This window comes from Corvus hawaiiensis, chromosome 3 (assembly GCF_020740725.1).
Source record: "Corvus hawaiiensis isolate bCorHaw1 chromosome 3, bCorHaw1.pri.cur, whole genome shotgun sequence".
NCBI lineage: Eukaryota > Metazoa > Chordata > Aves > Passeriformes > Corvidae > Corvus > Corvus hawaiiensis.
Genome location: NC_063215.1, coordinates 100,412,594 through 100,691,948, shown reverse-complemented (window position 1 = coordinate 100,691,948; position 279,355 = coordinate 100,412,594). Strand labels below are relative to the sequence as shown.

The 279,355-nt window shown below is 47.1% G+C and overlaps 14 protein-coding genes and 1 non-coding gene across 23 annotated transcripts; 5 read left to right on the top strand and 10 right to left on the bottom strand.

Annotated features, from left to right (window-relative positions):
- Positions 1-40,174: 40,174 nt before the first annotated feature.
- On the bottom strand, positions 40,175-52,634 carry DTD1 (D-aminoacyl-tRNA deacylase 1). Its single transcript, XM_048298936.1, has 6 exons — positions 52,528-52,634; positions 50,570-50,660; positions 48,379-48,614; positions 44,747-44,844; positions 42,118-42,294; positions 40,175-40,791 (listed from the first exon to the last, which is right to left on the bottom strand). The coding sequence occupies exons 1-5, from the start codon at positions 52,568-52,570 to the stop codon at positions 42,139-42,141; spliced, it is 624 nt and encodes a 207-aa protein (XP_048154893.1). The 5' UTR covers positions 52,571-52,634; the 3' UTR covers positions 40,175-40,791; positions 42,118-42,138.
- A 1,059-nt stretch (positions 52,635-53,693) lies between these two features.
- On the bottom strand, positions 53,694-55,196 carry SMIM26 (small integral membrane protein 26). Its single transcript, XM_048298937.1, has 2 exons — positions 55,047-55,196; positions 53,694-54,183 (listed from the first exon to the last, which is right to left on the bottom strand). The coding sequence occupies exons 1-2, from the start codon at positions 55,162-55,164 to the stop codon at positions 53,999-54,001; spliced, it is 303 nt and encodes a 100-aa protein (XP_048154894.1). The 5' UTR covers positions 55,165-55,196; the 3' UTR covers positions 53,694-53,998.
- A 287-nt stretch (positions 55,197-55,483) lies between these two features.
- On the bottom strand, positions 55,484-70,140 carry SEC23B (SEC23 homolog B, COPII coat complex component). Its single transcript, XM_048299292.1, has 20 exons — positions 70,053-70,140; positions 67,903-68,138; positions 66,843-66,900; positions 66,176-66,262; positions 65,764-66,000; positions 65,309-65,394; positions 64,700-64,844; positions 63,990-64,148; positions 63,190-63,305; positions 62,144-62,267; positions 61,563-61,643; positions 61,156-61,245; positions 60,804-60,910; positions 60,515-60,668; positions 59,057-59,134; positions 58,598-58,759; positions 58,276-58,362; positions 57,158-57,313; positions 56,280-56,345; positions 55,484-55,744 (listed from the first exon to the last, which is right to left on the bottom strand). The coding sequence occupies exons 2-20, from the start codon at positions 68,121-68,123 to the stop codon at positions 55,655-55,657; spliced, it is 2,304 nt and encodes a 767-aa protein (XP_048155249.1). The 5' UTR covers positions 68,124-68,138; positions 70,053-70,140; the 3' UTR covers positions 55,484-55,654.
- Positions 70,141-75,490: 5,350 nt separating this feature from the next.
- POLR3F (RNA polymerase III subunit F) lies at positions 75,491-82,277 on the bottom strand. Its single transcript, XM_048299295.1, has 9 exons — positions 82,171-82,277; positions 81,617-81,734; positions 80,666-80,733; positions 80,476-80,543; positions 80,063-80,175; positions 79,126-79,269; positions 77,621-77,728; positions 76,726-76,917; positions 75,491-76,142 (listed from the first exon to the last, which is right to left on the bottom strand). Exons 1-9 carry the CDS (start codon positions 82,224-82,226, stop codon positions 76,065-76,067), a joined length of 945 nt encoding a protein of 314 aa, XP_048155252.1. The 5' UTR covers positions 82,227-82,277; the 3' UTR covers positions 75,491-76,064.
- A 53-nt stretch (positions 82,278-82,330) lies between these two features.
- DZANK1 (double zinc ribbon and ankyrin repeat domains 1) lies at positions 82,331-103,469 on the top strand. The gene is made up of 21 exons (XM_048299294.1): positions 82,331-82,388; positions 83,468-83,592; positions 84,217-84,370; positions 85,439-85,556; positions 85,929-86,025; positions 86,781-86,893; positions 87,460-87,545; positions 88,219-88,336; positions 89,163-89,276; positions 90,377-90,469; positions 92,376-92,498; positions 93,219-93,380; positions 93,984-94,212; positions 97,511-97,614; positions 98,814-98,885; positions 99,787-99,883; positions 100,693-100,781; positions 101,865-101,945; positions 102,475-102,602; positions 102,961-103,035; positions 103,266-103,469. Exons 2-21 carry the CDS (start codon positions 83,484-83,486, stop codon positions 103,384-103,386), a joined length of 2,283 nt encoding a protein of 760 aa, XP_048155251.1. The 5' UTR covers positions 82,331-82,388; positions 83,468-83,483; the 3' UTR covers positions 103,387-103,469.
- Positions 103,470-103,672: 203 nt separating this feature from the next.
- On the bottom strand, positions 103,673-105,424 carry LOC125323931 (baculoviral IAP repeat-containing protein 5-like). The gene is made up of 4 exons (XM_048299296.1): positions 105,267-105,424; positions 105,063-105,172; positions 104,778-104,895; positions 103,673-104,551 (listed from the first exon to the last, which is right to left on the bottom strand). The coding sequence occupies exons 1-4, from the start codon at positions 105,378-105,380 to the stop codon at positions 104,471-104,473; spliced, it is 423 nt and encodes a 140-aa protein (XP_048155253.1). The 5' UTR covers positions 105,381-105,424; the 3' UTR covers positions 103,673-104,470.
- Positions 105,425-106,605: 1,181 nt separating this feature from the next.
- Positions 106,606-125,411, bottom strand: KAT14 (lysine acetyltransferase 14). 2 transcript variants are annotated; one of them, XM_048299291.1, is made up of 10 exons: positions 124,900-125,411; positions 123,082-123,200; positions 119,804-119,925; positions 117,964-118,145; positions 117,025-117,441; positions 115,570-116,141; positions 114,922-115,058; positions 114,236-114,411; positions 110,928-111,118; positions 106,606-108,420 (listed from the first exon to the last, which is right to left on the bottom strand). In XM_048299291.1, the coding sequence occupies exons 1-10, from the start codon at positions 125,153-125,155 to the stop codon at positions 108,247-108,249; spliced, it is 2,346 nt and encodes a 781-aa protein (XP_048155248.1). In that variant the 5' UTR covers positions 125,156-125,411; the 3' UTR covers positions 106,606-108,246. The 2 variants fall into 2 exon arrangements, with proteins under 2 accessions (XP_048155248.1, XP_048155247.1); XM_048299290.1 differs by having other exon boundaries at positions 117,025-117,444; positions 124,900-125,410.
- On the bottom strand, positions 111,269-111,433 carry LOC125324257. The gene has a single exon (XR_007202896.1). It is a non-coding gene; the product is annotated as a U1 spliceosomal RNA (small nuclear RNA).
- Positions 125,375-129,130, bottom strand: LOC125323932 (protein PET117 homolog, mitochondrial). Of its 2 annotated transcripts, XM_048299298.1 has the most exons (3): positions 128,989-129,130; positions 128,484-128,551; positions 125,487-125,572 (listed from the first exon to the last, which is right to left on the bottom strand). In XM_048299298.1, the coding sequence occupies exons 1-3, from the start codon at positions 129,082-129,084 to the stop codon at positions 125,503-125,505; spliced, it is 234 nt and encodes a 77-aa protein (XP_048155255.1). In that variant the 5' UTR covers positions 129,085-129,130; the 3' UTR covers positions 125,487-125,502. The 2 variants fall into 2 exon arrangements, with proteins under 2 accessions (XP_048155254.1, XP_048155255.1); XM_048299297.1 differs by lacking the exon at positions 128,484-128,551 and having other exon boundaries at positions 125,375-125,572.
- Positions 129,131-141,392: 12,262 nt separating this feature from the next.
- OVOL2 (ovo like zinc finger 2) lies at positions 141,393-148,629 on the top strand. 2 transcript variants are annotated; one of them, XM_048298916.1, is made up of 4 exons: positions 141,393-141,611; positions 142,312-142,502; positions 144,696-144,888; positions 147,455-148,629. In XM_048298916.1, the coding sequence occupies exons 1-4, from the start codon at positions 141,512-141,514 to the stop codon at positions 147,760-147,762; spliced, it is 792 nt and encodes a 263-aa protein (XP_048154873.1). In that variant the 5' UTR covers positions 141,393-141,511; the 3' UTR covers positions 147,763-148,629. The 2 variants fall into 2 exon arrangements, with proteins under 2 accessions (XP_048154873.1, XP_048154872.1); XM_048298915.1 differs by having other exon boundaries at positions 141,395-141,611; positions 144,696-144,885; positions 147,452-148,629.
- A 2,193-nt stretch (positions 148,630-150,822) lies between these two features.
- MGME1 (mitochondrial genome maintenance exonuclease 1) lies at positions 150,823-158,411 on the bottom strand. Of its 2 annotated transcripts, XM_048298913.1 has the most exons (6): positions 158,378-158,408; positions 157,613-157,664; positions 154,607-155,210; positions 153,694-153,916; positions 153,160-153,292; positions 150,823-151,978 (listed from the first exon to the last, which is right to left on the bottom strand). In XM_048298913.1, the coding sequence occupies exons 3-6, from the start codon at positions 155,127-155,129 to the stop codon at positions 151,844-151,846; spliced, it is 1,014 nt and encodes a 337-aa protein (XP_048154870.1). In that variant the 5' UTR covers positions 155,130-155,210; positions 157,613-157,664; positions 158,378-158,408; the 3' UTR covers positions 150,823-151,843. The 2 variants fall into 2 exon arrangements, with proteins under 2 accessions (XP_048154870.1, XP_048154871.1); XM_048298914.1 differs by lacking the exon at positions 157,613-157,664 and having other exon boundaries at positions 158,378-158,411.
- A 338-nt stretch (positions 158,412-158,749) lies between these two features.
- Positions 158,750-174,026, top strand: SNX5 (sorting nexin 5). Its single transcript, XM_048299086.1, has 13 exons — positions 158,750-158,853; positions 165,916-166,020; positions 166,495-166,605; positions 167,166-167,287; positions 167,614-167,737; positions 168,359-168,454; positions 169,324-169,429; positions 169,509-169,584; positions 170,450-170,489; positions 170,603-170,689; positions 171,772-171,931; positions 172,657-172,742; positions 173,470-174,026. The coding sequence occupies exons 1-13, from the start codon at positions 158,821-158,823 to the stop codon at positions 173,515-173,517; spliced, it is 1,194 nt and encodes a 397-aa protein (XP_048155043.1). The 5' UTR covers positions 158,750-158,820; the 3' UTR covers positions 173,518-174,026.
- A 38,081-nt stretch (positions 174,027-212,107) lies between these two features.
- Positions 212,108-235,650, top strand: RRBP1 (ribosome binding protein 1). 5 transcript variants are annotated; one of them, XM_048297934.1, is made up of 23 exons: positions 212,108-212,212; positions 217,676-218,377; positions 221,438-221,586; positions 221,794-221,916; positions 222,705-222,857; positions 223,350-223,468; positions 224,251-224,404; positions 226,073-226,211; positions 226,547-226,734; positions 226,898-226,935; positions 228,098-228,188; positions 228,815-228,907; positions 229,257-229,349; positions 229,452-229,532; positions 229,625-229,714; positions 230,136-230,228; positions 231,169-231,240; positions 231,425-231,520; positions 231,980-232,063; positions 233,599-233,682; positions 234,153-234,251; positions 234,705-234,848; positions 235,107-235,650. In XM_048297934.1, the coding sequence occupies exons 2-23, from the start codon at positions 217,696-217,698 to the stop codon at positions 235,143-235,145; spliced, it is 2,904 nt and encodes a 967-aa protein (XP_048153891.1). In that variant the 5' UTR covers positions 212,108-212,212; positions 217,676-217,695; the 3' UTR covers positions 235,146-235,650. The 5 variants fall into 5 exon arrangements, with proteins under 5 accessions (XP_048153891.1, XP_048153889.1, XP_048153892.1 ...); XM_048297932.1 differs by having other exon boundaries at positions 221,408-221,586; XM_048297935.1 differs by lacking the exon at positions 233,599-233,682 and having other exon boundaries at positions 221,408-221,586.
- Positions 235,651-239,402: 3,752 nt separating this feature from the next.
- On the bottom strand, positions 239,403-251,025 carry DSTN (destrin, actin depolymerizing factor). The gene is made up of 4 exons (XM_048297180.1): positions 250,922-251,025; positions 242,164-242,471; positions 241,847-241,923; positions 239,403-240,762 (listed from the first exon to the last, which is right to left on the bottom strand). The coding sequence occupies exons 1-4, from the start codon at positions 250,922-250,924 to the stop codon at positions 240,653-240,655; spliced, it is 498 nt and encodes a 165-aa protein (XP_048153137.1). The 5' UTR covers positions 250,925-251,025; the 3' UTR covers positions 239,403-240,652.
- Positions 251,026-275,444: 24,419 nt separating this feature from the next.
- On the top strand, positions 275,445-277,710 carry LOC125322870 (cystatin-like). Its single transcript, XM_048297182.1, has 3 exons — positions 275,445-275,700; positions 276,191-276,304; positions 277,304-277,710. Exons 1-3 carry the CDS (start codon positions 275,461-275,463, stop codon positions 277,379-277,381), a joined length of 432 nt encoding a protein of 143 aa, XP_048153139.1. The 5' UTR covers positions 275,445-275,460; the 3' UTR covers positions 277,382-277,710.
- The last annotated feature ends 1,645 nt before the right edge of the window (positions 277,711-279,355 follow it).

Genomic DNA, 279,355 nt, shown 5'->3' with positions numbered 1-279,355 from the left:
ACTTGAATTGTGCTTTAATTATTCTGCATTTAATGACATTAAAATCTCAAAATGGCTTTATTTCTGAGCACATTTCTCCCACTAGTTTCCTCAAATAAATTAGTTTTGAAAATCTGATTCACAACAGTTTCACTTGGCTTTCAGGAGGGGCAGTAAAGCAAAGGATGAGATATACCAAGGGCAATATGCATACATCCTTAAAATAAACACCTTCTGTGCTATAGAAACATCTAATCTATTTCTCTCAAAGCAAAGAAATTGATTTATTACCTGACTTCTTTCAAGAAGCAAAGATAATCAACAGTATTATAAAAATGACAAGCCGAGTTACTAATCAGAGCTGGTGTTAGAAAAGATACAACTGCAGTTAGAAGCCCAGGTTAAGGTCAAGGAAAACTTATAATTAAATAAATTATAAATTTCACACATGACAACATTTAGCTTCATTTGGGGTTTGATAGTTTCTGCTTTAAATGTAGACAAACTATACTAAATTAATATCATTAAAATACAGAACTCTCAATGTCTATGCTATTAACAAGAACAGATTTATAAATTAAGTCTGAGGTGGAACAAGACTGAAATCCAGGACTTTTCCATCTCCCTATTTCTTTCTACCTAATCTGATTTATGAGATGCTGTGAGGCCTAATACCCAATATGAGATGAAACAGTAAGATTAAGTAGCATGAAAAACTGGCTTCAATGTCCCCATAATAGACATCATTAAATAATTAAATATACATAGATATTGGTGTTAAATTATAAAAAAAAGATGCAAAAAGAATCAAGTTCTCTTTTATAAAAAGTACCAATTAAAAACAATTTCCTGGCACTGGGACTTAGGGACACTAGAATAGGAAAACCACACTCTAACACAAAGCTTGGGGAAAATCACAAAGTCAGCATCTTTGTGGCTTCTCATCCATAGAGAACAACTCCTGGGCCTGGAGCATGCTCAGCTAAGGGTGACATGGCCCAAGGGGCCCTGGGGAGCACTACAAGGTTGGAACAGCGACAATACCCCAAAAAACAGTGCCCCCCCTTCCCTGAGCCCTCTTCTTGCCCAACACAGTGAATTCCTCCACTCAGGGGAGAAAGGGAGGAAGCTTGGCTTAGCCAAGCACAGGGGTACACCCGTTTCAGCCTAGGGAGTAGAAGGGAGCTGATTTGCTCTGCTAATAAACCAGGCTTATCAAGCTGGTGTTAAACCCTGGGTAACAGCCTCCTGTTGCCTGGAAATCCCTCCAGCAGGACCCATGCACCTGGGAAATGGTTACCCATTGCTTTCACCGCTCTGTACCCACCCAAAGAGATCCTTGATGGCCCCATTAACATTTTTCGAAATCGTAGGGAAAGTGGCAGTTCTGCAATTTAAAAAAAAAAATTGCTGTGAGAGACTGAAGGGTTTGAGGGGAGCTTTGGTGGGTGTTATCAGGGAAAGCTTAACTCAAAGGAGCTGAAGGGCACCCCTGGGTGTAGGCTGGATTAACTTGAAATATAAAAGAGGAAAGATATTATTAAAGAAAAAAATGATGATAAGTAGCAGGTTGATCCTGGAATCTGAGTGTATATCCAATAAAGAGGGTCCTTCCATCTGGTGTTTTTGCTGTAAAGACCCTGGATCAAAAGGCTAATGCTGGTATCTCCAGCAGTATTATTTGGGCCACAGAGTTAAAATCAATAGGGTTTTTCAGCCTGCCTGAAGTACTAGACACGGGACAGTGCCTTATTTCCCCTTTATTTCCCAGTCTGGAGTGCTGGTTTTTCACTCAGCTCCAGAGGCACAGTATAAACATCCAGACAGTCACACTACAGGCAGACAACAGGGACCAGTAATGTGGTGCTTTAAAGCAAGAATTCAAGGAACTGTTTGAAAGAAGGTTGTTCCAGCACCCTAGTCTGCCTCGGAGCTGGGGTTTGCACCGAGCTGGAGCCGTGTCAATACCATGGAATTACATCTTTGGCTCTTGCCCCACAGCCCACGGCTGGAGCAGCACTGGCTCCACATCCCCTGCGTGCTCTCCCCCTCATTACCCAGACTGAGGCCTCAGATGTATCCCCCAGCCTCACAGCCCAGTGCAGCAAGTGCCTCATGGCTCCTGCCCATGCCATGGTGTGTCATCCCCTCTGCTGAGGCTCAGGAGGCTATGGAACTATTTTAGTGGCTACTTAGTGCATTACTTGACAGGTAAGTCAAGGTAAGGAACAGTTTTGTTTTCTCATGAGCCAAAGAGTTGTCAGGGTGAGATTTGTCCCACTGTTTAGCTGACACTGGCTTAAATTTGGCTCTTTTCCTGTGTTGTGTGTCCCTTAGTCATGCTGAAAACACCACAGAGAAATTCTCAGCAGTGAGCACAAAGTCAGGCTGACCATCCAAAAGGTGTTCCAAACACTCAGGGTTCCTCTGCTGGTGAGAGCTGCCATCACCTCAAGCACAAGAACAACCCCTCGCACTGTTGTGCTCTGAGAGTGCCAGGCACGGTGCTGACGACAAGAAGGCTCATTAAGAGGCAGCTCTGACAGTTGTTTTTAAGATAATTACATCCTGAAAGGGAACACACCTTTGTAGTCTCATGGCTGGATATTGACACAGCCCTAAGCAGGAACAGCAAGATCTACTGTGATTTGTCTGATCATGGCAATGGAGGGAATAAACAAAGGTATGACTGCTCAATATGGTAGAAATTAGTAGCTACGAATTACGGTAGATAAAAACGTGGTGATTCCATACCTGCCATCACCTGCTGATGCTGGGTTCTTGTAGTGGTTTGGTCCAAAATACTCATTACTGTTTATCTTCTGTGAGATAAGAATTAGGAGAAATGCAAAGCAGCACCAAACTTGAAAGAATATAAAGAAGTTTATTAACAGACCTAAAAGAGGGGAAAAAAATTATACCACACCTTCAGAACTCTCCTCCTCCCCCCACCTTCCTCCCTTCTCCCACTGACAATGTAAAAAGACAACCCTTGAGATGTTCAGTCTGTTTACCACTTCCATAATAACCTTGTTCAGTCCATTTAGAAAGAAGAGTCTCTCTTGCCCATGCTATGAACACATTATCACAACGAGACAGCCGCCCACTTCCAAATAACTTTGTTCAGTCCATTTAGGAAGCGGAGTCTCTCTGCTCGCATGTGAATCCCTTCCCACGACTTGCAGCTTTTCCCGCAACTGCTTTCGAGGGTCCACTCTTGAAGGTTTTTGGGGTACAATTTTAAGGTTAAGCCATTCAGAAACAAAAGTTCTCTTCACCCGTCTCTAAGAACAGAGGCCCTCCTCCTTCCCTGGGAGCAAAGGGTCTTCCTCATCTTCATCTTTAGGACTAACTCTGGTCTATCTCTAGGAACTGAGGTTTCTCCTTTTCCATTTGGAGCAAAAATGCTCATCGCTTCCATCTCTCCCTGTCCAAACTTCTCATGAAATTACAGCTGCGTCAGCATCTGCCTATCTCAGCGCAGGTGCTTTTGCTAACAAGCACGAGTTGAACACTCCACCCCCCATATCTTCATGGAATTACAATGAGTACTCTGACATATTATAGCTTCACAACAGACTTTCAGCTTTAAGCATCTCCTCTTTCTCTTCCCTCTGGTTTTCAGCTCTTCACAGCACTGAAAGGGTTAATCTCACCTCAGCCTTGCAGCTGGAATGTGGCTTATTGAAGTGGAGAGGGAGGGGAGCCGAGCTGCTCCGGCTGCCCACGGCAGGGCTGTGGGGGGGTTCCGCAGGTGGAACAGGGCCCACTGGCTCCAGGATGGCCGTGGCCTGGCCCAGCCTGGCCCAAGCAGGGCCTGGGCCGGGCCCGCTGGCCTCCACATGGGGCCCGCAGCCACCTGTCCCAGTGCCAGAAACGAGAGAGAGAGACTCTGCCTCAGGGTTTCCTATTCTTAAGTGTGGATCACAGAGGCGGTCACAACTTTAAGTGGCTCAAAGAATTGTCCATATTCAAACTGGCCATCTGATAGGTTCTGTCAGGTCACAGAGGAAGCTGTAAGCACCCGTTAGCAAGGACATCACTTCCGGGACTATGCTTGCTAACCTATGACAGTGCTTCAGCTGTAGGCTGGCTGTACCTTTTCCTTTTGAACTGAATTCTCCTCTTTGCAAGTGGACCAGTGGAACAGCCCACAGAGCATCTGCTTTTCATCTCTCACATGCACCCATTTATTGAAAAGCAGTAAATCATAACAAAGCAAGAGTCATTCAAATGAAGACTTCTATGGCACTGCCTACCAGCCCTCATTCTAGTCCCATCACAATCACTCCAAAAACCAACAAAGAGAGGAATAAATGCAGAAAAAAACAAACAAATAGAACTGTCTGAGAGGGACATGGGACAAGGACAAGCAAGCTCTGAAATTAGTAGCTGGGTGAAGAAGGAACCTTGAGGAACTTGGACTAAATGAAAACAATTCAGTCCAATCACAAATTGCTAAGCTTTTCCCAGATAACTTCTCACAAAACCAGGACAAAACTGAAACTTTACCAACTTCTTTGGAAGGAAAAATAATGCCCTTTTGGATAGACAAGAGGAAGAAATAGCCAGGGGTGAGACAAATTGAAGGACACCACAGACCAGGGCTATTGTGGAGTCCCTTATTCTCCCATTCCCTGGCATAAACACACCACAAAAGCCAAAACCAAACAGAAAGTGTGAATTTCTCCATTATTCCCCACCTCTTCCTGACCTGTAATTAATAATTACTAAGCTATATTCATGGATGGCTTGTCAAGATTGTCTTGCAAGACAAATGGCTCTAGTGAGTTTTATGCTGCCAAGAATATTTATTGGCTATGAAACAGACTACTCCTGACTCCCAGGAGGGTCCAAGGGCCATCAGTAGGAAATGTATTTCCAGGAAAAATAAACCAAAAGAGCAGCACCCCTCGGAAATATTAGCACAGGCTTTTTAACAAGCACCCAGAAAATAACACATTTTTTAAAAAGGAAAACCATTACCCTGGGTATATTTACTTCTTTCTCTATCAGCAGACAGGCCCTGACCCAATGGATTAAACATCTAAGGAGCCTCTCCTGACTCTAGGGAGAAATGGGTCAGGCAATCTGTCACTCAAAATTACTCAATGTTAGATGATTTCAATCCATTGGCACTGTCTTAAATCTGAGTTAAACTGAAAATGTGCTACATCCAGTGGTCTGGATATCTTGAAACCATCAGAGTCTAAGTAAACAATGTGCAGACTGATCAAATACATATGGATCATGCAGCAATAAAAAGCATGTATTAACTTGGGTAAATAGTACTTTTGTCAAAATATCTCCTACAAATTTACACAAGTCTAAATGGTGTTTACCCAAGAGTCCAAAATAGCTCCCAAGATACCATAGTATTCTGCCCTTTCCCAGGTTAATTTAAGTTGAAGTGTTCACAACTGTTGATCCATGTTGGTGGTGCACTACCATTTCCAAACAAAGCCCTCCATGGCTGCAGAGGTAGTGCTGGATTCCTGGGGAATATTTACCCTGCCTGTCACACATGGATGTGACACTGAAATGGAGCACCTCATGTGCATCCTGTTATTCCCTGCTTCCTGAAACCCTCACCATAACCCTGCTGCTGAGAGTTTCATTATTGCATCAGCTTAACTTAGTTTATTTTATGCTAAATACTCATCTTTTGATCTTTGCTGCTTCTGCTGCACTTTTTCTCTGCTCCCTGCTTTTGCAGCAAACCCTGTCCCTTCAGCAGCAAAGCTTGGGGCTTATTTCCTTCCTCACATTGCCAGCACCCCTGTAAGATTATAAAGTGTCACTAAGGTTCAGCAGATATTTATTGGGCAGCTGGAAACAAGCAGTAACCTGTGAGGCAGTGTCTGCAAAAGGACAGCAAGAAACAACACTTTACCTGTTGCTGGAGAAGGCTGACAAACCAAAAAAAAAAAAAAAAGGAATCTGACAATAATCCACAAGACCCATTCCTTTGGGAATCGACCAAAACTGTTCATGCCAAGTGCTTGTGGTGACATAATCCCAAAATTCCTTCCTTTTCACTGCCTTTGGGTTTTCTTGTTAGTCCTTCCCTCCAGAACCAGCTACATAAGCACTATTCTTTTGAACTCTGCCTGCAGCTTGCTCACACAGCATTTAGTTCAAGCCGTAGGAGAAGTAGGTGGAAACCAGTCATTATTTGCAGAAGGGATTACATTGTACCACTGATAACCAAAATGGCTGTGTTCCTTCCTTGCTTGTACTTATTTCTTTGAAATGCCTTTGGATGACACAAATAATTACTTATTCCATCAGACTCCACAAAGGTCAAAGGAGAGACCATTGCTCCAGTTCAAATCATGCAAAATAACCCAGAATTGTTAACCAGAGCTTATAATTGCAAACAAATCAAAGAACCAGTACAAAATACGCCCACTGTCATTACTAATGAAATTAACACTTCTGCACTCAATACACCCTCTTTTTTCCACCTGACTTCAAACACTGTTCCTTCACTTTGCTCAAGTACTGTCTCTTTCAGGCAGCTTCATGCTGAATCTCTTCTTCTGCCTGGTCCCAGCACCTACCTTGCTGATACTCCTGGTGCCAGCCAGGGGGTTTGGTGGCTGCAGCCAGGGGCTGACCCACAGGAGCTGGGCAAGGCGGTACCTGGGAGTTGGGCAGGATGAGATCCCTGTTCCCTGTGCACCACGCAGGAATAAAGAGCCTGTGTCTCTTTAGGCCTTTTAAAATTAATTGTCTTTCCCTAAATGCAATCAGAAAATCAATCACAATTAATTGACCTAATGAAAACATTTCCCTACACACACACACAGACACACAGAGCATAATTAAACAGTATCAGAGCCCTGAGTGCACTCAAAGGCTCTCAACCACCCTGACCATCCTCACCTGGGACCCCCAAACAAACATTTGGCCACAGTGCAGAACCTCTGGACAAACTCAGGCTGGACTCCCACTCCTCACCTGAGCTGTGTAATTGTGTTTTCATCCCTGTCTCCTAGGACAGACTCTGGACCCACCTTCTAGTCATCCATCTCCCCATCCCCACTCTGCTGCTCCTGTCCTGTCTCCTGCTGCTGATGCCCTGCATGGCCCCCAGTGAGGTTCCTCTTTGTCTACGAGCTGCTGGACCCTGTTACCAGCTCCCTTCTCTGCCCAAACCCTGTGGGGCTGCTCCCTGGCCAGTGAAGGTTCTGGGGTCTCCCTTGGCTCCCAGCTCACCCCACGCCTTATGAAGGAGCTCCCTCACAAGCAAAGCCAAAGGAGTGCCTCAAAGTCAGCAGTGAACTTTCTAGAAAATTGTATTCCCTCTGCAGAAGAAAACATCCCCAGAATTTACAGGTCCTACAGAGATTATAACCCTCTCCTCTAGAGGTCTTAGTTCAACCCTTTTAGGCATTCAGGTGTGCTGCACTTAAACCTAAGCCTAATTTCAGGAAGTAAATTCATCTGACCCTAGAAAGAGATGGAAAACTCCTTTTGTCCCCAACAGGATGTGACTAGATGTTTGAACAGCACAAGCATGACACATAATCTGCCATTTCACAGCAGAGAAGCACTGTGTGAATAGTCTAGCAAGCAGCACTACCAGGAGTGTGATAAAAATTATCCTTCCCCGATTTTGAATAAAAAAGAAGTTCAGTTCAGTTAACCAATCACCTGCACTTAGCTATGATTTTTTGCATATATCATTAGGAAAAGTGAGATGGAGGGCAATTATCCACTGGAAAAAGCTTGTCCCAAGGAAGGGCCCAAGTTAGGACCAGCACCAGAGAGTTGTAACTTTTGGAAAGGCAAATTCAGTTAAATAAAGTTCCTGTGCCTCCAATGCAACAGGAAGAAATTGATGGAAGTGAGAAGTAAATGAGGTGAATCAGGAGCTCTGTTTAAACAAAACCTGTTCCACCACTGCAAAAATAAAATGCAGCAGCTGTAGCATTCAAAACAAAAGCTATTTCCTAGAGAATTAGATAGTTGTAACAAGTGAGCACTGCAGAACTTCTGTAAAGAAAACTAGATGATCAAATTAGTGTAGACAAAAGGTTTATTGCCACATTACATTAATATAGCCGCTGGAAACCCAGAGCACAGGAGGATGAAAATTCAGAGACTACAATTTGGGAATCAGATATCAGATCTCATGGCTAACTAAAAGCAATTTCTGCGCCCATCCCACTTTGGAGGGGGCTTTTGGGAAACACAAAGCAATGCTTGAGGGAAAGAAGGGCTGTGGCAAATCATTCAGGAGATCAGACAGCTTTAGAGGAGTAGTTTTTAATCACTATTTGCCACTCCGTTACCCTCACAAATCAAAGATTTACTACAACATCCTCTCATCCCAGACATTTGTTCCAGCATAGGCGGGCCACAGACTGACCCTGAAACCATCCCACCTCCACTGGCTGCCACCAGACTCCAGCACAACTTCCCACAGGAAACATATACTCGTGCAGACACTGCAGCTCTCCAGCAATTCTTTTTTGCTTCCTCCCGTTTCCCTCTTTTAAACTTCAAAGACTAACTGGGCTGACCAACACTGGATTTCTTGCCCTGGCTGGGAAAGCCTGGGATGATCTCAGGGACAGGCTGGAGCTGTGCCTCTGGCACATCAGCACTGCTGCCATGCCTGGGGGAGGCTGCCAAGAGCCCTGGACAGAAGCTCCTTTCTCTCTCTCTTCTTCCACTGGTTTCTCCTGAGATTTTAGCCACTGGTTCACTTTCTTCTCATTGCCTCTGCAGACAAAGGCCAGACATAACCACCAGGACTTCAAAAGCTGTCAAACACATTTCCCCTCTTTGCCCCACGTAAAAATTCTCTTCGCTGTCAAGCAATTCAATTTTTTTTTTCCTTTTCTATAGCTAATAAAAGTGATTTTCCTGCAAGCAGAAGCCATGGGGCCAGGCAGGCAAACACATCCTCTCTTTAAATCCCAGGCTGTGCTTTGCTGTTAGCACCATACAGTGACCTATCTGCACCTGGCCAGAGACAAACCAGACTTCAAACTCTTCGCAAACACCTCGAGTTACACCCACCTACTTCTTGAAACAACTCATCTATGTAATTGCTCCCTGCCTGGACACTCATTTCCTAGTGGCACTCACTCCCTATTTTGGTCTTCAGTTAAAAAGAAAAGGGTTTGAAGACACTAAAAGTCTTTCAAAGGCATTTGATAGAGCTAAATAAAGTGACAGAAACACCCATCCTGCCCATGGCAAAAAGGTTGGGCCTAGAGGATCTTTAAGGTCCCTTCCAATCCTGACCATTCTATGAATCTCTGTTAGGATTGCACCCATTATATGTTTATTGGCCCATTCAGTTTGGGGGGGGGGTTCTATCCTACTCAAAAAGCAGAAATAGACATTTACAGTAATAGCTTTCAGTTATTCACTGATCTACTGACAACAGTTAATATTCGTGCCACGAATTACCCTTCAATCTGAATGTGGAATAAAAAAACCCCTTGAAATGGGTGAGATGGTGCAGCACCATCTGGCTCACCCATTTCCTCTTTGTTACTGTGAAATTTATATCGTTGTCTCAGTTGGTCCTTGATGTCATTTAGATACTGAGAAACATTGGACTGCACTAGAGCTCTGCTTTCTTAAAACCTGTAGGTTTTTCTTCACTTGTCATTGTTTTCCTGCAAAGTAATGTCCAAATGGCATCTCTGACATTTCAAAGTGACAGCAAACAGGCTGAGCAAGTGCAATCCTGGAGGGGGAAAAAAAAAGAAACCAGCAACAGAAAAAGAAGGCATTTGGTTGCCACAGGGTAATGAATTCTCCGAGCTGGGCTAAGCAGACAAACTGTTACAATGAGAATCCAAGAGTTCTCGCTTTAGAGTTTGGCTGATGAACAGTACTAGAGGAGGGTCCCATTAAGTCATTTTGTGTAAGGAAAGAAAAGGTGAAAAGAGAACTACAAAAATCCATCTGGGAAGCATATCTACCCCTTATTATGAACACTACTATCAAGTTTTCCAGCTAAACCTGGAATGCATCCACCATAAAAGTCAGCTCTCTGTTTACAAATGAAAATAATCACATGAAGTAAAGCAGTGCCTATACCAAGAAACCTCCCAGATGCTGGAAACCTGCAGGAGCTATCAAAGCCAGACGCATAATAAAAAAATTTTAAAATAAAAATATCCAGCATTCTGGTATCTCATTTCAGTAGGACATAAACAAATGACAGTGGGAAAATATGCTAAGTGCAAGAATGATACTTTGCTGCTGAGCAAGAATTTCTGAAGATCTGAAGCGCAGCAGGCTCTGGGCTATTATTCAGGTACAGTGGGTAAGGCTGTGCAAGGCAGCTTTGTACTCTGTGATAGAAGTGACTTCTGAACTGAAAAAGGAGCTAATTCTGTGGAAGGCTGAACGCCACAGCAATCCATGCGCATTAAAATGAAACGGATATAATCGATTTCGTAGTAGGAACAGAGTACAGCACCACAGAATCACAGTCAGCTGCACATCAGGCTGCTGTGTAAAGTCACTGGTAAATAGAGCAGTTCAGTCTTTATTGCAAAGGGAAGGGATGCACACAATTAAATGTCATTTTAGGAAAAGCACCCTCCTCCTTCCTGCCAGTATGGGGCTGGCATTTGACTTGACATGAAAACAAGGAATGTAGGCACTGGCAGGCAGCGTTCACCTTGCACATTCAGGCCAGGACCTGGTCTGCTCCTGCCCTAACACAAATAGGGAGCACATCCACTGAAAACTTGAAACTGGAGGGAAGGCTGTTCTATTACCTGTACATTTCAAGAGCACAGAGTGCCAAGCCATCTGATAATAAATTACCCCACTCCAGCTTCAGGGGGCAAGCTGACAAATTGCATTTCTTCTGATTTACTCTTTCATAAGAAACTCATCATGCCTCCTGGAGATGCAGATATTGCTGTATCAGCCTGCTCTTTGCACGATTACAAAGGGAGCACTGAAAAGCATTTTTAGCAATGGCTTTTCACAGGTGAAGAGATTTGCAGAAATTCTGACTACTCACTCAATTTTATCTTTTCCTCCCCAGTACACACAGCAGACACACATCAAAACATCCCTTGAGCTAAAACATTGTAAACTTGGAATAAACTGAAATAAATAAAAATTAATTCATTTAATTTAAAAATGAAATATTATTCCAATGGAAGAGTTCAATTTCAATTCCCACTCCAAGACAGTCCCCACAGCCGCACCTGATGTGCCCATCAGCAGCCTCACAGTGGGGAGTCTCCACCAAATTACTGATGGCTGATGGAAAAACTGCTCTGAGAGTCAAGCCTGGGGTTTCCTGATAATTCTCATCTGAAATAGTATCTGTTTCTGAGGATCACCCTTCACAAAAGATACACACTAATGAGAAAGCATCCAGAGACTCTAACTAAGAGAGATCAAGATTTTAGGAGACATGGTCTTATAGGATTAATCAGAGGATTGATGGACTTGGGTTTTAATGTCAGGAAGACAGAAGAGAGCTGTGAAAGAGCCTTCCAGTATGCAAAAGAATACTGCAAAGAAAAATGGGATAAATTTTGCCCTATGTTCCATGATGAGGGCAAGGTGTGGGCAGGGATGATAGGAGCAAACTTTTCACCTAGGAGAAGACAGAGCTGCATAGCCAGAGGTTGGTAAGTGCAACACAACCACAGTAATCACAGACCAACTGGATGTCAAGAATTCATAAAAAGAAACACACTATCAAAAGGGCCCAAGTCATATTTGCTCTTGCTCTTCCTCATTTCCTTAGGCTGCATGAAGCTTTCTGGACTGACCATTTATGCAAGCTCCAATCTCTTAGGAATTAAGGGAATTTTAATTCCATAGCTCTACACCAATTCTTTCTGTCATCTAAGCCTCCCTACAGCCCTCCTGATAATTGTTGCATGCTCAGAGTCACAAGGAGTTAATCCCAGCACTGGCAATACTGAAGGTAATAGAGGCTGGAGAGAAGTAATTCAAAAGACTGGAATACTGTGAGGCTTTAAAGACCACTCTCTACTAACTGTATCTGAATTTTACACAGTGCATACATAGGCATTGCAAAACTATTTTTCCCCTTGGAAAGGACTGCAACTTGCTTTAACATTATGGCATCATGGATTTTTCTCACCCTCCCTCAGAGCACTGGAACTTTTCTGTAAATTTCCTGACTTATCTTGCAAACTAATTTGGGCCTGCAAATATGGCTCTAGGGGCTAATTCTCCCTATGCTGGCACTCTAATTATACCCAAGGAGAAGCAGCAGCTGAGGATAGAATGCTGCTGCACTGCCAGGGCAGTGTCCACCATCACTGGGCACTGGAGTCAATGCACTGCAGGTGCCAGGGTGTAATGGGATCTGACAGGTCTAACAGACCCCCAAAAACCCACTGCAGAGTGCCCTGCAAGTGAAATGGCAGATCCAGGTATTTTAATCTTTTAGTCTCTACACATTTCAAATCTTGGAATAACTCATGGAGAAGAGGCAAATGCTGTTAGGTACCCCAAACAGTTCACCTGACAAAGTTTAAGGGAAAAAAGAAATAAAGCTGAACCATTTCTGGCTGCTGTGGGGCCAAACTACTAGAAAATAAGTGTTAAATCAACATAAATCCTCACTTCAATTACAATCTAGCATTTACTAACAGCTAGCAAACAGATTCCTACGTTGGTCAACATTGTTCTGATTCAGCATAATCATCCAACAATCAGTACCTCCCTTTGTGACAATCCAGCAACTCAAAGGCTGCATTTCAATGCTGCCCACTTCCAGGCATTGCCAAACCTGACTCTGGTTCATAGACGTTCCTGCTTTTTGGGCCAGCTGTCCTCTCATGCAGGTAATCGAGATCAACTGCTCCAGACTTACACCAGACCACAGGTTATTCAGACCTCCCTTAATTTCCTCCACCATCCTAAGACTTGTAATACAATTACATAAGGTTGTACATTTCTGTTGCCTCTACTACTTCCTAAATGCAAACTGGTCAGGCTCAGGTCCCCTCTAAGTCCTGAACTTGAAAACAATGAGGAACAAGTGCTCCTTCCTAGGAAGGAAAAAAGAGATTAAGTGGGCAGGCACAATTTTGAAGGTCAGTGTTTCTTTCCATCTTCCTCCAAACTGTGCAACATACCTAAAACTGCAAAATTCATTACTGCTGGGGAGAGGGGGAAAAAATTGCACTATGGTGCAATTGGGAAAAAATTGCTCCTCAGAATATGCCCAACAGGCACTAGGGGAACTGTGAGTGTAAAACTCACACTTGTTTGGACACCATCTGCCAAGATATTAAAAATGCAATTCCAGGCACAAAAAGAAGCATAACAAATTCAAGAACCTGCCAAGCACAAGGGTTCTGAAATCCTAGCTCTGAGAGGCCAGGAAGAAAAGAACTGACAAGATGAGAAACGTGTTTCTTGCCACAGATGGTCACTCCATAAATGTCTACAGTGCTAAGCAGATAAGCCAGTACAAACAAGAGAGCATATTTGTACTTTTGAGAATCAGCACAATAGCTGGGTTTGAAGTACTTGCACTTCAAAATTATTTACTGCATACTCTTTTTCCATATAGAATGGGGTCATTATGCAGTAAGTATCTTAGTCCAGAAACACATGCAAGCATTTCCTCATGGCTGCTCCGGGACACTCTCACTTGGAGTTGTGTTCCTCAGAGACAACTCCACTCTGCACTTCAGACAAATGGTCAGTGTAGGGCACCACCAGCATCCCTGATTTATACAGGTTTCAAATTCAGTCCAAGACATCGATCAATGAGCTTCAGAAAGCAAATACAGCCCTGATACAGCTTTCCCTTTCTATTATTTGGGATTTAGAAAAGATTCTGATTAAGATTTTCTTGTGAGTGCTAAAGTCAGAGGATAAAATGTCGGCAGGCAGTTTACAGAAACTGTTCCCTCTGCAAGCCAGATAAACAGCAGGATGTCTGTCCTGTGCTAAGGCTGCTCTAGGCTGAGGGTTAACTGCACAGCAGTTTCCAAAGCAAGGATGGCTAAGCAAACAAAAGATAATAAAACCTCAAAGAAGAAGCTACAGGCCCCAAAATACATTTTCCCCATGCAATGTATAGGACACAGGTGCATTTGCTAATGGGTCAGAGTAATTTTGTCCCATGACTCTCTTATGAAGATGTCTGTAGAGATTATCCTTCATTCTGTTTTCATCCTAAGGAAAATTTCCAATCTCTAGGGAAGTTTTTTCCTCCTGCCCTGCACCCCTCCTCCCCCGGCCTTCTGTAGCAGAAACTGCTAATAAAATAAACCTTATTCCTTACACTGAGCAAGTATTTCAGATGGGATGGGACTGTGGCTTTTGGTGAACTCAATAAGGCTTTTAATTAATCAATCAATCACTAATCCATGTAACCTGAACAACTGATTAAGCCCATGGCAGCAGCACCCTCAGAGAGAAGAGAGAAAACAGCGAGCTGAGCTCATTTGCTCACATTCCCCCTGCCTGGTGAAGCTGTTCTCCATCCCCCCATGGGTGGTATCCCAAGTAATAACCCTGAGCTCCTTGAAAAAGGAGTGGGTAGCAGGCTTCACGCTGAGATAAGGCTCCACATTAAATTAGAGCACAGGGATTTGGTGCTAAACTGTCTCATCACTTGGTGGCTTAGCTGACCTCAGAACCTCAGCTTTCTGGGCTCAGAGATAAATGGCTTTAAATGTTTCACCCAAATTCCCTTCCAGGCATGCCAGGGCACATTTCACTGGGGTCACCTGTCTTTTCAGCTACCTCGGCAAGAAATTGGATAGTCCACCTGCCAGGTACAGTCTGCAGCAAACGACCAACATTATAATGTCAAAGCACCTTCTCTCTACTACTTTCATCAGCAAATGAGTGGCTTTTGCTCTAAAATTGCAGAGTAGCCAAGGCCCACCATAGTGCAGTAAGTTGTGTCTCTTTGGAGTAGACACAGCTTTTTTAAATTATTATTGTTATTTCCAAACATGCTATCACTGCAACAGGATCTTGCTGTGTTCAGGAGTGAAGTTCCAGACCACTGGTGCAGGACTTCTACATGTGGCTGAGGCTTTTTGAGCAGAGTATCAGAACTACCTCACTCCTGCTTGAAAAATGTCAGTTTTGCCCCAATCTGCAGAGGCAGCAGAGCTCAGCCGACATAAGCCAGGAGCATTGAATTCACAGGGCCCTAGTGCTGACACAGGTACAAACAAAGCCCCTTTCAATAAGTGGGAAATGGGAGAAATCGAAGGAAACCCCTGGGTGACAGCACTCCTCACTGGGGGGCTCAGCTGACTTGGGCAAATACATCCAGTGCAAATACAGCTCTGAGCACTGTGAGCAGCCAGTGCTGAGTGCTGCCAGCTTCAGCCAGCAAGAGGCTGCAGGCAGAAATAATGGCTGGCCTAAAAATACGGGGGAAAAAAATGAGGGTGGTGGACACACCCACCATATCAGCAAAAATAAATTATTTCTATAAAACCACGTTTGTGACTGGATGGTTAAAATCATTCTCAGCTGGGCTCTTGGGCTGTTGGATGACAGAGGAAGACAGGATATCGTGTTGGCACTCCTAACATCTGCATACAGAACAGGGAACCCTCTAAAGCTGGTTTGTGGGACAGCCTGAGCACCACCCCCTCCGGGGATTAATGTCCACATGTTCCTGCAAAAACAAACAAGGCCAGATAAATTCCAGGCTAAGGTCTCCAGGCACAGCTGGAGATCCCAGACAGGGCTGCACTGGTGTTTCTCATGGCACAGCTCCTGCAGTTTTGCGTGGCATGCTACAGAAAAAGTGGGGTTTCTGTAACACACAGGGCAAGAGCTGTCAGAGCTGAGATTTACTATTGCAAAGCCCGTTTCCCCCTCTAAGACACTAAGCATGCTGCTGTTTCAAGCAGGTATCCCAAAGATAATACTTTTTGTTCCAGCGTGTGTTGCTTCTCTCATGTCTATTATGCATTTCTGATGAAAGGTCTGTTTGTTGCTTAGCTGAGCAAACCCTGATACCAGTTTCACTGGGAACTTGCTTGGATATATTCAATCCAATCCATAGCAGAAAGATGTATCCAAAGTGAGTGATTTCTGAGAGCAGCGAGGAGAACAAAGGGAAATGGAGACGCTGGGTGAAACAGCACAGCAGAGAACGCCGGTGAAGATGCCCTGGGGGCTGGAAGGAGCGCTCAGTGGTTTTCCCTGCCGACTCCCAGCACACGGGCACTGCGGTAACAGCTGGTGATGACCGGGAACACCCGCTCCCTCTCTCCGGAGAGGGAACTGATTCCCCCCATCCCGGGTTGTGTTTTTCCGACGTGGGAAGAGCTCCCCCAGGCTGCCGCGGGCTCCGGCCGAGCGGCCCCTGGGATGCGGGCGGTCCCGGTGCCCCCAGCCCGCGCCGGGATGCGGCGGGGAAACGCAGCCTTTGGGAACACCTGGCAGCACACGGGGGGAAAGGAACAGCTCTGTCAGCCCTTGTAATCCTCGCTGTTTGCTGAAGGCATACGACCGCCTGATCAGTTTAATTTCCCCCTACATCAGGCTTCTTTAAACCTGCCAGGCATCTGCTGCTCCTCCCAGCCTCAAGATCCTCTCTCTCCTTCTGCCTTCTTGGATGTTTGCCATTTCTGTTCTTCGGTTCCTAATTCCCCAACACTCTCCCTTCCCTCTTCAGCTCCCCCAGCCCCCTCCCTTTTTCCTTGTACGCTGTGTTTTTGAAGAGAAAATAATGAGTTATTCAGACACAAAAATCTATACGTCTTCTGGATTAAATAAATACCAGGTCGTGATTGACTCTGTGTAGAGAGGATATATATATACATATATCCTGAACTTTCTGTCTCTTTAATATGGTATCCTAGGCAACCTGCATTTTCATGTTGGAGATACAACTATCCCAGCTTTTCTTCTTTTAATATAAAGATTAACCTTTGCACATCATCTGAGATTTTAAGAAAGTTCGTAACCTGATTATGCCTAAACTCCATGAATTATTCATTTGTCTGCTAGTGAGATCAGATTTAATTACATTGGAGGGACATCTTGTATAGAATTAAATGTTGAAATCCTCATTTGCCTTCGTTGCAGCTTTAGACACAACCGACATTGGGCTTTAAATGTACATAGACATGGCATTAGTTAAAAAGTTAAATTAAAAATATACCAATACCTCCAAACAACTGAACAATAGGCATGTTTACTTAAGTTGTTTGTATATTAAACCAAACACAACTTTATCTCCATCATTACAAAATTAAACCAACAATAAATTAATACTACATTATCCAGAATGTGGCTGCGAGTCACATAAAACATTTATGTACTCTTGGAGATCAATTTCTTAAACAGCTATAGGCTGATGTCAGCCTTCAAAAAACGCATATCAATAACAAAGTAACATCCTCTTGTCATATTTGCCATGCCTTAAATTCAAATTCAAAACAGAGACTTTGATCGTAATCAGTATTAGCTGTCTGTGTAAGCACTTTACGGAACACTTACTCTGAAACACTGATTAAAAGCATCTTATAAGAGCTATAATAATAATAATATAAATGCTTCCACCCTTTCAAAGAAATTCACTGCCAAAACCTAAGATATAATCAAGGTTTTCACCCCACCAAAATTTACTTTGAGGACTGACACACCCCTGCATTGATCTAAATTCATACACATGTGTAACCTAGAAGATTTTGGTGCAGCCATTCCCCAGTTAAACTAGAACCATATCCCAGTTAAGACACCCCATCATTTCTCTGTATTGAGGGCTTTAATTTTGGGGTTTATTTTATTTGGAACTGCTAATGCAAATCAAAGTTTCCTGACAGCAAGCACTCTTGTTTGTAGGGCCTGATGCACAGGCTGGCTCCCTTGACAGCCAAATGAGATAACAGCCACAGTCACCTTATCCCTCACCCCCACAGCCTGAGATGAGACTTGGCAGGGGAAGAATCTGCACTGCCTCCGTTTTTCTGCCTAGAAGTTGATGACACAGATTTTTTTTTTCATTTAGTATTTCAAGACCTACTGAGAACAGCCCTATTTAAAAGGCTGCCATTGTTCTTAACTGCTTAGTGTAACTCCAAAGCCAAAAAGAGAGGTTGTTTTTTACTTGTATTTCCTGGTGGTTTGATTTTGTTGGGGGTTTCCTGGTTTTTTTTGCTTTGGTTTTTGTAAAGGGAAATAAGAATATCTCGTGTATATGTGAACCAGGTTTGTGTGGCCAGGTTTTGGTAGCAGGGAGGTTACAGAGGTGGCATGTCTGGCATCCAGCCAGGGTCAACCCACTACAATCTGAAACTCTCCCTGGATGTTTGCCTTCTCCAAGGCACAGAGAAAGGATTTGGAGAGCAAGCTAAGCACCCAATTCCTTCAGGCATCACCCCTTCAAAGCCTGCTGCTGCCTCAGTCCAAATTTACAACTGCACTTTCAAAAACTCATTTGACTGGGAAGCAAACACAACATTTGCTGACATATAAAGGATAAGGCTTCCCAAACCTCTGCATAAAGCCAGCAGGAGGGCCCTGCCAGAACCAGTGGGAACACACACAAATCACCTGCCATGGGTTTATCCCAAGTTACAATGGGTAGTTTAAATATGTGTGGCTGTAAAACCAGAACAGACCCTGAAAAATGCTCCCCTTCTCCTATCCAGCACCTTTTTCAAACCCACAAAATTTACCCACAAAGTTTCTTTTTTACATGTAAAGTAATTTTCAAGTCTGCCCTGGTGGTTTTTTCCTGTGAGACGCCTTCTCGTGCTTTGTTTCCCATTGCAAGGCAACTAAATGGATAACATTATATTTTAATACTTTAATATACAACATTTTATTGTTTAGTGAAATATTAATGAGTCCTCAATACATCCTTATGTAACAGCTGTAGGTGTCTAGACTGCCTGCTTCCTTCAAAACTGCTACGCTGCATAAATTTAGGTTTCCTGTTACTTTTCTAAATGCATCATTTTCTGATGGAACTCCTTCCCTACAATAAATAAAAAGAATTTATGGATGATTGTCTTCACACAGCAGTGCTCTGAGCACAGGGGTCTTTGAGCCCAAAGTCTTGCAGGGATTCAGAGGAGGATTTAAGGATGCACAAAGATTAACCTGACTCCTGTGGTATCCCAATAAATGTTATGTTTCCTCCTTGCACTCCAGCACCGAATTTAGCACAAGCTAAAATGCCACTTACATTCATGCCAATATAAAGCCTCAATGGGACTTTAAAAATGTGCTTGAAGTTAAATCCGTAGTGGGCCTAGGTGAACTGAGACAGGTTTAAACATCGGCATAGATGGGCTCTCCCGAGCTGTGGGGAGCTGCAGCTTTTCCCTGCTGACATCAGGGGGAGGCAAGGAAGGCCCCTGCAAAGGAATTGTGTGATTAGAGCCAGAATGTGCAGCAGAGCAAGAGCATCACTCTGGTTTGGGGTTTGCTTTTCTCTTACTAAAAGCAGATAAGTTTTCTCCACATGGAAAGATTTGAGTTTTCAAATTCATCTGTTCAAAAAGACTCTCAGTTTGCTCAGTGTCTCACTTCTACTCCTTCCTTACTCCCAACCCCAAGGCATGTTATTTTTCAGTGCACATAACACACATGACACTAATTTCATACAAATTCTGTGAGATTTTGATGGTAAAGAGCATAAAGTCTGTTAGCTACCCTATGACAAGAAAGGCTAAAAACCAGCTACAAGACTTCAGAAGCCAGGGACCCTCCTAGGTGCTGCTTACATATTCTGGAGGAGCAGTACATCTGAGATCTTTCAGTTGGCTTCTTCCACTAAGAAAAGCTAAAACAGAGACATTTCTTGCCACCTTGCAGGGGCAGTTTTCTCCTGTAAGCAGCTGCCACACTTCCTGAAGCTCCCTGTGCAGAGGATGCTCTGGTTTTGCACATCCTTACTCACCGCTGTAACCTTAAGACACGTACAACATGGAGCACAGGGCACAGTCCTTCAAACTCAGTGTCTGCTCAGTGAAGAAATCCTCTCCTGCTTTTAAAGCATGGGAGTGTTACCCTGGGGATGTTTGACACCTTGAAAAGTCAAACAGTTTATTGATGTCACCTGAAAATGCACCAAAAAATATAAAATAGGAGGCTCCTCCCTGCATGATTTGTTCAAGATCATGCAGCCAGAACTATTAAAGACTACACCCTCTACAAAAACACTCTTGATTTGATGGAATTCAAGTATTTGAAAGCACTGACCAGAGCTGAGAGTAGCAAATTATGTCTAAAAATGTGCCTTTATGAGCCCAACCAGCTCCCAGAAAAATCAATATTATCCTGCCCACATTTACCTCAGAGCCTGGAAGACAGATTACCTTCCTGGGAGTGATCCTTCACAACAGAGCTGCCTGAGCAAAGAAAAGAGAGAAATTATTTCCCCGTCAGATGTGTTCCCTGGACCAAAGCTCAGAGGTGCTCTCTGCCACACAGGCACAGCACAGCTGCCCTGTTTTCCAAAAGCTTAGTGGAGGTGTATGTGCTGCAGGTTGGCACAGTTTTCACACTGAGCCTGAAAAGTGAGTCTTCGTTCTCTAAAAATATGAAAAGCCAATAAAGAGATGCAAAACAATACTAACCTGGCATTTAGGAAGAAAAAACAGCAGGAACTTGAAGCCATTTCAGATTTCATGGATAAGAAGAATGAAAGTGATGCACAGCCATTCGCCTTAGACTTTTGCCCCCCGCTCTGGGCAGCTGCTAATTTTTCCTGCAAACACTATCATTCTGTCTAGCCCAACAAGTAGCAATGCTGAGCTCCTCACTGTTCCTAGAATTAGCAGAGCTCATTGAAGTCACCTGGCGTTAATGCTGCTGACTTTTAATCCCCTCTGATCTATTTCAAAGCCACTGGTTGTGGTGGTATGAAAGTCACTCGAGCTCTGACTTCACTTTTGTTGTATTTCCCCTGCGGACAGGCAGGGGCCCTGCTGTGGAGAGACCTGGAATGAACTCTTGAGATCCCACTATGAGTGGCAATCCCTGGATTTTAACAGGGCTGGGCTTTCACTCAGGCTCTTCAGAAGGCACCTTTCTGTATGGCAAACCCTCTGCAGAATTTGGAGGCCTGAGCTGAGCCCCTCCACAGAATTGGACAAGCTCCTTGCTTCAGTCCCTCCCTATATTCCATGTGTACCAGTTTGGCCAAATTTAGAGATACATCCTCTGAGAGAAGGCAGGTTACCACCCCTCCCTGACTGGGTTTGGGAAAGAATAAGTTTTCCTCAAAGGAAAGTGAAGGAGATAAAAACTATCTATTTAACAAACACACAGGGAAAGGAAAATAATGCTAAATAATAAAATCTCTCACTGTGGAGAAAAACCTGGGAAAGTGTCAGAGTCCTCCCTTTGGTCTCCTCGGAGCTGGGACTTGGCCCAGGGCCAGGCCCTCTGTGCTCGGTGGAAAGTCCTCCCAATGTGCTCTGATATTGAAGCAGTCCAGTAGAAAAGGGAGAAAATCCAAAATGCCAGGGAAGGAAAAAAAGTTCAACTCTCAGTCTCTCTCTGGAAAAAAGGAAGCTGAACAACTGGCCAAAAAGCTGACTGGAAAGCAGCAAGCCGGGTGCTTCCTCGCTTCCCTGCCACAGCTGGAAAGAAAAAGTCGCTATCTCTGTGTGACCTTGAACAAGCTGCAAACTGCTTTGAAAAAGTTTTGCTCAGTTCTTCCTTCCCCCTCTCAGGCTCAGTTTAAAGGCATAAAAAGGCATAAAGATTAATTCCTGGGCATAGGGCAGCAATGAGATACACATCATAAAGTCACCCCAAGACACCATGAAATCTCACTTTGTTTTGCACCACAGGTGAAGGCCCTGCCAGCCTTTCTCTTTGGAGATTATTATATTGTCACTTGTCAGGACTTGGATTTGGAGCAATCACAACAAAGGTGTTGGAGACAGCAAACAAGAAAAAAGTGAAGATTGTGCTTCAATTAAAAAACCTGGTCCAGTCCCAAATTAGCTGTGCCTCCCCACAGCTGACACAAACCACCTTTTGCAGGAAGAGGGCTGAAGACTGAATAAAACCCCTCAGGATGCTCACAAGGATTAACAACAGACTCAGGTGGAGAGGTGGAGTTGCTCAAAGGGGTTTCAGTAGAAACAGATTTTGCTTTTTGTTGGCTCCATAAGCCTGATATCATTCTTTGTGACATTTGGCTAGGAATTTTATTCTCACCTGCTGCCAATGCCTGTTATGCATGTTAGTTTTGGTTGCCTGTAGTAGGGTGTCTTGTTGAAGTCACTTAGTTTCTGCAGTGCTTCTGCCTGGAAGCATTTTGTTGGAAACTCAGCTTCTAAAAGCTAAGCAACCTGGAAAGGTCAATCCAACACTGGGGATGGAGACACACATCCAAAAGGTGCAGTGGAACAACACAGAATTTCCCCCATTGGAAGGTGTATTTAAATAGCTTGAGGGGGATGTTGCTTAAAGTGAGCCAGCAAAACCACGTGGCTGGAATATGAACCAAACTGCCCCAATTCAACCTTGAAATAAAACTGCTCCTGTCATCAGTGGTGTAATAGCAATTAGGGACTGGGAAAGAGGATAAGGGGAAGCTTTAGAGAGCTTCATTGAAGACGTTAGGACAAGACTATCCTACTCTTCAGTTATAATATCTTCAGTAATGACAGAGGCAGTGAGATCAAATGTTTTAGCATATTCTTACCAATAAAAATGGGATTTCTTATGGTAATCTCTAAAAAGCACTAAAACCTATTGCACTTTTGTAGTTTTGTTGTGTTCAAACAGAAAGGCAGCAGCTTCCCGAATGTAAATCTTGGCTCCAGCCTACTCCCCCAATGACCTGCATTCAGCTTTATTCATTGCTTCTACAAAACAACTTAATTCAGTCATATCTGCAGTCAAAAAATATGAATAAAGGTTTTTTTAAGTGATGTTTGCTTCACTCAATTCAATCCTAATACTCAGATGTTTTACAGTATCTTTTGTGCTCTAAAATGAAAGTCCTACTTTGGACTGCAGCAGAATTCAGCTTCTTGGGAAACTCTTCCATTGCACGCTCGCTATTTCCCATCGTAATATGAAATATGTCTTCGAAGACAACTGCCTCTACAGCAAGTCCCTAAACAGCTCTTATAAGGCACAAAAGAAGCTGGGGGTTGCACTGAAGCTTATAGATTTGTTATCAAACCTTAAGTGTTGTGCAGCTCAAAATTTACACTAAATACCAAGGTAAGAGATACACTCTTTTTCCTTTCCTCTAAAAACACAGCCTCCTCTTCCTAAAAAAGCTCCAAGCTGAGAAGAAAATTAACTCATTCTTTACAAGGATGATGGTGAGCACAGTAACAGCTGCCAGAAGACAGCATCTTCCTGAAGCAAAATTTTTTAACTTTACTATATTGCAAGGGTGCAAAGAAAAAGCATTAAAAAAAAAAGAAAAAGAAAAAAGAAATTATTTCATGATGTCACTTATTACTCCCATATCTGTGAAATAAAATGGTGGTTTCTGTTATAAAGGAGACACAATAGACAGTAAATTCAGTGTGCCAGGGGTACATGTCAGCTGGAGGTATGAGCACCAGTTCTTGAACTTGCCACCATGAACACTCCACTTTGAATTTCCCATGCTCAGCCATGTGATGAGCATAGCTCAGCTCAAATTCTTAGCCCTGTTAGAGTGGGAAAGGCTGTATCTCAGCAGAACAGCTGCCCTCCCCTACCTGCTGTTGGTTGAGAGAATGAAAAAGGGAAAACTTGGGAATTTTTCTTCCCGTCCCACTCTGCTTCCTCTCTGTGTTTGGTCACTGGACACTGAGCCCACTACAAGGATAGAGCTGATCACCTGCTGTAATTTCAGTAAGACTAACAAGGATGCTTCCCAAAAGCCTGGGCAATTCAGCTGCCCATCACATCCTTGCTTCTCCTCAAACACATTCCTTCAAAAATGTTAATATGTTAAAGACAGGCTCACTGTCACAGCTTTTGTCCAGAGGTAGGCAGCTCACATATACATAAAAACAATGGAAGAAGGTAATCATGCTTTTCATATGTAAAGTTTCAAATGGAAGTGGAAACAAAGAAAGAACTGTAATTAAATTTACCCAGGCCACCTCCTTTGTCATTCCAAAAAACTTATGCCAATCAGTATTAAATATAATATTCCAAAGAAATTCTAGTAACATTAAGACAGTTTTATCACCCTTCAAAGAAGAATTTTGTTAGAAATGAGTCAGTGCTGAAGGCATTTGAGCACGTGTTTTCAAGAACAATACATATATTGTATCAGAAATTCTATATGTTAAAGATGCTTTTTTGGAGGGTCGCATTTGAAGACAAAGAGCCTCTGAAAATTTTTTTGGCTGACCTTATTTTGGTTATAGGATCGACAATAAGCTGTAAACATTTATTATGATAATTTCTGCTGTTTGCATTTTAGTTGCTATCAAGTATTAAGATAGCAGGGTAGACACTTTGTTATAAATACAAGTCAAATTCCAAAACTAATAAACAAAGTCAGTGGGATATTGTCTAGAAAATGTAATCAAATAATACTCATTATCATCTCCTAGATTTTCCAAGAGACTGAACAAATCATGTTAGGAAGGCACAGTGCTCATTTACATTCCCTGCCCATGGGAATTTCCCACGTGAACTCCTCTACCCAGTTCCCAGAGTGAGTCCCAGCGTCCTTTGGATACCAAAGGCAGACACTAAAAAGCAAGGCCATGTCACCATCTCCCAGTTTCTTCCCTCATTTAAGCCTGGAGTTGTACTGGCAGACTGCACGGGTTGATGTGTGTACTCACACAAACGTGCCTGTGACAGCAGCACTGCCTTGGGTTCACATGTGACAGCAGCTCAGGGACCTTCTAGAACATTCAGCACACACATTACTTGGAAGTGGATACCTCATCTCCAAAAATACCTCCTTTAGACATGACACGTATGAAATAAACACCACAATCATCAAAATGCATTCAAATATCATTTTTTCTGCATAGGTAACCATTTCTGGCCCACCCCCGGGTTCTGGATAATTACTATTGATTATTGACATTCTGTTGCTATTGTGTAGAGCACAAAGAGCTGTTTCCCACTTAAATTCTGGAAATTGGGGCATACTGAGGGGTTTTTCCAATTGTACCACTCACCAAAGGGACTGCTGGCAGCCAGGGCAGCATTCTCTTCCTGGTATGAAAGGTTTTGCTCCACAGCTGGAGGGAGCCCCTCCCAGCTCATTAACTCCAAAATGAAATTAAGGGCATCTTTACCCACAGGGTAAATCCTACACAGCCAAACACTCCTCTAAACACGTGCTTGTGTGTGTTTGACATTGCACACAATAGCACAAAAATAATAAAGGAAACAATACACAGACAGCTTTGCCATTTCTTAACAAATCCTGGCCCGATTTATATCCTAAGGACAGCAAACCATCAAAGACAATTCTGAAGTCAATTTGACAGTATCACCCATGCTAATGCAACCAGATATTCCTCTGTTTCTCTTTGAAAGGAAGTTAGGCTGGAAGAAAATGTACCTGCTCTCAAAGGCGAATGCCTCAGCTGCAGGCAGCATCCTCCTCTGCAGCATTTTGTTATCCCACCTCTAAATCCAAGCTCTCCTGCTACCAGGGAGGCACTTTTGGGAAAGGAAAAGAGAGGGAGAAGTAACAGTTAGCTGAAATATATTTATCTTTTGGGTTTGTTTTTTTTAATACAGAATTAACAAGTGTTTCAAACTCTCCTTCCACCAGAGATTGCATTTGTACGTATTCAGGAATTGGTCTAACTTACATTTCGAGTCTTTAGAGTGTGTGAAGAACTTTTAATGATGGCTTAACTGGGTAAGTGGGGAATGCAGTGGGTATGAGTAACTGTTATGGTGTTATGTAGGATAAAAAGCCATGTCATTCCTGCCTAGATCTACATACATTCCTGAATTTCCTTCTGAATGGGAAATTAAATGTGTTAAGTGAAAAAAAAGAAAATTTAAAATCAAACCAAAAATCTTTAATAATTTGCTATTTTCCAAGAGATTTGTATGAAAGGTTCTCTTATGCACACTCTAGTGTGGTTTTTAAAAATGGTTTCCTTTTTCAACATGAAGGGACTTTGTATTTGACTGCAACCAGAAGAAAATAACTTTTTAAGCAATGACCAAAAAATATACAGGGGAGAGACCCAAAAGCCCAGCTCTCTTTAAGTAAATGGTGATTTTGCTTTGCCGCTGGTAAACTACAAAGAACACAACATCAAACTCTTATAAACACTTTTAAAAATTACTTTCATCTAAAAAGTTTCATTGAAATACATTTGACATCTCAATAGTATCTCAAATATAAATCAATACTTAAAATTAAATAAATCTTAAAATCCCATACTTTTTCTGTAACTGAGTAATAATTTTAATGACATTATAAAGCTTAAATTATTTTGCTAAAAACTCATAAAGAGGGAAGTCTAAGCATTTTTTCATGAATAATAAAAACCAGAAGAAAATACAAATACTCCATAATTTTAAATACAAGTTTAATTCTATAGTGCCTAGTGAAGAGCTACACATTACCACACAGTTACTTCTATGTGAAAAAAATACCAAAATCAGACTGGTATTTTTGCCCTGCTGTTTTGACTCACACAATCTCTAACTGAACTCATTTCCTTCCCTCCTAACCTTTGTTTACTTTCATCTCATGTGTCTTCAGACATCTTTCTATGCATTTGAAGTTATTCTTGTTGCTCAACAAAATTTGGGGTTTAATACAAGATGTTTGATATAAGAATAGAGAAAAGATGCTTTTCTTCAGGGTGGTAATAAACAATTTTTCTTTATGGCCTTCTCGCTGTAGAGAGGGTAGCAATTGGTTTTACTGCATTTAGCTTTCACCCACTCACTTCTTTACTTCAGATTTTCTATTACCCTCAGTAAACCAAATCATGGCAATTAATTACCACATACCATCCTTTGAAAGCACACGTTGGACAAGCCAGGCAAGAGGTTTGGAGATCAGCAGACCTTATTTAAATAAGCAACACAGCATTATCTGCTTTACCCTGCACAGTAAATTCACTGGATTAAAGCCACCTGACAGCAGATAAGGCAGCTGTTCCTCATGCTGCTCATGTGCTTCAACTGCATTACTTAAGAATCACAGAATCACCAGGTTGCAAGAGACCTCCAAGATCATGGAGTCCAATCCATGCCCTAACACCTCAACTAAACCATAGAACCGAGTGCCACATCCAATCTTTTTTTAAACACATCCAGGAATGGTGACTCCACCACCTCCCCAGGCAGATGATTCCAGAACTTTATCACTCTTTCAGTAAAAATCTTTTTCCTAATATCCAACCTATATTTCCCGTGGTGCAGCTTGAGACTGTGTCCTCTTGTTCTGTCTGCTGTTGCCTGGAAAAAGAGACCAACCCCCACCTCACTACAACCTCCTTTCAGGCAGTTGTAGAGACTGATAAGGTCACCTCTGAGCCCCCTTTTCTCCAGGCTAAACCCCCCCAGCTCCCTCAGCTGTTCCTCAAGGGGCTTATGTTTCAAGCCCCTCACCAGGCTTGTTGCCCTCCTCTGGACACGTTCAAGCATCTCAACATCCTTCCTGAACTGAGGGGGCCAGTGTCATCCAAATAAACTTCTCATGTTATGAGGAGTATCCTAAATTAATCCAAAGTAGTGGAATTGCATGTTTCAGGAGTATATTTATTAAACCAAAACCCTAGAAACTTAGGGATAGACAACACTGTGCCCACCTGCTTAGATTTCACCTTCAAACTGTGCCATGTGAAATATCAAAGCACTGCATCTCAAATACAGGGACTATCCTAATACTGGGAACTGATTTAGGATTTACATCCAGCTGTGCAGCTTTGGCTTCATGCACAGCACGGCACACACAGAAAGTCAGTCAGTACTTTTCAATAACCTATCCTTCCTGAACAGAATCTAACTAATTAAGAGTCAATTTGATTCAATTAGAGCATCAAGCCAAGTTCCCACAAGACAGAGATGAGGCTGATAAGGCCTTTTGAAAGCACAAAATCTAGGCTGCAATTATGTTCTACAAGGCTCCTCTGAAGAGCTGAGCTTCCCAGAGGAGGTCTCAGCAAGAGGGTTTGGCTCCTGCAGGTGGCCCCAGCCCCACACAACATCCAGGTACTAAAGGTGTACCTCTGTCACCAGTATTAGCAAATCCAGATTACTGCAAATATCTCGATTCACTAATTATCTGTGAGACATTATGGAACAACTACATTTTAATTTTTTTCTCATGACTGAGATTGCTTTAAAGAACAGCATTTCTTATTCAGTAATATTCTCATAAACTCGGCTTCGGCACTGATTTACATCTCTGACTGGCTGTGTAAATTACACTGCACACAGAGGCTCAGGTGCCTCTAACATCCTGTATTCCATTATTCTGAGTAGCCAAGCAATAAATGTGTTTTAATTAGAACCAGAAACAGATACTTGATATGACCCAGCAGTCACTTTCATAGTGATACTGGGTGCCCGTGGTATGCATTTAGATCCAGGCTTTCCAGGAGTTTAGTGTTGTGAGCTGCATCCAAAATTAATATTTCCCTCTTCTGAACACTGAGATGTTGAAGCAGAAAAATAATCTTATTCCATAACTTGCCCCTCTGACCGGCATCATCTCCAGCTAACAAGGATTGGGGAATAGACACTGGGTCCTCTGGTACTCATTTATTGATGCTGCCCAGATACATTGCAAACTTTTTATTGTTGGAAAAATTGCAAAGGCTGTTTTTTAAAGACATTTCTGGTACTGACAACTTTGCCAGCCCATCTTTCATTCCTGAAGAGCTTAAGGAAAAACCTCATCAGCCTGGTTAGAGTCCTCAGTCTGACACACAGCTTCAATGACAGTTCAGCCAAAGAGTCCCTTTTTCCTAAGGGTTAAGATCAAGCATCTCCTCACAATTTTGCAGTTTTAAACAGTTTTAATGTGTATTAAATATCTTTGTTCCTAAGTGCTGCCAGTCACGTGCAAACCATGGGATTCCTGGGTGACCTCTGCTGTGACATCTCAACTGACCTTCCCGAAATCTACGCGTGTGACACATGGCAACTCTTTTCTATATAGTGAAGAACCACACTATCTTCAAGGAATAGCATTGTAAAGATTTGAGGCAGCATAGTTCTCCAGACCAGCACAAAGGTCTGCTGAAGACCCACCACATGGATCACTCTGCTTTTAAGTTAATCATAAAATATTAAAAAAATTTAATCCTTTTCCATTAGTTATTTCTGCTGCACTATTAAAACTTCACTAAAATAACATAATACAGAGGAGAATCACTTCCTCCATGTAGAGAACACGGTGGTTAATTAACATGCCAATAATCTTCCTCAGCTGACAGACTGTTGGGTTCCTACAGACACATATTATTAGTGGCATACTGCCTGCTAATAATAAAAAAAAAAATGTAAGAATTGGGACTATAAATCATATTGATTGCTCATTGCTATCTACAGTCCTACCTAAGCGTTACACGTGGTTTTCTACTCCTCCAAATGGTTTTGCACACCTGCTTGCAACTAAAATTGAATTGAAAACACTGAAATTTGACATTACAATGTCCAAATTTCCAGCTAAACCTGTAAAACTGTACCTGATGGTAAATCAGTGAAAGTCTAAAAACCCAGGCTAAAGGAATGATGACCATTACCAAGGGGTAGAAACTTTCTTAAGTTCTCCAGCTTTGCATACTGAGCAGCAACAAACAAATGTGTAATTCAAAATTATCTTCACATTCCTGTGAGCTGCTCCTTTCTCCAGAATTGTTTTTATTTTTTCAGTGTGTCCCTAAAATAAATATTTTTTCCATAAAAAACACTGGAGGACTGACACAGCCTATTTTTTTCCCCACACATTGCAAACAGAAATCAGAAAAAAGGCAGTATATTCAATACTCTAAATATAACCTGAAAAATTGGTGGTGGAACAAATTAGACAAATTTAATTTCGTTTTTCACATTTGCTCATTTACCCAATAAACAGAAATGGAACTCAAATTAGCTTATTAGAACCACTAAGCCAATATATTTCTGCTCTGGAAATAGGTCGTATGTCTCACTTATGAAGAGTTATTAAACAGAAACCTTTCTCAAAAAAAAATCTCTTAACAGATTCCCTTCCCAAACATAACAAATGAACTCATAAATAGACACAATGTTCCTAATACCTAAAGAATTATTGCTGGTGTAGTCTCAATGCATTTTTTTAGTGCATTTCAACTCCATTAGCATTTAGACTGCCTTACAGCTGGCAGGATAGGGCAGGAAAAACTCACCTAACAATGGACAAACTCTACAAAATGTCATTCAGAACACAGCATTACATAAAAATGAGGTGATAGACTCCAAGGTTACCTGACACAAAGCTTGAGGGAAGGAATTTCATCCAACATCTATGTTGGCCAAAATGCCTATGTCCATTGCCTATGTGCCCATTTTCAGCACCTTCAAGCCCAATGGGGAAAAAAAGTCATTCTCATTAAGGAAATATAATTAAAGGATTCAGTGCACAACTCAATTATTTTTTTCACTAAATTTTTACTGCAATAATCATAATCATTTTGCTTCCCTCCCCCCATGCCCCACCCCCCCACACAAAGGCAAAACTAATTAGTCCTAAATGATCAGGCAGTGCTGGTTACCGTGATGTTTGTGGTCTGGTCTAAAAATCAAACACAGACCTCCTCCCTGACTTCTACTGTGTTTCCTGTCAAACAAATTCTTTGCAACATTGCTTAGAGACAGGACAAAATATTTCAGGCTCTGAGACAAAAATAAAGGTGTAGCCAGTGATTAGACAAAAGCACATTCCCCTCCCTTCAGGAGGCACAGCAGTAGAAATCACAGAAAAACTTATCAGCACCTGATCTCTTACCCTTAAAGAATTAAGGCACTTCATTTTAAATACACTCACTACACCCACACACATTGAAATGTGGAAATTACTGCAAATAAGAAGAGGCAATCACTTGTGCAAAGCAGTCGGGATTAGTGTTAAACTTACCATCTGATGATGTTTAAGAAGCACTTAGAACATCATTATCTCTGTGTGTTCATAAGGAAATGCTGGTTTTCTCTTCAATTAGAATTTCATCAGATGGGTATAAAAGGTAATTTGAAGCTGCAGGAACTTTTTAGGTCTAGGTGTGGGATGTAATGGTCTGAATATGTGGGGACTAACAATTTAGGGAACACAGATCTTGCCAATGCAAACTCCAGGTTAACTAGGGGTTTTAGTTCTGATTTACACTATAGGTGGTGAGCACAGAATCATAGAAAAGATTCCTTATTTACCTTCACCTTAAAGAGGATGTGTAAAACATGCTTGCTGACACAAATCGAGATATAAATCAATACATAAAAAACACCTGCAAATAGTCAGGTCCCCAAAAAGCAATCACTGAAAAGGAAAACCTTAGAATCACAGAATCATTAAGGCTGGAAAAGACCTCTGAGAACATAGAGTCCAACACCAAACACCACCCTACCAGTGCTATGGTTTAATTGAGGGCCACATCCAGTCATTTATTGAACACTTCCAGGAACAAAGACTCCACCATCTCCCTCAGCAGCCCATTCCAATGCTTCACAACCCTTTCCATGAAGAAGTTTTTCCTGCAGTTCAACCTGAACCTCCCCTGGTGCATCTTGAGGCTGTGTCTTCTTGACCTGCTGCTGGTTGTCTGGAAGAAGAGGTCAGCCCACACTTGGCTGCACCCTCCTTCCAGGAATTTGTAGAGAGTGAGAAGGTCTCCCCTGAGTCTCTTTTTCTCCAGGCTGAACATCCCCAGCTCCCTCAGCCTCTACTCATAGGACTTGCTCTCTAGATCCTTCACAAGCTTTGTTGCCCTTTTCTGGACATGCTCCAGTACCTCAATATCCTGTTAAAATAGTAGAAAGCTAACTACAGTTTTGGTTTGGTGGGCTGCATATCTGGAGTTTAAATAAGCACATGTCTGGAAAAAAAGAAACAAAACCCTACTACTAAAAGTGTTTCTATTAGAAAAAAGTAAAATTCAGAGTACTGGCAGCCAAAGCAAGAAGCAAGGAATTCACCAGAAATAGTCTGTGAGGAAAGTGAAGAACCATATGCTTGGAAGTCCTGTAACTCCAAGAAGTCTCCAGGTATCAAAGAAGGCTTAGGTTTCACTGCAAGATCAACAAAGAAATAAAACAAAAGACAAGTGTATGCATAACTGTCCAGAAATCACCTGAAGTTAAGTACTCCAGATGCAGCATTTCTCCTCCTTCAGTTTTGCTTCCAGGAGCATCTCCTGCTGCAGCTGGAGCTGCCACAGGTGTTCTAGCAAAGCTGCTCGCTCACAGGCTCACTAGCACAGGTTTTTGTCAAACACTTCTAAACCCAAGGACCAATTAAAAAGGGGGGGAAATGAAAATAATAAGAAACCATGTCATTTACCCAGTGGTTTGTCCAAACGTGCTTCGTATAACACAAGGAGCATTAACAGCTGTGGCTGGTTGACAGACTCCCCACTTCCATTTAAGCTCTCATGGACCTGCTAGGAGCGATCAAAAAGGCAAAAATCTTGTACCTGAGGCAAGGAATCATTCTCATTTGATAAGACCTCCCCTGGACACTGAGGGTTTTCCCAGAGAGACCAATACAGATTAAAGGTATCATGTGACAACATCATAAAATGAGATGCTGCAAACTTCAGTGTGCCCTGCACCCCTCAAGGAGACAAATTTGGGATGAAGGAAGAAGTAAAACTGCTCCTACAGGCTCTCTCTCTCTTCACTTATTGTGAAGCTAGTACAGCAACAACACCTAAAGGGCCTAAATATATTCCATATATTCCATTTTGTTACAGAAAAGGCTGTTCAATATTTCTGTAAACAGGGTTTTTATAAGAGAGAACACAGGTCTAGACAAAATCTCCTGAAGTGTTATTGTATTGTGTGATATTATACAGTAAATATTTTTATTCTTTTTGAGAATTGGATAAGATGAAGTGAACTGAAGCCAGTGGCCCCAAGAAATGAGCAGTACCACTTCAGGAAACCTCCCATGCTAAGCAACGCATCTCAGGACACTCCAGCAAGGGTAGAAGTAAATTCTCTTTGAGAGAGGATTTGACAATGAAATCAGTCTGGAAAAACAGAAACAAACAGAATTTAGCACACCCTGTGAAGCAAAAACCTGCTAGGCCTGTCCATTGCCATTATATGGGCACATCTCTGCCAAGCAAACTTTAGGGTTGATCTTCGAAAGTACCAAAGTGTCCCTGGTTAGAGGTGACAGATTGTTGTGGGTAACCCACAATGTTATGGTGTTCCATATATATCTGTGCCCAAAACTGTTATGGTGTCCTTAAGACCCTGCAGGACACAGATGCATATATATAGATACAGAATATATATATAACATATATTTATATATATTTATCTATATATTTATATAGATGATATATGGCATATATATAAATTTTAAAGCAGCATTTCTATTGTGCCACTTTAATATTTTTATTTAGTATCTATATGTGTATATATATATATATATATATATATATAAAAGAAAAGTTGGCAACCCTCAAACCAATCAAAGAGAAATGCTGTATGAAACCCTGTTGCTGTGAGGACTCAAGATCCCTTCAATTCAGTAATCCAAGCTGATTTTACAAAGGCACAGCACATTTCCTGAATACAAAGAGCTGCTGCAGTTTCTCCAGTGTCTCTGGATTTCCCCATCAGGATCATAATTTTCAGCTTATTTAAATGAATCCTCTGTCAACCCACACTCATGAACTAAACCTCCACTTTACCCAGATGCTGGTAGTGCAAGCAAACTGAATTAAGTGAAGCTGATGACCAGACTGGCGAGCTGGAGGTGAAAACCACCACCATACAAATAATGCCATGGCCCAAAAAGGTTTTCCTCAGCATCTCCTGTACATTCGGAATGGGGGACCAGTAGCAGAACCTGTCTGGGACTGTGTGGAACAAAGGGCAGGATGTCTGTGCTCTTCCTTATTTCATTGAGGAGCCACCAGTCCCCCTGATTTTTGGCATCCATAGGAAGCATCCTACAGCAGGTCCAAAGCGAGGTTGTAGTTTGGCATAAAATAGACTTAACAGGAGCAGCACAGGGGACAGTGGATGAACCTCAGAGCTCAAACATCATATTTCAGAGATGTACAGTTACTGGAGATGGCTGAAAATGATTGTGTTACACCAACGTAGCAGGCAAAAAAGATGCAAAAATAATTATGCCCAAATTCCCGCCTCATGTACATTAGAGATGAGCAGATGATCAGTCTACAGACTCCAGAGCTCTTCAGACTACAGGTCAATGTATTTTATGCTTTATTTACACCAGCATGGCAACACCATTAGAGTGCATTTAATTAATCTCCTATGGCATTTTCACTCGGTATTGCTGGGCACGCTGCCATCAGTGTAGAAACATCCAGTTCATACATGAGACATCTTTTACTCCACTTGGTTTGCTCCAAGGAAAAAACCTCACAGATACAACTCAAACTTCCAGCTGTTTCCTTTCTCCCCATTTCCCCACTGGGACCTCAAAAGGATGCATGCCTGCAGATTTTTTTCCTTCCCAGCATCTTTTATTCTATTTTTACATCCTTCTAAATGTTTCCAAAACCAACACAAAGCCCACTTTGCAAGCTGTGCTGGAAATTGGGCTTATGCAGGAGCCCCAGGGGCATGGGTGGACTTTTCAACATGGAGTTACAATGGACAGAGGAGCAGGAGCTGATCAGCTGGATCATGGGGAAAGAAGGGATGCTGGAAGCCAAGATAAAATGTGCTCAAAATTGCTCAAAAGCAATGCAGCTGGCACCTTCCTTAGGAGGCATGAGGCACAAACAGGAATTAAATGTATTCCATGTTTATCTTTACAAACACATGTATTTCAGGTAGGAAATAATTGAAAAAAAATGTTGACTGACCTGGCATTGATATGCAAAATCTTTCTGCCTTTTCTGGTGCAGATTGGAGGATCACCAACACTGGTACCCACATCAGGAGCAGCACAGCTTCTCCCAGCCTGAGAGCCTATTCACCCTGAGAGGTTCCTGGAGCTGGCACAGGTAAAAACACAAGGGAAAACACATAGCACAAGGCACAGTTTGAATGCCAAAGCAGACAACAGCAAACAAGATTTGAAGCTAAGAGGTTGTAGCCAAAACTTCTGGGCTAATTTGAAATCCTTTTTCCTAAACCATGTTGAACATAATCAGTTCCAGTTTTAATGTCAGCACTTTCATCCTTGCAAGAATGCACTATGCTGCTCTTCAAGATGGTTTTCTAATCAGCATGTGGCTGCATATGACTCCATGGACTTCTCAACAACACCTTCTATTAGAAAAGGACATTACTCTGAATCTAAACACTCTGATCAATTTCCTTTATGGATTTTAATCAATAAAATATTATATTTCACTGTAATTATTTGCAGGAACATTCTGGCTAGCTCAGTACACTACCACTGGAGCACAATGGAAAAAATACAATTTATCCTACCATCAGAAATATTTCTCATCAGTTTCATAGAAGAACAATGTGGATTTCCCCAAAACACATGTGGGGAAATGGAAATTTATTCATAAAATGTTTTGTTAGATGTGTCAAAAATATACGTATGTTAAACTAACTGGAATGAAAGAGTTTCTCACCTCCCTCTTCTCCCCTGAAACACAGAGGCAGTTTTGCAGCAGGCACACAACAACTTCATGGTTGCAGCAGACACCTCAACTTATGAAGCCTGCTGGCTGTGTTCCAATAAATTTCCTAAAACTTAAAGTTTTCATTGTTATTCCTTTTAATCCATGATAAACATCTGTACTGCTCCACCTTCCCTCCCATTTCATCAAGTCCTCACCATGCATTAGCATATAATAAACTATTCTAGCAGGTTCGGGGGGGGTTGTTCAGGTTTCTTTTCTAAAAACATTTATCAGCTTCTTGGAAATTTTCCACAGTAGCCAGGAGTTCCTTGGCTGGGCATCACAAGGTTGTTGCCCACCCTGCTTCACTTCCTAAAGCACACCAGGCAATGTTACCTGGCTGATTGCTGTTTGTGCCCGCTTCAGGGACAGCAAACCTCAGCACGGTGAGACCATGACACAATAATCAACTCCGCGTAGGGAGGAATATTCCAGCCGACTGCCCTTTTGAAGCATTATCCTGAAATGATAGCTTTTAGAATGTGAATGTATTTTAGGACTGACAACTGCATTTGCTCTTTACATTCCTATCTTGTGTCCCCCTAACCCCAAACAAAGAAAGAAAAGCAATTAGAGAGAACTTATTTGGAGCTATCATGAGATACAAATAAAAATCCATTGTACAACAAACAGTGTCTGGCTTCTGAGGAGCAGGAGCACCTCAAAGAAACAAACTCATGACAGAATGAGAGGCGTATTCATAGCCTGATCCAAACTGCACAAGCAAAGGCAACCTCCTCCCCTGAAAGAGAACTTTGACACACATATGTGAGTAGGACCATACTCTGGTTTCACTCAAAAGGCACCCACCTATTTTCACAGGCAGATATTTGTCAGTCCTAAGGAGTGAAAATGGTACTTGTAAGCCTTGGACTCAGGAAATCCACCTCCTGTCTTGACACCCAGCACACATCTATTGGTGCTGCCAAAATTGCCATTGTGTAACTTGACAGAAATGCTCTAAACCAAAGACAGCTCAGAGCCTGAGGCTTCCAAAGGCAGCACAGACAATGCTGATGCCAGCCGAAGGGCCGTGTGAGCTGCAGTAACAAAGGGCTGCTGCTTCCCCTCGCAGCTTCTCTGCAGGGCTGAGGGGATTGCACAAATGTAATGCAGATCATTGGGTTAATATGCAAAAAAATATTATATCCACAGTTTTTGAACTCTGGAGAGTGCAAATGCTTATACCAAATACACTCTGAAGAAACAGTGGTGTCAATTATCACTAAAAGGATAAATTTTTTTAAGGAAGGAGACTTTAATGAAAACCACCTTAATCCACTGTCATGGTTTTCAATTCCTTAGGTTTTGCTGACACCAGGTGGCACAAAGGAAAATCGTCTCAAAGCAATAAACATCTCTGGTCCTGCTTCAGCAGCCACATCACACCTCACCCTCTCCGAGACAAGATTTGCCATTTTTATTACTACAAAAACAATACACTCAAAGTTTTAGGAGAGATGCCATGGAAGGCTTTTACAGGTTAATAACATCTACCATATGAACTGTTCACCCCCAAGTTCTCCAATCTTTTCCTTACGGTTGTGTTAGAGCAGAAGGATTAGCAAAAAGACACATTTATGCTCCATACAGCCAGAGGCTTTTCAACCACCCATATAAAATTAGCCCCAGTTCTTAATAGGAAAAAATTTACCAACATACCTCATCTGGCACTGGTCAACACCCCCGAGATAACCTAAACACAAGAGGAAAAAACACTTTTGCATGAATAGCAAAGTACTCTCTTACACAAAGTATAAATCTCCTCTTCCTACATCGTGACTGAGCCACATTCCCCATACACCCATATATTTACAATGTATTTATTACATCAATAATAATTTTTGTCATGAAAATACAAGGAGCAACTCTAAAACAATGTGGGTATTAGGTTAAACCAACAAAGAACAAAAACATATTCAGATACTGCTGGCTGCAATTAAATCAGAGGAGCTCTTTGAAAGAAATCAGCAAGGAGAAGTAAAACATTTGGACCATTCCCTGGTCCAGCCTGGGCTTTTGAAGTATCTGGTGTTAATGCCATTCCCAATCTTTAATAAATATTAGTAGGTTATTGATAACACATGTGATGCAAGCAGAGGTATTGAGACCCCACCATGCTGTGGGCTGTCTCCAGCCCCCGGTACCATTGCTCCACCAAGGCTATGCTGCTCTGACCTCAATCACATTTACATCTGTGGCTTCCTAAACTATCCCACACCAACGCATCATGTGATGGGGTTACAAGGGAAATGGGGGGTTTAAATGGGTTTATAGCTGCTCCATCAGCCCTTCCATGCTGAGTGTGGGGATCCAAGGTCAGCCACAGCTCAGCATTTCCATGGTTTATTTTCAGGGACCATTGTCACCCATCCCTTGAGCTTCAACCTGGATCCTCATCCCTTTGAAAGAGCTTAGCTTTGAGCCATGTATGCTGGGGTGAACAGGAAGCCAGTTTTCATAGGAAGGACTGGGATTTGGCCTAGCAAACCATGGACTGGGGAGACGACAGGGTGCTGTCCTGTTAACAGCAGTGGGAATAGAATGACTTAAAATAAAACTGACGTTGGTATGAGAATGAATGTGTCCTCCAGAATATGGAAAGGTGACCAGCTTCCACTGCATTTTCACAGCATCTGCTCTGATCCCTGCCAGGGCTCTGCCATCCCACTTCCATTGAGAATCAGATACGTGCAAAGGGTTTAGGAGTCTCTGTTTAAATTTTCACCAAACCTTTGCTGTCTGCAGAGTCCATAGTTACATGCAGCATAGATAAGCATTTCTAGCCACTTAGGAGCAAAATTGACCAAAAATGGGCATTTCTGAGAATATTGTGGGACTGCTCAGGATGGAATGGCAGCCAGGGAAGAGCAGACACCTCACACAAGCTGAAAACCTGCTTGGGGAGGTCTGTCTGCCCCTTGCTGGGCAGGTGCTGAAAGGAAGAAATTCCATTAGTCTGAGTGGGGGTACTCCATGAATGAGCATCTCTGTAAATCAGAACATTTTTAATTAATTGCCCACACTAGCTTCTAAACTATGAGCTTATCCACTGGGTACTTACATCAATAGTCATGTTATTTTGGCTTGGATTCATTGTATTTAGACCCCAAAATAAATCAGTCCAATCATTTTTCCAAACAGCTTTGTAGAAACATCACTTATTTTGACTGTTCCATTCTTTAAATCCTGTTTTTTGAACATAGCCCATAGATTCAGTATCTGAATGGAGATGTTTGAAAAACACCTGTAAAACATATTTCTTAGTGTCACAATTATTGTAGTTTCTGGTTAGAGCAGTCAATGACAATTAGCAGCACATTTTCATTGGGGGTGACTTCTGTTGAGAAAATATTTTTTCCTAAGAACTATCAAGCCAAGGAACAGAAACAGGAATTCAGCCTAGTTTTTGCTTGCAGCTCTCTACAAGCAGGAAAATCCATGGTTTAGATACCCAGTTTCAAAGCCATGTAACTGCACTTGGAAAAGTGGCCCAAGTTTGGCCGCCAGTAGAGTAGGGCAGTAACTTTTCCTGAAGTAAAGAGTACTCTTAAATGAAGTGGTGGTTTTTTTGAAACTAATGATGATGCTCAAAAATACTCCAGGCACAGGACAACAGGAAGCATCTGTCCCAAACATACAGCTTTTCCTTATATTGCATATAAGGGTCAGATGGAAAATTATGTAATTCTTAAAGGCAAGGCTAAGTGTAACACTTCCACCTATCCTGCCCACTCACCATTCCAGCTCAAATGCCAGGTGTGTAGCTTGCCAAATCTTTACTTAAGCTTCATGGATTTTAAAAAGACATATCAGGGTGCAGCTCTGAAACTCTCCTGTCTTGGTTTTGACTGATATTTTACAATACAAGCAGCCCAGAAGTTTTAAAAAAATCCCACAGTGGTTACACAGTGTGCAGCACTGTAACTGTGACGTGCATTTGGATTAACTCTCTCTAGTGAGTTATCCCTACAATCAGGGAGAGAGCTGTGCAGTGGCATCCTGGCTCTGATGGCAGTCACAGCAGGTGCCCAGGGAAGACTGGAAGGGCAAGGCAGACCTCAGAAATAGCAAATATAAAAGGTATCATCATCTCTGAAAGAAGTCCAAGTGTAACAATCTGCAGTCTTTTATTTCCCCCGAAGCCTCCTTGGCAGTTTTGCAGCTGCTTCTCAGCTCCTGTTGTTTGCTGGCAGTTTCCAAATGCTCTTCTGCCTCTCATGGGTCTGACAAAAGTGTCTGTCAGCAGCCCTGGATGCAGTAGGTGGAGCAGCTGTGTGGCATTTTGATGGCCACCACAAAATAAATGACTTAGATGTGCTAGAAACAGCAAAGATTTTGAGTCAGCAGCCTGACTTCCAACCTTCCACAGGAGAGGTGGTTGCGTTGAAGCAGTAGGTGTTTCTTGGCCTGCAACTTTAGCTCTGTGTCCACCCCCTTTGTTACACCCAGGAGTGACTCAGGAAATGCAATACACAAACACCAACAGGCACTCAGCTGGCATCATTTGTTTATTTAATAAAGTCTTTTCTGGTTTTAAAAAAGTTTACAAGACAGATGTGTTCCACATGATAAACAACTAGAGGCTGATCTTTCCTTGTAATAACTTAATCCATGCAGAAAGACTGGACTGCCTAACCTGATGTTAGGCAGCAGCTAACAATTCACCAGAAGATGCACAGATCTGCACACTGCAATGGAAACAGTAACACATGACACCACAGAGTGAGAATCAATACACAAGCCTACTCAGAGAAATTTTCAGAATTCAAGTGTAAGTTTAAGGAAAAACCCTGATTTATTCTTTAAATGGAGCTCACGTACTGAGAGTGAAATGCTCTGCTACAGTCTGCCTACAGTCACCCTTTACTCAGCAGTCGTGTGAGAACACATACACAGAAATGTCACAAGTCCTTTTCACTACTGACACTACACATTAACAACTGAATCTGATAGCATTGCTTTGGTTGGTTCAATGCAGAATGATAGGTTTCTAATGTCTTAGCTCTGCCTTCCCGTTTTCCATCCTTTTCCAAAGTTGCTGAAGAGTGTTGCTGAGGCAAATGTTGGGTCTTTTTTCAAGAATCCAGTGTAGCTTTTGTGTAAGAAACTGTGGAAGGCAAACAAACAGGAACATTACTGTAGGTAGAGCAGAAATACAGCAGGATTCCTTCAAATCCCATTGAGAAAAGTATCTTTATTTATTGTCACAGCATGAAAATTAATGCCAGGTTATCTGTATACCACATTTTAGAAATGTTCAGCTGCTTAGAAACCCGAATGTTATTGGAAAGACTGGACTGACCAAAACACTCCAGAAGGCCTGCAAACCCTCTAAAATGCTCTTATTTCAACACATAACCCAGAAACAGTGGGGGGGAACCTTGTATAGAACAGGAATCATCACCCAATGTCTGACCACCTGGGAAATTCATGGATTTAAAAAAGAAAAGAAAGTTAACTTTGTGAGCAAAGCACAATGCTGAATTGTATAAATCATGGCCAGATTAAACTCTAAGGACAGGAAAATGAGAGAAGGGTTAAACCTTAACTTTGTAAAGCTGTTAATAATTAAAACTGCACAGCCAGCTCAGGGCTTCAGTGTGCAGACTGGGATAATAACACTTTCTTGAGAGCTTGGATGTATTTGAAAAGTCAAAATCAGCAATGTGCTTTTCAGGGTCTGTGTCCTGAAGGCTTAAAACTGACTGGAAGAGTATGATAAACACCTATCTACATAGGCAGATAATCCATGACAAAGGATTCAGGTCTGTATTCAGTCTAATTCCATTCACTGATGTCTAGGCACGTCCTGCAAGTCGAGTGCCTGAAGGGAAAGAAGATCTCCTGCTGCTGCTGAAGTCTGGCTCTCAATGCCTGCCCTAATGTCCTTATTAGATGGTGGAGGTCTGTAAAACAGCCTGTTACTAAATCATCCTGGGAAAGAACAAACTGAGGAGGGGCAGGTGAGAACCATGAAAGAAAGCTGCAGTTCTGCCCTGTCTCCAATTTCTGAGCTGTTTTCCACTTCCACTGCTGGGGACTGTGTGGTATCCAGGCTGGTCCATAGTGAGCTCCCTGCTAGGTGAGGACAGACAGAAATACAGCCCTGTGTCTCTGTGTATCTGAAGAACACAAGGCAGGATTCTGAGTGAAGTCACTGCTGTATTATCAGATCAAGCTTTCAGATTTCCTGAGTCAACATGGAAACACTCTTGCCTGGACCAAACCCTCAACTCCAGCCAAGCACTCAGCGGGGAAGAGGTTTTCACCCACCCCAGCATTCTGCTGTGCAACTGCAGATGGGAGCAGAGGCTACCCACCAGCAAGATGATAAAATTTCACCTTTCAGCACTTCTAATGCCACTCTCTGCATGTGCTGCTTCACTCAAACAGGCAGGGGGCCAAGCATTACAGAAGAGAGGAGAAGCCAAACCTGAGGCCTGCCTTGGATGAGCTAAGGCTCTCTTTCTGAGGACACATCTCCTTCTGCTCCGCTGCTGGCACTGGGGTCATCCTTGTTTCGGGGGGCATTTCTTTCTCTACTTGACTCAGATGGCACCTTGGTTCTGGTCTTCTCTTTTCTTTGTTGCTGTTTTTCAAGTTTTGTCAGCTATTCACAAAGTAAGGAAAAAACACATCATGGAATAAAACAATTTCAGAAGTCTATTTCTAAGAAATCATAAATGTGAGCATTTGTGTAAAACTTGCAACTTAGATTCACAACACCAATACCTGTATCAACAAAACAAAAAAAAAGAAAAAAAAAAGCTGAAGGCTCAGATTTTCAAAAATTTAGAAAAGACAGTGGATTATCACCATAAGATGACATGATCACCCCAAGTATAAAAGAGAAGTGATTTATTTATATCCCTCTAGCACAAGGAATACAAAAAATACATTTGGATTGACTAATCCAAATGTATTTTTACTAATTACATTGCAAATGACTTATAAAGTTCAGATTACCAATTACAAACACAGACAATTGCTCAGACAAAAAGAGATATTTCACTGTCATATCCAGTGACATAAAAGAGCTATTCATCAGCAATTATTTGTCTAATCTCTTCCTGCTAACATCACATTAAACACTGCAGGATGGTTCAGTTATCTCTTCTTGCTAAAGCTGAAAGCAAGAATATAAAAACCACACTAATCCTAAGCCTTAGTTCCCATGCTACAAGCAAATCAACAGATTTTTGACAGCAAAAAAAGAATGCAACAGGCAGGGAAGAGGAAAGAGACTAACAATTTAAACTGGCTCTTCTTCATCACATCTTGTGTGATGGATGTCTTGACCCTACCTCCTCTTGGAATTTCTATCAGCTGAACATTGCTGGGACCAGGAGTGGGAGCTATATTCGTTCTTTTCTGTATCTTTTCTGTCTCTTTCTTCTTCTAATTCCCTCTTCACCGAGTTTTGAGCAACTTAAAATCAGACAGGTTTGGAGTTTGTGAAGTTGAATGGGTTAAGTCATTGTGAAATGTTTTGTGTTAATTGGATGTTGCTCTAAACCTTTGCCAAAGCTCTCTGATTTTCTGAAGGTTGCCAGTAAAGTTTTTGTTGTTTTGACCTCTTGATAATATCCTGTTGGAATTTCTCCCTTGTGTCTAACTCACGGAACATGAAAAAAACATAAGCCCTTTTAAGAGGCTCGTTGAGCAAGTTTTGGGGCCTTACAATGCCAGGGAAAGTTTTCAAACAAGCATCCTTGCCTGTCTTCAGCCCAAGTTGTGGCCACCAGGAAGATGTTGTCACATGGGTATAGCAGGCAGCCTTGAACAAGCCAATATTCCCCAAGAAAGAAATGAAACCTTGCAGTATCCTGCACGCCTTGGTAATTCCTTGGTTATTTTACATCTACACACAGGGCAGCAGTTCTCACTCCAAAATCAGAGCTGCTGCTGCTGCTGCTGCTGCTAATTATGCATGGTTTGGCCTGAGAACTCTTTGGGTAAAACTGTGAGGGTACAGAAAGAAGAGAAACAGAAGTAGTTCTTTCAGGGGCTAAAACATCATACAAGAATAGAGAACAGAATTTGAAGGTAAAAACGAAACCGACTTCAAACCAAAATCCCCAAGCTATTAAGGCAACACAGGGCACTTGTATCTGCTCATTTCATAGCTGGAGGACTTGTTGAGAAGGATGCTGTGAGGGACAGTATCAAAAGCTTTACTAAAATCCAGAAAAACTAAATCCACCACCTTCCCTTCCTTCACTTGGCAGGTGACCTTATTGTAGAAGAGTATCAGTTAGACAGGACTTTCTCTTTTGAATCCATGTTGACTGTGCATTGTCCTTTAAATGCCTTTCAACAGCACCCAGCATAGTCTTCTGCATAATTTTTCCAGGCACTAAGGTTACATTAACAGGCTTCTAGTTCCCTGTTCTTCCCTCATGTCCTTTTTATAAACTGCAGTAACAATTTCAACAAGTGAAGCATTAAACAAAAAGCGTTGGTGTGGCCTTGCTGAAGCCCAGTTGGTAATGACAATCCCTCCCCCTTTTCTTTTAGCCTGGAAAAGTTGGCCACTGTTGTGTTTAGAGGATGAGGAAGCCTCACCACTGCACCTGGTTTTCAGCACAGCTTGTGCTGTTACTCAGCAGAGCTAACTCTCCTCTCCAATCCAGACTTAAATTTGGGGCTGAAATTCACTGTTCCCTTGTTTCTGACAGAGAGGCACCTCTCCACTTCCAGCCAGTCACCCACATGCAAAAGCACCCACATGGCAAGAAACTTCACTAAAGACAGGGGGGGTGGTCCAGACATATTAAAAACATTGTTAATGAGTCCTGATTAAACAACAGCTTTAATGAGGAGGAGGAATAAACTGTGAAAAGCTGTTTTGCATTACATACACACAACCTTTCCCAGGACTGCAGGCAGCCATCAACAGGCCAGGGAACTGAAGAAAACAACGCAGTTATTTGACTGTTCAGAGGCTGCACAGGAATGACAAGGTCCTTGTGCCTAAGGGAAGCTGTACTGCTTCACAACAGGAATGCTACAATTTTGCAGAGGATACACATCCTTTCCAGACAGACCTATGGGTCACTTACTTGTTTAGGGTCAACAGTGGCTGCTGGGGACTCCAGTTCTATTGTTACAGGACCATCATTCTGGATGTGGACCTGCATGTAGGCACCAAATTTGCCATCTGAAAAGGGAAGAGACAACAAGAGCTCAGGACCCTTGGAAGGAAAACACACACCAAAGATTTTACCAAGTGTGATACCACAAAGAAATAAAAAATACATAAAAGGGCAGCCAACCATTGAACTGCAGAGAGCTACTAAGAAAAAAACAATGTATGTGCACCCAGGTATGTAGTTTGAAATTCAGAGAGGCTAAATAGAGAAACATGCACAAAACAAACCCAGTCTACAGGTAATCAAGGTGTCCACAGTTCAGGATGGGCACCACAGCTCACAGGCAGGAGGTGAAATTTTAAAGGACCCAGCTGGGACCCAGTCCAATTAGCCAGTTGATGTTTTGAAGAAACTTTATATATAGGCAAAAGGTAAGAAGACCTGGAGCCTACTCTGAAGCATTTGACATTGAATACTCTAGAGCAGGGGACACTGGGGTGCAGCTCAGTCCCAATCTGCTACAGCCATTTCTACATTCCTGTTTGTAACCTAGGCTGGTCTTTGAGAGTTACACAGACGTAACCTATACCCTGTGACCACAAAAGCCAGTCAAAACTAATGCATCTTTCTTTAACAAAATAACGAACAAAGAATATTATCTTGAACTTTATTAGTGAGAGAACAACTATTTGAATTGCTCTCTACAATCATCCCATCCCTCTCCTGTACTTTACTCACAAAAAAGGATGGCCTTTTCCATTTCCCATTCATATGTATGGACCAAAAAAAACCCATGAACTTCACAAGTCCCTTTTTTGAGGGTGATAAAGTGGTCAAATAAGCCCCCACCTTTACCAGAACACTCAAAGCACTCCTGTGCTCACAAGAACTTTCTACCTTGTTTTGGCACCAGAACTACTGTCAAGGAACATCTTTCTGTAACAGCTCCCTCCCATTCTCCTCACACGTTTAAATTTCTAGTTACTACTCTTCAGTGTAGTAAATTTTTTCCCACTCTAAGACTTCTGGACTGATCAATTCATCTTGCAACATCTTGTGCAATAAAATAGGATCCTAGAAGTATCATTAAAGTGACAAGTTCATTCTGCTGGACATCCATCTCTCCAAATTCCTTGCCTCTAAAAATCCGGCACACATGCCTTCCTCAGATGGAAGATCTTTACCTGAGGTGAGTCAGAGAAGCCACATCTGAGCCATAAACACTTGAAAAAGAGGTATAATTTACTTCCAGAGTATTTTTGTACGTATTTTGAGCCTTATGACCTAGAAATTTCACACTGGTTTTACACTTCTAAGCTTGTCTACTTGCAAAGTTATTCTTAATTAACCTCGTGTGCATACTCTTGCTCCAGATAAGAGTGCTTATTCTGAAGTGACAACACTCACAGAGGGAATTAATCAGGGAGAATAATTATGCTTTCAACTTGTACCAAACCTTAATCTGAATTAAACTCTTCCTTGTGGAACAATCCTCTCATATTGACTTAGATATTACTACTAAGGGAGTAAGACATTTCACACTCCTTGCCATGTTAATCTTTACTGCCTCAGAGGACTAAATCCACATTCAAGACAGAGAGCAAAGGCCCTGACTCATAAGGAGGGCCTTGGTAGGTCTGATATTTGGATATTAGCTTGCACAACATGAATGCTCAGGTCTGCAGTCACCAGCTCTGCTCCTCAGAGTAGACTGAGATGTTTAAGAACAAAAGTGCTGAAGCACAACAGACAAGCACTTCTGATGCAGCCTTTTCCTATATGTGGGTGCCCATGTGTTAAATTGTGTTAAGGTAGGAACCATGGCTCTGAACCTTCTCCAAGATTTTGTTTGTCAAGTGTCCCACTGCTCTTGGTGTGAAAGAATGGTTTGTGCTTCTCTTTGGGGAGCACTTCCCATTCTGAGCTCCTGGCTGGCAAGCTCCAGATAGATCAGGGAGCAGAAAGGAGCTGCCTGCCCAGCACTTAAAACTTCCAACAGCCAAATTCTCTACTGAACACAAACAGGAACTACAAAGTACGAGGCTCTTAGGAGATATGACAAGACCTTTATTGATCTGTCTTTGCCTCAGCTACACAAATTCCAGTTTCAGTGATTAAATTACTCCTCTAAGATGCATTAAGCAATTTGTAAGATCAAAGGGAAGGGCACCTACAGCAATCCAGAGAATCAAACTCTCATCTCCCAGTAACTACAACTGGCGTGTGTGTGTGCCTATGTGTATGTAGGGGCAGTGTCACTACAGATCTTCCAGACAGCAAAGAAGCAAAAAACACTGGCAAAACAATTGGCACAGCAGAAACTTCGATCTGAGAGAATCTTAATAGACTTGGGTGCAACACACCATAACTGGCACAGCTTAATAAGAAAGCAAAATCATAAACTGACAGGTAGCTCCAGTGCTGCCAGCAGTTTTAAATGCGTGTGTTATCTGACACACTAGCACTCTTACACTTCCAAATCTGTGGTTTCAGCACAGAAAAAAAATGCAGAAGTCAAAGATCTTCTTGCAGAAAGCACTGGGAAAAAAAGTGCCAAAATATGGGCACTTAATATTCATTTCAGGTATACAACTGCTATTCACTGAGAGAAGGAATTCAAAAAGCTGCTGTCAAAATATAAACTGGTTGAAGGGGTATCAGAAATGCACTCCTTATCAGGAACAAACGTTGATTGGAAGAACATATCAAGCTTGGAAAGCTTGAAAAAACTGACTTTTTTGTGTGCTTTTCACTGTCCCTCCTTGGAAAGCACTGGGATAATTACCCTAACCTAGAGTCAATATGAAAATTAGCCTCTTAATCTTTCCCCAGCTATCAGTTTTCTGTCTTTTTTTACTTTTTTCCTCGTAAGGAAAGTAAGGTCAACCATAATCTATTAACAGCCACTATTTAAAAAATAGTCTTTTCTAAAAACTTGTCTTCTGTCAAGTGTAGCAAAAAGTCAAATGTGAATATGAAAATGGACAGAAAGCACTCAGAAAACCAAACAGAAAAGACTGAGTATGGACAGAGCACAAATACGCAGGGAAGCCAGGCATTCTCTGGTAAAGAGAAAACTGTTCCACACACAACACAGAGTTGAGGAAAGAGAGCCTAAATCAAAAGCTGTTCTTAAGTAGCACATTACACCTCCCACTGTCACAATTCCATTTAACAGGATGTGGAAGTGACAGATGGAACTGTGCTGTCCATCACATACTGGTGACACCTTGGAACCTGACTGAATACACTTCTCAGAAAAAATTGCATTTCTTGGGTAAATCTAACTACACAGCACAAAACATCCAGCCTTTGAGGGAGCCTGACCTCAGAGTTTGTTCTCATGGCTGCAGCTTCTCTGGGCTGCTCATGTTGTGCAGCCAAAAGGAATACAAGAACATCTACATGTCATGCAGAGGAAGGCCAGGAAACAGCTTGGCTAGAAGACTGGAGTGGTCACCCTGACAGGCTCTACTGAAAATACCATAACATCCCCCCAGCTACAGAAAACCACAGAATAAAGAAAGCAACACTCAGGAGGGAACACACACGACAAGTGTCCACTGGTCACACCAAGGACCTTACCAACCTTCTGTCCTTACCTTTAATAAGCTCTGGTTTGTAGGCTTTTCTTAGCTGCTCTAGGAAGTTGTTATAAAAAGACTCTGCCTGCTCCGTGGGCATTGCCATGTGATAGTCAGGCTTGTTTCCCTTCAGGATGCACTGGAGAGTAAATTGGCTCACACACAACACTTCATACTGTTTATCCATCACACTTTTGGACCAGTGCTTCCCACTTTCATCTTCAAAGACTCTCAAGTTCAAGATCTTTCGAACCCTAGGAGGAGGAGAAGATAATTCCTAAATTGTCCCACATAGGATCAACAGGTACCATACAGAATGAGAACAGATGCATATTCAGTCTGCCTCCACATAACAAGATATCCCTCTGCACCTTCATTCCCAGCCATGGGAATCTCATCACATTAGGCCATAACCAAGAGAGCCCTTGGTTAGATGATTAACCCACACCATCATTTTACAGAGTCTGGTATCAGGACAGAATAACTGCATGTTACACAGTGACATAAAGATGGCACAGGAAGTAAGAAAGCTCACTCTTTACTATCTGCTTTCATGTGTCACAGCATTATTGAAATTGTGAACAGCTTTAGGAATTTTAATCCTCCCACCGCACCGGGAAATCACACTCAATAGGAAATGAGATCATCCTAAAATGTGTTTAAAACTGTGGGTTTTTGTTTCCAATCATGATTCACATATACTCCTCCTGCTTTGTCACTCCCTAGCACTATTCCCAAACCAGGCCCCATAAGCCAGATGATGAAAACAATTTTTCATCAGGATGAGAGGAGGAATCCAAGGAACAGGAGAGAACTGCAGCTGGCAGCAAAGTGGTTTGAATTTTGAGCCGATTTTCTAAAGATAGGGGACAGAAATGACTGGCTCAAGCAACAAGGGGACCTTCACAAGTGGATCAGGAGAAGTGGCAGGCAGCTGCAACCTAGTCCATGCCAGGACTTTAACTGATAACAGGACTGCATGCAAGCCACTCTCCTGTCTTTGGTTTCTTCTTCTGGCTTCTTCACACCTGCAGCACCAAGGGAGCCTATCCAGTGCAAAGCGTTTCAGCTGCAGTCATCAGCCAGGCATTTTGCACTGCACCAGAGGTGAGGCAGTCAGTGTAAAATAAAGCTGAGATTTTGTTGTGGTCTAGCTTCAGGGCTTTGCCATGACTAAGGCACAGTCACAAGAACACCCTTGCCAATTTGTGTGTGTCAACAGCAAACAGAATTAACTCCTGAATGAAGTGGATTGTTGAAAGCATCCACTTGAAGGCACCAGCAGAAGGCTTAAATCATCAACACTACTCTGTTTTCTTCACAGAGATGTTCATTGTTTCATTACAGGATTACTAAAGTTTCCTTTAATAGGACCTGAAAAGCCTGGTTAAGCTGATTTCTCTCAGTCCTTTTGCCCAGATGCTGGCTTCCTGCCCTTCCTGTGTCAGCCATCCCAACAACCTGGTGTGTAGAGCATGGTAGCTACAGACCTCCTGCCTGCAAAATTCAGAAGCAGCTTCCACATTCACCAAGGTAGGGATCAGAAGCGATGGCAGAGCAGAAGTTACACACTAAGGAAGGCAAACAGTAAGGCAAGCCCATGGAGCATGTGAGAATAAAAACCCCTTCTTGACATCAATCAGCTCCACTCCCTGTTTCTTCTTTGCCTTTGCAAGGACTTAGGTCAGCCCTAGAGCAATAACCAGCCCAAAAGAGACAGAAGAAGCCCCTGGAGAGCTCTCTCTTTGCATGTGTTTTCTGGCTGAATTCCACTATTCTGTGGCCATAGAACAGATGGCCAGAGCCAGTCCCCCAGGCTGCCAAAACTGATGCCTGTTTACAGACAAGCAACCGACAAGACTACCCTGCCTTTAGGAAGAACAAAACTCATGTGCAAGCTAAAAGGAGAGTTTGAGGTTTCTGTTAAATCCCATCCTTGAAGGACGGATTTTTTTTGACTCAAAAAGGACAGACACCTAAAAAAATCTGTTCTTGATAAAAAACACATAGCAGAAAATGGGAATAGATTTTTCTCAATGGAACATGAAGAATAAACTCTAAGAAACCTGTATTCAAGGTAAAATCTGAAGAGAAACTAACAGGCAAACCTGAATTTCCCAATAAGAATAGCTGATTTGTTTAGCTACTGCACAGGTATCAGCACTGCACAAATGGAAGAGTACAGGGCAAAAGGAAGGGAGTGACTTACATGTGCTCCAGCTCTCTTTGTGTATCTTCCAAAGAAATGCCCAGCAGCACACAGAGGCCTCGTCCTATTGAACTGATTTGTTCACCACCCACTGGAGAAAGGAGAGAGGGAAAAGAAAAATAAGGCTAAATGCACTGTCTTGTTTTATGGCACAAGTAAAGACTGGTTTCAGCTGGCCAACCACTAAAGAAAACAGCATTCTAAATCCTGTTTCCTCTGCCTTAAGTTTGTAGATTTGAAAGATCACATGGAAACATTCTTTCAAAAGCTTTCAAACATCACCACTTCTTTATGAGCTTGTAACTACTCCAGCATTTAAAAACACTGTAAAAAGATTTTTTTTTACTACAACTGGATCAGCTGTGGTAACCAGAGAAGTGGTAAAACTCTTTCCAATCCTTGAAAAATTATCCACCTGGTTGATGCCACTAAGCGTAATTTCTCTACTCCACCATTCCCTTCATACTTTGCATTTTTTGTGAAAATGTGATTTCTACCTGATAGAGTCCTCATGGATTTTTTGAAACATGACTTTCAACAACCTCCAAATTCTGCCCTCCTAATTGGGAAAACAACCCCTTTCATGACATTTACAGTAAAACACAAACTATCATAGATCTGCTGTGTTTTCCTAAGAACTGTTTTAAATGACCTTAATTTAATTAAATTATCTTAACGTGGTTGACCCTGAGATGACTGCAGTAAGAATAAATGCAGTCTTAAAACTGAGATAAGCACCAGCTCCCCTGCTGTTAAAACTGCATCCAGGTTCATGACTGGAACAAAAAGGTCCAAACATCCCATAAAACGAAAGGAGATCAGGCCTCCAGTGAAAGCTGAAAGTGACTGGGCACTAGTGGCCAGATCAGGGCATGAGTCCTCTAGCCCAGAAGGGCTCTGTTAAGTACAGCACTGTCTCTCTCACAGAGTGGTATCTCAAAATCTTCAACAGCCACAAACAACAGTTTAAATTTTCCCCAGAAAAGTGATACCAAGTCAGCAAGAACACCAGTGCTGACAGGGTCTGACCAGCTGTGCCCACAGTCCCAGCTGTGCACAAAAGCTGTGCCCTTACAGACACATTCTGCCAGTGCTGATGCACAAGCAGAAGCTGTTGGATAACTGCTGCACACCCAGGACTCCCACAGCACACATGCACTGCCTCACAGGCAAACTTCTTGGGGATTTTAAGCCCCTTGAGCACAGAAGGTCCAAACCAATAGCAGGGACATTCCATCAGGACACATCATTCCTACTGGCACCAGGGCTAGACCCAGGCATGCAGTGCCTGGTGGCAGCTGGGACAGCACCACTGGCACACACAGGCAATGCAAAAAGGTGAGCCAGGCTGCACTGTCACCTTGCCTGCGATGCACTGAGGTGACAGTGACTGTAGTGCCAAAGCATGCATGCCACGGGAGAGGGACACTGGGATGGCACTGCCACCACACGCACAGCAATGCGAGGCCGTGACCAGGGCAGCCCCACTAACACAGCATCAAGGCGGTGTCACAGCACCAAGCCTGACAGAGCCCAAGAAGCGTTCGGACAATGCTCACAAGCACATGGTGTGATTCTTGGGGACGTCCTATGCAGGGCTAAGAGCTGGACTCAGTGATCCTTGTGGGTCCAACTCGGAATATTCTTGTGATTCCGTGAACACAAGCGATGCAAGATGACTGCGACTGTGCTGCCAACACAAAGGCGCTCGAGGAGGCGATGGCAGCGCGACTGCGAACCCACGCCTGCCAGCCAAGGCTGCGCACAGAGCTCCATACACCCCCCCCCACACGCACCCCACGGGGGCCGGCGGCCGGGCCCCCGGGGGAGCCGCAAGCGAGCCGCCCCACGCCAAACCCACGCGGGGGGACAAGGAGAAGGGAGCGCCCACACAGCCACACAGCCACTCGCACAGCCGCCCCCGGCGCCCCGCAGCCCCGCGGCCGGGGCACACTGACCTGTGACGCTGGCCTGGGCCACCCGCTGCACGATCGCCTTCATGGCGCAGCGCAGCGCGGCCGGCGCCGAGCGGGGACAGCGGCGGCGCCCGGCAGCGGCGGCCGCTCCCCGCGCCCGCACGCAGCGCCCCCCGGCGGGCGGGAGGTGCCGCCGCAGCCCCGGCACCGCCGCTAGATAGGGAATTCCATCGGGAAGGGACAGGTGCGCACAGGACAGGCGCGTTCACATGTTTGGCCTTCCTCCTATCGTCTATACGGATTTGGGGAGGCGCCTACAAAAAGGAGAATATGCAGGTAAGCAGAGAGGCACCTGCTATAGGAACAGCTATAGGGACACAGCGACGTGCCCATAAAAATGAGTGGATGGGAGGAGCCCTTGGGAAAAGGAGGCGGTGGCTGTAAGGACCTGAGGAATCTATGTGGAAAGGTGGGTCTGTAGGTGCATGGGCTGGCTGGCACTTGGGTTGTAAAAGCTCCTATAGAATCACAGAATGGTGTGGGTTGGAAAGGACCTTATCACCTCATCCCAACTCGCTGCTGTGGGCAGGGACACTGCACTAGGCCAAGGTCTTATCCAAAACCTGGCCTTGAACATTTCCACAGCTGGGGCATCCACAACCTCCCCGGGCAACCTGTTCAGTGCCTCACCACTCTCACAGTAAAAAATGTCTTCCTAATATCTAACCTAAATTTCCCCTCTTTTTATTTGTACCCATTCCCCCTTGTCATATCACCACAGTTCCTGACGGAGAGTTCCTCTCCAGCATCCCTGCAAGGCCCCCTTCAGAGACTGGAAGGATCTGGAAGCTGAGGTGTGTGGGCAAAGGAGCTTGAGACAGCTTTCCACACAGCAAGATGGGAAACCTTAGAGACCCATGTGAGGCAGGGCAAGATGTGTCCTAAAAGGGAGAGCCCCAACAGAAACAGGGAAGCCCCCACAGAAAGGAAGCTCTGCTAGTGCAGGGCCTTGGGTCAGCTCCCCCAGAAGGGAGGCCATGTCCATAGGAGCTGCAGGAAGCATTAGTTACGGCCACAGAGCTGAGGGACAGTACCCTACAAGGAGATGTAGCATGTGTAAGGGTCAGGGAAACCCCTAAAGAAACAAGAGCCTAGAGCAGAACATTCAGTAAGTTTTTAGCTTACAGAAACATTCCTGCACTTGTAACTCATCTCTTGGGAGCTTTTATTTGAAGGACCATTAAGAACTCTGTACCCAAAACATTAAACTATGTTCCTTCCCATTTACTAATCGTTCCTGAAGTATCCATTTCAGAGCTGCCCAGCTGAGGAGCCATCCCGGGTACATCCTGGATCATCCAGGTACGTCCTGCACACCAGCTGGGAAAGCAACTTCACACCAGCTGGTCAGAGCTGCTGTTTCAGCAACGCAAGGGACAGTTTTCCAGCAGTGGTCTGGTGCCAGGCACTGGGATGAGGTTCTCCGGCACAACATTCTGAGCTTTTGGACAGCTCACTTTTCGGAAGGAGGGTCGTCATTAGGAACAAAGAATGACACCACACGCCTGAGCAGTCGAGTGAGAGGAGGCTGAACCTCTTTGTATGTTACTTCTGTTGTCACTGTCAATCCAAAAGGATATTCCTTAGTGTGTACTTCCTTGCGGATCCCTTGGTTTGCCTCAGCATCATTTGCATTCTCTGAGGAACAGAAAGGGCAGGGGGGGGAAGACAAAAAAGAGCATAGCAGTAAAAATGTTTTATCCCTTCATCATGGAACAACAACAGCCGCACAGGCATTCAGTATTTTTTTGCTTTTTCCTCACATTCTGAGGAATAGATAGCAAAGATCTGTTAACTGTGTAGCCAGAAAAAGCGATTTACTAAGGTAGATCAGATACCTGCACTGGTACTGGCCAAGAACCAGTACCACAGGAGCAGTAACAACCAGCTTCCCAAACTACCCACATTAAAGCTAGCCCAAGCAGCCCAATGCGACTGCCTCTTACTTCCACTCTCTGCCCACCCTCTCGGCAAAGAAATGCTTCCTAATGTCCAGCCTAATCCTGCCACAGAAAATCTTTGAACCATTCCCACAGCGCAAATAAAAGCAACAGGTTAGGAAGAGTCTAGTCCCCGTTCCTGTGACCCGAGATAAAGCGCGAGCTTCTCCCATTAACACGGAATTTAGCTCCCTTCCGGGGGGCTGTCAGGGGGCGCGGGCGGACACCGGGGTCACTCGGCCGGCCCGAGCGGAGGCTGCGCTCCGGCGGCCGCACAGCCCGAAGTGCCCCGAGCAGCGGGCGGGCGGCACCGGGCCTTGCACTCCCCGGCCGGGGGAAGGGGCGGGAGCGGGGCTGAGGGGAAGCCCGGCGCTGTGCCCTGGCACCCAGGAGAGCCCAGGACCCGCGAGCACCCGAGCTCCCCCTCAGGCAAGCCCCGCCCCCGAGCAAGCCCCGCTCCGGACACGACTCGTGCCCGACCGGGCCCGCCCTCAGCGAAGCCGCGGTCGTGTCGCTCCCTCCCCACCCCCCGGAGGTGACCGCAGGCCCCGTCCCCGGTACCGATGCTGGCTTTGTTCTGGCGGCTGTAGTAGATGAGGGCGCCCAGCGTGGTCCAGCCGCCCAGCGAGTAGAGCAGCGCGGCCCTCGCGTTCCACACGGCCGCGCGCGCCGGCTTCATCGCCCCCCCGCGGACGCGCGCGGCGCCCCGCCCCCAACCGGGCACGCGCGCAGGGGCGGGGCCGCGCCGCGCCGCGAGGGGAAAAGGCGCCAAGGCCCGCCCATGGCACCAACAGGGGGATTTGGGGACAGCGCTAAGGAGCAGTGCTCCTACCCGGTTTCATTTTTCATTAACACAGCCCCGCGGTTACCGAGACACCTCTTAAGAACATTAAAAGTTAAGCTAAAGGCTGTCAAAATTTCTGTTGGCTAAAACAGCCTTCAGCTCTAGTTATGATGTGTGGAAAATGCAGAGTAAACAGAATATAGACAAACAGGAATACAAATAAATTAGAAGGGAGAAGTAAAACACTCTCCCTGAATGTTTATTTCGTGTAACAGTTAAAAACCCTTCTTTAAAAGAGAGAAAAGGAAATGTAAATAAATTGCTCCACTTCTGTCATCAACACGATCCATGTAAATCATCTGCTCCTGCTGCTCGGTTTGATCAGTCACGATGCACTTGAAACTGCCAGCTTTTTTAGGTGGTCCATGAATACCTGGAGACTCACATCATCTGTCAGGATTGGAGCTCCTGATTCCTGCAGAAAAAAATAAAGAAAGAAGGAGCCTAAAATACTGTTGTTAACACGGGACAAACTGAGAGCACATCAAATGCCAGCACTCTGAACTAATTGCCTGCTAAATCAACCACCTTTTTCTTCTGCAAAAGACAGATGCTTCTCTTTGGCAATAGCACTGACATTACCCTCTAGTATAATCTGAACTGCTGCAGGGAAGTCTCTTCTTCCTAAAGCATAAGGAATTTTTCTGCTCAAAGCTCTACACAAATAAGGTAAGCAAAGAGGATATAAAAAGACTCTCAGGTAAATTAGATCTGTATGTATCCATCTGCTAGTTACTTTTTCCAGAATACTGGAAATACATGACATCCAGGCTTGAAAACTGCATTCTGATCATCCAGTGCTGCCCACCAGTGCTGTTTATCTTATCAACAACCATGATAAGGAATCAAGGACAAATGTAACACCGTTCATGGCCACATGGTGAGACAGGATGGCTACTGCACACATAAACACGTACATTTTACAGCATTCCCAAACATGAGCAGCTTACCTGGCCCCAGGCATAGAGGTTATTGTGGGTCTGAGAAGGATTCACTTTAGACAGGAGGAACCGGGCCTATAAAGACAAAAGATGAGGAGTTTGGTAAAATGAGAGACCTGTCTGCTTCCTCAGGCTTCATCCCATCTTAGATCCATGACCAGCAATGCTCCTGCTTTTGCAAGCAAGGTACTAATTTAACTTTAGCAGGTTTCAATTCCCGAAATAGCCCTGCTCCACAGAAAACTTGTCTCCAAGAGACACAAAGTGCTCTGTTACAGCAGGCTGTGCTCTCCTGGCAGGGCAGCTCTGATTCCGTGAGACAGGAATCCATGGCACAGGAAACACCAGCACTGTTCCCCCCATGCCACATCTGCTCTTCCGAAAAGAGCTCAGTGCAAGGCCAGTGCAACAGAGTCACATCAAAAATCAACACCAAATCTTTGGTTTGGAGCATCAGCTCCTGCCTCTTCACAGCTACAGACAAGCACAGCGCAACTGTAATTCCAGGAAGAGTGAAAATAGCAACTATTTTATACCCTCATTCAGTGTTTGAGAATGAAGAAACAGATGGTCAGTCATTCAGCATTACTGTCCTAGCAAGCTAAGTATAGGCACATAACCAAATCATTTCTTTCTCACCTGTATGGGGAATAAAAACATATTTAAGTTATTAAGATTTTTTTTCCCACCTTCAGATTTCAAAAGCATATCCAGCAAGCGATCAGCTTATTAAAAGACAGAGTCGTAGTAAAAGCTGATGAGAAAATATGCAAGCTCTGTACTTTGAAGAGCTAAATTGTGTTTGACTTACAGAACCATCCTTTCAGAAAAGCAGAATGAGCCATTTGCTCTAGGCAACAACAGTGCTCCTCCAGAAACTTCCTTACCTGACTGCCCCCATGTTCAGTGTGGATGTAACGTGGCATTGGGAATCTGGTCTGCAAGATTTCCTGGGCATCATCCAGTGGGGCTTGCAGGAGGTGCTTGAAGTTTTCATATTCAGGCATATCTTGGTATCCAGCTTTCTGCCACTGTGCAATAGTCTATTGATGGGACAGGAAGAAGATGAAAATGGAGCAGAGATGACTGCAAGCCTCCCGCTTTTACCCTGCATGTCTTAAGGCCACAAAATGCTACGGGTACTTCTGCTTAGGGGACAAACACACCTTCACTACTCTGGCTACAACATTACTTTCTGTCCTGAATTTAAGCACAGGCACCCAACACAAAAGCTGGCAGCAGTCTGTGCAGTGCAAGAGCAATTTGTTGAAAATCTTCAGTATGTTTCAGCCTGTGCCAACACAGAAATGAAGCATTTATAAATTACTGACATTCTGAATCTGACTTGGCCTTACAGTATTTCCAAGGTACATGTATGCAGCAATTGCTCTGTACATACACAGGTCAGACGCTCAGCTGTTCCCTGTCTAAATTTTACCCAGCTGCTGAGTGTCTTGCTCTGCAACAGTAGATAGAAACTGTTTAAGGTAACTCTAGGAGATTTTTAGAAAGGGCCAGTACCTAAGCACTTCCCTCAGTCATGAGGGAAGGCATATAGCAGCAGCTTCCAAAAACATCCATTATTTAAAAGCAAAACTGGAAAACTGCCTAACTGATTTAAGAGCAGGAGTATGTAAGTGTGAAAACCCTGCAAGCGAAGTCTGTCACCTCTCTGAAAATACTTGCAATTCTGTTAAAATATGTATCATCTTGTAACTGTGCCCTGCTTAATTTCAAGCTTCTCTGGCCTTTTCCAGGCACAGTAAGGGACCACCTTCACGGCCAAGCTAACACAACATCTGCTACTCAGTGCAGAACACATCCTTAGTGATTCCAGTATTATTTTTACTCTGACAGTGGATGGAATTGTATCCCAACAGGCAGCATGTGTATAGCCAGTCATTGTGCTGCGTGGGCTTTGCAAGAAGCTTAACTTCACACTAACAAGCAAGCATGGCAGGAGGGAGGGTGTACAAACAGAGAACGTGAACACATTTCACCATACCTCACCAAGGTAGATAACTATCTGGAAGAAAGTATCCATCAGTAGGATTCTGTCAGGAAGAATACTGCTGCTGTCCAAAAGCACTGGCTGGGGAAAATAAAGAACAAAGGCAGGCACCCCTAAGCTCTCAGATCTCAGGATGCCAGAGAGCAATTTCTACGCCCATCCAAATATAATTTCATATGATCTTGAACAAAAGTATCTTGTCCTTTAATAATTTTTTTTTAAATCTATAGGGACCTTTTAGTTGCAATAGTGTTACTCTGACTGAATACTCATTATTTTGGGTCGATTCACCTCTTCCTGGGAAACACAGACTCACCTCAGGAGGTCCATGGAAAGAATAAGCATAAAGGATGGGCTGGATCATAATGAGGGACTGGGTCAGATCCTGCCTGGCAAAGTGGTGCCGGTAATAGGAAGATTCATCTGGACTGTTATTGAAGACCTGCAGGAATGGGGAGCGGCGCAGGTGGAAGATGAACTGCACCAGAAAGAGGAGTGAGACAACAAATGTCAGCCAAAGTTGCCAAAACTTCTGGACCCAAGTCCAATATTTTTGAACAGTAAATTCTTTGGAAAAAAGTCTACCCCTTAATAACTCTTCAGACTTCTTCCCTTATCAGTCTCTTGCAGCACTGAACTACAGGACCAGTCCATGAAATTAAAAAAGCACCTGTTCCTCCCTTGCTGAATCTGATAAATAGTACAAAATGTTTTATCATCATTCCCACTCATCCCTGCACACTTTTCCCATGGCTATGAGAAGTGACATTCTTACCTGAGGATACAAAGAAAATGATTCTGACAGCCTAAAGGAGTTGGGATCATCTTTGTTGTATTGTCCAAATTTCTGACACTGTTGGAAGCAAAATGGATACTTTGGTTATTTCTCTCTTTTTTTCTATTTTTTTCTTTTTTTAGAATTAACACCTTTCTTTCTAGCAGGGTGTTCTTTTGTTAATTTTTAAACAATCAAGGCATGAACCTGACAAGAACAAGTACTACAACATTTACAGGCTATTTTTCTTTAAGTGAGTGGTTTCTTTGTCTTACTGGAATGAGAATGAAGATGCAATCTATTTTGATATATATATATTAATAAAATCTAGATTTGAAATTATCCAAGAATGAAAGAAATGGTGCTTCTACAGCATTACCCATTTTTTTCCCATTAATTCAGAGCTACTACATTACATCTAAACTGCTTTGTACACTATGAAGCACTTCTGCAGCAACTACTTCTTGCAGAACAGCAGCAGACCAGCATTTGACCAACTGAAAAAAAAAGCATCAGTTGCACCAAAAAAAAGTATCAATGGTTTTAGGAATCAAACTCTAAATGATCCCACAGTTGTTTCAGCACACAGCATGTTCCTGTTTGTGCTTGTGCTCAAATCTCTATTTGACTGGCCCTGGTTTTTTAGGATCTGATGTGCCATATTGTGTCAGTACCAACCCCACATGGGAGTTTGGACAAGGCCAACAGTGACTTAGACTTGGGCTTGTGAAATTGAAAGCAAGAGACAGTAGGAGGTTGCAGAATTAATTCAGATTACTACCCTGAAATTGGCCCACATCTGAATGCTGTGTCCAGTTTTGGGCTCTCCAGTGCAAGACAGACATGGATATATTGGATTGGGTGTAGCAGAGACCACCAAAGTTAGTCAGGGGTTGGAGCATCTTATGAAGAAAGTGAGGCTGAAGAAGCTGGATTTGTTCAGCCTGGTGAAGAGTGGGATCAGGGAGTCAACTCACTGTCTACCTGACTGCTAACTGGGGAAATGGAAATTCTGATCGAGGGATAGAGGCAGGGGAGAGAAGAAAAAAAAAGTGACTGTGATCAGACAATGGAACAGGCTGTCAAGAAAAGCAAGAGAAATCCCATCTCTGGAGTTCTTCAAAACTCAACTGAACAAGAGTTGGAGCAACCTGCTCTAACTTCAAAGCTGGCCCTACTTTAAGCAGGAGGGTTGAACCAGAGACCTTCCCAGCTGCATTATTCTGTGTTTCATTATGCCTTATTCAATCTCAGGTTTAACCTTTTGAGCATGATGGGATGTTCACCTATTCCATCCCAAATTTGCTGATCACACTGGGTTCTGAGTTATCCCATGCTACAGCTATGTGACCATGACCAGAGCACAAACAAAGCAAGTCAATCTGTAAAAAGACTGCTGTTGTCACTTCCATTTTTACTGAAATTGAGACTGCCCCCAGCTCAGTGTGTTGGTCTTACCAGCCTGATGAGCTGCCTGTCCAGCCAACGCAGAACATCGGGTCCCTCCTCAGACTCAGCCCTGTACACTCCCAGCCGTGCCATGAGCACGGCAGCAGCCTCCTGGTCAAACGCAGCCTCGATGTGCTGGAGCTGAGTCTGTGCATCCGCCCAGCTGCAGGGTTAGCAAAGGGTTAGTGCCACGTGCATCCATGTGTGCCAATGCATGCAGCCAACAGCCAGGAATTCCAGCACAGACTGGAGCTGGAGCTGCTGCCACTCTGCCAGAGCACTGGCATGGGGTACTCACTTTCTGGCTATGGTGGTGACACGAATGCGCCTCTGTGTGCTGGAGTGTTGATACTGAGTGACAAACTGCACTGCCCCTCTGCCTCCCTGAGGGATGGGTGCATTGTGCTGCAAATGAAACAAGGTCAACCGTCAAAACATGATGGCTTTTCCATAACTCTTCCCAACTGTAACAAGCCCCCACAGCACACAAAAGAAAGAGACAAGCGTGAACAATTCCTGAAATTATTTCCTCATCCTTTGCAACCATCCACCTGCAACACAGGAGATGCCATTGCATTTTCTGGACCTGCAACAAGTAGTTTGGTGTGTAAAAAATACGGCTTAAAAAAAAAAGAGAAGCCAGGACTGACCTGATTTACCACTTCAAAGTAAATGGCTAGAGTTGTACTGGGATCCAGACTACAGATTTTCCATTGAGATGTCCCTCCAATTCCAAGTTCCTGCACAGAATCAAAAAGAAAGCAGCAATTTTCCTCTAGCAGAAGGAAAGGCAAGCTTATGTTAAATCCTGATTAGTGGTACAAGTAATGGGAGGCCTTCTAGATTCCTTAACTTCTGGGTGTGAATGAAGTTACTTGAAGGTCATACAGTTGAAAGAAAGCCTTAGGAAACAAGAATTTAGTCTAGGAAAGGCTGTTATTTCCTAGGGATGTTTTCTTGAAAACTCTGACATTCTAGCTGAGCTATAGGTCTAGACAGAAACTTTGCATTGTTTATTTACTTCTTTATTAAAGATTTTTCCATGTCTGAAACTTACATTTTCAGAGACACATGGCCCCTTGGCATTCAGGGATATACATGGTCCAATGGCTCCTGCAATTTTCAGCTCCCTGGAGGTCTTGAACAAGGTTAAAAAAAAAAAGTTGCTTTTTTTTTAATGAAGTCAGTCAAATAGAATACACACACTCTAAATCAGTTGCTCAGCTTTAATGAGATGGTATTTTCCCAGACCATCTACTGCTACAATTAGTGAAGGCAAGAGAATCTTCAGAGCCACATTTTAACAATGAAGACATATTTATACAGATGAGACAGAATGAAACGTTCCTCATTGAGTGAGGAGAGGCTGTTTTAAAATAAAACAAAAACAAAACAAACAAAACAAAACAACCCAAACAACAACAAAAAAAACCACCCAACAAAACAAAACCCACAAACTTACTAAGCTTCCAAATAAAAATCTCTCCAGTACAGTGCTTCTCCCAAAGAAGCACTATATCTGACCTCAAACATATAGACCTTCCTACACCCCAAACACCCCAGAGGCTGAAACTGACTTTTAAATGAACATCATTTGTATTTCCCCATTCCTTCCATCCAGCCAAACTAATCTCTCACCTTCACATCCAGATTTGCACCAAAAGCCATCCGAAATTCGCCATTGTAGCCTTTGCTAAATACCCGCTGGAAGGTCTGCTTGAAGAGAGAAGTGTTGAAGGAGTCTCCCATCACCATGTGTCCTCTGGGAAAGAAAAAACAAGGGAACTGAAGCAACTGGGAACTAGAAGTACAAAGGATACATCCCCTCTGACACATGCAAACACATGCAGGTACTGCTTTACAGCATGCCTTTGCACAGGCAGGATTCACACCAGGGAGCGCAGATTCACGGGTGCCTCCTACAAAGCCACACAGGTTAGTGCTCCACCTTTGTCAGTTTGCTTTCTCAAGTCTATTTCTTGCCATTGCTTTAGCTGCCTTCAAAACATTCGTGTTTCAACCCTGGGAAGTTCTTTGCTCAGCCTGCTTTCCCTGAGCAGGGCTGGAACCACCCACACTACACCAGGGGTGGCTGCACCACTGCAGCATGAGAAAGGTGCGTGGGGCTGTGCTGGACCTCCCCAAAGTGCCCTGGCAAACGCAGGCCTGACCAGATGCAGCTCAGTAACACAACCACAGGGTCAAACAGTCTCTCTTCTCCCTGCTAGCACTGAGAGATTATTTACAAACACCTTGCACTTGCAGTAAGACATGCCAAGTCCCCAAAAGGCCTGGTTTAGCACACAGCCTTCCTCACAGAGACTATTTATCCCTTAGAGATGTTACTTAAAACTGGACCCAGGGAAGCCAAGAATCCCTGGAGAAAGCATAAGCGAGCCGTTAAGCAGAGAAAATCTGGCCCACACAAGGAAAGCTTCTACCCACCATCGAGTTTTCTAACAGCAGTGCTAATTCACATGCTGCTTTGAGACTCCAGAAATGTGGACTGGGATCAGGTGAGGCTTGCCATGTAATTCCTGGCAAATTCAAACCACAGTTTAGAACAGAATGATAAAAACCCTCCTGCCCTGACAGCACACTTAACTGCTTTCTGAACCACTCTCCCCCTCTAAAAAAACCCAAAAAGCAGATGCCAGCTGTGTGCTGCCCTGCTGTGAACATACCCAGTGAGGTTAGCACAGCACTTCATCTCCAGCAGCCCTGTCTGGTCCAGCGCACAGGCGTAGATGTCGATGCAGTGCCCGTTGGCCGCAGAGCGGTTGGCCAGAGTCTCGTAGTGCTGGGAACACACATATGGGGCTTAGGAGGCTGCAAGGTGCAGGATTTCTGCTGCTCCCCATCTCAGGCCAACACAAGGTACACATAGGGCAATCACCAGTGCTGTGCTAACTAAACAGATGTTGGCCGCAGCACACTTCTCCCTTCTAGGATGAGGGATGCACTTGGATGAGCCGGAGTTTATTGTCTCAAATACAGAGAGTGCATAAATTACATTGATTCATCTAGTCTGTGATGACTTAGTGGGAACCCAAAGATTTCCAGGTGAGAGTTAAGAGAACAGGTGTCATCCTGCTTTCTCTAAGCTGACAGGCACATTTCATATCTGCCATTTTTACCATTTTAATGGTTGTTTTATATGTCAAGAAGACAAAGGAGGCTTTCTGGAAATGACCAATTCTTGGGAGACAGGCTTTTTCCTCCCTAGAAGGAGATACGATGATGTGGATGAACGAACTCTCCAGCCATCATCAGCTAAGAAACAACACTGAAATACTTTCTTCTCTGAGAAGGCGCAAGACCATGATGGAGAACAAGGAGGAAGTCTTTTTTACCCTTTCCCTTGACCATCCTCATAATTTAACAAAGACTCAGCATTTCAAGGACAACCATGAAACACACATAGTGTTCTGAGACAATATTCAGTTTTAGCTTTTAAAAACACCCAGCATGTACCAACACCTACTTTGGTGGCCTTCTTCATGAACCTTGCATTATCCTTCTCTATGTCATGCCAGGAACGGATGGGTGTTTTCAGTTCATCTCCCACCACCATGCCCGGCCCTTGTGTTGGTGGCCCACCTGTGAATAGCATTATTCTGGCCCCTGTGTTTGGAAATGTGCCCTAAAATAAAAACAAACACTTATATCAGAGAGGGGGAGGAGGAAAAAAAAGGGAAACTGATTAAATGGCAACAGTGCTTTCTTTGGAGAAGGGTCTGCACGTGCTTCTGCAATGTCAGTGGGGACCTGTCCCTACTAGAGGCCACCTCGATAATAAAGTGATGCATTTCCTGACAGTCACAGCACTCTGTGAGTTTAAACTCAAACCATGTCAAGCTTCATGTCTTCAAAACAGGAAGCAGGCAGTTTCTGTTTTCTTTACTTGTATCTTAGATGGCACTCAGATAAATCCAGTGCATAGTATCACCTCTTGCGTGGCAACACACACAAGAATCAGAGGCCTTTAAACACCTGCAAATTTTACCATTTAGAAGGAACCTTCCAGCCCACTCTACATCAGCTGGTGCTAGCACAGCTCAAGTGCCAGTAGAGACAAATTGCACCTCTGCACCCCACTGTAACCCAGCTGCACTAACACCGGCACTCATCTCAGCAAGCACTGTCACGTGCTTACCATGACCTGCTTGTCTCAAACAACAGCATTAAAAGTACCTCCAATAAGCCAACTGCAATTGAAAGAGCCACTCCTGTAGAACGTAAAGGTCTCTTTCCCTGGGTCACTGGCCATGGGTCCCTTTGCAGCTCTCCAAGCAGATCTGTTAAATTCATGTCAATCTTATGCACGGGCTGTAGGAACCTGCAAAAATTCAAATACAATGTTTTCCTGCCTCTTAAGTTCAGAGAAGGAAAAAAGTGCCTCTTTGTTCCTGGCACACATAAATTGCTCTGAGACAGTAATCAGAAGTAGAGAGATGCAGCAGGTTGCCTTCTTGCATCCAAACTTTCCAAGATAACAAGCCTGTGCAAAATAAAAAATTTGATCAAAGTAAGATATCAGGAACTAACAAGAAGGCAAAGTCACATAAAGAACAGGAAAGAAGTTCAAAGGTGAGTTAATTTGCTGAAAGGCGTAAGAGCTGCCACTGAAAAAGAGGAGCTGAGAAAGAGGAAACTGTGTTCAATAGAGGTAAGGAACTATGACAAGACAATACCATTTAAATCTTCTCTCGCCTCTCGGGAAACCCAGGGTTAGAAGTGACCTACAGGCATAAAGGGGCATAAAACATCTGCCCTGCTGTGTGCTGTGCTAGTGAAGCTTACCTGCTGGAAATAACAGGTTGCTCTGGGGTCTGAAGAGGTCTTCCCTGTTGCATGGGGACAGCTGGCCTTGAAAGCCCAAGCATATCCTAGAGAACAGTAAAGAGGAGGCAGAGGAGATGTACTATTCAAACACTAAACATATTATTTATATTATTATTTAATATACCCTGAGCCCTGCAATACTGCAGCATTAAATAGACTTAAACCTGTAAATTGCTCATCTTTGCACTGCCATTAGGAATGGATCATGGGTCCATTATGTGAGATACACAAACTCAGCCTTGAACAAGCTTCCAAGAAATTTACAAAGGCAAAAAGACACGACAGATACTGGGAGGGCAACAGGCTCACAGTTAAGAGCACTAAGCCCTCCTTTCTCCCAGAGAGCCCTGTGCTTGAGAGCCCAACAGAGCTGAGAGGTACAAGCCCCTGCCCTGAGGGAAGGCAGAGCACACCTGTATTTGCTTGGCTGTCAGGTCCTTGGTGCCCCGGAACACGTAGCTCTTGGAAATCCCTTCGCAGCTCAGCTCATGAACCTGGACCATCCTGCCGAACGTGATGAGCCCCACCAGGGCATCAGCAGGCAGCAGGCTCAGGGACATTTGCAGGGACTCCTTCAGGGCCTGCAAATCCTCCTCCTCCAAGCACGTGTCCACAACATACAGGAAGATCAACGGTGTCTGCGGACCTCGCTGATGTGGGAAGACATGACATTTTATAAAGCCTCCAGCCAAGGAATGGGCCCCTTCTTAAGCACCTTGCAGACATGTTATTTATTTGCATTATCCTAAGAAAATTTTACACATATGTCATCTGTCACAAACAAGACAATTCTGGGGGCTTCAAACTCGCCTGTGGTTCATTTACCTGCACTATATATTCAATTGTTGAAAACTGAGGCATAAGCTCTGCTGGTTGATTGACTTCAGAAATGCCTGCATATGCTGGTGGGAACTGAAAGAGAGAACAAAAAATTAGGACAAGGAAGTTGCAGGACAAAAATGTAGGGCTCTCCTCTGCAGTACAGAGCCTGCCCTGCAGATGATGTGGTTATTCAACTCTTTATTTACTGACACTGCACCAATCTGATTAATTCACGACAAGAAACCCACAGTGCTGTTTTCCTAAGCACAGACAACAAGTGGGCAGCAGGATGGACAGCTGCTCAATCCAGTGTAAATAAAAGGTAGGACTACAGCAGCAACAATGTATTAGTTGAAATTATTTTAGCCATACAATAATTTATGATGGCAAAAGTCTACTCAAATCTAATGAATTTCATATTCTGCAAGAATAGTAAATATCAAATGCAAAAAACACACTAGGACACATGGAAGAAAATAGCTTTTTTATCTCCTTCCTATGCTCTGCATGCCAGTAATGTGAGGTAAAGCAGACTGTACTCTGGCCTGGGTTCAGTAACAGAAGAAGGCCAAGGGAAGGGATCTAGAGAAGCAGAATTTATGCTTAATGTCCAGGGAAGGCCATCAATAAAATGTTCACTGAAAAGGTGGAAGTGCTTTTTCCAACTTACCTGGTTTCTCTGAAAACAGAAGTTACAAGCCCAAAGCTTGGCCCGATAATCAACTTGGCTGCAAGGGAAAGATGAGGCATTGGCGTGACTTCAGGAAAAATATACAGCACAGCTTCACAATTAATTCATTAATCTATGCTGGTTCACAGCACTGAGTAAGAAACAGACACTCCAGCTTGAACAGCAAGTGTTTTAGGGATTCAGGCTCTTGTTCTGTTACCAGGAAGTTTATTAGCTCATCCAGCCCTGCCATTTCCAGGCTTGTCAGCATGAGAGACCACTGACAGCTCTCTGAAGCTTAGCCCTTGGCAGACGCAGACACAGACCTGGGTCTAATCATCCTTTCACTACACTTAGGCTTATCTCATTGTCTTATTGTTTGTGCAGCTGTAGCACACAAGTGCTCCAGTCTCAGAGCAGCAGGAGCCATCCACCCAGATCCTGTGCAAACACGGAACAAACAGGCTGTTCCCTGTCCCACAGTTTACTCTCCTCAGCCCGTTACAACATCCTGCTAGTGCGGGATGCCTTGCCACGTTCTCATTCCATGGCTTTGATCTTGTTTCACTTCCTCTTGCTGGTATTCCCTGCTTTTTCTCAGTCCAACACCACACTCCGAGTATGCATGATCATCACATGATTTTGGGACCAAGATACTCCTCTAAAATGACCTCATTATGCTCATACTGGAACTGACCTACAAGCAGCAGGATGTGTAGGAAGCAGGAAAACAAGTGAATGCCACAGTCCAGAGCACAATAACAGTATAATGGGTATCTTTGTTTATTATCAGTTTCCACATTCACCACAAAATTCTCTGGGATGGTGAGAGGACTCTCTGACTTAACAGCCTCCCCAAAGACCCTCTGGTCTCCTTTGCTCTTGCCAGCTCTAATAACAGGAATGTTGGTGTATAGATTTTAACAAGCCTACCACATCAAAATGAAAGAGGCTGCCAGGCACTGGGCAGAGAAAAAGGGGAATAAGGAAGTAGTGAAGTTCAGATGAAAAATAGGTACTATCCAGCCTCTCCTAACATCCCCAGCCAAGCAACTCCTACCAGAGTGGGTTGAGCACAGCTTTGCAGGTTGGCCTGCTGCAAAGCACTGGTTCATACTGCACGGGGGGCAGGTCCAGACGCTCCTTCAGCGGGGTCAGGAGACAGGCCAGGGGCACAACCATCCTTGTGGCCTCCAGCCTGCTGGAGGGCCACACGTTCCAGCTGAAGCGCACTCCGTCACGCTCCTCATTCTGCTGGATGAACTCCAGGTACGTCGCCATGGCCCTGCAGAAGTTCTGGAAGGACAGAAGAAGGCACGTTCAGGCAGCAGCCACTTGTGTGGACAACGGGCCTGTAAAGGAGCTCAGCAGGTCAGCTACAGGTGGGGGGCACAAGACACTGCAGGAAAAGCCAATGCAGTACAATTAATTAATCCCATTATCAAATGAACCATGTGACTCCATTAATGTCTTCTGTCCAGTGCTCTCATGAACATTACTGCCAATTAAAACACCACCAAATCCAACAAAGAAACAAGGAAAGCTGACACTCAAAGTCAGAATGCAAGGGTTGTTTTTTTCTTATGATTCACATTTAATATCTCAATACCCAGCCAGCCTCATGGTGACCTCAAGGCAGTCCTGCCTGATTGGGTCAGTAAAGGAAAACAGGGCAGATTTGCAACACATCCTGGAGCCTTCAGCTGAAACATTGCAGGGAGGCAAGGAGGACAAGTCTGAGACCAAAACAATCACGAATGTCACCAGGCTTCCAGCCTGACCTGCTTACAAAGGGAAAGGACTACATGACAAAACGTCAAAAAAGATCTTTTGGACACCCATTCTGCATGGCATCATTGTCCCACTGCCAGTAAGGAAGGAATTGAGAGTACAGCAGACTTCAGAAAACATCAAGGAGGAATATCCCCAACACAGCAGAGGAGTTACTCTCTGCGTTGCCTTATTGAACTCTTTAAAATAAGACACAAACCAGAGCTTCCAGGCCATCATTACCTTTGACTTCTCTGAGAAAGGCAAGGACAAGCCTACCAAAAATCTTATTTGTCAAATCCAGACCACAAACACCACACAGCACTAGCAGCAATTCACAGAGCCAAAAGCAGCAGCTCCACAACCTGCTTCAGACAAGGAAATTCAGAGGCTCACCTACAGCTGCAGGTGCTCCAGGATTACCTTACGCCTGGTCCCCACTGCAGGTGGGAAGTTCAGGAGGGCCACGCACATGAGAAATCAGAAGCATCACCTCCCCGCAGAGGAGGAGAAGCTTCGGTGTAGCATATTCCTACAGAACTCCAAATTCACTGTCATTTTTTCTTCCTTGCTATTAAGGATGTAAATCAAGCTTAGGGAGAACTGTCCTATAATTCCAACCCCTCTCTGGATGAACAAACAGAAGGGCTCACAATACATCCCCACCACAAATAGGTCTGCCGGGGTGAAAAGGCAGAGCTGACTCTGCCTGTAAAAGATCTTTCGCATCAGAACAGCAAGACAAATATTTGACATCTCAGGTATGCAGCACAGCCACAGGGCAAATTTATTCCATGTTCCTCCAACTGTAGCCCAGCACCACTTCCCTGCCCCAGGCAGAGGCCCGACTGCCATGCTGCGTTTGACGTGGGCTGTGGCCCTACCCTGGGGTCCGGACAGCAGGAGGAGAGGGGTCATCACCCAGCTGCTGCGCTTGGAATGGCTACAGGGGACACCACAGATCCCCCGTGCAGCCATAGGTGCCACCTCCGCCCCCCAGACCACCGATCCCCAGCACGGCCACAGGGCAAAGCACGGACCCGCCGCACTGCTACAGGCGGCACTGCTGACCCTCCACGGCGGACACGGCTGACCCCAGCCCTGCCCTGGGGGACACTGCCGATCCCCATCCCGGGCAAAGGGAACACCGCCGAGCTCCCGTGCTGCTCTGTGGGACACTGCTGACCCCCCATGCAAGCACCGCGGCAGGAGACACCACTGACCATGCTCAACACCTCTTCAGGGGACACCACCGACTGCCCCCTCCACACCTTCCCGTACGAGACACCACTGGCCTCCCAGCACCCCTCACAAGGGACGGCCCCGACCCCTTCCCCCTCACAGGGGCCGTCACTGACCCGCCCCCCGCCGCCTCCCCTCGGGGGACAGGGACCACCGCCCCCGCCACCGCCCATCCCCTCGGAGCCCCGCCGCTCCCACCTGCCCGCGCCGCTCGCACCGCTCCCTCCCGGCACGCCCCGCGCGCCCGGTAAGGCCAGCTCAGCGGCGCGGGCTGCCCGCAGCCAAGATGGCGGCGGCGGCGGCACACCCGCCCCGCCCCCGCTGAGGCTCCGCCGCCATCTTGGCTAAGGGCACTCCACACCGCCCCTCAGAAGGAGGGGAGCGGCGTGCCCCTAGCGAACATGGCGGCACGGCAGCGGCAGGGAGCCCGTCTTGGCCCAGGGCGGCAGGTTCCGCGTTGGAATGGCGACGGACTGGGCGTCCCTGCGGAGTGTGGGGTGCGATGTCGCGTTCCTGCTCTGGCACGGCATGAGGGAAGCAGCTCTGCCCTCGAGGGGCTCGGATGCTTGGGAGCTGCTGTCGTGTTCAGCAGGGAGCATAGAACTTCCTGGGAAGAGGTTATCAGTAACACTCCACTAATGACACAGAGACACTTTTTAAAGAAATAAACTGCGAGCCCCACACAGTCTCCCCCTGTCACAGTTCCCGGCTTCTCTCTCGGGCCGAGGGTTCTGTCCCCGGGCACGTTGGCTCGGCAAAGCACACTGGGCAAAGTCATGAGGCCATCCAGCCCAGCAGCAAGGCAGGGACAATCCATCAGATTTTCCTCCTGCTCTGTTCCCTGAAACAATTTTACCCCCACATCTGCTTGAGGCCACAGTGGTTCATTACTCTGCCAGGAAATCTGTATCCCAGCCTACTGGGAAGACCCCTGCAGTGCCCAGACCCTCTGGAGAGGAGAGGTCCAAGAATGGACACAATTTTCAGGGATATGAGGTAGAAGTTTAGCACACCTGACTTGCCCCAGGAATTTGTCTCTGCCTTGAAACTAAGCAAATATGTTTCCTCTTTCATTGCTTCCATCTTCTGTTGCTTCCCAGAGTCTCTTCCAAAGCCAAGGAGGAAAAGCCTTTTCCCAGTGAGCCCAAGACAGAAATCCTCCCCTGCAGCTTTGTGTGAAGCCACGCAAGTGAGATTTGTCCTATCTGAATGCACGGACCTGAATCCATTGCAGACTTTCACACGTATTCAAGCGGCAAAGGCATTGCAGTGAAATACCTCAACGTGCTTCTAATAATTTGGGTGTTTGCCTTAAATTCATGCAGTGGTCAGCTTATAAATACTCCCCCAGCTTCCGTGTGGGCACTGCTCCACCTTCGCTTAAAGGAAAAAAATGCCCTGTGATCAAGTTCACTCACCCATGCACTGTCAAGCTTTGGGGGTTTTTTTCCTGTTTTCTTTCTTTTAAATGCACAGAAATCTGTGTTTGGAATGTGCAGAGTACTGTAACAGGTCCAAAACAAAACAAAATGAAATTCTGTGTGAGGTGAGCATTAGCTTTGCCTTCCCAGCTTCCTGACATCCCAAATGCAGTGGGAATAAGAAAGTAGAAGCATACTACTGATGTGTGTATCCTAAAGTGCATAAAATTCACATTACTACTATTGCTAGCATTCTAAGACCCAGGACTGGCTCTCCAAGTAGGAGGCAAAGCAAATCTGCTTTTCTGAAGTTGCCTGTTTTGTCCTTCAAGTTACGTCTCCCTCCCTTTGCCACATCTCAACAGCAAAGAGCCTTACTAGGACCCAGGGCTTCAAGGCCATAGTGCACACCACTGCAAGCATTAGATTAACTAAAATACTGAGTAACTACTCTGAATTTGTGTCCTGCTTTCAACTTTCAGAATTAACTTTCCTCCCTCGTAGCTGGTTTAGTGCTGCATTTTTGATTTACGATTGGGAAGATGTTGGTAACACTCTGATATTTTAGTTCTTGCTGGGAAGTTCTTATGCTAAGTTAAGGACTTTTCAGGTTCCCATGCTGCCCTGCCAGCCAGGAGGCTGGGGGTGCATAGGAATTTGGAAGGGGACATAGACCGGACAACTGACCCCGAGTGGCTCAAGGGATATTCCTTATTCCTTACCATACAGTGTCATGCTGAACAATTAAACTGGGGAGAGTTGGCTGCTGGTTTCCAGCCCACTGCTTGGGCACTCCTTGGGCAATGGTCAGCAGAGGAGGAGCAACTGCGTTGTTCATCACTTGTTTTATGTAATCTTTTACCATTATTTTCCCTTCCTTTTCTGCCCTGTTAAACTGTCTTTATCCAAATCTAAAAGCTTTACCATTTATTCCAATTGTCTCTCCATCTCACTGGGGAGGAAGTAAGGGAACACCTGTGTGGTGTTTACCTGTCTGCTTGGTTAAACCAAAGCAGTTTGGAAGAGGAGCACAATCTTAAAGCTCTGTGTTTGTGGGCCAAATAACCCAAGTAAAAGCTTTCCCAAAAGCATCTCCTGGAAGAATCACAAGCTTGCTCAAAAAGTCAGAGAAAGAAAAACACCACAGGCTGCCTACACAAGCCCCAACTTGATTTTTGTTTAACAGCTGAAAGAGAAGAGAGCTTTGAGCTCTGATTCCTGTCCTCCCCACTCCCCAGAAGATCTCCCAAAGAATGAGCAAAGTGCAATGACCAACTTTCTCATGTTGGAAGTGAACATTTTAAACGACAACTTGGACAACATCCGCAGAGCTTGTCACAATACCTTTTAGTCTCCTCCAGACTGCAAGTTAAGCTGGGCTTAGTGTGGCTGAGGAGGGCCTGGGCATGCATTACTCACAGGTGAAATGACAGAAGTCCCAGCCAAGTGGAGCAAGAGGAGGGAAAGCTGGTCTGTCTGTGGCAGAGGAGAGCCCTGTTTGAGGTGTCTGTAGCCTGTTTCAAAGCATCAAGTGTTCAGCAGCAGTAGGAGACCCAGCTGCCTCCACTCACTACAGTTTCGTCCCAAGATCTGTTCTGCACGTGGAGGCAAAAAAGAAACCAATGTGGCTTAAGACCGAGCTTTTTTGCTGTTGGAGCCCTGGGGGGAGCCATCCCGGGAAGAGACAGGAGATGGTGCTCTCTAACAGCACCAGAGGAACAACAATTACCCATCACACCTCACACGGGCCAGCTACCATCAAAGTAAAAATAAAAAAAAAAACAACCAACCAACCAAACCCAGGAAAAAACTAAACAGCCACACAGCCACGGGGTAAATGTTTTCAATACCAAAGCTTCAAGTTTGCCATTCATCCTAAGGTTTTAAACTTCGGTGTGTAAAGGCTACATGTGCCAGGCAATATCTGCCAGCTGTACACTGTCAGTTCACAATGCAGCCAGCTACCATAGTCAATGTTTCTCTTGGAATTAAAAAGCAATTTTGCACTTGATTCCGTGTGAAAATGGCATCTGGGTGTGCCCACCCGCCAACTTGCCTTTGGACAAGCTACTGCTAGTGAGGGAACCACTCAAAAGAGGCTCTTGGGTTGACAGCAGGATCAGGGCTCACGAAAACACGGATGAGCTCTCTCCAGCTCGGAAGGGATCTCATGGTCCCGCAGCAGCTGATCTCTGACCTCTTGTATGAGGCCTGCATAAATAAATGAGCAGATCATGCTTCCAATTTGTCATCCATGTTTTAAGGGATAACTCAGCTTTCTACACGTAAGCGTTTTCATATTCAGTACTGGAGCTACTATAGTAGCTTCCTGAAAACATTACACTTCATACCAGTTTGAAATAGGGACAGCTTTGCCAGGGAGAAGATTGACAAAAGCAAGGACACTCTTAGTGCTACCTTTTAGCATTTACTCCCTTTTCAGATAAGAATTTCAGGCTGATAGATTAGCCAGGTTCATGAAGAACCAGAGTGACAGAAAGATCATTTTTCTCTGATTCATATACAAATAGATCAGACAGTTTCCTATCTTACAGATAGGAAATTGAAATTACTTTTCCCTTATAGGCACTTTTTTCCTAATCTGAGAAGTCTTGTTACAGCTTCAACACTAGGAAGTTTCAGATACCACAAAGGTCATCCAAGCCAGATAAACTCAATGCCAAAATTTAAAGTGCTTAATAAACCATCTGTCTACTTCCTAAAGCTCTTCACTGAGGAGAAGCTTTCTCTCCTTTTTCTTATTGCCAATGAATGTGATTATAGAGCATAAAGTGACATACCTGCATGATAAAGTCCTGTTGTTTCCCTGGAAGTTATCTTCTAGCTGCAGTGGAGCACAAACATTGTGTTATCTCTGCAGCAGCAGGACTCAGGACCCCATTGTGTCAGGCCCCCTTTGAAGACAGGAAGACAAAGGCAACCTCAGCCCCACATCTCAGTGAAATTACCTTTGGTTGAATAAAGGATGTCTGATCCAAGGCTCCCTCCAGGGAAGAGAGCAGCATTTTCCCCTTGGCTTCTCTGTGCTGAGTGGTTAAAGGGGGCAGAGGAAGAACAAAGCTCCAATCATTTCACCCCCACTCTCTCTTGTAAGAGCTTTTGTAAGAGTTCTTCTGTCTCTGTAGAGATATGCATCCCTTTCACCTGGAGACAACACTGCAGCAAAAGGAGAGCCTGCTGGGGGTGCTCACCTTGCTGACACACTCAAAGTCCTTCCATGGAGTTGCCAGCTTATCAGTACTCATTGTTTGCTCCAGTACACACCTAACTGCTCCCACACAAGGAGCCTTTGCCTCTGCATCCATACCCTCCCTGCATGAGACAGGAACTGTGGGGCCTTTTTATTCTTTATACAGCACTTACCCCCATTAGCCTCTGTCCTCCATCCACGCTGTAAGAAGGGAAATGGAAATCAAGCAAGATTTGAACACTTTCACATGTGATCCAGACTGCTTTTAGAAAGTGCACACTCCTGGACAGCACTGGAAATGCTGATGTAAAGTCTCTTACCCTTATGATGTAAACTGTTCCAAAATCTACATTAATCCTCTGTCAGGTTACCCAGAGTGCTGCTAACTCAGCCACAGAGGTGCTTTTCCATCACCCTCCCAACACAGCGTCTGAGAGGGCTTATCTTCAGCCAGGCACATTTGAAAGCCAGATGCAATGGGCCCTGTGTTGTGCTTGACCTCCTGATTGTTCCCCAGTGCTGGGAGACTGTTATGAAGATACTGAGCAACTGTGGAGAGATCCTGCCTGGACAGAGCCAGCTGAAGCCACAGGCAGCAAGTGGTACAGGGACCAGACTGTCTGTGCACCCCACCCTGCCTGCTAGTGTGTCATTCCAGCCCTCTGCTACTCGGGATGCTGGGAGAGCTGGCTGGACCACATATGCACAGTATTCATATTTATGAAAAAGGAATCACACAGAGAGTCACACTCAAGAGAAAGACACGTTTGCTAGTATTCAGATAATCTATAAAATCTATACAAATTTTCTCAGTATCACCAGACCAGAGGACCCCTTTCTGTTAGGAAAAGCATATCTTCCCAGAATACATCTACTCAAAATTTCAGTGAAGATATCCATGTATGTGATGCAGCTGCAGAACACAGCACCAGAAAGTTGATGAGGAAAGAATAAATACAACAGATGCATCACCAGGCAGCAACACAGGAAATGAAGCACACATGTACATAAGAAAAATTTGGGGTTTAATGATAAATTAGCAGGTAAGAAAAATAATAAACAATCAGTGAGTTCTATTTGACATATTCAGAATCTTTCCCACATCAGATTCTTAATCTTTAGATGGAAGCTATCATGGGAGAAAAGTGTCAGCTTTAGAACTTAACCATCCATCAGTAGCATTAGTCTGAAAACAAAATTTGGGATCTCTTTCTTGGTACCACTTGTTAGCAAGTTTTTCTGATCAGCTGTGAGGGCCTAATATGTGTTAAGACAAAAATGTCTCAACGTTGTTTGAACTTTATTTTGAACTGTTGCTTAGAATCAGTTTCAACATTAACCACCTTAGTTGCCACCTCCAATTTTGGTTCAAGATTGGATCTACATTTCCACTTCAGTCCTGACTCCACTTCCAGTCCACTCCCAGGATAGTTCACACAACTGATACATTGCTGGTTTATGTATCGTCACTCCATGTCCTGAAGTTGCTCACAAATTTAGAAGGCCGCTTTTAAGAAAAGCAAGCTGTTTGTCACCTTGGCTGTGAAGCAAGAATCCAGTTTACAGTTTTCTTTCACTTTAGAACTCCAACCACTCTGTCATGTAAATACAGTTTGATGGAGAAATCTCACCACCTTCGTGACAATCATCAAAAACCTGCAAAAAAGAAAGCCCTGTGTCAGCAGAGTAATTACTTCTGGTTGGATCATGCTTGGTGTGTGTAACATGCTCCCATGTTTTCTGCTCCTTCCCCAGTAGATCAGCATTAGTCTAACAGAGGCTAAAATCTAGGAAGCCTTATGGCAGCTCTGAGGGAGAAGAGAAAAACAGATCCCACCACAAAGGGACATGCTGGCAAGTTTTACCTTCATACCAGGTCACAGGAGGAGAGACCAAAAGCTAGGCAGAAATAAGGTAGCTTGTTAAAAACACAAGCAAACCTGGGATCAGAAATATAACACAATTTGGAACAGGCTACAGTTGACAGCATCCTTTCACATACAGTCCAGTAAAGAGACAGGCTGGAAGTGGGAAACACCTGGCAGAGCAGGTGTTTAGACCAACTAGAGAGTCTGCCTGTTACACCACAGCTAAGGCATCAGGGGCAGCTTTTAAGCCCAGCTGGCTTAGCCATGAGGCTGGCTCATGGGCAGAACCTGCAATGTGCCAGCTGGCCATTGCAGGACTGTGTTCAGGAGCTGCATGCACCCACTAATGATACACTGAGTTAGTTACTCACAGGGCAGAGTCCACAGGGCGTCCTGACTAATCCCGTGGGCTGGATGAGAGGACTGACGGCTCTGTACAGCTTCATCTGCCCATCCACACTGCCCACTGTCCCCTCCTTGGCAGCAATAATGGTCATCTCCACTTTGCCATCATAGATCAGAGTATTCAAAATGGTCTCAATGTCTTCCATTGACAACTCTACCTAAGAAACAATTTGTGAAATAGATGTTAGGAAAGATGCATGCCAGTAAGTCCTGCAAGGACAAAGAGAGCAAACACCATGAGTAACAAATCCTTAGAGTTCTAACCTAGTCCAGAAAAAGACACCAGTCTCACTGGGAACTTTATGAAGTTGTGCAGATGCAAAAAGAAAAGCAAATACTAATAGCTCCTACCTCCTGAGCACTTTTGATTTGCACTAGCCAAAAAGAACTTCCCTATGCACCAGAGGTGCCTCCATCATCCTAGCATGATACAGTTCCAGTTTTGCAGGAAAATGATTGTAAAAGAAGAAAAACACAAGAGTGCTAAAGATATTGATGGTGACCAGTAATTGTGGGGTATTCTTCCCCTTCTATTTTTTTCCCTTGCCTAAAACTCCTTGAAGTACGTACGTAAACTTAAGAGAAATGATGAAATCTAAACCTGCTGAGACTGTTAACAAGGATGTGACTGCTAAGTCTTTTATATATCTTTGAAAACCCACATGCACAAGCTATCTTGGAATCCCAGGCAGTATCAATGACCCTCCCCAAAAAGCAATGAAGCCACAAAGCTCACCTCTACCACACAAGCTGTAGGGTACTAAGACACTTATGAGACCTTCAGCAAGTTTGCAGTCCTCAGCTCCTAGAGCTAATCAGGCACTGACAATTTGAACAGTAGTGAGATGAATCTGCTCTGACCTTACTGATGCCCAGTTCACAGATGTATTTCCACACCTCGTGAGATGAGGCAAACGAGCTGTTCCTCTGTATCATGGGGTTCTGTTTGCTGTCTCGAGCTGCCTCTGCCTGAGAAAAAGCAAAGGTTAGTTACAGTCAGCACTCACTGCCAAGAGCTTCCTTCGTGGTTCAGTTTCAGGCAGACTCAAAAACAGCACTTGTTTTCCATTTCTGGAACACATTTAGCATTTAAAGCCATGTCCTTAAGACTGGTGTATGCGAGACAATGCAGTGCACAATCAAATACAATTTTATAATAAATCACATAAAATTTAATAAGAATAATTCAGATTAGTATGAAGGAATACCAGCATCTGGCATTTTGTTGACCAAAAAAAAAAAAAAAGAGTTTCTGCTGTACCTAGAGCCAGTTAAAACATATTGTAATGGAATAGACAAATGCTACAATCTGCAAATGGGACATTTTAGACTAGGAGCAATTGTCTTCTAGGCAGAACTAACTGACTGCTGCCTTATGCCCTCTTAGAAATGAGGTGCTCTGCAGAAAACACAGTGACATTTCCTAGATTTTTTAGTCCTGTGCTCTTTGCTGCTTAGTTTGTGTCTTAGTTTAAGACAATTATACAGGGTGGAGACTCCAAAATTAGTTACCTCCCCTTTAGTTTTAACCAATCTCACCAATAAAGAGAGATGGGGGAAGGTATCAGTGAAAAAGTATCAGATAAGAGGTAACAAATAAAAGGTAACAGCCTCCAGGGTTCCAGAACTCCCTCTTCCCACAAACAACAATCAGCAGGGGACAGGGACTAAACAAAACCTGGACAAACTATTTTTGACCAAAAGGCTCCAATGCTGCTTAAAACGCTGGAAAAAACTTCCCGGCAAGTTGCAGGTCCGCCCCTCCTCGCCAAACGGCAGGCAGCTGGAGAACTCATGGAGAGATGGTCTGACTCCTCCTCAGCTGTCCCAGCAGCAGCGGGAAAAGGTATTGCGACATTCCCTCTGGAGCAGGTTTGGATTGCAAAATGCTGCTTCTCGGGTTTAGCCTTGGAGACCTGCCCCAGGCAACCCCCTCGGGAGGGGGAGAACAAAAGCGCTCCCCTCGTGTCTGTTTCCATGTTTAAAGTGACCCTGCACCCCCGCTTCCAGGATAAAACACACCAGTTCCTCTTAACCGGGTTGCTGGGTCTTAGGGACAGTAATAATCTTGGGCAGTCTGGCATTCAGAAGATAAGGAATACACAATTTTGGGTCTCCTAGGACAGTTTGTCATTGGACCTTGGAGATGGCAGGCTTCACTCCTTGTCGAGGGTGTAAAAATATCCATCATTAAAATACAACACCATCACACTTGCTGTGACAAAAATAATAGTCCAGTACAGATTTGCCAATCTAGCTGCAATAATGGCCAACATCTATGGAAAACTTAAGCCTTGTCTGGCACCTATTTTATAAAGAAAACCATTACTTGCACAAAAGAAATGGCAGGCGACTTTGGCACTCACCTTACTCTGCAGAAACTTAAAACACTGTTGATTTAACACCTCCACAAATTCAGACTCGAAGTCCTGGTCGCTGTACCAGGCCCCACCAGTGACAGAGCGGTCGGGCTGCAGGTTGTACAGCATATAGACCTTCTTCTTGGATGCCTGTTGGAGGAAAATGTATAGCTCTCAACAGCTGAAAGCCCTCATAAGGAAGGAAGATTTAAGCAGATGATCTGAAAAAGAGGTAGTTCATTACTCCTATACCTGGGGCACAGCAATCCACCTAAGTCAAGCTATCCTCAACCTGTTTGACCCTCAGGTAACACAGAGATAAAGAGAAGATCAACATCTCTCACAAGAACATGAAAAAGCTACTGCTTTTCTGCGTCCAACTTCTGTACCTCCATCTGGTTTACCAGACCCAGTGTGAACCAGAACATTGAAGGTAGCTTGTGGAGATCCAGGGCAGAGGACCCTTGCAGAGCCACTTGCAGCTAGGTAACCATATCAATAGTGCCACATAAAAGGCTGAGATTGCTTCAGTATCAGAAATATCAAACAACAACTGTGGCAGCAACTCTGGGACCAACTGAGAAAAAGTAATTATGGGCAAGTTGATTATTTGGGTGGAGACTTGAGAGGAGAAAGGAGTGGTAGAAAAGAGAGTTAACAAACAAAAGAGGAGAAGTCTTTTATGTAAAAGTCAGAACAAGAGAGGGCAGGATCTGCAGACAGTAGGAGCGTGCATGTTTACAGACAGCAGAGAAGCTGATCTGTGGACTCAATATCTGTTGCACCTCAAACCTGCACACTAAAGGCAGAGAAACACTGGTGCCCAGTCAAAGAGAAAGCTGGAGGCAAAATGAGGTTTCTCTGCTCCCAGTCCTCTGTTAGAAGCGTACAAAGCATGCAGCAGATGTTTGAAATGGTTAAAAAAAAGTCACAAAATACTCACTGCCACAGATTTAACTGCTTTAATTAGTTTCTTGCTTTCCAAGTTTTTCAGTATCTTGTTAATCTCTGTTAAAGGCAGATTACTTTTGTATCTAATGTCTCTGCTCCAAATACCTGTTAAAAAACAGAGAAGTGAACAGAAATAAATAGAAGAAGCCATTTGTTTCTGTACATACTCACCCACCAAAAGTCACACCACAACACTGCTTTGAGTCACTTGCCTACCACAGGAGGGATCCTACCCCTCCCACCAAAAGGGAAGGAATGGACAGAATGGATTGGGGAAAACTAACAGCTATGTGAACTCTTAAGATTTTATATCTGTATTGTCTGGGCAAGCATTTGTGACTTTGGACAGGAATGGTCCCACAAGTAAACAGAGTTAGCACCATTCACAACCATAATTTAAAGTACCTTTGTTGCCTGCGTCCTCTATGATTTGGTAAACCAGCTTCTCTTGATTGTCAGAGCCTTTCATTTTACTGTGAAACAAGACTGTCATCAGGATTTTTGAAAGATCCAAAATGTTAAAGAAGTTGGATTTGTTTTAAACTACAAACAAGAATTGTGTTCCAAATATATTTCCCAGCAAACACAGGCTTACCTTGCATTTTGGGAATCTTTGATTCTGTATAGGAGACCTGCACTGCTCCTCAGAAGATCCAGCTGCCCCTAGGAGAGATGGGCACAATGCATTTACTTTCCTTCAAACAGCTTGTTTCAGAAGGTGTTTTAGAAGAATATTCTAAAATTCTACAATAAAAACCTTATTTAATGCCAACAAAATAAAGAAAAATGAAAACTAACATTTCTAACCGCTGGAAACAATAACAGCCTTGAGGATTTTTTTTTCCCCTGAAAAGTATCCACTTATCATCAGCTATCAGAAATAACAAACAGCTCCTGACCCTTCCCACAACATCTACACAATTCCTAATATTTCTCCTGACTTTCACATGGTACAAGGGACACCAAGTTTTTGTATACTTGGCTCTGAGTTTCCACCAAAGCACTTATTTGCATGGAAACTGAGAAATCACAGTGGAGATCTGGAACAATTCCAAGTTTCAGTAGCAAAGTTCTACTTTTTACTAAGTGGCCATCACTGGAAAGCTGCCAGCTGTGATGGGCAGTGACTCTCAGAAGCAAATTACTGGCATCTCTCACACACACAAAGAGATTGTTCTGCTCTGCATGCTTGTGCCAGGCAAAATCCTTACTTCCTGTTTTGAAGAGGCAAGCAATTAGACAAGCCTAAGAGTGTAAGTGTGTATAACAGCATTAACATTCACTCTTTCACTGCCAGTGGATCCTTTCCTATAGTTACAGCCTTTCTTACAGATCTTACAGATCTGGCATGCTTCATGTTTCACCTGTGTGCCAGCAGAGCAATCCACACACTTTGGATTTTGTGAGGGGTTCAGAGGAGTCCATCACATATGAGAGCATGGGCTAACATCCATCCTTTTCTCTACATTTAACTAATTCCCCATCACTAACAGGCCTTGTGGTTATGCATGTGCAGAAGAAGATGAGGAAGGTGGGATCTCCCTACCATGGAGAGCAGCCTGTTGATGGCCACAGCTCTCTGCTGGGCTTCCATGTGAGGCATGTCATTCTGGATCACCTGGTCTGTGATGCCATGTGGGAACTGGTGGCACAGCTCAATAATCCTGCAAGAAGAGAGAAGCAACTTTAAAAGTCATGTTCTGCTGCATCCAAAACCAAATCCAAACAGTATTGGAGTCAGGATGGAAAAGAGTGACACGAGCAACTCAGAGGAAAAGTATCCATCAACTGCTTCTTGAGGGAGCTCAGCACCTACTTGCTGTACACCATTTCCCTTTCCAAGACCAGAAAAACACCCAACCCCCACTGTCCCCTGAGCACTGTCCCCTGAGCACCTCCCAGCACGAAACTCTCAGTGCCCCCAACAACCCTCTCCTTCAGCACCTGTTTCCTGACCACACTCGGGCGTCCAACCCCCTCCCTCAGGCCTTGAAAGACAACGCCCCGCCCCAAAACACGTCCCTGGCCTCCCTGCCGGCCTCCACACACCCACCCCGCCGCCCGGCAACCTCCATGCCTGCCTCCGAGGGCCCCCAGCACCTGCTCTCGATGTCCATGGGGTCGGGCACCTCTGGCTTCACCTTCACCTCCGCCATAGCACGGCGGGCTCCGGCGCGGCCAGATGACGTCAGAGACGAGCGCCGGAGGAGCGGGCTGGGTCGGTTGCTACGCAACAGCCAATGAGGCCGGGAGCGGCGGGCGGGCGGCGACCCTGGAAACGGGAGTGAGAGGGGCGGGATCCAGCGGCATCCAGCGGGGTGAGCAAGGGCCGGACGGCAGGGATGGAGCGGGCCGAGCAGGGGCTGGACAGCACGGATGGAGCGGGGCGAGGGGCGGGCGCTGCGCCGCGAAGGGGCGGGGAGCAGGGCCTAGCCGCGCTGGGGATGCCGGTGGGGTCGTGTGCGTCCCGCCAGGGATACGATCCCAAGAGGCTGGAGCGGAACCCCGTGTACCTTTGGCCCAGGTGTGCCGAGAGCAGGTGGGGAGCATGAGGGAAAAGCTGTCAACCCCCTCAGGTCAGGTAAAGATCTGATCCGCCCGTAGTTGGTGGGTGTATGTCGGAGAATGGACCAGGCTCTGCTCGGTGGTGCCTGGAAATGGGAAAAGAGGCAACAGAGAGAAACTGGGGCACAGGAAGTCCCACCTGAACGTGAGGAAGAACTTCTTTCCTGTGAGGGTGACTGAGCACTGGGACAGATTGCCCAGAGAGGGTGGGGAGTGACCCTCCCTGCCTGCATTGGTGAGCAGCATAAGAGTTGTTTCTGGAGCACTGGAGGGTTGATTACAAAACCAAATCCTTGTAGCATAGACGTGTTTCCTGGCCCTGAACATCAATTCCCAAGATCTGGAGTACGTCTCTTCGTTTCGTAAAATGCCATCATACCCAAATGCAATTTTTCATTCTTGAATTACACAACATGATAATGACTGTGTACACTAGGATAAATCGGGTTTGGCACCTGTTTTAGGGATTTATTCTTGATTCACATGATAACTGGCATAAGCTTAAGCAATAGCTGTTTTTCTGTAGTCCTTTTCAGGACATCCTGTATTTATTTAGGGGGCCATAATGAAATGAGGCTGGTTTCACGTCTGGCATGATTAGGGTGGAGATTCCTGTCCCTTACTCCTGCCATATATCACTGACATATGGTGCTAAAGCTGTTCTAGCTCAAACACACAGGATCACAGTCACAGGATGGTTTCAAGAATCCAATGTTCTCTCTTTTAAGAGAAACAAATAAAGACAAGGAGTCATGCTAAGAGGCTGTATTTCTCAGTGCATTCTTCTGTTTAGAAAGATTATTGTCTGCCTTTTTATTTTTCCATTTTAAAGATCACTGCTGAGAAAAATGACAGCTGGCTCTGTCTCAGTTCCTCAGATCATCCCACTTCGAATTCCACCTCCAGGGAAAGCTCAACGGGAAATAGACACAAATACTCTCATAGAAATAAAATCAGGTATGAACAAGAGCTTTGACTCCATCTCAAACCTTTACTTATGTGTCCATTTGAAATGTTTGGCCTCTATGCTTTCTTTGCATTTAAGTATGAATTTTGGAGTGTGCATTTCATTAAGGAACTTATAAAATTAACCAAGTGTCCTTGCATGTAATTTTATGCATTCAAACAATATTACTGACATAAAAGTTGTATGTGTGAGCAGCCTTAATTGCTTCCAAGGCCAAACTTTTAAGCTGTTGCATTTTGCTTTGACTGCAAAAACAGTGCTTGAAAGGATCCTGGGCCAGGCTCACTCCCAACGTTGTCATTACAATTTTTGAATTGTCACCTTTTGCTGTGGCAGAAAATATCCTTTCTGTCATTGGAACAGACAAGCTACTGCAATGTTTTCATGCAAAACCATTGCACAGCTACTTTGCTGTCACGAATATTGCTTCCAATGAAATTGCTTTTTTTTAGTAAAGGATTTTTCATGGGAGAAACAGTTTTGGTCCCAAACATTCGGTCACTTATAGAACTGCTTTATTTTCTTTATGTGAGAAAAATCAAGCACAGTAGTGAGTGCTTTGTTTTTCCAAGGTTGCCTACAGTCTGAGGAATTACTTTCTCTGTTTCTTTCAGATACACCAGGGGCCTCTATTTATTACACTTTAGATGGAAGTAAACCAGAACTCATTAGGAAACCTGGCCATGGGGCGTGTAACACTTTGGAGTATAAGGGTCCTATCTTATTACCAGTGGGGAAAATAATGGTCAAGGCCCTGGCAGTTACAAAGTGAGTATCCTGTTTTATTTTAATCCTGCTTTGGCAGGGGACAGATATCCCTGTCATAGCTTGTAGCCGTGTTGTTTAAAGCTTTCCATACCTTGCAGGTGAGAGATGAGCCTTTTCCCAGGCAGTTTGCAATCTCAATGGTCCTCATGAATTGCAGTGACATGTCTTTCTCAGGATGCTTTTTATCCATCAAGTGTTTGTGTGGTTGGATTACCTCTTGGATGTTATCTCCTGGACTGTGGGTGTCCAATGATCCATGGAGGCTGTGGGTGAGAAGCTGCTGTACTGCACTGCGAGCTCATCCTTTGGAGTGAGATCATCAGAAAAAGCAGAGGAACCCCGGTGGTGTTTTCTGGGGTCATCTAGTGGTTGAATGGATTTATAGAAGTTGATCTTCCAGGAGTTTGTTTCGTTTCTCCCAAAGGATCACAGACTGCTGAACCTCACAGCTTAATTACAATGTTGGGTGAAGCAAAAATACAATACATAGAAAGAAAATTGGATTTTGCTGCACAGCCACTGACTTTGTCCAAACTAACTTCATGCTTAGAGACAGAGAGAGGACACATAAATTCTCTGTCTATACTGTGTTGTGTTATCTTTTATTTCCAAGGGAGCAGAAACTTCCACTCCACTTGGAGCTTTGTGCTCGCTGTTCCCTGTTAGCTCCACCTGCAGCCAGAGTGTGCCTTGTGTCTGCACTGGGATATAACAACATTATATAACACACAAAACCGAGGCCTATGTTTATTTTCTTGCTATCAGTACCTAGATTTACTTGTTTCCAGTCTGGTTTTTATTAGGTCATTTTCAGGTGTGCTGAGAGATGCTCTAGAATGACAGAGTGGTTTGGATATTTTCAGCAATTTTAATGTTACTGTTGTAATTTAATAGGTATTAGAGAATGACAGTTGATTTATCAAATAAATATTGCTCAATTCTACTGAAATAATGACTGCCAAGCTTGGAAGGGATGTTCCACCTGAAGAGCCACATCCATCAGTGATTTACTTGTTGCAGCACACAAGTCTGTGGCAGGTTCTTAGCTTTGTGAACATTGATTTTCAGGGACTACAGGGAGAGTTCAGTTGTAACAAAGGTGTTTGTGGTAGAGTACCAGCAACCAAACATGCTTTTCCCTGTTGAAGATGATGACAAGAATTTCCTAAAAGATATGGCCACACAGGTAAGTTTTAGCAATTGTAACCCCTTTTGTGAATATAAAATGTTGTATATATGATATTATTTAGAGATTAAGCTTTGACTGCCAGTTTTATTTACATATCTTATTTTCTCTGTTTGCCCATCTTTGCTGCTTTGATCCTTTTGGTAATATTACCATTTCAAGGGGATGCTTTTCCCCCCCCCATGATATTTTATGACCAATTGAGGTCAAGTATTTAAAAAATACATTTATAATTTAAGCTTTTCAAATGCTTGCATTGAAAAAAAATAGCTTGAGCATGTACTTCTAAAATTTTAACAAATAACTATAGCAAGAGATGATTAGCACAAATGCAAAAATGTTATTTGTAATTCAAATGGAATTACTTTTTAGAATAAGGAAGGTGGAATGTTTACTACAAAACCTAAGAAGAATAGACTGAATGTGGAAATCAAGCCTGCCTGGGATCAAACACCCCAAGACCTTCAAGGTACAGTATTATTTCATAAAACTGAGATAGTCTTCTGTTCTAGCAGAAAAAACAGAGTTTTCCTCTTGTATCACTTGTAAAGCGTGGGTAATTTTAAAACCATCTCAGAAGACAGAACATCCTCTGGAAATTCCAGTTTCAATTGCTCACCACTGCAAATAGAGAACAAAACTTACCTTCCATACATTTCACATGACTTCTTAAAAACATATTAAAATGTCATTCATTTCTCAGCAGCACAACGAGGCCCGGTCTGTATTTCCCTTTGTGCTAGAAAATGCTGTTAAATTGATGGGATTGCAAATCCTTTACAGCACTTCTTTACTGATGTTTGCTTGCAATAAGATTCCAAAATAAATACACAAAGCAGAAATGAAAGCTTGACCCAGATTTTCTCTGTAGATAAAGCCTCTTATTCCATGGCAACAGCAATGGGACTGTTTAAGAGCAGGGAATTGTATTAATGTTTACTCATTAATTTACTTGTAGGAACTGGGTTTTTTGAGCATGCAGGAAGGAAGAAAACTGTAAATAAATTAAAACATAAAAGTAAGCTCTGTCAGAGAGGTATGGGGTTTCTTCTAGTTTAATTTCCTATAATTCCATGCAGCTTATTTGAACCTGAAATGTGGATGCCAAGTATGTTTTTAAATATGTTTAGCAAGAGTATATAACGTTCCTGTTCAGATAGATATTAACTGCATGAAGCGGGTGACAGTGGAATAACAGAATTGTAATTTTAATCTTGGAAACAGACAGAAAGCCTTCTCACAGTTCCTCTCAAGGACCACAGCTCCTTGCCAGTCGTTTGGGAACCACAGAGTACAGAGGGGAATCCACCTCAGCACAACCGATGGAGTCATTGCAGGTGAGCAGAGGGGTAAGCTGACGGAAACTGTACACGGCTGTCATCAGGACAGAGGTCTAAAAAAAGGAGGAGGTGGAGATTTGTGATCTCTCTCAGCTATTAATGCCTTTGCATTTAATTTAATGCAATTTAAATTAATGCATTTAAATGTAATGGTAATGATGCACTAGAGTGGGAATGCCCAAAGCAGGACATGGTTATCAGTAGGGACAAAGCCAGGCAAAGGAAATGAGCAGTGACTGCATTCCTACTAATTCTCTTCTAATACATTCCTGAATCCACAGTCAGCAAATACTTACTGCTGTATGTTGGCAAGTTCATACTTTAAACTCAATATTCGGTAATGCTGTGGTGGCAGTAAATGGCAAGGCATTGATTTATTTTTATTGGAAGAAGCTGTGGGTCCTTAATGCCACTAATGGGGGAATCAAGGGTAGTAGGTACTCTTCAAAGCAGTGTGTTTAAGTGCAGTTTGTTTCAAATTACATCTGTAGCTGATTTTGCTATTTTTATATGCATTTGCAAATATTTCCTTTCTAAAGCCTGAAGAATTACCTTTATTTCAGTTTTCAAGTTCCTCTGCAGTGACTAGCCAGAAAAGCTTAGCAAGCACACAAGTGTCAAGGATCCAGAGTGAAACAGATTTTCTTAAGTAAGTGACTTCTCCTTTTAACATATTGGTCCTTTGGAAAGTATCTTAGGCTTTTGCAACCAAGCTGATAATGCTATGGGCCTCTGTAAAAATTCAGAAGGCAAGGACAGACACTGGCTCATAAGTGGAGAGTATAATCTAGGTAGGACTTTAAAAATTCTTTCTCTTAAATGTAGTTTTCAACTGTCAGTTATCAGCTGTCTCATCATCCCTTAAAAAAATTCCTAACACCCGTAGGATCAGAGAATAAACTCTCTTTTCAAATTGTAGTACACCCTCAGTGCTGTAAGTGAACACTGCTCACTGGAGTAGTCTCACAGGACATTAATGCTTATCAGTATTGAAAAGGTTCTGATCTACATCAGTGGCTCCTCGTGGTGCAGCAGTGAGGCCTGACACAGACTGCCTGTCAGGAGACCTGTTTACTTCTCATGATGAGGAGCAAAGTATGAAACTCCAGAGCAGCCAGAGAGCTTTCTACCTTGCAAAGCTGTTTAGAGTTCAGAACTTCATTTTATAGATGTTGGGGCATGGTCTGGTGTCCCACCACAGCTGGGAAATCACAACTGAGAAACCGGTGGCCTAAGTCCTGTCACAACAAGTTCCAGATTATTCACTATTATGCAGCAGTGCAATACTAAAACAAGCTCAGCCGGTTTGCTCTTATTTTCAGATGTGCACACTGTTCTGCCCCTCGCCTGTCTGACCCCTTGGCTCACTTCTGCCAGAAATGTGGATATCTGATCCCCCCTGTGCCAGTCCAGCGCTTCCCACTCCCCGAAGGAACACAGGTCAGCAGAACATCATAGCAATCCACACATCGTCCTTGAAGAGAACGACAGCCTCTGCAAGTTACACAGGCAGCACTGGCAAACCTGTTACTCAGTCCCACTTTCATTTGGAAGTTCTGCTCTAATTGCTTTGTTCTGCTCGATACCTTTAGCACTGGACCCAATGAAATTCCTCAAATTAACCATAGATAACCATAAACCGTTAACCATGGGCAAAATTACCCACAGATTTCTTCAAGTGTCGTGTATTCTAATAAGGAAAACAATGAAAAAGTAAATTGTTTTATTTGCCTGTGTCAGGAAACAGTACCAATCCTGAAACCTTAAATGGTTGGCATGTGTGGGCATATATAAGAGCACCAAGTTTTTGCAGTGGTGCCTGTAACTGTCTTCCCTAAGCTCTTCCCAACAGATATTAACCTAATCTAACAAGTCCATGCTGTGTTTCCCTTCCTGTATCATCAGAAAGTTGTCTGGTCTGGGGCAATGCTGTAGTTTTAAGTAATGACCGAGATTCACCACCTCTTTAGATTAGATCCATAATTAGGAGAATTTCAACTACTTGTACATATTTTATAGTAGCATTTTAATTTTATTGAAAACTACCTCAGTACCTTTCTGGCATTGTCTTTCCAGATGTCTTCATATTTTCTCAATATGATACTATGATTTTTAAGGATCAATATCAGTATCAGTTGCTGTCAGTTGCTATGTCTCCAGTGACCTTGCTGCTGAGACTCCAGCTGGGAAAATATTGAAATCTCATTATAACCTTAATGATGCCATTATGTTCCCTAACACAACTGTGGTGTGGCTTTTCCTTCAGATGGCACCTTGCCTTGAATGCAGACATCTTGTGCCAATGAATACACCCACTTGCATTATCTGTGAGTCACCAATAGCTCCACAGCTGCAGCCTCAAAACAACATCTGCATAAAGGTAATTGAGAATAAGTAAAACAAAATAGTGATTTAACTCCTGGTATGCATTTTTCTAACAAGTGATTTTGTTACAAATATTTTGATCCAACCTGGCTTTGTATAATTACATTATGGACACCTTTAAGAGTTAGTAGGATTAAAAACAGTTTGAATGGAAAAAAGGATTAAAGGTTCCCCAGTACAAGAAAGACATGGACATACTTGCCTTGAGAAGGAAGAAGCAGCAGAGGCAATGTGTGATGAGCTGACCATAACCCCCATTTCCCTGCGCTGCTGAGGAGGGCAGGAGATAGAGAATCAGGAGGAAGGTTAAACCCAGGAAGGAGCGAGGGGTGGGGAGAAGGTGTTTTTTGAGATTTGGTTTTATTTCTCATTTTCCTACTCTGATTTGATTGGTAATAAATTCAATGACTTTGCCCAAGATGAGTCTGGTTTTCTCCTGAGAGCAATCAGTGAGTGATCTCTCCCTGCCTTTAAACTCATGAGCCTTTCATTGTATTTTCTCTTAGCTGTCCAGCTGAGGAGGGGAGTGATAAAATGGCTTTGGTGGGCACCTGGCCTCCAGCCAGGTCAACCCACCACCAGTGGATTATAGACATTGTCCTAAATGTAATGTTTTATGGCACCCCTGATGTAGGTGCAGAGGCAGACCTGAACTATTTAGTGGCAACATCAAAACAGCAGACTAATTATTCTTAGCTCTGGTAGAAACTCAGTTGTTAATAGTGACTGTGCCAAGACCTTGTAGAGGTCTTTTAAGGCACCTCATGGTATTATATTATTATTAATAATTTTCTTTGCAGATACTGGGCTGTCTGTTTTGTGTGAGTGTAGTGACTAAACAAACTGACACTAGTGTATGTAAAGATCTGGAGATATTGATACTTAATCTCCTGAGGAAACTATCCCATAGTTTAAAACAAATAGTCACCGTGTGATGACCAGGCAGCATGGCCTAACTAAAGTGTGAAACAGCCCAGACTTGAAGGATCTCTTCTATCTGCAGGACTGAATAACCCCAGCAGTTTGTAAGATCAAGTCTTTGTCTTCTTGTTCACAGTTATCAGATGTGAAATGTATTCTCTCTCTGTTTAAAAGGGCAAAGTCATTTGTCAGGTGTGTGGCACAGGAAATCCTCTTCACCATAAACACTGTGCGACTTGTGAGAGCGAACTGCCTGAAGTACAGATGGTAAGACTTCAATCACACTGGGTTAATCAAACCAAAGCAGAACATCCTTTTTCTTTGAAAAACTGAAGTCATGTCCATGTGTCCCTGTGTTACCAAAGCAGAGATTCTCTCCCCCATGTCATATTTAAGCCCAGTCCTCCCTCAGAAGTTTCACCACAAATGTCCAGCTAAACATCTCTTATACCTTCAAGTTTCTGACATGGAAGTCAGTGTTGTGAATGCCATTGAGAAAGCTCAGAAGGCTCTTCGAAAATAAGTAGTCTTGACTCCAAGGGAGTCTTGTTTGCATCCAGATTACTTTCAACTGCAATAGAAAAGTTGAGTATATACATCAGGAACATCATTCACACTGATTTCAGTTATTTTCTGAAAATAGAATATGCTTTTACATTATTTTTCATATCTCCACTTTTACATTATTTTTCTTATTTCCATTTGCTGCTTCTCCTACATGCATACAGCTAGCATGCTTGTATTTGGCTGTGACTCTGCACAGAGGTGAGAAAAGCACTGAAATATTACCTCTAAAATTGCTCTGTTTCAACTCCCTGTTTAGCTTGGCTCCTTAGAAGAATTTTACTTTCAGTTCTGAAAAGTCTTGTATTAAAAATGTCTGGCACATTCCACCTCTCCAGGTTCTGATAAATACAAAAATGATAGAATAATAATGGTTTGCAAATTAAAATCTTCTGATTAATGGTTATCTTCTGAGTTCTAAAACTGTCTGTAGCTAGAGGCAAAAGTCTCTTGTATAGGCACTGAAGTGTTATTTGAAAGTGAGTTTCAGTAGGATTCTGTACTTACCTAAGATAAATGTATGTTTAGCTGCTTCACTGAATGCAGATATATGTGTACATAATATGTAGCTGCATATGTAGTTAGGCATGTGACTTGAATGTGAGACCTGTATCAGCTGAGAAAGTTAAATACTTACTAAGAATTATTAATAGTAATCAGAAATTTTACTAATAATAGTGATTAATTAGTGATAACAATAGTATTTTGGAATAATTAATAGTAATAATGCTGATATTATTATTAATGGCTATTAAATAATTTAGATTTAGAATATATTTAGACTTGTGCTTTTGGAAGATTTATCTTCTAACTGAACTCCCAAATTACATTGTTTAAATTGCAATGCAGGCCACAGATGAAAACAGGGCTATTTTGTTGTGGTGTAATCAAAATAATTGTCCTTGGGTTCTGTCCCTTATCCATATTCCCAACTTGTAGAGAAAATAAACTACATAAGCCTTGAGGCAAAACATAACAAAACATTTTTAAGTCCTATTTGTCCTAACTGGGATCTGTACTGAAACTCCAAAAGTTTCAGATGAAAAACCTGTTTTCTTTTACTTACTCATATAAGTTAATTGGAGGAGAGTTGGGTAATACATAATTCGCACAAGGCAAAAGAGTGAAAAAAAGTATTTATGCAGCAAATTCCAAACTGTGAGGAAACTCCTTGCCTGAATGCATTCTCCCTGCCATACTACTAAAAAGAAAGGTACAAAGAAGATTGTGTGTTGGATTTGAAAATTCAAGTTTATCAGCAGAGACGCCTCCATCTTTATTTCGTCTGTACTTATACATAGGGCCCTATTAATAAATACTCAGTTTAAAAGCACACCATTGATAAGGTTCTTATTTTTTGGTGCTAGTTCTGCTAAAAATATTTTCAAATTAATTAATGCTACATTTTATCATGGTTTTGTAATGAAAATCAAAATTACAGGTTTGACCCGAGTCACTCTGTTGCTCATTCTAAGCTGCAATAATTCATTTAGGCTGAATATTACTTTATGTTGTCAGAGCAGCTTGCTCTCCTCTTTCTCCTTATTAGGCTTGTGGACTTTTCTTCATGAGAAGCATTTTCTCCCTAATGCTTGTTTTGTTTTATTAGCCCACATTTGGAGGAGACTCCTGCCCACCTCAGCAGGGCCAGCAAAGGAAGACGGCTCTGTGCTCAAAGTGCAACGGCGTGAACCAGAGCGACGCCCGCTTCTGTGCCTGGTGTGGGGCCAAGGCATGTGCTCCTGCTGTCTGTGGGACAAACCGGCTGCTGCTTCTCTGCAGCCATGTCAGACTTCTCTGTGCAAAACTCTTGTCAGTCAGTAAACAGTGTTATTATCAACATACCGGCTTAGAGCATAGAGGATTGCGTATGGGAAAATGAAAGGCTTACAAGACATCCCGACCCCACATCAGTCAGTGACCCAAGGGTTTAGAGTTGCGAACAAATGATCACGGGTCAACAAGCACCATCATTGCATCAGCTGAGATGCAACAGCCCTGTGCTCAGGCAAAGTAATTTACCCATCAAAGGTTAAAGTATAGGCTAACCTAATGCAAGTTTTCCCATAACAACTCCGGCCTATAACCACCAATACAGGCAATTACCAGATATGAGATGATGCATGCAATTGTTTTAACTGAAGGCCTCCTTAACTTCAATAAAAACAAGTACTTAGCTGCTGCCCAGTAGAGTTACAATCAATGTAAACAATTTCCCCTTGTACAGTGCTTCTACCTAAGATCACACTTGAGGAGAATTTATTTTCTGTGAGCTGAATGCACATAAAATTTAAAACACTCCCTTATATGCATAAATAACCATTAGTCCTGTACTGTACCAAGGGACTCAGGGTGGTATTTACTTCCTCTTAATTCATTCCTCTGCTCTTATCATTCTGGAGTCATTCATCCTATGCTTCTCTAGTGACAAATACTGCATTGAACTTTCCAGCCTGGACCTCCTCCATCCTACTTTTCCTGTTCCAAGTGTGGTACCAGCAACCAGCCCTATGCTCGCTTCTGCGTGTCCTGTGGTATCTTCATAGAGCCCCCATCCAGACAGAGCTCTCCTGCCAGTCCCATGGATCGTGGGGACTCAGTGGGATCTGCTCAGGTGGGACACAGTGTTACAAAGCCAGGTTTGAACACAGCTGAGAGGCTGCTCCATTGTGGGTGCGGATCAGCACAACTCCATTCATTTCCTTGGGCGATGCTGTGGACTAGGAGCACAAGGGCAAACCCCTTGGTTCTGCTTTCTGCTGAACAGCAGCCTCAGCTCAAGGCCTTGATCCAGCCCCTTTCTAAATGGTAAAGTGAGAAATGATCAGCCTTTCGAAAGTCTTAGCTCTTTAAGTACTTCTGTGTTATTAGTTGTGAATTATTTGTGGCCTGCTGATATTATTTCATGCAAATGTAGTAGTGTTTTTAAAACTCTGTTTTAAGGAAGAGCCCAATACTTAGCAAGGCCAGCTTTTGCCCTACAAAAGCATACATGTCTCCTGGCAATCATGAAGAATTTGGATTTTGCTTGAATATTTGTGGTAAGTTGCCTTGTTGTTACAGACTGGTAATTAAAATAAAAAATTGTTAATGATTCTTCCTGCTAGCTTTTTCATTCCCTTACAATTTGGTGTAGTGTTTTGGTTAAGTTATGCTTGTAAGCTATTGAATTACGTCTGTATTACTTATATTTTCCCTTCTCCTCCGCCTCCCACAGGCAAAACAATTACAGGCTCAAGTTGCCTGGCAACCTTGTCCTGTTTTCTTGCCCAAATCAAGGACAGAACTAACAGAAAGAGAAGATAAAGGAACCCAAACCATTGGACTTTTTTACCCATCCAGCAAACTGCTGGAAAAGAAGGAGCTTGAGCTGATTTCACAAAAAGAAAAGGTGGAAAAGATGAGTGATCACAAGCCTCTCCTGACAGCCATTAGTCCTGGAAAAGGTTAGAAGTTCTGATTTTATGATTTCTAAACAATTTATGACCTTGCTTTTTCTTGAAAATATTATAGTCTATGGAATGTGGCATCAGTAGGACACTGATTTACATCTTTACAAGTCTATCTTCCCACCAGTCACTTGTAAATGCACTGCCTTAGAATTCAATCACTGATCTCCACCAATAGCTGAAAGAAAGCTATCAGAAATATCAAAATTGTGGCTACTGAGCCCTGTGCAGCCATACTAATTTGGCAGTAGTTTGATTTCCTCAGATCCCACAAGACTGGAGGCAGGTATCCTCTATTTGAATTGGAAACCACTGCACAGCTCCCAGTTCCCAGCAGCCCCCACAGCCCCTGCAATGTGAACTTCAGGTAGAGCTGTGATGGCACCTGCAGGGATACTGATAAAACTCTGAGACACAGGGGATCAGAGCTCTTGAAAATACGATGAAGCTGGTCTACATGAGGAACTTGTTTGAGGTGCTGTTGTGGAATAAATTGTAGAAACTTCAGAAGCAAAGACTAGAGGAAGGGATTCTTAGTAGGATTATGAAAACATCACTCACTGAAGTCTTTCCTCTCCCAGACTACAGTAGGAGCAGTATCAGTACTACAGACAACTATCTTTCCAAGTGAGTTTTGTGGTCACTTTGTTCTTTGTGGAACCACTTGACCGTTTGCTGTCATTAAATGCTTGACATTTTGAGGTTTTAGTTTTACTATCCTGAGAAATCTTCAGCTTTCTGGATCCCAAACCCTTGAAGACAGTCCATCTGTATTAAGGATCTAATAAATGGCTTAGTGGGTAAAATTGTCTTTAATCTCACAGGGCAGTCCAGCTGGGCAATCCATAGAATGAGTTAATTTTAAATCATTACAGCACCAAACCCTGGTTTGGAGGAGCAGTTACTCTTTTAGATCCACTTTCCCATCTAGCTCTCTTCAGCAATCAGATGGTCAACCCCTCAGGCTGTTATCAGAATTCACTTTCTATTGGGTAGGAAAGGTTGCTAAAGAATGTTAGAAATTCCTCTTTTGATTCTGTGTATCTGTATTCAGATGGACTCTGATTTTTAAAATAATCAGTGGGGAAATCTGTTTTCCTCCTCCCTTCCTCTGAAATGTGGCATGTTCTTTTAGGCATCACTGTAGGAAATACAACACTTGACTCAACATGTCAGGGAGCTTAATTTATTCAGAGATGAGAGAGGATTGGCCCCTAATAGTGCCAAGAAAAAAGCAAAGTAACACTGATTATTTGTATATCTCTGTCAGAAGTACAGCTCTTGCCTTGTGAGTGAGAACTGCTGTCACTGGGAAAGGGAGGGAAGAAATTCTGAACTCCATTTGAATTCTTTTCATTTTTATCCTCTTAGCAGAGGTAACTTTGTTGAAGTTGCACTGTGTAATGTATTCTCCATTAGATCCTGCCCAGGACTGAGTAACATATTTCATTCCATAAATCAAAAAATAAATGTCTCTTACAGTCAGTTCATGCTGAGTTGTATACATGGCTTGAAACTACCTGCATCAACATGACCATGCACTATCACCCAGGAAAATCTTGTTTATAGATGCCAAATATGACCATTATTTCTTCAATCAAAATAGTATCAGACATTTGATATTAAAGTTTTTAAATACAAGTGATTAAATAAGATGGTGGAGGTTATTATTTCTTGACCATATCAATTATTAACTAACCTTCTTTTCATGTGTGAAGATTATAAAAAAAAATACTAAACAGTTAAGAAAGGGGCAAACAACAGCAATACCAAACCAGTAATCCTCTGGTGTGTACTGGGTTTCTTTTTTTTGCTGTACTTTCAGTCTGTTTTCAACAGGATCCAAGACATTCACCAGGTAAGCTTTACAAAGAAGGCTTCCCTTTTTTACTGTAACAAAGGTTAAATCAGTGTGATATAGATGTAATCTGCTATGGGCAGCATGGATTCAAGTATTCCATCAGTGCTGCCAAAAATCCTTTGAAATCTAATAAAACATCAACCATGCAAGAATATGTTTCTGACCCTCTGGATTTTTTGAAGTAAAATCTGGGGATCTGGGCTAGTTATGAACCACTTTATTGCAAATAATACTGACTTCTACAGAGAGATCACTCACCAAGTAGTCTATTTTAGATGTTTTAAATACTACTTTCAACTTGTATTAGTTTTTGCATATGAGACCACAGCAGGGAACAATTTATGTTGTTCTGTGGGTTCTTCTTTTTCTATCCATTGAAAGCTGCTTAACAAGTAAGATTTGCTGGCTTAGTTTGTCATACCAGTTCAACCTTGAGTCTTCCAAGCACAAAACTCCTTGTGCCCTTGCTTTGTCTTGTAAAAGCCAGAGCTGCACTTTTCTTCTGGCTTGGTCTCTTTTCACTGTTTCAAGCTTCACTTAACATGAAGGAAGGGATAAGGTCAGAGCAGCTTCATTGTGTAAGCTAAATGAGGTTATCCAGCTTACACAATTTTATTTACAACAAAATGAATCATGCTCTGTACTTACCATAAGGATGCTATAAAGAAAATTAGATTGAAAACAGTCAGTTAAAAATGAGAACAAGTCCATTTGTTGCTTTCTCTGATGAAAACAGAATGGAGCTCCAGAAGTGCCTGGACAGGAGGTGCAAAAGCTCTAAATAGCTTAAGATGAGTTTTTAATCCAGGCTCATTCAGCCCCTCACGTTTCATGCCCTCTATCAGTATAAAGGAATGCTGACTCTCTCTCTCCCAGAGATCCTGATAGGCAAAAGAGCAGGAATGCTTAAGCTTTTAATAGGCTCTCACATATATAATTGAAAGGAATTTATTTGGAGGATAATTTACACAGACCAAAATGCTGTGTATCTGAGTTTCTGTGTTTGCAGTTTTCAGATTTGGTTTATTGTTCCCTGTCAGTTATCCCAAATCAACTAAGAATCAGTTCAATAACACACAATTACTTAAAATTTTTTAAATATTTTACTTTTTTCTTTTCTTATGATCTGGAATAGTGTGAGATTTTCCCTTCACACAGGACCAGTTTTGACTCCCAAGGATCATTCCAAGACATGGCTTTGCTGTGAATAGAGGGCCCTAAGGATGAATTATATATAACCTATGGATAATACAGTGTTTCACCTGGCTTTTTAGGGTATAACTTCCTTCTCATTTTCTTGATTAGATGAATTTTCTACAGATTTTTTTTTTATCTCAGTGCAGCTATGCTATTTTTAAATCTTCCATCACATGACTAGAAGGAATGTTAATCACATTTTAAGGATTTTTCTCCTGCTTAACTCTCTGTGAACAGGTTACTGGAGAAAACAGCTGGATCATGTTTGTGCTCATCTTAGAAGCTATGCCCAGAACAACCTTGAATTCAGAACACTGATTGGAGAACCTCAAATGGGAAAGGTAGGAAGGAGCTTGTGAGTGGTATCTTCCCATGGAGGGTCATGAGATTATTGTGGCTGCTACATAAACACTGGGAAAATAAATGTCTCCCTTTTCTTTAGACGTTGACCTGTTTTTGTGTGTAATTTGTGTAAAATGTCTTGTTTTGTTGTTCCATTTTTTTGCTCAGTCTTTTTCTGAAGACTTTTTCTGCTTTCTTTCCAATGGCAATTCCTATTTTCTCACCTAAGAGCTGTAAGGGGAGTGAGAAAGCCTTTGCTCAGCTGCTTTTATATAGGAAGAAGGTGGAAACCTTCTAGGACTCCTTCCTAAGGAGTAGATACTCCAGTAAATACTTTGCACCTGATTTCTATATCCACTGAGACCTATTGTCCACCAGCATGTTCAGAAGCCGTAGTACAACTATAAATATAAGAGAATATCTGCTTAATAGAGTTGAGGTACAGTACATTGCAACATTTTCTTCTGCTAAAGGATTCAAAAAGACAAGCCTAAAGAATATAAAATTGCCTAGGGAAAGCTATTCCTGCTGCTTCTTGGCCTTTTGTCAGTTTATTGTCTTAAAAGCAGTGCCCTCAAAAGTAACAGAAATGGTTCAAAGCAGATGCCAGCTATCTGGGTTTAATGCTGCTTTTTCAGTTTTTCATGTGGATTGGAAATATAATCAACCTTACCTCAAAATTCTTAACCAGCTGCAATATAATCTTCATTCCATTCTTTATAATCCCCTGTGCACTCATTTTTGTATGACTCCCATAGACTTGTTGCCAGCAGTACTGTCTCAAGGAATTGATACACAAAGGTACCAAAGTTTTAATACTGACTGTGCTTCCCCAGGCTGGTGTGACTAAAGCAGCCACCAGTTCTCCTGGATCTGGAAGTCCCAAGAACAACACAGCCTTTTACACAGCTACAAAATCTCAGTGGAGAATGACTGTACTTCCATGAAATATAGCCTCATTTCAGTTTTGGATTCACTTGGTATTTCAGTTGTTGCAAAATTTCCAATTACTCAAAAAACACCTGCCCCTTTCTCATTGACATGGGAAGTGTTGGTACAATATCACAAGTAGGTAAAGGCCACACGTGATTTTGTGTATTGGCTGCACCACAAACACCACCAGCAAGACTTATTCCTAAAAGTACTTCTGTGGGGTTTTTTTTGGTAAGGCATACTAATGGCTGCTCTTTCCCTCTAGATTAATTATGCTACCATCTCTGAAGATGACTGTGACGTCACTATTACATTGAATTTTGCTGCTATTAACAAGGTCAGTTCAGGGGATGGGGCCTGTTGAGAGGCAGCTGGTCTAAAGCTGTCACTAGAGCAGTGTAATGATACATTTTAAATTCAGGTCTAAACAAGAAATGCTTTTGTTCAGAGGGTGTTAACTTATTGCTTCAGAGAAAAGAATCTTTTTCTTTCTCTGTTAGAGCTGGATGAACAGGTAGCCTTATCTGATGAAGCCTGACTTCACAGTTATGTTGTTATCATCTCACATTTTGTTAGTTTGCTATTAGTATTAACTTTCTTCTTTCAGCTGATGTTGTTTGATGATCCTAGCACCCCTTAGCTTTTGATCTCAGATCCTGCTTTTTTTCAGCCTGCAAACTGTGTTCTTAAGGAATAAGCTTAGTAATTTCCAATAGTTTGGAGATAACTTTTGTCAGAGCTCCTGTTAACTTTATTCAAAATCTGGAACTTCCATCTCAAGAATTACCATGTTCCAAAAACCATGACATACACATTTCTAGCTTTTCAAAGATTAAAATCTACCATCTCAAAAATCCAAAATTCAGACTGTGTCTCTTGTGAGGCATCTTGGAAAGCTTACCTTGCCATGTGGAGCCTGAAAAGCTGTATCACATCATTTCAGAAATGAAATTTCTCAAGTGGTAGAAATACTTTCATTTGGTGAGAATCTTCATTTCGTTAAGCGAGGTTGTGTCACTTTATTTTCTAAATCAAAAGAAACACCTAACACAAGGTTTAGAAAAAAATGCCACATAATTTTGCCTCAAAACAGAGTTCAATTACATATGATAATGTCTTGTGTTAATTTGACACTGATATTAACAGCCTATGTATTTTCTCATTTGCAACAGTTTTGTGCCACTAAGATTATAGCAGCATTACATGATAATAACTGCCTGCATTTGATGATTCTACAGGATATTCATCCTAAGAGAGCAGTGAAGTTCAGCAATGATTACCCGAGTGCTGTAACAGAAGTCACAGATGGACAGGATGGCAGTCAGACTAATTTTGGTGAGATTTTTTTCCCCCCTCTTTACAGTAGACCATAAGTACAGCAGTCAGGAATACAGAAGTAGTGCTTGGAAGCTTAGACAGGCAAACATTCTGTGTCTATTTAAGTTGATCTTTTAAGTCGCAAAATGTGTCCGAGCTGAGATTTAAGCAATGTACAGACTTTCTAACATTCCTGGAAATTCTTCATCCCTAGGGAGCAGCTGAGGAGACCAGTGAACTGCAGCCACAGCTCACAGCAGTGTTTTTATTATAGCAGTAAAACTTTAGATGTTTCACATATTCTTTTACAATAGGAACCACAAATATCAATATTATCTCTACTACTGAGCTCTGCCATGGACTGCCAGCTCTGGCATATTTGGCAAAGATAAGAAATTATGAAATACGTTCATCCTAGACCTGGTTTGCAGAGATGTTGTTTAACTGCAATCTCCCACTGGTGTTAGTAACAGCTCAGCATTTTGGGCATCTCATATTGGACTTAGGTTTTCATTAAATCAACCAGCTGTAAAGTGAGCCTCAGAATTCAGAAATTCCTATACCATCATTTGATATACTTAATTCACATACAAGTCTCATCCACTTTGTGCTTCCAGTCTGAGACTTGACAAGAGGCAGCAACTGCACTGGGAGCTGTGTAAACCTTTTGTTAAAACCAGTATGATCTGCAACAAGTGTTTCATCACTCTCTCATGCAGAAAACTGATAAATACTGCTTTGATTGTGGATAAATTATTTCCAGATCTCTCCTCCTAGTTCAGATACTGACTTTGCTTTGAATTAACACTTGTTTTTCTTTCTGGTAGGCAGAGGTGATCATAATCTTTTCTGTTCAAGAAGCAAAATAAAGAGAAGCAAGTCAAGAACAGTAATGGGACAGGAATATAAGCTCTCCGTAAGTATCTTCTGCAAATACAGGAGAAAAGATTTCTAGAGCAGCACTAACATGAAGGAGGGCATCCAAGGATTAAAATAGAGAAGTTTTAACCCTGACTGAGGGCAGGGGATAAAAGTGCAACTTAATATAAAACCTGAACATTGGTAACTGACATTTAGTTCAAAACTGAAAATAACTCATTTGTTTTTCTACTAAGAGTTTAATTAGATTTTTTTCTCTCATTTTGAACCCATTCAATTTTGACACTGCATTAGGCCTAAGGACTGTTGCAGAGTGATTCTTTACAGATTTTTTTCAGAAGCAACATCAGGTGGAGGTATTGTCATCTTTCCTTGACTTTACAACATTCGACTCTGTAGAGGTCTAGTTTAATGCAAGCAGCAAGGATTTAACCTCCACTAGAGACCAAATTTTCTGAAAGAACTGTCTACTGAAGGGATTGTCAGTAATGACATGGAAAATTTCAAAAAGGAAATGTACATTAATCTAAGCTTGGATCAGTCAGCCAACTCAACGGGTGGGAGAAGATACAGAGCTCTGTGGTATGAGTCCAGAGATAAAAATGCTTGGTCAAGTGATAGAGCTTTCAAAATGAGAAAAGGAGGTTGAAAGCTGGGAAGAAATAAAAGGAAAAGGTTTTAGGTTTTGTTGTTTGTTTGTTGTTTTAAGATTTAGTAAACTAACTTATCTGAGGCAAAACATACACATTCTTAGAACAGAGTACTTCCACAAGTTCTGGAAGCTTCAAACTTTAATCCTAAACATGTACCCATGTTTAATTTTACTGTGCTGAGCAGATCTTTGTACAGCCCTGGAGAGCTGCATTGATGTAAAGCTAATCATTTGCAGACACACTTGCTGAATGAAGACCTCAGTAGTGAGATATTAGCCCTGGTTACCCAACACTTGCTTAGATTCAGAAAGACATTCCCAAAGTCAGGGATTAGTAACAATGAGGCTCAGATACATTGAATTCATCCCACTGTGTGCATTTTTCACTTTCACTCCAAGGCGGAATCTGGCCCACCTACTTGTATTTTCACTGTGTGAAATGTTACTGGCTGTTGTGTGTCTCCACAGCCAGAGTCCAGACAGCTACTGGATGAACTGGGTCAAACTGGGAAAGGAAGAATCCCCTTCATAGAACAATTGCTCAGTGATGTAAGTTACGCTTGCTGAAGTTTCCTTTTTCAACTCTTGGGCCATTTACTGCATGAATATTAGCCTGGAATGCAACTTTGGAGTGACGATTAGGAGGCAACAGCCTTGCAATACCAGTCTTCAGACTGGAAGAGCATTTTAGAGAAGATAGGGCCTGTTTTACATTTATAGATTCCTTCCCCAGTTTCTATTTGGTCAGTGCATAAGGCAGTCTTCTCTGGGTTTGTCAAGGCCAAGCAGAAAGAACAATGTATCTGTTTTATAGTTTAGGATCCAGTCCTCTGTATAGCAAAAGCAAGCATAATCTCTATGTTTCTGCTGTGGGATCTCATTTGGCTACTGTTACACACATTTACTCTGGCTTTGGACAAACATTTTCAGAAGAAAGCAAAGCAACACACTTTGAACCTCTCTCTGCCTTGAGCATGAAGCCCATTTCCCAACTTGAATTGGCATAATACAAAAGCAGGGTAGAAACTGAAGAATCTGTATGGTTTTACCAGCTCCATTTCCCTCTGCTCTGTTCCAGGGAGCTGACCCCAACTCCCTGAGCGAGGAGGAGCGCCCTGCCCTCACAGTTGCTGTCCTGAACAAGCACACAGGAGCCATCTCCCCTCTGGTGCAGAAAGGGGCCGACATTGACCAGCAGTCAGGGCCGTAAGTGAGCTCTGATCCTCTGCCTTGGCTCTTTCCAAGTTTTACCCCAAAAAAATCACACGTGTTCCAGCTTTAGAGGGAACTAAACCCCCACCTCTCCTCCACAAATCTGTAGTGGAGGAGTTCCTTTCAATGACAGTATCCTCACTCCTTCTTCCAGCTACCAGCTTTGAAGATTTCTTGCAACTTGTTAAAGCTGTTCTATTCAGTTCCTTCTCCATCCACTTTGACTTAGAGATAAACCCCACCAAAGCCTACCACACTTCTAGTGTGTTCTGTATCCTCCTATTTATTTTCCTTAGTTCTACTTGCTGAGTTTCCTTAGGTAATAAGTACTTTGCTCATTCCTCCCATGCAGGCACAACAACACAGCTCTCCATGAGGCAGTTCTGCTGGGACTGGAGGGAGAGGAGTGCATCCGAGCCCTGTTATGGTAGGTACTGTGGCTGGGTCCCCAGCCCAGCTGCAGGCTCCCCCAGCCTGCCAGCACAGACCTGCCTGGCAGCACTGGAGGGCCAGAGCCTGCCCCGTGTCCCTGCAGGAAAGAGCATCCACAAATTGCAAAGTTATCCCACATCAACGTTCACCTACAAGCCACTTCACTAAGTGCAGTAACTTACAATGAATTTAAGCAGTTTAAACCAATGTGTTCTGTATTTACAGCTGCAATGCAAGCGTGCAGAAGAAGAATGCAGCAGGGCACTCAGCGTTGGATTTGGCTGCTGCAGCTGGAGATAATAAGGTTATGTCACTGTTCCAAGTAAGTCTGGATAGAGAACGTTGAACTTAAGAGACACAGGAATATTGTTCTTGTAAGTGTGTTACTACAACAAACTTTTTCCCCAAATAAAGCTGAAGGTTCTTTGACTTTGGGAGCACCTGCTCACGTGTGTCGTGTCTGCAGAATCCACGACCCTGTGTGATCAGCTTGGGCCCTGTAACAGTGAAATATTTTCTCCAAGATTCCCCCATTCCTTTCCAGCAGTTCAGAGCACAATTCCTCTCTGACTGCACTCTGTTCTGCAAATCTTCCTTTCCAAACTTATGCACAGAAAGGGTCAAACCAAACCTTCCCAGGCACAAATAAATTTAATTGTCTTTAATGCCTGATGAAGACTGCTTAAGAGTTTGACACTTGAGCAACAGCACTGCAAGCTGTAATTGATGAGCTTGTTTTCCTTTTTGATGTTAAAGCTGCATTCAGTGCAGCCCATTGCAGTAAAGGTCAGATTCTTGTCCTCCAGAAAATCGAGTAGAACTACTTTGTTGTTCTGCCTTCAACTTTTATTTATAAATGCATCAACACGAGGCAGCAGCCAACTACAAACAGAAGCTTACAAGAATACCAGGCACATTAAGGTGTGGTATAACTCAACGTTATTAGCCACAATCCTAAACCCCTGAAGTATTTTTAAAACTCCTTCTGCTTTCTATGTCCCAAAGTTATCTAAAAGATTGGTATATTCAGTACAAAAATGGAAATGCATGTCAACTCCTATCAGAAATACAAGTTTTAGCACCAAACAGTGCTTGTATCTCTACAAGACAGCAATATCTTTAAACAGCTGGATTTACCAAAAAAAAAAAAAAAGAAAGGAAAAAAAAGAAAACAAGTCAACCCGCAAGTAGTAATCCTTAATTAAACCAGCAGGAAGATTAGGAGAATCTCTGCAGGAAAAGATTATGCAATGCATCAAAGCCCAGGTACTTCCCAGACAGAATCGGAGGAGTGAAGCAGAATCCCGTCTGCTTCTCAGGAACAGCCAGTCTGGAGGCGGCCTGGGGAAACACGGCCATTCAGTCACGGGGGCAGTGCCACAGCACATGGACTGGACAGATGTCACTGGCAACAATGAAGCTGCAGCAGTCTAGGCCAGATTCTTTATACCACAACGCTGGGTCTTGGCTTTATCTTCAACTTTGGTCATCTTCTGAGAAACCTCTTTTTTCTGCAAAGAGTAAAAATAGTATGTTACTGTCTGCCACTAAATTGAGTATCGTTCAGCTTCGGGGGGAAAGCAGGATACATCCTGCATAAAGCATGGCTGAGAACCACGAAAGGGCACACCAGCTGATCCAGCCCGAGCCTGGATGCAACAAAGCACTCTGCACAAAGCCTTGTGGTAAGGAACGAGGCCAGCTGAACAATCTGAACACTACAAGCCGAGTACGTACAAGTGCCTTTCTCATTCGCATTTTGTCCAGCTTCAGGAACTCCTGCACCGTCAGGTTAGCAGGTTCTTTCTGAAGAGAAAGAAAACCACAGTCCGCAGAGTGCTTTTTGTGTTCCTCCCTGAAAACAGGCGAAAAGAACGAGAAAATAAAAGAGAAGACAACAGCTCACAGCGAGCCACACGCAGCCGCTCTCCCCTGCCGAGCTCCTCGGCTGCCGCCAGCGGTTCCGCCGGGCCGGGGCGGCGCCGATCCGGGCGGGGCCCGAGGGATCCCCCCGGTACTTACAGGGGGTCGTCGTCGGGCTCCCAGCCCTCCAGCTCCTTGAGGCAGAAGAAGCACTGCGCCACGTCGGGGCTGTTCTCGCTGGGGCAGTGCACGAAGCCCGCCGCCGCCATCTGCGGGCACAGGGGAGGCCGTGAGCGCCCGCCCGGCCCCGCTCCCGCTCCCGCCGCCCCGGCCCCGCTCCCGCCGGCCCGGCCCCGCGCTCACCCGCTCGGGCGTGCAGGCGCAGCCCTCGGTGAAGGGCCAGTTGCGGAAGGTGGCGGCGCGGACGGAGGCGAAGTAGAGCCGCCACACCTCGGGCAGCACCGCCAGCCCCTCCATGGCCCCGTTCAAACGGCGGCGCGCGCGGGGCAGGGCGGGAGCGGGGCGGGCCCGCCGCCCTCAGAGCGCCCGCGCAGTGCGCCTGAGCCGCCACCCAAAGGATGCTTTTTTGTTTCTTAAAGCCTCCAGCACAAGTCCAAAGGGGAAGGAGGACAAGTTGGCCAGCTCGAGCCTTTCTTTTTTGGTTTGTTTTTTTTTAAGATGACTGAAGTAGAGTCCTTCCTGATCGCAACGAGTCAAAACTCAGGGAAACCCTGGGGCTTTGCTGCCCTGTTAGGAAAGGGCGAGGTTCCACCTTTACGCTCCAGGAAAGCTTAGCTTTGTTAAGCTGTGTTTGGCCCCTCCTCTCACTGCTGCAGTGGCTGCCCGGCTCCGGGAAGCGTGGAGGAAGCGTGCCGCGGAGCAGGGCGGTGTTGGCTCCTGAAGCACAGCTCGGGTACGCCAGCAGCCGGGGGCCCGAGGCACAAGAGGGAAGCAGAGGGCTGAGAGCTCAGTGTGTCTGCTTGCTTCGCCGTGGGCCTTGGAAGAGCCTCACTCCTCGCAAAGCCACGGCCATTCAAGCAGTGGCCCTAAGCTGCTAAGCTTAAGAGACATTTACACTTCAGCATTATGGGCTGGAAATGTTCTCTTGAGAGAAAGCTGGGATAGAAGAGGTAGAGCTGTTAACTGGCTGATTGTCCCGGAGCTACGGGCAAATTAGCAAGAAACAAGCAAAACAGGAATACTCATATCCACCCTCTATATGCTTTGCCGAGCTCATTTTTACCAGTCCTCCTGAAGAAGGAAAACAGCTGAGATGCAAGGGCTCAAAGGCATTTAATCACTTCACTGCCTTTAAGGATCTGGGGTTAAATGAAGGACCTGGATAAAACAAGCTGTCTGCAGCACAGCTGCTATAACACCATCTTCACTTGGCAGTCTCCGAGGAACAAAGGCACAGAGCAAGATGGTTCTCAAAATCTTCACGGTCACCTTTGAGAACACAATGCAGAACTGGTCATCTTCTTCGGACTATTTCGTATCTCCTAATTCTGTCTGGAAAGCAGGAGCCTGCTAAGGCCTGCATGTGTGTGGCTTCTGTGGGGATGGCCAGTAGGGAAATGAGGAACTTCTTGCCTTGGTCAGCTGCCCACACACATCCTCTAAAGGCCGTACTGGAGTTTGCTAGATTCCAATGAAATAAGATGATGGAGAGACACCTTAACAAACAGTATGACTACAGGCAGGCTTTTCCAAGGGAAGGGCTTTAATTCCATTCATAAAGACATATATTTCTTTTCTTTCAAAGTCCAGCTAACTCATAACATTAAGAACACTGAAAATTTTCACGTAGTCATGAAACAGGCAGAAATGTGCACGGATGTTCAGGCACACAACCCTTGGCTGGGCTGGTTTCCCCTCCCACTACCACTGGTTTTGTGTTGGCGATTATGTACGTTCACTACACAAAAACGTATTTTGTGTCCCTTTCTCTTCTGTTACCAAAATGAAGACTCCACTAAGGCAACTACTGCTACAGTCAGGCAGCCAACAGGTACACACAGTAGATTAAGGACAAAGAAGTCACATTTGGTGTGTAGCTCTCTGTGGGCTTGATGTGAAAGGACCATCCAGTGGATGAGCCGTAGTTAAAATGCACAGACTGACCTTTGGTTAGTGCAGCTTTCTGTGCATCTGCACTGAAAGTCAGGGAGGGAGAGAAGATGCTACACAGTGAAAAAGGACAAGAGCCACTACCAGAGAAACCCTTTGGGGTTGTATTTTTTAATTCTTGGGTATTTCTATTTATTCTTTGCTCTCCTCTTTACTGATACTTAAGAGCCTTCCAAGAACTGGATCTGGCCCACCTCTGCCCTTTCCTCCCTCCAGGCTGCAAGCAGATTGCTTCTACAAATCAGAGCCTGCATTTGAAACATCCCCACTGACTTTTGCTCTGGGTTTCTTCCAGCCAGAGCACCTGTAGCAGGAGGAGGTAGGTGCTGGAGCCTGTGAGGCTGCTCTGTGGTTAGAGGTGTGCCCAAAGGGCTGATCTGTAGACCAACAACTGGCAGTGAGGTGGAAAGATTCCAAAGAGCTGATTTGGCAGCTGTGGTGCCCTGCCTTGCCTAGACACAAACCCACCTGACACCGTTCCTGGACACAAAACACTGCGCGTTACGAGAACTCCACACTGAGCACAGGGCAAGGAGGGGAAGGGAAGGCAGCAGGGAAGGAGCAAAACAAAGGTGTCTCCTCTGAGCCTTGTACTTGGGATCACAGGAATCCACACACTCTTCAGTACTGCTGAAACGTGGTTCCAGGACTACTGATACGGCATGTGTAGAACTTTCCTAAAGTCAACATCCAGCTACAGGCACCAATATCTTACTTCCCTTCAAAGACTCAAGACACAGTTCCTAACAAAGCAATCAAACCACAGAAACACGGAACGGTTTAAGTTTAGGTGTTCATTTTTGCTCATAAACAGAGACAAAAATCCTGCAACATTTTTTGGACAGGTTTCAAAACTTGAAATCCATGGTGCCCCTCTGAAGTGAGAAACATTTTTTTGTATGGTATTTTTGTTTGTTTGCTAATGAGGCTCTCCAAACTAACAGTGGCAGGAAAATTCCCCATAAGCAATTTTCCAGTGGTTTCAGTGTATCCCAGTTGGCATTTCCAGGCCTCTCCCCTTGGAGCATAGGAATCAATCCTCTTGGATTGCATTTTGCACACACAACATCACACTGTTGACATCCAAAGTCCTAGGGATAAACACACCAGCATGTTCCAGCTCTCTTGTGGCAGCCAACATCCTCCACCGAAAGCTGGGCGAGTTTTTTCAATGGATTGGGCTTTTCCCAGCTCCCCAGACACCGCCGGCAGCTCAGCGCCGCAGCCTGAGGAAGAAGGCGTGCTTGCACTCCTTGCTGTCCAAGGGGTAATACTTGTCATAAAAATCCAAAATGTACTCCTCGGTCTTAAATCCAAACTTCTGGTAGAGCAGCATAGCAGGGTTGCTTGCAGAGACGTGAAGGGTGACGTCCTTGCCCATGCAGGTCTGCCAAGGGAGGGGGGGAGGAAAAAAGAGATATCACTGCAAGAGAACGAGACACCCTCTGGGGGAATGCGGAGGTGAGGAGATTCATCAGCTCCAGGATCCAAGGTACTGAGGAAATGTGAGAAAAGTCACAGGCCCCAACACAGGAGTTACCACACATAGCAACAGCAAAGGGAACGCTGCTGCTGCTCCTCCAAGCCTTTGTTTCTGGGAAACGTGGATTCTCTGACAATGAAAGTAGGTTTGGGATTATAATTTGTCATCTTTCCATTGTCAATTACTAAAGTAATTGTTAATTAAAAATAATCTTGGTGTACAGCACTGATCTCAAATACAATGGCCTGAAGAAAAGACAAAACATGCCAGAGGATCAGGCTCTGCACTCCTCCCTGTCAGCAAACAGAGCTGAGCTCTCTGGGACCGCCCGAGCACCTCTGTGCTGTCATGCTGGAATTCCTGCCTATCCCACCCAGCTCCTCTCCCATCCTTCAGGGCACAGCACTCACCTCCCGAGAAGGCAGGAAATTCAGTTCAGACAGCAAATTAATAGCATGGTTGAAGTTACCTTGAAGATCCTAAATTATTCTAACCAGCAACACTCTGATAAAGATGCTGAAATAATTTATTTTCTGCTTTCATCAAGTGTTTTAATAGCATTCCATGTATATTGAGTATATCGTAACTCTAAGTGGGAACAGTAATACCCTCTAGGAACTCTCCAAGACAGAACATTCAAGAGGAAAATTCTCAGAGGGATTTAAGGAGGAAAAGAAAAAAAGACATAATTGGAAGCTGTTTTGGGGGAAAGAAAATTGGAAGGAGATCATTAAGAAAATGCAGTTTGGTCCTCCGGGCCAGATGCGTGAGAGGGTAAATTCTGACAGCAAACCAGCCACCACCATTTGCATCAAAACATTTTCCTGTTAAATTATGCTGTTCCCAAGAATTCAGCCCCAGACTCAGCACACTGATCCCAAAGTTAGCGACCTACCCTTAATCCAAACAGTGCATCAAAGCGTCTCAGGCTCCACAGAGGAGACCCAAAGCCCAAGCAGGCTGCAAAGCAGCACCTACAGCCTGGAGACTGAGGAACAGAAGGTCACAACCACCGTTCACAGGACTAAACCCCTTCTACCACTGTCAGAGAGTCAGCAACAGCAAAATAAGTAAAATGTGAGCCAAAGCTACAGTGCTGATCTCTCATTGCTAGCACGTCTAATCAGCCTCAAATCTCTCAAATGCGCTTGGCTTTCCTCAGTGAAATTTCATGCTACTCTACCTGCAAGCAGGATTAGGTTAATTGATGGGATACATCCTACAAAAAGGTGTGAGGATTTTCCAGGTCTGACTTGCCAACTCCAGCATCCCCGTTCTGCTGGAGAGAGAAGTCTCTGGGAGTCCACCTGCTGGATCCCTGCAAACCTTGGCGCCTGTTCCCACTGGGTGTTGACATCTCACATCAACAGAATGAGCTGAGGGCAATTTCCTTCAACACTTCACACAGAGCTGCCTGGGAAATGCAAGGGGTGAGTTTAAAGAATATTGATTAGAGGCCTGTGTCAACACTGCACAGAGCTGTGCAGGTAGCAGTTACCCTCGGGCAGCCCAGGAACGGAAAGTGCTTTTCCGAAGCATGGATCACTTTCCCCAAGGTTCTGCCAGCACTCCCTACCTTGCTTCAGCCAAATAAGTAAGAGGAAAAAACAGTTTCAATGGTGAGTTTTTGTTAGTGCAGCCCATCTTGACTACAGCAAATTAAGCAATGTTTCCCATTGGCAGCTCTGCCAAGAGAGTTCAGGGAGTGGCAAAACTGTGGTCCTAAAGAGACAGAGTTGGGCTCTGTAAAGGACATATATCTCCATCCTTACTTAAGCTGCCTTTCCTGCAATTTAGTTCAAGAAAGTCAATGGAATGAAGGCCACTTTAATAACAGTATTCATTCAGAGATTTAATGAAGTTTAACTCCTTTAATACCACCTGTTTAGTGAGCTGAGATTGATTTTCCCAAGTGTTCCTGTGGAACAAGGCCCAGTACAAGCCAGTTTAAACAATGAGGTTGCAAACAGGTTCTCTTTATCATTAACTCAGCTGTATTTGAACCAGAGTATAAAAGTGAAAGTTTTGATTGAGATCAGTAAGTGATTTAATGCATGGAATAAACCTCCAGGAGTAGCCAAGCAAGCAGCAATAATTCTAACTGACCCTCCCCAGTCTTACCTCATTCTCTCCTTTAAACCCCCCATTTACAGTATTCCTTTTACACAACTATTGACCACTGAAGAACACAGAGTTAATCCCAAGACAGCTGAAGTGTGCAGCATCCCACTGATTCTGAGGACACAACCAGGATGGTTGTTTTCCTAATACATTTTAACTTCCAAAGTAGAAGCTACTTCCTCCCATAAACATTCACACAAAGTGTTCCTGCTCTCTAGTATCTGCATGTGTGCACACAAGGAAGAAGGCAGAGCTGGTTCTTTGGCAAATTCACGGGATGATTTCATTACCTGGATAAGATGGTAAATCATGAAGGTTGCAATCCCAGCTCTTCTCCACTCAGGGTGCACCAACAGAAAAGATATGTAAGCTTCGTTGTACTTCACATCTGGCACCATAAAGCCAAAGGCAATGATAACTTTCTTGTAAAGGACGACAACGCTGAAGTCTGGATACTGCAGGCACTCTGACAAATCAATTCCTATGGAGAAAGAGAGAAACAGCAGTTGGAAGCATTGCAAACAAAAGTGTCAGGGAAATCCAGGGGCTTAAGGCTTTTTAGAAATAATCCCTTCTTTTTACCTTTATTTCAAATCTCTGATAGCAAGAGATTACAGAATCATAGAATAGTCCAAGGCCCCTGCTAGAGCAGTCCTCTGTTACTACAAATTTATGCAGTCAAATTTCCCACATTTTGGGAAATCCCAGGTATCAGGACACCCAGAGTGCAGGGGATGAACCCTGCCTTGGGAAAACCAGCTGCCTGATCCTGGTGTCTCCCCTGCCAGGTAAGTATGCAAGGGGAAAGGAGATGATACAACAAAACAGCCAAAACAAGATCTGCTTACTTAGCAGGGAAGCTTGCATGGAAAAACTGGCAAAGCTGATTTCCTTTCAAATGACTCAAGGAGGAAACTGAAACTCAACTCTCTTCAGAAGCAGCACACATGAAACTGGACTTTAGCTTTGGTAGCATTACCTGCCTATGGTTCCTATCTTTTTTCTCCACCTTGCCTGGAGCTCTTACTGCTGTCTCTTGTGCACATTCAGCTGGTTGTGGAGCTGCACTGTGAACCTGACCACAGCTTCCAACGCTATCAAAACACTTGCTTTTAGCATGCAACTTCTCTAATCTGGGGCACAAAATAGCCTCTCAGGCAGTGGTGCTTCTGAGAGTCAGAGGCTGGACACAAAAAGAGGCTGGGAGTTTATTACTTTGCCTCATCACCCTGCTGCAGCAGTCCTAGAGCACCCCCACAGCATGTCAGCACCAAGCAGTGCAGTTCGAGGCACTGACTGCCTGGCAATTTGTGTGGACAGACCCCAATGAGATGCAAGACACGGAGGAGGTGTGCCAGAAACACTTGCTTCAGCCTCAAGTTGGCAGCTGCAATATATTTGGAACACGGGGTAATGAAATAGCAGAGTGTGTTTTCCAGTAATCACTCCTGATGAGATGCAAGACTTCACAAGGCACCAGGCAGGAAAGAAGTGGGTGAGTTATTTTCTTGCTGGAGAGTCGGTTGGGTGGAGCAAGGCGTGGGAGGAATCGACTGGCAATAGGGAGCAGTGTTAATTAAGCCAGGCTGCTGCTGCCTGCGGAGTGCCTTGCAGCGTGCCTGGACAGGAGCACTCATTGCCCCGGGCACTCTGCAGTGGCACAGTTTTTCCTGTAGGAAGATGCTTAGCTCAGGATGGTTCACCCCCAGAGACGATTCCCGCTAGGAAGAGGTTTCCTGCTAGGGCACCAAGGCACAAGGCACTGTGAGGAACAACACCAGGGAATCTCTCTTCCATCAGTCGTTTGCAGTCACTACCTGCAAACGTGGTTCTGCCTTGGGAGAGGCAAGAACAGCTCTGAAAGGAAGGATTTGGAGGGACAGAAGAACTGAGTGCTGGTTTAATGATGCTCGCCCAGCTACATATCCCTGCCCACCACCCCCAAGCTGTACCAGCATCTTTGCATCCAGTCTTTACCTCCCAAAGCATCACCTCCTCACTTCCCTCTCCTAAAACCAAGGTGCAATAATCATATCCCAGCCTCGGAAATTTTTCACCATGAAAAAGATTTGGATTCCTGTTTAGAGACTGATGGGAGTGTCAGCTTTCTGACTTAATGATGAACAGTTCACAGTTGGGTGTAACACACCCATGGCTCCTTGTGTTAAATAAAACAGGGTGAGTCCTGAAGAACTTAATGAAGGTGCAACCCAACTTGGCCAGAACTTCAAATGCATTATCAGGAGAGGAGAGACTATGACAAAGCGGTTCAGCCTCTGCTGGGATTGCAAGTGTCTCTCACGAGCTCTAAAACAGCTTGTGAAAGGAAAGGTGTGCCAGGTTATTTCCCCCCACACTGTACAATTTGCATAATGAGTAGCACAAAGAGCTCCCATCCTGACTGCAGCATATGGGCACTGCTGAACTACAACCCTGCTGAATCACTATCTGCAAATCAAAACACAAACAGTTACCTGGAGTAAAGGTGTGTACTGTTTGTACTGGGCTTTTCTAAATTAGTCTGCTGCATTGTTTGCTGATCAGAAGCTGATACATGAACCAGATGAACATCCCTATTATTATTTCAGAAGAACTACAGACTGCAGCCTCGTAACTGCCCCTAGAAAGGGCAGCCACTGTCCCCAAAGAGCCTGCAGTTCCAGAAATGACACAGAAAAATTCAAACCTAATCTTTTCCATACCTTGTAAATACTGAGGCCAGGATTGAGGAGACAAAAGGACATCGCAGCAGAGCCTGCAGTTGTAAGAGCAATTCATAGAATGACAGAATGGGCTGAGTTGGAAGGGACCCTCAAGGATTATCGAGTCCAGCTCCTGGCCCTGCACAGGACAGCCCCAAGAGTCACACCATGTGCCTGAGAGCGTTGTCCAAACTCACGTTGGGCTGGCTTGGTGCTGTGACCACTTCCCTGGGGAACCTGTTCCAGTGCCCAGCCACCCTCTGGGTGAAAAACCTCTTCCTGATATCCAACCTAAACCTTCCCTGACGCAGCTTCAGAGCTGTTCTCTTGGGTCTGTGGAGTCCTGTCACCACAGAGAAGAGACCAGTGCCTGCCTCTCTGGCTTCCCCTCCTGAGGAAGCTGTAGGACATGATGAGGTCTCCCCTCAGTCTCCTCTCCTCCAGGCTGAACAGACCAAGTGACCTCAGCCACTCCTCATACGAGTTCCCAACTTTGACTCCAAGATATCCAGCTTATGGCTGCTAGGAAGAAACCCTCTCACAAAGGTATTGAGCAGTAATCTCTGGTATAAAACTGTTTCTTTCAACCCCTGATTCTGCGAAACATTTCACTGGATGCTTAAGTTTAGTTAACTACTAAACTACCAGACTACTCCTATTGGCACCTATTTTTGTAAGTACTGTGCTAATTAGGGCCTAATTGCCCAGTTCCACATGATCTCAAGAGACAAGGGCACCAAACCCACATCTCCACCTCAAATGCATTCCTGTGACATCAGATAATGGGTTCTAAGAACCAGCCAGACACCAACTGAAGAAAAATTTGGCCCAAGAACATTTTTGTTCTGAATAAAACCACTTCCTTCTTAGGAACCCAAGCACTGGAGGAATCTTACCAGGCCAGAAGAATTCGTGGCACATGGAGTTTATAGTGGGGATGTGATTAGGGCGAACGTAGCAGTAATCAATGGGTGCTTCTGGCTCAGCCTTCCAGTTGAGATCATTCCTGTGTGGATTTGCCCGGATTTCTGCCAGCAGCCTGAGTTTTGGGGGCTTTGTCTCATAGTCACGTCTGCCAGGAACGTGAAAAGGAAACACAAAAAGCAAGTGAGCAACAAGAACTGCCACTGCAGCTAAATAGGTACTGCCCATAAAATATTTTCTGACATGCTCAACTTAAGAAAAAAAAAAAAAAAAGAACAGTCTTCCATTCATGTGGGAAAACAGCCCCCAGCTCAGCAAAAACACCCTTGTGCCAGAGGCCAGGACACTTTCCGGACCCACATGTCCAGCCAGTCTCTCCTTACAGCATGAGCAAGGAAATCACAGTTCTGACCCAAAAGAGGTGCAACTTGCATTGAATGGCTACAGCAACGCCCTCTCTGCCCTTGCCCCCTCTTGGAGATTCCCCTTCCCAATGCAATCCGTTTCACTACTCAGCTAAGCCAAACACTATCCCTTCAGGGTTACCATGGTGCACTGGGTTGTACTTTGAGGAGGAGTGAGGAGCACTGCCCAAGAAAGGTGTCCTCTCCGTGGGCTGGCGGTGCACAAGCCAAGAGCAAGCTCAGACCCTCTGTACCTGATGTAGGGTTTAAGGACACGGGAGGTGTAAGGGCTGACAATACTGTGGTCTGTCAGCAGGTCTTCTGAGCCTACCAGGCGATACAGAAACTTGGTTGTCTGCTGGCGATATCCCTTCGTGGCCGGCAGCATTGTCTGGATGCACAGAAAAATGCAGAACAATGGCAGGAAGATCAGTCAGTGATTTAACAAGGGAATTGTATGGAGGGAGAGTAAGGGCCTTTCAATATGACAGGATGGACTGGACCATGATGGTCCCACTTCTGTACCCTGCCGTGCACTCCCAAATTTGGTGCCCAAACCTAGAAGTGCTGCAAGTCATCTTCCTCCTACACACACGAAAGAGCACCTGCCTGTTTGGGTACATCCAGGCCTCCACCATCAGCATTTGGGCAGGGCTGGAGTACAAATACATCGACATTTGTGGTGCTGACACTGATAGACAGCAGTGCTGCACCAGCATGTCCCAGGAACAAAGAGACTCAGGAGAGCATTGGTGGGGACACAGCCCCAAGCCAAAATGAGTCTTGTTCACATAATCCTTTTCACTTTAGGAGTCAGATACCCTCAATGTGACACTGCTGTATACAGAAAAAGCTTTAAAATAACCTGCGTCAAATGCTAACTTAGATTTGGGAACACCCACCTGGTATCTGTCCAAGATCCTGAAGTCCTGGCTAGTAGTTCTGTATGTTGCTTGCCCTACTGGGGACCTGGAGACACCGCCTTCTTTCGCTCCATAAATCCCATCAACCAGGAGCAGTGCAGCATTCACAACCTGGTCCAAGTCAAAGAGCGGGAGTCCTCTTTCCCTCTTGGCCTGCCTGACCAGCAGCTTGCGCCTCAGCCTCCGGGCCTCTGGGGTCATGCTCAGAGCATTGGGACAGGCTTCCAGTCTCTTCAGCAGCAGCTTTTCCTCATAGATGCTAACTGAGGTGTGCTTGGGAACTCTGGGTTTAGCATCCTTCTCCAGCTGTGGCTTCCCCTTGTCTCGTCCTCTCACCTGCAAGGGTGTGTTTGACTCCTCAGGATCTTCACTGTCGCCTTCCATCCGTTCTGTTTTTTCTTCCTCACTCTCCACCTCTTGCTTGATCTGCTCAGCTGTCTTCACTTTTTTTCTGCTTGCTATCATGGTGCTAGCACCAGCTGTCCCACTGGGAGGGGGCACATACTCTATTCCTGGGTCTATGACTCCATCTCCTTCCATCTCCTCATCATCTGTAGAACAGATCAAAATAATCCAGGGGAAAAAAATAATTTAAACATCAAAGCCCCATTTCAAAAATGGTTGTCACAGCATTTTTCTGCTACAGAAAAATAATGTGGGTTTACCCAACACACCTCATTTTCTGTGTACTCCTGGATCTCCTGATTTTGGACAGGAGATGCTGTAAAGAGTTCCATTTCAGGACAGAGAATCAATCCTGCTCCTAAAGTGTCTTGCAGTTAAGTGTCTGGAAACAGAGCCCCTCCTGAGCTGCAAGCTCATGTTCTTTGAGGAGCGTTAAGCTGCTGAAAATTCCCAAAGACTGGGGATCAAAAGCTCAAGCTGGTGAGCTGTATCTTCAGCTAGCATACCCAGGAGAGGTTCTGTCCTCTACAGAACCTCACTATTCTTCCTGTCACCCAGAAGTCTGGCTTCTTAAGGAACTAACAGCATTCAGCCTGCATCACTGCTTTGCAATCTTGCTGAAATTTAGCATCCATTAATCAGCACGTTCAAACTTATAAAATACTGGGACATTACCATGGGAATAAAATTTCTCCCATGAAAAACATTTGAGACAAAACTAGAGTTGCTATCTAACAGGGTAATCTGTGTTGCAGTGAAATGCTTATGCTGAGTTGTCCAGCAGTTGCTGTGTGAAATCTACCCACTGTTTATTCAGGATCCCTCAAAAAAGGGTAATGGGGGTTTCTTCTGGCCTTAGAAGCTGGTGATACAACTGTGGAAAACCAGTCACACTCAATTAAGACAACAGAATACTGCCAGCTACTTTCCATCTCATTTTGAAAGGATCCTGCAGCTCGCTGGGAGCTTCTTTCTGTAACATCTTCCTAGAAAACTACACCACTAAACGAAACCCATGGTGGCTCTTACCATGGAACAGTGCCTGTGGTGGCATGACATCCGGGATGAGATCAGCTTCCGAGAGCAGGCTGGGAGTGGCTGAGTGTGAGGCGGGAGTGCCGGGAGCAGAGAAGTCCAGGGATGGGGATGGAGAGGGGCTGGTCAGAGGCGTGCGGTCGGATGAGCTCAGGGAGGAGAAGTCGATGACCTCTCCTTTCTCCAGGACGATATCGGGCCGGCGGCAGCGGCTGCTGAACTTCACGGGAGTGGAGGAAGTGCTCCGGTCCAGGAACCCGGCCGCCTCCTTCTGGGCTCTCCGAATGTCCTTGGCTTCCTGAGTGCGAGACCTCTTCTCCTTCAGCTCCATGGCTGACTCCACTGGATTGCGGCTCACCCGCTTCCGAAGGCCTTCCACGGTAATGATGGGATCCAGGGGCGGCTTGGAAGCTGCTAAAGAAGGAGTTTGCTTATTCTGACAGATGCTGAGCTCCTGCAGTCACTGGATAAACACTACACAGTCAAAAACACGCTGCCTACAAAGATGGGTTTCCACAAGAAATTCACTCTGGGACATGTAGCATTAAGCCAATGTATGACTAAAGCCTCATTAAAGCCCACATTTTATTCCTCTACAAAGAGGAGAATTTGCATCTAGTGACAAAAGATAAAAGACAATCCCCAGGGTAAAGAAAAGTGGAGAAATTGTGGATTTCAGCTAAAAAACCCCAACCCAAACCACTCTGCACAAGCCTCAAAACCCTTTAAATCAGCACAATGCAAAAAGGTAATAAAATAGAACAGGCTTCTTACACTACAGTACACGCATCAGAGTTCTCTTCAGTCAACCATTACAGCAGAACAAACCAAGGAACTGTCCATGCACACAACACATGGTTTTAACTGAACTTTCCTCACATCTCCCAGCTCTGGCCCAGCAAGGAATCTACACATTACCGGGGAAAGAGTTACCTTTTGCCTTCAGTGCAGATGCTGACAGCTTCTCTCCTTCAGGTTTCAGCGTTGGGGGCTTGTTATGAACCAGTTTCCACCATCCCGGTTCTCCAAATTCCTGTGCCCCTGAGCGAAAAAACAAGGGGCTCCCTACAGAGAGACAGCCAGCAACTGTGCTCCACCATGTTGAGGTCTTTTTCCTGTGGTGGAGAGAGGAAAACAAGGGTTGGGTCCCCACTCACCAGCTGTGCTTCCATCCCGGACAGAGTGTTTCTGCCACTGGCACTGACACACACACACTGAACTACTCCTGAAGCACTTTTTTGGCCCTTTGGAGACAGGGAGCTGCATTCAAGCCCTTCCTTCTGCTGGGCAGTGCACTCTTACTGGGCATCTGAGCACTTTTTGTTCCTTTAGGAACTGGTCACAGGGCCAACTAAGATGTCACTTAGGGAAGAGGTGAGAAGAAATACTGAAGAATTGCCCTTGTAGCATGTAACTGAGGTACTCCCTCAGACTCTGGAGAATCAGGTTCATGGTGCACAGCATCTCAGGATTTCTTCTTGCCCTTGCACCCCCTCACCAGCAGAAACTTCTGTACTTGCCAAGGCTTGGCTGAGTTGATGTTCACTGCTGCCCAAGTGCTGCACTTACACACCTTGGGGTACTGAACCTCAAAGGTGGGGGATCACACCCAGGTGCCTCAGCTGAAAGTCTGGAGTGCTACAGTAAATCTGGGTTAGCTGCACTTCAGTATGCCAAGGAAGAGCATTGCACGGCTTGTACCACTACACACATGGTTCAGCTGTCTCTGTTCCATCAGTGGCTTGTCCAGGCAAGTGGGAAGGCTGTGTCTGAGGCCAGGAATCACTCTGAATTTTAATCAGAGCAAGGGGTGCCCAGTTCCCAAGGCAAGTCTCAAAAGGCAGCAGCAAACCCTGGGAGGTGTTGGCTCCCTGAATGAGGGACAATGGGCCATCAGCTGCCCTCCTGTCAGGGTCCCTGTGGCTTCCAGAGAGGACAAATGCCAACATTTCTGAGAACAGAGCAAGGAGGCTCAGACAAGCACTGAAAGCAAAGCCAAAGACCAAATGTGGTTAGGAAGAAAGGCCAGATCTTACAACAGAGAAATCCGTGGGGAAGAAAAGAAGCTGTGAAGTCAATCAAATCTACAACTTCCAAGGACTGCCCAGCTCCTTCCCTGCCTCCACAGCACATGCATTAACAGGGAGGCTTGGGTTTGACAGCTTCATCATGCTCAGAAAAAATGAGCTGTTCATCTGGAAAATGAAGGCTGCCCTTTATGAGAGGGGTTCCTACTCTGACAGTGTCTTTACACACACTGAAAAACATTTCACTTGTTTAACACCTACTATGTAAAAGCCATTTCATTAAGATCCAAAACAATCTAAAAGGTGAGGCTCAGTTCTTCTTGAAGAACTTGGTCCTTGCAAGCTTTGTAGCCAAGGAACGTAGCGCTTTGCTGGACCATATTTTTGTCCCTAAAGTTTGGCAATACCAGGATTAGCTCACCCATTGTGACTGTTTAGAAAAACAGTCTTTGCAGGTTCAGATGCTGCCTAAAGGAAGATAAGAAATAATCCAAAATACATGCATTTGTATTGCTTTTGTGTGACATTCCTGGGGTTGTTTTTCCCCAGTAAGAAATGCTGATTCTTTCTCAAGTGTGACCCTCACACCTGCATTCAGATTCTCAACATTAAATCCTCCCTTTTTATCACTTGTAAGGCTCAACAGAGATGTCACCAAATTAGCCAGGATTCTTGTCCAACTGTATAACAGGTTTTGATTCCTTTGGCTCACCAACCAGACCCTCAGGGAAATATTATGTCTTTACCTGTTTCCTAGTAAGAAAGTCCAGTGTTTCTCAATAAAAGCACAAATGTCTTCTTTCCATCTGAAGTACCCCTGACGGCCCGTTCCTTCCAGAGACAAGTTGTACATTGCCAACATCACAACCTGCAACAGAAAGTGTTGGACACAAGTGAATCCTTTCTGCTTTTTCTGCTCAACAGACCCCCCACAGCTGCCACACACACAAATCTTTGCTCCTTCATAAATATCTTGTTTTTACAACATCTCATACGCAACTTCTGCAATCCATCTTCTTCCTGGTTTCATGCTGCCTGTTCTTGTCTTTCTATTGTTAGATGCACATTCTTCCAGAGATTTCTCCATCCCAGGGGAATAGCAAGCTGCCTAGTTATGCAGGTTTGTGCTGAGACACAAGAATTGTGCAGCTGTTGTGTAAATGAATTACAGTACAGCTGGGGTCTGAATGAAATGTGGAGGTAGGGAAACAGTGTTTCAAATTAAAAAAATAAGGTCAGAAGTAATCCTGCTATCCAATACATCAGAAACATTGTGACAATGGTCTTGCACACACTTCACAACTGAATTCACTCTGACCTCTTACATACCCAAACTATAGAGCAGGTTTGAAAAATATCTCACCTCTTTCAAGTAAATCCTAGGTGACCAACTGTTAATTACATTTACTTAATTAATTTTAATTAATTTATTAGAACTAAACTAAAATCAGCTAGGCTGGGATCACCTTTCAACAATCACACAGCCTTGGTTTGGCACTACTTCCAACAGGGAATTCACCCTCAGAGAAATCTGAAATGTGTTTTTCCTTAGAGAGATGGGTCTCCTCACAGTGGACCTTGGCTTTCTGGGATACATTGTCAAAGATGTCAAAATGAGGAAGTACAGACAGCTTTAATGTCCCCTTCACTCTATTTCTACCTCACAACCCCTCTTAGTTTGACAACTAGGATTTTGTGGGTTTTAAAGTCATGTGGACAGTGTCTCAGGACATCAAAAATAATTCTCTTTTCAGCTGGCTAAAGATACAGATCTGTTGAAGCCACATACTGTGAAAAAAATCCAGAAATCACTATCCCAATATTACCTGCTTCCAGTAAGTTAATTTGACCAGTTCCCTCAATTCCACTTACCCAGAAGCAGCAGCAGCAGCAGCTTTGGCTGCTGGAAGCCCAGGGAGGTGGTCACAGATTTCCTCCTCACCCATTTTCCTTTTGTCTGCCCCTTCCCCATGGCACTCTGAAGAGACTTGAGCATAGTGCCAGCAGCCTCTGCTTTCCCAGTCTGGAACTTGGTGAAACTCTGCCAGTCTGCCAGCACAGACCCCTACACCAACCTTTTCCCCTGCACTGGCCACCATGAGAAAGCAGTGCAGGAGTTACAATCCATGTTCCAAATTACCTTATATGATGAAAAGGCTGAGTGCCTTTTGAAAGGCCAACAAGGCTGATATTTTCAACAATCAGACAGCTTGTCCTCAGGACAAGTGGCCTCCTGAGCTGGTGGATGGGGACAGGGAACAGAATACCCCCCAGTAATCCAGGAGGAAGCAGCTGGTGACCTGCTGAGCCACTTGGATGCTCACAAGTCTAAGGGACTAGATAGGATCCATCCTAGGGTGCTGAGGGAGCTGGCAGAAGAGCTCACCAAGCTGCTCTCCATCATTTACCATCAGTCCTGGCTCAGCAGGGAGGCACCAGATGGCTGAAGGTTGGCCAGTGTGACACCCATCCAAAAGGGCTGGAAGGAGGATCAAGACAACTCCAGGCCTGTGAGCCTGACCTCGGTGCCTGGCAAGGTTATGGAACAGATCATCTTAAATGCCATCACTTGGCACCTACGGCATGGATTTAGAAGGGACAGCTCCTGCTTGACCAGCCTGATCTCCTTTTAAGACCAGGTGACCTGCCTGATGGATCCAGGGAAGGCTGTGGATTTTGTCTACCTGGCCTTCAGCAAAGCCTTTGACACCATCTAGAGGGGCCCGGACAGGCTGGATCCATGGGCCAAATCCAACAATAGGAGCTTTAACAAGACCAGGTCCTGCACTTTGGCCACAACAACCCCCTGCAGCACTGCAGGCTGGGGACAGAGTGGCTAGATAGCAGCCAGGCAGAGAGGGACCTGGGGGTACTGACTGATGGCAGGCTGAACAGGAGGCAGTGCATGCCCAGGTGGCCAAGAAGGCCAATGGATCAGGAATAGTGGCCAGCAGGACCAGGGCAGTGAATTATCCCCCTGTACTCAGCACTGGTGAGGCTGCACCTTGAGTGCTGTGTCCAGTTCTGGGCCCTTCAATTTAGGAAGGATGTTGAGGTGCTGGAGCACATCCAGAGAAGGGCAGCAAGGCTGGTGAAGGGTCTGGAGCACAGATCCTACAAGGAGCAGCTGAGAGAGCTGGGAGTGTTTAGCCTGAGAAGAGGAGACTCAGGGGAGACCTTATCACTCTCTACAACTGCCAGGTGGGGGTTCAGCCTCTTCTCCCAGGCAACCAGCAACAGGACAAGAGGACACATCTTAAGATGCATCAGGGGAGGTTTAGGCTGGACATTAGGAAGAAACTGTTCACAGAAAGAGTGATGGGCATTGGAGTGGGCTGCCCAGGGAGCTGGTGGAGTCACCGTCCCTGGAGGTGTTTAAGGAAAGCCTGGATGTGGCACTCAGTGCCATGGGCTGGTTAACATGGTGGTGTTGGGTCATAGGTTGGACTTGACAATCTCAAAGGTCTTTTCTGTCCTAGCTAATCCTGTGATTCTGTAACATTCCGTGAGACAGCACACCATTACTGTCCCAAAGGATGCAAACAGATGTTATTTTGATTACTCAGGTGTGCAAATGATTGAAACAGTGAATTCCAGCAAGGACTGATGCTAGTGCATAAGCAGCCAGGTTGGAGCTTTGCATTCAGGGAGCTGGCAAGCTTTCTATGTTGCCACCTCACTAATTTTACATTTTCTTATATACAAAAAAATGTTCATGCCTAGCAGCCAAATTGCATTTATTTTGCTTTTGCAAACCTGCTTGAAGACATGAACTCATGAGCAATACAAAGAGAAGAAAAAAAAAAAAAAAAAGAAAAGGAATGTGGTTTGTATGATTATCTTCCAATTTCCCTGCCAAATGTTCAAGTTCTCATGTGCAGGCAATCCTCAGCTAACTAATTTCTGAAGTTCATGCAAATTTATTACCAATACCTGATCCTCCTTTTCCAGGTAGCATACACACAACAAACAACAATTTCAGAAAGTCCCACGGTTGTTCTGCTGGCACAGATATTTCACTTACTTGTTGCCATGTTAATCTCAGACGTTCAAATTGCTCCTTCCCATCTTCTGAGCAATCAGAGCAAGTAAATCTGAAAAAGTTATCTCCTTTGAGGTAGCTGAGCTGTTCTCTCAGTTGACCTAAAATGAAAAGGCAAAAAATCAATTTTTTTTTCCTTTTATAGGAAAAGTGCTGCAAAGGCAATTTGGATTTCCTCCAAGATCACATTTGTCTGAAAAAAAGCGAGAGCCACCTGTAAACCCCCATGCAGCCAAAGTTACAGGCTCTAATTCTGTGTTTCTGCAGCAGAGGAAAAAAAAAAAAAATCACATTAATCAGGGCTTCTAAACTCACCAGGAGTTAATTTACACAATATGATAAATTGAAAAATGACATCAGGGGACAGGGAAACTGTTATGACTTAGAGTGCTTTTGAAAAGTCACATTCAAAAGCTGTTTCTCTACAAGGATGACATCTCTTTTACTGTGTAACAACACCAGATCAAGCATTTTTAACTTATGGATGCCTTGCTTCTACAGTGAATTGCAGAATTAAAGTTGCAACTGTGTCTGATGGGGGGAAAGCCCCCCACACTTGGTAGGTTAGGAGACTATCCAAATGGCAATTCAATGTACAAAAGTGATTATTTGCCTGAGCACGTTGGCAATTTTCACGTGTGACAACTGAACTCCCCAGAACCGAATGATTAGGAAAGAGCACAGTATCTCCCTTTTGCAGCTGTTTACTCTGCACATTTGTATGTGGCTACTGTTGCTTTGCAACTGGCCTTTTCTGCTCCTTGCATTTGTTCCACAGCAACTGCGAGAGGAACATATTTGTAAAATAAAACAAATTTAGTGTTACATCGAGTGCTCCTGCATGAGATAGCTCATGCCACCTTTAACTCTGCTTCATTTTTTAGTTAATACTTTTCAAGTTAGTATTTCCCTTTACTGTGTACCAATTTAATAGTCTGATGCTGGTTTCATTAAAACTAACACCCTTGAGAAGAGAGTTTTACACTATAAATTTTGGCAAATTCTAAGAAGGCAAAAAGGGCAGCTCTGGCATATCTGCAAGGCAGGTGCCACCTAAACAGTTCCTTATTTCTAACCACAAGCAAACAAACCAACAAACCCCCCAAATCAAACCAAACAAAAAGCCCCCCACAAAAACCAAAGCCAACCAGTGCAATATCTGGCTTTTGGATTTAACAGATCAGATAATCCAGGATTTAGAAAGTAAAGTTGTCTATTAAATTTCCAGCAGCATTTATCTTATGTCAGGTGTCAGAGCAGAGGCATCTAGTTCTGCAGCTTGCTCCAAACCCCCCCCCAGAGCTGGCTGCTGCAGGCTGGACATGTTTCCATGAAAGCCAGCTTAAAGTCACATTATTGGGAAAACATTAAGGTTGAGATTTAGCCATATGCTCCACAGATGTGACAAATCAACAGGAAGGAAAAAAAAAAAAAAGTAGTAACACCATCACAAAGTCCTTTTCCTTCCCAGAGCTTTACAGCAAGGGTCATTATCTTTATCTGAGTGAGCAGAGAGGTCAGGTCGCTTGGCCCAAGCCCCTAAACAGCTGCAAGAGTTGTGAGGGTGGGCACGTTTCTGAATTTTAATGTTCTCTACTAATGAAAGAAGATAGTTTAATTTCCTTACGGAGAGCACGAGCCCTGGACACACACAGAGCTCAGGGACTGAAGTGTCTAACACATACCCTGCCAAGGCAGGATGGGGTACAGCCAAAGCAGCTGTAAAACAGGAATGCAGGACAGCACAAACACCTTGCAAACACCCACCACAGCCAGGCACGACACAACTGGCAGCCTTACTTGCTGGGATCCACTTCTGGCACTTCTCACAGTAATAGGACATCTCCTCCATCCAGGATGCTTCACCCTCATCGCTGTTCAGGGAGTCCCCGCTCTGGTCATGTGATAAATCCACAGAAGCCTGGTCCTCAGACTCCACGATCAGGAGAGTCTCCCCTTCCACCTCGCCCTCCTCCAGGCCCTCGGAGGTGGAGGTCCTGGTGGCTTCATCGTCGTGCCGGCTGAGCAGCCCGCTCATGTGAACGTTGTTGGCCATCCTAGAGGGAGCCTGCAGAACAACGAGCTGTTCCTCCCCGCCTCCAGTGCATCCACAGGGGGATGTGCCACCGCCAAATCTGCACAATCCAAGTACCAATCACAGAGGAAAGGGGCTTTCGTCTGCCCTAAAGCTTTAGAGGCTGGATTATAACTTACACAAAAGTCTTTCACAGATTACCTCTGTTTGTTAAAACACCTGCAAGAAGTGAGATGCAAATGACCGCCAAACGTCTTTAATCAAACCTCTAAGGAGCCAGGCCTGTGCCTAGGACTACTGGGAACGTTTTTCCATTAGCGCCTTGTCTCTTTCTTCCACGAGCTGCTTTGTCAGAGCAATCTGCTCTTCTAACAGGCGAATGTTCTCCTTTTTCTGGTTCTGACGCTCAAGATCTCTGATAACGCCACTTCGCAGCCTCTGAAAACACAAACGACAGCGTTTATCACAGCCCGGGTGATGCTGAACGGCATCAACCCCACCCAGGCTTCACCCCTGCTGCAAGGCTGTTCCCTCTGCTGCCTTTGTCGGGTCTTTGCCACAGCAACTTCAAGTGGTTGGAATCTTCCAACATCCAATACCACTACAGCAAAAAGTGCTTAATTTGCACTCACTTCAGATGGGTGGGTTTACTACGTGACAAAGCTATTGAGCAAATAAATGCTAGGAACCTGTAATTCCCATGCCAGGCAGGATGGATGGGATCTGAAAAGTCCTGTTATCTCTGACCTAAATCTTTACCAAATCCTAATAAGCTCCTCAAAACTTTTCTGCTTGGAGGCAATTTTGTGACAAAATGGAAACTATTTTAAGAAATACTGGCATGTGTCTTTGTTTGCTTCTTTCTTTCTGCTTTCTCTCTGCTCATCTTAATCTTACAAAAATACCCACAGCCTGCTTATGCCAAACTCTTGAAAAAGCAAGGCACTTCTTCCAAAAAATCCCCTTTACCTAAATGTTCATTATAAATCATGACATGTAAATATATAACATATATAAAAATAAATACATAATGTGCAACACACACAGTAGCTTTCAACCTGGGCTGCAAGCCTTGCAATGGCTGTAAAAAGCCCTAAGAAAATCCCAGCTGCTCTTTGTTTCCTCCCTATGCTTCTTTTCCTCTTACCTAGACATTTTCACTCACATTGATACTTTGATAATCAGGTAAAAGATCAATAATTTATTCGACCCCTCTGAATGATGCCAAAATGCACCTGCAAATAATTTAACCTGAAAGCTGACCCTAAAGTCACTTGAGAGGATGTGTGTGACTATTATTTGACAAATTATCACAGGCCTTTATTCCTCACCTAGCATGCCAATAACTGCACACTTCAAATGCAAGCATTTCTCCTATCAAGATCAAAACAGAAAGGTTTTGTTTAAGAAATAACTTTATCTGGTTAAGAAAATGCACAGACGCATGTGAGCCAATAACCAAAATTCTCTCCAGAAATTAATCTAATCAAACCAGTTCCTTCCCATCAGCTTCCATCAACTGAACTCAGGCTACAGATCAGTAACCTGAAGCTGAACACAAAGGTCATAAACTTATTATTATATTACTATTAGTTAATAACAATAGAGATGTGGGGAGATACAAGGTAACTGAACAATTACACCAAGAAATGTAATCCTTTTTCCTTCACAAAACACTGCAATCTTTAAGATGGTGGATGTATTTACTTTGAAAATGCACAGTTTGCAAAAGACACCTTTACAATTTGAGTGTCACAAGTGACAAAGACTTCTGAAAACGTTCATCTTCGCACCTTTCTCTATTCTTGGAAGCTAGCCCTGCTGGTCTTCTGCAGGCATGACAAGCATGTGAGAGCTCAAATCACTTTGGGCCTGGCACATCAATTTATAACAGTCAAAAGTTTATTAATCTGCATAAAGATAAACCTGAAATAATCTCTACACCAGGACTGTAAAATATCCGCATCGTTTATTTCCACTATGTTATCTAAATAACTTGATCTGTTGAACTTGAAGCCATTACTGCCTGACTTGACCATGAAAAATTATAAAAAGAAAATCTCGGATTTGATTTATAAAACATGAGCTTTGAGCCTTGGCCCTTCTGAATATGTATGAGCCAAGGATTTAGGTCAAAAAGATCCACGATGTTTAGGTGTCCCACTGCAACACCCAAGGGTGATGTTTATCCTGCAGCACATGTTCAAAGTACAAGTGCCATTAATTGCAGCTGAAGTTCAGTTTAGCAGATATTCCTGCCAGATCCTCGGTGGCTCAAGGCAGGCACACTGACCTAGAGAGCAGCCAGCTACAAAAAATGTAAGCTTAGGGGATCTACCCAGCACATCCATTAGCTCTGGCAAGTGCAGAGCAATCACTGATTGCCACTCCAGGAGACCAACCTTCCTCTCCTTGCTCCTGCCTGTGCCATTCAGAGTGTTCTCCAACTCCTGCTCACATAAATCTGCCTCTTTCCTTACACAGACCAGTCTCCTCCTCCAAATTCCATCATTCTCAAGCACTAACAGAGACAACCTCTTGAGGGGAAGAAAACAGAATCCTCTAATTACAGAATGTGTCATAAAGCCCAGGCAACAGCCAGCTGAGCTGGGCTGTGGACTGCTGTAGTGGTTTCGTCCAAAATACTCATTACTTATTTACCTTCTGTGAGATAAGAATTAGGAGAAAGCAAAGCAGGCACAAAACTTAAAAGGGAATTTGAACTCTGGTGTTCTGTAACTTCTGACTGCTTCAGTATCATTTAAGACAGGGTTTTTCTATGTGCATTTTCTAGATTTTTTTGTATTTAAGTGGAAAAGGATCAGATGCGTGCCCTCATATCAGTAACCCCTTGGCTCATCAGCAGGGTCCAAACCAGCACACTCACTGCCCACACAGCACACCTTTACATAACCACACAGCTTTTAGTCCCAGCAGGATTTCTCTACATTAGGACTTACCATGGTCAGACCTGACATTTTTGACTGTGGGCTATCTTGCACACAGGCTGCCTGCCAGGAATTCCCTGATTTTTGTAAAAGTAGAACAGAAAACCTCCCTGTTAAATTACCACGTGGTGTTTCTGACAGCTTGCACTGTGCCTGGCCTGGCAGAACAAGAACGGAGCCAGGGCAGGGGCACGGCACAGCACAGCGCTGTCTGTCCTTCGGCAGGGTGCATTTGTGGGGCTGAGGAAAAACAGGGCACACCAGTGGGACAGCACAGCCAGACAGGGGAGAGCCCTGGGAACACTGCCAGCGTAGTGGCCTTGGCCTAGAGGCTGCAGGATTACATCCTCCCTGCATGCTGGCTGCTGGGGGGGGAGGGAAGCACCTCCACCGAGTCTCACCTGGGACTCCTCGCTGCTCTTTGCCCCTGAAGGGAAACACACAGGACAGCATTAGGGAGCTGGTGCAGCTAGAAGAGCACGGAAAGCTCTTTTAGGTGCCAAGGCAGGAAAACGTGGGGAAGGGATAGCTTGTGGAGAGAGCACCATCGGGGACAGCGCAGCCGAGGCAGCACCAGCGGGGCAGCGCTGGGCAGATGCAGTCCGGCCTCTGGGCACCGGCTCAGGCGCGGGCAGGGACAGGGAGCTGCGGGAAGGGAGGGATGGATGGACGGAATGATGGCTGGAGCAGGGACACGCGGGGCTCCGTGCGGGTCCGCAGCGCGCACGGGGCGGGGCTCGGGGCGGGCGGGGCTCGGGGCGGGCGGGGCTCGGGGGCGGGCGGGGCTCCGCGCAGAGCCCGCGGGTGGGGGCGGCGCCGGTCAGGCCGCCAGGTGAGGGGGCGGGGCCGCAGTGAGGGCCGGGGCAGGGCCCAAATCGCCGCCTCCCCCCCGCGGCCCGCACTCACCTCCAGCTCCCGGCGCTGCTGCATGTGCACGGCCGCCACGATGGCGGCGGAGAGCAGCGCGGAGACGGCCAGCGCCAGGCGGGAGCCCCGCGACATGGCCGGCGGGGCCGCGGCGGGGGAAGCGCCGGGCGGGCGGGGGCGCGGGAGAGCGTGAGGCGGCGCGCCCCGCCCCCGGCCGAGCGCCGAGCGCAGCGAGCCAGGCCGGAGCAGCCGAGCGCCGATGCGGGGCGGGGCGCGGCGCCGGGAGGCGGGATCGGGAAGCGGCTGCTGGAGCGGGCGCTGCTGGAGCGGCTCCCGCGCTCCTCGGGACCCGGGCGGGGTCCTCGCCATGCTGGGGCTGCGCACTCGCACCCTTCTGGCCAGAGACTCTGGCGTGGGGTGCTAAAAACGGGCCTCTGTTCCATCAGCGCCACCGGGGAGTGGGTGCCCAGCTGTGCCCAGCTGTGCCGGTGTCTCCCGGCGCTCCCTCTGGAGGGGCTGTTCGCTGGAGTTTCCAGCCGACGTGCGCCTGCATTTCCAGTGCGGTCGCAGCTCTGGAACACGAACAAAAGGAGGTTTCTTCTGCGTGCAAGAAACATTTCTGGTTTTGTTGAGTGAAGACCACCAGTTCTGCACTTTCCTCTCCCAGAAATCCCGAATTGCATGGGAGAAGCAGCTGGAGAAAGCTGCTCTTCAATTGTTTGGTTTCTTCTCATTGTTCCGTGTGTGGCCCCAAGGCCTCGTGTTTGCCAGTTTTTTGTGCTCCGAAGACAGAATTATTCCTCTCCCTGGGGGCTTTTCCCTGGCACCCCCTCGCTGAAGTATCTGAGCAGACAGAGGCTCAGTCCTGCTCCTGAGGAGCAGAGAACCTGTCAGCAGTCACCATCCACTGCCTTGCCACCCAAATTAGCCACCAGAGGTACACAGGAGTGACTCCTAGGAATGTATCACGCAAAAGGATGTCTGGTGGGGAGGTGGGGTTACACCACAAGGAGAAGGTCAGGGAACAACCATTCCCCATTTCCCACCGCCAGTGGGTGACAAGCTCAAGCCAAGCAGGAGAAGGTTGAACCGTGTGGGAGTGAGCTGGGGAAGTCATTGCCTCAGTCCTTCAGAAAACTACCCGTGCAATCAGAAGGGATCTGTACAAATTCCTGGAACACCCTTGATGTCTGGATGCTGGTTTTGTCTCATGAGCTCCCTAAACCACAAATGAACACCGAGGTGGGAGGTTTATTATGACAGGTGTAGGCTTATTCCTGACTCCTTCCTGTGCTTTTTTTTCTCCAAGCATCTGCCACAGCTCGCTGCCAGGCAGGATGGTGGGGCACAAGGAGTTTTAACCTCAGCACACAGTCCCTGTCTCAAAATCAGGCTTGGCTATTTCCAGATAGAGCCTAGAAGAGTTACAGAGCAGTTACTGCTGGAAGATACCTGGGTCTCATCCCCAGCCCTGTCCGCAGTGGGAGAGGAAAACCAAACACATCAGGCTGATCCCTCCTCATTGTAATCTTTTTCATCTCTCTGCTGAATGAACATGATTAAAATGAAAGGTGAAATTAGTGGGAATGATAATATTTCAATTGAGTCTAATGGTTCTGCTCACGTTGGTGTGTTTACTGTTATTAGGGTTTGTGCTTAAGTGCTTGTAGTGTGTCCAAGGCCACTGGAGTGCCAAGAACAGGGTCGAGCCAGGAGCCTGGTGGATGGGAGCCAACACAGCGCCCTTGGCACTGGGGAAGGGTGCAGCTCCCCCCAAGTGTCCCTACCCAACCCTGTCATTAATCACTGGAGGGGCTAAAATCCCCAGGCAGGGAGCATTCAGGCTGTGCTTTCACAATCTTGGCTTCTGCCCTGCTGGTTCAGGTGTTCCTGCTCTCCTCCCTACCTCCCAAGGGCTGGGCCTTGCTGAAGGGCTCAGCTCCCCTACTGTGACCATGCTCTTCTGCTTTGCCCCCTTTCCATGCTCTGGGGTGCGAGGGGATCTTTTCCAAGCCCAGATTAGCAGCTGGTCTGGTTTAAAACCTTGCAGCAGCCACAAAGCCCATTTTCCTTTCTGGGAGCCTGGCTGCAGGGGCAGGGAAGTGGTGTGGTGGAGGTGGGAGGGCAGGAGTGCCCAGAGGAGATGCTGCTGGGGAAAACCTTTTCAGCTGGTGGTGGGCAGAAGGGCAAAGTCTCATCTGTGAGAGAAGGTGAGAGAAGATTTCAGCCCAACACAAGCCTGGTGGCTGCATCCATGGGACTCCCAAACAGAGAGTGAGGCAGAGGGTGGGCTTGAGCTGAGAGAAAGGTGGATCAGGAGGGTTTCTCAGCTGGTGAAACCTTTGCTATGCCCACAGCTTTGGTGCCCTCTTTCCTGTGCCTGGTTCCTTCTTTGCTGGCCTGGGAATAGCGGCACAGCCACTTGTGGAGGTGGGGCCAAGCGCCAGGCGGGAAAGGGTTGGGTCACACCTGAAGGAAACTCTGCAAAGCTCAAGGCCATTTTTCCCCAGGCAAACAGCTCAGATCTGGATAATGATCTTGGATAACATCTGAAGTCCATCCTTAGGGGGCATTTTTACCCTGGATTTCAAAGAAAATTCAGCTTGTGCAACCTCTGTGCCTCATCCACCCTATCCCTCCCCTCCACGCTGTTTCACAGGCATTTGCCACCCTCCTTGATAAGGCTGCCCTGCAGGCCATGTCTCTCTAGGATTTCCATGTTTATTTCCCTGTTCCAGGCGTTTTGATGGATGTGGAGGAGTTCTGGCTGAGCTTTGTGTCATAGGTGGTTGCTCTGGGTAGCATCCCATGAAGAGAAGGGGTGGCAGTGTCAGCTCAACCCTATGTTAGCCACCAGAGAATCCAGAATATAGGGTGCTCAGTTGGGGCTTGCCTTAGTGGAAAAAGAAAAAGAACTGAAGCCTAAGGAAACCCCTGCAAGATAAAGAAGGAGAGGGAGAAAAGTCCAGACAGAGCCCATGTCCAGGTTCTGAACCACAGCCTTCTCCTGCTCTGTTTGTCCCATGTAATGTGAGGAATCAATCTCTCTTATCAAACTGCAAACAAACAAACAAACAAAAATAATAAAAAAATAATCCTAAAGGTTTGTGTTCACAAAGCTTTCTGGGTTTTCCCCCAGGGTTCTGGTGAGCTGCTGGCTGTCCTTCCATTTTTGCAGAGGCAGCTCTCCCTCCCTCCCAGTGGATGTGTGTGAGAGTGTGTGTGCTCACATGGGGGGACTTTGCACACACCCAGAGCTCTCCACTGGGACACAGGGGCTTGGCCACCTCAGTGGCAAAGAAGACAAAAACCCCAAAACCTGAATTCAGCCTAACCCAGGTTTCCATGTGCTCTCTGAAGCTGAGTGTGGCTGACAAGTGTGGGTGTGGGTGCCTGCACGGCTTTGCCGAGGTCTCAGGGTAGAGGCAGAGCTGAGGAGGGGAGCAGGCTGTGCCTGCTGCTGTTGGCATTGATTTTCTCCTTATGGCAGTGCTAATTATAGCAGCAAAAATAGCGAAATGCTGTGTTGTAGGCACTTTTATCTCACCGTGATACCTTTTCCGCTTCGAGAAACAGAATTATTCCCATCCCTCCGCAACAGGGATGGACCTGGCTGTGGCAGTGTGGGCACTGATGGTCCAGCTGCAGCCACCCTGCCCCTGCAGGAAACGTTTCTGTAGGATTTGCTGGCAGGGTCGTCTTTGCTGGTATTCAAAAGTGTATTATGCAGAGGAAAAAATTGTAATGTGTTATTTTTTGTGTCCCTCTTCTGTAATTCAGAGGGGTCACTGAGGGCTCCTCTGTGCACAGAAACTCTAAAAATAGTTTTAATTCATGAAATGTATGTATTAAAAATGCCTTATTTTGACCAGGTCAGCCTCCTCTCCAGGCAGGTGGAGGTGTGCCCAGCTTGGGTGAGTTTTGCTTTATGATGGGCATGAATGAAGTGAAAGCCCTTGGAACTCATCCCCTCAGCACTTGTAGAGAAAGGAGCTCCGTGAACCTGTTCTCACCAGCAATTCGGATGAATTTTGCTGCTCCTCCCGTTCAGACAAGCCCCAGGGCCCTCTTATAGTTCTTCCCAGAGAGCTGGAGGGAAGCAAATCTGATTGTCCTGAGATTTGAATGGTGGAGGAAAGATAAAACTAGAGGGGAAGATGACAGCATTCTCTACGAGCAAGGAGCACTGCGACTTTCCTTCCATTGCCCGGGCAGCCTGCAAAACAGTTACTTTTGATTTTAAACTCCCCATGCACTTCCTCCTTCCAGCAGCGAGGGCAGGAGCTCCGGGCAGCCGCTACAGGAGCCTCGCTGGTTTTATGGCCGGGCTCGTGTGGTTACACGTTAGCCAGCCAGCTCCGGAGAAGCTGGCGGGTCACCTCCAGCTACATCAACTAGGGTGTGGGGCTGCCACCGGGTGCCAACCCCTCGTATTGCCCTGGCCAGAGGGTGCAAAGGGGCCCCCCATGACCCCAGACACCCCATGATCCTTCCCCTGGCATCACCGGGATGGGGGGACTGAGGAGGAGGGTCTGGATGCTGCCTCCCCACCACATCTCTCCCCGCTTTCCCCATGGCACGGCTGGTCCCTGCCCCTCGTGTTGGGGTGCTGCAGAGGGTACCCGACCCTGGGAGTGCACCCTGGCTGCCTCCTGCAAGTGCTTCCCCGGAGAGGGGAATGAAATGCAGGCAGAGGCCAAAGTCTACCTGCTGTGCAGCAGGGAGAGGATGTAATCCCAGCACATAACAATTATATTGGTGGCAATTGCACAGACCCTTGCCCGCGGCCGGCGGGAACTGCGGCGGTGCTGCTGAGAGCTGAGGGCGGGGGTGCTTGCAGGCTTGGGCTTGGGTGTTTTCTTTCCTGGAAAATATTGTAAAAGGCACCGGGAGATAAAACACATTGTGCATGGAACCCCAAAGGCTTGGCAGGGTAATTCTGCAGTCACCCTGCAGCTTGCAGGGCTGCTGCAAGACAGGGAGGTGGGGGCAGTCCTGGCCCCCAAAGCAGGGTGAGCTGCACCCCTCAGCTCACACCCTCCCAGGAGGAGGAGGGATTCTTGGGCTGCAGCCACGAGGGGAGCAGGGAGAGGAGGGCTAAAGTCAGGCTTTAGCCTCATCTGTGCGTGCGTGGAGGGGCCAGAGGCACCCATGGGTGCTGCAGCCAGCACTGAGCCCCCTCAGCGGTCAAACCAGAGCTGTAAGAAAAGTAGCCCAGCTGGAAGCGGCACCACTGAGCTCCCTAGGCAATTCCACAGGCAGCGGGTGTGTATCCCGGTGTTTCACTCATCCTGGGCGTGTTGGAGCACATGCTCTGCTGTAGCACAGGCGGGACAAGGCAGGGGCTCTCCAGCAGCAGCGCTGGATCCCCGCTGGGCAGCAGCGCTCCCCCTGCACGCGTGGCAGCAGGACGAGGAGCAGCAAAGGTGCACCTGTAACACGGCAGTGCCTGAACAGAGGCTGGGACATCCCGTCCCGTCCCCTGGCCCTGCCTGGAGCCGCTTTGTGCTCGGGTTGGCATCACCACTGCCAGTGGCCAAGGCTGTCCTGGTGGTTTCCTTGTTGGGGAGGAGCTGAGAGGAGTCCAGCAGAACCTCACCTTCTCTTTCTCTGGCTGCCAAAACCCTAGGGAGCTGCACTGCCAGGGTGCTTGGCCAGGAGTGGCAGCAATGGGACTGTCCCAGAGCACCCAGCTGGAGACAGTTATTCTTTCCTCCTGCTGACCCTCTCTGCCCTTATCACTTCTCTCTCACTCCATTAATCCTGCAAAAGGAGAGGGATGGTGGGGACAGCACCTAGTCCCTCCTGGAGATTTTTGAGATGGTAAAGAAATGCTTGAACTCCATACGCATACAATGGGATTTATGGCAGCCGTCATCCGGCAGGAATGAGGAAGCCTTGGGGGGCCCCAGCGGTGCCATTTGTCCTTGGGGAGGGGACAGGGGATTTTCTACCACCGAGGTTTGAGCTTAAAGGGGGGTGGCAGAGATGGCAGGGCCTGTGGGAGGGAGGAAGCACAGTTTATCATGCCATGCCAGCTGCGGGAAGCACGGGTTTCAAAGGCACGCTCATTGTTTTTAGGAACCTAGAAAGGGACTGACTGAGTCAGCCCCCAGTTGTGGCTCATCCAGCTTTTTTCCACCAGCTTTTCACGGAGAGCTTTCCCCCTGGCTCCCAAAACCCCAACAAATGCTTGTCATCCCAGTCAGTTAATGGGCTTCACATTCCTTTTTTGAGCTCTCAGCCTCCATGAGCTCATCCTGCTATGCAGTGCATCCCGGTGGCAGTGCATCCCAACATGCGGTGCCTCCCAGTGTCAGGGAAAAGGTGGCTTTTCCAGGGCAATGCCTCCCATCTGCATGGTCACCCTGCTGAAGCAGACTGCAGCTGGGCAGCAAAATGGGAACAGGGAGATGTGGTGATGATGAGTCGAGCATAATGCAAAGAGAGAAAATGCCCCTCACAAGGATAAAGCCAGGGAGTGGGGTGTCAGCAGACCACCTGTGGTGGGCTTTCCACTGCATTCCAGCAGCCCCCTCCAGAGATTGAATTGGGAAGCTGCTCATCTGGCCAAACCCACCTGGCTGAAGCTTTCTGTGACCTGCCAGAGGGAATCCAAAATCCAAACAACTGGGCAAGAATGGGGAGAGGCTGCTGCCCCATCCCTTCACTGTTCACCCAGCTGTTGGGTTTGGTGCATAGAGATGTCTCTTGTGAAAACACCAGAGAAACACAGGGCATTGAAGGCCACTGCCAGCAGTAACTGGTTGCTGGAAGAGCTGGAGGGGCTCTGACTTACATGGATGCAGGCTTTGGAAGTTAGAGCCCATGTGGATTTGCTGGTGTCTAATAAAGGTGATGTATTTTGAAGCACAGCAGAAATATTCAGAGGGAGTAGCTTTCTGTCTGCTGTTTAGCTACTGACTTGCAGGGTACTCCTGGGATTTCACTACCCTTGGAACCTCTGCTGCTGTATCAGGCTTGGTTGGAACGCACTGAAATTCCCAGGGAGGAAACATTGGGCAGTAGGATTGCAGGAAACCAAGCAACAACAACAACAACAAAAAAGCTAGACAGTGCATGAAAAGCTGGCAAGGGGCTTCAGAGATCTCCAGAGGCAGATGCTCACAGAATCACCTTGCCATGTCAGTCTGAGAGCTCAGGGCTCTGCTGGCCACCCTGTGAGAGTGGACATCTCTCCAAGGGGGTCACTGTCCTCCCAGGCTGGTGCTGGACCATGTGTAGGGGATGTGAGGCACACAAGATCCTCCAGCAGCCTCTTCCACCAAGCACAGGGCCATGGATACCACTGGGGAGGATGCTCAGGGGATGCTGCTGGGGTCCAACACCTGGCACGGACCTCACAGGGGGGCCATTTCCACAGGGAATGGAACCCAGAGGCTCGTGTGGGAACCTGTGGTGATGCTGGGTGCTCCGTGGGAGCAGAGCCACAGTGAATGGGCGGCCAGAGAGACAGTGCTGAGCCGGCTGGGGAGAGTGGGGAGGAAGTGGAGCTATAGGTCGAGAAAGACAGGGAGACGCCGGGAGTGGCAGGGGCCGTGGGAGGCAGGGAGACGGGAGCCCGGTGAGTCAGCCTGGTGGGGTGCTTTGAAACCCGGCAGGGAAGCACAGGCAGGGCAGGTTCTGCCGCAGCCTGGGGAGCCATCTCCCCCCGGCTGGCACCTTCTCCATCCCTCCCTGCTCAGTCAAGGAAAGCAGATCGCCCTCCGAACTGGGGCAGCCTACAGAGCCACTGCTCCCTCCTTCCAAGATAATGCTGGCGTGGAGCCACTCTGGCTCCTGCCGCTGCGGTGAAGCGTTTCCTCATCTAAGCAGGAGAGCTGCCAAACCCTGGCTTGGAAGCAGGGCTTTCCAGTGGCCAGGCTTGGCCCCAGAGCCGGCAGCACAGAGGGTGACCGGGGCAGTAGCTTTGCTCTGCCAGCCCTTGCCACCCCAGCAATGCTCACATCCCCCTGACCCCCGCGGGACCGCGGGCCCGTATTCACGCAAACGCCGTGCTTTGGGTGGGAACCTGCCCTCGGAGACAAGAGCAGCCCCTCGGGCAAGGCACGGTGTGTGCGTGCAGGCGGCTGCCGAAACCCGGCTGAGTCACCCCCGCTGCCGCGGGCGTGCGATGGAGCGAGGGCCGGGCAGGACCGGAGCATCTCCGGGAGCACCTCGGCTCTTCACGGACAGACGCTGAGCGGCCGCACAGAGACAAGCAGGTGGAAGGAAAGCTGGGGCTGGAAGCAGCATGTGTCCAAGGAGAGGGTTTCTTCCAGAGCAGGGGGGTATTTCCTCCGTGCTTTTCTGTGGGCTGTTAAGACACAGTGCTCAGAGGTCCTCACAATCCTCCCTGAAAGACCCTATGATTTGCTTGACCTCCACTGGATAATCCAAGGAAGCAGGCAGTTGGAAAAGGCTGCTCAGGAGATACTGTCCCTTGCTCTAGTCTTGCCTTGGCTGCAATGAGAGCATCTTCCTTCTGTGAGCCCTCTCTCTGTGACGTGGCCGGGATGTGACCCCAGGGCTCCCGGTGGCCTTGCTGTGCCCGCTCCTGGGTGCTGCACTGGGCTTTGTGCTCACCATCCGTCGTGGTTTGACACTGTCCCTGTTTACCTCAGTCAGACCCAATACACCATCCCACCTCGGATGGGGACATGTGGAGCTTTTCAAGGAAGGGGTGTCACACCAGGGTGTGTCTTGCAGAGGACTGGGCAGTGTTTTGACACCAGGACTCCTCCCCATCTCCCCCAAAATGCCTCTTGAGAGCAGTGTGGGGGTTCACCAGCCAAGCTGCTGTCAGCCGGGTTTTTGGGTGACCTGCAGCACATCAGTTGGCCCAGCCGTGGTGTGTCAAGAACACTACAGACCCTGAAGATGAAGGCTCATCTTCCCAAGGGTATGAAGCTGTGGCCTCTCCTGCATGGTCAGTAAACTTGTATAAATCTCCTCACCTGAGCTCTGCTGGAAGCCAGAAACCAAAGGTTGTGCTGTTGCATTTCCAAGCTGCTGTACCAGCCAGGTTCTCATCTCTGTCTGGCCTGGTTGGGCTCAAAATCATGAGAAATGGCCAGAAAAGGGGTCCCGAGTGACTGCTCTCAGCCTTGTGGGCAGAGCATCCGCAGCCCCTGCAGGTGGACTTGCTGGAGTCCCTCCATTTCTGTGCTGGAGGAGTGATGGCTGGGGACAAGGTGCTGCTGGGGGTTGAGCAGGAAGGTCCCTTTGCTGGATTCTGTGCTAAAGACATTGCCAGGGCACTGCTGAGGGACTGTGACTTTCAACAACGTTCAGCTCTGATGGGCTGTGCAATCAAACCCTCATCCCTGCCCAGGCCATGTCCCTCTGCAGCCACATTGTGCTGATCATGGTGAAAAGTAGCCCAGGCAAGTAGAAGAATGGACAGGGCTCCCTGGGATCACAGCTGAAATATTCCTTGTTCACAGATCAAACTGAGTTGTTGTCCCCTGAGCAGTGCCCTCCTTACACCTCCTTTCCCGAGCATCTCTCCCTCTGCTCTGCCCACGCCCAGCTCCTTCGCTTGCTCCCTACACCCAGGTCCTTGCCCCAAGCATGCTGTCCCCACTCCTTCTGGGTGCCACATCAACAGGGTGAGGCTGGCAGTGACATGGGGTCCTCCAGAATGAGGGGGATGAGCCCCCTGCCCTCGCATGTGGCCATCCATCCAACCCCACACGGGGTTAGTTTGGGAAGGGGCAGGATGTGATTGAGACAGTGACACATGGCTGGTTCTTTCTTTGATCCCATCTCTCCCTCCTCACTCCCAAATGATCTGAGTGAAATGAAACACATTTTAGTAGTCAAATCCTTAAGGGTGGGTCCCGCTGTGCTTTGACCCTACAGGGCATTTTGTACATTTAATTTGATTTACACCCGAAATATTACATTCAACATACTGGATTTTCTCCCACACCCAAGTAATGCTGAAAATTAAACAAGATTCTACAGAAATGTCTGTGTGCCATTATCTCATTAGCATCATTATTTATCGAGTTTAATTACAGTGCTCGAGCTATATGGAGCAACATTGCTCCAGTGGGAGTACGGAGAAGGACGTGGCCATCCGGTGACGTGTCCATGGACTGCCTTGCTGAAGACAAGGATCCCCAAGGACCCCACTTCATGGTGCTCCATGTGCCTCCCTGCAATGGTGTCGGTGGGATCATGCTGTGAGCACACTCCCCAGGCTCCTCCAGGTTAGAAAATACCAAGGAGTGGTGTTTTTAGGAAAGGCACCATGGTTTTCTTACGGGCTCTGGCCAAGCAACACCCAAGTTTGGTGAACAGTCTGCACTTCCACCTGGTAGCTCAGCGAGTAGGCAGCCCACTACTGCTGGAATGCTCTCCTTCATGGAGCTGGTGCCTCTCCACCCAGCACCTCTGGCCTTGCCAGAGGCTGCAGGACTTTCTCTCCACTGTGTCTCCAATGGTGCTGGGCACACCTCAACCCTGACCACTCATGTCAAGGCTCCAGAGCTGCTGATGATATTACTATTATTATTGTTATTATTATTGTTATTGTTATTATTCCTGATTCAGCCATGCTTGTAACTGCACGTCCGACTTGGAGCACCCGGTGTAAGTGAAGTGTGTGCTCCAGGACCTCATTGAGAAACTCAAAGCAGGATTTGAGAAAGCCCAGATGACAGTGAAGTTGTCACAGCAAGCTCTCGGCTTGGGAGCGCTCTGATTAATGTCATTTGCTACCTCTTTCGGCTTAAGAGACAAGGAATCATTAAAATAAAAGAAACCACAAGTTGAAAGCACTGCAAAAAAATCAATTAAGCCCCACATAGCTGTATTTTGTCCTGGAGCAAAATCTCAGACATAACAGAGAAATTACATAGCCTTAAAGAGAAAGAGAGAAAGGGAAGGTTTTATGTGCGGTCTTGCTGAGGTATTGCCCGAAGCCATGCTGAGGTGGCTTCTCACCTGGTACCTGCAGAGACTGTAAACTCCCCACAGGAGTAGGGGGAGCAAGTAGGTGCTGGGAGATCCTACTGGAAGTACAGATTGCTGGAGGAGCTCCCTGGCGGTGCATCACCCGATGTGGGGCTGGAGCTTTATCCCTGGGGCTTCACGCTGTCCTACACCCCCAGTCTCAGAGTCTCAGGCCCCCACAAGAGCTCATGCCCAAAAGACTAACGGGGACATGCATCGAGCAGAGCTCTTTCATTTGGCCGTGATACTTGAAGGCGTGTTCTTTGCAGAGGCTCCAGGTCCAGCCCCTGAAGTTAAACCTTTGTCTCAATGAAACCAACAGTGAAACTCCCATCAATTCCCCCCGGTCTGTGCTCTGCCCTGTGGGAGGAAAGCGGCACCCTCAGAGAGGAGTGACTCCGTTTGAAAGGCCTCTTCCTTCATGTGGGGAAACAGCTCCTGGTGCTCATTCCCGCAACTGCTCCAGCCCGGTGCCGTCTCTGCCGCAGGGATGAGCTTGGGGAGGGAGGCACCAAGTGCATTTCCACTGCTTTGAATAAAAAAGCAGATTGAACAGGAGGCAGGAGAAGGAATCCCTGAATGTTGTTAAACACCCAAGGCCACGCCAGGCACAGGCTCTGCTCGCCGACTTCTTGTGGGTTTTATTCTGTTTCTTTTGCTTCCTTCCCCAATACTCTAACCTCTTGTCTTTGTTTCATTTCCACTTTGGGAAGAGGGGGAAGACGACAAGAGGCAAAAAAACTAAAAAAAAAAAAAAAAAAAAAAAGGAGGGGGGGAGAGAAAAAGCTGTGACACGTTTTTAATTTTAGATCAATGACTGAAAAAGAATAAAAATCTTTTTTTTTTTTTCCTCTTTTCTTAACAGAAGAAAGGCTGGTCATTAAGAAAAATAATAACAACTTTCTCTTCCTGCTGCTGCCCCGAGGACAGCTCGGCCTCTCCCGGCGCCTCGGCAAGTCTTCCCCTCGACGGGCTGTCCCGGGGGGGGGTCTCCGCTGAGCCCCCCGTGGGCGGCGGGACCCGCACCCGCGAACGGGGAGCAACCCTGGCCCCCATTCCCAGCAGGGCATCCCGGTGTGGCGACAGAGAAAGGGCCAGCGGGTCCGGCCCGGCGGGGGCTCCACCGGCGGGGCGCGGGCAGGCAGCAGCGGGGGTCTCCCCTCCTCGTTTGGGTTTTTGGTTTGGTTTTTTTTGTTTGTTTGGTTTGTTTTTTTTTTCTTTTTTTAATTTTCAGACGTTAAATTCTTTTGCAAACATTCATGCCTTAGGAAGGGCTGGAACAAAGCTCAGCTGCTCCAACCGGTCGGACAGGTAAGCAGACTTGTTGACACCGTTATGTTTGCAGCACGCATGCTCCTTCCCAAGTTTCCTGGTGCATTTTTCTATTCCACCTTATGAAACTTTCCTCCCCCCCCCCCCCACCCTCTCCCCTCTCCTCCCCTCCCCTTCCCCTCCCCGCGCCTCAGCGGCTCTGCCCGGTGCGTGCGGTCCCGCTCCCCCGGACGGCAGCGCAGCGCCCGCGCCCCGTCGGGCTGCGGGCGGGCGGCGGGGCTGAAGCGGCCGCTGCGCTCCGTGCCCAGCCGTGCCCCCTGCCCTCGCCATGCCCAGAGCCTTCCTGGTGAAGCGCCGGAGCCCGCAGCCGGCGGTGCGCAGCTGGGATGGGCTGCCCGACGAGGAGAGAGCCGACACCTACATCCCAGGTACGGCGCCGGCGGCCGCCGCCCCGCGCCGGGCGCCGCCGGGAGGGACGGAGGGAGCGGGGTCCCCGCGCTCCGCCGAGGGGGCGATTTGGGGAGGGGGCTTTGCCGGGCCGGGGGAGCCCCGAGGGGGCGGGCGGCGGCTTAGAGAGAGTTGTGCGAAACGCGGTGGAGGGCACGGGGACAACACTCGGGGGAAAAGTCCCCGGGCAGCGGCAGGGGTGCCAGCCCCGCCGGGCCGTGCCGCCCCCATGCCTGGCAGCGTCTCCCACCCCGGGGAGCCCTCGGGTATGGCGGGGCGGGGAGGTGGGGGGGAATGCGTGTGTGTGTGTCCAGGAAGGTGGGAAACCTCGTTTGCATGAGAAAGGTGGCTGGGGGAGGAGAAGGAAGGACCCAGGCGGGAGCGGGGGTGATGTACTCCTGGCCTCCCCCTCTCCTCCTCCTCCTCCTCCTCCTCCTCCCGCTCCTCCTGCCTTTGCCCGGGGTATAACGGGAAGGCGGCGGAGCTGGCTTGTTTGAACTTTGGGACCGTTCGTGTTTGAGTTTCCGATTGCAGCGTGAGCCGGGGATCCTCCCCCGCCGCCAGCGGCCCGCCCGCAGGTTAAACACCGGGGCCCGCCGGCTCCCGCCCGCCGCCTCCCTCCCCTGCCCTGCCCGCGGCTCCGGGGTCCCCCCGCTTTATCGCATCCCCACCCCGTTGCAGGCGGGATCGGCTGCGTGCTGCTGGGATATGAAGACAGCTGCAGCCTGGAGAGCAGCGGCAGCAGCGGGACCCGGGACGCCGAGCCCAGCGACCCCCCGACGCCCCAACCTGCCCCCGGCGAGCTGGGCACGGCCGGGGGGATGCTGCTGGACCTGGCCGTCAAGCGCCCCATGGTCAGGTCAAAAATCAAGGTAAACGCCTGCACCACAACCATCTTTTCTCTGGCAATGGCGTGACCCCAGTTCAAGGTCAAGGCCTGGCTGCTGCCCGGGGACACCAGGTGACAACTGTCCCTTGGGCTCTCTTTGTGAGTGGTGACAACACCTGTCCCGCACACCGAGATGGAGGCCTGCGAGAACAGCCGGCCGTAGGATGGCAGCAGCAGGGCAAGCCTCCTAAGAGATGTGCCATAATCTTCCAGTGCCCTTTGCCTTCTCTTATCCTTGCCTGGGACGTGCTGCCCCTGACCTGCTTGGCTCGGCTCCCGCAGGAGCTCTGAATCCAGCCAGGAAGGACCAGCCCTGGCAGCAAGGAGTCATGCCCCATGGTGCGTGGGTGGATCTTGTTCCTTAGCGTGGGGCCTCCTTAAAAGCTGCCTTCTAGGTTGTACTCAAGCCTTCACCAAGAGGGGCTGGGTGAATCTTCACGCTGCCCCCTCACACCTTGACCTATCAAGAAAGCAGCTGAAGGTTCTCCTCCATAGCTGTGAAAGACCATTGCCACCTTGAGGTCGACCTGCAGGCTTGGGTGAAATGAAGCAATCATCTGTCCCCTGAGTTTGCTGAAGAGCCTCTCTTCCTGCAAGGGCAGGAGCCCTGGCTGTCTGGGTGTTCTTGGGCAGAACCAGCAGAGCAGAGCAGTGATTTCCCTCCCAAGGCTGAGAAGGCAAATTGCTCACGGCGCCTCAGGTCCTCGTGGTACCTAAGAACTCAACACCGAGCTCCCAAACAGCGCCGTCTCTCTCTGAACGTCCAGGGTCCCCTCAGCAGAGTTGGAGCCAGGCCACCCCAGTGCTAGGCAGGAGGAGATGTGTTTACCACTGGTAGTTAACACCTCGTTAAACCCTGGCTGTTGCTTTGCTGGATGGAGCTGTAAAAATTACCATTGTCTGTGCCGGGCTGACAGCCTTTCAGTCACCGTGTTCTTAAGTCTCATGATTAGGTTTCGCCCCGGTTATATGCAGCTGCTTGAGGTGGAGTCATAGCCCTGTTGCCCAACAGATTCTTCCCAGATGGCTCCCCCTCCAGTTTCACAGCTCGTGGTTTCACAGCTGCCGTTTTCTTTAATCTTTCTTTACAATTTCGAGTAGCATTGCTTCGGTAGTAAGCAAAGGAGGAGGACCGGGAAAAATAACTGGCTCTTCAGGAAAAAGAAACCCCAGATGTATTCCCGTCTTTGTGAAGAGCCTGCCCTCCCACTGTTTGACTTTAACCTACTTTGTATAATTTAACCTGGGCTATTAATGTCTGTCACAGCAAAACCTCGTTTCAGCAGAGCTGAGTTTTTTCAGTTAATCGATGTGTGCCCGTGGTCCTGTCTGCTCTGCTGGCTTTCCCTCATCCCGGGCGTCTAACAGTGTCCGTGTGTTCTACCAGGAATAATTAAACCAGCAGTGCAGTATTTACATTTTCCAGACATTCCTCTGAGGAGCGATCTTCCCAGGAGCTGAATCATCAGCGTCTTCTTTAGTTATGTCATGGTGTTGGCAAAATGCTTTCGGTGCTAGGAGCAGGAATCAGGAGGTTACCCCCCAATGTCACCCTGCTGTTAATTAACGAGCCGGGGACACCAACGGGGGGGGGGAGATTAGGGCCATTGTTTCAGTCTCTGCTGAGTCAGCACAACGTGCCTTGGGCTTATCTCTCCAAAACCACCTTTTTATCACTGCTGGCTGGTTTTTGAGGGACCCGGAGCAGTTGGAGGCGTGACTAGTGAAGGCGCTGCGTAACACAACTCTCTCACACCAGAGAGGACTTCCCTTCTCCATCCAGGATACCAGCTGAGTGCAGGAGCAAACACACGAGTTGTCCCACAGAAAGGTGCTCATAGCCGAAGCCCTCATGTTCATGGATGTAGCCAGACGAGGGTTGCTGCCTCTGGAAGGAATGCATTACACAGAATTTGTTTTAATCCCTGAATCCAAGCTGGCCAGAGATGCCTCAGTCCCAAACGGTTCACGTTGAGTCCCCCACTTGATAGCAAGGAAAGCGTGAAGGTTTCACCCCGCAGTGAAGCATTCAGCCCGAATGCTTTCACTTTTCGTTTCTAACAGATCCCAATATTTCTTTTAATGCCACAATAAGTCCTGCTTATTTCGCTTTATTTCTTCTGTTGGTGCTCTGTTGTTCATCCCAATGCTCACGCAGTCCTCTCCCACTCCTCAGTTCACCACGGGCACCTGTAACGATGCTGCCCTGCATAGCTGCGAGCTGTGTGGAAAAGGCTTTCGCCTGCAGAGGATGCTCAACCGTCACATCAAGTGCCACAGCCAGGTGAAGAGACACTTGTGCACCTTCTGTGGAAAAGGCTTCAACGACACCTTTGATCTGAAAAGGCATGTCCGGACCCATACTGGTGAGAATGCGTTCCCTGGGGACCCGTGGGAGGCTCCGGGGAGAAGGGGTGGGATGGAACAAGGACAAGGAGAGGGTGAGGGTAACCTGGCAAGACCATAACACAAAGCCCTGGTTAACAACATTTGCCAAAAATAGTGAGGATGCAGAGGAGAAAAGGGGAATATGTGAGCATGGACGGGGAAAAGTCCTGGGAGTGATGAACTCTGAGGAGAGCTAATGAAATCCGTGTGAAGCAGTGAGGGTTGCAGGACCTGCCATCCACGCCTCGTGTAGGCACAGCAGCCCTGTGCTGCCATGCCTGGGGCATCGAAGCTGCGATAACCCACCAGGATAACCCCCCGGGATAGCAAATCACTGCACGTTATCAGTGTGCAGAGATGAGTGGAGGCAGGAGCTCGATGAAAATGCTTTGCCCTCTAGAGGCAACGAGCAGCAGCTTCCCGGGCTTTTTGCTGTTGAGAGCCTTCCCAGCTGATCGTTGGCAGGATGGGATCATGGCTAGATTTTGGCACCATCTGGAGAAACCAGGGTGTGGTTCATGCTGTGCCTCCCCCAGGCTGGAGGGATGTGCTGTCTGTGGCCACTCTGCAGTGGGGTCAGTTCCTGAGTCCATCCCAAATAGCAGTGCTTGTGTTTCTGTTGCCTCAAATCCAGCTCACTGTTCCTAGAAGTTCTTACCTCAGCCTGGAGCAGGGAGAAGGCTGCCAGATTGATTGGCTTTTTTTTCTTGGTGGAAGCAGTGGCTTAAATAAACATCAACCCCATGCTCACTGAGGGCAATGCTGGCTGTTCCAAGCAGGCTTTGATTTCGCACTGTTGGGCACCCAGAAGGTGCATCCACCACATCTCACAGGCACATCCCATCTTTCCAGATGTGTGGTCACCCAGTGGGAGCTGGAGACTATTTGGGCTTGCTCTGCAGAGCCCCTTTGTTGGTTTAGGCCCCATTAACCAGGTGAACTGCTAGAGGTGACACAGGGATGTTGGTAGGCAGCAGCTGTTTCTAACTAGTAGAGTGCCCAAAACCAATGACACCCATTTGGATGGGAAGGCATTGGCTGGAGCCAATGTTTTGGGCTGTTTGGGTTTGTTTGCAAAGCTTTCATGTGGAAAGGAGAGCTGCTGGCTGCAAGCAGGGAGCTGCCACTGGGGTATGGCTGGAGTGTGGAGTCAGTGCTTCCAAAAGAAGTGATTTTTCAACCTGTCCCCTCATCAGAGAGTCAGAAACTAAATCCAAGAGGGTCTCTGGTCAGAATCATTTAAAATGATTCCTAAATTATCTAAAATGATTCCTAGGTGATGAAGAGGTTCCCACAGTCCTGATGGGCTGTGCCATCCTGGCACTACCCTTTCTGTGCTTCTGTTCCTGCCTATGGAGCACTGGAGCAGGCACCGAGGATGGTGAAGGTTTAAATTGCCTTCAAATGAGCATGAAACAGCTTTTTGTGTGTGAATTCTAAAGACAGTTTGGGCTTTCTCTCCAACTGCAGTTTAATGGAAATGAAGCAATTTCACAGCAGCAGGCATTAGGAAGCTTTTGTCTTGATAGTTTAATCTGGTGCACTGGGATAACCTCTTTTAACTAAACAAAAATGCAGTTGAGATGCTGCTTATTGGAACTTCTATTTAGCTTGGATTTCTGGTAGAAAAATCAGCTCCTGACTGGTAACTTAAGGCAATCACAAAGTTACAACTGTCTGAACAGACCAACCTGGTGTACCCATTTCTGCCTGGCTCACTATAGGTCTGATCTTCCAGACCCTGGCATTCCATCTTCCCTGGGGAAAAGCAGGGGTTAGGTAACTCCTTATATCAGTTTTAAGGGTGGTTTTTGCTTGGAAACTCACTGATCTAGTCTAGTAAGTGGAATTCCAGCTGGTTTAGGTTCTTTCAAGTGTTGCTACATCCTCAGCTATTTAAGCACTGGGGGGGGGGGGGTTGTTGTTGTATCAGTGTTGATTGGTGGTAAAATTGATTTTTGTGATGTTGGTTGTCTGGGCATTCAAATCACAAGTCAGTTCCTTGTCCCTCCTCTGGAAACACGCAGACTTATTTCTTTCATCTTCCTGGCACTTCTTTTCTACAATTTCTAATCTCAGTCATCAAATCTGTATTGTATGAAAGTGCTCTCGCTCCTTTGAAGCACTTGGGATCGCTGGACATTCACTGATGTTCACTGAAGTCTCATTAAACTAAAAGAGAAAAATTAAAGTCTTACCAAGACAGAAGTTTTTATTCATTATAAAATCTGAAACCGATAGTTTTACCTAATCACAGGATTTCAAATAGTCAGGGGTCTAAAATAAATTTCGTAGGAGTTGATAATGGCTGCCTTAGGACCAAACCACCAATGGGCATCTGTTATCCTCAGCATCTGTCTGTGCCTTCTCAAAACATTCCTAGGTTTTCTATACCTGAATATGAGAACCCATTCCTGAACACCTTAGCCTGAAAGCAGGATGTTTTGTTTAGAGAGGTAGTTCCTGGGCTGCTAGATATGTACTCAGCAGCTGAGGTGAGGAGACACAACTCGGGATGGTAACCCCTGTGTTTTCCCGCTGCAGGGATTCGTCCTTACAAGTGTGAGGTTTGCAACAAGGCCTTCACGCAGCGCTGCTCGCTGGAGTCGCACCTGAAGAAGATCCACGGCGTGCAGCAGCAGTACGCCTACAAGCAGAGGAGGGACAAGCTGTACGTGTGCGAGGACTGTGGCTACACGGGCCCCACGCAGGAGGACCTGTACCTGCACGTCAGCGGCGTCCACCCCGGCAGCGCCTTCCTGAAGAAAACCTCCAAAAAACTCGCAGCTGTTCTGCAAACCAAACTGAGCCCCGTCCTGCAGAGGAACTCCAAAGAGGATGGCAAGGACGAGTGACATGGGGGCTCGTAGTGCTCGACAGCAATGAAGTTTACATGTAGGACTATATATATTATTTTTTTAAGAACAATTTTGAAAGGATCACCTGAAATTAAAGGGATGCTTTTGTTAACGGGACTCTCTTGATGTTGGTAAAACCTCAACTTGACAGAAATATTCCCATTTGTGATGGAAGCATCAGACTTTTTTTTTTATCTGGCCAATAAAAATGGAATGCTTGCAAAGGCTGTCACCTCTCAGATGGAGTATTTACTGAACTGACATTTGGGCAACCTGTTTTCTGTTCCAGCTCTACCACAGGTCTGAACACCCCTGACAAATCAGTTCACTTTTCCCCAGTGTATTTTGTAAAGTTACTAACTGTTACCTCCTGTGCAAACTACTTATGAGAGGTTTGGGTAAAAAGTGTTGGGTAAGAGTGGTACTCTATGCAACATTAATTAAAGTGCCTTAAGAACAGGAGTGCATTGCATCAGCAAATGAGTTAAAATGTGCAAATACCCTTAACTCTGCCCCCTGTGCAGTCTGCTAACAAGTTATGGGAGTGGGATCCAAGGTGAGTTGAAAACTCTTCTCAAAGGATGCAGAACGTTTTCTTCCCAAAGTTTCTCTACTAGCAAATGACATTATTCCAGGGCAGACTTTTGGTTGTGTCTTAGGTACTTTAAGCCATGAATTTACTTTTGTCATGTTGATATACAAGTGAAATCTTAACTCTGACATTTCTGGATTTGTCATGCTCACTTTGAGGATTATGACCACATCCTTTTAACATACACCAGTATCAACCCAGAAACCCAAAGAAAGCACTGTAATGACTTGAAAAGAAGTATTTTCTGTCATGATGAAATGCAATTTTGTGCATATTTTATGGTGTGTGTGTGTGTGTTTGGGGATTTTTTTTTTCTCTTTTATATTCAAGTGCCTGTTCGTTAATACAAGAATGCCATGAAAAGTGGGGCTGAGCTTGTGTCTTCTTCAGGAGATCAGTGCAAAACTGCAGGCACCAATCTGGCTGCTCCTCTATGACCACTGTCAAGTGTAGAAGGCTCCTCCCACCTAAAATACAAAGTCAGGCACAGACAGGACCTTCACAGTCACTGCTGCTAAAATGAGAGATTCTGAGCAACTTTGCAAGAATTGTAAAAAAAATCTTTTCAACTTGCTTCAATTTTGTACAGGCACCTGCTTGGGTTTTCATGGGGAAAAACTTCTAGGGGTCTTCAAAACATTCTTAAGGATAATAATACTTTATTCAACACAACTGTTGGTGCTTGGGCCCCTGAAAACGAGGATAATAAAGTGATGCCACTGTGCTAAGAACAAACTTATCCTATGTAGCAAGAAAGTTTGTAGAATACTTTAATAAATGGGAAGTTGCTGAGGGAAAAAAAGCATCTGAGGTAAATTAGGAGATCCTGACTTTACAGGAAGAGCTGAAGCCTGTGCACCAACCCCCAGGTCTTATAACTGAACAGTGTAAAGGGAAGGTTGCTCACCCTGCAATGGGATTAATGTTCACCTGACTGCATGGGATTTGTGTGCTCAGCTCCTCTGAAACCTCAGCCCTTCCCCTGGCACAGCAGAGCTGTGGCTGAAACCCTTCCTCTCCAGCCAGAGACATATTTTGTGTGTGTACCTGCATGCATGGGCTGGTTTTTTATCCCTCCTGCACCACATGTTGCTTTTGCGCTCCCTCCTGTGCCACTGCCACAGCACATCCCTGCTGACAGAACCACAGGCACAGTGAGGTGTGCACAGAAAGGATTCACAGCAAAACAGAAAGGGAGCAGGTAGCAGGGCACAAGGGACAACCCACTCTGGATGGAGAGCAAAGCTCTGGGAAGCTGGATGTCAGAGCTGAAGTAACTGCCCTGGTTGCCTGGCAGGTTTGTCTGCAGAGGACAGAGAGTGCCTGTAGCAGTGCCCTGGGCACAGCACTTGAACAGTCTGGCAGCTTAACTGAAACTGTTCACAAAGTGCGTTTGGGTTTGTGTGACACTGGTGACAGCCACCTGCCAGTCCTGTTACAGGACAAACCAGCTTGTGCTACTCCAGAAATGCTCCAGAGCTCAGCCAGGGATGCCCAAGGCAGCAGCCAGGCTTTCAGAAGTGCCAGACACGGTGACTCCCACCGCTGCTGTCTTTGAAGGCTGGCTGCCTCCTCCTGGCTCTCTGAGGTACAGACTCAGCTGGGACTTAGGTTTACAAAATGACTTTGCTGGCAGCCTCCCTCAAGCACGGGGATTTTCTTAAACAAATGGACACAAATCCAACAGGTGCCAGCCAACAACACTGCCCAGGCTCCAGACTGGTCCTTATTCATGAGGGGGCAGGATGAGGCTGAGCATTTACATGGTTCAGAGACATCTAATGGCTGAGTGATGTACTGATGAAGAAAGCAATCCCACCCAAACGTTGCCCAGCAGTTCAGCACTGCCCTCCTCTACCCAATCCCAACCAACCCAGGGATTTCAGTACCTTTTATCACCTCCTACCTCTGCCCACCCTCTTTGTATTCACAAACTGTCTTTCACAGAACACTGACACTGTTCAGTGACATTAAACCAGCCACCTGCTAACACTTTGTGCTGTGGGAAGATCCTTGTTAAACAGGTAGGACTTCAGAACACACGTAATGTGTTTTAATGGTGTCATCTCTGAACCAGCTTTTCAGTCCCCATGGTTTGTCTTTTTAGAAATCTAATTAAGCAGAGTTATGACATCACTAGGCCAGGTTTGAATAAGCAAGTACCACTCTAACTCAGTTTCACTGCACAAATTTCCACAGTTCAGTAATCTGGAGGCACAAGACTAAGCAGCACAGAGGTTTAAATTTCTGGGTTTTTAGCTATGGTTCTGGCTGATTTTCTTGAAGCTTAGAGGTTGGTCAAAATTTTATTTGTAAGCTGCAGCAGTCTTGTGAAAATCCATACATACAATTCATAGAAGACAAAGAGAATGAGGAAAAAAGCTTTCCAGAGCAGCACTGCCTGACATGATCAAGGCTTATTCTCTGCTTTACAGACCTGATTTTATATGCTTCAAAAGTAAAAGTTCTGTTTCAAAACATTTATTCACAAACTTACTTGGAAAAAAAACCAAACAAACCCAAACAAACAGAAACCCATAAACAGAAACCCAACCAGCAGCTCTTCACCCCTCAGAAGGCCTGGCTTCACAGCCACAGGCCTGCTTTGATACAGAAACTCACGTGACACTGGGATCATTCCACAGGGGTGGGCTCCATGTTGGATCACACCCACAGCAGTCAGGAGAGCTCAAGGCAGTGGCAGCACAGAGCTCACAAGCCAAGGCACAGAGCCCGTTTCACAGCGCTGTTCTGTGGGCTGGCTGTTAAGAAACCTGCAGGAGGAGCCACTAGCAGCAGCTAATGTTCCCACCTCTCAGAACACTCGCTGGAAATTTCTGTGAGCATTGGTTACAATTCTGTTCCTCCCTTTCTGAGCCACTTTTGTTAAGCGGTCATTTTGCTGTAGTATTCTAAATAAGAGCTATTTCATTAAAACCCTCAGCACAGGTTTTCCAGTTGTAGCTGTAAGAAAAAACACAAATAGTAACAAGCCTGATGATGGCATGAGCGAGAACTGACTGAAACCCAGTCTACCATATCAATTTCTTTATCATTTGCATTTCTCTCAGCTCATACATTGCAGACGTTGTCTTGCTTTAGTTCACCAACTTCATTTTCAAAGACTCAGTTCTGCAACATTTTTTTTTCCTCAAAAATCACAAAAGAAAGATGATTTGATCAAGCATTTTTACTTGATGATAGAAACTCTTCTATCAACCTCAGGCTGTATAAACTGTGTGGGATAAAAAAGAGGTTAAATAAGTTGGCTTTGTTCTGCCTGGACCACTGAGGTCACCTACAGTATAAGCAAACAGATATTCCCCATTTGAAAGTTGCTCACCTTTTTGGGAGGGGAGGGAGGGGAACCCCGCTAGTAAGAAATTAGCCAAAGTTACTCAAAAAAGAATAGGAAAGTGGTACATTTAAAAAAAAGGTTCTTCCTTTGTCTCTGTGCTCAGACCATTTGCTCGTGCTTAGTCTGGGTCAGTTTTTGTCCATGTACTCCTCCAGGCGCAAGAGCCACTTACTCCAGTACTGTGAGCACAGGTCAGGATCCATGAAATGTGGATGTGCTGGAGAGCCGTTCTTGTAGGCAACCACAACGAGCCCACAGCGAACCTGCAGCACAAACAGGGGGCTGGCAGAAATCCAACATTTGTAGGCAACCCAAAGAGCTAAACCTCACTGCAAAACATCTTCCTAACATACACATCTCACGCAAGACATGAGGAATAAAAAGGGGCAATAGCTCACCATAAAACACTTGGAAACTTAAAATTCAAACGCTCCAAAAAACCCCAAGCCCAAAGTTCTGAGTAACTTCAGTGGAAACCAGGGGACATGAACTCTGAGGATGAGTGATATTTAAATCCTGCAGATGCCAGGAAAATTGCCAGAGACTGAGGAGGCTTTGCCTGGGGCCATACAACCAGACTGGTGCCACTCTCCAGCTTCAGTCTGGATAAAAATGGTTACTTAGGTATGTTCTGACATCTTTCATACCTGACAAATCCCAAATCCTAAACAGCCACTGGCAGTGGGGGGGCAGGAAGCTAATGGCAGAATTCCAGCCCGTATTTCACTCTGTAAGGATCATGTCTGTAGATTGTGCTTGTGTTTACTGACCTCTACAGTATTCTAGAAAGTCCTTTGCACAGCAAATGAATCAACCTGCTCTCTTCTGCTTCGTATTTCCTCCCTTCAATATTTGTATTGAGGTAAAAATTGTTCAGGCCAAGCAGACAGGCTAGAAATGCTTTTGGAGTCTTTAAAAACATTATTCCACTGTCTTCTGATGAAGTGATTCACTACTTTTCCCTGAGGAAACAGTACAGCTTCCAGACACAAGTGCAACACTTAGTCCTTAATTTGCTAGTGGGATTCAGCAAGACACGATACAGGTAAGGCCCTCCCTCACCATTTTCTTGTTTGCAAGCTCTTTTGCTTTATTTCTTCCCCTGCCTCTTCCTACCCTTGACACAAGGAAAAAAACACACAGGACAGAGCACAGGGGATCACCCAGATGCCAAGTCCCTGGGAGTTCATCTAAGCATCCCTTGGTTCCACTGAGCACTTCCTTAAAACCACTGAAAATTCACTACTGGCAGCCAAGGGCAGCAGGATTAGCAGGAGTAGTGGAATTATTTCACAGTATGCCAGCTTAACCTGATCTAGGACTGGGCTCCTTTGTTACAAATCCTACCAACACATGCATGATGGACAGCAGGTTCTACAGGCAGGAAGAAATGAAGATAACACAGGTGTTGCTGCTTGTCTCGACATGCAGCAGGCCTACTGACCTGGAAGTCATAATTGGCATCATGATTTATGGCTCCAATATATGCTGCAACCTGTAATGGGTTGTCATAAGTATTCTGCAGAAATGGCTTTGGTTTCTCCGAAGTTTTCCAGTCGATCACACACAATCGGCCCCTGCACAGGAGAACAAAATAGGACAATGCTTTAAACTTCAGTTTAGTCACAAATAAGAAAACAGGGATGACACAGCACATACAGACTTCTCACTCTCAGCCTGTTTCACCCTGATGTCATGTTGCTCATTATTATCTCTAAACAAGTCTCTTTCGCTGGCAGTTTTGATCCTAAAAACCAAAGCTTACTAAAACCTGCCACAGTTCCTGGAAAGCGCTGATGATTGCTTAAACCTGTCCCTTCTGCAGTAAGGAACTCTCCACCAGAAAAAACAGAGCAGGTTCATCCAGGGGAGTTCCTCCATTTTGCCAGTCCTAGAGCTCTGTCCAGCTTCCCCCAATCACACCCCGGCCTCCAGAGCACCAGGGGCACCACAGGAGTCTGAGGGAAGGGCACCTCACCGATACTTGGCCACGCAGTCGACCAGGCCCAGGTACTGCAGGGTCTCGTGCTGAACTCCGCTTTCCAGAGCCTTCACCTCGCTGATGTCTCCCAAGACATGTTCCACGCTGGATAAGTAGCCAGCCACGACATCATCTTTGCCCTGCTCCTTAGCTGCCTTCTCTTCAGACAGGAAAATTGATTCCAAAGCTGAATGGAAGAGCTCTCCCTGGAGAAAAAGATCTAAGAAAAATGGGAAAACCCCCTCACATTTTAGACACTACTTTAGATTTGTATCCTACACTTTACACAATGCAGCTCTTAAACCAGTCCTGGTTTTTGTACTGAAAGTTTTGAGGGTGTGGGGAGAAGGAAAAGAAACAGAAAATAAATTGTCAATAGTAAAATTATAAATAAATGAAAATATATATAAATAAAATATATCCCTTATATTAATGCTTAGTTTATTTTTTTTAGTCTCATTGATTACTCATACATACACTGGATAAACTAAAAAACTTCACCATAAACAGCAGGGCACACTGGTTTTTAAACACTCAGGATTTTAGGAGTTCAAAATGCCTATTTCCATCTTGTCACCAAGCAGCTTTGTAACAGCAAAGAGGCTCAGTAATACCAGCTGGAAAATATCAATTTCTAAATAGATACTGGCAAATAGAGAACTAAAGGGAAGTCAGAAAGAATTGAGCAAAGTATGTTTACAGTCTGATTCTTGTTTTCCACAAATTTCTAAATCCATTTTCATGGTCCTAGAACAAAGACCAGAGCTTAGGCTCATTGGTAACAGGTACACTCACAACATGCTCTCATGAAATGGAAACAACTTCATGGATTTCCAAACCACTTGGCCTAATGTACCTGCCAGAAATCCATACTGCTTCTACTCTGCAATCACACTGTGGCTAGACTTACTTTTGGTATACTCTTCAAATCCCTCTTTTCCAAGTTCCTCTATCATTTTATTCTTCCATCTTTCCAGATAAAAGACTTGCTGTGGAGAGAGGGTTTCTTGAAGGATGCGGGTAACACTGGGCATCTTTGCTCTTTGTAACCCGATTTTCATGGGGACATTTGAATCACTGCTGACAGGAAGAATTCTCTTGCTGGGGTTTATTAAAGGAACCCAGTTCTTGGGAGTTTTTGTCCCAGCTTTAATTGGAGGTCTGTGTTTATTTGGTGGCCCATATAACCAATTGTCCTCCTCAAGTATTGTCTCTGGTGTTTGGGCACTGGTTTTGTAGGACGTAACAGAGTGGACCAAGTTCTTGTATTTTTCTTGGTCGACTTGTTCATAACTGTTTCCTTTTTTCTTTTTACTATAAACACATGCAGAGGTAGACAGACACGTATATGGGAATTGCTTTTGGCAAAACGGTATTTGAAAAAGCATTTCCAGGCTCCCTGCTTTCCTGGACAGGATCTGTAGGAATTGCATCCTGACAAGAAGTGTTTGTGAGCAGTTAGAGTTTTCTTCCTTCTGTCAGGAACAGTCTGTGGGTTACCATATTTTTTCCTCCTGTGGAAAAAGAAATTTGTGATTTCCAGAGTCACAAAACTCTGCCACCATCCTATTCTTGCCCTTTGCCAAACAAAGAATTGCTATGCCCAAAGTGTCTTCAAACACCTTGTACCACCTTTACTCTTCAGATAAATAAGAGAAAGACTCAATGAGCAAGGAAAAGAGGAAATGCTCCCGAAAAGAACAGCTGCTGGCCTGACAAATCTGAAATCTGAAACACTTGAAGATTTGTTGCAAGCAGCAAAAGTTGCATCACAGGACATCCCTACAGCAACAGTATCAGAACTGCCATGGAGGTAGGCACAAAAACCTGATCTGCCACAAACAACCCCCCAAAAGAGGGAGGGGGAAATAAAAGCTACAGAGAGGAGACTGAAGCTAATCCATTGCTGTGAGGTATTAAAACTTTTAAGTTTATAGTGAATGACCAACTTAAGGGGATTGTGGGGACAAGGTACCTTATGGGGTATAAACCCACATCTTTCTTTTGTATACCTAGGAGAAAACAGACAGCAGGATATACAACTGTGAAACTTGAAGCTAGAAAAGCCAAAGAGAAACCAGATGCACTGTGAGTATTTTCAGATTCAAAGATTTTTTTTAAAAGTTCAGAATAAAATATAAAAGTATTTTTCTAAACCAAGTTTCAACCATAGCTGTGCTCTAACCCACTTAGGAAATTTAAAAGCAAGAACAGCATAGAAGCAATACCAGTCTCAGCATACCTGCTAGAGCTGCACTGGAACTGCAGTGCTGAGCCCTAGGAAGGTTTTTGCACATGGATAAAATGCAACACTTCCATAGCAGCATTTCACACGCAGAATTGAGGCCCCATTCTCCTACTGAAGTGATCTGTTTACCATTCCAAAGCTCCCTCCATCCACTGCAAAGACAGAATCCCTGCTCACTGCCAGCTAACAGCAGCATTCTGTTCCTGACAATCCTTCCACGTCACTCTCTTCCTTCCCCACACTCCTCACACAGCGCTTCCCACGCCGCCCAAGCCGTGGGCGCCACGGGAAACAAAACCACGGGGAGTTATTTTGTGTGGACAGATCCCAGAGCTGCAGTGGGCACGGTGTGGGGGTGAGCATCTGTCACAGAAGTTTCCAAAAATGGGGCAGCTGATTAGAACAAGGCATCTCCCAGCAGGAGGCTGAGACTTTGGACTCGGGATCCATAAATATTGTCCTTCAGCTGTGAAGGACAAAGCCATGCAGGGGTACCAGTTTAATCAGGAGCAGGCAGATATGCTGCTTTTCTCCTCACTGGCTTTACATTCTCACACTCTTTGGGGAGCTTGGGCAAATACAACCTGTGCCGTAACCTGGTGGCATGCAACTGATACAAAAGTAACCTCTCAACAGCAAATCCTAAAAAGCAGTGCAGAAAAATTAATCTCTCCTCTCTTAGGGCTTACCTCTAAATAGAGCTGCTAGAGCTGGGATTTAAAATAAAAGAGGAAAAACATGTTCTTATTCCAGTGTTAACAGTATCCAAGCCTGTAGTTTCTTGGGCTATTATTTGAAGATTATTATCAGAAAACGTTGGGCCAGTGACTGCGGCTTTGTTCCATAAAGCCACAGCACAAAAGAAGAAGTTCATTCTGGCTTTATGCCAGCTGCAGGAAGCAAGACGATAACTGATTCAGCATAAGTTCACCTGTAGTAAGCTGCTCCCTCAACACGTTCTAAGGAATAAATTTATACCAGATCAGTGTTTTGAATCACGGAGCTATTGAAATACAGAATCTTATGAGCTCTAGAATTAATTTACTGCAACACAATGCTTCAGTGAATAGTCTGAATTTTGAGTTAACAGCCTACATTGTGCTGGGGAATACACCTGTGGAATTTCCAATACCTGAGGAAATGTTTGTGCACTGTATGAACAGAACCACCAGGAAAGGGAGAGTTTGCCAGCTGCTGTCCTGTTTTATAAAAAGAAAGAGGTTCTAGGATTGCTTAGAAATATGGAACCCTTGTGCCCAGCTGAATAAAGAATCATGTGTTTTTCAAGAAATCACAGTGGCATTTCTGTGCAGATAACTTACAAGAAACAAATGGAGTGGTTGGGATCTACTCTTGCACATAAATAACAGAATTTAACTGAGATTTCCCTCTAGGGAAGTGTCTCCCTTCTCTCTGAAAGCATTTGTATTGAAGACTGGCAGAATTGCATCAAGTGTTGCATGATGAGCCACACCAGAGAACAGAAAAAAAAAATTAAAGTAATCTGGAGGTAAAAAAAAAAAAAAATCAGGAGGACTTAACTTTCCCAAGCAAGTTGACTTTGCAGCTCCAACAATAACTGAGCTAACACAACTGAGGCAGTTTTTTTCCAGGATAGGAATGGTTTAACGGAAGGAAATATAAAGGATTACATCCATAAAAACCTACCTCCAGCTGTGGTTTCAGACAATAACCAGTATGGCTTTTTCTCCACAGCCACCTATCCAGCAAGAAAACAAAGCACTGGCTTACTTCAGAAAAAGAGCACTGCTAAACACACCTACAGATCTGTTGCCCTGTGTCCCTAATTTGAGGAGAACAAACCCACTGATGAAGGTATAACTGTGAGTTCCCTGAAGTTTGCAAACTACATTACTGAACCTATCCAGGTTAAAAATACACCTCCCTCTTTTGGGATGTTTAGGGCACAAAGAGAGACAACTTAGCAACCCGTTTAAAGCACAAGCCCACAGGGCTACCCTTAACCAAAGGGTAACTTCAACAAGCTTCAGTTCCCAGTTCAAGCTTCATTCCCAGATCAGCACTGGGAATGGAACTAGTGGGGAATAGGGCTGTAACACGAAGTTAGCGTTTTCTGCGATCTGTGAAAGAGCTGGGCCAACACCAGTGACCACCAAGTGCCCTCAGGCAGACAAACTTTCTACATGGGCTCCAGGTGTCTGAAAAATCCCAGATAAGATAAGCCCGCTCTTGTGCAGAGGGAGATAAACCACTCCGGACAAGAAGCCCCGCCGGACGCGGGCATGCCCAGCCACGGCAGCCCGGCCATGCGGGCCGCTCGCTGCCGGACCCGGGGGCAGGTTGGGCCAGGGGAGCACCAGCCCCGTCCCTCCTTCCCCTCCCCTTGGCCTTCCCTCGCCCTCAGGCCCGCCGTGCACCCCGCGCTTCTCACGACCCACGGCTCCGCGTTACCTCAGCCGCGCTTCCCGCCACCGCCGCGGGCGCCAGCGCGCATGCGCGCCCCGCCTGCCGCCTCCGCCGCGCTCATCGCGCATGCGCCGCCCGCTGCCTCACGGGACTTGTAGTTCTCCCGCAACGCCAGCCGCCAGCCTCTTCCCCTTCGCTGAAGCGCCCCGAAAGGTGGTAAGAGGGGCGCGCCCGCTCCACCCCTCGCTTCTTGGGTGTTCTTTGAAGGGCTATAGGGAAAAGAACCCAAATCTTTAAATGCAAGACAAAAAAAAAAAAAGCGTTGTGGTGCCATCTTGGATGAAGGCAAACAGCGCCCTGCCCTCACCGAAGATGGCGAGTGCCCCTCGGGGGGTGTGGCGGCGGCGGCTCCGCCCGGGTTATATGGGAAGAGGTGGCGGGGAGGAGGAGAAAGAGAAAGGTGGAGGGTGGTTGCCTCTCCCGGAGATATGGCTCTGCTCCGTGGGGACGCGCAGGACAAGGTGAGGGCGGCGGGCCGGGTCTGGCTGGGGCGGGCGGTGAGGGCGCAGCCGAGCTGCCCCCGCGGCGTGAGAATGAGCTCCCTGCTCCCTCTGCCCCCGGCAGCGCTGGGACAGTGACAGGTTTTTAATTTCTGCTCCGTTTAGGGTTTGTTTTTAAAGCATTAGTCGCCTTAGTCCTCGTGCCTTTGGCGCACCCACGTCTCCTGATGGCGGGGGGTCAGGGTGGCCCGGGGCGAGCGTGGGGAGCAGCGCCTGAAGGGAGAGGTGCCCCGGGAAAGACAGGGGGGTGGGGAGGATTAAAGCCGGAGTGGGAAGGAGGAGGAGGAAGGAGGGAAGGGCTGTGCAGCTGCCGTGAGCCAGTGCGGGTTGCACTCCTGTGCCGAGGTAGGAGCAGGGCGATAACCAGGGCCCTGGAGCTGCGGGAACTGGGCCTGGCAGGTGATGCAGGAGCAGGACCTGCTCGCCAGGACCTGTCCCTGGGCACAGCCGGCGAAGTGCTGTAGGCGACTGTGCTGCGGGGGGTTAAACTTGCTCTTCCTCAGTGGGTCAGCTGCCCTGCGTGTCAGTGACCGGCCTTCCTGGCGGTGTGCTCTGGGTTAATTAGGCTGTCAGCTGTTACTTCACCTTCGGTGCCCCTTTCCCTTGGTTGTCACATCAGCAGCTCGCTTAGGTTTCCTTTGTCCGGAGAAGTGTTGAAGCTGTAAGTGCCAAGGAGCTTCATGTCTTCCCTTTGAAGCAGCACAGGGTGTCTCCTAATGTGAAGACTCACAACTTCTCAGAGGAAATGCAAGTAAAATGCTGAAACAGGAACTTTGTGAATTAATGTTTATGTAGTGTAGACAGTGATTGGAATTATCTCTTCTACTGGACAAGCTGACTGGGTTAACTTTTGCTCTTAATAAGGTTTAATAACTACCCTCAACACACCTTGAAAAGGAGGCAAGGCAGCCCTGGAAGAGTCAGCAAGTTGCCTATTTGCCTTTCCTGTTGTCACATCTGCATGTGGTTTTTGCATTGTGGCTAAGCTTCACTGGCAGGAAGGTGACTTTGTTTTAAGCTGTTAGGTGTGCTGAAAGTCTCTTCAGTCTCTGTTTTCGCCAGCTTTTTGGAGCATGCATATTAGCTGAGGCAAGAAATACACCAGCTTTTATTAACGTCTTCTGGATAATTTCATTTTTTCTGCTTCTCTTCCATATGAATCTTGTTTTGAAACAATCCTGAGTCAGTAGGACAGGCAGAAGTTTGTAGAAGAAGCATTTTCTAGTAGCTTGCTGTGAGCTGGCCAGTGCTTTAAGTCTTTTCTGCTGCATGTGAAACTCTTTGTGTTAAAGTGTCTGCCCTTGGAGAATACTGAGTCTTTACAGGCCTGCAGGATCTGCAGGTGAGGGGTGGAGTGGAAGGTCAAACATCAACTCTCTTGCAGCTATTGGTAACTTTTGAGTGTTTATGTGCCTTTCTAACTCAGACAGGAATATCGGGGGGAGGGGAAAGCATTCTCGTGGTGGGGGCTGGAGTAGCTTTAAACTCTGATGCTCAGTGGACAAAGATTAGCTTGTTTTAGGTTGTAGGGCTGTCTTGGGATTCCAGCAGCACCGGGGAGGATAGAAATGCTCCTATCTTGTCTATTCCTGTTCAGGCAAAGAAACAACAACATGGGACTGGTGTGTGACCGGTAGATAAAACCCGTGCCTGTAAGGGAAACTTCATTAGGCATTAACTTAAATAGGAGTCACTGTTAAGTATAAACTAAAAACTGACCCTGAGGTGGCAAAGCAGGAGAGGATCAGGATATGTAGGAAGAGGAAGGGAGGGTAGGATAAGGGTGATTGGAAGTGCAGTGGAAAATAAGGTTTAATCTGTCATGGGGGAGGAAAAGGCACTTCAGAATTTGAAGTGAGTAGTGGGGCTTCCAAGCTATTTGAGTAAATACCTTGGTATTTCTTAATATCAGTGACTTCATGGTATTTTAAGGCTTCAGTCTGCAGTTAAAGTGTTCTAGATCAAAATCCTGAGAGCATGTATTGTAGCCCCTCTTTCTCAAAGCAATCAGTGGAAGACAAAATGTTGTGTCATGGCCTGGGACTTGCTGTTATCGCTCACAAATGGTGATTCTCTGCTGGACAAATTCTGCTGCATGTTCTGGAAGGAATGAGGCCACACTGGATCTTGCCTGTGCTTAGCAAAAAACCTGCTTCTGCATGCTGCTGGGCCTGAAATCAAGTGGGGAGGTGAGCTGCTAGCAAGGTGACAGCTCCTGGATAGGGATAACACACTCTCAAGGACATGCAGCCTCCACGATGCTGGCCCAGCAGTTTGGGCTAATGGAAGGTGAAGCCAGCATGGTGAGGCTGCTGTATTCCTGAGACTCCCTGCCGCCAGCTCTGGCCTCACTGCAGGAGGTCAGGAAAGCATTCTTGGGGATGCTGATTGTGGCCTGGGGGTTTGCTGCTGCTGCACAATTTCCATTTGAGCGGGGCCAGGAGTGCTCAGCCCCAGGCTGTGCTCTGCAGGCACACAGGGGGCTTGCCCTGCATGGCCAAAGCTGCTGCTTGACTCCTCGAACTGAGGAAGAAGCTGTGGCTTGGGTGGAGGTGTCCTGTGTGCTGCTGGTGGTACAGGGTGAGCCCGTGAGGTTTTTGCTTGGAATATGGCATCCTTGAATGTTTATAGTGTCCTTCCCTCTGTCAGGAGGGGTGTGACCTGCTGGTTTCTGCAGAGAGCGATGCAGAGATCCCTCTGGCAGGAGAGGGCCAGTTTATTGCACAGCCAGAGGCAACAGGTGCTCTGGGCCTTCTGCTTCCTTGGCAAGCACTGCACTTGCTGAGGAATGCCATTTCAGTGTGATTACATTGAGCTGTTATTCCCTCTTTATCTGTGTTTTAAGCAAAACAATTAAACCTTTGCATCACTGGAGCTCTCCAGTCCAAAGTCACAAATTTGGGGAAGCATTTTCTATAGCATAAGTAAGCCCTGGTTCAATTTTCCTGGCTGTGTGTAACCAGACCACTTCAGGACTGTTCAGCTCAGTGTCAGAGTGGTAACAGCAAACCTGTCACAAAGGCTGCAAGATCCAAACTTCACATGTGCTCTGTTGGCTCTGTAGTGCTGCATGCCTGCAGTGCACTTTCAGATGTCCTTTTAGCATCCTGATTAAAGGAAACTTAAGCTGTTTGTGCTGAATATGACTAAAATGTAGTTCCAGCAGCTAATGCTGCTGCTATCTGCTGGCCAGATTCTCTGCTGGTTAACTCCTGGGTGTCGAAACAAGGCCCTCTGGAATGGAGGGCTCTGTATAACATCAGAAAACATCATGATCTTTTAGTGGTCTCCGGAGGGCACCTAAGCAGCTTTAATTAGAAATCCTGCCCTGTAAAAAGTAATGGATTCTAGGCAGTGGCAGAGGTAATTACTACTGAAGTCTTGTTTGTGGGCTGTTGCTTGAATGACAGCAGGGAGGTGATCAGTAAGGGGAGAGGGTTTTTAAAAGGTAGCTGACAATAAGCAGAAAGCTTTGACATGTGAGCCTTTGTGGAAGGGCTCCTTGCTGCTTCCAAGAGCCTGGCTATGTGGAAAACCCCTGGATTAATCTGTCTTTGAGAACAAATACGTATTTCACTAGCAGTCAGAAGTTGTACACAGTTGCTTGCACTGGCAGATTCTTTTGTTAGAATGCAGAAGTGACACCGAGTCATCCAGAGCTGATGCTAAAACTGCAAAGGGTGGAACTGTAAAAGCAGCAGCTCAGGCCTCTCACCAGAACTAAGAGACTTCAGTGGTTGAGGGCATTTCCTTCCACTGGGTGCCTGCAAGCATCAAGATGTGTTTGCATTTGGGTGAGGCCTGATCAGAAATGTAATGTCTGTCAGGCAGAAGTCTGGGTAGCTGATGGTCATCACACCATTGTACTTAAGTGATCCAGCTTTTTTTTTTTTTTCCCCCCCTAGCATCTCTAACAAATGGAAAAAAAGCAAAATTCTAAAATTCTACCTGGAATGGGTACAGTAGTAATCTCTGATGTTTCCTGGGCTTCTAGATCAGGTGTTTGTCATGGTGTCCTAATCAGTACCGTAATATCTATTTTTAATCTTCTCATCCTGAAACCTAGAAATGTTAACCAATATGATATCTATGTTGTTGTGAAGGGCTCTGCTTTGTCTTGTTCTAATTTCCAAGTTGGACAGGTGGACAGTATCTGTGCTGAACAGGGAGTAGTTTTGCCTGAATCCTCAAGAAACCCCAGGAATCCTGAAAGAAAGTCACTGACGAGTCTTGAGTCTAGAAGTGGGAGGTGTCAGAGAAGCTGCAACAGTTTCTGTAGTCATGGCTAACCAGAAGCTGCTTCTGGGAAAGAGAAATGAGAGTTGAAGGTGAGAGTACTGTGCTGGCTTTGGCTGAGTGTTTCAGTTTGCAGCCCAGCCCAGCTGTGTCCCCTCTGTGTGTCCTCTGTACCTATTTGGGTATCTGCTACAAGTAAGGAATAATCCCTTCCCAGCTGCTGAGCTTGGATTATATCCCTTGAGGGTATGGAGTACAGACTGGTTTCTGGTGACTGGATGGGGAAACTTCAGTTCTCTTGCCCTACTTCCTGGAGTCCTGGGAGGAAGCAGTGACATCCTAGCAGAGAAATGCCCCTGGATATGAAGGAGCTGCCAGAGAGTTCAGGTGGAGTGGTGACCTGGGAAAGCCTTGGGTTGGATGCCTGCTGTGGTAAAAGAACAATCCTGGGGTCTGGAGATGGATGTTTAATCCCTTTGCTCTGCACAGCCTTCATGTGACCATAAGCATGTTGGTCCCCATTCCTGCTTGTAGGATGGGTGTTGCAGAGATGGTGGCACGAAAGGTCCTGCGTGCGGAGCCATTGGTGCTGCAGAGCAGGTGCTTGTGTGGGTCAGGGGTTGGTGTGGGACACCTGCTGTGGGTGCTCACTGAGTTAGTGTTTTATAGAGCTCTGCTGACAGGAGTGGAGCTTCCTGCTTCCCATTCAGGGGACAAATGCTGCTCCAGCACTTTTTGTCGGGAAACAAAGCACTCCCTCCTCCTGAAGTCAGACAGCGTGAATATTCCCTTTTTAGTCTGAACCGTGATTGTGTAATCCTAAAGGTCTCTGGCCTGGAGTTAGGAGCCCACAGTGACCTCCACAGACCTACAGCAGACCAGGGGTCTTACAATCCTTGGTTTCATATAGCTCCAGGTCCTACTTGCAGTTGGTGCAGGGTGCCAGGAGACACATGCTTGTGACATGTTAACTGCTTTAACCTGACCAAGCAGGACTGCTTTATGTTCATGCTTGTCTGTCTCTTGTAGACAACTACTAGGCATGGAGAGGTGTGCAGACAGCATCTAATCATGGGTTACTTTCTCCACAAAACTTTGTAAGAAAGCTCCCAAATTCAGGACTGTCTTGATTTGTGTAATCCTTTCCTTAGTTTAGCTGAGAGGAAACAGTTTCCTTTGGCTTATCATACTTTCCAGACTCAGCAGTTCATATTGTTAGCACTGCTGATCCTGTTTGGACAGCAAATAGAAGTAAGCAAGATGTAAAACACTGGGGTCTGCATCTTTCTGCTTTGGCTGGTGGTGTTATCTGGCTGGGAAATGGGAAACACCAAGCAACTTGCCTTTCATTTGGCAACAAACAGCGAGCTGTGCTCTCAGTGAAGCTGATGGCTGACTGGTGGCCTTCTACCTGTCCTTCCTGCAGTGCCTGAGTGGAGCAGCTTCTGCCCAAACCCATGTCAGTGACCTCTGAACCATGCACCTCTGTTTGGCCTGTGCCTTCCTAGCAAGGACCAGAATTGCCTGCCTGTATGGGAACATAACAGTATGTCCTAAGTGGTGACTGGAGGGAAGTGATTACTGTTGGAATCCCTGTAGAGTTTGGAGTCCCACCATGTCCTTTTGGATGTGAACAGTGCCAGGGAGTGCTAGGAACTGTGTTCCAGGGCATGCTCTGTAAGTGTGCTTGCTGCCAAGGCAATGCCCAGGATGGGCTAAAAGTCTTCTGTCCTTCCCATCTTCTAGGAAGCTTAACGTGTTGCAAGCCATAAGGCTTAAAAAGTTTTATCTGTTACCTATCTCCTTTTAATTCTAGCTAACAGTGAGGACACAGCAGACAGAAGTGTTTTTATCGTGGCTGGAGGGTGCAGTGGTTGGGATATCCCTCACTTGTGCATGGCAGTCTCACCATAGGGGAGAGCAGTGGCAGGGGTGAATGCTCCCAGTCCTGGCAGCTGTGTCCTCTGCAGGCAGCCAGAGAGACTTGTCACATACCAGGTCTGGGCTGCAGATGGCCAGCCTAGGGGGAGGGAGCTTCCAGAGCCTTTTGGAAGCAAAGCTTCACCTTACAACAGGCGGCAGCCCATCAACAGTTCTTAGGCAGCTTTACAGAGGCTTCAGGCAGCATTTAGCCATCTGTGATATGATAGGATTGCTCAGATCCTGGCACCATTTGCCTGTGGGCTTGGATGCTGAAACTTAGTGTACACAGCAGCAGTAGGAGCAAGCTCCTGGCTGGTGTGGTCTGTGCTGCAGAGTGGTGAGATTGCAGTCCTGGTGCAGTTCTCTAGCCTGCTTTTCTGAGGCGGCCTTCAGAATTATCTCCAAAGGATAACCTCAGCATTCCTCCTGGCTCATACAGTCACTCTTCAGCAAATTCCCTGTGTTGTGACCTTGATCTCTGGTGGTTTCTCCCTTATGCAGAAAAGAGCAATGATTTGCTGGGCTGCAGCACTCAAGGGAGGGCCTCTCAGAAGACACTCTTCATGTGTAAGCTGGAGGATCTTCAACTGAGAAAGCTATTCCACTGCTCTTTAAAAGTTTAAGTATGCTTGAAATGATGTTCTGGGTCTAGGCTCTTGGAATGAATGAAGAAATAAGCCCCCAAAGGAAGATGCTGGCTCAGTTTAAGGCTATTTGAAGCACTGGGAAAGCAATTCTGGTCGTATGGGATGTACCTGAAGGCAGGGGTATAGTGCAGTGTGGTTCTTGTTCACGACTGATGATCAATGAGCTTCACTAAACCTACAGGCTTGATCAAGGATTATTCTGTGAATTCTCTTGCAGCTGAGGTCTGTATCTGTAGACCTGAATGTTGATCCTTCTCTCCAAATTGATATCCCCGATGCCCTAAGTGAAAAGGACAGAGTGAAGTTCACTGTGCACACTAAGGTAAGGTCACAGGCAAAAAGAGGCTGTGCAAGTATTTGCAGTACACATACCTGCAAAGATGGGCTTGGCAATGAAGAAAATCTAATTAGATGGAGATTTTCCACTTAAAGGTGGCCTGAGGATGTGTGTGTATATATATATACAGAAACTTCAGATTTCCTAGGATTTGAACACTCTAAACAGAGACAAGTAGCTGATGGTTAGGTTGGCTTTGCTAAGAAATCCTAGCTAGATGCCAGAAGGCTGGGGGGTAGGAAATGAGCTACTGTGAAATGTCACAAAACAAACTGCATTAAAACAGTACTTTTTTTTCCAACAGTCTCCTTAGTGGTACTGTTGAATAAGTGCCAGCTCAGCTAAAAGGGAGTGGGCAAGGCTCTTACTAAGCAGAATAGCTTCCTTTGGAAATGGACAGAAATGTTTCTAAAAGCACTGATTTATAAAACAGTGGGGCTTCTATATATTCTCTTCCAGACTACACTGCCAGCTTTTCAAAGCCCTGAGTTTTCAGTTACAAGGCAGCATGAAGACTTTGTGTGGTTACATGATACGCTCACTGAAACTGAAGAGTATGCAGGACTCATTGTAAGTACTTCCTGAAGACTGTGATTCTAGCTGAAAAACTTTAGCAATCTAAAGTGCCTACTAATAAGGGCATGAAATATGTTTTACCAGTGTTACTGGTGTTTTGTGACTTGGGTGTTCCCTATGCCTCCTGTTGCCTTAATTCCCTAAACATCTTGAGCGGTATGGCATTTATGTCCATGTTCCATATAGCTTAGAGCAGCAAAAGATGCTTTGAGAGTCCTTGACTCTGCGGTGGTATTAATATCTGCCTGAAGATGGCACACTGAAATAATCTATTAAATGTGGTCTTTCCTTCCTATCATCATTCCTTAGGAGGTGGCTGGCTGTGGGGTGGATTACAGAAACTGTTTCTCCGGGTTGGTTTTCCTTGTGGGACAGGGATAACACAAAGCAGGGATAACACAAAAATGTCAGTGTGCCTCTAGAATTCCTGGGTCATGCGCTCTTTACCACACTTTCCCATGACCAGGCAAAAGAGCCTTCTTCCAGAGAAGGCTAGAAGTAATCTTGGAAGACTTTATTTGCTAATATCCATGACTAACCAATTCCTTGCCTAGATACCTCCAGCACCTTCAAAGCCTGACTTTGATGGTCCCAGAGAGAAGATGCAGAAGCTGGGGGAAGGAGAAGTGTCTATGACAAAAGAAGAGTTTGCCAAAATGAAGCAAGAGCTGGAAGCGTAAGTAAAATGGGTCTACTGCCAAAAGCTGCATTTAGAGAAGCCTCCTGGGAGAGCAGCCTCATTTGGTGATAAATGATCTTGAGTTCAAAACCCTTGTTTTGAAGGGTGTCTTGAAAATCCTGGAGCTGAGGAGTTGCCCAGCTTTTCCAGCTTTCAAGCTGGAAAACTTCCTAGCTAAAGAGATTGGAAGTAGCTTCACTATCACGAGCTGGCTATTTCAGAAGCCTGCAGTTGAATATTTTCATGGGATAAACTTAAAGCAATTCTTTGTATATTGAAGAAAGCAGTACAAGGGAGGATCTCAGTCTGTTGTTTCCTTGCAGTGAATACCTCGCTGTCTTCAAGAAGACTGTCTCATCACATGAGATCTTCCTGCAGCGGATTGCTTCTCATCCTGTGCTCAGCAAAGATCGCAATTTCCATGTTTTCCTGGAGTATGACCAGGATGTAAGACTTTTTTCCTTGTTTCCTTTTCCAAGTGAGGTAAACTGTTAGGAGTGTTCTTGTTTTTGCTGGGCACAGTCAGAATGTTCTGTGAATCTTTGCAGCATCAGCAAGTAGATTTTGCAAGTATTTCTATGAGATGACTGAAGGATGAAAGCCTGACCTTCAGACTTTTCTGTTATAAATCTCAGTGTTTCTAAGTCTGTCAAATTTCTCAGGAAGCCACCTTTGCATGTCTTTATCTTGGGAGCATGTATGACTCAGGTGTACCTGTGCTGTGTTGCATGATCCTGAAATGGAGGAATGGAGGTGTATTAAAGTCAGTCCTGCATGTGTTTTGTCACACCTAATTGAGTGATAGATGCTGATCCAAGATATGCAAGGAGAAATTGAACTGTTTCTGGAAATAAGAAAAATCTGTGGCACAGAGTAGTTGAACTACTTGTAGCCAAGCCACTTGTTACATGTTACATTTTTATATGGGTGTTATGGAGGGCTTGGAAATGAACCTGCTCTGACACGTGCTAGATATAAAGGATGTTACTACCTTGCAAGTGACAAAACAGTCACTGTTTTTTCCTCTCTGGGTATAACTTTAAATCTGATTTGGCCTCTCTATTACAGCTGAGTGTTCGGAGGAAAAACACTAAAGAGATGTTTGGTGGCTTTTTAAAAAGTGTAGTAAAGAGTGCTGATGAGGTCCTCTTCTCTGGAGTCAAGGTAAGGTTGTTGCTTTGTCTCTTACCCTAATCTTGATTGTTTCTTGCTTCCTGCTCCAAGGAAGTTACCCCTGTCTGCTTCAGGCTTGCTGTGCATGAGGCTCAGCTACTGACATTAACCTGCCTTGTTAGTGCTCTCCCAACTTGAGGGGAGGAGCCTGTATTAATTTTGACTTCTATAGAAATAAGACACTGGAGCTTTAGGCTGTTAAATTTATAATTTAACAAAGTTTCTGGATGCAGAAGAGTTGCTTTAATACCTGATACTGGTGGAGAGGAAGAAATTATAGCTTCAGGAAATGGGCGTGTGGATTTTGTCTGCTTTGGAGCTCTGAATAGACATGATTGATGGGTTTCTGCTTATGCTAGACAAGATCAAATACTAAAGACTCCTGTAACTGGTCTTGCTCCAGCTTTTATCATGTTGCCACGGCAACATTTCCCAATAAGCTTGTTGTTCTATCCACAGTGTCATGAAACATTACAATATGTATCATGTTTGGTGTGGATGAGAAACAACCTTGTAAACTGCTTAGCCCTTAGCTAGAGTGTTGCATCAGGCTTAGGAAATAAATTTCCAGCAGCTGGGAGTCCTGAGGGTTGTCCCATACCAACTTACTGGCTGCTTCAGACAACCTGCATCAGTATTTGAGTGTCAACTTCATCTTCCCTGCATAGTGAGAAAGAAGCTTGGCAGGTGGCTTGGTTTGTCAAACCCTTGCCTCACATCTGGTCTTGAACATTTTTTCAATGAGGACTGGTGGGCCTCATGCTCAGGCCCAGGTTATGTTTGTTTCTTTGGCCCTTCCCAAAATAGGGAAGAGGTTGTATTCTGCAGTTCCTGACTTAACAGGTCATATTCTTTTTCAGGAAGTAGAAGATTTTTTTGAGCAAGAGAAGACTTTTCTTGTGAACTACTACAACAGAATCAAGGATGCATGTGCAAAAGCAGATAAGATGACAAGATCTCATAAAAGTGAATCTTTTCAAAGCCCTTTCAAAAGATCATGCAGTTTTGCTGATTTCAGCCTGAAAACCTTGTCTTGTTCTTGCAGATGTTGCAGATGACTATATTTATACTTCAGCTTGTTTGAACAGCCTGGCATTAGAAGAGCCTACAATTATCAAAAAGTAAGCAATTCTAACTGCTCATAAACACATCCTGAGTCTGGCAATACCAAGTTTCTTCTGTAAAATCCAGAGGATTGAGTCATAGGTGGTTTGAGTTTCTTGAATTACAAGCAAGTGGCATTAAAACTTTCCTTCCTCTGGTACTCCTGCTGTGGCAGACCTGATGTTATCAATTGCACCTAACTCTGAACTAGTTGATCTCTTGCCTGTTGTGTCCTAGAGGTTACTTGTGCTGGTCATCAACACTTATAAACAGAAATCTCCTTGCTTCTCTTCAGGTCACAAACTGCTAGAGACTCTTGAAGAAAGGGTTTATGCGTGTGTGTTCTACTGTGCTGTTAAATATAACTGCACTAGGTCAGCTTATGCTAGGTCTGTACCATCTTCTGGACCTTTGCACTTCCAGAATAGTAGGGGATTTTTAAGCTGGGGAAACCCAGTCACCTTTTCTGAGGTGACTTCTTCCACTTTTTGACTTTGCTATCAATTTACCAAGACCTTGTTAAAACAGAGTGTATAGCTGAACAAACAAGTCAGCTTATCCCTCTTGGATAGCAGCAGGGATATTCTCCACAAGACCTTTATGCTCTGGAGATCAGCATTGTTACATTAAATGGTGTTGAGCTGCTAAGCTGTACTTCTCTGGTAGGCTGGAATCCAGCACATTGAACCTTTTTTCCAGGTCTTTGCCTAAATGAATTTATTTTGAGCCCTGGATTTGTAGTTTATTTATTTTGAGTTTGGATCTGTATACAGGAGTAAACTCCAGCCTTCGGCTTTCTGTTTTCCTGCCAAATGATCCTGGCATTTATCAGACTAAGAAGTATCTCAAACTTACTTACGCATTTTTTTTTTCTCTCACTAGGTACTTGTTGAAAGTTGCAGAGCTCTTTGAGAAACTCAGGGTAAGAGAATCTTTGCTGGGGGTGGGTGTGGGGGAGAAGAATCTCTGACTCTGGGTGTTGCTGTTCTCTGTTACACACCAACTATCTGATTTTTTTTTTTTTTCCATTTGCAGAAGGTAGAGAGTAGAGTTTCATCTGATGAAGACTTAAAGCTCTCTGAACTGTTGAGGTACTACATGCTCAATATAGAAGCTGCTAAGGTGAGAACAGTTTTCTTTTTGAAGCTTAGTTTTGTTATGGGCAGCATGACTCACTCATGGTGTTCTTTGTGCTTTAAGAAGACAGGAAAGTGGACCCTTGTTTTGTGTAAGAAACCTGATACTCTTAAACCACAGCAGAATATAGAAGCTATATATTAGCTAGCTGGAGCCCAGCCACTTAGAAAAGACCTTGGACCAATTTTTCTTTGGCATGTAAAGTGGAAGAACTCTTTAAATTTCTGTAAGTTAGAGCAAACTGAATTTAAGTCTGCAGCAGTTTCTTCCCTGTCCCCTGCCTGAGTACTCATGGACTTGCCAATAAAATCAATGATGAATAATTAGTAGTTGGGATTGACTTCAGGATTTTTAGAGTACCTTAGCACAAATATGTGGTAACTTGTGAGGGTTATTGGAGCCTGGACTTCCAAGAGGGTTTTGGTAGATTGATGTGACTGCAAAAGCCTTGCTGGCAACTCTTCTAATCTCTTGATTTGACAGGGGGGTGACTGTGCTGAAAAAAGGTATCTAGGTATAACCTACAGGGCCTCTTCATCTAGAGTCCTACCAGTGATGTCAGGTGCCCTAGAACATCCACTACAGCCTCCCTCAGTGTGATGTACTGTTATTTAGACACCACAACTATATTCCTGCTAGATTAGAAAGGGATTGGCTCAGAGACTTGTACTACTTCTCCTGTTTAGGTTAGTGCAGTGCTTCAGTCAAACTGTCAGTTCTCCAATGAATTAAATGTCTGCTGGAAGTAGACTGAGGGAATTCAGAAAGTGCTTTTCCTCCTTAGTGGAGAGATCCACCTTACAGCAGGATAAACTACTTTAAGGGAAGAAATTATGCCTATAGCAGCTCTTAGACTTCCTTCACTAAGGTGTAAGTGGCTGTCCTGAAAATGCAGTGCTGCACTGTGAAAGGCTCCTATTGCTATGCCAAGAGCAGGCTGTAATAGCTTGTTGGAAAAAGCAGAATCTGGTGCTGGAAGAAGTGAAACCTCCTGCTGCTAAGGTAGTTGTAACCTCAGTTTGGGAAGTAGTCCTGCTAAGGCTCTGCTGTGCTATTTGTCTATTCAGGATCTTTTGTACAGACGAACCAGGGCTCTAGTCGACTATGAGAACTCGAACAAAGCTCTAGACAAAGCCAGACTAAAGAGCAAGGACGTCAAGCTGGCTGAGGCACATCAACAGGAGTGCTGTCAGAAGTTTGAAAAGATTTCAGAATCTGCAAAACAAGGTAAAACAGGCTTTGCTGTACTTACGCTTAAAGGAGAGCTTAATGCAGTCGAGGTCTCCATCTGACCTTCAGCTACTGAAGGCTCCTGAACAAATAGCCTGGACATCCCAAGGACAGTATAGGTGCCTGTAAAACTAATGCAGCTAAACATTTTTAAAAACAATTCTCTGTAGAAGAGCAGTGTCAGTACTACACCAACCTTATTCCTAGTATTTGCTTTCTGGACTGAACTCAGCCTCCATGTGAATGTAACTACTTAGGTAGTAGAAGGTAACTAATTATCTCAGTCAGAACTGTGCAAACAGGCTTTTGCTCTGTCCCAGTGCAGCTGAGTGCCTTATACAGAGTTTCAAACACTGGTTCTTAGTAGAAGTGTATGTGTGTGTGTGTATATATATTTGGACAATATAAAGCAGAGGAAACATGCTTGCACGGTATACATGCTGCTCCTTTAGTGTATCTGGCTTTTAAATGTTCTGTGTTCTCACAGAGTTTGTGTGGCTTTTTCTGTTTTATTCCAGCTGTCTTCCTACGAAGCTTTTCTGTCTCAGGCTGTCATGTGATGACTGCATCTCTGTCTAGAAACAGCAAGACTAACTCTTGAACCTTTTTTTTTGAAAAAATACTGTAATTTGAGCTGTACAACTCCTGAAACATAAGGACATTACTGAAACTTGTCGCACTTTGTATCTCTCTCTTATCTTTGTTTTTTTCCTTCTCTACAGAACTGATGAGCTTCAAACAGAAGAGAATAGCAGCATTCCGCAAAAATTTAATTGAAATGGCAGAACTGGAAATAAAACATGCAAAGGTGTGTTCTCTGGAATTTAACAGGCATGGGTTGAGAGAAGTGCGTATTGTGTAACTGGGAGGATTTGCTGGGTCACCTGACTTCCCATCAGGCAGCCTCATCTGTGGGGCTTGACCCCGACTGTGTCTAGAGGCAGCTGCTGCTTCCAGTGCTCCTGAGTGCTGTGACAAGAGCACATCCTGCAGTTTGTGATCAGGCTGTCAATCCTTGTCGCTTGGCTTGTCAGCAGAGGGGACACTGGCTTTGTAGCAGCCTCTGCCAAGCTTTGCTAGGCAGGCTTGAAGGGTCTGTTAACTTAGTGTAGAGAAACAAAGCAGTAACTGTGCATCCTCAGCTCCTTTTGAAGAAGGGAAGTCTAATGTCCCACTCCCTGAGAATACTGGACTTTACCACAGGCAGCTGCTTCAGTGCTGAACTGGAATGTGACACAAAGGCCTTGACAACACTGCTCAGTTTGGCCCTCTTTAAAAGCTTCCTGTTGTCTCCTGCCCTTCTCCTTACCACAAACTGAGTCATGGTTGCAGGCCTGCAGGAAGAGGCAGACTGTATGATCTGGTTTTGGTTCTTTACCAAATGAGTGTTTGTCTTTGCAGTAGGAGATCTTTAGCATTGGCATAGGCTACAAAATCCTGTGATGGACCCACTATTTGGGAAGCTGCTTTGTTGTGAAAGGCAGGATTTGAATTATCAGTCATCCTCATCTGAAACTAATTCTCTTCCTTTGCAGAACAATGTGTCTCTCCTGCAGAGCTGTATTGACTTGTTCAAGAACTGAGGAGTCTTACTCTGAAAATGTGACAAAAGCATCAATTGCACTCAATGGCCAGGGGCAACTTACTGGCTTGACTTCATTATCTTAAAATAAATATTGTCACTGAGATTGTTTCACTAATACTTAAAAATGTTGGTAGTGATACATTGACTTTATTGGTATAAATGGGAGCTGAATTGTGTATGAATTGTCTGGATGTAGCTAACATCCTGTTGGCTGATAACTCAAAATGAGTCAAATGTAAGAAATTAATTTGCTGTTGACTGACTTCATCTAGCAGAAAAAGTTTACTGAGAACTCCTTTTTTGCAGGATCATAATCTGTCTCTTCATGACCCTGATATATTTAAAACGTGCAAGTGAGAGTGACTTAAGGGTAATAATTTTATAAAGTGAATATCTTAGCATTCCACTTCCCAGACAGATTTATACTACAATATATTTTGAATTTCTATAACTACATTCACTATTTGTACACTTGGGCAACACAGCAAATAAAGATGTCTGACACAATGGGCTGTTGTATGGCAAGAATTTGTGTGGGATGTAAAGTGACAAAGAGGCTTCAGACACAGAACTATCATGAATTACTCATTACCTGGAGCTCTTCAGAGCAGTAGAGAGAAATATTTGGCTCAAGAGGATTGTTCTTGGAATGGGTGTTGAAATGAAATGCGTGGACTTCAAGTCATTTTGCTGTTTGCATGGCTGTCTGCAACTTTTTCTTCCACTATGCTGCACATACAGCGTTATAAAGTAATTTTACACCTCCTACTAGCAACAAGAGGCTGTTTAAATCTTCAGGGCTTCTGGAATCATAGGCCTGGACAATCTTCTGTGAGGTATAAACCTCCTGAAACTTTGCATGGCTGGCTGGGCTCACACTGCCACAGCTGAGGTGGCTCAGCCCATAAACCCCAGGGCCATCACTGGACAGTTTGCTATCAGTGGGCACATATGGATACAGGTCAGTGAGTCAGATCCTCCTAAAGGCAGCTTTTTGGGTAAGATGAATGTCTCAGCCTTGCTTAATTTCATGTGACTAAACTTCTAATCATGCTCAAAGTAGGCTCTGTGGCTGTGCTCTGGGCAGACTGCCTGAAGCAGCTTCAACCAGAGAAGCTCTGAGAATAGGCAGCTCAGTGGCAGTTTCTATGGGTTTACTTTCCTATGACCTACTGCTTTTCCTTCCCCATGAAAACTGAGCAGCTTTTGCCAGCCACACCTGCAGCAGAGTAGCTGAAAAATGTCTGAATTCCTTTTTCCTTTGTTTGAGAGGAATAGTTTCAACCTATGGTTGCTTGTCATAAGCCCATTGTGCACATGTGGCCTCTATGTAGCTGATAGGTGACAGTGATGCTTTCTTGACAGATTTAAGCTCCTTGCCACTTGTCCTGGGGTCATTAGTAGTCCCAAACTGGACTGGCAAAGCTTTGGCTTTCTCCAGAGAAAGGGTGCAGTTGTTTTTGCCATGGCAAGCAACACTTCATGTCCCAACTCCAGACTATGGTAGGTTTCATGCACTGCCTGTCGCTGTGTGTTCGAAGCTGAGTGAGAGACCCTTTTTCTGTTTCAAATACCCTTCTAGAGCTTTTCCACAAGATGTTTGTTCTTGTGTGGTTGGCACTCTAAATTCTTGACATACCTTAATCCCAGTCAAGATACTAATGTGAACAGATTGAAAGTATGCAAAACTCTTCGAGTGGCTGTAATTATGGCTTTAGACTGATGCTGCAGTTATTTTAGTTACAGTTAATTTACAATAACTGCAAGAAAGCTGTAAAGCAGTCTCTGCCAATGCCACTGTTGCTCTGGAGGAAGCTGCTGTGTGTCAGCTGCTGCCAGCAGAGTGCATCGCAGTCAGCTTCAACGTGGTGACTTGGAAAATAAGCCAGAGCACAGCTCACGCCTCTGGAGGCCAGTGGGTGGCAGGCTCTAACCTCCTCCCACGTTTCCCCTCAGGCTGAGTTGAGATGAAGTCCTGAAAAGGCTGCTGCATTCCCCAGTTTCTTACTTGGTATCTGGACAGATGTTGATACATGAGAGAAATTAGCTGTGTATGTAGGCAGCCTGCTCATAAGGAAGGACAGAAATATTCCTTTAACACGTGCTACATCACTGGACCTGGTTTTTCTTACAGCAGGGCCTTGAATAAAGCCTTAGCAGAATGAAGATCCGCTTGGGCAAATCAGTGTGATAAGGCAGGTTATCATCAATATGAAAATAAGTTTTTTAGAAATATTGCTGGGATCTAATTTGGGGAGGATGAGAGCAGAGTTTCATAGATGTCCCAAACAAGGATTGACTAATGTACATTTACTGATCCCATCTGTAAAGTGGGTTAACTTTAGCTTTATGAGCTTGTTCCTGTAGTTCATAAGTTAAAAATTGGCTTTTGAGAGCAGGCACAGGCCTTATCACCGTGATGGTAACTGCTGTGAAAAGCCACACACTGCACATGTAAGTTGTTCTCCTCTATTTGAATGAGGGCAGAGGAAAATCTACTGTTTGGTCAAGTTTACTATGGTTTGTTAAACATCCAGCTGTAGAAATACTGCAGATGGGAACCAACCTGGTGCCATAAGAGAGGCCCAAAAACGTGTCCTCTTGTACACAGCTGTGATTCCAGGTGCTGCAATAACATGGATTTGTAGCCATAGAAAGGGAATGGATCAAAATGTACTTCAGGAAGGAACTGGTTTGCTCTGACGTATGCAAGTAGTCATGATTCTAGGAAGATGCATCACTGATACTGAGGCTGGCAAACAAAACAGCAAACATCTTGTGTGCCTTTGGGATACATAAAGCCTGGAAGAGCTGTGGGCATGTACTCTTTATGGTGGTTGTTGCTGGCTCTGTGCTTCCCACAGTGATTCTGCACCTATGACTGGCTTTACAAGCCAGAAGCTCTGCTAACACCCTGGTCTGAGTGGGGGCAGAAATTCATCTGCCATTATCCCATTATCTTGGGATGATTATTGGGATGATTATTTTAATCAGGGTTTCATATAACTAGTTGTTGGGGGGGGGGGGGGGTGTTCTTTATTTGTTTTTGCTTTTAATGTGCTCCCAATTTATTCTGCTTTTTTCCATTCCATCCTGTTTCTTCTGGATTACACACTCTGTAGGGGAGCTCTGATCTGAGGCCTTGCCTTGTGCTTCGCTTCTGATAGCAAATGTGAATTTCTCAAAACATGGACTTGGGAAGGTTTTCTCAGCAGGTATTAAGTTTCTGACTTGCCATCTCTTTCAACAGATTGGGAGAAGCTGCTTGTTTGTGCTGTGAAGCAGAGAGCTCTGCAGAGTTCCTGTTCTTAGATGGAAGTTTCAGTTCTTCCCTGCTCTCCCAGCCCTTGCTGCTGTGGTTGAGAGCACAGTTAAGAGTGATTTCAGTTTGTCCTCCTAAACACCTGCGTCATTGCTTGGTGACAGTGATATCTGAAATGGATTTGAAGTCGGTCCATTGGCGGATCACTGCTCAGCAGTGAATGAGTGCAGGCACTGGTGATCCATTTAATCCCTCGGATTGTTGCCTGGCTTCAGCTTTGGACCTGCAGCTCACTGTTTACCAAAAACTGTGTTTCATCTGCTATCAAAATGCTGCCCGGTGGCTGAGCTCTGGTGTGGGCTTAGCCTTGCTTTTTGTTTACTTTTAATATTACAAAGCCATGAGAAGGCCCAGCTGAGATCAGAGTCCAGCTCAAATGGGTTTTCATGCTTGCATGCTAAAAATAATCTGTGCTAGGAGTGCTTCACAACTTAAACAGACCAGCAGGAATGGTGCCTGTTTTACAGGACAGGGAATTCAGGTAGTGTGCAGAAAAGGGGACTTGCCTGTGGTTCCATGGGAAGTTTTTGACAGAGCCAGGAACTTAAATTGAATCTGAAATTCCACTCCAGGGCTCCTGCTGTCTTGATCAGCTGCTCTTGGAAGCAGTCAGATGAGTGCTGGTGGTTTTGAGTTTGGCTGTCCCTTGGCTGTGGTTTGCTGCTCTTCTGTGCAGATGTGGCAACTGCCAATGTCACTGTTCTGCCTTTGCTCCAGTGCAGTGAAACATTTCAGTCAGTTTAAGTGACTTTTAGTGCTCTCTTCTGTGGGTCTGTTTTCCTTGGCAATAGAATTGCAATGTCACTTTTTGCAAGAGAGGCTGCTGGAGTCCTGGGCAGGTAGAAATGCATTGTGAGAGCTCCTGTGCTGGTGCTTTGGCTTCTTGTCAGCACTCAAAGCTAGAGAGCAGTGGATTGTGTGCACTTAATGCTTGCAGCACCTTAACCTCTTTTAGGTAAGACTGTAGAAGTCTTCCCTATCACTTAAGGGATTCTCATTCCCTTTTTGTTCCTTGTGTTTAATGTTGCTTTGCTGTTATTCAAAAACTTTCCTGTTCTGTGTGGGGACAATGCCCCTGAGGGTCTGAGTCACTGATATAAAACAGGAGTAAAAAAGAACTTTAAGGTTCCTGTTTAATGTTAGTCTACTGCCTGCTTTGAAAACAATGTCCTGCTTTATTAAATCTGGTTTAGTTAGGATCAAGTTTGTTCTGCTTCCTTGCTAAGGGATTTTAAAAGAAAAAAGTAGAAGGAACAAAGCCCGACTTTGAAACAGCAGAGGTTTAGATTGCACCTGTGGCTCAGCCCAAAAATATCTCAGGTTTAGTATAATTTAGTCAGGAGCTTCCAGCTCTTTCTTGAACTGCTCGTCCTTGAAGGCCTTGCTAAAGAAAACCTCTTTAAGCATAAAAGGTTAATGAGAAATGTTCCAGTACAGTAAAATTTGAGACAGCAATGGATGTAGTTTCATCATGAGCTCACTGCCACTGAAAGAGGATGGCCTCACTTCCCCTCCTGTTTTGTTCCTCTTGCATCCCTTGGGCTGATCCTGATGTTCGTGTGGCCTCAGGCCAAGCTGATGTAACTCACTAAAATGGCATGGGGTGGGCCAAAACAAAACAAAGGCTTTTTGCCAAGTCGGTGCACTGAATCTGGGTCCCTGGAGCTGAGAAGCACACAGACCTGTGCAAGGGCAGCTCAGAGGGGATGGTGAAGGACACCTTGCTGGAGAAGCTTAGTTTGGCTCAGCTGTGTTTTGGAACTGTTGGACCAGCACTTCCCTTTCAGGAAAGAGTGGCAAGATTACTTCTAAACCTGTAACAGGAAGACCTGGGCCATCAAAGTCCAGGGCTGTCTTCATGACAGGGACTGTCTTTGAACTGGGAGCTGTGCCTTGTTGGAAAAAGCAGAAACCTTGTCCTTTGGAAGGTGCACAGACAGGTCTTGCTGGAAGGTGGTGGTGGTTGGTGACTTCTTCAGAAAGACTTGAGTCCCCAGTGCAGCACTGGAGATACAGTGCATGGGCAGTGCAGCACTGGAGATTTACCTGCACTGGCAAACCTTTTTAAGCAGGGTGGCAGAGTTCATTGGGACCATGGATATGGAAAACATCAGCAAGTTATAGCCAGGAGCTAACAGGCAGTGCCACTTTAAAATTTTTCATTCTGCTCTGGAGATTATTGGCACAGCCTCCTTCAGTAAATGCAAAGTGGTTGCCATGGAGGACAGGAAATCCCTCGTCTGCACAGAGAAAGAAAACATTGGAAACTGTCCTACTGTAAAGCACAGCTGCCTCTGTGCTGGGAGAGGGGTGCTTGCTTCTACGGAGTGTTTTCCAAAGGTCTCTGTTTTGGTCTGCAAGTCTTTGCACATATTTGCTCTGTTTCTTAGTGGGCTGCTTGTGCGTTTAAGAAGAGCTGGACAAAGGAAGTGAGAGCAGCTGGTTAGGACTAGTTTTAAGTACCCTGATTAATGTGAGAAGCAGGAGGGATTTTCACTTGGAAGTAAGATACTTAGCAAACTTTCAGTGTATGCCTCTCTGTTTAACTCAGCAGCTCCTCTCATTCCTGTTTCCCTCTACCTTCCCTCTCTGCCTTTTCTTGCCTCGGACCTCTTGGAGCAGCAGGCCTCTGTGCTGTGCTGGCTCTGTGTTCTCTACCTGGAATCTTTAACATATCCTGGCTGCTGTTGCTGGCAGTGGGAACACCAGTTTGGGCCATGTGTGCAGATGGAGCAGCTGGCCATCTGTTCCTGCAAATACCCAGATGTCTAGAGCTGGCCTGTCCTTATGAGAAGGGTAAGAGGTGAGACTCGAGGCAGATCTTTCGGGATATGTTGGTGCCATCTTTCCCAGCTTTGTGGGAGGATCCAGTTCCCTCAGGAGCTGAGACCAGACATCTGTGGTGGGTTAACTAACTTTGTCAAGCCATCACTGTTAATTAACATCATCAAGCTGTACAAAGGCTGAGCTGCCTGGATGCTGCTAACCCATGAATACCTAACCCATCACCAGGCTTGTCATTCTTCCCTGTGGACTGCTTCAGAGGCCAGATGAGCAGGTTACCACTGATGGTACACCAGTAATTATTGATCACCTGTAGATACTGATCACCACTGGATCAGGAATTTCCCTTCTTCCAGAGACAGGTTTGTCAGTTGTTTAGTTCAGGTCTGGTTCTGTCCCACTGCTGTCCTTTCTGCCCACACCATTGCAGTCCCAAGTTGTGTTTTGAACACAAAAAGAGAAGGCCATGCCTGACTTGGTGAGCTTTAGCCTTTGCTTGGCAATGTTTTCTGGGCCAAGTTTTTGAGCTGATGCTCATGAAGCTGGACTTGTTTCAAGGCTTCAGAGGATATTCGTGCAAGTAGACCATGGTGTTCTGGGAGGTGTCCTGGCTGGAGAGGAAAGGGAGCTGTGCCCCTCAACTTCTCATCGTACACCAGTCACTGCTTTCAACATGATGTGTTAAATCAGCAGCAAGTTCTCTGGGGATCCCTCTTGGAACTGCTCATAGCGACATTGTGGGTGAATTTAAGGTACCTTTGGCACCCAGTGTGATGGGAACAGTGTCAAAATCCCAGAACTCCTGTATCCTTTCTGAAGCTGCTCCAGGATTTCCCTTGCAGCTGTTCCCAGCCTTGCCACAGCCCAGCTTTTGTTCGAAGGACCCTCTTGCTCTGCTTCTTCTCACGTTGGGAGAGTCTTCTGACGTCACCTGGCCTGGCTGTGTTGACTCGCGTCAACACAAGACTGATTTACACCAGTAGGGCTCCCTGGCTGTGTTTGCCCAGCCCTGAATATAGCAGGTTCTGACGTCTGTCTGCAGTCAACACGAAGCCACCTGATCCATGTCTTCCTTTTATGACTGACCACAAAGTGCCACCTCCTCCTTTCCACCACCAGCCCTCCCTAGGTATATTTGCACAAGTTGAGTCCCACCCTCTGTGCTGCTTTATTTTCCCATCCACAGCTGAGAATCCTGTGTGTTTTAGGTGTCTTCACCTTGCTGGGATGTAGTTCCTCTTCCCTGACGTGAGGCTGGGCTTTTTAAGCTTCACATCCACCTGTTGCAGGAAGCCTACTTAACCCTGGGCACGGCATTCTGGGGCTGGACTGGCACAGTTTGGCCCATTGGTGTAGGGCCTGGCTGGGTTTCTTTAGGGCTACCTGATTCTCAAAGTGTTTCTAGTCCTTTGGCCTGCAAAATGTGCAAGGTGACATGGAAACCACTCGCTGATGTCAACAAGACAATGTGAAGAAGAAAACCCCTGCCTGTCCCTTCTCCGTGTGCAAAAGGAGGAATCAAAGGCAATAAATGAAAACAGAGATGGTCTTGCTCATCTTCAATTTGGTTGTCAATGGCTACCATTCTGGAAACTGTGTGTTGCATGGAGCCTGTTCTTTTAATTTTCTTGAGGACCAGGCCATCCTTTTGTTAAAAGAAAGGCTCAGGAGTAAACAAATCTCTCACATTAGACCTCAGGACAGCATCTTCTTCCTTTGTGGCACAGATTGGCAAAAAGGACATCAAGAGCTTGGTGTTCTGCAGGAGAAAGGCAGGAGGCAATGCCAACGGAACCAGTGCTGGGTGGTTGTGTATCTGTCCATCTTGTGCATTTTGGATACGCACACCATCTCTTTTTGTCAGGTACTTTGAGGGGCTCTGGAGAGGATGACTTAGAAAATCCTTTGGGCTGCAGAAAACCAAGTGCCAAAGGTAATGTGGCACCTGGGTGCTGTGCATGGCTCGGCCTTCGCTTGAGTGGAAGAGGGGAAAAGCAAAATTTATTTGCTCTCCTTGGGACTGTGCACATAATTTTTGTGTGCTTGAGTGAAATGGCAGACTGGAGGATGTGCTCTGGAGGGAGAAACAGGACGCTTGGCTGAAAAGCTTTCCTCAGGCAGGATAATTTGGTCTACAGAAGCTGGTTAATCATAAAAGCCATGTGGTGTGCGAGGACACAAGGCTTAAACGGCCAAAGCTTCCTTGGTGCACACAACAAGCAGGGGGAGGTACAATGCAAACAGGGAGTGCTCTGTGGGAGACAGGCATCCCTGTGTCTCAGTGGAGAAATCTTTGCAAATAAACCACCTGGCTCTATTTGGTTACTGAGCAGCTAAAAAAGGAGCAAGGACACCAGGAGGATGCTGCTGACTGATGGCTGGTGAGAGAGATGGATTGCTTTGGGGAAAGATGGAGGTGGTGACAGCTTCCTGCCCTCTTTCCTCTCCTGACTTCAGCCACGCAGGAAGGATGTAGGAATCTCGTTATGGCATGTTGGCATTGTGCTGTTGAATATTCCTGCTTGGTGTTCAGTAACCTGCTCCAGAGTGGGTGGTGCAGATAAGAAGGGGCCTGCAAGTGTGGCTTGGGGAGCAGGCTCAGCAAATAGCCCCAGATCCATTCCTTGCTCCGGGAACAATGGATCTGGGGTCTTCTGGCAGCTCCCCTGTGGGCTGGACAGGTAGAGCACTTCTCGAGACACTGCTGGAGGTATAAAAAGGGACCATTTCTTTTAAAAGCACAACAGAGAGGGGGAAATGGGAGCTCTGAGTGTACCTCCTGTCCTCTGCCTGCCCCTCTATGCTAGTGTGTGCATATCCTGTGCCTACCAAAGCCACAAGATAAGGCAGCCCTGGAAGGAGACTTGTTTTCTGGGTGAGTGACTGAGCTCTGGGCTGAAATTACACAATCCTTGTTTAAGTGGCTGTCCTGCAGCTCTGCAAAAATGTGACAAAAAAAGTGGGGGACAGGTGGGGAGGTGTCTGTCCCCCAGGGGGTTGTAAAGGGAGAGCCACATGATGGGGTCCTGATTCCTCACTACTTTGGCCAGAGGTGTGGCAGTATCCCCCAACTGCAGCACGTACCAGCAGCACAGTCCTGTGACTTTTCAGTGCTCAGACATGGTTTGCCTCGCTGTCCGAAGCAGATGAGGAAGATGCTGTGTCGGATGGACACGTGTTCGAGCTGCTTTGCCCAGGGCATGCCATGGGGAATTGGTCAGCGAGTCAGTCAATGCCCTGGGCTGCACAGTGGGTTCAGGAGCAGGTTGAATCCTGCTGAGCTCTATGGAAGAGGCATTTTCTGTCCCTAGAATGTCAGCCTGGACGCACTGCAGAGCATGGATACATCATGGGTCCACTGGCTTTACAGAAAGCTGTTTCTCAGCATTCTCAGCTGCAAAGCTGCTCAAGACAGGACCTTTGGTAGTGTTTGTGTAACACCTCGTGCACAGGAGTCCCCATCCCAGCTCTAAATGGTCATCCCAGGAGCAGGTGCTTCCTGAGCCCTCTGAACCTTTGGGGCTCTTTGCTCTGCAGAGCTGGACCAGAGAAAATGGGTCCATCCCCTTGGCCTGGAATTGTAGGAATGCTTAAAGGAACGAGTTGTAATGCTGCAGTGAGCAAGTACACATTGAAGGGGGGGAAATGGAGGGGAGACACGGTGTCACCCTCAATGCTGGAGTAAATCAAGGAATCCCTGCCTGCAGGAATAATGTGTCTTCAGTGTTCTCATCCAAACACAGAGAGGTGTATCCCTCCACATCCGTGACTGTCGTGTTTGCTGATGAGGAGTGTCCACGTGCCAGCCACTCGATTCCCCCATGGAGGACAAGCTGTTTGCCTGCTGGAAGGAGAGGGTAAAGAAGACCTTTGCTCTGCCCTGAACCTGACCTGTGGGCTCCACCATTCCTTGTATCCCTGCCTGGCCACTCCATTAGGCCTCCTGTGCCTCCTGGCTGGGCTGTGCAGGGTGTGTTCCTTTCATATGGGTGTTTTTGCCGTCCATGATCGAGCCCAGAAATCTGATACATGAAAGCAATATCACGGCTGATTTCCTGGAGCTAGTAAGGATGGGGATTGGAAAAATAACTTGGCACGTTTCAGTGAGGTGCTTCTTGTAGCATAGCACTAGGCTGGGGAATGAACAGCAGAAAGTGGAGGGTGATGAGCTGTGACAAGGACATTGCAGCAGGTAGGAGAGGGGTTTTTTAATGAGTGTGTTTCCATCCTATAAGGTCCTGCTGTAAATTTGGGAGGAATATGCTCTTTCACTGAGGCAAGGCTGAGTGAAACTCTCCCTGTTAAGCATCAAAAGCAGGCTGTGCTTCCCTGGCAAGTGCAACTTGCTTTCCAGCCTCAGGAGAAGGAGAAACCCTAGGAAAATGGCCTCATGCTTTGGATGGCAGCAAAGGTCAGATCAAAGAGGAATCCATAAATGTGCCTGCAAAAACTGGAATGCGAGAGAGTCCCCCACCCCAGGGTGCTTTTTCTTAGGTCTCTGAATAAGGAAAGGAGCATGCAGGGGGCTACACTGCTAGAAGGAAGTTAAAGGTATGTAAGGGTGGGCTCCTTTGGTCAGGTCTGGCCAAGCCTGTGTGTTATTAAATTACCTCCAGAACAGGGTAGCTATGTCCCTGCTGCTGATGGAAGTGCTGGCTGACCCGTGCTGTCTCCCAAATCTTGGATGCCTGCAGAATGAAGCTCCTTGGCATGGGCTGAAGCCACACCAGGGACTATCCTAACAGTCATGGTTCCAACTCCCAGCCAACTCAGAAACTGCCTCCTCCTTACTTTGATCCAGTGGGAGGCTGGTTTGTCCCAGCTGATCTGTGTGAGGACAGGGGAATATTCAAGCTCCAGGACTACCTGGACAAGGAAAAGACTAAACCAAAGGAGGGTCTTTGGGGCATTTGGTGGTGTCTGAGAGGTGGTGGTGTGGTTCCTGTGGCTGCTCATCTTTCTTTCAATGGTGCCAGCCTTTCCTGCTGGGCAGCAGGCTCCTTGTGGCCCCAATGCCTGATGGGGGGTGTTGAGGTGAGGCTCCTGTGCTGGAGAACCTCATGTATCACTAGGGCCTGTGGTTGTTTGGCATGTTCATGGGATTGTTTTCCCACTTCAGTTGTATTCAGATCGGCACCCCAGCTTTAAACCAAATGCTCTGAAATCAGCCCAAGAAGAGAATATTTGTTGCTGAATCTGGGGTTTGCCAGGTCTGTCTGTGCTGCAGGCACAGGCCACAGGTACCCTGGCAGCTCTGTTTGCTGCCCAGCTGCAGCCACAGGCTCAATGTGTGGCAGAGCTCCCACCCTCACCTTGTCTGTAAATATTTTTATCCTTCCCTGGTCAATCAACAGCCTGGTATTTGCACAGGGAGAAGGCAGCAGATATCTGAAGAACTAATTTTCTGTGCAGCCCCTTCACAGGAGCTGTGTAAGAAGGATTCTTGGTGGAACTGTGGGATAACAAAGCAGAGGGAGCAGCAATGATTCCTTCTGCTGTGCAATGATGCCATGGGGCACAGTCTCAGCAATGTTCCTTCAGGGATTTATGGAGCACTGAGCTTATCACCTGCCTGCAAAACAGGAGGTACTCTAGGCTTGAAGTACTGGGGTTTGCAGGCAAAGAACAGGGCTCTTGCTAATGACGTGTCTAATCTCTCAGCTCCTGGTGCTTTCCTGAGTCAGCCAGTCCCACTGGTTACAGATTTACAGTTTATTTTTCTAAGCCCCACCATGGGTCTGTGGTAGCCCAGCTGCCCAGGGGCAGGATAAGGTGGGCAGGCAGCCCTTGCCAGAGCTCCTGCAGAGCCACGGCCCCTCTGGGATCAGCAACATTCCCAATGCTACGGGCAGGTTTCTGCTGCCATGGGGAGCAAAGGAAAGATGGTGGAGCTCTGATTTGAGGCTCAGCAGCCTTAACTTCCTGGGGCCTCACCTGGCAGTTCCTGCCTGATACCACCCTCCCTTCCATGAGTACAGACTCCTCCACATTGCTTTGGATCCACAGTGTGAGGGTTATCACCCCTATGATTTTTCTGCCCAGCCTTGCCCCATCAGTGGCTATGTGGTGTATTGGATCAGGGATCTGCTCCAGCTTAAAACCCTGTTCCCTCCTGAATGGATCCTTCATCATCCTCACAAAACCCAGACATACCAGGTTCCATCATACCAAAAACGTGTCTGATAGTTTTCAAACTGTCATGGTGTCTTGATCCCACTCTCAGAGGTGATAAAGGGAGAGGGATGAGGACACAAGCCAGGCACAATGAAAATCATTTTCCTAATTTCCTAACCTCTAAACTGCTGCAATCACTGTAGCAGGTGTAACATGCACCTTTAGGGCACATCTCCACTGCAGCCTTTGGTTTGTGGGTTGCTGTGTGGACTGCTAATGCCACCCTTGCAGCAGCCTGGAGCATGTCGGGCATCCCAAACAGGATGGCTGCTCCCATGGTGAAGCAAAGGGAAGCATCCCTGGGTGTTAATGCACTGCTCACCTCTACTGGGGTCTGCTTGACAAGATTTCCTTTCCAGCCTTTTTCCTGGTGCTGTTCAGGAATACCTACCCTCTCCCTGCTCAAACAAAAGAAGCTTTTTGGGAAACATTTGCCAAATGTTTCTCTTTGCAGCAACACAACCTTAACTCCATCTTCTTGCCTCAGTTTTTATCCACAACACCAGTTTGTGAGGCCAGGAGTAAAACAGAACAGGGAAGTGATCCAGGCTAAAAATAACCTGGTGAAACTGATGGTTTAGCTGTCACACGACTTGAGAGATTGTGGCCATGGTCAGAGACATCAGGTGGACTTCCTAAGAACTGCTGTAGGGTTTTGAGTACAGGCATATTTTGCCTGAAAATCTACAAACCTGGTATCAGAGAAGGGTTTTGAGAGATATGCAGCTGTCTCTGTTTTCATGTCAGCTTTTGAAGGTAATGACAGCTCAGGGCAAGGAAGACCCAAACTCTTAATTACACCCAGAATTGGCCAAAATGAGTGTGAATGATGCACCAGATGGAGTCTGACATTGTTCCATTTTCTGATTGTCTTGTTGGGGAGACGATTGCTCTGGTTAGGGGGGTGTAACACTGTCACAGAGTCAGAAACTCTCTATCTTGACCTAGTGAGGGGGAAGGCAGCAGCAGAAGGGGTTGGCCTACAAAGAGACAAGGAGGCAGCTGGTGATTTTACTGGTGCGTCTCTGCCTCCTCCCCTTGCATGTTTTCACACAGTGTATTCCCACTTCCTCAGGAAGTGCTCATTCTTTTGAGTGTAGTAGCAGTTTTGTTAATGGCTTTTCTGGGTTGAAAGGAGGGATGCTTCTCTTTCAGAAATGGGTTCTCACTTCTTTTGCTCAATGCAGAAAAGCTGATGGCCCTGCTTGGCAAGTCCAGCCATGCTCTGCCCATATTTTTCACCTGTCTCAGGGCACTGAGAGGAAGACTTTTTAGCATTTTTTTTCTTTTAGTTCTCCCCATTTGTCACCTTCCTTGTGGGTTCACCTTGGGATGACCCGGGTGAGGAACTGGCTCTTCTCGTTCTCCTGAGTGGGAGCAGAGACAGCCTGGCTTGTGGGAGAAAGGTCAGGTCTGCATGTCCTGCTAAATGAGGCAAGGCCAGCCCATCTCCAGCCTGGTTGCCCATGTGGCTTGGTTTGTAGCCCAGTGAAGCCCAGCAGTGCTTTCCCAGTCACAGCTGGAGGTGGTGGCACACAGCAGGCTGCTCAGGCGAGTGGCACAGGTGTGACAGCCACAGGGTCATAACCACCCCACACCAGGCAATAAAACCTGCTTGCAAGGAGGGCTGCAGCCTTCGGGTGATTTAAGGAGTGGGTAATTAGGGCCACAGCAGCGCAGTGGGGGGCTCAGGGCAATCCCTGCCTGCTGGAACACGGCGCAGCTAAGCCACATCTCTGCCTCTGCCAGAGGTTGGTCTCCAGCCTCTCTTTATTTAGAACCTAAGGAAGTGTGGAAACCCCCGGGAAGAGCTGGCAGTGCTGTTGCTGTTCTCCAGCAGGCTTTCCTCTTCCAGAGGAGATTCCAGAGTATGCTGGAGGAGACCTTTCCTCCTCTTGTTCTCCTTGGTTGCTTGGTGCCTGTCCTTGAAAAGTGGTGGTGACTGGGGAGGTACAAATCTGTTGAGTACTTGCATCACTGGTTTATGGGGCACCTGAAAGGGAAAGTGCTGGGAAAGCCCCTTCCCTCAGCACGCCCCACTTCAGTGTCCCTTCAGAGGAGGGGTCCTGGCCTTGGGCTGATGAAGTTGTTAAGGGAAAGAGACTATTCTTGTGCTTTTGGCCTCCTGCAGAAACCATCACAACTGCAGAAGTCTGATCAGCTTAGAAATGTTTTGCACAGCTGCTGTTCTGCCATCTTGGGTGTCTCTAACGTTGTGGGTATTTTTTTCCTCCTGATTTTTTTACTGTTTTCAGTGTCTTAGGCTCTTTTGGAAGCACACTGGAGCAGCTGAAATTTGTTTGTTCATCTGTGTGGTCCTCCCATAACCATATTCCAAAGCTCTGCCCTCCAGAATGAAGGGAGGGCAGCAGTGCTGTTTCGCCACATGGTGAATCCTGTGTCACCTCCTGCCCTTTGCCATGCTCCTTCCCTGGGCTGCAGGCTGTGGTTTCAAGGCTCCTGGGAACCACATCAGAAAATATCCCAGCCCTGTGACACAAGGCTCTAATGACCGATGCAAACTCACTTTTCTGGTTCAGATTTGTTAAATATTTCTGTCTGACTGGAAGGCCCTGTGCCACATCAGGAGCTGCCTGTCTCCATGTCCCACTGACTTCATGCTGGACCATGGGCTGCCTGTTTTCCTGCACAGAGACAACATAAACTCCATCAACCATGTCTAATTGGGTAGAAATTAGATGTTCTGCTCAGGCAAAACTGAGATGAAATGTATGCTGTTGAGCGCTCTGGTGCACAGATGCTGTGTTCCTGATGGTGGACATTCAGCTCTGGCACTTGGATGCTCTCCCTGTGTCTTGGCACAGCCTGCTGGGATGGGAGACTGGTTGTGATCATGTCTCACAACAGGCAGTGCTGCTCCATCCCTGGGTCTTCCCCACTGCTGGGAGTGCAGGTGCAGCTGCTGATGTGGCACAGCTGAGATGTGAGAATTCTTTAAGTCCCCAGAGCTCGCAGCATCTGAAATCAATTGTTTCTTTCACTGTAAAATTGTTGCTACATAATTTCACTTTGCAGCCTTTCAAGCAGGCACATTTGTCAGATTTTCATGTTGTCAGTGCTTTGTCATGTGGGATTTTCTATTTATTAAGAGCAGGGCTTTTACCAAACAAGCATCTCCATCACCATCTCGGTTAAAAAAGTACATCTCAGGGCCAGCTTACGGGAATGCTTTAACTTAAGGATGGTGTACAAACCCCCCAGGTTCTGTTATTATAGAATGTGGCCAGCTTCTGTCACTCTCCAGGCCCTGGCAGAGAGATGTGATCTGCTTTGTTTTCAACCTTAATTTTGCTTGTATGGGTAATTTAACATCTACTCGAACACTAGGAAAAAAATTATATAGGACACCTTCTGTGTATACATAAAATCAGAGCCCCACAACTGGTGCTCTGTCCTTCTCTGTGCTCTCCAGCCCAGCAATTTGGCACAGCACAGGATCCCATGGGAGTGTGAGGAGGAGAAAAGGGTGAGGGAATCTCTTAGTAATGCTATGGTCATCACAAAGTTGGTCCCTGCAGCCAGACTTACACCCAGGAGCTCGTTGCCAGCCATGTGGGCAGGCTTAAGGCCTGGGTCATGTGGCGTGGATGCAAATTTAGTGCTCTTGAAAACCGAGCTAAGCCTGAGGGGTCTGCAGTAAGCCCGTGGAGAGCAGCTGTTGTGGCAGCGGATAAACGAGTGGGAAGGGAAAAACACTCTTTCCTTGTTTCAGAGAGAGAAGAATCTCTCTTGCCTGGGGCCCTGCTGTGCAAGGAGCTGTGGGGCTGCCTGTCAGGCTGAGTTTGCATGCCAGGATCAGGATGGGGACAACTGTCTTGGCTACAGACCTGAAAGGATGGAAAACCCCACACCTTTGTGTCCCAGGGTCCCTCAGATGTGTGCCAGGCTTTCAGACCAGGAGGCAAAGGGATAGCCAGGGGCTCCAGTGCTATCACAGGACTGCTAGGATATGGGAAGAGTTAAGCAGTCTGGACATGAAGAATGAGCTGTGGTGTTCCTTCTGTGATTTAAAGAAGGAAAAATGCGCCCTCCCTCTCAGATGCTTCCTTCTGTCCAAAAAAGGCTAAATAGGCTCAGTGAAAAACCAGCAGAGGCATTCCTCATATTCTCTGGAGTGACTGGATGTAAAAGCCTGGATTTAGAGGGCTAGCTTGCAGCAGATTAAATGCAACTCTGGAAGGAATTCACCTTCTGCAGGAAAGCTGGCTGTGGTTTCCATAGGGAAGGATGAGCTGGGTGCTAGCGAGAGAAAGATGAGTCTGTGTACGAGATGGATCTTAACAAACACTGATGATTCACAAGTCACCACGGTTTATTAAACAGAGGTGGCCAGTTTGTCTTCTTTATTTTATTAGGGACAGCTTACATACACAGTAATAACCCCAGGACTCAGCGGGGCTCAGCAGCTACCAAGCACCCAGGTTAATGGAATTAACCCTGGTCCAAACCCTGTCCATGTCAATGGGGGACTCTCTCTCCTGACTTCCAACATGCTTTGGAGCATGACCAAAGTAGTTTAACGAGCTCTTTCAATATATTCTGTCATCCTTCTGCAGCCAAACAGGCTGTGCTGTCCTCTCTGGGCCAGGACTGCAGGCACTTACTGCACTCTTTGCTGGTGGCTGTCGGCCCCTTGCGAGGGCTGGTTTGCAAAATCACCTCCATGCAGAGAAAAGCCACCTCTGGCACCCAGCAATGAGGCACAGAGGCAATCTGGGGCCCGAAGGAGGGGCAGGGGGGTGAGAAAAATCTTTAAAAGTGAAAGAAAAATTAAGGTAAGTAGGAGGAAGGGAGGCTGAAGATGACTGCCACCATCAGTGTGATGGGGAAGGGAAGGATCTCTGGCACACAGACACTGTGGTCCCTCCTTCCCATCTCCAGCCAGCAAGAGATGAGAGCAGCACAGGGCACAGCTCCATGGTGGGTGGATCACTGTCTCCCAACTGGATCAGAGCTGATAGAGGTCCACCCCACCCTGCTCATTGCCCAAAAGCAGGGTTTCAAGGAGGATTTCCTTGTCCTAGGGGATGAGCAGGAAGGTCTCTGTAGGCCAAGGAACCTCGTCAGGCAGCACATACCAGCTGGAAAGGAGTAGAGTGAGGTCTACCACACATCAGGCTTTGCTACTGAAAAGACACTGAACACTTGCCCCATCAGACTCCACACCCCTGTGGGGGGCTCGTGGCTTCTTTTCAGATCCCAGTCCTGTTTGAGGTGGAGTTTCCCACTCCCATGAGGGTGGTTAGCCAGCACATCCCCAGTGAGCATGGTTGAGACTATGTGAAAAGTGAAGGTTGATAAAAAATGGGAAGAATAAAAACAATTGATATGTGGGGGGTTGAGGAGGGGATCTGGAAGAATGTTTCAGTCACTTTGGGTGGCAGTTTCTTATCTCCCTTGGGCAGAATTTCTGGGACTTTCTGTGACTTTCTGGGTGAGTGGGATGCAGAAGACCAAGTTTCTTCATCCCTGAAGTCAGTGCTGCTTTGCTTGGACATTTATATCTGGGAAAGAGCTTTAGGAAAGTATCCTGAAGAGAGACTGGGGAGGCAAGGGGGTGGAGCAGTGTCACTTCTGAGCTGACAGCTGCCTTTATAGGGTAAGGATTAAGCTCTTCACCTCAGTGCCTTCTGCAAATGCCAAGCTTGGGCAGCTCCTTCTCTTGCAGTGCCTGGACAGAAATTTTGCAGTTTCTCCATGCAGGTGCTGGATCAAGGCTGCGGGTCAGGGCCTCGCAAGGGACTCAGCCAGATGAGGACTTTCTGCACATCAGTGCCTGGAGGTTCCCTGAGCAGGCTCCCATCTGATTTCTGTGTTTATTGTGTGCCTGGAGTGGAATACATATTCAAGCTCTTTTCTAAGTAAAGGTGTTAAAAGTTACTGCCATGAGCAGCAGGGTTGGCTTCACTTCCTATGAATGGGGAAAGGAAAGATTTGCCACCAAAATCAAGTAGCTTTTAATTTAAACTTGGTGGCCAAGTGCTCACCCACAGCAAGCTGGAACCTCTCTCACTCTCTTCCCTACCAAGTGTCTGGCTCTAAGTAGCACAGACCACTCCACAAAATCTCACACACCCCCTGTTGGATGAAGCATTGCCCAGAGATGGGAATACCCACATGGATTTTCTGTGGAGCACAGCCAGCGCCAACAAGGTTATGAAGTTAAACAGGAGTGTGTTTAAAGGGAGGGAGAGGATATGGTTTGCCTGGGCTTTTCCTTGAAAGGAAATGTCCTTTGAGAGGAGGCCTGGGAGAGGTGGATGCCAGGGCTCAGGGAGCAGCATGTAGTGACTTCCAGAAGCTGCAGAGGGGGAAGGAGTGCAGTGAGGTTAATTTGGACCTCTGGCAAATTGAGGGTGGCAAGCAGTGACTCAGCTGGTTGTTCTGCTCTTGACTGCCTGCAACACTTTGCAGTGCTGTTGAAGGAGCTCACTGAATGGCAAATCCAGCTTGGATTCGCCAGATGTGTTTCAGGGGAGACCATTCCTGGCTGGCTGTGATGGAGGGGCTAAGGGATCTTCAGGCAGACTTGCTGGCATTGCTGCAGCTTGAGATTCCCAGCCAGAGCCAGCATCCCCTGGACTTTGAGCAGAGAGTGGAGCTGGGGGCTGGGAAGGGGCGGCCGAGCCAAGAGCTGCTGGGAGTCCTGGATGGTCCAGCAGCTCTGCAGTCCTCCCTCCCCACTGTGCCTCAGTGCTCCAGTGCATTGTGGGCTGTGTGGGCAGAGCATCCTCCTGGGAAGAGGGAATTGCTGACCATTGGAAAGCAAAGGGAAGCCTGGTTTAAAATAGCTTTGGTGGTGAGTCCTATTCCAGCCCATGTCCTTGCAAAATCAGTTAAAAATCAGTTAATTCAGTTGAGAATACAAAAAAAGGGTGTGTGGGGGGGTGTGTGCGTGAAGGCTGATTGGCCTCTTGTGACCAGGGAGGTCAACACTAAAATCTGTGATCCCTGTGAGAAGAACAGGACCTGTGCTTGAGTCCAGGCAGGATCATGGCATCAGACAAACCCCCACTTCCTTGTCAGAGAACACCCATGATATCTATGGGTTCAGAGGTGGTGTGGATTTGGGTGCAGCTCACGGCAGAGTGTGGGAAGCCTTCGTCAGCTCATGCAGCACCCATGCCAGTTTATAAGTTGGTCCTTGGTCCTTGCCTTGCCTTTATATTTTCGGAAGGACATCAGGGTGATGCTGGCAGAAGCTCTCCTGTCTTAAATAACTTTTATAGAGAGAGGAAAAGCAGAATCAGGCAGATAAAACATAAATGGAGAGGATGAATCTCCTGCCTGGCACTGAGTCTCTCTTTTTGCTCTGCTGAAGTTACTTTCCCTCAACTTGCAGGCTTCTAAGCTGCTTGGCTTGTCTCCCCCCTCACCTCCTGCTTTCAATTTTGTGATCTGAAAAGGCAATTACTCAGTGAAACCAGGCAGTTGGGGCTTTCTTGGGAGTGTGACTCAGCCTTTGCACCAGAGAGTGCCCAAGGCTCCCAGCTGCTGAACTTGCACAGCTGGGCACAGGTGAGGTCCTCAAGGGGTTTATTTTTTTCTCTCCAAGTCTCTTATTTCCCTCAATTTAAATTGGCTGCTGCTGTTTCCTGTTGTTTCTGTTGGTGTTTAAGGGAGTGTGTACCTGAATTGCAGGCATGGGAGGGTAAAGGAGTCAAGACTGCATTTCTCCAACCCACCTCATATTCCTGGCCCTGAGCAGGACCGTTTTCCCAGCTTTATCCTGCCTTTCATCTATTTTTTACATTTCTATGACTTGACAGACAGCAGATTGAAATCACAGTGTGTATCTCTGGCTCTGCTTCCTGCCTGCTCATGAGAGGCATCACATCTCTACAGAGGTCTCCATCCACACTTAGGGAACCAGACTTTACTTTCTGAGTGAGCTGAAGAACCAGCACCTTGGTTCCTTGGGCGCCAGTAAAATCCCTGACCTGTGAGCTTTCCTGACAGCTCAGTGTCATAAAAATCAGTCATGAAAGTGCTTTAAAAACTTGATAGAATGTTGAGATCCACCCTTTAATATTTTGTTTCTCTGCAAGCACACGATTGTGTGTCTCTTGTATTTGTGCTGCTCTAGAAAACAGCAGAGATTTTTTTGCAACCCTGGCTTTGGTCATTGAGGAAGAAGCCCACACCACAAGAGCCATGGGTCTTGCAAGCTGGAAAATATCTCCAACTTTCCCTCTCTTGTCTTGTAGAAGGACACAGGTAGAAACCTTTGCTTCATTCCTTGTGTCAAAAAGAGCATCGAGAGCGATTTGTGGTGGAAAATACAAACCCAAGGAAGATTTCACATTACCTCTTCCTCATGGCTGACCCCCCTTCCATGTGGCTGCCCCTTTCCCTGGGTCTTTTCCATGATATTTCCTACTTGCATCTCTGGAAAGAAGCAGTCTTTTGAGGCACAGGTTTTGGCTGTTGCAGCAGTGAGTGGGGCAGGTCTGCTGCTCTCGGCCACCAGCCCTGGCCCTCTCTGCAGCGCTGGGCTGGCAGCACCATGGCAGGGTGATGACTCAGTGCCTGGCAGAGGCAGGGAGGGGAGGCAGCAGCCCCCAACCTGCGGCCGAACAGGCTCAGCTTTGTGCTGGACATCTTAAAAGGAGCTTTATGACTCCTCTCAGCACAGCACGAGCCTCAGCTCCTGCACAGGCCCTTCTTTGTGGGTGGTGACGTGGTCCTGGCGTGGAGGCAAAGCCAAGCAGGAGGTGGGGAGCAGCTCTGCTGGTGGCGTCCCTTGAAAGGACAGGGACTGGGAGAGGGTAAGAGCCAGGACAGGGAAGCAAGACCCCAGGATGCTTAATTCTGATAGCTCAGAGGGGAGGTAGGTGCCCTAAGGGTGTGCCAGGGATCTGACTCAGCCCTGAGTTGATGGGTGTCCCTAAGAGCCACCAAAAGCATAGCTGGCTGCTGAAGACTGCAACTCTTGCAGGCTGGTGCCAGAGGTCCCAGGAAAGATGGGGGAATACTTAGGAAGGCACACATTGCGTATTGCAATTCTGTGTCCATATGCAAAATCTCAGCTCTGCGAGGTTTGATTCACACTTCCTCCGCTTGGTTTCACGTTAAAAAACCCGCCAAACCCTCTGCAGCTGCCTCCTCTCTTGGTTGCAGGGACAACTGTATGAGTAATTGCTTTTACAATTTGTCTCTCAAAATATCAATTTTCATTTTGCTTGAGCTAAATGGTTTCTCACCCTTTTCTCACACATTTACATCAGTGGGTAATGAGAGCAGGGGATGTTCTCAGCTCTCTGTTGCTGCCTCTGCCCGGGTGACAGGGTGCACATGTTCATGCAAGGCGTGTTGCTGGGAAACCCATGGCCAGAGTCCCCTTTGATGCCTTTCCCTGGCCCTGAGCATGTTAATCTCTGCCTCAGCCTCGGCAGACAGACATCTGCTGCTGTTTTTCCAGACTGTGCTGTGCTGGGGTGATAAAACATGGAGACAGCTCCTACAGCTATGCTGCCTCTTAAGACCACCTAAGACCTAAGCCCACCACCAGAGTGGGGCTACAGAGGCAAAGGCTGAGACCTACCTTGCACCAGAGGGTCTCCAGGAGGGGAATTACCCTACATTTCTGCTGGTGCACTCCTCTCCTTCCCCAAGGGTTATGCTGCACCGAATCAGGGTGATTCCCACCTGTTGGTGGGGTTTATTCCCAGACTAGGGCTGGGAAATGTCCCTTCTGCAGCTGTTGTCCAATTTTGCTCAAATTCCACTAAGCTACAGAAGAACTCCCAGGCAAGGAGCTAAAATGCAAGAATGTTAAAACACAGTTTGCAGCCAGGTCACTGCCTTTGATGCACGACTCCAATTTTAGTGCTCCATCACATCTGTGGTGTTACCTCAGTAACTGCAGGGCATTCCCACGGCACAGATCCTGCAGTAATACAAGATGAACTTGGCCTAAATGTGTAGAAACAGCTGAGACTGAATAATTTATCTTCTAGGTATGTCAGTGACCCTGCAGATGGGGCTGCCAAGTGCTGTGACAATACTTGTGTGACAACAGCAATGCTTACAGCAGCCATGCTGACGTCTGCTGGTGCTCAGCTGGTGCCCAGGTGGGTGTGGGAGGTTCTGGTGATCTGCAGGCTGGGATACTCCTGCTCACAGAGCCCTAGAGCCAGGTTTCACATCCTCCTCGTGCCCTGCAGCTGGGTGCATCAAGCTTTGGTTGGACCACGCAGAGTAGGCAGGTTGTTACCTAGGGGGAACCCGGGAATTCCTTCTGCCTAAGGTTAGTTAGTCCTGATGTTTTTGGACTGGACAGGGTCCACAAGTGAAAGGTTTGCTCCAGACTCAGGTGGGAGGCTCCAGCCCCAGGGCACTCAAGGCTGGCAAGTTGGGATCACGCCCATTTGTCAGCCTGGAAATCCTGGTGCTGGGCTGCCCATTGGCGTTTTTGAGAAGATTTCAAGAAAAATAGTTATTATACACGGGCCTCTGGCCAGAGACCCATGCAGCTGTGTGGCTTGGAGAAGCTGGATCACCTGAAACTGCTGCAGAAGAGCAGGAAGCCTTTTTAAATGGCCCCTCCATCACAGATTACAAGCTAATACCAAAAGTGAAAAAAGATACAAGAGAACACACCTCTTCAGAGCGGGAAATAGCTCCTTGCAGATATATGGGGATGCTAAAGCCAGGCAACAGGTGAATTAACACAACTACCAGCCACTTTTTTTATTTCTTGAAAGTTGCAAGGTGTATTTTTAGCACTAGGATTTTAGGTGGTTTGGGTCTGAAACCACCTCAAAGGCTGAAAGTCAAGCCTGCTTTACTGAGCCCCACGGCTGTGCTTGGGCAGCCAGGCATTAAAGAAGAAAAAGCCACATAGCTGGACAATTCAAACACAATCTGTTGCAAACCTGGTTTGCTGGGAAGATGAGGCAGGGCCAGGGGAAAAAATGGTCCAAGGGGCATTTTGTTGCTCTTGCACCTCCGTGCTGAGGAGGGTTGGGGGGATTTGGTGAGAATAAGTGGCCAGATCCTGCAGCAAGGGGGGTATTACAGCTCACCAGGGCACTGGGGCTTATTGCTGTCTGAGATACAGATATCAGTTAAACTAATCCTCTAAAAATGCTGTAACATCCTCTTAATTCCTTTTAAACTGGACTTTCCTCAGGATAGCTGCAGCATAACCCTGAGTTCGTGCTGCGGTCGGATGAGCTGTGCTGGGTGGGCAGCTGGAAGAAGCTGATGGGTCTCATTCTCTCCTGCCATACAGTGATGGGGCAGTAAATTTGACTGGAGGGCCTGTGGGATGGTCAGGCTTATTTTTCTATATGACACTTTACAAGGAACAGGGGGGAAAGCAACCCTAAAACTTCCCTCTTGTAGCTTTGCACAAAACTCCCAGCAGAGCAAGCAGTTGCTTGAGGCACGTCCACTCTTGGGTTCACTTAAGTTTTCAGAGCCAGGAAACAAGACACAAACTCCATCCCACCAAGTCTCTTCTTTCAGGAAAATGCTTTCTCCTTCTTCTTCATGTCATGAAGGAGGTTTCCCTCACGTGAGAACATTGCGACATGCAATTTGTTGGCCTCCCACAGCAAAATTTAGAGGGGTAGAATATTTCCCCCATTTTGCAGGTCCTGAGGGAGCAAAAGGCCTACACCCAAAGCAATGATATTATTGCATCAGGATCCAGTGCTGATTGTCCGGCTGCTGCTGGTTGTCCTTGGAGTCAGGCTGAAAGAAATCCCAAAGAGATTGGAAGGAGACAAGGGAGGGAAGAGGCAAAGCAAACATGGAGAGAGACAGAGAGCTGGGTACAAGGAGAGACTGAGATATTGAGCAGGTTACTGAGCATGTCAAAATCATGTTTCCTGGCATCTTGTACAAACCTCCACGACTTTACAGGGACAAAATCCATGTTTTTCAGCAAAAGTAGTTCAAGTACAGCCTGAGACTGCTCTGGACCTTCATGCATCTGTGAGCAGTCTCATGCATCCCGAGGGCAAAGTCACACATGCACCAGCATCGCAGGTTCATCAAAGCAGGGCCGATGTGTTTTTCCCCTCTATGCCCTTCAGACAGCTTCAGGAGCTGGGCTGTGGCTGGTCAGGCTCGGAAGGAGGGTTGGAAAGAAGGTGGCCAGATGGGTTTCTGTTGGCCAGAGTGGGTGAAGCATGGGTCAAATGATCCCAGGAGAAGGTGAGCTGAGAAGGGAAAGGTCACCTAGAGAAGCGCAGGAGGAACGTGGCTCCTCCACCTACACAGAAGAGAGATAACAGCAGTATTTATGGACACTTTGTGGCCTGCTAATTCCTGTTGCTGACTCCTGCTCAGTGAGCCCAGACAGGCCTTCTCGGGGGAAGTCTAAACATTAACAAAGCAAGTGGTGTGGACACAGCAGGCAGCTCAAACACAGTGCGGGTGGTTTGCTGGAGGGCATTCACACTCAGCCACGGCACAGGGGTGTCCTCCCCGATGCTGGACATGCACAGGTCAAGGCTGCATTGTATCAACTCATCAAATATTTGTTTTCATCTGTGACCTTCGGAATTTCCCATCATGGGCATGATTTTGGCTGCAGGTTCGCTGGCAGCCACTTGGACTTCCAGTATGGGCGAAGAACAGGGCAGGATGGAAGAGTTCCTTGCTCACCTCTCTCCTGGGGGCAAGGCTTTTACCAGCACTCTTTCCTTTCAGGTTCTTCTTTTGAGGAAAGGCAGTGCCAGGGAAACCTCTGTGCGATCCAGGCTTGGCCATCCCTGTTGCCAGCTGGCAGAAATGACTGTCACTCTGAACACCAGTGGGGAGCAGTGCTTTATCCCTGCTGGGGACACCCTCTTTCTCCAAGCAAGCAGAGCCTGGACTCTCCTTACTGAAGCATTGTGGTGGCCAAAGGCATCTTTGCCATTGCAGTGCAAGAAAAGCACAAATGCTTTTATGTGACATCTTGTTTGCCCCTGAGGGAGAAATTGGGGTGAGTGCAGTGGAGCTATTACAGTAAAGGTCCCTTTTCCTGAAAGGTGGCTGCCCTTCAGACAGATTTCTGTGCTTTTAGAAGGGGAGTTTGAGGCTTTCATACCTCAGGGATGTGGCCCCACTCTGCACAGGTTGTGTTGAGGTACAGAACAGGCTTTTCTCAGCAGTGGCTTCTCTCGGGGGCCGATTCTCAGTGGAGTGCGTCTGTTTCTTTTTGAGTTTATCAAGTGTAACCTGCAATTCTTATTAATTATGGCAATGCCCCCAGCTGCTTATGGCTATTTGGGCAGCACCATATCTATGCTTCTCACAGCGTTGCTGACTACACTATTTCCTGATAATAATTTTTCTGTGTTTCTGAGGAAGCTTCCCCTTTTCCTAGACCTCTCTTCTTCCTAGCTCAGGACTCCCTTCCCCAGACTGACGTGCTCTTGTTCCTGGGCAGGGTGCCACAGCTCTTCTGCAGGCTGGCCTTGCTGATTTGGTAACCTGCTTGCTCACAGGCTTATCTGAACTTGGTTCTGGTTTTCTTGGCCACTCTGGGTGTGCATGTTCCTTTGAGGCAGAGAAAGGGAATGCGCTTGGCAGCTGCTGATGGCTGCAGCTACCAGCAGTGATGTGGTTCTTGTGTCAGCTCCTGTTTCCTCTTTCCAGAAAGGCAAATTGCTATCACTGAGCTGTCAGTGATATGGACAGAGGCCAGGATTTGGGCTGGCTGTGTGATTATGTGAAGGCTTTTGCTTTATGTGCCAGCTGGGAATTACCAGCAACAGGGCTACATATCTCTGATGGTCAAGGCTTTTGGCAGTGCTGACAGGAGTTCAGCTGGTTTTATGCTCTGCTGTTGAGGTGCTGCTTTCATACAAATATCCTTCCCAACCCCAGAAAGTGCATCTTTTCTCCAGGATTTATTTTTAATATAGGAACTTGTCAGAGAAAGGGGCAGCAGTGCTCTGCAGTGTTTTCTGGTGTATCTGCATGAACAGCTGGGCTCAGGCTGGACATGAACGAGGAGAACCTGCAACAGGACCTTTGGATGTGATTGGTTTCAGACAACGGCTTAAATAACACAATTTAACATGGCAGTGTGAAGTCCACAGACAACTAATTCTCTGTATTTGAAAATCCAGCTGCTTCTTCTTCTCCTACTCCCCTTCTTAAGCCCCATGCTGCAGCTTGACCTCAGTCAGTCCCTCTCTTTTGTGTACTCTGGGTGGCCCCTGATATGTTTTTTTTAAACCCTCAACAGTACCTGCTGGATAGACTGTAAGCTCAGCCTTTCAAAATACTTCTGTGCCCACCAAAAGTCTCTTTCCACGAGCTGGAAACACAAATAAAATGGAGCACCAGGGAGCAGCCATACCTGGTCTTTTATTGCCAGCTCCTCTTGGCTAGTTGGTGAGAAGGAAAGGATGTTTCCCTCAGACCTTTTTTACATCCCTGTTGTGATTTTTCCAGTAGGAAATTGTGAGCACGTGAGTTCAGCAGAGCCCCAGGGAATGGGATGTATTAAGGACAATAATAATCCAGTATTATTAATGACAATCAGAACAGACAACATATGATTTAACCCACAAGGCTTCTGGAAAGGAATTACTCTTAGGTGTTGAGCTGCCCAAGGATGGGGGAAAAAGTATTTTTTTGTGTAGAGAAAAAACCTCCTGACACTTCAAAATCCTATGGGAGAGAGGAAATATCTGTAAGAAAATAGAGCAGACCAGGCCTTCCTTGGTGATCTGGTGGATGAGCAGAAGCACATCAGCTTACAGAGAGGCAGAGATGTAGCTGCAGGTGGTCTGGCCCAAGGATTTTCAGCACCTACTGGTGGGGCTCCCTGAGATGCTGCAAGGAGCTGGAAACCCTTGTGTTCAGGCATAAATGTGCTCAAAAAGCAGGAGTGAGCCCAGGGCTCCACCAAGGCAGCATCAAAGCTGAACACCTGTAAATGCGAGCTGCCTCTGGGGGTGGTTAAAATAGAAATGATGAGCCTGGAAAGCTGGAGGAGATGCCATGCTCAGCTCTTCTGCCAAGGAATGGTAGTAATCTCCTTCAGGGATGGGGCCCTTTGGTGTTGGCTTTCAGAGGCACTGCTGAGGCGGGAGACAAACAGCAGCCTTACTGACACCCATGTGTGTCGATGGAGAGCTGTCTTTGACTGACTTTGAATATTGAAACAAGGCAGACCTGGCCAGAGCAAGTAAGATCTGATCTGCTGCCTCTGATTTGGTGAGGAGTGAACTGTGGTGGGGGAAAAACTGTGAGAAAGAGGCAAGTGAGTTTGCAGAAGGGCTTGCTCCTCAAAAGAGCTGTAACTCACATCCTCTTCACGTCAGCAGCCAGCAGTGGCTACCCCCAGCCAGGGCAGAGCCTCTGCCAGGGCTTTCCCTGCTGCCAGCCAAGGGATGCTTTCTTTCCATGATGGGCAAATATGAGCAAGCAGGGTGAAACTGGCTCTGCTATGAGCTGAAAGCGTGATGGTGGGAAGCACGTGGGCTGCAAACCACTGCCTGCCTCATTCACTGGGGACCTGATCTCCAGGGAGTCGATCGTAGTCATGGAAAACTTGAGGCACCTCTATCCTGAAGAGGGATTGATTTTTTTCCTTGATCACACATTGGCCATGGGTCTTGTGGTAGCCAAGTTGTGCCATGCTTGGTGCCCTCACAACCCAGCTGCCTCTCTGGTTGGGAGGAAAGGCTTTGTAGGAGCTCTTCTTCAGAGTCCTTTCCCCAGAAAACTCTATCACTCTCTATAAAATCTGTTTGAAAGGGCTCAGCGGGTTAAAACGTTACAAGAGGGGGAATACTGAGCAGATGCAGCTCTTGCTTTAGTTTTAATGGCCTTAAGAAACCATACTAAAAAAAAGGAGTTGTTTCCAGGAAAAGTTTTCCAAAGTCTCAACTTGATTTCCTTTCCAGCGTCACGAAAGCTGCTCTTTGATAAAGATTGTAATTTAAAAACCCAGCAGTCTTATCCTTTCTCCAATTCATTTTAATGCTCTAAATCCAGAGGAGGAAGGGGACGCTTAAAAAGCAAATGTCTGTATTTTCTCATGCAAACATATCGTTCTCAGGAAGACACTCTCTTCTCTGACAAGGGTCTTTCTGTTGGAAAACCACTGCTTAGCTTTGCCCTGACAGCCCAGGCACAGTAAAACTTGTCAGCATGGAGAAACTGAGTGGCCAGGCTGGAGCTGGATAATGTTGGTATTAAGGGAGCAATTGTCCTTCTAACTCGGCAGTGCCAAGCAATCTCCTCCCATGCTCCTGATCCCCCTTCAGATCCAAGGCAGCTGCTGGCTTGTGGCACATTTCTTTTCCTAGATGTCACCTTGGGGTTTTTTCCCCCGCCTCCCTGGATTGCTAGGATGCTTGAACTCATTTCTGACTGTGGTATTGCAGATGTGGATGGGCTGGGCTGCATTTTTAGGATCTGATTCAAAGCCCACTGAAGGCAGGAACAATTTGCTGTTGATGTCAGTGGTCTCTGGAGCAGGCACTGTGTAACTGCTAATTTTTATTCCAGGCAATTGCAGTTAAAAGCAGTGAAGTAAAAACCCCACAACTTATTTTAAAAGTAAAGTGCTCAGCCAGGTCCACTGGCTTCTGAGCAGCCAAAACAAAGATCCTATTTAAGCCAGGGTTTTTCACCCTGGTGCAAAGTGTGCCTTCTTCAACCTGGCAGCTGTCTGGCTGCTCCTGTCATGTGTCCTCTCCACTGTGTGACCCATGGATCCCATACCCTGGTTTCGAGCACTGTGAGGTTACATGGAAATGTTCTGCTTTTGGGGTTGCTCAGGGCTTTTTTCCTGCCTTTGGAAATCTTTGAATACCCTTGTAACTACAGGAAACTCAAGGAGAAGCACAAAATAATCAGTATTGTGACAAAGTCACAGACACCAGAGAGCTGCCAGGGGAGCAGTTTGCGAGTAAAAAATGTATGTGTAGGTACATACATGAGTACAAATTCTCATTGTGGGGGCCATGCTGCAAGGGAGGAGCTGCCAGGGAAGGTGTGTGAGATTTGGGGGGCTGTTTAGCTGGGAAGAATTACAGACTCATTGGGACCGGACCTCTTATTTGACTTTCCCTGGGCTTCACCTAAAAGCTAACAGGATTTTCTTTTCCACCAACTTCCGTGGGCTTTGGATCAGGATCTTTGTGCCTGCAGGGTTATCTCAGTTTCCTGGAACTCTTTCACTGTTTGAGTTTGCTAAGTATATTTACTGCCAGGCTGCTTTCTTCTTTAACTCCCGCTGGCTGATTGCAAAAACTTTTTGTTCCCGGCAGCCGCTGGTACAGGAGCGGCGTCGCTCTCTCAAAATTGGCTGTGCACCTCCCTGGGTGTCCCCTTCTCCAGCTGGCCCCACATAAATCTTAAAACTTCACCAGCTCCACTATGAACTTGCCCCTTGCAAATTATTTGGTGCAGTTAGAGAAGGTTTAGGAGCATCAGGCAGCATTATCAATATTTTTCCTTCCTTTTTGAGCCTCAGACAGCCTTTCACAAAGACGTGGGCTCCCCGGAAAGAGATGTTTGCTCTGAGATTATTCCCTGTTTATTTGGTCACATGAGGAGGGCAGAACATTCTACTGGCTGAATTAACAAATGCAGCCTCACCAATGCACTCAACGAATAAATAAGCGTGGCTAAATCAGATGTTCTGGCTGGCTGTTATTAAAAGAGGAAAATTTTCTAGCGAAAGCCCTGGCTGTAGGTGTTTAGCACCTTCTGAAGAACAAAAGAACGTGGCCTGACATTTAAAAATAGAGGAACTCAAAGTGAGGGGGGAGTTTGGAGAGCAGAGGCTGGTGGAGGGACTGGTCTGAGCCACTGTGTTTCCGGTGGATCCTCCTCCTTGGAACCCCATCAGACAGTGGAGAGCCATGACTGGAAACACCAACCTTCTACCCACGAGCACAGGTGCTGATGGTTGAGTAAGGCTTTGATGATCACAAGAGTGCCCTCAGTCACACCTACAGACTTGTAGACAAGTCTGTGACTTGCTTTTCCACTTCAACTATGGCAGGTTGACAAGTGCCTGTTCTTGCTTTTTTAGGTATTGGTGGAAATGTGACACTTTTAGGAGAATGCATCTCATCCAAGAGTCAAGACAGGTCCTTAAAACACGAACAGGAGTGGAGGCAGCAATGCACACAAGCTTTACATTGTATTTCTCTCGAGTACACAAAGTACAGCTTGCAGTATAAATACATATATGTGTGTTTCTAACCAGGACAGCTGAGAAAAAGTCTGAGAAGTGTAACTCCCCGCCCTCTGTTAAATTTTAATCATGTGCTGCTATGGCAGAGAGACCCCAAAACGTGTTATTTGAAAGGATTCACTGTGGGGGCTTTTAAAGATAACCTTGGCACTTATGGCACATCTAAATGTTTGGATTTTACAACACATTGTTCTTTATAAGCCATTCCCAGAGGTTAATTACGCCATATGAAGAGACTTACAAGAGTCACTGCCCCTGGCAGTGGAAATGGGAAGCACTTCTGGTGGCTGGGAGGGATCCGAGCTCAGCTCCCGGGAGGAATGAGCATGCCAAAGGCCATTGTCCACGGGACGGCTCTGCTGTGTCAGAGCACTTCCAACTGACCAGAGTCATGGTGACCTGATTCCCAGCTTTCCTATTCAGCCTCCTTTGCTCCAGTTTTACTTTTAAGGCCCTTGTCAAATACCAAATAACACTGCCCCTTGCCAAGGCGACTGCTGGCCAAAAGTCCTCTTTTAATGTGAGCTGAAGGTTTTCCAGTGCTCAGGGCCATGCTGGGAGAGCAGAGCCCCAGTGTGAGTGGCTGGGGATGTGCCTTCCCCTCCAGGACAGGTTCTGTTTCAGCACACCTGGAAAACAAGGTGATAGCTGCGAGGTGTCAGGCCAGGCTGGAGTCACAGGTGTGTGAGGTGGTGCAGGAATATCCAGGGAACTTAAAGCCTGAGGACCAAATGAGCTGAGCACAGGGATGGCACGAGCAACCACCCTGGAGTGTCAGTTCGACTGCTGTGCCACGGTGGGGGAGCAACAGAGATACCTCTGGCAAACCTGAAACTGGACTTTGAATTCCTCCCACAACTTCCAGCTTCCCCCTGCACACCCAGAGACCTTCCCCAAATCCCAAACACGATGTCTTGACACTCCAACATGAGCCTTCGTATTGTGCTGCTGCAGCAAGTTTTGGGGCTTGCTTAGACCCACGTTCAGCAACATGTTCAAGCCCCTCACCTGGCCAGAATGTCAGCCTGGCACCTGGGTGTAATTGTATGTGTACTTGGAGAAGTCCTTTTTTTTTTTTTTTTTTTTTTAATTTGCTAATATAAAAATCCCTTTCCTGCTCAGAGACAGGATTCTGAGTACAAAGTGTTGTGTGCAGCCAGAGAGCACAGCATGTTCTTGGACAGCGATGGGCAGGTACACGGCTCTGCTCTAAGGAGACTAATTCAGAGCTAGGATTTACCTTGGCATTATTCAGTGCCACCTCACACGCACATTTAACCCCAAGCCTGAGGTTTCCAGCTACATTTTTTGGAAGAGAAACTGCTTAAAAATTACAATTAAAAAAAAAAATTCTCCTTCTGTTTCTTTTCTTCTTTTCTCTTCTTTTTCTCCTGCTTCTGTAGGTAAATAACTATCCCTAGGTGTGTTTGTTTTAGAGACCTCCTGATACATTTCAATGCTGATGTGGCAGATCCCAGGCCATCTAAAGTAATTTTTTTTTTTCTGCAGAGACAGAGAGGGGCTGTTGGCCCTTTGCAAAGTCCTCTTTGCAACAGTGGGTGTGTGTTGGACAGCTGTACCCAGCAAGAGAAATTCACTCTAAGATTCATGTGGAGGGGAGAGGGCTTGAAGTGACATGGAAATAAAGAGGTTTAATAAAATGGAGGTGGAGGGCTTGGCTGCTTTTTGCTGGTGCACAGGAGCAGAGGAATGAGCAGTGGGGTGGGAGCAGTGTTAGCCCAGGTGGTGTTGAGCTCAGAGAGTGAAGGTTTCTGTCCCCTGCAATCAGACCAGAGGGATGACTTCCCATCTCCCCTCCAATGATGTCTCACAGACCAGTGCCACCCTCCATGGGTGTCCCTTTGTTGTCTGTGGGCTGGAGAAACATTCAAACAGGACAAAGGGAAAAAATCGTAAGTTAATTCTTTTTTTCCCATAGAAAGCCACATAAAATTTGGAGTGATGAAGGGAGAAGAAAATTCCATATTCTGTGAAGGGGTTCTTCTCCTCCAAAAAGATGCCACTTATAGAGTGGTTTTTTTCATGGATCAGAAGAAAAACCCATTCAGCTCTTTGCTTTCCCTTCATGACTCTTGTGCCAGTATTTTGCAGTCACTCCAGCTGCATCCAAACCTCTGACTCTGGACATGGTTCACACTTTCTCCCTCTTGGCTCCTGGCTTCAGCCAGGGGATGAAAGGCATCACATGGGTTTCACACTGGAGGTGTGGGGGCAATAGGCAGAGGAGCCTTGGGAACATGGCAGAGCCTCAACCAGGGAAGGCTGTCCTCAGCTGAGGTGTGTTTCTTCTAAGCCAGAGGCACTTAGTGGGTTTTTATTTAATGCTGAAAGCGCACTGTTGTCCTCTAGTCATGCTCTGTAGCATCCCCAAAATACCTTACATTCTCCATCTGGGGCCATGCCATGGGATTTCTCAAAGCTGGGAGCTGTGCTTGTTCCTGGCTTGTTAGGACAGCCTTCCTGGGCTGTTTTCAGTTGGATTAGAGTTTCCAGATATTGAGTCAGGCAATGAGCATGGACCCTGCTAAGATCATCCATGGGAAGTGGGAAGAGTTCCCTTAACAGAGCCAGTGATTGCCCTGTTCCAGTCTGCTGGCAGTGGAGCAAGACAGGCTGCACGTCCCTGAACTGCTTCAACCCTTCTCAGCTGATTTTCCAAATTCTGATGAAGTTTCTTGCTAAGCTCCTGAGTCACGTAACTTTGTGTCCAGCCAAACTTTCAAGAGCAGCAGGAATTTTTCTGGACCTAAAGCCACTTTGGGGACGGGAAGAGGACTCTCCTGCATCCCATGTGGATGGAGAGGATCTGGAGGGAAGAGGTCCCAGGGATTTTTTCCATGCCCAGATGAAAATGCCCTTTCTTCCAAGCTGTACATAGCCCTGGTCCTTCAGCCTGGGCACAGGGACACCAGCTACGTAGTGAAGGATTAGGTAATTTCCTTCCCTTCTCCTCTGGAAGGTGTTTTGATTAGCATAACCATTGTGTTCCCAAATTAGCTCGTGTTCCTGCTTTGCCCTCAGGCTGGCTTTTCCTGTTACAAACCTGCTCTGGCACAGGGATACGGCTTTCCACCGAAGCACCACAGCTCACATCTGGACAGATCCAGCCACACTCAGTCCACCAGCTGCCCTTTCTGACTAACCTTAGGTTGATGCTGAGGCTACAGAGGTCCTACAGCCCTGCAGGTCACCAGTGCATAGAAACCCCCAAACAGCTCAAATTTTGTTGTGACATTTGGGGGGGAGCATGGTATGCGCTGGATGGAGACCAAAAGCACACAGGACACGGGTGTATCCCACTCCGTGTCATTGGGAATGTTAACTTCTGGCACGGGCTGAGGTGCACATCCCTGGTACCTCAAGCCATCCTAAATGGGCCTGAGCCTGTCCAGCACATCCTCTGCCAGTCACTCACCTGCTCCTGCTTTCCTCCTGCCAAGAATCATTCTCAGCTGAAACAATGCAAAGTTCTGGGAAAGAATTAATGGAAGAAAGTGAAATAATTTCCAAGTGCCAACGAGACAGACACAGAGCAAATAATCAGGGGCCCCTGATTTCATGGCTATTGAGTGCCATGGAGAGCAGGAGCTGCTTGCATGAAGCAACTGGTTGCCAGATCTCTTTGGTGTCAAGCCTTATCCACAGAAGATACATCTGGGGGTCTGAAATCAGATGGTTTTAACACTCCTTCACTGCTGGCTGAGCCACAGGGGGTGGTGTAGCTACACAACCCTTCCTCTGTGGAGATGAAGCTGTTTAAGTACATTTCCCCACAGACCAGGTTTAAGTTCTGCTTAAACTTCTCCAGTGAGGGATGGAGGAACGGATGAAGCACATGGATATTTGACTTTGCCCCATTACAAAGCACATTTGTCATCACACCTTGAGAAGGCCCAGAGCAATATTCCACCAACTTCAGATGGGCTTCATTCTGAATGGGAGCTCAGTTATGGCCATGAGGGCAGAAGGAAGGATGCCACAACGAGGCCAGTGGGCAACATGGGAAGTAGCTGGGGAGAAAAGAAAGAAGTTCCCTTTTCAAACCCTTCATCAGCTGATTTAGCTCCAAGCTCCTCACCAATCTACTTCTCTAACAATAGTTCGGCCGTCAGCGGACCCAAAGATGAATTCATTGAACTTTTGGCTTCTGGTGACTGCCTGACTTGCACTCCTTCTGCCAGCATTTGGGGCACCTCACAGAGCAGAGCTGTCAGGACAGGGGAACAGCAGAATAGAGATCTAAGGCATGAACAGCAGGAGTGCTCCTGGAAAAGGTTATTTTACAAATGCCCAGGGCAAAGCCCAGCTGCAGAGACACAGGGATTTAGTGTCTGCTGGGAACTGGGCTGTCCCACTGGGCTCTGGCTGCTAGCCCACTGACATGGGGTCATCCTGCAGGTCCTGGTTCATATTTCATATTCCAGTGGTATTTTCCAACCCACTGTGGAGTTAGGTGGGAAAACAAGGAGACCCTGCAGAGCTACACCCTGCTCCAGAAGCAAATCCAGCTGTGGCATTTCCTAAGCCAGGCCTTGGTTGTGCCATTGCAGAAATACAGACAAGGAGGGATCCAGAAGCTCTTGCCATCGTGTCCCTGCACTTCGTTCTGCTGCAGCATCCACCTCTAATTTCCATCCCTGGAGCAGAGCTGCTGCTTATTAAACCCAGACCAGCAAGGGCTTGGCAAGGCATACAGGCTGGGAGGAACTGCCAGGGAGCCAAGGGGAGGCCATACAGACTGATTCCTTCTTTTATGAAAAAGGGGAGGCTGCTTCCAGAGTCTTCAAAGGGATTGAGAGTGGATGTGGAGCTGCTTGGAGGATCAGCCTGGCCAGGAGACAACGCAGCATCATGTCCACAGAGCAGGCAGCTGCCGAGTCTGGAGCAAGGGGCTACTCTGCTCTTGTTCCTGCCAGCTTTTTGGTGTATTTCTGCAGCAGGAAGTGTTCCAGGGTGGGAGTGAGTGGCGGGCAAGCAGCACTACACCTCCACAAGGGCACCACCAAGGCCAGGCAGAGCTCCCTGCTCTCCTGTAAGAAAGCACAAGCTGTGCCTGTCCATGTGCTCGGCCACAGCCTGGATGTGGATCACACGGGGATGGCACAAAGCACTTGGTCACAGTCCTGGTTGGCTCCCCAGGTGGGATTTCATGGTCATCTCTGCACAACTGAGCCTGGAGCTTCAGAAGGAGCTGGGCTGCGGGGGACCTCAGGGAGTCCTGCAGACCTTGCAGCAGTGTTAGTTTGATGACTGCTGTGCAGAGCTAAAAATACCCCAGCTATGGTTAGGAGTTCAGGATAACTAATACACCCAGTGGAAAGATTTGGAGCCATTCCAGGGCTAAACAACAGCTTCTTCACCAACAGCCAAAGACTTGTGGATGCAAAAATAACTAGAAACTGAAAAACTTGAGCTGGAGCAAGCAATTTTCAAACTGAACCCAAAAAAAACTTTCTAGTACTGAAGATGACCGTGGAAAATTGTCAGCACTTTGGTTGTTTTAACAACAGGGTACACAAACCTCTGGATTTAGGCTGGATACTGCCTCTGGGCAGAAGTTGGGAGAGCTAGTATTTACAGAGAATGCCTTCATTATGAAGGTGAAATCAAATTACCCTGATAATATCTTATCCCAGTGGCCTGGATCAACAGCATACGTGCAAGAATCAGAGGGAAACACCATGATGGGAGGTATACGCTTGATGTCTCAAAAAGTGGGGAGAAACACGCAAGAACAGACCAACAGTGACTGTGGGTGCTGGGAGGAATGCTGTGGAATGAGTCAGCTTCCAGCCACACTGAGGTTGGGGAACAGGGGGCGAGCAAGGGTTTCAGACATCTGTCTACAGACCCCAAACACAGGTGGGGAAGGAGCAGAGGGAGTGGTCCCCTGAGCACATCTGTGCCATGGTGGCAGAGGACACCCAGGCTCACATCTCAGCTCTTTCTGCCTGGGGTTTCACCCCACGCTGTGCATTTCCCCACTGCTCTGCCCTCAGTACTGTTCCACGCTGAAGCAGACACTCAATTGTTCATCTGGCTGGAGATGGTGAGAGTGAGCCCAGCTCTCCACACCTCAGGTGCTTGGCTCAGGCTGTGCACGCCAGTCCTGGCCCCAGTGAACACTGAAGTACTCAGTGCCTTGCTAAGAGAGCTTGAGAGAGCCCAGCCTCGGGCCTCTGACACCCAGCAGGCTTGAGAGAACACCCAAGGTCCCCCAGGACGCTCATGGCAAGGCAGGGGCTGGAAGGGGTGCCCGGCTGCATGCTCCACCACAGATGTAGCCAGGGAAAGGGGGACTCACAGGGCTTGGGACATTGGTGCTGTTCAGCCGCTGCATTCCTGCATCCAAGGGCTTCGGTTTGGAGAAGGTCCTTGGGGAGTTTAATGAGCCGATGATCCCAGGTGGACTGAGGCAGAGAGGGATCCCAAACCTTCATGCCTTTGCCTGGAGGCGTCATGGCCATCATGGGTTTTCCCAGCCCAGGTCCTGCTCGAAGTGGGGAGCCCTGCCCTGCCCCAAAAGAAAACACAAAAGAGCCTCCAAGTTCTCATGAGTGCCAAAAAGTATTTGTGCCTATTTCAGGTCCCTCTGCAGAAGCTGTGTTATCATAATTAACTGAAATGTTTCTCCATGGGCATATTTCCCCTCTTCTCCCACCACACCAGCCCTCATGAAACAGTCACTTATTCTCCCCTTGCTGTTGTGTTGAGATGTACCAGGCTGCGGGCAGGACCTGCTGCCCTCCCCAGCCTGGCCTCAATAGCACGGCTTGTTCTCCGTGCAGGGGTGATGATCCAGTGGCAGCTGATGTAAATCCCAGGAACACCACTGAGAGCAGCCCCAGGGGCCAGCTCCTGAGAAGATCTGGCCACTGAAATACAATAACGTTGATGTGCCAAGCCAGGAGGCTGGAAGATCCCAACAGCCTGTGCTGTGATGGTGAATTATCACTCCCTCACAGACACTTTTTTAATAGATTCCTTTCTTACTCCACAGCCAGTGCAGAAGCTTGGTTGTGCACCACAACATGGCCAAGGAGAATGCAGGGTAGGGAAAGAGACGGCTCTGAGCTTGGCTGAAGATGTGGAGGCATGGGAGACATATTCCCACGCAAGATGAGACCTTTCGTCTGTTTTGGGATAAAAAGTATAGCCAATGCCACCTGTGTGTTACAGAGTAGGCAGCAAACCTCTGCTCTGTCAGACCAACCCTCTTTACCAATGCTCACACTCCTGCTTGGGTGGGTGTCAGGGGGGTTGGCTGGTTTTGGATGCACGTTCCCGGGAAGATGGGCCTGACGTAATTCTCATGTTCTTACTGCAGACTGGCAGAGTGCAGCATCTCCTGAAGATGCTCTAGCTCTTCTCCAGTGGTTCAGCCTAGCAGTTGGCTCTGATGTGAAGGGAGTTCCTTCCAACCCTTACTTTTTAATTTCCAAGGTACTGTAGCATCCAAATCACCTCCAGATAGCAAACTCTCTCTGGTGCGAACAGGTACTTGAGTGATAGATCTTGCCATGGGAAGTCACAAGCAGGCCAGGAGACACACAGAAGGCATGTGCCAAGAGGACAGCCACCATTCTGGGTGGCACTGGCTTTCTCCCTGTCCTGGGACCTGCAAGCTGATGGGTGATGGACCAGTCCCAGCGCTGTTTGACCACACAGCGTTTGCTGACCCTGAAAAAAGGCTCCCGCTGGGGCCAGGCATCTTTCAGGTCCAATCTGCTCCATGCTGCCCACACTCACTTGAGGAGGGTCCCCAGCGTGGAGCAGCACCCCCGCCGCTGGCTGGGAGCTCCCCGCATTCCCCACGCACCCTCTCCCCGCTGTGCCCCAGGGATGACGCTGATATCCCGGGCAAGGCCGGCGGGCAGCCACGGCCGGCGCACACCGATCGCCGGGGGCAAAGGTCCGCGGGGCTCCCCCGGCCCCGGGAGCCGCCGCAGCGGCGGGCAGCGCGGAGGGACGGCGGAGGGACGGCGGAGCATTCCCGTTCCCCCGCGGGGAGGGCCCCGCCGCCGCCGCCCCGCCCGGCCCGGCCCGCCCCGCCGCGCTGAGTGGGCCCCGCGGCGCGGCGCGGAGCGGCGGGCGGGACGCCACGGGGCGGGGCGGGACGCGGCGGCCGAGCCCGGCGAGACAGCGGCTGAAGTGCCACGACTCCACACGGCCGCGGCGGCGAGGAGGGACCGCGACCCGGCACGGGTGGGTAGGGGCGGCGGCAGCCCTTCCTTCCCCCGGCCCCTTCCCCGGCCACCGCTTCCGCGATCCCCCCGCGCCCGCCCCGCGCTGCCAGCGGGACCCCCCGCCCGGCGCTGCCCCCGGCCCCGCACTCGGCGCACTCGGAGCGGGTGGGACCCCCCAGCCGCGGCCCCGGCGCGGAGCCGTGTCCCGCGGGGAGCGGCCCGGGCAGCGGGGGGGATCCCGGCCCGGGGTCCGGTCCGTGCGCCGGGGGCCGGGCGGATGAATGGCCCCGAGCACGGAATGGCGGCGTGTGCGGGCAGGGCGAGGTCCGGGCCCCGCGCTGCCCCCGGCCCCCCGAGCGCCGCCGTCCTGCCCCAGCGCCAGCCGGATGACAATTATTAATCTGATTAACCGCGCTTACAGAAGGTCCCGGCGCTCGGGCCGCTCTCCCTTGTCCATTTTTTTTTTCCTTAACTAAGCCCCCGACAAAACTGTGCTGGCACCCGGAGACCCCCCGCAGCGTGGGGTCCCCGAGCTTTTAGGGAGAGGCATCGACCCCATAAGCGGAGACCCCTCACCCACCGTGGGGTCTTCCCAGCCTGGACATGAGCAGCCTTCCCGCGGGTCTGCCCCGCTCCTCGCCCTGCCAGGGAAGCGGTCCAGCGGAAGAGCGTGTGCTGCACACGTGGCTGACCGGGATGGAGAAGTGTCCGCGCCTGGAATGCCAGCTCTCACCTTCCTCGAAGCCCCGCATCAGCGGGAAATGGTTGGAAGGAGTCGCGGCTGCTGGATGTGAGCCCCAGGGAGGAGCTGATGAGGACCGGCAGTGAAATGCCTCTTCGGGCCAGGGAGGGGAGAGAAAATTTGTAATAGCCGCCGCGCAGATTAGTCAAGCTGCAGCTGTGTTGTGGTGCTCTTACACTCTTCTCCTGTATATACGTGTATTTTCTGCCTGTTTTTTCACTCCTGGGCTCTGGAAGGGAGCTGGCAGCACTGCTGGCAAGCACAAGCCAGCTGGCTGCTGCTGCCAGAGCTAATGGAGCACTAAGACACGTTCAATTAAGTTGAGCTATAACTGTTGATGACGGGCTGATCTGGAGTTGCTGCGTGGAGTAGCACATGCTGCCGGGAGGCTGGAAGTGCACAGTCACTTACACAGAAAATGTATTTAAAAAGAGGCTGCTGGCAACGTGGGCAGGATCTGCACGTGGCGTGCAGGCTTTTCTCGTTTGTTTTTAATTTTTGTCTCTCTCTATTGCAACAGGGCAGAGAGAAAATCTCCAGGAGAAGTATCTGGTGATTGTTTTTTTTATCTGCTGGCAGTGCTGTTGCCTTCTCCTGCTGCTGGTCTGCCCTGCTGTTCACAGGATCAGGCCTCCCAGTTCCCTCGTCCTTGCCCTTTCCCTCCTTTTTTTTTAACCTGCTTGGATATGTAGAGGAAAGGATGCTGCAGGTGCTTCACAGGCAGGCATTGCTGTGGGTTATGCAGAGCCCAGTTGTCTCTTTCTCTGTCCCCCACCACCTCTCCTGCATTGCTCTAACGTGAGATGCCACCTTGACACCATGGCAAAGTGGAAGCCTTGGACTGCAGGGGGGGGCAGTGTCCTGCTTGCAAAGAGCATCTTTTCCTATCTGCAGCACCTATCAACACCAGGAGGAGATAACACATATTTTCCTTTGGCTGTGACAAGAAACAAGATTTCTGTGGTTACTGCACAGTCTGTCTCTTCCTTTGCTCCTGCCCACCTGTTGCATGGCCTGGGTGATTTAAACCAGGGTTGGTGGAGGGCTGGGTCTTAAAGATGCTGAATTCCCTTGGATTTCATGTATGGTCACAGAGGGGAGGACAGGCTGAACAGGTGGCAGAGTTCCAGCCTGGCTTTTGACACAGCTGTCAGTGACAAATGTGACCACAAGACACTGAGCATGGCCCTGGTGCTGTCATGTCACGTGTCTGGGGTTAGTTCATCCTGGAAATTGTTTAGTGCTGAAAAGCCAGCAAGGCTGGGTGCTTTTCTGGTTCTGCTTCCTTAGGGCAAGTTGGACTTTTGCTCAGGTCAAACAGAGGTGGCTGCACGTGCAGGGAGGTGAGGGAGGTCAGGTCTCTTGGGCTGTTATCTGGGATTTTGGGAAGTGTGATGGATAACAAGGAAAAGCCACATGAGTGGAAGAGTCAGAGCACAGCATTTCAGCCAGCTCCTTTACATGAGAAGGCCAAGTGGACCAGTTGTCCATCTTATTCCTGTTCTGGTGATGGGGAAAAGCTTTACCTGGACAAGCTATTTTGGGGAAGGAGTCTGTGTATGGAGATATTTGATGATTTCTGCTGTTTTGGCTGGGAGAGGAGGATGCTCCAGAAATTTCATGGAAGTAAATGTGCTCAGTGTTGGATGTGAACTTGATTTTTTGAGCATGGATTCTGATAACTGCTGGTGTCCACCCATCTCTTGGGCACACAACCCTGTCCCAAACAGATGGAAAAATGCCATTGTAGGAGTGAAGTCCCGTGGAGGACCAGAAGCTATGGAAGGGAGGATCCTGAAGTCTTTGAGCCTCTTCAGAGTGTGGCTGTCAGGCTGAACATGTGAGACTCCCCTTGGTGCTCTGTTTTGCCATGTCCCGGCTAAGACTTTGTGCAGGTGGGAAGCGTAGAGGGCTTTCCTGCCAAAGGGCACATGTGCTTGCGAGGGGGATGGCGTCTTGCTGTGCAAGTCCAGGAGCAAACTTCCCGCCCTTGGAAGGACAAAGGTTGCAAGGTGAGGAAATGTCAAAGCAGAGCTTCTCTCCTGGGCGCTAACACCGCAGCATAAATGCTTCTGGCATCTCTGCACCAGGAAGTTCCTGTAGGAAGACTTCTCCTTATCCCCCAAATGCCAAGGCCAGCCTGCCTTGATTTAAGTGTGTGTGGCTGGCTGTGCACAGTTGGACAGATGGGCTCTTCCCTGAACAGGTTGTTGGGCTGCTTGTGCCAAGTCCCGACCGCAGGAGGAGCCCTACAGGTAGAACTCGCTCCTCGCAGTCAGCACCAGGGCTGCGGGGCACGAGTGAGCTTTGAGGCAGGACCAAGGTTTGCCACGAGAGTCCTGGCTGGCACCTCTCGCTCCTTCCTGTGGATTTTCTCCCAGCACGTCTGTCCTTGGGAACAGCTCTCCCCTGGTTGAGCAGTGGGAGCTTGGATGTCCTCTGTGAGCATCTCAGCTGCTTGCAGGAGCTCTGGCTGCTGCCGTGGCTCTTTTGCAGGTCCACAGCTCCTCAGTGCTCTGGCTGCTTTGTTCCTGTATTGCTTTTGGTCTGGAGGGGGATGTTGGGGTGCTTTTGTTTCGCTAGGAAGGACTTTAGTGCTCATTTACGTCCTTATCTCACCCTGGCTGTAAAGCCGGGCAGGAGGCAAGGTACAGGCAACTTTTACTGCAGCCCGTGGGGCTGGGTGAGGCTCTCTGCGAGGGAGAGAGGGTATGGGGCTCTGTAAGGGCTTCTGGGGGACAGTCTTGTGGGGTGAGGTGTGGGGCAGGCACAGGGATCTGGTGCCGTGATGCCACATCCAGCACTGCCAGCTCGCCCACCTCACACCCCTGCCTCTGTCCTCTCATTCGTCCTCCATAGTGGAGGCTGGGATTTCTTCCCCCATTCCCATCCCCTGTGAGCTCCATCAAGCTGCTTTTGAGGGTGGCAGTACCAGCTGGTGGGGTTGGAGTGTGCTGGTCAGCACTTGGGGATGCCCTTGCCCCAAGCTGGGGCACCAGATTTTTCTCTAGATTTGAAACTGTGGTGCTGTGAGGTCAAGAAGGGTTTGTTTTTACAAATATGTTGGGGTTGCTGGGTGAGAAATGTAGGTCACCTTGTTCTGCCCCTAAAACAGCTCCTGGGTGCTTTGGTGTAGCGCTAAACCCGGCACAAGATCGTGGGTATGTGTTCTCCAGCCCTACTTTTTATTTACTGCCAGGGAGAGGAAATCCAGTCGTTTTCACCCTGTGGGTTAGGAATTATCTGTCTGTCCTGGTTGGGGCCATCCCAAAGCGCTGCTCCCAAGTCGGAAGGCAATGACTTGGCACCAGATGTGCTGGGATAGAGTGGGCTGAGGCCATTTAAACACAAAATGGCCAGGGTAGATGTAATAGTGATGCCTGTGGTATCAGCTGGGATCTCCAGAGGTGCCCTGGGGTAGAAAATTGGCCCTGACAGGGGAGGCTGGTTCCAGCTGGCATGGACAGCCCTCCTGCCTGCCAGCTTCTCTCTCTGATGCTTTACCTGGGATGCTTGGAGAGGTGGGCAGGGAGAGCTGGGCTGCTGGTTAGAACATCCTTCCCCAGGCAGGTTGGTGTCTCCAGTGGGAGATTTGCAGCTCCTCCCAGCTCTGCTCCCCTGCTTGGGTGCTGGAGATGAGTTTTCACTGCACTGTCCCCAGCTTGAGCTGCAGATTCAAGTTTGCTGCTCCAGCTCTTAGAAAGGAAGGGCCTCCGAGGCGTCTCCCTGCAAGCACTGAGGTTTGAAAAGATGCTGATCTCCTTAGGTTTGTTCTTATTTTTGCCTCCTCCCCTTCCAGCCCCTCCCTCCCTCCTCAACCCACAACCCCTTAAAGAGGAAATTTCGATAATGTCAACAGTTAAGCGTGGGGATGAGAACTCCTCGTGGCTGAGGACTTCCTGCATTTTGCTCTTTGTGTTTTGATTCACAATGATGAGAACCACAGCCATAGCAGCTCCTGGAGAATGTCCCTTCCCAGATTAGCTGCTTGACACCAGCATCTGAGGCCATGAGTCACCTCAGAGCCACAGGGAAGCAATGCCCTGGTGGATGAAGCACATGAATGGGACAGAAGTAGGCTTTAAAAGCAGGACAGCCTTCAAGTATCCATTAAGAGGAGTGGGGGTGGCAGCATCTTTCCCCAGGTGTGGCTAAACCCTGCTTGCCAGACCTCAGACTGGCAGTATGGTGTCCGCTGCTCCTCAGCAGCAGTGCCACAGTGTGCAGGTGGTAAAGGGAGGAGGGAAGGGCTGCTGCAAAGCTTTTCTTTTTCCAGGGGGATATTTTACTCCACAGCTGACACCTGGATGTGCATCTGGGTCTGATGAAAAAGCCAGGTGCTCCAGGGAAAGCCCAGATTTTGGCCAGCTTGCACCCAGCAGTCTGAAAGTGGGCTCCTTTACTGCTGCACATGTGGCTTAAGGTCATGCAAAACCACCCCGTTGGACATAAGAACGTGGCTTGTGGCTGTCTCTGACTCATCCCTGTTTTTTAATTCCCTCTCTTTGGTTCTTCTGGAGATGAAATTTAGTCCCTGGGGTGCAACTGGACCCCTGTGCATGGGCAGCGTGGCAGAGGAGCACAAACTTAGGGGTGTGCAGGCAGGTTGACCTGAGTCGTGTGAATCTGGAGTGTTCCTCTTCCCAGTGCACAGATGTCCGTGTGAAACTCCTGCTCAGAACGGCCATTGCATTTCTTTCCTCCCCTGCTGCCCTTATCTGTTGTCCTGGTGTCTTGCAGGCACGGAAGAGTAAGGCAGGATGGATGTGTACGACCCTCAGACGCTGGGTGTTATGGTCTTTGGAGGCTTCATGGTGATCTCAGCCATTGGGATCTTCCTGGTGTCCACCTTCTCCATGAAGGAGACATCGTACGAGGAAGCCTTGGCCAAGCAACGCAAGGAGCTTGAGAAGACCCAGCAGCAGAAGTTAGAGAAAAAGAAGAAAGAGAAACCAGTTGAGAAGAAGGGAAAAGCAAAGAAAAAGGAAGAGAAACCGAATGGAAAGATCCCAGAGCAGCAGCTTACTCAGGAAGTGACGGACCCTCCCAAGGAAGTGGTTCCTGAGCCTGCTGTAGCGCCTGAGCCTGTCACAGTTGAGACTCCAGCTGCAGCAGTGGCAGTTGTCCCCCAGGAAAAGGAGAAACCTGTTCCGTCACCTAAGGAGAAGAGGAAGAAGGAGAAGAAGGTGGCAAAGGTAGAGCCTGCTCCTAGCCCGGTGTTGGCTCCAGCCCCTGTCAGCGTCCCCAAAAGTTCTCCGGTCCGGGAGGTAGCCCCTAAGGAGGTGCCTGTTGTGGCAGTGCCCCCAGTTGGCACTCAGCAAAGCGCTCCGGTCATCAGCTCTGTCACTGTCAAGAAAACCGAGGCTCTTCCAGCCCAGGAGGATCAGAAGCATGATGGACCTGCCAAGAAAAAGGCTGCATCCAAGAAGAAGAGTGAGCCAGGTAAGGCCAGATTCCTCTGCCTATATCCCCTTGGTCCAGCACACAGGTGTTGGAGAGTTACAGGTTCCTCTGGGATTTGTGTTGTGGGATCTGGACAGAGGAATGAACGAGAGGTGCATGTCCCTGTCCTGGGAGAGGGACAGCTGCTAAGGTGCTGCACATCTGGGTGGAAAGCCAGGATGAGGTGTTCTCCCCATAGAACCCTGACTTATAAAAATACAGAGGAGCTCTCCCACACTTTTACATGGAGCTGGGTCACTGCTGGCATTTCCTCATCCTTTAGCGGAGGTGAAGAAGGATTCTTCAAGGAGAGAGGATTGATGGAGTTTTATACTGCAGGGGATTGGTCGTAGAGTAATTAGAGGGAAGTGACTTTGGATCTGTCACAGGGAAGGGAAAACTTGCCCATCGTCAGTCATGCCTCACTTGATTGACTCAGAGATGGAAGAGATCAGGTGGTCCTGAATTCTGCAGAATATAAAAAGGTGTACGGAGGGGAAAATCAGCTCTGTAGCTGGATTTGTGCTTCTCATTGTACCGGTGGGAACAATTTGGGATTTATTTTTGGTTAAATGATAATGACAGGCACTAAAAATGTGAGTGCTTTCAGACCTGTAGAAGGGTTCCCATGTGGACGCATGGGAGAAATCTCTCAGGTGTTCTCAAAGATGTAATGTGATGTGCACTTCTTTAACAAAAAAAGCCCCAACCCACCAAACTAAAAGGCATCCCTTCTTCTGCAGCACATCCAAACCTGCTGTGCAGCCTGGCAGTTCCCACACCCACATTTTGGAAGAGGGCCTGCTACTCAGCAGGACATTTGCAGCTGCTGAGTTTCAAAGATGGGTTAAACTCCTTGAATCTTCTCTTCTGAGGAAAGGATTTTATTAAAGGCCATATCCACACGTGATGGTGTTTCAAACAGTTGGAGAAGCTGCTCCTGGAGGGTGTTGCAGGGGTGGTGTTGGGGAAACTGGAGGTGACTGGCTTGTTGTGTGCACCCATGTGAAAAACACAGTCCTAAATCCAAGATGTAATGGCTGAGGGAATGTGGCTGGGAGATGAACTTTTAGCATTTGTTAAGTTGCGAGGTTTTTGCTGCTCCAAACTGAGATTCCCCTTGGGTATGAAGTGCCAATGCTGCATGTCCTGAAAGCAAAGAGTGGTGTCCTAGCTGCTCCTGTGGGATTTTGCAAAGGAAAGCTCTCGGCGGGATTTGCAACGTGTTGTGGGCAGCCGTGGTCTCTCCTCCTCAAATGCAAAGGAACAAATTATCCTGTGGCAGATAAAAATGGGTGCTCAAAGTGTCCAAGGACACATCCTCAGCACTGAAACAGATGGCAAAACTGACGAGAGCGGCCTGGGGTATTTTTCTCTTGTGTGGTTTGTTTCATCCATGTCTCCCAGGTCCCCTGGGGTGTACGAAGTGGCTCTTCAGACCACTCATCCAGCTGTGCTTTCCCATGGCAGCTTTGCCACATGGCTGCTCCTTGTTCCATTGCTCCGTCAGCGAGGTGCGAGGTTCCCGACTCTGCACGTGGGCTCGGTGTCAGCACTGGTGTCCCTGTGCCACAGCCTGGGCTCGGTGTCAGCACTGGTGTCCCTGTGCCACAGCCTGGCAGGCTGCCCTGGCTCCGTGTGCCAGCTGCAAGGTGGGGTTTGCACAGTGCCTGCCCTTTCCAGAGCTCCCTCCCGCCACTCCACCTGGAGAGGGGCGGAATTTCGCTTGGTGTGTCCCTGCACGCAGCAGGACTGAGGCAGGGGATGCCGTGTGCTGTCCTGCAGCCCTGCAGTTGCCAACATGAGGAAAGTGTGAGCCAAGCCTCGGGCCCTGGTTGCACAAGGGGGTGGAGCTGGCCCGGCTGCGCTGCTGGGAAGTGGCTGCGGCTGGGGACGCAGACTCGGCTGCTGCCAGGGCTCGTCGCTGCCATCCCAAATGGATCTACCAGAGATCACTCAGCAATTACTGTCCCTGGCCAAACAGACTCGACTTGGGGAAAACTAATTTATTCCCAATTAAAGCAGATGAGAAACAGAGACAAAATTAATAAAACACCTTCCCCCCTGCCCTTATTCCCAGGCTCAACTTCACTCCTTCCCTCCTGGCTCCTCTACCTCCCCTTCCTGAGTGATGCAGGAGGATAGGGACTGTGGTCAGTTTATTACAGCCGCACTCTGCAGCTGTTTCCTCCTCACACCTTTCCCCTGCTCCAGTGTGGGGCCTTCCATGGGCTTCAGTCCTTCAGGAGGAACCTGTTCCAGCATGGGCTCCATTCTCCAGAGGAGAATCTCTGCTCCAACACCTGCAGCACTTCCTCCTCCTCCTCCTCCTCCTTCTTTGAACTTCGCTGCTTGAGGCATCCAAAGCTTTGTATTCAAGAGACCCTGGTGTTAATGACTTCAGGGGCTTTGGAGCTACTGGACTCCAAACTGCTTTTCCTTCTGTGATTTTCTAGGAAAGTGAGCCCACTGGGCCATAGATACAGTGCGGGAACCCCTAAACCACTGCCTCTGGGTATCGTGACCATGTGCAGTGAGGTCCTACAACAGCATCATGGTCCCTGATGCTCCCTGGCTTTCCCAGGTTAGCAGAGGGGTAGGGGAAGGGTTGGAGTAACATTGCTTACTTAGGCTGGAATAAACCTGGCTGGTGAAAGGTGGGAGATGACCTCGCTGTCACCGGCACCACTGCGTGGAGTGACATCCTTCAGCAAGGTTGTGTTTTGGTGCAGTCCAGCTCCTGATGCCCAACATGTCTGAGCCTTCTGGCATTGACAAAGCACTCCCAGCTCCTGCTGAGAATCTCTCAGTTTGGTAGAGGCTGATGGCTGGGACCAGTTGTTGAGCCAGGCAGAGGTGACAACTGACTCAAGGAGCATGTGTGTGGTGTCATCTCCAGCACTTTTCCTACTGCTCTCTCTCAGAGAGGTACCAAATGTGACTGGAAATCTGGGTGGATGATGGTTTGAGATGGCAGGTGTGGGGTTGAAGCCAGCTGAGATGATACCATATTTCTGCTGTTGTCCCCAGAAGTCCCAACCCCTCCCCTTTCCTCCCTAGCACCTACGGATTCGGATGGGGCCCTGTACCTGCCCTACAAGACGCTTGTGTCCACGGTCAGCAGCATGGTGTTCAGTGAGGGGGAGGCCCAGCAGCTCATTGAGATCCTGACGGAGAAAGCAGGAATCATCCAGGACACCTGGCACACGGTAGGGCTCTGCCAGGGCTCTGCTGAGCCTCAGGGGGTGCAAGGGGAGGGAAGGCACCCCATTTTCAGGCAGGCTGGCCCTGAGGGTGTCTTGGAGAGTGGGGCTGAATTTTCCCCTGGAGCAGAGGGCAGGATGTTGTGCGTGTGGGGTGGAGGGGATGGGTCTGAAGGTGGTGGTCCCCACTGATGTGCCACCCCATGCTGGCAGGCCACGCAGAAGGGTGACCCCGTTGCTGTCCTGAAACGCCAGCTGGAGGAGAAGGAGAAGCAGCTCTCTGCCGAGCAGGAGGATGCAGCTGCTGCCAAGAACAAACTGCGGGAGCTGAGCAAGGTAAGCCCTGCGTGGCCCTCCTGGCATCCCCAGTGTGGGCTCTGCTCATGGTGGCACTCCATGTGCCTCCTGCTCCCCGCATCTCAGCCCCCTTGCAGGTGAAGCCCAGGAACTCTTTGGGCACTTCACCTGTTGGCTGTTTTCTTCCCAAAAAGGGGAGGAGATCCTCACCTGCCCCCCTCTCTTGGGCCTGCTCCAGTTTGGGGAGGTGCCAGCCCAAAGAACCGCAGGGTAATGCCCGCTGGCAGCCATGGGAAGAGCAGGGGAAAACCCTTTCTGTAAGAGATTGCAGCTTTCTTCTCCTTCAGGGAGAAAGGCAAATCTTCCCTTGTTTCAGATCCCCTGAGGTGAGAAGGTGCCTTTGTAAGGAGCCGGATCCTATTTACAGTGCCCTTCCCTGACTCACTCCCTGCCTCCTCCCTTTCTGGGTGTTGAAGGCAGAACAGATCCCTGCCACGCTGAACTTGTGGCTGTCAAGTCCATCTGCCTAATTTTTCTGCTTTGCCCCAAATGCTGTGTGATATTATATATCCTGGGGGAGGAAAATAAAATTCCAGGCTGTCTTACTCCTTTCTCTTAGCTGGCCCAACATGGAACAACAGTGGCATCCAGTGGCCACAGAGCCCAAAACAAAATGCAGGAGGAAATGTAAGTGCTAAGTGTACCTGGGTGTGGGGGCAGCAATGAAAGGGCTAAACTTTGTAGTCTGCTGAGCCAGGAGGCCGCATCCTCTTAAAATGGGGAAACCTGTGCTCTGAGGACTAACTGGGGTCCTCCTTTCCTGGAAGGAGCTGGTGGCCGAGCGGGCCAAGGCGGTGGCCGTGGAAGGCAAGCTGAAGGAGCAGCTGCTGGCCCGCGAGCGGGAGATCGTGGCGGTGCAGGCACGGATGCAGGCCAGCTACCAGGACCACGTCAGCGAGACCCAGCAGCTCCAGGGCAAGGTGAGCCCCAGGCCATGCTCTGCACCTGCCTCCTGCTGCTGCCAGGTGGCTGCTGGTGCCACATGTGTGACCTTCTGGAGAAGGCTGAGCTGAGGGAGGGGGCGAGAGCCTCAGGGAGGGGTGAGAACCTGCAGTGCTCCTGGGCCGTGGTGCCCAAGTTCCCCCCCCAAATCCCTTTCAGGCCCCCCTAAACCCCCCTTAAACTCCCCCAAATCCCTTTCCAAACCCCTTCAAGTCCCCCCACACCACTCTAAGACCCACTTAATACCCCCAAAATTCCCCAAATACCTACCCCAACCCCTTTAGGCCCCCTCCCAACCTCTTTGGAGAAGAGGCACGTGGGAGCATCCTCATGGGATGTCACACCCCTGGGGGCTGTCAGCATCAGCAGACGCTCCCCTGCATTGCCAGTCCCTCCTGCTCATCTCCTGGGCTTCGACAGGGGGAGCAAAAGGGCTGGGGGTGGCATTAACCCCTCTTGGGCTCCTCTAGATCCGGACCCTGCAGGAACAGCTGGAGAACGGCCCCAACACGCAGCTGGCTCGCCTGCAGCAGGAGAACTCCATCCTGAGGGATGCCCTCAACCAGGCTACCAGCCAGATGGAAAGCAAGTAAGGCTGGGGTGGAGGGACAGAGCCTGGGGCTGCCCTCTGGCACTCCCTGGCTTGGCCACCCCCTTTCTCAAAGGTACTTCTACAGACACCCCAACTAGCTGGAGGAAGAGGAGGGAATGAGGGAGGAAGAGCTTGCCAAATGGCTCTTGGGGGTGCACCAGGAGAAACAAGGATGTTCTTCCCAAGTGAAAGGGCAGAGAATCCCTCTCTCCTTTGGGGTCACCTGTGCTGATGCCAGAACCAACAGGCAGTGGAGCAGGGAGAGGGGATCAGAAGGCACTGTGGTGTTTTTCCCCTGCAGGGGAGCTCATACTCTCAAACTTGAGAAGAAATGCAGCTGGCTCTTTGATGGGAGTGATGCTGCAGAGAGCAGAGCTCAGCCCAATGTGTGCAGAACAAATAGGAGCTAGGTAGAAGAATTTCACACTCCTTTTTGTAGACAGTCTGAAATGACTGGTGATTAACAGCAGGCAAATAATTACAGAGTAGGCTCCAGCTGTAGTGCTTCCTCTTGTGTCTGGGAACACAGATCCATGTGTCCTCTACTTCATAAGAAAGGAATGTCTCCTGTGACTGAAACAGGACTTTTCTAAAGTGTTTTGTTGGCTCTTTCCACCCCCTCCCTAAAGGACCAGGAATGTCCTAGAAACAGGCAAACAAAGCTCACCATGTCAGGTCCTGTGTCAGGCCCACAGGAGGGAGGATGTGTTCCCCCATGGTGACACCAGAGAGGCTTGGCTGGCCTGTGGGCTGAAGTAACCCTGCTTCTGTTGCTGCAGGCAAAATGCTGAGCTGGCCAAGTTGAGGCAGGAGTGCAGCAAGCTGATGAAAGAGCTGTCTGAGAAGTCGGAGGTGCTGCAGCAAGAGGAGCAGCAGAGGAAGAGCTGGGAGATCAAAGCGGCGGCCTCGGAGAAGCGAATCGAGCAGCTGCAGGTCAGGCAGGCGCCGGCAAACGCGCTCCCCTCGCAGGGATGGGTGGCTGGATGGGAGGGGATCCATGCACTTGGCCATGGGAAGGGCTAGGAGGGAGATGAATGTCCCTGGGTGGGAAGGAAGCTGCCTGGCAGGCTTCCTGATTGCTCTCCCCCCATTAGCTTGTCACATCAGTGTGCCCCTTGTGCAGCACTGCCAGCAGAGCCCAGGGAGCAGGATGCCCTGGTTGAAGCCATTCTGCTGCAGGTGCTCTCTCTCTCAGATGGTTTTTAGCCTGTTGCTCTCTCTCTCTGGTGTAGGAGACGGAGCTCGTGGCTTTTTTTGGTTGCCAGCAGGGAGTGGCTGGGTTTGGGGTTTTCAGGGGTGTTGAAAGGACACCTCCCAAGCAGAGCCTCTGAGCACACAGAGGTGTGCTCCTGGCAGGCAGGCTGGACTCACACAGGGAAGAGCATCTTCTTGGGATGTTGACAGTGCTCCTGCTGGGATCCTGCAGGATCCCAGGATGTTGCTAAGCTATGGGCTGGGAGCATTAATCCCAGTGTAGCAGACAGAGTGAAGGATGTCCTCAGGAATGTGCTGTGGTCTCTGAATTGCTCTGGCCTCTTCAAGAAGGGGCTGTGGTGGAGGAGACCTTTATCTGCACATGCCAAAATGGTTTTGTAGAGGAGTTCCTAGAGCAAGGGGCCTTCCATATCCTTGCTCTTTATTTTTTGTGTGCCTGAGGATGCGAATCTGTTTTGGATGGGCTGCATTTGGCTCCTGCTGCTTTTGCAGGTGAGGAGCAAGGAGGGTGATGTGAGCACACAGCTGGTGTGAAGGCAGGAGCTGCCTTCCTGGCTCAAAGCAGAAGTTCCTAGACATGCTTTTGGGAGAACTCCAGGCCTGTCAGCTTGCTGCACACCTTAATGCTAATTAAATAAATCACACTAGCTGGAAGACTCTAAAGTCATGTGCTGAAGGTGCTAGGGAGAATGTGTTCCACAGTAACACCTGGAGCTCTGAGCTGAGGATACTGAGTCAAATCCACAAAAAACAGAGCAGCTCTGCTTTCCAGGTGGTGCTGGAAGCATCCCTTGGACAGAGCCAGGCCTCCTGGTTTACCTTGTCCTGTCCCTGCCATTGCAAAGCAATTTTTCTCCCTCTGCAGGGGTGCCACTTGTACCTGTAAAGCCGCAACTCCTCCTCCTCCTCCTCCTTTGCCTTCCCTCTCAAAATGCCTGCCCTGGCCAGGCCTCTTCCTTGCTGCTTTGTATGATGGGAAAAAAAGAAGTATTCCCTGGCCCAAATTGCACAGAAAATTCCTCCACGTGTGGAAACGTGGTTGGGTGTCTCTGTTCTGCAAAGCCCTGCGCCAGCCCCTCTCCCTGCTGGGCTGGGGCAATTTGAACCAGGGCTCTGAGAGGTTTTTCAGAGCTCTCCAAAAGAGAGGTTGGCCATGAAGTTGGCTCAGAACCGAGACATTTGGGTATTGTCTACTTCCCAACATGAGGGCTGGCAGGGGATAAACCATGAGGGTGCTTCCCTGCGCAGCGGGAGCTGGGGGGGAAGGGTGACTTTATTCCCCCAAAACACAGCTTAAAAACAGGATTATGTGACACATGAAGCTTTATTTCAAATCGGCTGGGGTGTCTGTCACGCTCCAGGAAACCTTCTTTTCCTGCTGTGCAGGCTTACCAACGGGAGGCAGAGGTGATGCTGCAGAAGAGGCTGGACGAGGTCAGCGACGAGCTCCGCAAAACCCAGAGCAGCTACAAGAGCCTGTTGGCAGATGCAGAAAAGACCAAAGGGCAGCAGCAGAGCATTGCTGGTGAGGAGCTGGGATCAGCATGGGGAGGGCTCTGGGGCAGACTGGAGACTTTGAGAGCTTGGAGGAGCCAGCTGGGGCAGAATAAGTAGATCCAGGGATGAGTGGTGTTGGTGTGAGCAAGACATGGGCTGATCCCTGGTTCTATCCCAGGATGTTACTCCCAATGCCTCTCTCCTGTGCTGTCCTGCATCCCTGCCTGCCCTTTCTGTGCCTCCTCAAAGCACCCATGGCCAAAACTTCTTTGGCTACGATCCTGCTTGGATCAGAGCAGAGTAAGGAGTCTCCAGGTTTGTTTGCACGTTCCCTACCCTGTTTGTCACCCTTGCCTCCAACAGAACTGCAGGCCAAGCTGCTGAGCTCTGAGGCAGAGGTTAAAAGTAAGCTGCTGGAGTTGGACAGTGTGAAAGGGAAGCTGCAGGATGCCAGCTCGGAGAATACAAAGCTTCTGGAGAGGATCAAGTCCATCGAAGCTCTGCTGGAAGCAGGACAGATGCGGGAGGCAGAAAAAGACAGAGACCTGCAGGTTGTGTGCTCATTTAATTGGGGTGGGAGGAGGGGAGTGGGTGACACTGCTTGCACAATCCCTGCGTCGTCTTTGCTCTGGGATCCTCTCTGGGATGCCACTGAAAGGACTGACATGCATCACATGCCTGGGGCAGGTAATCAAAGTGCTTTCTCTCTTCCAGGCAGCCAATGAAGCAGAAATGAAGCAGCTGCAGTCAAGGTGGGTCCAGGTGCACATCCTGCTGTGGCACCTCCAGCTTGCTGTCCATGTGTCCCAGGCTTTCTCGAGCACTGAGCCTGTGGCTGAGGGCTTCCTGCCTTCCAGGCAGGCTTGGGGCTGCCCAGCTGGGAAGTCAAGGTCAATCCTGGCCAGCAGTGCTGTTTAAAATGTTAATTTGCTCTGCTGCTGGCCCTATGTAACAGCCAGTCCATTCTGAAGTAGGACTGAATTGCTGGCAGGCACGTGGAATCTGACCAGTCCCACAGAACAGGAGGTTCTACTGGTGTTGGTGCTGGGTGTGGGATGTCTCTGGTCCAAGTCCCTGCTCAAGGCTGGGCCAACCAGTGGAAGGTTTTTTAAAATGTTTCCAGGTATCTCCAAGGATAGAGATTCACCAGCACTCTGGGTCCCTATTCCAGTGTTTGATAACCTCTTCCCCCGCACCCCAGCACAGAAAGGTTTCCTGGCATTTAACTGGAGTTTCCCATGTCTTGAGTCCTGTCTGTTGCTCCTTGAGCATGTGCTGGGCACCTCCAGTAAGGCCCAGGCTCTGCATGGGGTTAAGATTTCTCAGATGCCCCCACTGCCAGCAAGCATCCAGTATCCCTGTAAAGGAAGGCAGCTGCTGAGTTGTCCTGGGACCCCAAGAGACTTGTGTAGTTCTTCTCAACAGCCTGAACCTTGGTTTGCTCAAACTGGGGGTCTTTTCAGGGCATGTGGGGGATCTGAGGGTGTGGAGGGAAGCTGCAGCTCTCTGGTATCAAGTTGGCAGCCCTCATTTAGGATTAGTCAATATAGTGGGATGATACTTTTGAAATGCAGAGCTGTGGGCTCTCTCAGCCTGATGAGCCATGGACAGGAGCAGTCCCAGTTGTGCAAGCTGGAATTCCTGGCCTTTGCATCAGGTTGCTGCTTCATCTTTTTGTGTGTGTACAGCCAGGCAGTTACTTGATTGATTGTTATTGCTGGTAAGGGGGTAGAAAACCAGATCCCACTCCAGTATTGCCATGGCTGTGGTTTTTAGTCCTGCTCCCTCTTCCTCCTGCTGTGTGTAGATCCCAGAGCAGACCAGAATAGGAAGGGCTGTGGTCTCCATCTCGGGAGCTTGCTGCCCGTGAGGGAGGTGACTGCTCAGGCTCACTCCTGCATCCTGCCCTTCCAGACTCCAGGAGAAGACAAACCAGCTCTCAGCCTTGGAAAGGGAAGCCACGCAGCTGCGGGAGGCAGTGGAGCAACAGAAGGTGAAAAACAACGTACGTGAGTGACAGACCTCACCCATCTGGGTCACCTGCTGATGGCTCCGGGGTGTAGCCAGAGGCTCTTCAGCCCCACAGATCTCTGGAGGCATTGCCTCATCTGCCAGAGAGCAGGAATACCACTGGCAGGCTGTACAGCTGGAGCTGGTGGGCTGCCTGAGCTGGCATGTCTGTCTCGTGTTCTCTTGGGAGATTTAGGACCTGGTAACCCGGAGGGATCCTACCCTGGTAGGGCCAAGGCAATCCCTGAGCAGGCTCCTTCACACCTTCCTGCTCCTCTGCTCCTTATCCCTCTACTGCAAGGTGGTGTCAGTTTTGTGGAGGCCACCCTGCATCCCTGCACTTGGCCTGTGTCCCCTGCAGGCATCCTGAGCATGCTTGTGGAGCTCCTGCCCCGCCCAGCTGTGGCCTGCTCCCTCCAGGGCACTGCCAGAGCAATGGGGTGTGTGGAGCCACTGGAAAGATGGGGGAGAAAGGAATGCATGCGGGCATGGGATGGAAAACTCCTGACCAAACCCAATTCCCTAGACAGAGGCTTTGAAATCCCCTGCAGTGCCAGCAAGCAGCTTTGTGGCCCTTGACACGGCGTGTGGCTTACTGCCTTCTCTGTGTGGTCTCCACAGGACCTTCGGGAAAAGAACTGGAAGGCAATGGAAGCACTGACCACAGTGGAGAAGGCGTGCGAGGAAAAACTGCTTGCTGCTACAAAAGCAAAGGTGAGCCTGGCTTTTCCCTGGTGTTGGAAGGGAAACATTCAGCTTCCTCAAGCCACCAGCGAGGCTTGCCCTGGGTTGCCTGCCTCCTTAGGAGCAGTGCTGGCCCAACGCTGCTGCAAGCTTCTCCAGAATTTCTCTTGAGGGCAGTGCATCCCTGGTACTGGTCATGGTTGGGGCACCTGGAAGGTGGTTGAACTGGAAGTGACATTTTTGTGGTTCGCAGCATCAGCAGTTTTCTGTGTTGGCTGGTTTCCCCAGCCCTGTAGGCACAGAAAAGCAGGACCAGTGTTGTCACCCTGGCCAGCAGGTGCCCAGGACCTCCATCCACTGCAGTTTGTCCCTCTTTCAGGAAGAGCTGGCCCAACAGCTGGACGCGCTCCAGACACGAACCAAGCAGACGCTGCTCTCCGCCCTCCCCGGAGTCACCATGTCCTCACAGCAGGTGGGACAGGCTTCCTCAGCCCCCCCCAGAACCTCCTCTACATGGGAAGGAGAGATGCCTAAGCATCCTCCTTCTTCCTTGTTCTCTTTCTTCCAAACTCAGGATTATGACACGTGGCTGCTGGAGTTTAAGGAGAAGACCGTGGGTGTGCTAAAGCAGCAGATGATCACAACGGAGCCATCAGTAAGTGAAGGCTGGAAAGTGGAGGGATGAGGGAGTGCTGGAGGGTCACATGTTCCTTCTCCTCATCTCTCTCCCCTTGCCTCTCCTTTTAGGATTCAGCTCTTAAATTAAAAGAGGCAGAGGAAGCGCAAAGCACTTTACAAGCAGAATGTGAGCAGTACAGAACGATCCTCGCAGAGACAGTAAGTTCCTGCTCTTTGCACTGTGTTGGTTTCCCACTGGAAATTCCTCCCTGGAGAGGTCTCCTGGCAACCCAGGCTGCCTGTGAGCTCAGGGTGGGCATCCCTTGGTGTGTTGGGGGGGCAGAGTATTTGTCAGTGAGACAGAGGAACAGGATAAATGTGAGTTTCTAGAGCTCTTCTTCAGCCTAATTGTGTTGGAAACCTTGCTGGTGGTGATGGGATAAGACACAACAAGGGGTGGTTGAGCCAGAACAAGGATTAGGAGCCCCCAGCCCCACCTGAGGCATCTCATTCTGTCACCTGTTGTTTGCCTCAAATCCTTGGAGAGGCTTTGGCTATGCCAAGACTTCTGGCCCTTGCACTGCTCGGTGCCCGGTGGGGGCTGGAGGAGGTTTGGGCTCAGTTGAGGCTTTGCCTGCAGGAAGGGATGCTGCGAAACCTGCAGAAGAGCGTGGAGGAGGAGGAGCAAGTGTGGAAGGCAAAGCTCACAGCCTCTGAAGAGGAGCTCCAAAAGGTGCGTGTTGGTGACACACCTGGGCTTGGTGCTCCTGGAGCTGGACTTCCAGGAGAAGGAGATCTGTTGGCTATGAATTGGTTGGTGATCCTAAGCGTTCCTGCCAGCTGTGAACACCGAGACACAGGGACTTTCTTTTCTCCCCAAATCTACCCCTCCTGTCACCAAGCCAGCTGACAAAAAGCCCACCTCACGTAGAATGTTCCCTCTTGAATGCAGAACTGAGATTAAGCTATTTTCCATGGTCTGGCTGCTCCTTGTCCATCACGTGGGGTATTGGCGTTAACTGGGGCTGCAGGGAGGTGGGGAAGCGGTTGTACAAGAGATGTTTGATTTCTCAGCCCGCTGCTGGCTCCTGCAGCGCCAGCACTGCTGAGGGCTGGTGTAGGATTGCACAGGGTGACGTGGCTGCTGATGGTGTGCGTGATGGGAAGAACGTGATGAGAAGAACGCCTGGTGCCTCGGGCAGCTCCCAGAGCAATCCTGCCTCTCGGTGGAGAGGAGGTGAATTCCTCCTTTCCAAAAACTTCAGCATCTGTGGAGTCTTTAAAAAACCAGCCCGGGTTTAAGTGCTTTTTCTGGCAGCTTGGCCTCTCTTAATAATGAAGTCCATGCCACCTCATCGGAAAGTTGCTGCTTCCAAACCAAAAACTGCTTTCAGCAGGAAGCTTGTGCTGAGTCTGCTGCTGGTTTCTTGGGTGTTGAAACCTGACTGCAGCCACCTGAAGCACTGCAGGCAAGAGCTGTTGCCTTGCTCCATGATTTATTGCATGTGTGTGTTAGACTCGTCCTCCCTGGGAAGGAGAGCTACTCTGTGGAGCTCCCCTTGGATGTCAGACTTCTACCTGATGGGTGCAGGATGAGGTGGGAGTGAAGCAGCAGCCAGTTTTTGATTGAGCCAGAGGTGCTCAGTGTCCTCCTCTGATCCTTTCTGCTTCAGTCACACCTGCAGCTGAAATCCCTGGAAGGCATGGTGGAGAAGTTGAAAGCAGATCTGCAGAGCACAGATCAGGTGAGGTTTTTTGGGGAGGGGAGGTCTCTGCATGGGTACCAGAGAGGCGCACGCTGTGCTTGCCTTGAGTCAGGCCCCATCTCCTGACTTGCCTTGGGGAGGGCAGGCTTTAACCATAGGATGTTTGGGATGTGTTGGACCTCAAGCAATCAACCCCCTCCTGCTTTCTTCTCTTTTAATCCAGTTAAAGGAATACACCTCTCTTCTGGAAACGCAACTGGAAAATCACTTGGAGACAGCCAGCTCCGAGCGCCAGAACTACACAAAAGAAGTTGGAGCCGTAAGTGTGGTGGCTGCTGCCTTCTTCACCTTCTTCTAACCCTGACTCACCACCCATGCACGTTTTGAGGATTTGAGGAGTGCCCTGGGATTCTGGGAAGTGCCCCAGGGATCTGCAGCTTTGCAAAGAAGGAGAAAACAGATGGAGATGGTTGCTCCAGTCTGGGTTGCAGACTCCTAAAGCCAGGAGAGCCATGGGCAAGGTGATGGGTCAGGGAGATCTGTATGGAGGTGCTGTCTGCTGCTCCCAGGTGGCCCGTGTGGTCTCTGTGGCTCAGGTGAGACAGGCCTGTCCCATGGCTGTCTCTCTGAGCAGGCATCAGCAGGCAGATCAGCACGTGATGCCACCATGACCTCTTTGAGATGTTGCATCATAAAAAAGCCTCCTTAGGCCAAAGAGTTCCAAAACCAAGTGCATAAAAGGACTATTTTTTTTCTCCTTTCTGTTCCTCCTCGACAGTTGAGGCAGCTCTTGTCAGAGTCCCAGGAGGAGCTGGAGGCAGCAAAGACTGAAACGCAGAAGCAGAGCAAGGAGCTGGCCCTGGTAAGGAGGGACCCTGGGAGATGCCCTGCTGGGTCCTTGGGGCTGGTTTGCAAACCAGCTGTGGGGCCAGCACCCTTCCTGTGGGGCTGAGGGAGGGCAGGAAGGCACAGCCATTGCATGGGGAGGCCTGGTGGGGACCACATATTCAGAGGCAGTGCTTGAGACCCAGAAGGAGATTCTTTACTTGCCTGTCTTTCCTCCTGATTGGGAGGTGATGGGGGTGAGAAGCAAGGGAGAGCAGCAAGGCTTGCTCAAGCTGCTGTGTAGCAGAAAAACCCAGCTGCCCCACCACTGGACACTTGTCACCACACCACCACTCTGGGGCAGGGGTTTGTGTGTTCATCCATCCGTCCATCCATCCCAGAGCAGATGAGGTGGATGCTCTGCACCCCTGGGAGCTGTCATGCCTCCAGCTGCCCAGGTTAGGTACCACTGTCCTGCTCTGGCAGAAACCGAGGTGGTTTTCCAAACATTCCAGCTCATGTGCAAGCCAAAAAGCTGGCAGGCTTTACCTGTAGGCCCCTGTGGGTCGTGTGAAGGCTGTGGCACAGAGATATTGCTGCTTGCTGCTCCTCCCTCAGGCCAGGCAGCAGCTGAGTGAGGTGAAGAGCCACGTACAGGAGGGAGAATAGTGGGGTTACAAGCTGAGCCAAGTGAGCCTGCACCCCTCGAGGTTGGGGTGGTGAGACCACTCCTGTGGAGGCTCTGACCCTTAAGCATGTCCCTGGCCTGTGTCACCATCTCTCACCACATGGAGAACTGCACACAACTCTGCTCAGGGCTGTCACAGCTGTGTTGTGTCCCACCCTGTGTTGGGGGCAGCCAGCCCAGCCCCGCCTCCCCCAATCAACCATGGATCCTGTTCCCATAGGGAATATAGCAGCCAGCTTTCACCAGGCTGTTCCCCTTGGGAGCCCTCTGTCCTGGCACCAGGCTGGCAAGGTTTGGGGGATGCAGGCAGGACATGCTCCAAGCCCTTGGGCCAGCACTGCCATGTGACAATGCCCTGTGGGGCTCAGAGCTTGGGTCTCCTCAGAGGAAGGGGACAATACCCTGACAGAGCTGTGCTGGGATCCCTTCCCAGCCAGTGGGGATTAGGATTACAGAGGCTCCATAAATCTTGCTGGAGCTGGGCTGAGGGCATTAGCAGCAGCTGTTCCCTTCCAGGCTGACATCTCTGCCAGTGGCAGTGCTCTTTCTCTTTTAATCCTGTTAACTGTGGAGCCTTCTCCCAGTCATGGGAGCCTGCCAGGCACATCTTTCTCTATGGGGTGCCTCTCATCCCACATGCCAGCTGGTGCTGCCTGAGGAGCAAGCAAGATTTAGTAGTGCTAAGCCAAGCCCCAGGCCCCCCCATCAGCAACCTCCCAGCAGAGGGGGGATGCTGGTACCTATTGCCCATTGGTGCCATGGTGAATGCTTCCGTTTTTATTTCTTCTGTCCAGCCCAGCTCTCTTGGTGATGTCCCTGCTAGCTCATTTCGTGAGTCTTTTTAAAATTTTATTTCTGGGTGTTTTCCCCTCTTCTCAACACAGCTGAAAACCCAGCTGGAGCAGAACGAAATGCTGGCGGAGAAGGAGCAAATGCTGCGGCAAAAGCTGGCACGGGAGCTGGAGGAGGTGGGTGTGGGCGAGGATACCAGGGTTTGCAAAGCCTTCCTGGGTTCTTGGCTGCTAATAAAGCCCAAGAATTAATTTGAAGAATTAATCTGAAGGCTTTTTCTCCATCACTGTCCACACCTCAGACATGGCTGTGAGACATTCCCTCCCACATCTGAAGGACTTCTTAGAGCTGCTGTGCTAAAGCCATGTGGCATCACTGGCCCCTCAAATTCAGCTCTCCCAGTGCCCCCATGTCTTGTGCCAGGTTTTTGCTTTGAGGGTTAAGGGCTTTAGCTGGGTTTCCTGCTGCTCCTGGTGAGAAATGCCATCTCCCTGGTGGAAGCTGTATCAGCACAAGCAATGCCTTATGTGCCTGTACAACCCAGCTCTTCAGCAGGACACACCCAGAGGGCATTCAGGGATGGCTGGAGCAGGATGTGTGGGAGATGCCGTTGGCTTCTGTGCTTACTGAGTGTGTCCTTTTGCAGGCCCAGAGCTTAGCACGCAGCTTGCAAGCAGAGCTGGAAAAGCTGAGACTGGCTGAACATGCAGCAGCTTCAGACAGGGAGGAGGCCCAACATCTCAAGGTGATTTGGCTGTGCTATGACAGCAAAAGTCATGTCCGAGCAGGACTAAGGGCATGATTTATCATTTCTGAGGATGAAGGAGTGAGGCCCATGGTTACCCTGCAGGAGAGGGCTGAGAGCTCCACCGTGGCTGAAGGACAGCAGGGTCACAGCTACTGCATCCCTGCAGGCCAAGAGAAGTGTGATGCCCTGAGCAAACACACACAGGCTGGGCTTTTCACACACTGGGAAAGCATCCAGTCTCAGCCCATGGCATCTCCAGGGGGCCAGAGAGAGCTGTAGCTTTGGGGGATGCCTGTTCTCCCTGTCCAGGAGGGAACTAGGTGTTCCCCTGGCCTGTGGTCACTGAGACAGCTTGATGCAGGCCTGAAGTGGCCTGAGGTGCTTTGAAGGGGTGAAGGTCAGCAGGCAAAGGGAGGCTCAGGCAGATGCCTTCTTTTGACTGCCATGTAGGAAAGACTTGAAAAAGAAAAAAAATTAACAAAGGACCTGGGCCAGGCAGCAACCAAACTACAGGAGCTACTGAAGGTTACCCAGGACCAACTGGCCAAAGAGAGAGAAATGGTGAAGAAGTTGAAAGAACAGCTTCAGGAAACGGTACTGGTGGTGGCCATGGCCCTCCCCTTGATGCTGGTGGAGGCCATGGGGCAGTGTGCACCAGGCAGGGGTTTAAAACTGGAGGCAAGGTGGCCTTTGCTGCCAGAAACCATTTGGGTGGTTTTGGGAAACCCTGGGATCACATGAGATGGTGGTCAAAGTTCTCCCTGCCCCATCTGTGAAATGCTTTGGGGCTTGAGCTGCCATGAGAAAAAGGTTGAGCCAGTTGAGTAACCCACTTCTTTTTTCCTTCTCCAGGGGAAAGAGGACAGTTCAAAGGAAGGGACTTCAGTTTGACAAGTCTTCACCCTGGACCTTACAGTAAACTTACCAAAATGCCTTACACATTCCTAAAAATAAAAATTTATGCTGAATTTACTGTAGATAAAAGATACCAAGCCATTAGCGACCCAAAACCTAGTTTTGAAACTTACAAGAAAACATACAAAATCCCCCCCAAAAACCAGCCAGTAAACACTGCAGTTTGTAAGAAAATCTTCATACTGTTTTGTACAAGTCTTCGTTTCCTGGGGAGCTGCTGTGGCCACGCTGGGCACACGCTGGGGCTTCACCCTCCTGTTCCAGCAGAACCCACCAACGTGTGAAAAGGGAAGACTGCGTTTGTACATCAACCAGTGCAATTATATTTTTTTTCCTTTTTCTGTTTTTTTCTTTCCTTTTTTTTTTGAGTGAAAGGAGTGTGAAAGTAAGACCCACCATGGAAGGATGCCCTCTTGGATGGGTGGCTCTTGGCACGTGTATTTCTGGGTGTCGATGCAATTAAAATGATGTAGTGAAAAGAGCTTGTCCTTGCTTTGTTTTTCTTGGGGTTTTGTTTGTATTGGGTTTTTTAAATTTGCAAGCCAGGTAGGGTTTTGGGGGTCACTGAAGAAGGACTCTGCTTTGGCCAAGAACATCTTCTTTATTCCCCCCTTGCTTGTTATGTCACAGAAGCCATCCCCTGGTTTTGATCCACTATAGGCAAAGGAGAGAAACAATTCCTTCCCACTGATGATCCAGGGCTGGGCTCCCTGTGTGGGGGTTGGCAGAGGGATTGACACTTTTGCCATGGCAGTAGGGGCATGGTGGGGACAGGGACCACTCCTCCTGCTTGCTTTAAAACCTAGTGCTCCCCTGTAATCTGTCCCTGTGGGTGCTGTGTGGTGGTGGCCCTCAGTTACCGTCAGGCTCTCCAGTCCTCTGTTTTCTTCTTGTGGCTTTCCTTTTTATTTTTTTTTTTCCAATTGTTCATTCTTTTGTTGTTCTTTCCTTTTGTTTTCCTTTTTTATTTTTGAGCTGGTTTCTTAGGAAATGGCAGAGGCCACGTGACAGCTTGGTGGCTGTCTCCCCACAATAAAGCTGCTGAGCCCAGTGCTGACATCAGCAGGATTTGAGAGAGGGGAGGAAAAGGCCCCTCAGTCACTCCAGTGCGTGCAAAGAGCCAAGGCCAGGAAGGAGGATGGGGGCAGACCTGCTTCCATTTTGTTCCTGGGGAAGGCCAATGTGTGACCAACCGCTGTACTACACACCAGAGACCCCACAGGACTGGGACATCCTGTCCCTGCCTCAGCACTGTGGCTTTTGGGGCCATGATGAAGGGTGCAGGAGGACAGTGTGTGATTCATCTGGGACCAGGTAAGAGAAAGGGCCAAGAAAATGGGGAGCTGAAAGCCACCCCCTACCCCCCCCCTTGTGTCTGTTCCCCCACTCCCCCTCCCAGCACAGGTGGCAGATGGGCCTGGTCTCCCCATCCTAGAGGGACAAACTCGGGAAGCAGACCTTTGCCCCACAGCCAGGATTAGCCTGTGGTTTATCTTCCTGGACTTCGTGGCACATACAGAGGAATGCATGAATCAAGGGCCACTGGTGACCTCAGCCTGTCAGCATTGGCACTCTGTTGGATTGAAGCTCCCCAAGAGTGAGGGAATGCCCGCATTTTAGCAGGATTGCACAAAACCCCCACCCAGCCCACAGGCTGGAGGGAGCTGTCGAGCATGGCAGGGTGGCTCTCACCCCCCAGGAGCCATGGAGAAGGGCCCCGTAGCCACAGGTGCCAGGAAGTGACGCAGTTCCTTTGGTTTTGCAGTTTTTTGCTTTTGCAACAACTTTTTCCTTTATTGTGGGGCTCCTGTGCAGAGATACCCAGGCCTGTCCACAGAAACAGTAACAGACCCCAAAACAGCCAGTGCAGGGAGTGCACCACAGAGCAGGTTAGATCCAGTGGGGCTCCAAAGGCTGCCCCAGAGCAGGTTCAGTGTGCCCAGCCCTGGGGCACACAATGCTGGAGCTGGCTGGTTTAGGAAGAAAGAGAGGGACTGTTCTTGTGACACAAAGCTGAAAAAACCCCAATGCTCTTTGGGGAAAGACATTTAGCTGATTTTTTTACACCTGTAGTGGTACTGTTGCCATTTTTTAACTCCCTTGGCACCTTGATGGAAGGAGAAGGCCATCCTGAGGGGCCAGGAGAAAGCCAAACCTTGCCCAAGACCATATGGAACTGAGGCCTGGCCAGCCCCTGCTCTCCCCACAGGTGGTGGGATTTTGCCATGTGCCCAGCCAGAGTCACCTCCTTTCCTCCAGGAGAGCCACCCAGGCTTGGTGCTTGGCAGCTCATGACTCACAGCAGCCCCTGCCCTGCAGGCAGGTACCTTTATTGGTAAAGATCATGAAGTTGCTCAGCTGCAGTGACTTGGAATAAGAACACTGGATCCTCCTTCTGCTGATTCAGCCATGCCTGGAGTTACTTTACAGCCTGGGTGCCTGGGCTTATCAAGGCACAGTTTAAGACACTCAATTAAACCTTGGTTGTAAATTACATTTACACTGCCTGCTGTTTACACTGAGGCCTGAATTATCAGTCTTCATTTCCTGTTCTCATCTTCTCCCAGGCCCAATGGACAAAAATGGCTTTTGGGTAACCATTGCCTGCATGTAGACTTCAAAATGGTTGCACTACCTGGGCAAGTCCTGCTGAACTTGTGCAACTGAGCTGCCTCCTTCACCTGAATCTCTTCACCTTGTTCTTCATGTAATCCTGTTAGGAAGTGATTTCTCCCAGCAACCAGCCAAGTTATAAGGAAGCATTCATCATGTTGTCTCTCCCTGCTTTTCTTGCCTTTTCAGAAGATCTGGGTGATTTAGGAGAAGAAAAGTCGCAAGAGTTTCAACCCCTCAAAAAGCAGGACAAACAACCCTGAGAGGCGAAGTTTGGCCAGCAAACCCCACAGTGTGGACAAGCCCACAGCACTGTAGCTCTGAGGATTAAGACTGTTAGCTCTGGAGCACAAAGATCAATACACTTCGGGACTTGTGCAGAGAGTCCTAAAAGCAGCCAGACTCTCCAATTGACTGAAGCTGCCACACCCTGCCAAGGCCCAAAGTGTCACCTCTTATCACTCAGTTCTGGGACTAAGGCACTTTGAAACCAAGTCCCCAATCCAAGGGCTTTCACATTGCGGGAAGTGCTCTCCCTTACAGGTCTGACATCCTTCCTCTTTTGCAGTGTCTCCTGCTCCATTTTCTGACCAAGGAAGGAAATCCCAGGCAGGAGTGACTACTCTCACCTGGGCTAGATAAGGATGCCTGCAGCCTGGAGGCACCAGCTATCAGTGGGATCTTGGCTAGGAGTTGCCTGTTTGTCCGGCAGCACCACTCCCAGTGTGTCACACTGGTTTCCTTATCTCCACCTGGACTTTGGACAGAGATCAGTACTGCAGACACTTGGGCAAGGAGGAGCTGTTTACGAGGATCTTTACCCACTTGGGCGAGCCCCCAGGTGACTGAAAGACAGGCTAAAAGCCCCAGCAGAATCCAGGCCAGTCTGCTTTGCTCAGAATCAGGAAGCTGCACTCCAATGGATCCCTTTGCATCAGAAACCCTTGTGCTCCCAGCCCTGTGACCCGCATGGGTGCCAAGTCAGAGCAGTCAGTCAATGCCTGTCTTTAATGAAGGGGTTTAACCACGCAGCGTGGCCAGAAAGGGCACATGCTGAGTTAGGTCATGGCCCATTATTGCCCTGGCCCCCAGACACAGCAGCTCAGCGCTGGCACTGCTCTGCCAGGAGCCGAGGGGACACTGCAGCTTTCTGTCCCTGCACAGCTGGCAACAGCTCAGGGAGGAAGAGCCATCCTGTGACTGCCCGGGCTCTGTGGGGCTGGCCAGAGAAAGCTCCCTCACTCCTCACACGGAAGGTAGTGCAGAACAACCAACACATGGCCGGGCTCCTGCTGCTCAGACTGCAAACAGGGAGATGGCTCCCAGGAAGGCCCCCAACCAGTGGGAATTTAGGCCCAAAGCCTAAGGGCACACAGCAGGTGCTGTTTGGGAACTGGAGCCTGCAGCAAGCAGGGGCATGCAGGGCCAAGGAGGGGAGCACACTGCAGACACACACCTGCTTTCCCCCCGTATCCCTCCAGCTCTTCCTTCTCCCAAGAGCAGGGAAGGGCAGTAGCTGCAGAAGGCACAGCAGCTCCCTAAGTGCTTACCCAGATCCAGCAGTGCCAGCCCCGCTGCAGGAGGGCTGATCCAGAGGCTGGAGAGGAATCAGTCACTGACCCAGGGGAGGGAAAGCCCATTTATTTAGGCTGTTCAAATTTGGCACGCACAGAACATATCACAGTAATGCACTGGAGGCTAAGGGTTTTGGTTTTTTTTTTCTTTTTCTCTACAGACATACAAGAAAACTCTATGCAACTCCCATGTACACATTACACAAAGGAAACAGCTTTAATCAACCACTAATGAAACATGGAAGCTTTTAAGATCTCTGTAGCTGGCACAGGAATGTTCTCTACCCCCCATACAAAAGGCATTTCAGGTCAAACTTTCTAGTAGGTGATATTTCCATGCATTTCTACAGAATTAAAGAAGCTAACAGACAAAAAGCCCAGATCAAGCCATATTAGTCAGGCTGATTGGTTCTACTAAGTTAAATCAATAGTAATTATGGACAAATGGACCAAGTGACCAAAAACTGGGGCTGAAAATACAATTTTTTAAGTTGTGGTTCCTTTTCATTGTACTACCCATAACCAGAGAGCTCAGATACAAGAACCTGCATTTATAAAAGCCTCAGAAGCATCTGATCCACTAGCAAGTGTATTATTAGAGAAAGGTAGTTCTAAATTAAACTATGTCAACAGAAAAAGCAATTTCTATAGAATCACTCAAGAGGAAAGAGACCTCAAGACACTTCATAACAAGAAAATTGAACCTACAGAACAAGTGAACCTTTAAATATTATTACTGCACCGTGAGTTTACAAGGAAGTGGATTAGGACTACTTCTCCAGTAAAAGTGTGTCTGTTTTATGTCTAGCTTCATAATTAGGCTTTTTTGGTACACCTCTGCAACTGCAAGCACTAAGAATTTAACCCATTTTCCGTGCTAACAGGTTGCTTTAGCTGAAGATTAACCACAGGTTTTAAGTTTTATCTTAAATGGTTACAGGGGAAAAGTTTTTGAATTTTGCTTGTTACTGTTTAGAAAAGCAAGAACAGGAACCAGATCATTCTCACCTCTCCACCTATCATGATACACTGCTCAAATTTTTGGAGACCTTTAGTGTTAATCCACTGGGGACAGAACTGGGCTGGACAACCAATGCAAATATTAATACACCAAGATAAATCCTTAATTTCATTTATTTAGGGTCATTTGTACATACGAGCTACATCTCCAAAATCTACTTTATTCTACAAGACAGCTTCCCTACTGTTAGTGAAACCCTTGCCTAGAATGTTTGCTTTATATAACTGATCTATTAAAACATGGAATGCTTGTAGAGTTGTGGCACTGAATGACATCTACACGGGACTTCCTTCAAAAGCTACGACTAGGGAGCCTCCTAGCTTCTCAGCAATGCAAGCTCGGTTCAGGTCCTCTGGCCCATTTGCTTGGCATTCATGCTTTATGCCTAAAAAAAGAGGCAAAACACTCAATAATGCAGTATTTCAGCATGCTGGTAAGCAATCAAAGAAACATACCTGGTAGTAGTATTAGAAGCAGCAATCCAGTCACTCAAGCAGACAAGTCCTGCCTTAGCTTAGGGAATTTGACAGTTTTTCCCTGACATGTCCCAGGAGACATCTGGCTGCACACCAAATGTCACTGTAGGGACATGTAGGGAGAAATCTGTCACTAGCTCAGTGCTCAGACTGTTGGCCTTTCATGGCAGGCTCTTAGAGCAAATCCCTCATTTCTTGTGCTGCCCTGGATACAGCAGGGGAGGGAGCTCCAGGCAAGCACATGGAGAGGGCTCACTCAACTCCTGCTGGCTCTGCAGAGGTGGCTGAAAGCATCACGCTGAGAACCTGACAGGCAGAGACTGAGAGCTGGGCTAAGCAACCAACAGTGCTTTCTCTTCCTTTTTAAGGATGGGAAGCCCAACCCATGCCTGCCTTATATGGTGAAAAGCTAAATTTCTTCAGGATTTCTTTTTCTCAACTTCCATATGTGCAGCACACAGCAGTCTCCCAGGGCAGTTCCAATCCCTGGGCAAGCCATCCTGTGAAGGCTGGCACTGCTGCACAATGATCCTGTCAGTCTTGCACAGTGCAAGATTTTGGCCCAGTGCAGCCTGAGGAGCTGAAGAATGCTACCTGGCTATAAGCCAGACTGACTTACTATAGCACAGTAAGTTTATGAGACTGTGCATTTTAACAGACACTGGGATCAAAGTGCTCTGCCACAGCACAAAATCCAGCTTTGTGTTATGAATCTCATGGTTTCTAGTCTGTATGGTGCAGACATGCTGCTCCATATGGTACATCACACACTGCAAAACCTGCTCTTGTCCTGAGCACTGTTCTAGTGCCTCTGAAATTTTGTCAGATAATGTAAATTTGAGCCAGAGCTCATTTTAGCTCTGTGACATGACACTTCACCTCTCACTAGTATCTCAAAAAATCAACGACAAAACAACCCCCAAAACCTAAACTAAGTCTTGCTGTGTACTCCAGGGACACAGCAGAGTTAGGAGCATTAGTTCTATTACGTACCTTGAAACTTCTTTTTGATTGCATCCTTGGAGCTTGCGTAGATCATCTTACTTTTGAGAGGTGCTTGTTCTGGTGCCCTAGTGGGAGACACCACAGAGAGTGAAATTAGTGACACTGATTATCCAGCCCAGACAAAAGCAGTATCCTACCCACTATGGACAAGTGGAACATCTCATGGCTCACAGTACAGGCATCAGGCTGCCCAGCTCACTGTAAGCCTGCCATTTTCACAGCCTGGACAATACAAACACTCACAGACCTCACCCACAGTGCCTGGACTGCACGTTAGGAATGTGAGACTTGGAAAGGTGGCTTACCACAAGAAAAACATCAGCTCTTCTTTTTTGGATTCCTTGGTCTCAAAGCTTGCATCATACAAGGCATAGCGGCAATCCTTCTCGGGAAGCATCTGCACAAAGTGCTTGAAAGGGTCGGTGACTGTCACTCCAACATCTCCCACCAGAATCTCTTTGCCTTCCTCCACAATAATGCACTTTTTGTCTGGACTGAGGCAGAAGATGACAGCCTTCTTCCTCTTCTTGATTTCCTCCGGCGTGGAGCACTTCCGCACTTTCATGTCGTAAAAGATACGGCACACCTCATCGGCCACTTGTACTCCGGAGGCCTGCAAAGACCACAGCAAACACCTTCAAGGCCTTCCACCCCAAATTTTCCCAGCTACATTATGGCACTGCCTTAAATTCAAGCCTAGAAGACAATAGCTTCTTGCAATAGTCACTCGTGGCATGAGAGTCTCGTCAGAAAAGGCTGCAGACCCTCTTTTCCAAAGCCAAGGAAAGAATCCGGAGTCTCACTGCTGCCCACAACCAACTGCCAAACCAAAAACCATTCCAAAGAAGGCACAATCCTACTTACACCAGAACACTGTTTTGGGGGAGTTTTACAGGTATGCCAACCTCTTATTCTCTGAGATTCAGTTGTGGCAGATCCTTTGGCATTACAGCAGCTCTCTTCCCTGTTTCAGGCTGGCTGGACAAGCCCACAAGGGTCTTCTGTTCAAAGTTTCCCAGCCATTTCCAGCATGCTTGCTAGCAGCTTTAGGAACCGAGGAAAAACTGGCCAAATTCCATACTTGCCACATAGACTTAGAGATCAAGAGATGTAGTGGGGTACTGGGAGCGCAGTGGTAGTTTTTAGCTGAACAAACCAACTTTGGGAAGTTGCTCTGAATTCAGTATTTCAAACAGAGAACTTGCAAGTCCTAACAGATAACGTCTCTACTTCTCAGCACCTACTCCAGTGGTTTTTAAAACAAGCTCAAGCCACCTCAATGTTCTCCCCCTCACCCTCTTGGAGTCAGCTGGGAAATAGTAGTGAGTGGTATCATATGCCCCTGCGTAAGCTGGAGCAAGAGGTGCACATGCAGCATTATCAATCTGATGTTAAAGGCAGCTGCACAGAATAAAGAAGACAAGACCTAGCAAGAATGACAAAAGGCTGAAACGCATTTTCAGTCTGATGCTTTTCTGGGAATAAGAAAAAAAAAAAAAAAAAAAAAAAAAAAAAGTGGCAAGTAGAAGCATTTACATCTCAGTTTTGTTCTCCGAGTGCACCAAGCTGGAGACATTAAAAGCAGCTGTGCATGAGTGAATACTGCAAATGTGGGAAGCCAGCAGGCACTGCTGGAAGGACATCATGGCCAGAGCAGTAAAGACCAAACTGAAGCCTATCCAGTACTCTATGTGTTCAAAATACTACACATAGTATAAACAGTGAGATTCCTTTAGAATCCTGCTTCCTCCCTCACTATTTTTTTGACTTCCAAATTCAAGTGACATTACTCATACTCATCTATCAGAAGGAAAACTGCCTTTCTCCCTCTGTGTAAACCACCATACGTCACTGCTATGAGCACAGTCAGCAGTACCAACAGTCAGGTGAGACACACAACTGAAAAAGGCTAAAGGTTGTTCTTCAATTTTTTAGACTTATCTTCAGCCCCAAAATGTAAGCTCAAGGGATTAATTTTGCATCTTCAAGAAACAGCAGAGTTCAGCTGCAAAACCAGGGGGACAGAGGTGCAGAACTACTTGGTAGTCAGGCTGCCCTTGAGAGATGGTTATGGACTGGACACCTACTTAACGTGTGAGTTTTTTTTAAAGCTTTGACCAGTACCTACCACAGAGGACCTCATATGAACCCAGACTCTCCTTTTTCTACCAACATCCCTCCTCCTGTAACTCTGAGTGGCTGGCATACACTGCTAACCCAGTGAGGAGAGGTGGCACAGCTGGCAGAATCTATTACTGTGGAGTTTTCTAGAGCTCCCAAGTGCTGGTCGTGGAAAACCAGGGCAATCTCATACATCAGGAATCTGAGACAGCTTTCCAGCTTTTCTTTAGGGTGGAGAACAGTGCTCTTTCAGAGTTTACCTAAATACAAGGGGACCTCCCTCAAGAATTACAATGCACGGTCTGTCTATAAGGGGTAATCTATGCAGAATTGCTTGCACTTTGGGACAGGAGAACAGCAATTCAGTCACTGTGCCTCAGCTGTGTGGCAGGCAGCTATCCTTCTGCATATCACCAATAAGGTGAGGAAAGTACATTGAAAAAGCCTATTTCAGGATAAATTTGAGCAACGGTGCAAACACGGACTCAAAGTGACTCATTCCTGTGTCACCTCCTCCGTGCAGAGACACTGAACTTTGTTGGAGTGTGACAGAGATAATGAGGAATAAAGGTCTTTCTCCTCCTGTCCCTGTGCCTGGTGTGGGCAAAAGCCTCTTTGGGAAGACTCTACGTAATACGAAGTTAACCTAATAAGGCAAACAGTGCAGCAACTACAGCTATTTTTTCATTCACTAAGGACAAACCCACAGTGAATTCAAGAGAACCCTTTTCCTCCCCGAGGTTTATTTTCTAGCTAATGGTACCTCAGTAGCTGACAATGGGAGGTAAGACTTGGGTTTTAGTCACAAACCCCCTCGAGATTCTTAGAAAATGCACAGAAAGCCTGAACTGGCATAGAAATGAAGCTATTAATAATGGAAAAGCAGTTCACGTCACCTACCTCTACCTTTGTCAATTCTCAAGTTTTGCTCCAACACTACAACAAATAATTGCTCTGCACCATGTCATGTTGACTTTGAAAACAGAGGTTAATGCTCAGCTTAGAGCCAAAAGCAGCAGCAATAGAGCTGCAGGTTGATGCAAACTGTGCAGTCAAGTGCATTTACTTGTGCTACTACACAGCCAGACACATGTCTCCAAGTCAGGAGACAAGTTGTTTCTTTAAAAAGAATCTGAGCACTGCTGACAAGTCAGTTCAGATTCCAAAAATGTTGGAAGTATTTAGTCTGGAAACTCAAAATTCACTGTTAAACTGCAGCTGATAACTGGGACTGACCAGAAGCTGAAGGGAAAACGGTGAGAACTGGATTTTTTAGCTTTCCAAAGCAAAAGGCTGTTAGTAGCTGGTGCTACTCCTTTTCACAGCTGCTGTACAACCCCTGGATTCATCACACAGGCTGACATTAGCAGCCATTGTATTGCCAGGGACAATGCAGATTTGTTCCATCTGAGAACACCCTATAGCCGTGTTGCAGTATGGGTTGAAATGAGCCAGTGCAACAAACCAATTCCCTCTGAAAAGAGGATCTACTGCCATAACTGCAGGGCTCCCTCTTCAACCCCGGGCCTGTACCAGCCACAAATGGCTTCACAAACACACTTAAAAATGAAAAAAACTCAAACCCCAGGCAGCTTTTGTTGTAAGGTAGTTGCAACCACTCCATGTAGAACAGCAACAGGATGACTGCTAAGAGCACTGGAACAAGGAGAAATGCCAGACTCTAAATACACGTCCTCAAGCAACATTTTAACCTAATCTCTGCTGTCTTGTCCAGAAGATCTGGTGAGAAGCCTCCACCCTCCCAGTAATGACAGAGAAAACATTTGTTAGTCTGGATTTTCCCTCTTTGGCTAGATATGGTTCTGCTCAGAAGACTCAATACAGCACATTGGTTATAATCTTGTGCATTGTGCCTTCAACACTGTAGAGCTTCAGCAGCCAGCCTGGTCCTGTTCCTTTTTCAGGATTGAAGCAGTTATCCAGCTCTGGACTGGCACATGGGGGCTGGTTCAGTGAGCAGCACATACTGCAGGCACTTGTGGGATCCCTGACCATCAGCCAGCTGGTGACATTTCACTGTAGGAGACAGACCTTTAACTGCAACAAGGCAGCAGCAAGCAGACAAGCCACCTAACTCCCAGATGGGAAAATGATGCCAGGACAGCGCATTCAGGGAGACATTCAGGAAAGAAGGGACAGAGTGAGTTTCCCTGAAGGAATCAACAAAACTGAGTTGTCCCCCAGCACCTCCATGCAACTGCTGCAGACACAGCACACCCTGGGAGCTGAGCCCCTCACACATTATCCCGCGGCACTCATGACAGTATCCCCACTGGATCTCACACAGCCTGCTGCAGGCACCTGAGGCGGGCACTGCATTCACTGCCTTGTCAGCAGGCACTGCAGGAACACAGCGGCTCTTGTTCATAAAGCCTCCTTCTTGCCTGAAGTGCAAAGCTCTGCAGAAGTCTTGGGAGAGCACGATGCCCGCCCTCCACAGGGCAGCCCAAAGAGGGAGCCTTCTGTCCAGCAGCCTTCCACCTGCAGGAGCCAGACCCAGCTGCCTCCACTAAGAGCTCCCAACATTTTGCCTCCATTGCCAAGTACCCAAACTGAAATTTAATCTGAATTGGGGAAGACTGAAGAAGAATCCAAAGCTTTCTCAAGAAAATCCCCACATACAGAAAGCCATTTCAGGAGTGAGAGACATGCCAGACACCTGATAAACTGGATTTGTAGCAAACCTGCACTAAAACACAACTTTGACACAACAAAATTTTACTTCTCTTTTGTTAGGAAGTGCTGTGAGCTTCAGCATTTCTCTTGAATACTTAAAATATTTTACCTAAGAAGAGCCTTTGCTTTCCTCAACTGTAAGACATCTAAGAAGACCTTAAGCTAATGACTTAGTTTGCCTCAAGACAAGTTTGAAGGACTAAATTTGGGTTTAAGTCTTGAGAATTTTAGAGCGTTGGTTTTCCCTCCTGTGATTAGAGCCCAAGAACTCTCCATAGTGGTGCCTGCGCACGCATTATCTCCAGAGCCATTTCAAGATGCAGTTCCTGACTTGTTTTGTCTAGGAACCACACACACACATTGTACACACCAGGATGAACTATCCACAGCTACTCAAGTGGAAACTTTTGCTTCTTGGAAAAACATAATCAATTTTTCCAGAATCTGACACCAAGAATTTATTAAAGCACACCTCGTTTAATTGCAAGGGCAGATTTGAGAACACTGCTCCCAGGTTTGCTGGTCAGATAATTGGCATGTATTTGGTTCTTAGTTTCTTCAGCAAACCCTGTTTCCCCATCCCTGGCATACCCTCCCTCCTATCTACCTCTGAAAATTCCCTGCCACTGCCAGAGCTGCCTGTGGAGCCATGTGGCACTTCCCTCTGACTCACTAATGTGTCATAGTACATGTAACAAATACTTTTTCAATTAAACCTATTTCCACCCGACTGGTCTGGGACAGCACCCTTCAGGGACAGAGCTGTCCCTTGCACTGCCACACAATGAAATGTCCTGGGCCATCACCAGCAACCTGAGGGGAAAACTAAGCCAAGGCAGTTGTGGGAGTGCTTAGCAGAAAGGGAGAGTCACAGCTGAAAGAAAGTTTTGCCAAATGAGGCCTCTGGAAAGGTGTCACCTAAGGCCAACAAGCCAACTGAAAATGTAGGTGGTCAAAACCGTAAGATATTAAACACTGCTCGGCTTTTAATCTGTTATTTGCGCACTCAAGAAAACACATCTGATATTATCATCCCCACTTTACTGAGCAGGAAAGGTGGCAATGCAAGGAGGAAGTGCAAGGAGTGACTATTTCAACTTCATCCCAGAGACCAGCAACAGTGTGGGAACACCAGTGACTTCAGGAGTCCAGAAGGGCCCACATTCCTTCCTGCTTACCTACAGCTGGACAGACACCTCCATTTACAGGGGACAGCCTGTGCATCTGAAGCCTGACAGGAAACAGAACTAACAGCCTTTTACTGCTGTTGTGTAAGAGGCCATTATTTGCACACCATAAACCAGCAAGAAGTACAGAGTCATCTGCATATCACTTGTAGACAGACCCTGCCAACTAGACTCAAGTTTTTATTTTGCATTATTTGGTCTCTTTTGGTAGGGGGAAGGTGTAGGGGGAGGAATCAAAACTCTATTCAGCTTTTATTTTTTTGCCCCCTGACAAGAAGAAAGGTTATCAACAAGACAAGGAGAGATGAGTAGGAAAGGAATTATTAAAAAAAAAAAAAGAAAGAAAAAAAAAAGCTATCCTTCGAATTCCTGAAGGTCATTTCCTCAGCTTTCAGCCAAAGAGGAAATTATCTCCTTCTCTGAGCCACCATGAAGTTCACTCCCGATTTAATTATCAAGGTAGGCAGAACAAGCAATACCCACAAAAGGCAATCCCAGCAACAGTGCTGAAAAACAGGAACTGCAGTGGCCAGTAGTAGCAGGGCAGAAGTTTTCAGTAGCACCCATTCCTGTGTTGAAATGTAAGTTTTTAAGGTAATGCTGGTGGAAGCTGGTGTGAAACAGGACTCTTGCAGAAAATCAAAGCTTCTCAGAAATACATTCAGCACACAAACCAGCTATTATGAGCCTAAATGCCCATAAGAATTTACTTGTGGCCCTCCAGGCACCTACAGCAACCTAAAGCTTAAATGTCACCCTCGAAACCAGGCTCTGAAGGCCAGATCTGGGCATCCCTGATACTTGTTACTGAGGGATCCTCCTCTTCTGAGGAGATTGCTGTGAATGCTGAACAACCAGTTGAGGAAGAGGCTGAGAACAGCTTCACAAGAGAGTCCTGGTTGTATCCAGGCTCTCTCACATGGGATTGCTTAGGTCAGCCCTTGCGCCCAGCAGGAGCCTCTTGATAGTGATTCTGACAAGGCGAGTAGGAGCATGCCAGACACCCACACCACCAATTGTCACGAGGCTGTTATCTTGTATATGAGGCATATGTACCTTGTAATTACACAGATCTGGGCACAGCACTGACTAACAACCAAGAAAAATAATTTGCACGGTCCTCCAAAGACCTTGGACTCATTTAATCCAGTAGCAAAGAAACTGAACATTGTGGCAAGACACAAAAGCTGAAAATCCAAGCTCTTTTGATACGAAAGGATGCCCTCCTGCTGGCACCACTGTACTTTGCCAGAAGGCCTTCACTCTGCCCAAAACCAAGTTCATCTGCAGCATCTCAAAAAAGCCAACCTAAACCCTGTTGCAAAAACAAGATCACAATGAGAAATAGTAGTTTTGACTGACTTGGGAATTCCCTGGTTCCGAAGCAAGATGAAGCCTGACATGCTGAGCAGTCACACTTAACTAGGTTTGCATACTGCAGAGGTGGTAGCTGGCTTGTTGAGACAAGCCTCTTTTGAACGAGAGCTGCAAGTCTCATCAGACTTTTTAGCAGCATCATCTGCAACTCCCATCAGCTCTGCTCCATGCTGCAGGCCAGCCACATGCTCCAGCTTGGATGTTAGAGAAAGCAGGGACATTAGTAGTACATCCCATCTGCCAGTCCTATGGACCAAAAATTCATTTCCTGGATATACCACATGTTCAGTAAACTACTGGTAAATACCAAGGCAAGACCCCAATATATAACACCTCTAACACAGGTAATTAACCCAGGCAAGTGTGTCAAAACACCCAAGTGTGTGTTGCTGGACAAGTGCTTGTGCATGACTCAAGCAAAAACAGGGCAGCAGTTAAAACTGCATGAACTAATAATTGAGGCAAATTTGCCAACCTCCGTCCCCTGAGATAAACGGGGATGCAAACATGGAGCATGGGCAAAGCAAACAGAATGAGCCACCATGAAGTCGAACACGCGTTTGGTCTATTCTGCCCCATTTATGCAAGGAGAACCCTGACACTTTTTTTTGAAAGCCAGGAAACACAAGCAAGTCAGTGCGGATGCTTAATACTTTTTTTGTTTCTTTGCTTCCAGCGTTATACCTTGGATAAATGTTTCCAGCACTGTGCGGGGAAGCAAAACAAACAAACAAACAAACAAACAAAAAAACCCAAAAAATCCAAGCCCTTGCAGCAACTACTTTAAAATTTCAGCTTCCTCGAGCAGCCGCTGCGACACCCTGTTTTTTACAATCAGCGATTCCCCTCGGCGGGTTCCGCTTCCCCCTTTTGTCCGCCACCAGCGCTGCGGGCTCGGGCCGGGCCCGGCGGAGGGGGGCCCAAGCCGGCCCTGGGAGGGCCCGTGCTGGCCCCGGCTGCCCGCGGAGCCGCCGCCGGTTTCTAGGCCGGGCCCGAACCCCTCGGCCGTGGGAAGATGGCTCCCGCCGGGACCGGGGCGGCGGCCGCGCTTCCTCCCGAGCAGGGCAGCCCCCGGCCTCGGGGGAAGGGCGGGCTCCCACCAACACCGCCCGGTGCCTTCCTGCGAGGCCGCGACCCCCTCCCACCCAGCCCCTCGTGGGGAGCAGAGGGGGCACCGCCCCCCGTCCCCTCCCGGCCGCGCCCTGCGGCGGTGCCGTGCACAGCCCCCCCCACGGCCTTTTCCCGCCGCGCCCTCACTCCTCACACACCCCCCCTCCCAGAGCCGAATGGACGCGCCCGCCCCTAGCGCCTGTGTGCGACGCGGAGCGTACCATTACCTTATGGCGGGGGGAAGGAAAACGAGGGAGGACAGTTCCATCGCTTCAAGGCGGGGTGGGAGTAACCTTCCGTCGCCTCATGGCGGGATGGGGGCGGGGGGGAAGGGAGGAGAACGGATCCGCCGCGTCAAGTTCAAAGGCGAACGGGAAGGACCGGGAGAAAGGGACGGAGAAGGAAAAAGGGGCACGATGCGAGGCACGGCAGCGCCGCCAGCCACAGCGCCGGCCGGGATGCGGCGGGCGGTACTGACGCCCCCCTCCCCCCTTTTTTCCCCCAGGGATGAAGGTGAAGGCGGGAGACGGAGAAGCCTAACGCCCCCCCCCCAGCGGCGCGTGGTCCCTACCATGGCGTCGGCGGGGCGCGGCGGGCGGGTGGCGGAGCGCGGTGCGGCGGCGGCGGCGGCTCCCTCGGGTGTCTGGGCGCGGCGCGGGCTCCAGCGGCAGGAAGAGAAGCTGCGAGGGCGCGAGCCGGGCGGAAGCGCTGCCGACGTCACGGCCGCCGTGCCCGGAGGAGGAGGAAGCGGTTGCTATGGCGGGAGCCCCGCGTGGCGACGCCCCGGCCCCAGGCGCACGCGCGAGCGGGACAGCGGGCAAAAACCGCGGCCGCCATGCATGGCCCCGCCCCAGCCAATTAAACCAATCACAATGGGGTACCGGCTGATTGACGCGCCGGCCGGCCAATAGCGCGCGCCCAATAGCCGGGTGGGCGGGGTTACCTGCTCCAAGGTGGGCCGGGGTGGGGGGCGGGGAAGATGTTGAGGGCAGAGCTGGGGGCTTCGGGGAGCGGTGGGGGAAAGTGCGGAGGGCACGAGGAGGATTCGGGCTGCTGGGAGCGCGGCTGGAAGGGACCGGGACGGGCGTGAGGGGGTCGGGGAGCGTCCGAGGGGGCGGCCGTGGCTGTGGGGCGGGCGAGGAGCTTGCGGGAGAAGGCGGCCGCAGCAGCAGGAGCGGCTAGGGGCGGGCGGCCGGGCGGAAGTGTGGGAGTTTCTCTTTTTTTTTCTTTTTTTCTTTTTTTTTTTTTTCTCCCTCCGAGGGTTTTTCACTACCTACTTTGGTGCGATCTCAGGCAGGCGGTGCTGATTGGCTCGGGCTGCTGCGGCAGGAGCCCAGTGCTCTCCGCCGGCACCCACGGAGCCCGGGTCCCGGCGCTGCTTCATCCCGGCGGCCGAAACAACGAGCGGGTTGTCCTCGGGACAAAGGCGGCCCTGAGAAGACGCTGCTGCTCGCATAAGCTGCTGTTCCGTGTTCACGGCAGTCTTGCTCGCTCTGACGAAAATATTCATTCCTTAATGTTTCTGGCCAGCGAGGCTCGGGGTGCTTGTAACCAGAGTACAAAGGCATCTGCTGATGTTACAAAATGTATAAAAGTTAGGTTTTTATCACCGAATCCTGACTGCAGTGATGTTCCCGGCTTGAATCGATAAACAAAAAGCCCCCAGCATCAAAAGCTTATTTGTTGAGTCTGTGCCTCCCTGTAAGCAGGCAACAAAAACAAGACTCGATGGCGGCATTTTCAGGGCTGGGCTATGAGGCAGCAGTACTTCATTACAATTATCATGAAGCTTCACTATTAAAGGTGTGAGCAATGCTTACACACCTTAAATTTTCATCCATATTGCTGTTCTAGTTAAAGGGGCTTGATTTTTATTTGATTTTTTCCCCTCTTTGCAGCCTACCCCAGTAGATGCTCTTTGTAAATGGTGTTAGGCCTGTTCACATGAGACAGAAGTTGCTGAAAGACCCCATGCTGAAGATGGGTGTAATGAAAAAGCCATCCAATTTCATTAGGCTGTTGGGTGAGTTACTGTGGCCAGGGGTTCCTTTTTGCAAAAGCTGTTGCATCAGATTTTTAATGAAACTAGCAAAAGACCTACCAGCACGACTTTAGTTGGCCTGAGTGGATAGTTCTTCCTTAGGCCCTTTTCTGATACATTTAATCAAGGGATGCTTAAATTTGACCCCAAATTTTGACTTACTTTGGAAGTATTAACAATAAATGAATAGGGACATATTTAAATTTTTTTTTCCCCTTTTGAAAAGTAGTTTTGAAACAAGTCAGATAAAGTGCCTGTGTAGTAGGGAGAGCTTCAGTCCTGTGAGTGAGTTTCTCTGGACGACTTCTGATCCTGCCTCCCTGCTGTGATTGTGGCTTGGAGAGGAAATCAAGGCAGTGGTGGTCAGTGCCATGTGGCAGTGCCACAGCAGACCTCCATCTCCAGTGGCACATAGCAGAAACCTGGGGCAGCTGTGCTTTCTAGTCGTAACTGATGCGGATAATTTGTCTGTTACTATTCCAGGCTTGCTCTTTGTAGATGGGTTTCACTCTGACAGAGGGGTACAGAAGTGAGACATCCTGGGGAGGAGATGATGTAAGGCCACGAACAGGGCTGGGGCTATTTCATGCTGTGTACTTATAAGGGCAAATGAGGTGGAACTGGCCTCTTGGCTCAGTCTCTTCCAAGAGGTGGTTTTGGAAACATTGCAGTAGGTTGAGAAGGTATCTAACTGGAAATTCAGCGGGGACAAGAACTCCTTCACCAGCAAAGTAAGAGAAATATCTCACTTTTTCCTGCCTCATGAGAATGATGTGCTTGCTCTGGGAAGGGCACTCACTCACCAACAACCACAGCGGCTTTTTGAAATGTTTCGTTCCCCAAAAGACAAAGCAGCATAGCCCAGTGAGGCTAAACACAGTGGATGTGGTGCTTTGAGGCAGGAACTGTGCACCAAAATACATAGACAAGTGTGTGGTTACGGTGGTACCAGCCTGCCGTAGCACAGGGCTCCACAGACCCTGCACTGCTCTTCCAGCACGGGCACTGGGAGCTCCAGCCCTGCCCCAGAGCTGCCTGCTGGGGATTAGCAGTGTGTATGGCATGGCTTGGGAAGCCCTGCTGCAAGTCTGTCCTGTGCTGCTGGTTGTGTAGGGAAACCGAGCCTGCTTTTCCAGCCCTGTGCTGCTCCCTGACCTGACAGCCCTCTCCTCACGTGCCTGTCACCTTAAGCATCACCCCAACCCTTTGGGGTGCTGGGGTTCCCTCAGCCCAGGTTTGCAGCAGGGTCCTGTCGAAGCTGTTCTGTAGCTCTTGCCTTGGTGCCTGAACCCAGGGGGAGCTCCCTGGTTTGGTGAGGGCAGGAGGAAGTTTTGTTTCTATTTCCGAGTCCCCTTTCTATCAGTGCCAGCTTTTGGATGGGACAAGGGCCTGGGCAGAGGTGAGGAAGTTATTGCCACTGTGGCACCAACGCCCCTGGCTTAGTGTGCTGTGCACCCTGTTACCGCTGTTCTGGTGTATGGTGAGCAAGGCTAAAGCCTCCTTGGGGTGAGACCCCTTTGTCCCCAGCCTCTCAGTGCAGTGAGAGGTTGTCACAATGACAGACATGAATGCTGTGAATTGCATTGTGGAGAGGAAGGGGTTTTTTACTAGCTCTTCTGCTTTTCAATACTGAACCAGCTTTGCCCTTTTTTTCCCTAGTGTTAGTGCTATAAATAAGCTAGGCTGGAAGCTCAAGCTGTATGTTTGGATGAACCATCATGAAGGGTGAATCCCTCTCCCTCTCTTAAGGCAAATGGTATTTGCAATCAGCCTGAAACTTCCCCCCCCGCCCCCCGCCCCCCAAAAAATCCATCCCACAGCCAGGGGGGACCCTGAGAAATTCCAGCAATCCTGTAGCTTGTGGTGACCACTTCGGCTCCAGTCAGAAACATCAGTGCGAACTGCAGCTGGCAAATGTCTGCCCAGTGAAGGATCGCTGCAAAATCCAGCATGGTCAATATAAAAAGTCACCCATGGACTCAGTTTTTGAATGAGACCCGACATCAACAAAAACCTGAGATCAATACATCCACTTTGCTGACTTTCTAGCTTTGGAGATGGTGACTACTTGCTTACTTTATATGCCTCAGCTATTTGAACTCCCCCTCCCGTCCTCCAAGCTACTGACTCATTTCCTCCTCTAAAACCTTCCTTTTTTAGCCTTTCGCTCTGAAGTATTTGGTGTCTGTTTTGAGCTGCGTGCTCCATGCCTTACTTAGGCAAACTCCTACATCACAGCCCTGCAAGCCATGCTTTTGTACCATGGAAATCGTTTGTTTTCCCTGATAGTTTCAGTCCTGAGGGGCAGCCTTGGCTACTGACTGTGCTCGTCGGCAAATTGCTGCTTTGCTGTTGGAAATTGGGGAGGCAGACAATCGGCAAGGCAGCTGGTGAGCTGAGGCTGCCGCTGCTTATGGTAATTGCTGTTGTCTCCCTCTTAGCCCCGCTTCCCCCATCTGCCTGCATCCACCTGCCGTCTTTTCATCCACTTTTGCCCTGATCTCGCAGTTGGAGCGGGGATCACAGATGCTCCTCTTTGGCTGAACGACCACCGAGCACCCAGACTCTGACTCTCTGTGCTGTCTGATGCAGCAAAGGAACAGGCAGTGTCCCCTTGTGCAAGGTCTGGCGCGGTGGTGACCCAGAGCTTTGGTCGTGGGTGATGGATGCTGCTGTAACAACACTAGCTGAGTGTGCCTGAAATACAGTGCCTTTTTCTCAGGGCTTATGGAATATTGGCTCTGTGGTCTTGGCGTCGCAAGGATCAGCAAAGATAATTTTAGACAGGAACAGAAAGTCTCTGTAAACCTTACAGTCATAGCTATTTCACTGGCAGAAAAAAACCCCACGAGGAGCCCATGGCTGTGCATTGCTGAAACATTCTGCTTAGTAGGTGCACTGGAGTAAAAATTTAAAGGGTAATTTGGGGGCAGGAGACTCTAAGGGCGATTTCTGGGAACTGTTGTGATGCTCCATCCCTTTGCTGAGGAGGTGGTGCAGCAGACAGGATGCAGGAACCAAGAACCTGATGTTTGGTCCAAAGCCCTCTCATAGCCTATGGCGTGAGTCTGGACAAGCTGCTTTCCCCCGTTAGGTTAGGTTCCTGTTTTTGAAGCGTTGACATTGTTCCTGCTTTTTCTGTATTGCAATTTGAGATTTAGTGTGTTACAGTATGGGTAGAATCAGAGCTAGATGCTGCTTATCAGTACTTGCTATTTTTACAGTAATGAAAAGGCTGTTCCTAAATTGCTACAGATGAATGCCAGAACTTGTATTCCCTTTAATTTGCTATCAGCTTCCACAATTGCTGCAGGTTGCAATCCTTCTAATTTCCGCGTGGTGAAAACTGCAGGCTATGAACAACCAGACTAAAATTTGACCCTGCCTGCTGCTGTAAAACTGGGTGGATTTTATCAGCCTCATCAGAATTGGTCTGGACTGAGTGGGATGGGGAAGGTAGCTCAATGCTTCATTACCCCTGGGGCATTTTCTCCACTAGAAAGACAAAGGAGGAAATAACACAAGAAGGTAGCTCAGGAGTGGAACAGCTTCATGTCAATTTAAGTAAGCAAGAATGTCATCAAGCTACTCTTCTACCTGGCTTTTTTTTTTCCCCCTTTGATTTTGTTGCCACTAAAGCCTGTCTGAAATACTTTTTATGGTGAGAATGAAATGCCTCTTGCTCCAGAATCAGCTTAAGGGCTGGCCACTGCTCAACTCTCGCTTAAATCCTGAGAACAGGCAATGTACAAAACTTACAATGATGTGTTTTCCCTGCATACACGGGAATTGGACCTTAAATCCCTGTCAGTCTGAGAAGGGAGGCTCGTGTTGAATACAGAGGCCTTGAACCAGTGGGTAAAGCTTTAAGCAACATCTCTGCCTGCATTACTCGAATGCTTTGCAGCAGAAAATTCTCTGTGATTGTGCTCTAGAGCTTTTGCCGTGAGACAGGGCTGTGTGTGCAACCCCTTTTATAGAGGGGGAGGGCTGAGCCCAGAGAGGCTGCACGGCTCTCACAGCCCCGGGCAGGAAATTTGTGGTGATGAATTCTTCTCTGCCTTTACCGGGTAACACCCGACCCTTCGGGCCATCTCTGCTCTGCGCATGTAAGATGATAGTGCTGCTACACTGAATGCGGCACGACTGCAGGGATTTCTTGGAGAATAAGCATTTGTGGCTTATGTGGGCTTTGTTCCAGGTGTGGAGGTGGTTGCTGCTGATGCCATTAGTAATTGCCATCTGCAATGCCATTAATAATTATTTTATTTCCTGAATTAGTGAACCCCCACTCCTCACACTGTAACCCAGACAGAAGGTTGTTGTAGCAGTTTAGTTTTCTTACAACACAGTTTGTGCTCAGCAGCATCAGAATAACAAAACTTTTTGGACGTGTGTTGTTCCTGCAGGATGGACCCTTGTTTTGGCTTGGGAACTGCAGGCCTGTCTGAGTTTGTCAGGGCTGTGGCCACTTATTGAACCTGTCTGGGTTTGGCTCTCTGGAACGGGGGGGGCTTGGCTCTTGTTGGAATTGGGAGTTCATTTTAAGGAGGGCTTCCGAGGGTAAGATTAGATGGGAGGTGAATTAGCCCTACCCCATGTATAGGGCAAGGTGATGTACAGGCATAGACTGGAAAATCCCCACCCCTAATCTGCTTACTGTCTAACCATAAGAAATGCATGGGGTAATGAAAAAGGAAGCAATGAGACATATTAGTCAGCATTATGGATGTTCATCAACAGCAGCCTTTTAACTGTGGAGGACTTGCTAGAGGGTAGTGAAAACATCAGCCTTGTACCTGTGGAGGATTTGCTAGAGGGTAGTGAAAGGCCCTTCAAAACTGACAAAAGATAATTAAGAAGCATTGAATATGATTTCTGGGGAATGCTCTGAGAATTCACTGGAGGCCTGAGTTGCAGAGGTGGGTATGGAGAGGTAAGCACTCATTTCCAAAGCACAGCCATGTGCTGTGACACTGGAGAGAAGCCACAGCACTGGCAGTGCCTGTGGAGCACAACTGGGATGGGCTGCAGGACAAATCTGCCCACAGTCTGGGACTGCACGGATCTGAGAGCTATGGGAGCTGGCTGTGCCAGCAGTGTTTTATGGGTGGTGCTGGGGAGAGCAAGCAAATCAGTTTTTTTGCCTTCCGATACATGAGGTAGTCTCAAAAAGGGCTTTGCTTTCCTGGTGAACCTGAGCCTCACACATGGATGGACAACACTCCTACCACTACTGCCACTTAGGCTGTGCTAGGTGAGGTGGGGGAGTAGGAGGACATTGCAGAGAGACAAAATGGGAAGAAGAGGGTCTTGCTGTGTTTCCTGCAAGCGTGCTGTGGATGGGAGTCTCTGAGAGTTCCCTTTGCCTCTCCTATCTGTGTTGTGGGCCTGCAGGATGTGGTCTTTCTGCACAGATTCTGAATGGAGTCAAGAGTGGCTCGATAGCTGTATCTCTGCTCTAGCTGTATTTATAGCTCTGGGTTGACAGCGGGGTCATGGTGAGCTATATATACCTGCTGTGGTTGCTCTTGTCCGGGGAAGTGGCTGTGGGGAAGTCTCCACTGAAAAACAGGGTAGTGTGAATAGAGCATTCCCACCACCCTCTTTAGATCTGTTCTGTGTGCCTCAGTCTGTACTGGTGGCCTGTGCTTGGTCTGCTGGCTCTCTTCAGGCACACAGAGTGGAGGAAGGCTGGCTGGTGTGGGGGGATGGATCAGCTGGGTGAGCCTGTGTATTCCCAGTCTTCAGCCAAGCAATGGTCTCCTTCTGAGCCTTTGCACTGCCTGAGTGGCACAGCTCAGATCTCTCCATGGGTGGTCACCCAACAAGCTGCATGTGGGTGGTGGCAAGGAGCAGGGTTACAGCTGCATTTCTGAAGGGGGCCTGGAGGCACAGGTTGCCAGTCGATGGTGTATGGGCTGAATCTGGCCAGCCAGAGCAACTTCTTCCCGGTGCAAGCTACCCTGTCATCCTTCCCTAGGGCTCTGACACTTCTGCTGGTTCCGAAAGACTTGAATGTTACCAAAACACAGCTCCTGGACAGTGCTTCCCCTGTCAGATTGCCCATCACAGAAGTCTTTCTCCCATCCTGTGATGCTTTGCTCTTGCTGTGTTCAAAAAGGTACTCCTGACCTTCCCTCCAGCTCCATCGGCTTCCAGGCAGGTGGCTGATTTCCACTCCTCTCCCGGATCCCGACTGTCTCAGTCCCAGATTCAGCGTCAGCCTCACCCCGGCTCAGGGTGGAAGTGGCCCTGCAGCTTGGAGATGTTCCGCTGGCGAGTCGGGGCCCTGGGGCAGGGCGAGGCTGTCTCTTCCCTTCTCCCAGCAGTTTGAGGGCAGTGCCCATGGGACGCAGTGGAGAGGAGCGGAGGGCTGTTGTCCCAGACCAGCTGCCTGCTGGTGACTGAAGGCACGGCACCATCTGGTGGCATGAAAGGAATTTGTCTGTACGTCTGTCAGAGAGCACTCCTGACTTTCTCAGCCAGATGCAAACTAGCAGTTTCCAACTATATTTTGTCTCCTTTTTATTTTCCTCTGTTCCCCCCCTTCGGAAGCCTCTGTGGCTTTGTCCACCTGTCTGCTGTTCTTGTCTCTCCCCAGCTGCTGTGACTATTTCTTATAGAGAGGCTTAAGCTGACAAACTTGTCCAGCTCTGGGTCATTCCTGGAGCATGGTGCAATTTCTCAGTCTGGGAAGAAGGATTAGAGAGCTGCAGAGGGCAGTGCCCAAGGGCAGGCTCTGCTACAGCCTGAGATGTGACAGCTCTGCTCCCTTTAGAGCTGTTCTGGGTTGGATCAGAGGTCTGTCTAGTCTGGTCTCCTCTTCCTGGCAGGAGATACCTGGGGAGGATAGACAAAGGCAGTCAGCAGGCAGCAGGAGATCATCTAGATGGTCTGACAACCTCCCACGTGCAGGCAGGAATGGCCTGAGTTTGGCATTGTGCCTCTACTTTTAATAACTTTCTGTGGATTTCATCCCTTCTGGTTTTGACTCATCTCCATCTGAATCCGTGAAGATTCCTGGCATTTGCTACACCTTCTGGAGGTGCAGTTGGGCAGGAGACCTCTGCCCTGGGCTGGGGTTTAAAGCGCTGTCCACGATTGCATGAGCATCGTTCATCTGTGTGCTGGGGCTGCAGGGCAGAGCACATTCCAGAAAGGCTTGGTGACATGTCTCTGTTTTCTCTCTTTTCCAGATCCCTTGGAGGGACTGGATATGCCAGGAGTGTCCAGATTGTGGGTCTGCTAATCTTCAGGCAGAGAGGAGCAGTGGGACCCAGCTCAGAACCAGATGTCAAGGTGGGCCTTGAGGAGTAAACCTTGTATGTGTACTGTCTGTGTGAGGTGGAGTGGTTTGGTTCTTCCAGATCCCCTGGGGTCCCTAACTATTTAAGGGCTGCTGGGCACTTGATCTGGACTGTTGCCTAAGAAGGCAGTGCTAAAAATCAGGTAGGAAAAAGTAGAGGCCTCTTGTTTTGTGAAAATCATGGCAGTCCAAGCTCTTTTTCCCCCAAATTCCCTTAGGTTGTGGCTGGGTCTTGGTTCTGTTTTGGGGTGTTGTGAAAGCTGGATGGGTGACAGTAATCTGGTTGCTGTTGATTTTGTCATTAACCCAACACAGGTACCTCCTGGCCTGTGAATGTGTGTCCCAGCACAGTGTGCATGCCTGGGCTGGAGAAAGGGATGCAGGGTTGTGAGGAGGAGCTGGGAGTTGTGCTGGGCTCTGAAACAGGCACACCTGCACCAGACACCATCGTGTTCAGTGCTCAGGGGTGACTGGTCTCAGCGCCCTGGGAGAGGGCAGCACAGGACTGTGTTCCTGTTATCCCGAGACTTCCATATGAGCAGGGGCCAGTGAGAGTCCATCTTTGCAAATTCACGTTTTGCCACCAGGGAGCTCCCATTCCTCATACCAGGCCTATGGTGAGAAAACAGAGGCCATCGTGGCAAAAAAAAATCCCTGAATCTCCACCGGATCCCAGCTCTTGGAGTAAGGGCCGGACTCTGTGATGACTGCTCTGTCTTTAAAACAATATTATTTTAGTGCTTGGGTGAGTTTTTCCCTTTCATTGCAGGTTTCTTAGGAATGGGAGAACATGGAGGCTGGAAATATTGAGGCTGGCTAATGAGAGAAAACACAGTGAGCAGGTAGAAATGTGGTGACAGCAATGCATTTCTCCTCACTCTGGTGGTTTTGGACAGTCTTGCTGATAGAATAGCAGAGCTGGAGAAGGTCTGCCTGCAGCCATACCCTTGCTGCTAGTTGACCTACAGAGAAGAATGTGGCACCTGTGCTTCTAGAAAGAGTGTTGGCACATGCAGTAGGTTTAGTTTGGTACTAATTTGAGTTTTTAATCACCAGTGATAGGACTTTTTCTGTTTGATTACAGGGTTGAAGCATTTACTCCCCCAGACAATGTAATTCTGACCTTTTCCGTCTACTCTCCTGCCTTCCAATGCCTAGTTTCTTTCCTGCTCTTACCTGGCACTTTCGCAAACACGTATTTCAACCTCCCACATTCCTACTTTGCTGAGCACCCAAGTCTTTCACACTTCAAGGAAAAGATAATTGATATAGTTGAAATACAATTGGTATAATTGAATAATGATTAATTAATTAATAATTGGTGAAGAAATAGTCATCAGAACACTACAGTAAGTTTGGAAAAATGACTCTGCTCCCTTTTTGGGGGCTGGTGTGATTGATGTGAGGTCATCTGTGGCAGAGTAATGTGTTCTCTGTGTTCCTGCTAGCTGTATTAGTATTAGATCACAGCAAGGGACATCAGAGTTTGGAATCAGAAAAGTGTTTCCAGGGATGAGGATAGCAAAGCAGCAAGACCAAATTACTTGGGCAAGAAATGAATGTCCTTTTTTGGAGGTTCTTAAAAAGCAGTATAAAAAATGGTGTCATTCCTGTCCCTGGCCTCAGATAGTCTGTCAAAGGACATGTTTGGCGAAGGTTTCTGTAGCACACCGACAGAAGGGTGGAAGGACATCTCTAGAGACCTGGCAAGTCTCCTCATTTTAGGCTTAGAATCTTTCCTGTCATGGATCCACAGAAGTTGTGTGCAGTGTCTGTTGGAAACTGCGTCACATCGTGCCAGGGAAGAGAAGGAAATCCTTTAAAACCAGGTAGTTCCCAGGAGAGCAATTTTTCTCCAGGAAACCAAGGACACAGGTCTGGCACTTTTCAGTCCAATGTGACTTCCTTCTGACTCTGGTTGGAGTTTGCTGTCCAGGGGAGACAAGGGGAAATGTTTCAAGTTAGGGTGAGTTTAGGGACATATGTTGGAAGACTAGCATATGCTGGCATGCATCTGTGTGGGAATATCCACTGGCAAAAAAAGCCAGAGCTCTTCTAGAGTGGGAGAACTTGCTTCATCATTTATTTACATGCTTCAACACTTGCATTTTGATGAGGCTTAGATATTTCATGTATTTGCCAGAACAAACACAGCAGAGGGCTCTTCTAAACTGTTGATGAAATCATTGAAAGGGCTTTGTGTCTACTTGTGATTTTCCACTTCTTTGAGTTTCCTTTGAGATGTGAACCTAAAATCTGGCACTGATGGGCACCATGTGCCTTTGTGGTGGTCTTGGGAGCACTGCTTCTCCATAAAACGATGTCTTCATCCCATCCAAGCACAGATGTTTGTTTGTCTATGACAGGTATAGTATCAATGATATTGACTTGTTGAGCCATCCAAGTCATGCTTTAATGGAAATTCTTTAAGGAAGTTACAAATAGTTCATTGCAATACACTGGTTCAGCAAAAACTGCAGTAAAACCTTTGGGATAGAGATTGAATGACAGAAATAAGTGAGTTATGTGTGGAGGGGAAATGAAAAGCATTTTTTATGGCATATGGCAGTGGTTACTAAGCCTTATGGCTTTGTCAGCAGTCTCAGGATGTTGTAGGTTTTTTTTTTTTTTTCCTTAAAAGCTGCTGGAAGAAAGATATTGCATAAGAAACTCCATTTTCTAATTGAAAAAAAAAAAAAATTCTAACCCTCATGGTTGCTTAGAAAAACATGAAAACATGAGCTGAATGTTCCAGATAGGATGTTGAAATCATAACCAAACAGAATGGAAAACTTGGTTCATAGCTTTATACTCCAGACAGCAAACAAACAGCCTTAGATTGGCTTAGAAATCCTGCAGTTTGGAAATGTATCAATGTCTGACTTTTGGGACCTGACTGCAGGCATGAGGGCACATGTGATTTTGGAATCAGAGTTTAGTCTCTTTTTCATTAACAATACTGACTTTTATAAAAAGTAAATACTTCTGTAAAACAAAATATATTTTTTTAATATTTCTCTGATGAGAACACTTCTTTTTCCAAACTTTCTTTAGTATTGCTTGCGTCCCATTTTGTCTCTTGTTTTGTTCCTCAACTAATTTTGTTCTGTTCTGAGTTGAGTATTTAATCCTGAACCTTTTTTGGTTCATTCTTCTTTCCTTCTGGACTTCAACGTTTCTGTCCGGAGATTTATATTTGGTTAGGTTTTGATGTTGACCTCAGATTTGGTGTTTTCTTCCATCCCTCATTTTGGTTTCACCCTGTTCTTTGCTTTCCAGCTTTGTTTTGAGCAGGTGCTGTAAAATCCCACCTTGGGTTGTGGGTGATGTTCCACCTGGATGTTGCCTTTTACCAGCTGAGCAGGGGATGTTTCCAGGTGGCTCAGTGCAGCCACCCAAAGTCACATTTGAGCTCATCTTCTTGTGACTGGGAAAGCTGTTGCCTTATTTCGTTTTCCCAGAGGAGATGACTGAATTTTTGGTGAAAGACATGCACAGTGCAGGAATTCCCAGAGAGGGAATTACAGTTCTCCAAGCAGAACTGGCCCTGAGAGCCTGTAGTGGCAAACTTTGTGGCTGCACCTCTAGTTAAGCAGTTGGGTGGTGTGAAAGAAGTTGGAGGATGAAAAACATTCTCTCTGTCCCCCACTGTGTTTAGACCTGGATCATCCATTGCTTAGGATATACAAAGTACTGTCCCTGGTGTGATTTTTTTTTTCCAGATGTTTTTTGTTACTTTGTTAAGGTAAGAGTAAGATCTGCAGCTCTGGGCATCATATACATGAGATAGAAATGTCTTAACCATAGACAGACTTGCTAGATCTTACTCATCAGAGTCCTTGTCTTCAGAACCCAAGTGTTTGTATCTATCATCCTGTAGTTTATCCTGTAGTAGACCCCTGGCTGTCCAAGGCTTCAAGGCCATATGGATAATTAGCAGTCAAGCTCTTACATTCTATCTAATTCAGGCTTTTCCCAGTATTACTGACCTCATATGGCCCTGTTTGTGCTGGATGCAAGGCAAGGGCCAAACCATACATTAAACAATGTATGTCAGGCTGCCAGAAGGTTGGGGCAGGGGTAGCTTTACTCCCCTTTTAAACCAACATTCCTTTGAGCCATACATCAGGTCATGCCTCAAAACATTTATCTGTGTTTGCCAGCCTTTAATAGGTGGTGAGCACACACATTTCAGAGGAAGTTGTTGGGTGGTATACGGCGATTAGAAGCGCTTGAGCATGCAAAGAGAGAGATAGGCAGTTAGAGATGGCATGGCCAGGTCTATAAATATCTGTAGCATTTGCTGGTCTCCAGAGCAACTGGAGGTGACAAGGCCTTTTCAAAACATTAATTTCTGAGTTGCTACCTAAAATTCCTAAGTGAGGACTTTGTAGAAAGCATCACCTTAGAATGGAGCTGGTGGTACTCGGAATTCTTGCTGGAGCAAGTAGAAGATGGAGGTTTGGAAGAAAAGGAGACTACCTTTGCATGCATCCTGAGATGTGTGTGAATTCAATGACTGAAATGGAGGGAGCCCAGTGGGAACACAGGAACAGTGCTGAACTCTTGTCCAAATGTGTCAGGCCAGATGGGAAGGAAGCTCTGAGAAGATGGCTTGCTAGCTTTTATGTCTCCTGGTAGCCCCCAGTGCACACATATTTTTGGAGGTATATCTCTGAAGCAACCAGAAAAGTCGAAAAGATACTCCCCAGATAAAGGAGAAATGTGGGTCCTGTGTTCCCTAGTTTTCCAACAGGTGTCAAGGACAGGTTTGGAAAACATTTGCCTTGGCACGCTGCAGACAGGACCGTGGCTGTGGGGATTTGCAGGCGATGTGACCTCACCTGTGACCCCAGAGGCCTTTACAAAATCTGGCATCTCCCTGCATTACTTCCCCTTCTGTGCCTGGTTCGTCCTGACTCCTCTGCACTTGGCTTTGGGGATGTTGTGTTGCAAAGATACCTCACCAGAGAACATTTCTGCGCTTCCTCACAGCCATGCCCCAAGACAGGGTGTGGCTGGTTGCCATGTTTCCTGGTTTGTGTTTATTGCTGCAGAGCCACTGCTTCCTTCTAGCCTTGTCTGGCAGCACAATCTTCACTGTGGGCTTGCACTCCACATAAATAAAAGGTCTCCCTGGGACTGTCTGTGGGGAGGCTTGCTCAAGCTGACCCAGGTGAAGGGGTGCACTGAGTCTGGCTGAGCCACAGGGCTTACTTATCCTACTGTAAGTGGCCACTTGCAGCATCCAGGAGGGTTGCCTGACTGCTAGGGACGGCAAGAAGGGAAAGAAGGCAATTTCCTGGCCATGCTGTGAATTTTAGAGGAAATACCAAGGATTTTGGGTGTGGATACAAATATGCTGCTAGCAAGAATTTTTCTTGCTTCTTTTCAGTCCCGCGAGAGACTTTTCTCTCTCAGGGAAGATATTAGCAGAGTTCTATAAACTATGAACACCTGTGACCTTGCAGAGCTTTGTTTATGGTACAGTAGAAAAATATTTTGACAATGGATGTTTTAGGATTTTAGCCAATCACCCCAGGGGGTGGCTGATCCTTTGACCAATTAGACTACTAAGAAAAAAGTTAAAAGAGTTTGTAAAATAATTAAATAAATCAATCTTGCTGCACAATTCCTGCCTGCTGGATCTGTCTTCTCCTCCCTACCACTGCGGGACACCGTGATATTTGGGAAAGCAGAATGACAGACTTCTATGCAGTGTAACACTTTGGACAGTGGAGTTCCAAGGAGTGCTCCATTGTCATGCAGTCAGAGGACTGAACTGGGAGGTTGGCCAGCGTTTTCATGGCTTGGGAAAGAGAGGGAAAGGAGGCACTTGCCAGTTTGTGTGGAGTATGTGTACCTGGCCCTGCTAATGATTGCTTGAGAACCCTATGTAAATAATTTAATTTCTTTCTTCCCAGCCTGGGACTCCTCTGTGAGCCTGAGACCAACTGTTGGTTTACTACTGCTTGGTTTTGTTCTTTCCAGAATCTCTAATCTCAGCTTTTTGGTGACTGCATGACTCCTACAGTGGCAGGACATTTTCACAATTGAAATCCAAGAGAGTGAACTTCACAACAGAGGATGGCTTGTTGAGGGGACTGGTTGGGCTATGCCCTTGAGTATGGATCACTGGGTTTTGGAGAAATAGCTTTCATGTGGGGTCAGGGTCAGAGAGGACTGCAGAGGCCTCTGTCTTCATAGGGATCTCCCTTCTGCCACAGGCTTCAACTCCCACAGCACTGAGTCACACATGGTGACTGAGCTGGTTAGGCCTAGGCAGAGAGGGGAGGACAGCATGGGATCAGAGCTGGAGGCATCTCTCTGGACCCTGCATGATCCCCAGGCTAGAGTCAGAAAGGGAGCAAAACAGGGACGGCTTACAGGTCTCCCATGATTCTTTGGCTGCTCTCTCAGCCTCCTCTGTTCTTTGCAGGATTCCCTGCAAACCTCAGCTTCTGCTTCATGCAGAGGGCTGTGCTTCCCCTGGTTTTGCTTCCCTCGCAGTGAGAATCCTGGTGCTCTTTCTTCCCCAAACCCTCTGCTTGGGAATGTCCAGTTACACAGGCATTGTGTCTTAACGAGACTGATTCACTGACCACCCACATGGTTCCACCCACCCTTGGCTGATGCTCCCTCACACACTTGGCTATAGAAACCCCCTTAGAAGGGCCCCAGTGTTGCTCATGATGAAGCAGGTGGGGTTTCTGAGTTGTGTGTTTAAGGACTTGCAGAAGCAGGTGTTGGAGTCCCTGGGTTTCAGGCAGTGAGGTACCATGTAGATGTTTTCTGCATTTTTTTGGCAATGATCTCTACCATGGTAAGAGGTCTGCAACCTTCTTTTTATCCTCTAAAGCATTCGTAATAGGAAAGGTAAGGCTGTTTTAGTTTCTCTTGTGGTTCTGGAAACTGGGGCCCTACCACGTGCCTTCGTCTGGCTGTGAGGAGAGGGTGGCCTGGTTTTCACCTGGATTAAAACGCCCCTTAACCTTTTACAAGGCTGTGTCAGCAAATGAGTGAATTACAACCAAACTTGAGACTGTTGAGGTGACCTTGAAATACTGGACCCTTTTACAGCCAAAATCCTTCGAGGTGGGGGGAAGAGAGCCTGCATTCCTGACATTATTAAAGTGGATACTGTTAATTACATGTGAGGTTGGATTACTGCATGCATGGAGCAAGTCCTTGATGTTGACCAATCAGAAGTACATGAAATACACCTTTTAGTTTATTAACAATGATCTCCTGGGGGGACTCTCCCCCTGTGGCTGAAACAAAATATGCTGAGGGAAGAAAGAAATAAATAATAATGCTATTAAATGAGAGGTATTATGGCATATTTTCAATCTCTCACTCCTGATTTTGGGCCTTGAGTCAAATCTCATTCAATGTATTTAGCTATGTTGTGTTCTTGGGCAATAACCTTGCTTGTACTGGTTTTACAAGCCATCAGTTGTACTAGAAGTTCAATTAATGATCATAGTGACAGCTCCCCAAATTCACAGTTCACTTCTCCAGGAAGGATCTGATCTTCAAGAACAATGCGGGAAGACCCTACAGGACAAATCCTCACTCACCATAAGCTGACTTCATTCCTGTGAACTCCAAATGATTTCTGGGATTGTGGCGTGTAAGCACTGAACTCCTTGTTGGTGTCTGCAAATGCACCAGCATAGGGGGAGGAAGGAACTCTTCCCACTTTGAGTTTCAACTCACTGTATAGCAGGAACAGCAAGATACAGGCACGAGGGGCAAGGAGCAGAAATAATGGATTTAATGCACTGCCATCCTGTCCACTGCTTTAGTTTCTCATCCAAGCAAAGTTTTATCCTGGAATTTGAAGGAAAAAGACAAGGTGTCTTTGTGAGGAGTTTAGATGAGTATTTGGGGGGAGAATTAAATTTTTTCTTGGGAAGCCAACAAAGGGTTCAGGAGACATGTCCTCATTGTTCAAAGTTAGGGATGCCTAAAGTATTACTCCTGCTTCTGCTGTTTGCATCAAGAAAGCATTACCCCACCTGAGAGAATGGCATTACATGGCTGCCTGTGTGTTTTCAAGCCCAGAACTGAAGTGCTGGGCTGTAAACCCTCCAGGCTTCCTCCTTTGTACCAACTCGGCACAGTGAGGCTCTTGCTTTGCTCAGCACAGCAGGACTTGTGAGTGGATAATGCTGCTTGATGCTGAAGTGGCTGTGATGTCCTTGTAATGACTGCCTCAAGGCATGCTCAGCTGCTCTCGATTTTCCCAGTGAAGTGCAGCCATGGTAATCAGGTCTTTTTGTTGTTGAGTGATTTCCTACGATGTAAAAAACTGATCAGCTGGAGTCCTGAAGTTCAACAGCCAGTATCCAAGTGCCCTATGGAATATTTCAACCTGACACCAAATGATTCAGAATAACTGGAAAAAAAAATAGCAAGTGTTAATGTGGTTATTTAATTCCACACCCAGCTGCCTAATTTAATTCTGTCCTCTCTGATTTTGGAGGTCCCCTGCACTAGAAAAGAGGAAGGGTTGAATGCATAATGTCAGTGCATTCTCCAGATGAGATTGCCTACCAAATCAGAAAGTAACACTCGAACAGCTGAGTGGCATTTGGGCTTTTAAAAATGTCTCAAGGATACAGGAGCACACGTAATTTTTGTTCCCCTTCCTGCTCTCACTCAGGTAGTGTTTTGTTTATTGGATAGGTGTCTGTGTGTGGATGGTTCTATTAGTTTACTCTTAGTCTAGTACAAAACCTATTTTGCATAAGTATATCTGCACACTACATGTTGCTGCTGGGCTGGTGCAGTGATGTATCATCACAGCCTTACGGATTTTGTTTCCCCTCAGACATCTCACAGTAATTTGCAGGGGTTTTTTCAGGTTCCAGCCCCTGGGACTCATGTGAACATATGCAAACTTTGCTATTCATTATACTACATTATGATCTCACTGCCAGTTTGATAGAGGAAAACTGGGAAATTTAACCTTGATTTATGATTGATGTATTTTAAAAAGGAGTCAAAAAGCAGATTAAAAAAGCATTTAGAGTGTATGGGGTTAGAGATATTTCAAAGGTAATCTCCTACCTGTAGGGAGCGTGATTATTTTTCAGTATCTGAGGTTTGCTTTCTCATTAGTGGGTGACGACAAAAGCCGTTGTTCCTCCTGCAGGCCCCGTTTCTGTCTGAGAGCCGTGCAGAGATTAGAGCTCTGCAGGCTGTGCTTTGCAGCCCTGCAGGAACCAGCCAAAGGCTGTTATCTTTAGACAAACGCAGATAGCAGCCCTGGAGGGGGAGGCACTCAGATAATGTGTGAGGGGCTGCCACAGTGGAGAATTTTCTGGGAAGTTCAACCAATCTCTGGAAGTGTGTTCAGAGAATAGCCCTGTGTACACGTTAGGAATTGCAAAGGGAGAGCAGGTGCCAAAGGCTGTGGAGTCTTCCTCACTGGAGATGCTCAAGAACAGTCTGGACACACTCCATGTGCTCTGGATGACCTTGCTTGAGCAGGGAGGTTGGACCAGATGACCCACTGGTTCCTTCCAAGCTGACCCATCCTGGGATTCTGAACTGTTGTTCACCAACACCATAGCACTGTGGCTGAGCTCTTAAGAATGAAACATCTGATCCATGCAGCTATTCCTACAGGAGCTGGACACAACTCCCCAGTAAACTGCAATGACACTAAAGCTTCCTTGTCTTTGCCCTGTTGCCATGTTCATCAAAGCCTAATTATTAGCCAGCTGGGAATCTGAGAAGGAATTTTATTTTTTCAATATTCACAATTTTATTTTTTCCTCCTCATGTTTACACATTTTAATTATTCCTGCTCAAATGAATCCAGGGCATTAAATCTGTTTTTTACAGATGTGTGTTATGTAGATTGCTGGGAGAATGTTGTGCAAGTCTTTGTGAGCAGCTCCATTGGTAAGTGTTGCCCTCCTAGGTTGTGAGACACATTTTTTGCTATTCCCTCCACCCTCTTAAGATTCTTTTTTAAGTGTGCTGTTGACATTTTATAGCTCTGTGTCATCCACTGTGTTAGGTGCTGTGATCTGGCTTTCTGTCTCTGCTTGGATGACAGAAACTTTTGAACTGAAGCAAACTGACTGCAGCCACTGGATAAGAAGCAGTCATCTCACTCACAAATAACCACTTCTTTGAGTAAAAGCACTGCTCTGAAAGTGAGTCTTCACTTGTGCACTTGAGCTTGCTGAAACCTGAGGGATGGATAACTATAAATGTGGGCTGCAGCATGGCCTGTAGATTAACTGTGTGTTAATTAAATAATGATCATTGATGCAGTAATCTTATTTATGTGTGACAATACAAACTCTTCTGAAAGGCCCCTTCATGTTTTGGAGTGGGCTGGTCTTTTTGCGGGATGTGCATGCATAGAGCAGCGAGTGAGCAACTGGCAGGATGAATTTTGAGGTTATTCACGATTTCACTTCTTTCTTGAGGGAAAAATTTTAGTGGCCAAGTATCCCAGTTTGTGTGGTACGGGTGACTGGTTTTGTTTGCAAGCTACCTTGACAATTCCTCTCTTGCAATCATTAAACACAATAGGTGCTCCTGCCCCTTCCCATGCTTCAAATCCAACAAGCACAATGTAGAAAAGAGCTTAAGTGCTTCCTAATGAGAAGCAGTGAGGAATCCTGCTGGCAAGTCAGCCCCTTGAGAACAGGCTGTTCTCTGCACTCAGATGTTTTATAGATCCAAGTTTTGCTTCCCCATTCCCTGCAAAAAAGCCTTAACCAGGCAGAGTTTTGTGCTCTGAAATGCTGGGCAGACAGGAACTGTAACCACTTCAACACTTAGAACAGAGGGTGTACCTCTGGTTGTATATGGGGACTGTGAAAACATCCAGGCTGTGTACCACTGATTTGTCTTCCAATGAGAAATCTTTTATTTGAGAGCACAACAGTTGTCTCTTAAAAACAAAACAACAAAAAGCAAAGGAACAATCAAACATACCTCCCCAACCCCAGAATGAAAAAAACCAAAGCAGTTGCGTCTGTCTGTGCAGTGCCGTGCAATCCAAAGCAGTCTGGTACCTGGCTTGGCTCTGCTGGGATCATAGCAGGGGAGCTGACTTGAGCCAATGAAAACTTGAGGTCCTGGATGGCCTTTTAATTGTGTTCTTGCACAAGATTTGGGATTTGTCATCTTGCTCTTGAAAAAGGGCCTTCATCATAAATACGTGTACTTAAAGCATGATACCATGCTTAGTGAACACACAAATTTGTGCTATGTCCTGAAGCCCTTGGACTTTGAAGTATTGAAGTTACTCTACAAGCTGTTGCTGAGGGAGGAGAGAAATGATTTGATTTATGGAGAGAACAAGAGTGGTGTGACTGTGAACCAGCTCCTGGGGAGCTTGGGGGAACTCTGCATGGACACCATGCTACTGCAGAGGAAGCGCTTTCTCCCCCGGGCTTCCAGGGATCTGCAAAGCCTCAGAGCTCTACTCTTTGTATCCCAGTCTAGTATCCCAGCAGGCTGCTGGAGGGCCACTTTCAGCACAGCACACAAACATACGCTTCATTTTAGGCTTCTTCTTAGTCATGTGAAGTCACTGGTAGTCCTCAGAAGCTAAGCTTAAACATGCACTTTTGTGCTTGAGATTGGATTTGAGACCAAGGACAGAACTCATTTTTTGTCAGCTCTGAATCAAAACAATTCCTGGGGATGAAAAAAGCATCTACTAAGAGCTAATGAATACAACTCTTATTGGCGTGGGCTTTTTGCAGGATGTGCATGCGAGTGAGCAACTGGCAGGGTGAATTTTGAGGTTATTCACAATTTCACTTCTTTCTTGAAGGAAAAATCTTAGTGGCCAAGTATCCCAGTTTGTGTGGTATGGGTGACTGGTTTTGTTTGCAAGCTACCTTGACGATTCAAAGCAAAGCTATTTCTCCTGCAGGCTGAGGCAAACAAATACATAAGATGAAGAATACAGAGGAAAAGAGAATGGCCAAATTATTTTTAGTAAATACAAGGTAATGTAGTTGTCAAAGGCACAGATTGCAGAAAATCTCTGGTGATAATTTTGAATATATGCCATTGCTGTGGTGGTATTTGTATTTCTCTCAGAGTAAAAAAAGGATGCTGCTGCAGAGGGATTTTTTGCTAAAACCCCCAGTGCACCAGTACTTCACTTAAACCAGCACCCACTATCAGTACCGTGGCTTCACTGTTTCAGTTGCACAATCTGACCATAACTGATTGCATGCAGTTATTTGAAATGCAGCTTTTCCTGCTGCCAATTACTTTGTTTACTGCTTGTGTGTAAACAATAATGCCTCCCCTCACGGGCATAAAGGCAGATTAACAGCAGTAATTACTAAGCAGATGTCTGCAAGTGAATACCCATTTCTTAGAGGGAGATTATCTTCTGCACTGGCATAAGGGAAAGGGATTCTAAGCAGGTGCTGCTGTCATCCCACAAGTGATGTGAGCAGCGTGGGGCTCAGCAGAGGGCTGTCTGGGTCCTGAATCACTGTTTGCAGGGTGATAATCATTGACCTACTTGAGATCAGTGCTGAGAGATGTTTGGCATTTAATTTGTAAAAGTGACCACCAGTGACTGAACAGCCCTCGGTGCTACCCGGATGTGGTTTTTGTCAATTGTTTTTTTCAGTTCCCAAGAAATCTAAGGCTGTGCTTTCAAGAGAACTCCACACCTAGACTGAGAGCCTGTGTTTCCCAATAGCTCTTTTCCCACGGAATCGCCTGAAAGGTGCAATCAGCGCTAAGTGCTAAGCTTATTTAGGCAGTCTTTGAACTTGAGAGGGGGTTCTCTAGTAATCCGGTTGTACTGCCAGGACTGAAATGTGTTCAGAGCAGCCATTTGGTGCCCTTGAAGCCTCTCCTGGCATATACTGTTTTTCAGCTAACAACCACCTTGCAGCCTATCCAGAAAAGCCACTACTGGCTTTTGGCTTGTGGCAAGAGTTTGCCAGTATGTGAGGACCTGTGTACCTGCAGAAGAGATGTGGCTGTGTCCTGGTTCATTGGGCACTTTCAAATCAGCTATCTGGATTTCAGAGGCCACCCTTTTGAAGCTGAGAGACAAGACAGAGACCTGATTTTCTTTGTGTGGACAAGTCATGGCACTGCCTCCATTCCTCTCCTGAAAAAGAACGCCTCTGCATGCCAGAGCAGGGAGTGGTGATCATGAGTCTAAAAGGAAGGCAGAGACTCTGTTTCTCCAGCATCACTCAATAAGCTGATATGGGGCAGGTTCGTTTCTGTAAGCAGAGGACACTCTTCTACAGCAGTGAAATAGGTTTGCCTTTGGTATTGAATCACTCTCAGACCCAACTCATAAACTGCTGACTGTCTTGCTCAAGAGGCCTTTTTTTGGTTCCAGCCCCTGGGACTCATGTGAACATATACAAACTCTGCATTTGGTTCTGGCTGCCAGTTTGACAGAGGAAAACTGGGAAATTTCACCTTGATTTATGATTGATGTATTTTAAAAAGGAGTCAAAAAGCAGATTAAAAAAGCATTTAGAGTGTATGGGGTTAGAGATATTTCAAAGGTAATCTCCTACCTGTAGGGAGCGTGATTATTTTTCAGTATCTGAGGTTTGCTTTCTCATTAGTGGGTGACGACAAAAGCCGTTGTTCCTCCTGCAGGCCCCGTTTCTGTCTGAGAGCCGTGCAGAGATTAGAGCTCTGCAGGCTGTGCTTTGCAGCCCTGCAGGAACCAGCCAAAGGCTGTTATCTTTAGACAAACGCAGATAGCAGCCCTGGAGGGGGAGGCACTCAGATAATGTGTGAGGGGCTGCCACAGTGGAGAATTTTCTGGGAAGTTCAACCAATCTCTGGAAGTGTGTTCAGAGAATAGCCCTGTGTACACGTTAGGAATTGCAAAGGGGAGAAATCTCCACATTTAAAGACACTCTTTTCCTTAAGAACACAAGCCCCTGAGTTAATGTTTGTGCCATGAAAAGTACCCTGGGGACATGGCCCACAGCAACACTACCCAGTAGGATGTGGGCCATCCTACTTCCATCTGCCATTTCTGTTGTCCAGGTCTTTATGGGCTTGATCCCACAAACCTTACCAAAGAATTCAATGGAGCATTTTACCTTTCAGTCCCACAGACACAGAGCTGTCCATATAACTGTCCAGCTGGACAATGACCTGGCTGACTGTACTTCACAGGATCTCTGTGCCCATACAGGTGGCAAGAAGCTTTGGCTAGAGGCTACAGAACATTTATTTAAAGGATTTTCTGCACATATGCACATATTGTAATGGCTAGAGTTGTAAAAGTGAAACTTTCATGTTTGACAACTATATTTTTGAATGGTGAAAGAGAGATGAGGGACATCAAGAGGAAGGACAAGGAATGTAGCAGTTATCTGGAGAAATTAGTAAGCCTGGTGTCATAAAAATCTCAGCAGTCCTGAGTGAAACTGAAACACAGACAAAAAGGCAGATGAAAGTATTTTGGATATTGCTCCAGTGGTGTTGAACCAACCACAAAAGAAGATGCTAACCCACTATTTTTCTGGTTATGCTGATAGCACACAGTATTACAACCTCTTGCAATATTATCATTAGTCTCCTGCTGCTTGGTAGATTCTTTAATTACTAGATTCTTTGGCCATCTGCTTATTCAGGAATTTCTGTTTTATATTTTTAAAAAAGCACCTCCGATAGAGCAAGATAGTTGCACCCCTGCACCCTTCAGAAACAAATGGGCAAAATGGAGTTTTATTTCATGAACCAGGTGCTCTTTATTCATCAACTGTAGAACACAATTTTTTTGCCAAGCCTTTTTTTCTCCTCATAATTGCTTTGTTTCAAGTCCTGATTTTGTGGGGTTTGGACTGGCAATAGTCAACAAATGCAGCTTGTTTCTGTTTGGGTGTCTGCAGGTGATTTTGGTGGTGTTCATCCAGGGGCTTTGAGCAGCCAGGTCTAGTGGAAGGTGTCCCTGTCCATGGCAGGGGGGTTGGAATGAAATGATCTTCAAGGTCCCTTTTAGCCCAAGCCATTCTATGATTATTTCTCTTGCTATAAGAACGACCCCAATGTCCTGTCAGTGTTGATAGCTCAGCTTGTTGCCAGCTGCAGGGGTTTTTCCATGCTGGAAAATGCTGGCATGCAGGCAGCCATTCCAGTCAGCAGACAAGCCCTTTCCATTATAAGGCAAGCTGTGGATATTCAGGTGCAAAACCTCCTCCTCTCTCAGCCTAACAACTCCATGAGGCCTTAAATCTCACCGGAGCTGGCTTCTCGTGCTATATTAACTCCTGTCTTTCCAAACTTAGGGTTCCTGATGGGACGACGGAGATAATGTTGGTGTTTATGGGAGCAGACGGGAAGCGAAGCCACCCGTCTGGGAAGCCGCCTCTGCCCCTCGAAGCGTAAGTGAGGCAACACCAGCGCTGCGGAGGCAGAGGTAGGAAATTACTCAAGGTGTTTTGTGCTGGGAACAACACCGGTACCTTAAAATGCTCTGTGGCTTTTATTTTCCCTCTACAGTAGACGGAAATAAGCACAAGAATAACCCACGAGGAGACGGAGTCTGGAAAAAGCCTCCAACCTCCCGTGCCCGTCCGGGAAAGCATCCTCCTCCCTCACTGTGTCCCCCCGCGCCCCTGACCCTGTGGAAGCCCTCGGGCAACGCCGCCGGGGGCAGAGGCTCCCGGCCGGGGCGGGGCGGGGCGGGGCTCGGCCCAAAACACCGCCCGCCCCGCCCCGCGGCTTTAAAATGGCGACGGCCGTGAGGGGGAGCTGGTAGAGCGTAGTCATGGCTGCCGAGAGAGTGTCTGTGGCGGTGCTGCTGGCGGCGGCCCTGCTCTTCTTCGCTGGCGCCGTGCGAGGCGGCGAGCTCCGCCCGCGGCTGGTGGGCGCCCCGCAGACCATCGACGACCCCGAGAACGATGAGGGGCTGGAGCGGGCTCTGCAGTTCGCCATGACGGCGTACAACAGGGCCAGCAACGACATGTACTCCAGCCGGGTGGTGCGCATCATCAGCGCCAAGAGGCAGGTGAGCGATCCGGGGGGCGGCCCTTTCTGTTCGCGGGGCTGGGAGTGAGGCCGGCCGGATTCCTTTGGAGAAAGGGCACACGGCGAGTCTGAGGGCCTCTTCAAGCTGTCGTTTTTTCCCCACAGAAGGGGATTAAATGTCTTTTTTCATATCTTGGCTTCTCTCAGTCTGAGTGACCTTGAGTGCTGCGCGCTGTGGAAGTAGCCAGTGGCTTCCCTGTGCTGCTCATGAGTTAGCATGTGTCTTTGTTTATTGCTAAGGAAGCTGCTTTGAGGGACGTGTTTACTTGGATTTTGTTTCCTGTTTCTGAGAGGATGCCAAGTGCCTCTTTGGTGGAGGTTGCCACATACGATTCCCTCTGTACTTTCGGAGTCTGTTTTCTATCATGTAACAGGAACACTGCCTGCCTCTCTGCCAGGCTTGTCTCGGCAGAGAGCCCTTCTCCGTGTGCTGTGAGTAAAGTTGCCTCTGCTGACTTGTCTTGTTGCAGATCGTGGCTGGAGTCAAGTACATAATGGAAGTGGAGATTGCCCGGACGACCTGCACAAAGCCAGCAACTGATATCCAGCACTGTGCTTTCCATGAGGCGCCCCAGATGGCCAAGGTAAGCTCCAGGGTACAGCCTGCTGACTGCTTCAGTTTCCACCCCCATCCCACTGGCTGGCTTAATACAGATGGCTGTGGTCAGTGTCCCCTGTCTGCCTCAGCCGACATCAGAGACTTTATGCCTTTATCCTTGACAAGGCAGAGCAATTTCTGCCCTTGCAGAACTTGTCGTGCCAGTTGTCAGAGAAGGCAGGGCCTTTTGGCTGCTTTGTAAGTGGAGCTCAGGCTGGAGCACTGCATGTGTCTCAGTCCTTTTAAGAAGTAGTCATGGTCTGGATCAGAAGGCTATGTGGAGGAAACTCTGCCAAGCCTCCTGGCTCTCAGTCCAGGGTCCTCAGTCCCCATAAAATTCTCATCTCTTCTTTCCCTTGGTGATGTAAACATGCTTGGCATGCTTTCCTGTGGGACTTGTATTGCTGTGAATAGAGCTTTGGGCAAAGCACTGCCCAAAGGAAGCAGATCACCCTATCTCTCTGTGCCCACCAAGCTATTACACAGGCATTTTGTAATGAGTAATTGAGCTTTTTGGGTGGGAACACCAAGTTCGTCTGGCCTTGGTTTTTCCATAGTGCTTCATTCCTTCTGCTGATGGCAGTGATGGGCTGTATGTGCCCTTTCCTGCACGTGTGTAAGGTCTAGCTGCACATAAGAGAAACACGAAGCTGGTCTGTACCACTCTAGCAACTGCAATGATTTGACACAGGTGCATGTGGCTTAGCTGTGCCTGTGGGCTTATGTTTGAGTATTGTCTGTGCTGAAAGCTTTCCTCTGTGAGTGGATAAAGGAGATAAAGCTGAGCACTCAGCACTGCTGAGGATCAGATTATTTCTTAGGGTTTATTTAAGAGATGTGACTCGCCCTGAGCCCTGTAGTGCTGCTCCAGAATACTTGTCTGGAGAGGGCAAATGTAGAGAGCCACAGGAGTGTAGAACAGTGGTAAATAACACTGTTTCATGCTCTTATTCTGATAACTACTTTTTTTTTTTTCTCTCCTTAGCACACCATTTGCAACTTCGTAGTGTTGAATGTTCCTTGGCGAAACCAAGTGGAGCTGCTGGAGAGCAAGTGCCAGTAAGCCTACCTAGATTCCAGCAGAGACCAGCAACCAGTTCTTCAGATTTAAAAGAAAGAGGCAATAACACAAATTGAGACGGGCTTTATCAATGCCTGTAACTTGGCTACTGACATATGCTTGTGCTATGCAAATTAAACCATGTAACTTCACTTTTAAAGCACAGTATGATCTCAACTTTTTCTTCTTTGGAATTATTATTTTAGAGCAGCTGTTTTGGTCTTCTTACAGCTTTCCCAATGAATTCACTCCAACATCAGAATTCTTATTAAAACCCCTTGGTATCCACGTTAAATGACTACTGTAAACATAAAAACTTGATTAATAATTGCCATGATGTGTGGTTTTCTTTGATCGTCTGCTGTCTTGGAGGGAGGGCTTGCTTTTATTTATCACCTATGCTATCCTGCCCAAAGAATGGGATGAGAAGGAATATGTGGCTCTGATCCCATAGGAAACAAACCATGCTTCCTTCTTCTTTAACCTGGCCTCAGGTTTTGAGTAAGAGATGGAAGCCTTAGCTGTTTTCACTGAAGGAACTCTGCTTTGGAAAACTTTTGATCTTGGGAAGATTAGCTGGTCCTGAGACTGTAATGGTTTTGGGTTCTGGCTGCTGTGCTGTTTTGTTGTAAGGCTGTAAGGAAGGAGGAGGATCCTCTTGAAAAAATTACATTTTCAAGTAGTAGGGGAAAGGTGCCAGGTCAACAGAGAATCTTGGGAGTGGGTGAAGGTGCTGAGGTGAGCAGTGGGGGTGCTTCTTGTTTTTTCACAGTCCTGGTAGTACATTTCCTGCTTTATCTTGTGTCTTGGCTTTTCTGTACTTTGAAGTAAGCCTTTTGGTGTAAATCTCACCCACGCATACAGGGAGTCCATCTCCTGGGGAGTGCATCTTACGTGGGTTCCTCTTCTTCCCAAGGGAAATGCAACTTCCCATCATTGCCAGGGTTTGCCAAGCTTGCAGTGAACATTAGGCAACATCTTGATTCATGTTGTTGGGAGGATGAGCTAGTTGCCTGACCCCAGAGATCTGCATCTGGGTTGTGTTCAGATCCAACAGGAATAAATCCTTGTTTTCCCTCCTCGTCACCCCATTCTCAGTGCTCTGCATATAGGTGGCCTGTTTTTTCTTGCCAGCCAGGTCAGTGACTCTGCATGTTTCCATCTGCTGTCCCTGGAAGTCCTGGGTCAAGCTGCTCAGGTGTCCTCACTTGTCCTTCTCTAAGTCCTCAGTTCATACATGCTTATTACCTGGCTTCCACCTGTACAAGCACAAGGCAGTGGTGAAGGGGTTCCCTCATGCTTTAGGTGAGTTTGCCTCTGTTATCCTCTTGGCTTGAGGACAGGTAATTGCATTGGTCTCCTTAGAAAAGAGTCTAGGCAAGAAATGAAGGTACAGATAGACATAATGAGTAATTTCCAGCACTCTGTTCTATTTATTAACTATCAGCTCAGAACAGCACGTGGGAAAAAGAATGGCTGTGCCAGAGAAGATGAGAGTTTGAGTGTTAGGAGCTCCTGAATCCAAAGGTCTTGCATTTTCCTGTTGAAATGCCAGTGACTAAGGGCATGAATGAATGGCACAGATTACTCCACGCTCACAAGCTGCTGAGTGTCAGCCTTGGTGATTATCCCTGTGTGCTCTGCACCTGGAGAAGTGCCAAAAAGGCCTGACCTAATTTAAACACCTTCCACTGTGGGCTGTGTTACTCTGCATTTGCAACAGGCTAAGAGCATTAGTGGAAGTTCCCCTGCCAAGAGCATTTTGCTCCTCAGGTCTTTTTGCTTGGCTGGCTGGCGGTGATGGGGCCAGCTGAGCACTGAGCCCTCATTTGTTAGCTGCATTCTCTGCCTGACTTTTTCAAATGTCAGTGTCAGATGTGAACAGGGATGTGCTTGTTTCATGTAATCTCTTGCTTTGCTTTGCTTGCATCTGATGGATCAATTCTGGGGTCATTCTTCCTGAAACTTAGTGGGGTT

Excerpts from the sequence above, each read along its gene's own strand:
- LOC125322870 (XM_048297182.1), top strand. The coding sequence starts at position 275,461 with ATGGCTGCCGAGAGAGTGTCTGTGGCGGTGCTGCTGGCGGCGGCCCTG. Across the intron at positions 275,701-276,190 it reads TCATCAGCGCCAAGAGGCAG|ATCGTGGCTGGAGTCAAGTA; the intron begins GTGAGCGATCCG and ends GTCTTGTTGCAG. Across the intron at positions 276,305-277,303 it reads AGGCGCCCCAGATGGCCAAG|CACACCATTTGCAACTTCGT; the intron begins GTAAGCTCCAGG and ends TTCTCTCCTTAG.
- LOC125323931 (XM_048299296.1), bottom strand. The coding sequence starts at position 105,380 with ATGGAGGGGCTGGCGGTGCTGCCCGAGGTGTGGCGGCTCTACTTCGCC. Across the intron at positions 105,173-105,266 it reads GCGCCTGCACGCCCGAGCGG|ATGGCGGCGGCGGGCTTCGT; the intron begins GTGAGCGCGGGG and ends CTGTGCCCGCAG. Across the intron at positions 104,552-104,777 it reads TGCGAATGAGAAAGGCACTT|AAAAAAGAGGTTTCTCAGAA; the intron begins GTACGTACTCGG and ends TACTCTTTGCAG.
- SNX5 (XM_048299086.1), top strand. The coding sequence starts at position 158,821 with ATGGCTCTGCTCCGTGGGGACGCGCAGGACAAG. Across the intron at positions 167,288-167,613 it reads ATGAAGCAAGAGCTGGAAGC|TGAATACCTCGCTGTCTTCA; the intron begins GTAAGTAAAATG and ends GTTTCCTTGCAG. Across the intron at positions 169,585-170,449 it reads GAGCCTACAATTATCAAAAA|GTACTTGTTGAAAGTTGCAG; the intron begins GTAAGCAATTCT and ends TTCTCTCACTAG.
- SMIM26 (XM_048298937.1), bottom strand. The coding sequence starts at position 55,164 with ATGAAGCCGGCGCGCGCGGCCGTGTGGAACGCGAGGGCCGCGCTGCTC. Across the intron at positions 54,184-55,046 it reads CCAGAACAAAGCCAGCATCG|AGAATGCAAATGATGCTGAG; the intron begins GTACCGGGGACG and ends TCTGTTCCTCAG.
- RRBP1 (XM_048297932.1), top strand. The coding sequence starts at position 217,696 with ATGGATGTGTACGACCCTCAGACGCTGGGTGTTATGGTCTTTGGAGGC. Across the intron at positions 222,858-223,349 it reads CCCAGCAGCTCCAGGGCAAG|ATCCGGACCCTGCAGGAACA; the intron begins GTGAGCCCCAGG and ends GGGCTCCTCTAG. Across the intron at positions 224,405-226,072 it reads AGCGAATCGAGCAGCTGCAG|GCTTACCAACGGGAGGCAGA; the intron begins GTCAGGCAGGCG and ends CCTGCTGTGCAG.
- SEC23B (XM_048299292.1), bottom strand. The coding sequence starts at position 68,123 with ATGGCGACGTACCTGGAGTTCATCCAGCAGAATGAGGAGCGTGACGGA. Across the intron at positions 66,263-66,842 it reads TCTGTTTTCAGAGAAACCAG|TTCCCACCAGCATATGCAGG; the intron begins GTAAGTTGGAAA and ends TCTCTCTTTCAG. Across the intron at positions 61,246-61,562 it reads GGCCATGTGTCTCTGAAAAT|GAACTTGGAATTGGAGGGAC; the intron begins GTAAGTTTCAGA and ends GATTCTGTGCAG.
- MGME1 (XM_048298914.1), bottom strand. The coding sequence starts at position 155,129 with ATGCAATTCCTACAGATCCTGTCCAGGAAAGCAGGGAGCCTGGAAATG. Across the intron at positions 153,917-154,606 it reads ATTTGAAGAGTATACCAAAA|ATCTTTTTCTCCAGGGAGAG; the intron begins GTAAGTCTAGCC and ends CATTTTTCTTAG. Across the intron at positions 151,979-153,159 it reads ATGCCAATTATGACTTCCAG|GTTCGCTGTGGGCTCGTTGT; the intron begins GTCAGTAGGCCT and ends TTTGTGCTGCAG.
- KAT14 (XM_048299290.1), bottom strand. The coding sequence starts at position 125,155 with ATGGCCAACAACGTTCACATGAGCGGGCTGCTCAGCCGGCACGACGAT. Across the intron at positions 117,445-117,963 it reads ATCTGCACTGAAGGCAAAAG|CAGCTTCCAAGCCGCCCCTG; the intron begins GTAACTCTTTCC and ends CTCCTTCTTTAG. Across the intron at positions 116,142-117,024 it reads ACCACAGGCACTGTTCCATG|ATGATGAGGAGATGGAAGGA; the intron begins GTAAGAGCCACC and ends TCTGTTCTACAG.
- POLR3F (XM_048299295.1), bottom strand. The coding sequence starts at position 82,226 with ATGGCGGAGGTGAAGGTGAAGCCAGAGGTGCCCGACCCCATGGACATC. Across the intron at positions 80,176-80,475 it reads AGAGGACGCAGGCAACAAAG|GTATTTGGAGCAGAGACATT; the intron begins GTACTTTAAATT and ends GTTTTTTAACAG. Across the intron at positions 76,143-76,725 it reads CGCCCTGTGGACTCTGCCCT|GTTTTTGATGATTGTCACGA; the intron begins GTGAGTAACTAA and ends TCTTTTTTGCAG.
- DSTN (XM_048297180.1), bottom strand. Across the intron at positions 241,924-242,163 it reads GAGCTGATGTTTTTCTTGTG|GGCACCAGAACAAGCACCTC; the intron begins GTAAGCCACCTT and ends GTCTCCCACTAG. Across the intron at positions 240,763-241,846 it reads AATCAAAAAGAAGTTTCAAG|GCATAAAGCATGAATGCCAA; the intron begins GTACGTAATAGA and ends CTCTTTTTTTAG.
- LOC125323932 (XM_048299297.1), bottom strand. The coding sequence starts at position 129,084 with ATGTCGCGGGGCTCCCGCCTGGCGCTGGCCGTCTCCGCGCTGCTCTCC. Across the intron at positions 125,573-128,988 it reads AGCAGCGCCGGGAGCTGGAG|AGGCTGCGAAGTGGCGTTAT; the intron begins GTGAGTGCGGGC and ends TTGTGTTTTCAG.
- OVOL2 (XM_048298916.1), top strand. The coding sequence starts at position 141,512 with ATGCCCAGAGCCTTCCTGGTGAAGCGCCGGAGCCCGCAGCCGGCGGTG. Across the intron at positions 141,612-142,311 it reads AGCCGACACCTACATCCCAG|GCGGGATCGGCTGCGTGCTG; the intron begins GTACGGCGCCGG and ends ACCCCGTTGCAG. Across the intron at positions 144,889-147,454 it reads TGTCCGGACCCATACTGGTG|TTCGTCCTTACAAGTGTGAG; the intron begins AGAATGCGTTCC and ends CCGCTGCAGGGA.
- DTD1 (XM_048298936.1), bottom strand. The coding sequence starts at position 52,570 with ATGAAGGCGATCGTGCAGCGGGTGGCCCAGGCCAGCGTCACAG. Across the intron at positions 50,661-52,527 it reads GGCCCAGGCCAGCGTCACAG|TGGGTGGTGAACAAATCAGT; the intron begins GTCAGTGTGCCC and ends TCCTTTCTCCAG. Across the intron at positions 42,295-44,746 it reads CCACTGTTGACCCTAAACAA|CTGACAAAACTTGAAAAACA; the intron begins GTAAGTGACCCA and ends CTTTGTGAATAG.
- DZANK1 (XM_048299294.1), top strand. The coding sequence starts at position 83,484 with ATGACAGCTGGCTCTGTCTCAGTTCCTCAGATCATCCCACTTCGAATT. Across the intron at positions 88,337-89,162 it reads CACTCCCCGAAGGAACACAG|ATGGCACCTTGCCTTGAATG; the intron begins GTCAGCAGAACA and ends CTTTTCCTTCAG. Across the intron at positions 102,603-102,960 it reads ATTGACCAGCAGTCAGGGCC|GCACAACAACACAGCTCTCC; the intron begins GTAAGTGAGCTC and ends CCTCCCATGCAG.